General features: G+C 40.7%; 1 protein-coding gene and 1 non-coding gene across 6 annotated transcripts; one reads left to right on the top strand and one right to left on the bottom strand.

Annotated features, from left to right (window-relative positions):
* Positions 1–27574: 27574 nt before the first annotated feature.
* Positions 27575–254516, top strand: BCAT1 (branched chain amino acid transaminase 1). 5 transcript variants are annotated; one of them, XM_089920387.1, is made up of 13 exons: positions 27575–27728; positions 66663–66734; positions 77193–77393; positions 85080–85190; positions 87316–87435; positions 99093–99256; positions 106390–106532; positions 112629–112714; positions 115349–115489; positions 119368–119442; positions 246285–246480; positions 247773–247876; positions 254403–254513. In XM_089920387.1, exons 1-12 carry the CDS (start codon positions 27723–27725, stop codon positions 247850–247852), a joined length of 1395 nt encoding a protein of 464 aa, XP_089776513.1. In that variant the 5' UTR covers positions 27575–27722; the 3' UTR covers positions 247853–247876; positions 254403–254513. The 5 variants fall into 5 exon arrangements, with proteins under 5 accessions (XP_089776513.1, XP_089776512.1, XP_089776511.1 ...); XM_089920385.1 differs by lacking the exon at positions 27575–27728 and adding an exon at positions 64797–65572 and having other exon boundaries at positions 254403–254516; XM_089920388.1 differs by lacking the exon at positions 27575–27728 and adding an exon at positions 66292–66588.
* LOC115802879 (U6 spliceosomal RNA) lies at positions 148720–148827 on the bottom strand. Its single transcript, XR_004023458.1, has one exon. It is a non-coding gene; the product is annotated as a U6 spliceosomal RNA (small nuclear RNA).
* Positions 254517–263092: the final 8576 nt, after the last annotated feature.

The raw sequence follows: 263092 nt of genomic DNA, 5'->3' as shown, positions 1-263092 counted from the left end.
AAAGACTGGCTAAGTATCTGTCAGTGTTCTCAATGTGATGTGACTGTTTTTCCCTTCTAGAGCCAGTGAACTGAGGGACAGGTTGAGCTTGGGGCTAACCAAAGCCCTAGAACTTGAACTTCAGGCTCCTAGATCTGTCTGCCTAAGAACATCTGTGAACCTCCATGTGGGATGCTATTTGAGCCCCATTGAAAAGCCTCCCTCTGTGGGCATTTGTGACTGATCCAGATGAATGTTCCGAGTATATTAGACACTACATTTCTATCTGCTTTTCCGAGGCATTTTTCTCCTCCTACCATCTGTTTTCTAAACGTCCATGACTCACCTAAGTGAGCCCTGCTCCACGGTCTCCTGTCCGTCCTGTCCAAACATTTTTTTTTAATTTTAGATCCTGGTAGAAAAGATTTACTGCAATCTGCCAAAACACTTAAAAATACAAGCCTAACTTGCTTTGTGCAATAACTGTCATTGAAAGAGTACTAACTGAAAATTAAAAACTGAAGGTTAATTGTACTAGTAGAATCGGTTGCTTGGAGTCTCTCTTTTACAAGGAATTTCCTCCTTATTTATCTGTTTTAGGTGATTGAATATTTACTATGTAAAGATGGTACACTTGTAGAAATCCCAATGGCTTCTTTTGTTTTTAAATTCTCTGAACCTCAGTTGTACTCCATACCATTCATTCCTTTAGACATTCAAGCCATATCTATTAAGTACCTAAGATGTGCTAAACCCAGTGCAGATATGGGTGGCACAATGACGAGCAAAACAGAATATCTGCTCTCCTAAAATTTTTGGTCTGTGAGAGCTACAGATAAAAACAAGTAAGATACTGGGCTTCCCTGGTGGCTCAGTGGTTGGGAGTCCGCCTGCCGATGCAGGGGGACGCCGGTTCCTGCCCCGGTCCGGGAGGATCCCACATGCCGCGGAGCGGCTGGGCCCGTGAGCCATGGCCGCTGAGCCTGCGCGTCCGGAGCCTGTGCTCCGCAGCGGGGGAGGCCACGGCAGTGAGAGGCCCCCGTACCGCAAAAAAAAAAAAAAAACAAGTAAGATACTAAAATTGCCAGATTAAATCCAGGATGTTGAATGAAGTTTGAATTTCAGATAAACAATGGCTAATTTTTTTAGTATAAGTATGTCGCAGGCATCAAAAAGTTGCACAGGAAAAATCTATACTGAAAAATTATTTGTTGGTTATCTACAACTCAAATTTCTCTGGGCATCTTGCATTTCTAACTAGCTAAATCTAACAACCCTAAGGCCTAGAGATAATAAATAATTACACACTAGGAAAGAAAAGTGCTAGGGGCTATGAGAGCATATAATAGGGGTTATCCTAGTTTGGGAGTAAGGACAGGGAGAAATTGGGAGCATCTATTATGTGTCATGCACTGTGCATAATGTTATACAGATTGTTTGCTAAATCCAAGGGTATAAACAGAAAATTAAGTGGAATCATAAATCTGCTGTAGGAATGTCTATTTGGATTCACATTAGATAAATGTAATATAAAATAATATTAGAGATTATCCAAACAAGTTATTTCACTAATTTTATTTCTTTATTTCTCCTCTTGTTTTACCTATATCCCATTGTTCTCATTTCTAGAATGAGTCCCGTTATTATTATTGCCTGAATTGCCTTGTTGTATGTAGTAAAGCTCTTGAATCAACACGTTTCAACCATCTCCCTGATCCAGAACTATAAAGCAGTAATTAAAAACCTCTAATGCATGGCAACATCTATAAAACAAATGTGATTTATTTCTTATCTGAAGATTATTTTCGCCAGTAATGTAACTACAGAGTTCAACATTAATCTCTAAGACATTTGCACTCTTTGAGACTTACAGAAAATTTTCTACATTTGTTCTGAGTTCCTAAAGAAGTCTTCAATAGATTAGAATAAATTCACCATGTATGTATAACATAGACACTATCTCATATGCCTTAGGAATTTACAAAAAATATTAGAGCATAATTTGTGTTTTCAATATCCATATTCTTCAGTCACTAAGAAAACAGTTGGATTTCTTTGCAAAGAAAGACAAGATTTACACAGAGATACAAAAATAACGTCCTTGAAGAAGATTTTTAGAAAGATTTCTGAATCAAACTCTGACTCAAAAAAGATGATGTTGACAATGTAATTATCTTTTCTTTAACAACCATTTAAAGTTCTTCTCCCTTTACTAATAGTTATTGCTTGAATGTTGAACTTCCAAACTTAAGATCAAGTAGGCTTATTTTAACAATCACTTGTTAATTAATTATGAAATCCAGGCAAATCTTTCATGACTCACCTAAGTGAATTCCACTTGGTGGTTTAATTAAGGCAAAACCCTTAATTAATGTATGTAAAAAATGTAACTACATATGTTTATGTAGAGAGATAAACAAGGGGTTCCTTTTGCCAAAAGAGTCCTTCACTAACAATTAGATGCCGGTAAACTTTTTTTTTTTTAACATCTTTACTGGAGTATAATTGCTTTACAATGGTGTGTTAGTTTCTGCTTTATAACAAAGTGAATCAGCTATATGTATACACATATCCCCATATCTCCTCCCTCTTGCGTCTTCCTCCCACCCTCCCTATCCCACCCCTGTAGGTGGTCACAAAGCACTGAGCTGATCTCCCTGTGCTGTGTGGCTGCTTCCCACTAGCTATCTATTTTACATTTGGTGGTGTATATATGTCCATGCCACTCTCTCACTTCATCCTGGCTTACCCTTCTCCCTCCCCGTGTCCTCAAGTCCATTCTCTATGTCTGCGTCTTTATTCCTGTCCTGCCCCTAGGTTCTTCATAACCATTATTTTTTTTTTAGATTCCATATATATGTGTTAGCATATGGTATTTGTTTTTCTCTATCTGACTTACTTCACTCTGTATGACAGACTCTAGGTCCATCCACCTCACTACAAATAACTCAATTTTGTTTCTTGTTATGGCTGAGTAATATTCCATTGTGTATATGTGCCATATCTTCTTTATCCATTCATCTGTTGATGGACACTTAGGTTGCTTCCATGTCTTGGCTATTGTAAATAGAGCTGCAATGAACATTGTGGTACATGACTCTTTTTGAATTAGGGTTTTCTCAGGGTATATGCCCAGTAGTGGGATTGCTTGGTCGTATGGTAGTTCTATTTTTAGTTTTTTAAGGAACCTCCATACTGTTCTCCATAGTTAGATGCCAGTAAACTCTTTATTGACACATAAGAAGAAACATCTGTTCACTGAGATGTTCCCAGGAAACTCATCTTTAGGGAGACCAGTGGGAGAGCAGAGCATGGATTTCTACTTAACCAGTAAACTTTATATTTGCCAAATCACACTGTTTTTAGTCTCTTTGTGACTAGTATATAATGTGATAAAATAATAACACTTTTTCCCACCCTCTCTAGATAGATGGTAGCAGCTGTTAATCAAAATGATTTGCAAACCACAAGTCCCAGATTTAGTAAATGCTCAGTGAGTCTGCCATCTACAAACCTTTTTCATTTCTAATAATTGCAAGCTGGTGAGACTGGAAGCATCTCCTCCCACCACTCACTTAACCTTGTTATACTAAGCTCCTTGTCTGGGTCATACCAAGCTTATAAACATCTCATATTGGAACCATTCCTGAAATAGCACAGTCACAGATTATGCTTCTGAAAACTGTGTTCTTCTGTTTCAGTCCTTATTATAAGAAGTCTGGTTTTCTTCTCAGAGACCAGGGAAAAACCTATGATATATCTCTAACTCCAAGAGCTCGGGTGTTCCCACATTCTGACAGTCTACAAAACCACATGACCACTTTCTACTAACACACATTCCAAATGACCAAGGCTAGAGACAACAACTCAGTGCTTTACCCTCTGAAAACAATTCTGGGATTTGTTTCCAAAAAAACGTTTTTGGGGAAGCTAGCTTTATCGCTTTCAGCTACTCATCTTTTCTCCCAATGTTTTCAGTGTTTTGGGTTTTTTTCCTACAGTTGTTTCAAATTTTCAGTGAGCTCTGTTGAACCTCCGTGTATCAAGTTTGGAGGTTTGTCTCATTCACAACAAACATATTGAACTGCAGACAACATAGTAGCTACATCTGGGGTTGCTTTTCCCTGTTTAGGGGAGGATTTTCTTGACTTTTGATGACTAAGAGCCACCATCAGCCAAAGTTTCATTATTTGCTCCGGGAAAACTCACCACCTTATTTTCACTTCCCTTCACCAGCATCCAAGAACCGTCTTCTGAGAAGTGGAAATGGAGAGAGAGGCCCGCGGGATCAGATGATGTGGGTGGAGCTAACGTCTGCCAGGTGGTATGGAGCGAGGTGAGGCACAAAGGCTGGAGAAGAGGGAAGCCGCTCACCAGCTACACCTGTCTCTCGGGTTCGGCGAGGCTCACGGGCGTATGGGCGTGAGGAAAGGCACGGGGAGGCTGGGGACTAACTACAGCTTGCAGAGGATCGGCGCCGTATTGGTGTGCTCGCCACCCCGTAATCACAACGTTATCACAAAATGAAGATCATCTAGAATATACTCTCTAATCAGGATGAAAAGTCTTTTTTTTTTTCGGTACGCGGGCCTCTCACTGCTGTGGCCTCTCCCGTTGCGGAGCACAGGCTCCGGACGCGCAGGCTCAGCGGCCATGGCTCACGGGCCCAGCCGCTCCGTGGCATGTGGGATCCTCCCGGACCGGAGCATGAACCTGCGTCCCCCTGCATCGGCAGGCGGACTCTCAACCACTGCGCCACCAGGGAAGCCCGAAAAGTCACTTTTTAAATTAAATTTCATATGTTTCTATTGGGCCAAATGCCGTATGGTTTCTCAAAGATTAATGCTATTAATCATCGCGTCTTTTATGGGACCCTATCTGGTTTGGAAGACACAGCATATAAATTATGCAAACTGCAGTAAATGAGCAAAGAAGTAGATGAGTGGTACATTAAGCTCCAAGGGACGTCAGGATAGGGTAAGTTCAATGTGGGTTGAGAAGCCATTATAAAGTATTGTAGGTGGGACATAAGCTGGGCTTTAAATAATACATTATTTTGCATAACAGGGGCTTGGACACACCTGTGAGGTGGGGCGAGACTGAGTAAAGCCTAGTGGTGAGATTAAGCTTGTTGTTTTGGCAGCACTGGGTAAACAGCCTGATGGAACCGTGAAATAGGTGGGAGGGGGTGGAATAGTGCAAGAAATGTAAGTTTAAGTAGGGAGGACACAGGCAGATTCAGAAATAAACGAAACCTCATATAACGCCATTTCCCATCCAAGGAAATGATATTCAGCTGTGACAAGCATCTTAAAAACAGAACAAAACAAACTCACCACAAAACAAACAAACAGAAAAGCAAACCAGAATCAGGGTTCCAAATGTACAACCCGAAGCATCATAACTGGAACATTTTGTTCTCAAACTGGTAGGTTTACTTACTACCTGTGGTGCTTCCCCAGCCCGACCTCTGCAGTCCCTAATCACACGCTTCACAGACCTTGGCATCGGTGATTTCCTACTTCTCCCCTCTTTTCTCTCTTCCCCCACTCTGCATAGGCTGCTCTGAAAATCTGTTTTTGGAATATCAAGATTTTTATATATGCTCCTATGCTTGTGGGTCGTCATCATTTCTGTCACCAGGCAAGAGGGAGAGGAAGTGTAGTTCTTAAGAACCGGGGCTCTAGTTTCAAATAACCTGGGCCAAATCCTAGCCCTTCTGCCCACTAGGGAAAACATTGAATACCCAGAGTGGTCTCTGATAGTACATTATAAAGAAAAATTCTATATTTTTTTGAATTTTATTTTATTTATTTTTTATACAGCAGGTTCTTATTAGTTATCTGTTTTACACATATTCATGTATATATGTCAATCCCAATCTCCCAATTCATCCCACCACGCCCCCTCCACTGTCCTCCCTTGGTGTCCATACATTGTGACAAAGTATTGATATTTAATTCTCTGTGCCTCAGTTTCTTCGTCTGCAAAATTGCATCAATATTATGAATGACCTCCTGAGTTTACTGCAAGGATTAAATGAGATAACATATGTATGATACACTTTCTGAAACTCAGTGTATTTATTCGGATATTAAATGTCCTCTTAAAGCACAAGATAGTGCCAGAAATAACTAATTAACCCACTCCTCTCATTAGACTTGCCCTGTTTAATTTCCCATGAAATGAACTCTCTTATAACGTCCACGCTTGTGATCTTCTTATCAATCCACAGATACCAAAACTAGCAACACCCAGAGAGATTTTCCTCCTAGTCATAAAGGAAGCCAGTGGCAGAGCCAGAAATAATATTCAAATTCTGAATCCACTAGACTGTATCACCTGTCTGGCAAACTCTACTCTTTCTTCCTCCTCCAAATGAATGTTTCATACCTGATGTTTCTCAGAGCAGTGAAACGAGTAACCTGAATTTATTCAGGAATAATCTGAATAAATTCCAATGGCTCTGCAATGAACTGAATAAACATGTTATTTCATCACTTATTATTTATCACTTATTTATTTCATCACTTTTTATTGTTTGCCTTGGGCTGATTCTAACAGAATACAGTCGCCTCTGGGTATCCATAGGGGATTGGTTCCAGGACCCGCTTGGATACCCAAATCTGTGGATGCTCAAGTTCCTTATGTAAAGTGACATAGTATTTGCATATAACTAAACAGCTTCTCCAGCCCCGAAAACATGCTTTGTTAACAGGGGAGGGAGTACAAAGGGATAAAATGCAGACTTTACCCCAAAAGAGCCAAGATGGGGCTTTGGCTTTTGGATATACTGCACGTAGGATGGATAACATGTTTCCTTGCCAAGTCATTTCCCTTTAAGGTAGGTTGACCAGACAGGGCCCCTGGTATTGCCAGACCTGAAAACAACTCTCTGTCTTGCTATAATTAGAGAACCTTTAAGAAATGCCATCCCCAACTCTTCAAAATTACATTTCAAGGAAATTAAATCTTGTTGTGTAAATAGGTAAAAAAAAAAAAAACTATTCAAATAACATACATCCCCTTCTCTCTAATGCAGTCTTTTTAAAAATTTAACGAATTTTCTTTTTTTTTTTTGGCGTGCTGCTCAGCACATGGGATCTTAGTTCCCTGACCAAGGATTAAACCCATGCCCCCTGCAGTGAAAGCATGGAGTCTTAACCACTGGACCTCCAGGGAAGTCCCTCTAATGCAATCTTTAGTGTTGTTAGACATTAGCCAGTAGCTGGATCTCTGGAATTAATCTCTGGTTGATCTAAGGGACTCATTTTATCTAACCAAAAGTGGATTGGAGGGGAAGAGAAGCACTATTGGAAGAAGAGAAGGAAGGAAAGAGAATTTCAGGAAAGATTTACGCTCCTGAAATAAAGCAAGACCTACTCGTCCTCATTCAGTTTCCCAGCAGACTGACCTCTATGGACAGCATCAGTCTGGCTCCCCTGCCCTCTGATTTCCTGTTGAACTTGGCCAGGTAGCGGAATCCTCCTTCATGAGAGGCATGGCTAAACATACATACATTTTAATTTTCAAAACCTGTTCTATAGGGCTTCCCTGGTGGTGCAGTGGTTGAGAGTCCGCCTGCCGATGCAGGGGACACGGGTTCGTGCTCCGGTCCGGGAAGATCCCACACGCTGCGGAGCGGCTGGGCCCGTGAGCCATGGCCGCTGAGCCTGCGCGTCCGGAGCCTCTGCTCCGCAACGGGAGAGGCCACGGCAGTGAGAGGCCCGCGTACCGCAAAAAAAAAAAAAAAACCTGCTCTATGTAAAATTCACTATTTCCTTTTTTTCTAATGACTATTTCTTATAGTAGCTCCCTTAGATTCTAGGTATCATTGTCTTTAAACTGCTTTCTGTTAATTAAACCTTAATAAGCAAAGGCAGTGTCTTCAGGTAGCCAATTTTCATCAAGATACTATCCCAGAAAGAAAGGGACTGGGAATTTTAGGGATTTATGGGTTCCATTCCGAAAAGGAGGAGCCCAGAAGAGAACACTTTGGAAGAAACTCGGCAATATCTTTTTGGAGGAGGTTAAAATAGAGTGAGGCCCTGAAGATATTACAAGGTGTGTATTAGCTGAATGACAATCATCTGTTGCCCTCCCAGATTCACGCTCCTGAAATAAAGCAAGACCTACTCGTCCTCATTCAGTTTCCCAGCAGACTGACCTCTATGGACAGCGTCAGTCTGGCTCCCCTGCCCTCTGATTTCCCGTTGAACTTGGCCAGTACAAGGCACCAGCAGAAAATAGATGGGCATGAGCAGAAAGAGCTTGGGACATTTTTCTCCTGGATCCCACCCTGCTAGGTCTGTCTGACAGTGGTCCATGCTTTTCCACAGCTCCTGTCAGGCAGCCCTCTCCTAAAGTGACAGCCCTCACTTGGTTCTGAACATCTTCCCTCCCTTGGCCCTTGCTGGGATGCTGATGGCTCCCTAGAGCCACGACCCAGCACCACGTGGCACTCCCCACTCCTTATTATTTCCCTTAACCTTGCCCACACCATCATGATCAAAATTCTTTTCAGCCTCCCCTTTAAAAAACTGTGCCATCTGTTTCCTAAGAGACCCTGACTGATATACACTCAGAGATTCTTTTTGTTGTCATGTTAATTTCCATAGCCCAATATGGCTGTCATCCACATTACACAAAGGGCGTAATACCTCCCTTAAAATATTTTGTTTTTATTTTTAAACTCTGGTAGCCTTTCCCCCTGGTTAAGTACATGCAGCTAATTCAAAGAAAGAGATTTGACTTAAAAAACAAAACAAAACACTCCACAAACTTTCTTTTGAAAATTTGGATAGCTGTTGCTACACTGGTTTCCATAGCAATTGTATCAGTTTATCACGTCACCAACAATCTGTGAGCCTGTTTGGTTCCCCACACCCTCATCAAAGCAATGTGTTGATCTTTGCCAACCTGATAAGTGAAACATGGCATCTCCTCATTTCAATTTGCATTTCTCTCCTTATGAATATGGTTTCATGTGTTTAAAGCTATTTGTGTTTCCATTTCTAGGTTCTATTTGTTCGTATTCTTTGGTCATTTTTCAATACGGGCTTGATTTTACCAATTTACAAAAGCTCTTTACATATGAAGAAATTTAGTTCTTTGTATTTTATGTGTTAGGAATGCATTTGTACAATTTGTCATTTTTACTTTTATGGTATTTTTGCCACGCATATTTTAAAAAAATAAACTCAGATTTCTATCTTTTCTGTGTGGCTTCTGAGTTTTCTTTTTGTTTTTTTTTTTTTTGCGGTACGCGGGCCTCTCACTGCTGTGGCCTCTCCCGTTGCGGAGCACAGGCTCCGGACGCGCAGGCTCAGCGGCCATGGCTCACGGGCCCAGCCGCTCCACGGCATGCGGGATCCTCCCCGACCGGGGCACGAACCCGTGTTCCCTGCATCGGCAGGCGGACTCCCAACCACTGCGCCACCAGGGAAGCCCCCTTCTGAGTTTTTGTTAGACTTAGAAAGTCCTTCCTGACTCCAAAATCATAAATCATTCTCCCATGTTCTTTTCTAGTACTTTCATGAGTCAATACATTTAGACTTTATCTTGGTATATAGGGAGATAGGACTCCACCTTCATTATTTTTCAGATGACTACCAGGTTTTTCTAGGAGGTTATACTAGAGATATACTTGCACATATTTACAAAGATAAATGTTAAAATGTATTTATTATAGTTTGTTTGAAATGACAACATATTGAAAACAACCTTTGCATCCTTCAATAAGGACTAGTTATATAAATTAGAATTTATTCACACCTTACAATAAAATACAACTGTTTAAAAGAAAGAGGTTCTCTAAGGACTGATATGGAATCCCAAAATTATGTGCTCAAGTTATAAATCAACCCTAATGTGAAGAACAGTGTTTATTCAATTTCTGATTTTAAAATATACATACAGTACAAACCAAAGCAAAACATAGGTACACATAGTTACAGAAAAAACTAGAGAAAAATGATAATCTGGGGGGCTAAGAAACGGGTAGAGAAGAGATTTAATTATTTCTTTATATTTTTTGTACTGTATTCATGTACAAGATCATCAGTTTAAATAAATGAATAAAAAAGAGAAAAAATAATAGATTTTTAAAACTCAAGTCATTCTATTTTGGTGGCTGATTCATTACCATGTTATGTAGATTTGTAAGATAATATCATTTACATCATTGAAACCTGCCCCTTAGTTTAGCACTTTTTAATACATAGGGGTAAAAAATGTGGATCAGCAGTTCCCTCTGCTGGTCATCAGTTGAAATTCAATGACCTAGAAATCAATAAACCTATCTTATGCTTTATTTTGTGATAATTATCATGTACTCAGTATATCATGAGTGATAATACTTTATACCATAATTTTAAAAAAATCACAGTGGGAGTTTCCTAAAGTTAAAAAAAATCACATTTTTGTAGCAGTTCACAATTCTAGAGTTTTAACTGTTGTCTGAGTACAGAACGCTACCTTTGATGATGTGGGAATATTGAGAATAAAATTTTTTTTTTTTTTTTTTTTTTGCGGTACGCGGACCTCTCACTGTTGTGGCGTCTCCCGTTGCGGAGCACAGGCTCCGGACGCGCAGGCTCAGCGGCCATGGCCCACGGGCCCAGCCACTCCACTGCACGTGGGATCCTCCCGGACCGGCACACGAACCCGTGTCCCCTGCATCGGCAGGCGGACTCCCAACCACTGTGCCACCAGGGAAGCCCCCAAATAACTATTTTTTAACAATAGTTATCAACAATTTGTATAAAAGTAAGCAACATTGTGTATGTCTTGTCAGGCTGTATATTTTCATCATGTTCATCACTGTTATGATTCATTCATTCTACAGATATCAAGTACTTGGTATGTGTCAGGCACATCCTAATGCTGGGATACACTGTGAATAGGCAAACTTCCTGCTCTCATAGAGCTTACTTCCTACCAAAGGAGACAAAATTAACATAATTGACGAAAAATACATAGCATGCTAGTCTGATAAATGCTGAAGAAAGACAAATAAATATAATGTGAAGAATGAGTTTGGAGGGAAGGCTGCAATTGTAGATAGGGTAGCCAAAGGAGGGCTTACCTAGGGGTGAATTTGAATAAAGACCTAGAGCAAGTGAAGAGGCTAGCCAGGAGATACCCAAGAAAATGCATCCAGGCAGAAAAGCAAGTGCAAAGGTCCTGAGGTGCAAGTTTGCCCGGCATGTTTGAGAAACAGCAACGAGCCCTGTGTGACTGGAGTGAAAAGGATAGAGGAGAGTAATAGGAAATGAGGTCAGAGCATTAATGGGGAAAACTAATCATGTAAGATCTTTGGGTTATAGAAGAACATTGGCTTTTACTCTAAGCAAGGTAGGAAGCCGTTGAAGGATTTTAAGGAGAGCAGGTATGTGCTCTGAATAAATGAATAAACTGAAAGGAGTCAAGGGTAGAAACAGTGAGATTAGTTAGATGTTTATAACAAGAATCCAGGAGGAGAAATAATGACAAGTAGTCATAGAGAGATGGAGAGATGATGACAATAGACAGATAGATAGATGAATAGATAGACAGATAGAGAGGTAGATAGGTAGATAGATGCTGTTAGATGAGACAGGATATGCTGGCATGAGACTAACAGAAGACTCAAGAATGACTTCAAGATTTTGACCTGAGCAACTGGAGGAATGTAGCTGCGATTAATTGAGACGTCATAGAGGGAGGGATAAGTATCAGGAGCTCAGTTTCAGAAGGTTGAGGCTAAGATCCTATTAAATATTCGGGGCTTCCCTGGTGGCGCAGTGGTTGAGAGTCCGCCTGCCAATTCAGAGGACACGGGTTCGTGCCCCGGTCCGGGAGGATCCCACGTGCCGCGGAGCGGCTGGGCCCGTGAGCCATGACCGCCGCTGAGCCTGCACGTCCGGAGCCTGTGCTCCGCAACGGGAGAGGCCACAACAGTGAGAGGCCCGCGTACCGCAAAAATAAATAAATAAATAAATATTAAATATTCAAGTGGAGGTTGTCAAATAGGCGGTTGAGTACATGGTCTGGATTCAGGGGAGAGGTTTGGGTTGGAGATAGTATAAAACAGGGAGTCCTGGGGCTTCCCTGGTGGTGCAGTGGTTGAGAGTCCGCCTGCTAATGCAGGGGACACGGGTTCGAGCCCTGGTCTGGGAAGATCCCACATGCCGTGGAGCAACTAAGCCCATGCGCCACAACTACTGAGCCTCCGCGTCTGGAGCTTGTGCCCCGCAACAAGAGAGGCCGCGACAGTGAGAGGCCTGAGCACCGCGATGAAGAGTGGCCCCCGCTTGCCGCAATTAGAGAAAAGCTCTCGCACAGAAACGAAGACCCAAGCAGCCAAAAATAAATTAATTAATTAAATTTAAAAAACAAAGCAAAACAGGGAGTCCTCAGCATAAAGGTGGCATATAAGTCTGTGGGACCTATTGAGCTCACCCAGGAAGTGAAGGCAGATGGGAAAGAGAAGTCCAAGGCCTGAGACCTATGACACGTCAACATTGATCAGTATGGGTAATGAGATGAGGAGGAACCAGCAAAAGAGACTGAAAAAGAGCAGCAGAAAGGTAGAAGGGGGACTTCCCTGGTGGTCCAGTGGTTAAGAGTCCGCTTTCCAATGTAGGGGACTCGGGTTCGATCCCTCGTCAGGGGACTAAGATCCCACATACTGTGGGGGAGCTGAGCCCGTGCGCTACAACTACTGAGCCCACATGCTCTAGAGCCCATGCACCACAACTAGAGAGAGGTCCACACACCGCGAGGAGCCCACATGCCGCAACTAAGACCCGATGCAGCCAAATAAATAAATAAACAAATATTTTCTTTAAAAAAAGGAAGGTAGAAGGAGGAAAATCCAGTAAATGTGATGTCCTCAAAGCCAGGTGGGGAAAGTTTCAAGCAAGACAAAGTGATCAACTGCTGATCAGTCAAGTAAAATGAGGACCAGGACATGATTTTGGATTAGCAGTAAAGGAGCAGGTAAGTGGTAATCTTGAAAAGAGCAATTTCATTTTGCAAACAAAAGAATGTTGCTCATCATCTAGTTCTACAAGAATGAAGTCACTAGCCACTGCAGTCACTGACCTTTAACACACCCTGAAAGGAGTTCAGGGCAGAGATCAGGAATGCGGCACTCTGTGCTCTGGGAAAAACTGGCAGAACAGGCCTTCAGATAGTTATTTTCAGGAGAAAATTTTATGAACCCAATGTCTTGCATCTTCTCATACCTAGAAAAGCACTAAAATCGTTAACGGAGACACCTGCTCCTCGTGACTAGCAGCAACCTTCTACCGAGATCTGTGCTTGGTTGCACGTAACCCCTTCACCAAAATCACATACATACTGACCTCCGCCTGCACCCCTTTGGAGCAGTTCCTCAAGCTACCTGAGAGGCTCCCGGGCTATAGTCCTCAGCAAGCCCCAAATAAAACTTAGCAGCTCTCATGTTGTGCTTTTTTTTTTTTTTTTTTTAGTTGACAATTATAATGTGTTTAAAAGTGAACAGGAGGAGAGAAATTAGAGACTGAGTATGGATCCTGCTTCTTAAGAGTTCACTGTAATTGGGGACCTCCCTGGTGCCGCAGGGGTTAAGAATCTGCCTGCCACTGCAAGGGACATGGGTTCGATCCCTGGCTCGGGAAGATCCCACATGCTGTGGAGCAACTAAGCCCCCTGCGCCACAGCTACTGAGCCTGCGCTCTAGAGCACGGGAGCCACAACTACTGAAGCCTGAGCACCTAGGGTCCGTGCTCCGTAACAAGGAAAGCCACCGCAATGAGAAGTCAGCACACCGCAATGGAGAGTAGCCCCCACTCACTGCAACTAGAGAAAGCCAGCGTGCGGCAACGAAGACCCAACGCAGCCATAAATAAATTAATTAATTTTTAAGAAAAAGAGTTCACTGTGATTGCTGTACAATATTGTGCTTTTTTTTTTTTTTTTTTTTTTTTTTGCGGTACGCGGGCCTCTCACTGCCGTGGCCTCTCCCGTTGCGGAGCACAGGCTCCAGACACGCAGGCTCAGCGGCCATGGCTCACGGACCCAGCCGCTCCGCAGCATGTGGGATCTTCCCGGACCGGGGCACGAACCCGTGTCCCCTGCATCGGCAGGTGGACTCTCAACCACTGCGCCACCAGGGAAGCCCCAATATTGTGCTTATAGTTAACAAAATTATACAGTGCACTTAAAAGTTTGTTAAGAGGTAGATCTTGTGTTAAGTATTCTGACCATTAAAAACAAAAGAGCAAAGAGACATAAGGAAACTTTTGGAGGTAATGGATATAATTATTGCCTTGATAATGGTGATGGTGTCACAGGTGTAGGCGTATGTCCAAACTCATCAAACTGTATGCATTAAGTATGGCCTGGGGTTTTGTATGTTAATTCTACCTCAGTGAAGCTGTTTAAAAAGAAAAAGAGTTTGCTATGAAAGGAAGGATAGAAATAGACAATAGCAGAGAAGGAAATGGAGTCAAGGGAGTTTAGTGCTTTGGGTTTCTTTTAGTTGGAAGAAATAAGAGTATGCTTGCATGTTTATGGGAATAATCTGATGCAGAGGGAAAAGTTGAGATTGCAGGAGAGAGAGTTGGGAATGGTGGAAATTGTGGGTGACCATGTATCAGAGGAGGAGGCCTAGTAGCCGGTAAGGGCTAGCCACAGAGACAGCCTATCCCCAGGACTGGGAAGGTACTGAGTTTGGGCCCAGATGCAGGTAGGTGGGTACAGGGGAGGGGTGGTGAATGTTTTCTTCTGATTGTTTCGATTATCTCAGCAAAGGGAAATAGTGTTGGAAGTTTGAGGAGAAAGGGAAACGTATAACAGAACCTAGGAGAAAGCATGAGAGAGGCTGGATTAGGGAAGTACAGTATGATTGCTGGGCAGTATGAGAGTCAGCACGAAGGTTCATTGTCCCAAATCTCACGTGAGACCAGCTAGCACAGTTGCATGACTTTTAGCTGCGTGGGTATAAGCACAGAGTCAATGGAAAATTGGAGTTAACTAGGGTTGTGATTTATCCAAGCAAGTTTGATGTGAGACATGAGGAGTCAGTGGTTCTGAGAGTGTGTGCAAAGCAGTGACTCTGCTGATGGACACGGGATTTAGCCTGGACAGAGAGGAAACAGGACGTCAGTGAGGGGATACAGGACGATGCAACAGTAACAGAATCAGTGGAGGGGAGATCCTGGTGGAGTGAAAGAACGGTGAAGGTGGGGTAGAAGATGGCAGTCAGAGTGGAATCCAGAATTTGGGATTCGACAGGGCTCTGGCTCTTGTAAAAAACAAGGTCTGTGACAATGAGTGGCAATGGTAGTGTGTTCCAATAACTATGTAAACCCAAAGTTTAGGTTCTTTCTCCAAGAGGAGGCTGTGTATGGCTCTAGTAACTGAGCCATTTATATTTTATATACCAGCCTGGGGTATACTTTCAAAAACAAGCCCTCAAGTGGTTCATGTTTCCATATTATATACTAGAACACCAAATAGAACACATACCCATATTTTTAAAATGGAAGAGGAATTTCATTCCTCCCAAATGTGCAATCATAAATACTTGAACCAGAGCTCTGTTCAGTTTGCAAGACAAACATGTTTTTACTTTTCCCGCCTGGCAGGTAAGAATTAGTGTTAGTGTTGTGTTATGTAAATATTACACCCACTTTCTTGTTTTTTATGATATGCAAAATGCAATCACTTATTCACCATGATCCTGCGCATTCTCCACATACCCAAATCAACAGATTCAGCTTTGTTGTGTTATGGGAGAGAGGAAGTTTCTCAGACAAGAACCTCTAGTCCTGAAAATCCGGCAGGCAGGTGTGAAACTGTGACAAGGGTAGAATGATCCTGACTCCTGTGATATAAGTCAGCACCGTGTAGGTCATAAGAGGGAGTCATCAATACTTATACCTTCCTTAAAATTCTTTCCAATAATTTGCTTTGTCTACCATTATCTTGCTGGGACAACTCAACTGGGCTTCATTTCTTGACCCTCAATATAACATTTTTGTCAACAACAACCAAAGTGTGCTGGGGATTTATTTTTTTCGCCAATCACGTGACAGTGCTCATAGCACAGATGCTGGGGATTTCTTGGTGGCCTCTGCATGGACAGGACCGGCGTGAATGAATCTGAGGCTCTGCTGAGACCCCAGAGTGCCTGCTCCCTTCACGCTATTTTAAGTGCCACATATGGTTGCACGGAGGTCACTGTGAAAAGGAAGAGAAAGAAAGCAAAATAGCTTATGACCTCCATTATTTGTAAAAAATCACAATAATATATTTTGTTTCGTCCTGGAGGAAGGCTGCATGGGTCAATCTGTTGATGAGTTTATTTCTTCTGAGTGAGTCATTTGGGATGGGAATGTTAATTTATTTGAGCAAACAGACATTATCACAGGGATAATGTCTGTTTATTTAACATTTATTAAAATAAATGTTAATTTATTTGAGCAAACAGACATTTTCACAGGGATAAAACTGAGCTAGATAACTGAGCTAGATAACGACTCGGTGCTTTTACTGCCAGGGACCTGGTTCCATACCTGGTCAGGGAACTAAAATCCCACAAGCAGCAAGGCGCAGCCGGAAAAAAAAAAAAAAAAGATATTATCACAAAACGGCACTGATGGCCGTAACTACCTTATCTACTACTTAGGCTTTCTGCACCTCTTGAAAAATGCTCCTCTGCCCAAAACAGGCAGATTTCATCCTAGTCTGCTAGTTGCTCTTAGTGGGAGAAAGGGCGGGGGGGGGGGGTGATTTTATTCATGTAGAGCGTGCTTAGTAAAGTCAAAGTTAGCCTTTAGGGAGCCTTTCCAACTTCTTGTTTCTGCTTACGCCTCCTCTGCCCCTGCCTATAATGGCAATGGCCCCTGCCTATTCTGACCAAACTTGCTTCACTCTTCCCACTAGAATTAACCATAAGAGGAGCAGGACAGCAGAGCAGTTAAGAGCATGGACCCAAGATCTAGACTGCCGAGGTTTCCTCTAAACTCTGCCTCTTGGACTTAACCTCTCTGTGGCAGTGTCTTTGTCTGTAAAATGGTGATAATAACAGGATCAAAGTGAGGATTAAATGAACTGCTATATGTAAAGTACACAGAACACTGCCTAGCACAATGCAGGCACTCCAAGTGTTAGCTATATAATTGCCAAAAATATATCGGACACCTCAAGTAGTTTCTTTCAGCTTCTCTAGGTCTTACGCATCTGTCTTTATTAATTATGTATTGCTGGGAAGCAAATCACCCCGAGATTTAGAGGCCCAGATCAATAAACATGTATTACCTCACAGTTTCTGTGGGTGAGGAATCTGGGACTGTGTAGCTTGGTGGTTCTACTTCCAAGATCACTCCTGTGATTACTGGCGGGCCTCCATCCCTCACCACATGGGTCTCTCAGCACGGCTGCCTCACAACTTGGCGGTTGGCTTCCCCCAGGGTGAGCAATCCAAGAGAAAGTGGGAGAGAAAATGAAGAATTTACACAAACACACACACAGACCAAGAATAGCAAAGTCTTTTTAAACCTAATTTTGGAAGTGATATCCCATCATTTCTGCCATATTCTATTCATTATAATCAAGTCAGTAAATCCAGCCCACACTTAGATTCAGGGATAACACAAAGGCAGGGCTCACTGGGGAGAGCCTATCATACCTTTGATTGTGAGTTGAGTTAGAGGGGGTCCCTAAATTATTTTGCCTATACATAGATCGAGAGACAGTATTCTTTTCCCCAGTGAGAACCAGCTTCTAACATCCACACTCTTACTAAACAGACACTAGTTTTGGCAATAAAAACTCATATTTAACATCCAATATACTAAGTTGCCAAGGTTGATGGCGGAGCTCGGATAGCAGAGAGCTGGCTTTTTCTGTGCTGAGCTAGATAACGACCCTGGAACACATGCTGGAGAGCAGGGCAGCTGGTCACCCCTGGAAATGCAGCTTCAACTAATTGGCACATACGTAATATTCTGCCAACTACATTGAAGTTTTTAAAAGTAAATTACACACTTTATAACACCTTCCTCGAAGATATTCTGTATGTCCAACCGAAGTCCTATGTCTATGAATACCTCTTATTTTAGAAAATATGGCTATCAATAAAAGCATAAATAAAGGAAATAAGAACACGAAAATGGTAGAACTTACATATTTTTCTGACGTACATGAGTCTTAAAATGGAAAATCCAGACAAGTGGAATGTCTGTGTTGAATCCCACTGCACAGCAGCTCAAAGCTGAGAAAGTGTTTTGTTGACTTAATAAAGCTCTTTGGCAGCTCAAAAAGCTGTGGTGGCATTTCTGCAACACACAGTTGATCTTCTGTTAACTCTCAAATACAACTAAAAAGGCAGGGGGACACCCAAAGCTGATAAAACAAGAATAGTACAAAAATAATCTTTAAATTTTTAAAGCAAATTATATATACTATGATCTCAAATATGTAAAGAGAAAAGGAAAAAGCCTGAAAAGTAAACCCAAATTATTAACAATGGAAGTTCTGAGTAGTCAAATTTTACTTTTCTTTAACTTCCAATATTTCCAAAACAAAGCCATGTGCTTGTGTGTGTATGTGTGTGCGCACATGCACATACACACACACAGACATGCATGTTTTAAATCGAGCTTTTCCATATTGGACTTGCAATGTCAATGGGCGGGCGAAATCCATTATAGAAAACTAAGAAATTGAAATTCAGCTATCCTTCAATAATCTATTACATCCAAGCCTAGAAACTTCCTTCACAGCATTTTATATGCAGCCTGTTCTCTTCCAGAACAGACACTCTAGCAGTTTAATCTCTCTCAGAATCCATAGTGCTGGGCTTCCCTGGTGGCGCAGTGGTTAAGAGTCCACCGGCCAATGCAGGGGACACGGGTTCGAGCCCTGGTCTGGGAAGATCCCACATGCCGCAGATCAGCCAGGCCCATGCACCACAACTACTGAGCCTGTGCTCTAGAGCCCGCGAGCCACAACTACTGAGCCTGCATGCCACAACTACTAAAGCCCGCGTGCCTAGAGCCTGTTCTCCGCAACAAGAGAAGCCACCACAAAGAGAAGCTGGCGCACTGCAATGGAGAGTAGACCCCGCTTACTGCAACTAGAGAAAGCCCCTGCGCAGTAATGAAGACCCAACGCAGCCAAAAATAAATAAATAAATAAATTTATTTAAAAAAAAAAAAAAAAAAGAATCCACAGTGCAACTGAGATCCCTGAGAATCTATATCTCTTCCAGGTTTGGGAGTGATTTCTAAGTCTCCTGTGGACCCATAATATCTGAAGTGCTGTCTATTTTTAAGAATATTTTCCCAAGTGGTAAAAATTAATTAAATATGACCACAAGTATATCATTCCAGCTTTATATTTCCTAAACTTGAGGAAACTGCTATGGCAAGCCACTTCCAGCTTGAAAGCAGATCCTGCCTGTTATACATTAGCCCACAAAGCTGTGACTATTAAGACACCAACTGACCGATCTACATACCACTCATTATCTGGAACCACACCGGAGGTTTTGGAAAAAATTGAACTCCTATGATTATATATGCTGCCCTTATGTGGTTATTTAAATTGAAATTAATTAAAATAAGACTTTTTAAAATTCCATTCCTCAGTCACATGAGCCACATTTCAAGGGCTCCACAGCCACATGGCTGGTGGCGACTCTACTGAACAGAGCAGAATATAGAACATTTTCGCCATCACAGTAAGCTCCATCTGACAGCGCTACATCTGATTATTGAAAAGTTACCTGTGGATGCACCTAGAGGTGAACATAGTAAGTGAAGTAAGCCAAATAGAGAAAGGCAAATATCATATAACACTTACATGTAGAATCTAAAAAAAAAAAGATACAAATGAATTTATACACAAAACAGAAATAGATCCACAGACATAAGAAATAAACTTACGGTTACCAAAGGAGGGGTGGGGGGAGGGATAAATTGGGAGTTTGGGATTAACATATTCACACTATTATATATCAAATAGGTAACCAAAAAGGACCTGCTGTATAGCACAAGGAATTATACTCAATACTCTGTAATAACCTTTAAGGGAAAAGAAGCTGAAAAAATGGATATATATATATATATATATATATATAACTGAATCACTTTGCTGTACACCTGAAACTAACACAACATTGTAAATCAACTATACTTCAATTTAAAAAAATTAAACAGAAAAAAAAAGACAGAAAATTTGCCTGATATCAGAAAATTCTGGTTACTTACTTTGTGACACAGATGTGTACATAATACAAAATTTTTTCTTATCTCCTGGAACTGAGAGTACAAAAATGAATAGAACTTAAGTAAAATCAAGATATTAGAGAAAAAAATGAACAGAACCTTAGGACTGACTTCCAGGAGATTACCATCTAGACCTGTGATGGTGAATTGCTGTAATCTGTTTCTTTGCTCTTCACTGACTTTCCAAATTTCCCATAAACCCTCTCAGTGGGAGTTGTGACACTAGCGAAAAACACTAATGATATGGGACATCGGATGTTGCAGACATATTCCTGCCATTTTTGAAAAAAAGTATTACTCTCTTACACAGGATTTTGTTCTTACAGAAAGACTTAGTTTAAAGGCCACCTCTTTCATGCAGAGTTCCCTGATTCCACTTCCTTCTGTAACTCCCTTCCTTCCTTGGCAGCAGAGCATGGTGGTTAAAAGTCCTGATTGGAGGAGATTGCCCAGTTTCAAATCCCAGCTATGCTACTTACTAGCTGTGTGACCTCGGGCAAGTTGCTTAACCTCTCTGTGCTTCAGCAGCACCATCAGGAAAACAGCAATGATAATACTACCAATATGAAGAGGTTTTGTAAACATTCCACAACTTCAAACATATAAAGTGCTTAAAGTGGTACCTGCCACAAAGACAATACTCAGTGAATGTCAGCCAGAATTAAGTTATTCAAATATTTTTTCAACAAGTAAAATATTGTCTGTCTACTGTGAACTGTCCTATACTAAAAGAACTACTAGCTCTATTTTCTAACCTTCCAGAACACTTTGTTTCTTTATTAGGCAGGTTATAAAATCTATCATCTATTAGAGAGATCTCTGCAGTACCTGTCTCCACTACCTGATAAACTCTTGGAAGGCAATTAGTCTCTTCCATCCTCGTGGTCCTAGTGCAATACATTCATTAGCCGTTAAATCAAGTGTCACACAATCTCTGTCACACTCCTTCTTGAATAATAACAAGGATCTGCAAAGGCCCCAAGTCAAAATGGTCTTTCTATTTGAGAAATACGTCAATTTAAACTTTCGTTTAAATAATTATGCAAAATAACTTTGCCATCTTGTTTCTGCATTCCCTCTTTCGCTGACTACAAATACTTCTGTCTCTCCTATAATTTCTGGAATCAGCTTTATTCTCATGTTGTCTCCCTCATTAACGAATGAAATAAATTTTTGACACATGTTCATTCTATATTTGTACGGAGTCGTGTTACTAGCTTTTGCAGTTTATTCTTTGGAAGTTTGGGAGGTCTTACTGAGATGTCCAAGTGGACTGATCTGCCAGGATCAATTAACCTGCCTTAGAGATACACCTCATGGGCTGCTTAAGCCCGGTCATGGGTCAATAGAATTTTCCCTCTGCTGACTCTCTCCCTCAGTTTCCTTTTCTTTTAATTCTGTGTATTTGTTTTTATTTCTTTTCTTGGCCAAATCTACTAATCTATCCACATTCTGTTTAACTTGTGATTTGGGCCATTTGTCTTTTCATTACTAGGTCCAGAAACCAGTGGATAAAAAAGAGTGGTATGGGGCTTCCCTGGTGGCACAGTGGCTGAGAGTCCGCCTGCCGATGCAGGGGACACGGGTTCGTGGCCCGGTCCGGGAAGATCCCACATGCCGTGGAGCGGCTGGGCCCTTGAGCCATGGCCGCTGAGCCTGCGCGTCCGGAGCCTGTGCTCCGCAACGGGAGAGGCGGCAGCAGTGAGAGGCCCGCGCACCGCAAAAAAAAAGAGTGGTAAATGTTTAACAACTGGTTCTTTGAAGTGGCACAGGGGCTTATTTTCAGCATCTACTGACTTCTGTGGTATAAATACTTCCAATATAGCCAATGATGAGCTACCAATATGGAGTCCCTGGCTGCAAAGCTAGGAATGGCTCTTGTGAGCCAGTGGAGCTGCCGCAACACACAGCTGGTCCTGGACCACTAGTTGGGTCTTTGTTTTATAATTGAGAGAGCACCCTGTATATTCCTGAGTCCTTAGGAAATAGTGGTTGGACCACATTTTTTCTACAGTATGGTCCAGGAAGTCGTGGGTAATGGACTTTTAGGCGTCACTTCCATGTGACGCACATGGTGGAAATCTCCTCATTGGTGGCAGCAATAATTGGAATAACTGAGGATCTGATTCCAGCATCTGCCCCCTTGGTGATCTCTCTGAGAATGATGAGGATCAGTCTTCCACGGGGTGAAACGTGACAGACAACGAATATGGTCTATTAGTCATTTTTTGTTTCTGTATTTGTCTATTCGTGAGCACAAGTCAATTCAGAAAATATTTTGTGCCCACTGGGAAGGAGAATAGCTCTTTGAGATATGACCAGAGAGTTTTTGTGTTTCTGTATTGACTTTTGACCTGTGACTGAGGACAGAAGGTATAAATTCTCTGAGGCCTGTGTGTCTGTCACTGAGAACAGAAGGTGAAATATTAATAAATTAGATTGTAAATCATTAATACATTAAATTATAATGTCTCTAAAAAGAGTATGGACCAATTCCTTGAAAGATTCAATCTGCCAAAACTCACACTAGAAAAAATAACAATATGAACAGGCCTATATCTATTAAAGAAACAGAATAAATAATAAATAACCTTCCAAAATAGAAAGCAACATGCCCAGATGGATTCCTTGGTTAATTCTACCAAACATTTAAGGAAAAAAATTATTCCAACTCTCTACAAGCTCTTTCAGAGGATACAAACAGAGAGAATACTTCCTAACTCATTCTATGAGGCCAGTATTACCCTAATACCAAAACCAGACAAAGACATTACAAGAAAAGAAAATTTCAGGCCAATATCTCTCATGAAATAGATGCAAAAACCCTCAACAAAATGTTAGCAAATCACATCCAAGAAAGTATAAAAAGAAATGTATACCACAGCCAAGTGGTATTTGTTCCAGATATGCCAGACTGGTGCAACATTTGAAAATCAATTAATGTGATCCATTACATCAACAAACTAAAAAAGAAAAACCGCATGATCATATCAATAGATGCAGAAAACGTATTTGACAAAATTCAATACCCGTTCATGATAAAAACTCTCAGTAAACTAGGAAGAGAGGCGAACTTTCTCAACTTGATAGAGACTATCCACAAAATATCTCAAGATAACATTGTACTCAGTGGTGAGAAACGTGAAGCTGATGAAATAAAATTTGTGTTTTAAGGCAGAACAAGAAAAAAATTAAACATAAAATTCTCTCTCTGTGTTTGTTTGGGCGTCTTCCCTCCCGAATGTGCAGGGTGCAACTGCATTACACATTAACCAGAGCTCCTCAAAGTTGGGAGGGACCGCTCAACCATAAAGATCAATTTTTTTTTTCTTTCTTCTTACCCTAGCTAAGTAACTTCTTAAAAGAATAGTGTTCTTTCCCAGCTCTGTAGGAGGTCATGGTGACTTGTTGCTTGCTTTGTACGTGCTTATCTGGACTATGTATCCTTGGTAAACTACCAGTATGTCATTTTGATGTATGATCCTTTGTCTCAAAAATGTATATGATTAATGCCTTTGACTTCTAACAGGCATAACAGTTCTCAGAGCTTTGAGAATCTGCTTCCCGGGTTATAATCCTCAGTTTGGCTCGAATAAAATTCCCTTTTTTTCTTCTTAACTTGACGGCTAATTTAATTTTCGTTGACAAAGATTTCCCACCAAGATCAGATACAAAGCAAGGATCCCCTCTCACCACTCCTTTTCAACATTTTATTGGAAGCCCTTGATAATGCAATGAGTCAAGAAAAGGAAACAGAAGGCATACAGATAGGGAAGGAAGACATGAAACTGTCTTCATTTGCAGATGACACGATCATCTATGTACAAAATCTGAAAGAATCTACTAAAAAAAAAAAAATTCCTGGAACTAATAAGTCATTCTAGCAAGGTTTCAGGACATAAGGTTAACATAAAAAAGTCAGTTGCGTTCTTATATGCAAACAATAAACTAATGGAATTTGAAATTTAAAATATAATAGTATTTATATTAGCACCCCCCCAAAATGAAGTACTTTGGTATAAATCTAACAAGATATATACAAAATCTATATAAGAAAGACATAAAACTCTGATGCATAAAATCAAACTAAATAAATGGGGAGGACTTCCCTGGTGGTGCAGTGGTTAAGAATTCACCTGCAAATGCAGGGGACACGGGTTCGAGCCCTGGTCCGGGAAGATCCCACATGCCACAGAACAATTAAGCCCATGTGCCACAACTACTGAGCTAGAGCCCGTGAGCCACAACTACTGAGCCCACGTGCCGCAACTACTGAAGCCCGTGTGCTTAGAGCCCGCACTCTGCAACAAGAGAAGCCACCGCAGTGAGAAGCCCGCGCACCGCAACAAAGGGTAGCCCCCGCTCGATGCAACTAGAGAAAGCCCACATGCAGCAATGAAGACCCAACACAGCCAAAATAAATAAATAAATTTAATGAAAAATATAATAATAAAATAAATGGGGAGATATTCTATGTTCGTGGATCAAAAGATTCAACACTGTCAAGATATCAGTACTTCCCAACCTGATCTATAGATTCAATGCAATCCTAATCAAAATTGCAGCAAGTTATTTTACGGGTATTGACAATCTGATTATAAAGATTATATGGAGAGTAAAGCAATTATACCCCAATAAAGACGTTTAAAAAAAAAAAAGTTCAAAGAATCAGAAAAAAAAAAAAAAAAAGATTATATGGAGAGGCAAAAGACCCAGAATAGCCAACTCAATATTGAAGAAGAATAAAGTTGGAGGACTAATACTACCAGGCTTGAAGACTTATTGTAAAGCTACAAGAGTCTAGAGAGTATGATATTGGTAAAAGAATAGACCAGTGGAGCAGAATAGAGAACCCAGAAATAGACCCCCATAAATATAGTCAGCTGATCTTTGATAAAGGAGCAAAGGCAATACAATGGAGCAAAGATAGTCTCTTCAACAAATGATGCTGGAACAACTGGACATACACATGCAAAAAAAAAAAATGAATCTAGACACAGATATTATGCCTCTCACAAAAATTAACTCAAAATGGATCATAGACTTGAATGTAAAACACAAAACTACAAAAGCTCCTAGAAGATAATGTAGGAGAAAACTTAGACGATCGTTTTTTTTGTTGTTGTTGTTCTTTTTTTTCGGTACGCGGGCCTCTCACTGTTGTGGCCTCTCCCGTTGCGGAGCACAGGCTCCGGACGCGCAGGCTCAGCGGCCATGGCTCACGGGCCCAGCCGCTACGCGGCATGTGGGATCTTCCCGGACCGGGGCACGGACCCATGTCCCCTGAATCGGCAGGCGGACCCTCAACCACTGCGCCACCAGGGAAGCCCAGTAACAGACTTTTTAATGACAGTGATGACAAAATGGAGCTGGGCTGTCTGGGGCTTTGAAATCAATCTCAAAGTTAGTGTCTCTGGGAACTGTTAGAAATTCTGTCTCTTCTTCGAGTTCAGAAAAACACACAAACACATACACACAAAACAAACAAAAAGCCCACTGCCCATGGATAAAGATATGGAATACATCAAGTGTGAAGAATGCCACTTCCTTTAATACCTTTTAACTTCGACTTTCCTGAAGTGTAGCGCCACTGACAGCATAACAATCTTGGCTGACGATGACACTCTTCATTTGGGAAACAGCATTTTTGGTGTCCAGGAGGGAAGTTTGTGGAATGTTTGCATATTGCAATGAGGGACCTCTGTGGGACACTCCTCTCAACATCAGAGGGAAATAGGAGAACAGACAGAGCCATAGAGAGATTGTTCTCGTATTCTTCTGTAGATGTTAATTCCCACAATTCCTCTTTCGCTTTACTTCTAGCTTCCCTTCAAGCTCTTTGCCTTTATACCACCTTCTCTCTGCCTTTGTTGCTTACATAGGAAAGTCATTGGATCTAGAAGTCATTGCCAGGCATGGTTCAGAATTTACTCATTAATTCATTTAGGTCTATCACCCCATCAGTCTCTATCCCTTTACCATGGTTTATTTATCCGCATAAAATTTTCTACTTGCCACCTGATTTTTAAAAACGAACACCTTTATTACTGAGATATAATTCACTTCATACAATTGACCTGTTTAAAGAGTATAATTCTATTTTATTGTATTCACAGAGTTATGTGATCATCACCACAATTGCATTTTAGAACATTTTAATCATCCCCCCAAAAAACCCTGTACACATTAGCAGCGACTCTCTACTCCCCCCTCTCCCTAGATTGGCAACAACCATCTATTTTCTGTCCCTATGGATCTTCCTATTCTGGGTATTTCAGATAAATGGAATTACGATTTGTGATCATTTGTGACTGGCTTTGCTCACTTTGTGTAATGTTTGCAAGGTTAATTCATTTTATAGCATATATCAGTAGTTCATTTCTTTTTATTACCAAATAATATTCTTTTGTGTGAATATACCGCATTTTATTTATCCATTCATCAGTTGATGGACATTTTGCTACCTCATTCATGTTCATTTTCTGTTTCCCACTCTAAAATATAAGCTCCATGGGCTTCCCTGGTGGCGCAGTGGTTGAGAGTCTGCCTGCCAATGCAGGGGACACGGGTCCGGGAGGATCCCACATGCCGCGGAGCGGCTGGGCCCGTGAGCCATGGCCACTGAGCCTGCGCGTCCAGAGCCTGTGCTCTGCAACGGGAGAGGCCACAACAGTGAGAGGCCCACGTACCACAAAAAATAAAATATAAGCTCCATGTGTATCACTTTTTTTTTTTTTTTTTTTTTTTTTACCACTCTACCCCTAGAATTTTGCCCAGTACCTGGCACTTTATAAGAGTTCAGGGAATTCCCTGGCGGTTCAGTGGTTAAGGCTCCGCCCTTTCATCACCCAGGGTTCGGGTTCAATCCCTGGTCCGGGAACTAAGATCCCACAAACGCTGCAGAGACACCAAAAAAAAACAACAACAACAAAAAACTCAATAAATTTATCAAATGAAAGACTCTATCATTCATTCACCTAACCAAATTTAGTTAAGCATCCACACACACATTTGTGTTGATGGGGGCATGCAGGAAAGTTACTCTGGGGAGTGGAAAGTGAGGTGGGCAGGCAGCCAGCTAAGGAGGGAATGACAATCATGATCTGTGACCTGTTTTTCTCCTTTTCTTTGACATCCCCACATCGATGATATACGCACGCCCAGGCACTAATTCAGGGGTTACGCGTTTGAAAAGCTGGCATCCTCCACCCCCAGGACTGGGCGCCGGGTCTGAATTTTCGTGCGCAAGAGGCTCTACCCACTGGGGCCCGTCTGGGGGAAACACAGCCTCAAGACTCTTCCTGCTGATGCAATCTGCAGGAGGGCCAGCGATCGCCGCTGCCAGGGCCAGTCTGCGAGGCGCCCGCCACGTGTGCCCGCCGCCACTCCAGCCACTTCCCCAGACTCGCGCTGCCCGGAACGCCTGGGACGCAGCGCCTTTGCCTCCGCTCTCCTCGAGCTGCTCTCACGGCCGACCGAACAATGAAGGTAACTGCTTATGATTCTGACTGTATTTTTACAAAAATGTGTGTGTGGATTGAGCCTGCGATTCCTCAAACGCACAGTTGGCAGAAAGGGGACGGAGGAAGGACCACACGGTTTCTTGCCACGCAAACGTTTGCAATTTTTCCCTTATCAGTCATCGTCGGACAGGACCTTACATTCTTCTCTTCAGACTTCTGCTTAACCCCCGCTCACAGGATGTACCGCCCTCCTCAAGCTCTTTCACAACTGCATTCGTGAACCGAGATAAAAGGCTGCTCGCAGCTCCTTCCCCTGCCTGTTTTGAATCGCGGAAAGGAAGAGGAAGCTCTTCTCAATTTTCTAAGATGCACAGGAGGTGGGGAATTTCGGAGGAGAGGTCTGGGGGATGTCACGGGCTGTAAACGGGGTTTCTGCTCGGTGTTACGTTATAAGAGAGGGAGGTGCAGAACTAGGTAAGGGGGGCTGTCTCACCGCTATTAAAACAGAAGGCTTGTCTTACTTTGTTTCTTGTGAATAGTCAAGCTTCTAAGAGTTACAAATCAAAGAAGCCTAAGGGCATCCTTTTATTCAAGAACACCCTAAGGTCTTTTATTCTTATGCTAATCAAGGATAATTAGCGCAGCTGCCTATTCCTTGGGAAGGTTTATGTGTAGAAATGAACAGATTTAAGGGTTCTGTTTTCCTGGTCCTACACGCTGGAAAACTGCAATGATATGAAAAACTGAAGGGCAGCTTTTTTAAAGGAAAGTGAAGGATGGGCAAGTAGTCCTGCCTTCTAACATCTTGGAAGTAGGAGATTCCTATATGCAGTCTGAACTTTGAGGAGAAAAAAAAGCTGAGTTTCAGAGTTTCCAAGGAGGGAGATAAGTATGGTTTTCAACTGGGCTTATCCACAACCCATTCCAGTCTACAGTTTCAATTACGAGAAATAATATGTCAATGGTGCCTTTTCACCAAACAAAAATTTCCACTATGATTAGGCAGGAAACGAGTGGAAACATAGTTCTGTATTAAGAAGAGATATGTAAATGCGCCGCGGCGAAAAATTCAGCAGCCTTCCTCTTCTAGAGTTAAGACATTCTATTTCTGACTTGCTCATGCCTGTCTACTTTCAGCTGAAAAATACACTTTGATTGAGTATTGAATTAGTGAGTAAAAGGAGAAAATTATGAGAATAAACAGTCTTGCTTTTCCAACTTTCCCCTGTACCATGTGGAACTGTGGTTGATTATCTGTATGTAGTTGATTATCTGTAAGTTCATGGGTGCTTTAACATGAGTCCGAAACCCCCTTCCCTTTTACGAGGTACTTTTTATAACACAGGAACTGAAAATATCTTCAAGTAGTCTCATTTCTGTTTTCTGATATCTTACTAAGATTAAGAAAGAAATGCTTATGTATTTTAGGCATGATCTAAGGAGTATTTAAGGTTCCTTTAAGTGTGTTTTTATTATTTCAAAAAACCTTTCTACTAATCTTTTACCTAAGTATTGCTCATACTTAGGTCATCATTTAAAAAAAAAAAAAAGTTATTTGCACAAGACACCATGATAGGCTGTGTCCTCAGCAAATTTTCCAGACATGGTCTTGCCTGGGAGCTATTATTTTAAGATGGACACATACAGAATGGGCAACCGAGTGAGCAAAATAGCGTATACATTGAATAGGATGTGTATAAAAATGGTAATTACATACTATAACTTACTGAATTAAGGTGGAGATTTACAAGAGACACATATCTGAAAGAACAGAGATAAGAAGTCATTGGCAGGGATGCATGGTTAAATGAAGGGAGAGGGCTGTTTGTGTGTGTGTGTGCGCCTGCAGGGGGCCCAACAGGGCGTGGGGCAGGGAGAGGGGATTCACATTCCAGACACAGGATGTGGCCCCTCAGGCCAGGCTCAGAGATGCATAGCTAGTTAAGCAGGCCTAACAAAAGGGCATTGGTAGAACCTGCAATGGTGAGAAAGAAAAAAAGAAAAAGGGAGAACAAAAAATGAGAGTTTATTTTTGGCCAATATTTCATTTAGTGAGCTTCCATAATAAATAACTTCATTTAATTTTAGAACTACAGAGAAAAAGGAAGATGAGTTAAGAAAATTTTCCATTTGTATGTAAGAATTTCTCTTGCCTGTCAGCTCATTGAACCTGAGAAGGTCTAATCATTTGAAATGGGCTTAAAACCTTGTGAAAGAAAGTTGAGAACAGTCCTCTGATTATTACAGAGGTTTATGCTAAGAATTAAAATCAAGTTATGGTTTCCTTCAGTAGTTGTGTATCTCCCAACTATTTTCATAATTTTAGATGTTATCCCTTACATCAGGTCAGGACTTTTAGTCCTCTAGGGGAGGAAAAATAATTTTCCCTCTACCCTTCTAGATTCTTGACTAAGATATCCCTGTAATAAAACACAGATTAACAGGAAAACAACCCCAGAAGTTTAATAACATGTATACCTCCTGTATACATGAAAGATACCCAGGAAAACTGAGTCACTCCCTGCAATGGCCCAAAAGCTATCGCCTTAAATATCATCTTCAGCTAAAGACCAAAGAAAGATGCTGGAGCAGTGGAGCGAACCAGCTATGGGAGGTTACCAGACAATGCACAGAAAATTACAGATTTAAGTCGGTACCTTCTCGGTACAGAGAGCGAGACACCCTTACAAATGGGGATCTCCCTTGTAAATGCAACTTCTACTCTGTTTTCAAATATTCTTTTGTGTCTGCAGCCTTTCAGAGATAATCAGTTCAAAATAATCCTTCTGCCAAAGAGGCATATTTTAGGGGTGATCCATTCTGCTCCCCTTCAGTTCATTATTTCTAATATTAACAGATAGACCAGGGAAGGGTTGACCTAAAACAAATAGACTGCGGCAAATATTTCTCCAGCAAAGATGGGTTTGTTTGGGATCAGCAGAGAATTGCAATTCGGGGTTCGCGACCAAGGCCAGCCACAAGCAAGTCTCTGCACAGCAAGGAAAGAAGTCTTTATAGAGGGAAGGACATTGGAACGGCTCTAGTAAACAGAGTCCATGGCTCTTCGCTGACCGGGTTGCTGCTGGAGTCTTCCTTCTTCTCGTTGGGCTCTGCTGTCATTGTGGGCCCGGAGAATTCCCTCTTCTGGGCTCCTGACTCTATTAAATTGAAGTTTCCGTAATTTTTTAAAGAAGTGCACAGCTGGATAGTATAACCTGAGAGGTCTAGGCTTATGAGTAAACTTTTTCTGTGCATAAATGAAGAGTTGTTTCTAAACTGTGGGTGCTGTGAGTGTTCGGGTTAGTTATATCTTTGGGGGTTTCAGGTTGTTTGCTTCTCTGAATGGCCTCTCCTCAATGGGTGTAGAAAGATGAAAATGAAGAGTTTTCTCTCTTATTTTAGGCTTGGCAACTGTAATTCCTCTAACTAACAGATGTCACACTACGGAAACCCAGTGGAATGTTCAGCCTTATTATGCCCGAGGGGATTCAGTTACCCCATTAGACTGAGAATCTGGTACCTCTCATGCTAGACATCATTATCCCAGGCAGCCTCCACTTCCTATATGGTACATCATTCTTTCTGAGCACAGGATGATACGGTGGCTGGTCTGCTCACTTTACAGTTGTAAATGTGGGCAGCCTTTGTGTTGTAACTTTATCCCCTTAACAGCTGTCCAAATGCTCTAAACATTTAAAGTGACATATGGTAAACATTCCTACTGATGGGCTTTACCGAGTCTCTGTAGTCCATTTGGTAATACATGTCAGTGGCCATTCAACTAAGGCTACTGAAATTGGAATCCATGTACGTCAAACTTGGGTGCAACTCACATGTTTAAAATGTTTCCAAATGAAGCATTTGGGATGCTCTGATTCCTAAACATAACTTTGTAAATATTTGCACACAATTTTATCAGAAGATCTAGTCTATGATTCGCAATGTCAGTTGTAAATATGAAGCCACCGCAGAATCAGTCTTTTCTATCACACAAGGGTTCATGATGTGCCAGTGCTTCTAATCAGTCTTCTCAAATCTACAAGATGAATAATAGTACCCTAGAAATTGAGTCTTACATCCTTAAAATAACTTAGAAACTGGATCACCTTATTAATACAGTATAGCATATAAATATTTTCCTATTGTCATATAGGCCATGCCCCTTTTGTGGGAAAAGCCATTTTGCAAAATATTTCTCTCATGTTCAGTGATTAATGGGAGAAATAAAATCTTAAAAAAAGAGATAATCATGCTCCAGAAATTTAGGGAAAAGATCAAGAAGAGAAGAAAAAGGAAGACAAGTGAAAAAAAAAAAATAAAGGGAATTACATCACAACAAGCAATAATCAGGAAAAGTCATACTGAAAAACATGTGATTCCTCGTGATTGAAAAATTTGTAAAATTCACCTAGTTCCATTAATAGTCTTATATTTCATCTAAAAAGAACCAATTCATTAGTTTTTTAAAATTTTGATATGTAGATCTGAATATTTGATCAATTGCATGTACAGTCTATCCCCTAGTCTGAGAAATGTTTTTGCTATTTTGACTGGAGATGGTTAAGAATCCTAGGACATAATTAGAGTTCAAATTCTACTTGACTCCTTATAAATCTAGACAGAAGGGGCACCTGTTGGGATGTTCTAAACCAAACAAGCTACAAATGTCTCTTACGTGACCAGCAAAGACCTCAATGGATTTCCAGCCTAAGGCCAAGGGTGGATTTGCACACGATGATCACTCAGCAGTTGTTAACATTCCATCACTATTAAAGGGCAATTTTGCCTAGTACGTTTCATTTCATTTTAGCTGATTCAGATTCAAAGTTATATTGTTTTGATTTTAGTACTAGATATTAGTGCAGGAATCTGAAGTCACAGTAAATGTTTCTTTGAACTTTGAAGATAAAAGGTAGAGTTAAAATGGAGCTGTAAGGTCACTTGAGAAAGCATAATAATGCATTGCTCAGGGATTCCATGGTTTTCAAGGTTAGTGAATGGTTTGTACTTGCAAGGTTAGTGTTGGTGTTCATAGTAGAAACACATCCAGGTTTTGGGAAGGACTTCTTTGCTTAACAAAAGTGAGATGCTTTATATCTTTAAATGCTATATAAGTTATGTAACATTGAATTGTAACCTCAAAACAGTCATATGGGGCTTCCCTGGTGGCGCAGTGGTTGAGAGTCTTGCCTGCCGATGCAGGGGGCGCGGGTTCGTGCCCCGGTCCGGGAGGATCCCACGTGCCGCGGAGCGGCTGGGCCCGTGAGCCATGGCCGCTGAGCCTGCGCGTCCGGAGCCTGTGCTCCGCAGCCGGAGAGGCCACAACAGTGAGAGGCCCGCGTACCGCAAAAAAAACCCCAAAAAACAGTCATATGAGGAAAGCATGGTGACTATTATTAACTCCCATTTTACAGGCAAGGAAAATGAAGATCAGAAAACTCACTTAAATTGTTTAAGATCACAAACTGCCCAACATTACGAGAAACTAGATATATTTGATTCCTAGTCCAGTGTGCTATCTCCCTCACCGGTGGTTCTAGCTCTTTTTGGGTCTGATGTCGCTTTGCAAATCTTAGAAGAATGGATAATCACCTCAGCAAAATGCACAAATACACATAGGCACCAAATTTTATATCTAAATTATTTATTGTTAAAACCAAGGCAATGCAGTCCATACAGCATGAAAGACTAGTGGAAAATACTGAAATGATCTAGTTATTTAGAACAGTGGAGTGCTACTGGCTCTTGCACCTGAAATCAGCTGAGATATGTAAATATATAAGCAAGAGAGCCACACTGCCCTTTGAATATTGAAAATACCTGCCTTTAGTCCAAAAGGCAAGCAATTATTTTCTTTGCCTTTTAGCAACACATGAGTTATCAGTTTCTTCTTTTTATCTCTTAAAGTACATAGTGTAGTGGAGGGAGAAAAAATTTTCCTCTTTCCTTTTAGGTTCATTTCCTGGCATCATGCAAATTAGGCTGACAACAGACAGATTAACAAGAGAAAACCAGAGTTTATTAGCTCTTGCAGCTTGCATACATACAGGAGAAACTCAGTGATGAGTAACTCAAGGGGTGGTTAGAACTTGGGTTTATATAGCATCTTAACAAAGAGAAACAAATTTGTAAAGGCAAACGTTTTAAGTTTCCAAGGGCAGCAAACTGTGGGAAGGTAAGTATATGGGGGATACTAGTGGGGGAATATTTGTGCAGGTCCATCTCAGTACTGACTTTCTGTCTTCTTCATGGCTGTAAAACTTCTTCAGGAGAGGAGATTTTTGGCAGTCCTCTTTTCTCAGAAGTTTCTGCTTTTAGTCAGAGAAGGGAGGTTCCAGGAAGCCTTCCTGTTGCATCTGTTCATCTCATTTTGAAGTGTATGCATGGCTGTTTTTATTAAACAGGGTTAGTACACAATTTCTTAGCAGAGTTTAGTAGTTTGGGGTGCCTACCCTTCCCATTTCATTGGTAACTTCCCTACCCAAATAGGTCTACATGGCTATGTTGCTACCAGATGACCACTGCCTCAGCCACAGCTAATTACAGCAAGGGTGGATATCTGGCCCAAGTCCAGCCATCTTTCACTTCTTTCTTACTCTCTTAACCCCTACATTCAATCAGATACCATATCCTGAGGATTCTGTTTTATCTGTTTCTGTATGTTCTCTCTTTTCCATTGCTGGTGTACTGACTTATGCTCTCATTACTTCTTGCTTGCATTATTTCAAAAGTCTCTCAACTGGTCTCAAGATTATTTTTTCTTAATTTTCCTAAAGCATTATTTTGATTATGTCATTCACCCACTCAAAATACCTCTATGACTTCACCATTGTCTACTGAACTGAACTTAGTGCATGAGGCCTTTTTCTAATCTATCCTCTCTTCTATGTGGATGTGCTCCTCCAGTCATTATGGAGGATTTGCTATTCCTCAAAATGAGCTTTTGCATTTCCATATATTCATTTCTAACTGCTTCTTCCTCATACCTCCTCCCCATTTGTGCCCTCCATCATGCCACTCACCATGTGGCTCAGCCCCCAGGCACTTTTTGAGAAAGTGACTTGTTTTACAGTAGAATGAGTATGGGTGGAAGATGGTAAGGTAAGAGTAGGGTTACCTTTTGAAGTCAGGAAATAAGATATTGATCATATCTTGCAATTTCTGCACTCACATTTCCTCTCTTCCGTGAACCTTGTACCATCATTGGGGCTCTTACAGGTATTGGTTGAGGTAAATCAATGACCACTTTCTAGACTTCCTAGATCCAGATTAATTGATTCTGTTTTATACTTCTTTGTTTTCAAGCAGCAGATACATTTTTTTCCACATCTGGATTTATTTGAAGTCAAAGTTTTAATTGACTCCCAAAAGATAGAGGGTTATAAAACCAGACAACAGTTAGTACTTAACATGTTTTAATGCTTATTGCCAAATTCAATTTATACAGCTAGTTTTTCCTGATTGATTTTTTAGGGGTGGTGAAACTGTACATAGATTGTAAGCATTCATTGCACACATTTCTGGGAAAGTTCATTCAAAAAGATGCTACATAACAATATGAACTGGACCCATGAAAATCATAAGGGTCAAACTCAACAATGCCAGTCCACTAAATCGCTACCGTCTTCAGATTTACGCAGTATGTAAAGAGAAAGCGTCCCTGCCACATCCCAAGGAACTGACTTAGAATATAGAACAAAGTCATGTGTCTAAGAATGTTAACAAATTCCAATACTGTAACATGGGGATTTTGTTGTTGTTTGCAAACAAAGCAGTTTTTAAGCAAACTAATTAATACATACACAGACAAATCCAACAAAAGAGGCACTTAGAAGCAGTGTTCATTGAATATTAGAATTTTGAAAGAAAAAATCTATTAGGTCATTTTAGGCGTTTACTTCTGCTAAAGAAGGATTGTTCTTTTGAGTTTATTTTTCTAGCTTTCAATTCTATTCCACTTAAAAACCTAAAGAACCAAGACTTCTCAAATCCTCTGTGGACAATTTTGCCACTTACTATATTCACTATTTAAAAGTTTCCTGATAATTATTTTCCTTTCCTTTTAGTTCTGTATTCTATTTGCTCTAATTAGTAATGTCAATAGTTCAGTGAATATGTAGATAGAGGATGTCAATAAGTCTTGTGCTCCTTTAATTATTTCATGCATGCCTCTTACATTAACACTGTGTCTGCTGGTCTACCAGCACCTTTCCTCCTCTTGACCAATGTTCTTAGAACATTTATTCACAGTAGTCCATCAGTCTACCATTTGATGTTAAAAGACAACTTTTGTTTTTTTTTTTTTTTGGCTGCGTTGGGTCTTTGTTGCTGTGCGCGGACTTTCTCTAGCTGTGGTGAGGGGGGGCTACTCTTTGTTGCGGTGCGCGGGCTTCTTATTGCGGTGGCTTGTCTTGTTGCGGAGCATGGGCTCCAGGCACATTGGCTTCAGTAGTTGCAGTGCGTGGGCTCAGTAGTTGTGGCTCGAGGGCTCTAGAGTGCAGGCTCAGTAGTTGTGGCCACAGGGTTAGTTGCTCTGCGGCATGTGGGATCTTCCCAGACCAAGGCTTGAGCCCGTGTCCCCTGTATCGGCAGGCGGATTCTTAATCACTGTGCCAGGGAAGCCCGGACCTCATTCTCTTTTACACCTGATGAATATGTGGGTGACTTCCAATCTTTTCTTATTACAAACAATGCTGCAGTCAATACTCTCATTTGTATGTCACTTCACACATGTACACGTAAATACAAGGCACTTTTAATTAAACTAAGTATTAACAATGATGTTGAACTATTAAATCTATCTCAGACTGTGTAGTTAAGATAATGTGGTTGCAAATGACCCCTCATTCCCAGCATCATAATGTTGTCTTTTGGGGCTTTCCTGGTGGCGCAGTGGTTAAGAATCCGCCTGCCAATGTAGGAGACACAGGTTCAAGCCCTGGTCCAGGAAGATCCTACGTGTCACAGAGCAACTAAGCCCGTGCACCACAACTACTGAGCCTGTGCTCTAGAGCCCGTGAGCCATAACTGCTGAGCCCATATGCCGCAACTACTGAAGCCCACGCATGTGGAACCCGTGCTCAGCAACAAGAGAAGCCACCACAATGAGAAGCCCGCGCACTGCAATGAAGACCCAATGCAGTCAAAAAAAAAAAAAGAATGAGGTTAAAAAAAAAAAAACAACTAATGGAGGAAAGAATGAGTGAGCTCTCTATACACAGATTAAAGGAAAATCTCCATGAGCCTTTTCACTGTATACGTTTGTACATTTGCTTTTTGACCATGTGAGTTTATTACATTCAAAATTGAAATTAAAACAAAACAATGGAAATCCCTTGTAGTGGAATTAATTTGACTCTAGAGCCATTATCAAGGAAATCTGAAATTCTGGGTAATTCAGCACAATCAGTTAAGACCAAGGATATATGTCTTGACAAAATCTCCAAACTATTATATTTAATTATAACTAACTAAAAATTATCCTTTGCTGTACACCTGAAACTAACAACATTGTAAATCAACTATACTCCAATGTACAATTAAAAATTTTTTTAAATTATCTGTTAAGAAATCAGGTAAACATAATATGTACAACAAACTTTACAGTAACTATTATATTAAGAAAACACAGAAGAGAAGATGGCCTTCTATGAGCCAGGAAGTGGGCCCTCACCAGACACCAAATCTGCCTTGGTCTTGAACTTCCCAGCCTCCAGGTCTATAAGAAATAAATTTCTGTTGTTTACAAGGCAAAAAAAAAAAAAAAAGTATACAAACTCTTCTTGAAACCTAACATTTATTATAATGACTAGCAAACAATGATTGACTTGAGTTTCATTTAATTAAACATGTAGCTCTTACTAAGACTACCAGGCTTTATACCAGGTAATAGGCGAATGGAAATAATTCAAGCATTATTCATACTCTTGAGAAATTGCTCTATTCAGAAAGAGACATATAAAAAGTAACACAATAAAGTATAATGTGGGTTACAGCAGAAGTTTGCACAAAGTACCATGGTACATGAAAAAGATTAGTCAGAGAAATCAGGGAAGGCTTGAAATCAGTGGAGGTGATGTTTGAGCAGAAGCATGAGAGAAGCTCAGGTGAACAAGGAAGTAAGAGTGTTTTAGGCACATACGTGGCCCACATTCACCCACCCCCAGACTTCTGGACCTAGATTCAATCACTCATTCCTTTACCATAAAAGACCATGAGGAGGGCTTCCCTGGTGGCGCAGCTGTTGAGAGTCCGCCCGCTGATGCAGGGGACACGGGTTCGTGCCCCGGTCCAGGAAGATCCCACATGCCGCGGAGCAGCTGGGCCCGTGAGCCGTGGCCGCTGAGCCTGCGCATCCAGAGCCTGGCTCTGCAACGGGAGAGGCCACGGCAGTGAGAGGCCCGCATACCGCCAAAAAAATAATAATAATTAAAAAAAGACCATGAGGAAAAGCGTGCCTGGCCTCCCTTCCAGACCACTGGTAAATACAGAGGCCTGAGTACCCAACATCCTTGAGGAATGAACTATTAGAACTCACACCACTGGCAACCTTGCAGTCAGTTAAATTCACCAAATCACACTTTGCTCACAAAATGAGCAAATGGGGATCCCTGGTCAGGGAATTAGATTGTGCACGGCATGCGTGCACAATCTAATTCCCTGACCAGGGATCGAACCCGGGCACCCTGCACTGGGAGTGCGGAGTCTTACCCACTGGACCACCAGGGAAGTCTCCAGCTGGCTCCTTATCACCCTGCCAGCCTCAGACTGAATGTCGCTACCTCAGAGATAACCTCACAACCCCCCAGTGATTCCCAGTCCTTTAGAGCACTAATTACAATTTACAGTTATTTACTGGTGTGATTATCTGTACGGTTTTGGGATTGATATCTGACTCTCCCACTAGATCATACATTTCTTGAGGGCAAGGAGCATATCCAGTTTTTTTCCACTGTGTAAATGCATGTAATCCAATACCTGGCTTAGCATAAGTGGTTGGTGAGTGTGGTAAGCTGAGTAATGAACCCCCAGTTATGTCTATGGCTCAATCCTCTGAAGCTTTTATGGTAAAGGAGATTTTGCAGGTATGACTAAGTTATAGCTCTTGAGATGGGGAGATTATCCTTGATTTTCTGGCTGGGGCCAGTGTAATTACAGGGGTCTACAAAAGGAAGGCAGGAGGGTCACAGGAAGAGAAGGAGATGTGACAATGGAAGCAGAGGTTGGGGGGATAGAGAGAGGGAGTAAGATTTGAAGATGCTATGCTGCTTGCTTTGAAGATGGAGAAGGGACCATAAGCCAAGGAACGCAGGTGGCTTCTACAAGCTGGAAAAGGCAAGGAAACAGATTCTCACCCTACAGCCTCCAGAAGGAATGTAGCTCTGTTGACACCTTGGGACTTCTGACCTCCAAAACTGCAAGATAATGCCACAAAATGTATGGTAATTGGTTACAGCAGCCACAGAAAATGAATACAGATTTTGGCACCTAGAAATGGGGTGCTACTGTAACAAATACCTGAAAATGTGGAAGTGGCTTTGAATTGGGCATTGGGCAGAGGATGAAAGAAATTTGAGGAGTACAAAAGGAGAAGCCTACATTGTCTTGAACCGATTGTTAGAACTATGGATGTTAAAAGCACCGCTGATGAGGGCTCTGAAAGTACTAGAGAATATATTTACGGAAACCAGAGGAAAGGGGATCCTTATTATATAGTAGAAGAAAGCTTAGTGGGTTTGTGTATTACAGTTATGTGAAAAGCAGAATTTGTAAGTGACGAACTGAGATATGTAGCTGAGATTTCCAAAGTGTTGAAGTTGCAGCCTGGTTTCTTCTTTCTGATTATAGTAAAATGCAAAAGGAAAGAGATATGTTGAGGGGAGAACTGTTAAGTCCGAAGCAACCAGGTCTTGATGGGTTGGGAAATTCTCAGACTCTTCGAATTATGAAAGACGCTCACGTGAGGAGATTCACCATTAGGAAAGCACGCTCTGGCTGAGGCTGAGTTAGGAGACTGTGGTGACATGCAAAGATGAGGTGATGGTGCTTGGACTAGTGGGGTGGTGGTGGTGTGGGAAAGATAGAGGAATGAGTTGGTTTTATTGGGACTTTGTTTAGGGTCTTTGGGGCCTATAAATGGAAACACATGTTGCACTCTCATAGCGCTCCCTTTCCTGGCCACCTGAGCTCTCTGGCTGTCTAAACCCTCTCTGGAATGTTTTGTCTTAGTGTCCCTTGGGACCAGATCATCTTTTTCTTCAGAAATGCACTCTGGATTTCTCCCTGGACTAAAGGTCCAGTGAGGAGTGGTCTCTAGCTTCCTGCTCTTCCTCCATCACTCCATCAATGAGTCTTCCAGATGCCCTTTAGGCAACTCACTGGATCCACTTGGTCCAAGAGACAATCACCATCACATCCATTTCACCCTGGGCACAGACCAGAGGGCGGGGCCATCTTGTCCTTCAGTCCTTGGGTAGCAGACAAGTTAATACAGTGTTAACAGGATTAGAGAGAAAAGGAGAGATAATAGTAATGTGATGGAGCCACCAAGGGACCCAAAGCCTGTAAGGAAGATAGAAATCTCTTGATTAAGAGATCCAAAAACTAGAAGAACCAGAGCAGCTGGTGCCCAAAGGTAAACAAAACTGAGATGTGGTGATATAACTAATAGCAAAGAAGGAAGAACATCCACCCCCTTCTTCTCATTTCCCTCAAGATGATGACTTCGGATTACTATGATGCACTCATTGAACAAACATTTGAAGAGTACTTACTGTGTAAGCATCCGGCACTGCTCAAGGTCTTGAGGCTATGAGAATGAATACTAGGCAGAGTCAACACTCTCATGGCACTCATAGGGAAAGGCCACGTAACATGATGGTTATGGGCAAAATCTGGGACCAGACTGCTGGTGTGTTTTCTTATCTATAAAATGGTGGTAATAATAGTACCTACCCCACAGGATGCTGTGAGGATTGAATAAAATAACAAATGTAGAGCCCTTCTATCAGTGGTTTGAAATAAGTACTACGTAAATATTAACTAAAGTTATTCTAATTTACTCTCATATGCTAACAAATAAAATATGTCAATTAGTGATGCAGTAGCAAGGAAATAAAATGAAGTGATGTTATAGTGATAGAGCTGAGGGGAAGCCAATACCAATTTATACTGGCTGGTCAGGAAAAGCCTCCCAGAGAAGTTGAATTTTGTGCTAAGACTTGAGTACCATGAAAAACCATGGGGTGATCTGGAGGTAGCATCCCATGCATAGTGAGCAGCAGAGTTAGCTTACTAAACTTCCTGGAGTTTAGTGAGAGAGGAGAAAAGTTTCAAGATAGGGCCACATCATGAATACTCCTTTAAGCCATGGTAAGGAGTGTGGATTTTATTCAAAGTGCAGTGGATCATTTGAGCAACAGATGGAATTACATTTTAAAAAGTCACTAGTGAGTCACTGGTGAGTCAAATAGTATATTATGGTTACATTTTTTTTCTTACACAACCTTTTGTTTTTCCTGTAGTTATTTATTGCATTCTTTTCTTCATTTGCTCACTTTACTACGTACTTATTACAAATTATTCCCAACTCTCAAATAGCCTCTATAATTTTGCATAGATCAAGTGTATCCTTTTATCTGTCAGTCCTTTTTTATTTTTCCTGGACTATTTTTTTTCTGCCACCCTTCTTGTTCTTGTTCCAATCTGTCCTGGTTTCTCTCCAGGACAGCTGCACAGCTGTCTTTCTAAGACTTCTCCTTGGCATCCTGTATCCTCTGTGTTAGGCCCCCAGATTTCTGAATCTCATGGCTTCCTCTTTCTTAGTTTACTTCCTCATTTATGTGGAGCATATCCTTCAGTAGTTTCCAATTAAAGAGTATATAAGAGGTAAATGTTTTGATTCCTTGCATGCCTGAAAATGCTTTTGTTCTATCACACTAGGTTGATATTTGATTATGAACAGCTTTCTGAGTTAGAAATGATTTTGCATCCAAATTTTAAAGGAATTACTATATTATTTTCTAGTTTCCTGTGTCATTAATGAGAAGTCAAAGGGCGCTCTTATTTCAGATCCTTTTTACATGCAACCTATTTTTGTTCTTTCCAGAAGCATTCGGAATCTCTTTTTATTGCTTGTGTTTGGAAACTTTACGATGACATGAGTCCTTTCATCCTAGGAAATTTTCTGGTCATATATCTTTTGATAATTTCTTCCCCTCCTCTTTCTTCTTTTCTTTTTCTTAATCTCCTATTTGTTTATTGTTAGACTGCCTTGACTGATCCTCTAATTAAAAAAATTTCTCCCCGAATGTCCAATTTGGGAAGGGGGGAGATTTCATCAATGTTATCTTCCAACCTTTTCCTTGAATTTAAAAATTTTAGTCTTCATATTTCTAAGACCATTAAAAATTCCCTAATTATTTAAATAATAACATCATGTTCTTGTTTCATGGATGAAATATCTTTTTTATATTTCTGAGGAAATTCATTATAATTAAAACATTTTCTTCCTACTCTCTGTATTGCCCCTCCCCTATACCTCTTATTTGTTTCTGTTTTTTTGGGAGGAGGGGATTACCTTTCACGTAGGAGGCTTTCTTCAAATATCTGGTGACCTGTGCCAACCCATTTATATTTAAGAATGAGGCAGCAAGAAGCCTCTGGGAAGCTCAGTGCACATGCTTGGTGCCTTCTCTGCTCCATTTCACAGTTTTATGACCACGGAGAAGTGACTAGGCCATTTCATTGGAGGATTCCCAACTATCCTTAATGCTAGGTCTTTTCTCAGGGTGTTATATAGTTTTTTCAGGAAGAATCATCCAATCTGCATAGGACTTTCTGCCTATGTTTTGTGGACCACTGTAGGGAACTAGTGGTTTCATCATTTAGCATGTGGCTTTTCATTATTTTCCCTGGAAAGTGTTTAGATTCCCTTAAGCCTGGATCTCTTGTGGCTCATTCCTCCAGCGAATAGATCTCTCATTTCCTGCTGGTATTAGGAAGAAGTAGTTACCTGGCTGGGCTAGGTGGGTGTGGAGCCCCAGAGGTAGGTGTATTTGAACCTTATATGGGTAAGACAGGATGTTAAATGGGACCATGGTCTCCACTGAGGCTCTAGTAGAGTCGACCCTCCATATCCACGACTCTACTACGTGGTTTTATATAAGGGACTTGGGCATCCTCGGATTTTGGTTCCTGGGGGCGTCCTGGAACCAATCCCCAGCAGATACTGTAGGGAACACAGAGAGACAAGTACCTATACATTCCAAGCAGACATTTTTGATGTATCCAAAGAACTTCCTAAAGGACAGCAAAATTAGTTCTATAAACTTTTAACTCATTATTTATCTCCAATTTATATGTAACAGAAGGCTGGAGATTGAGCAGGCAGGGAAGAAAAGCATTATTTGGAAAAAAATTGTTGGCCAAGCAACGTGTGCTTGGCATTTCCTCTCCTTTTCCCTGGAGGAGGGAAGGAGGGATACTCCCATCTCTCCTACAGGATCCTCACCAAAAACTATGTGAGGAGATCAGTGGGCCCTTTGCTGAAAGGGTCTGGAGTGGAGCCTGGAGATTTCTTTTGTTTGTTTGTTTTTTGCGGTACGTAGGCCTCTCACTGTTGTGGCCTCTCCCGTTGCAGAACACAGGCTCTGGACGCGTAGGCTCAGTGGCCATGGCTCATGGGCCCAGCCGCTCCGCGGCATGTGGGATCTTCGCGGACCGGGGCACGAACCCGTGTCCCCTGCATCGGCAGGCGGACTCCCAACCACTGTGCCACCAGGGAAGCCCGAGCCTGGAGATTTCTTGAGCGCACTTTATTTGCGTTCCCTGGCATTTTGGGGTCGGGGTATATACCAGTGTCTGACTCTCCCCTGGGTCAGTCAAGGCTGGCTGGTGCTGCCTGTGATGGAAGAGTCAAGAGAGAGGTCTTCAGAGGATGCAGTTTACAATTCCAGAGTTTTGAGGGGCAAAGATGCCATGAGCTATGAGGACTCTTAGGAAAGGAGCCATATCAGAATCAGCCAGAAAGGATCCTGTCCAAGAAGGATGCTTTCTGGGGCAAGGAGAGGCCAGCTGTCAGAGGCTGCTTAGGGGGAATAATGCCAGCATCAGAGCTGAAGGGGCCCCATCGGAGGTGAGGCAGGGTGTGCACTACTGCAGAGGGGAACTGCAGGGCAGAGGTCTCCTTTGGTGGGGCGGTAAGAGAAGACAGGTGTGTGAAGCATCCATAGATGCCCTATGATGCTATAAAAAGCCAGCATTTGACCATTTGCCATGGGACGGGGTGGGAGGGCAGTGCCAGAATATAATGGTCCTAGACAAGTCAGTTCCCGTTTCCTCTTGTTGCTGGTGCACATAACCCTGGGGGATCCAGAAATTGCAGCTGGGGAGTAGAGAGAAGATGGAACAAGGAGAGTCGTGAAAAAATAGGAGGCCACATTCCATGCTGGGTTTGGGGTGAGGGTTGATCAGGGAGAAACAGCTGTCAATGTGATGTGAAAGTTTCATTTCAGTTCACACTGGGTCTTTTAAATACTTGAAAACGAGATTGGACTCATACTTAAAAGTGACTGGGAACACAACAGGATCAGCCTGGTCGTCTCCACATGGGGAGCTAGTTTTTAAAAAGTGGGGTTGAGGGTGGTGGCGAGAGAAAAATAAAACTCTTACTGATTGTGCTCATCCCAAGTTAATGCCATCAGTAATGGTTGTGCAGGTTTTCATCAGAACTCCCTAATTCAGCTTTAAAACCCCCGGTGCCTCTCTTCTGAGTCTTTCTGAGCTTCTGTGAAGGAAATCAGATTTTCTTCAGTGTCTCCTTTGCAATGTGGTTTCAGTTCCTTGTAGGCTACAGAGTTGGTGATTTCTCACTTTCCGCTTTCTGCCTTCCAGAATGGCTGACGTCACTCGGTATTATTGTCTCCTATTCTCTTTCTCCTATGGATTACACTTTAAAAAATACTGTTGTTTCAGTGAGTTTCTGGAAGGATTGTGGAGAAATGGTCTTGTATTACACCACGTTTAACTGGAATCTCAGACAAATATTTTAAGGATAAATAATAATATTCTCAGTTTTCCCAGTATCGTTACATAGAGCTTGTCTATATAAATGACCTTGAGTTCTCCTTTTTTTCCCCCATAATTGGATTTTTGGTCATTTCATCATCACCAAAGAGCTGAAATTTTTCTTCTCTTTTTCTCTCTTTCTTTTTTTTTTTGGCCGCACCACGCAACTTGTGGGATTTCAGTTCCCCGACCAGGGATTGAACCCGGGCCCTTGGAAGTGAGAGCACAGAGTCCTGACCACTGGACAACCAGGGAATTCGTGAAATTTTTTTCAATTTAATTTTTTATTTTTACACAATCTTTAAAGGTACTTTCCATTTAAAGTTATTACAAAATACTGGTTCTATTCCCCGTGTTGCACAACACATCCTTGAGCCTGTCTTACACCCAATAGTTTGTACCTCCCCCTCTCCACCCCTGTATTGCCCACCCACCCACTGGTAACCATTAGTTTGTTCTCTTATCTGTGAGTCTGCTTTTTTAATTTTATATTCACTAGTTTGTTATATTTTTTAGATTCCACATATAAGCGATATCATATAGTATTTATCTTTCTTGAAGAGATGAAATTTAACTCAAACCAAATAACTATTGTTTTATGCAAAATTTTTAATAAGGGGATGAAGATTGTAACTCAGAGTTGAAGTGGGGTTTAAAGGTTGTATGCGTTTTTTAATTATTCTGTCCCACATTTTACAGACAAGTGAAAAATTTATATATATGTATGAATTTTTATAATTTTTTTTTAGAGGACTTCCAAACCTACTGTATTAGGCAGGGATCTCCAGAGAAATAGAACCAATAGGACATATATGGAGAGAGAGATTTAGGCTAAGGAATTGGCTCATGCGATTGTGGGAGCTTGCAAGTTCAACATCTATAGGGCAAGTTGCAGGTTGGAAATTCTGGTAAGAGTTGATGCTGTAGTCCCAAGTCTAAAATTTGCAGGACAGACCAGGTAGGCTACAAACTCAAGGAGCGTTTCTGTGTTGTAGTCTTGAGGCCAAATTCCTTCTTCTGGAAAACAGTCTTTTTTTTTTTTTTTTTCCTCTTAAGGCCTTCAACTGATTCGTTGTGGCTCACCCACACTACGGAGGGTGATCTGCTTTACTCAAAGTCTGCTGATTTGAATGTTAATCACATCTAAAAACTACCTCCACAGTAACATCTAGACTTATATTGGACCAAACAAATGGGCACCATAGCCTAGCCAAGTTGACACATAAAATTAGCCACCATCACACTTACTGTAGAGATGACAGAATATGCAAAAAACAACCTGTATGTCCTTTATCTAGATTCATCAGTGGGTAAGCTTTTCATTGCTTTATCTTTCTCTCAAGTGATGAATCATATGAAAATAAATTCCAGCTGTGATGATACTTCTCACCCAAAATACTTCATGTCCCAGGAATAGGGACATTCTCCAAATAGCACACTTAAGAAAATTAAAATCACTGCAGTGAGATCATTTCCAGTCCATATGCTGTTTGTTCCAGTTGGCCTCAGAATATTTTTCATAGCTTTGTGCTTATTGGTTTTGTTGTTTACACATTGCATTTGTCTCTTTCAAGCCTAGAACTATCTCTTTTTCGCTGCTGTTCTTTTTCATGACACTGTCTGTTTTGAAGATTTCAGCCAGTTGTCTTGTAGGATGTCCTCACGTTCTGGATTTGTCTAGTTTTTTCTTTTGGGTCCAGGTTAAACCTCTCGGTACGAATACCACTGAGGTGAGATTGTGTCCTCATTGCCTCCCATCAGGAAACACATAATGTTTGCTTGTACCTCCATAAACATGTTAAGTTTGATCACTTGGTGAAGGTGATGGCCAGGACTTCTCTCCTTGTAAAGGGATATTTCCCCCTTTTTATTTTTTAAAATTTTTTAATTTTTAAAACTATTATTATTTTTGGCTGCATCACGTGGCTTGCAGGATCTTAGTTCCCCAAGCAGGGACTGAACTGAGGCCACGGCAGTGGAAGCACCAAGTCCTAACCACTGGACCACCAGGGAATTCCCTCCCCCTTTTTAATTAGTATGTAATCTGTGGCATGATACTTTGAGACTGTGGCTATCTCATTCTCCAACCACCTTTCATCTGATGATTTTAGCATCCCTTGACTGATCTAATTATATTATTCTCAGCATTGGTCCATTGGCATTCTCATGTAAAGAAGAGGTTTCCCTTTCTCTCTCTCCTCTCTCGTAATTTGTTATTTTATTATAAGTTATTAAAAATTATAATATTTTTCAATAAATGCTCAGTCTAGAAAAGGGAGGAAATGAGAGAGTAAGTTACAAACATACCTGACTGAAAACACCTAGTGCTCCAATCATGCCATCATTTAGACCAAAAAGCTACCTGTGCAAAATCAACTTGTATATTTTTGTTCATTTTGTAATAAAATCTAACAGCGAATTAGTAAAAATTAAACAAATTGATCAAGATCCCCAGTAATTGCAGAGATGGGCATAGACTACATAGACTGCTTTCTACTTTCACATCTGTTAAGTGCTCTGTGTGGTCTGAAGACTTGGGTTCTAGCACCAGCACTGCCTCATTTCATTTTATTTTATTATTATTATTTTTTCTTTTGGCCATGCCATGCGGCATGTGGGATCTTTTATTTTATTTTATTTTATTATTTCTTTTTCTTTTGGCCGTGCCACGCGGCATGTGGGATCTTAGTTCCAACCCGTGTCCCCTGCATTGGAAGTGCGGAGTCTTAACCATGGAAGGCCAGCCAAAAAGCTGCCTCTTTTTAGATGTGACTTTGGTCAAGGCAATCTACCTTTCTGATATGCAGTTTGGTTATCTCCAAAGTGAACATGAGAACTTCACTTGGATACTTCATGGCCTTTGCCCTCAATGACAACCTCTCCACAGTTGATCAGGTCTACTCCTGTGCATAAAAGCACTAATGAAGTAGATCTGATTGCTAGTCTTGGAAATGTCTACTGGCAAGGCTGGCCCTTGGTGTCTGGGAACTTGAATTTCCAGAGGGTTCCCACAGTTCCCTGATAAGAGTGGCTTACTGTACCTAAACTATTTGTACAATGTGCTTTCTGCCATACATCTGTTTCCTTCTGGGAGTCTGAAATTTGTTATGTGCTGGTAGAGGGTGCCTACATGGCCAGCCCCCGCTAAAAACCTCGGGCACTGAGTCTCTACTGCGCTTCCCTGGTAGATGACATTTCACACGTGTTGTCGCAACGTGTTGCTGAAGGAATGAAGCACTTCCTGTGTGACTCTGCTGGGAGAGGACCCTTGGAAGCTTGCACCTGGTTTCCTCTGGGCTTTGTCCCATGTGCCTTTTCCCTTTGCTCATCTGCCTTTGGTCCTTTTTCATCCTGTAATAAATCACAGCTGTGAGCACTGAGTCCTGCACATCATCCTAGGAAATCATCACACTTTTTCCAATTTTCTCATCTGCAAAATGGAACTTATAATGATAATAATACCTACCTTAAAGTGTTGTTGTATGAAACGTGTGGGATTAAGGGCATGATATAAATGTGTCTGATGGAGGGTGGTTATTATGATGCAGTATGTTCATTGTTTATATGAGGAACACCTTGTGTTTTGAGTGCATGCTCATGTCTTTTTGTCAAAGTAACACTGACACATCCGCTCACATAAATTAACTATCAAATCTTTGACTCATTTGGTGAGAACAACAGGTTCACACACCAGCTTATAAGGACACCTGCATCTTTCACTAAAATGTGTGTGGGTGTGTATGTATGGGTGTGTGTTTCATCACTTAACAAATATGAAATAACTTGGGAGTTTTTTTATGGTCTGAATGTGTCCCCCCAGCATTCACATGTTGAATCCTAACCCCCAAAGGTGATAATAGTAGTAGGTGGGTCCTTTAGAAGGGGACTAAGCTCTCACGACTGGGATTAGTACTTTATAAAAGAAGCTCAAGAGAGATCCCTTGCCCCTCTACCACCCGGGACATAACAAAAAGTCTGCATCCCCGAAGAAGGCCCTCACCAGTCATGTTGGTACCATGATCCTGGGCTTCCTGCCTCAAGAACTGTGAGAAATAAATGTTTGTTGTTTATTAGCTGCCCACTATTTATGCACCCCTATGTTCACTGCAACACTATTTATAATACCAAGAAATGGAAGCAACCCAAGTGTCCATCAACAGATGAATGGATAAAGAAATTGTAATACACACACACACACACACACACACACACACACACACACACACACACACTGGAATATTATTCAGCCACAAGAAAGAAAGAAATCTTTCCATTTGCAACAACATGGATGGAACTTGAGGGCATTATTCTATCTGAAACTAAGTCAGACAGAGAAAGAAAAATACTGTATAATCTCACTCATATGTGGAATCTAAAAACAAGCAAACAAACAAATAAACAAACAAGCAAAGCCAAGCTCATAGATACAGAAACAGATTGGTGGTTGCCAGAGGTGGGGTTGGGGGCTGGGCAAAATGGGTGAAGGGTACAAAGTTCCAGTTATAAAATAAGCAAGTAAGTCCTGGGGATGTAATGTGCAGCATGATAACTATAGTTAACAATGCTGTATTGCCTATTTGCAAGTTGCTAAGAGAGCAGAACTTAAAAATTCTCATCACAAGAAAAAAAATTTCTGTTAACTATGTATGGTGACAGATGTTAACTAGACTTATTGTGGTGACCATTTCACAATACACACAAATATAGAATTATGTTATACACTTGAAACTAAAATAATGTTATATGTCAACTATACCTCAATTTAAAAAAACATGTAAGTTTTTTTACATGCTCACACTTTTAAAAACATCTTTTTCTATGGCAGAAGGTAGAGTGTATGAGAAATGCAATTCTTTACTGCTGAGCCTAATTTTACACAGTAGATGGCTGCATTATTGTAAAGTCATAATATCTACTTATATTTTGTAAACTAATCATACTCAAATGCACAGAGTAAATTGCTTTTTAAAATCTGTACTCAGGCATAAAAAAGAACAAAACAATGCCATTTGCAGCAACATGGGTGCAACTACAGATTATCATACTAAGTGAAGTAAGTCAGAAAGAGAAAGACAAATATCACATATTATCACTTATATGTGGAATCTAAAATATGGTACAAACGAACCTATCTACAGAAACAGACTCACAGATATAGAGAACAGACTTGTGGTTGACAAGGGGAAGGAGGGAGGGAGAGGGATGGACTGGGAGTTTGGGGTTGGTAGATGCAAACTACTATATTTAGAATGGATAAACTACAAGGTCCTACTGTAGAGCACAGGGAACTATATTCAATATCCTGTGATAAACCATAAAGAATATAAAAAAGAATGTCTATATGTGTATAACTGAGTCACTTTGCTGCACAGCAGTAATTAACACAGCATTGTAAATCAACTCTACTTCAATAAAAAAATTTTTTTAATAAATAAAAGCCATTTGTGGCAAAACTTTTGCATTGTAGAAATCCTATGACAGCGGTCCCCAACCTTTTTGGCACCAGGGACCGGTTTCATGGAAGACAATTTTTCCACGGACCTGGGGTGGGGGGATGGTTTGGGAATGATTCAAGTGCATTACATTTATTGTGCACTTTATTTCTATTATTATTACACTGTAATATATAATGAAGTAATTATACAACTCACCATAATGCAGAATCAGTGGGAGCCCTGAGCTTGCTTTCACTTGCCACTCACTGGTAAGGTTCTGATACAAGTCTGCAAGCAGTTGATTTATTATGGTCTCTGCGCAGGCAAACCTCTCTGCTAAGGGTAACCTGTATTTGCAGCCACTCCCCAGCGCTAGCATCACTGCCTCAGCTCCCCCTCAGATCATCAGGCATTAGATTCTCATAAGGAGCGCGCAACCTAGATCCCTCGCATGTGCAGTTCCCAGTAGGGTTCGCGCTCCTATGAGAATCTAATGCCGGCGCTGATCTGACAGGAGGCGGAGCTCAGGCGGTAATGCGAGCGATGGGGAGCGGCTGTAAATACAGATGAAGCTTTGCTCGCTCCCCCGCCATTCACCTCCTGCTGTGCAGCCCAGTTCCTAACAGGCCATGGACTGGTACCGGTCCGTGGCCTGGGGGTTGGGGTCCCCTGTCCTATGATATATCTGTTTGGTAAATTGAGACTGCCATATATTGGGCTTACTTTAGTGGGGAAAATGTATGCTGTCATCATTAGTGACAAAGAGCTTCCATACCGATTTTTAAAAGCAGAGAAATGAATTAACCAGGCTTTTTGAGGAAGTGAGTTTTAATTCACTTGAGGACTGCACCAAATCCAAACATTGAAGGAACCCTAATGGAAAACTGGTTTTTCTGTATGTTGCTCCAGTAATCTGAGGAAAGGCTAAAAATCCAGTGGACCTCTTAGTACTACAGTAGAAGTGCTAGCCACATGGGAGTGGTCAATTTGCCCGGAGGATTTATGGGTATCTAAGGTCAAACCACCCCTTCTCAGCCAGGTAGCAGGGTTGCAAGGAAGCCATGCCACAAAGTCTGTGTGTAGCAAGGTGAAAGTCCTGTGGATCCTTTCATCTCTATAAAATTAGAAATAATTTCAGTTTCACAGACGCCAGATTTTCTCAACTATTTCTCAGATATGAAGATTCAATATGAATCTTCACTGTAATAATTATAACTAATGGAGTGAGAGCTTACTACGTGCTAGCACAGGCTTTATGTGAATTACCTCATTTAGTCCTCATGAATACTCTATTATTAGCATTTCACAAGTGGAAAAATTGAGACACAGAAAGGTTAAGTAACTAGACCAAGCTTGCGGAGCCACTGAATCCAGCAATGTCACTCCAGAGTCTGTGCACTTTACCGCTGTGTTATAGGGTCTCCCTACAAACTTGATGAACCTGATATTAGAAAAAAGAAACAACTATAACATATTCTGTTCATGTTTGCAAAATGCTCTAACTTACATATTTCCTTTTTACCTCTGTAGGGAATGGAAGATAGCTGAGGTTCAGAAATTAATGTATGGTTCAGAGACACAAGGAGATTTGCCCAAGGTTATAGATCTCCTAGATAACAGAGCTAGAGCTTGAAACAAAATCTTGCAATGAACTCAGAACGCATGACTTAGTGAGAGTCAGAAAAAGTTCCGAGGGGCATTTCTATTCAGAAATGTGTGGAAGTTAGGGGAGGTAGGCAAAACATCTTGTAAATAGGTAAAGGCAGTTTTAGTAAGTAAGGTTCAATATATCTATGACACGGAGCCTGAACAGATGGCCACTTATAAAATCTGTCTTTGATTCTTTTATGCCTAACACAATTGAGTTTACGTAGGTATCTGCTTTCTACTCTTTCTCCTTCTCTCACTATATGTATGTGTGTGTAAGACAAATCAGCTTATCTGTCCATTTTTTTTTTATTGTCACAATAAGTTTAGTTAACATCCATTATATCTTTATCTATTTATTTGCGGTACGCGGGCCTCTCACCGCCGTGGCCTCTCCCGTCGCGGAGCGTAGGCTCAGCGGCCATGGCTCACGGGCCCAGCCGCTCCGCGGCACGCGGGATCCTCCCGGACCGGGGCACGAACCCGTGTCCCCTGCATCGGCAGGCGGACTCTCAACCACTGCGCCACCAGGGAAGCCCCCATTATATCTTTTTTTAATTTAAACAAAAACATGGTGGATTTATACATTCAATCAATTTATTCAGAAAATATTTTTTGAGGTTCACACAGTTGCCTGGCTGTGTACTAAGCACTGGGAATCCAGAAGAGGATGAAGCCACTGCCCGGACAGTTAAAGACCGCGAAGAAGTGTCTTAACTGCTCTAGTAAACGTAAGGTTAAACTAGCATCTCCAACCTGCAGAATTCACACCCCTGGGGATACAGGAAGACTTTCCAAAACAGTACACAGGACAGACAAGTGTTAGGAAGCCAATCATCTCCCAGGTTCTTAACCTTTATTTAACTCTTTCCCAAGCTCTGCCGGGAGGGAAACATCCATGGAGCAAGCAAGCATCTTGCCAGTTCTCTTTTCCCATCTCCCTTTTCTCAACAGCCTTCTCCCACGCTCCAGGAGAAAAGCTTTTCTTTCATTCACTCCAAATTGCCCAGCAAACCACCAGAGCACAAAGAAATGGACAGTTCAGATGATGTGTCAATAAAACCTTTAAAATTAAGTCCTGATAAACCCACTGCTGGGCTCCACTCCTTCGTCTTATTGCTGTTCCTCGTCTGGGGTGGAGAACGGCATTAGAAACAGGAAGTTTTGCTGTGTGTTGTGATAGCCTGAATTTGGACTATGTTTAAGATCGAGGCAGCAGGAGCAACAACTTTTGTTGAAAAGCCTTGCCTCTTCCATCCCCTGACTCTGATGAATCGTCTCGCCTGGTGAGGAACATTGAGGAAGGCGGCCGTTATTCATCCAGGTGACAGACACACGGCACTGTTCCTTCTGTGCCTTATCTTTCCACGTTAAAATGAGAGTATTTGAGGTTTATAGAAAGCATGCTGGAAATGACAGATATACAAGGCGTGCCCTTGGCCTTTTCACCTCGAGAAAGCTTGATGGCCTCTCATCCCGTTTGTTTGCATTTCTCTTGCATATTTGGAATGATCTCAAAGAGCAGGTGGTGATAAGTGTCCTGTTTACCGTTCTGATAGGGAATGGCACATCTTACAGCCAAAGGGACATATCTGAGAGAAGTTAGTTAGTATTTTATATTTTCTTGAACATATATTACACTCACAGGAAAGGCATTTACATTAACTATTTCCAAAAGTTCACTGTATTCCAAAATACCTAACTTTCCTTTGCTGTATATCTTTTGCTCATGTCAATCATCAACCACTCCTCATTTTTCCTACTTATCAAGTACTTATTAAAATTAGTTTATCTTAATGGGAATATGTTGTGGATTCTACTGTAAATAGTATACTTTACAAACATGTATAAAACTTAATACATCTACCTTGATCGTGGCCCAAGGCCTTTTCTTTCTGCTGTTAATTTCCTCAAAGTAGATTAACTAGCACTCTTAAAAGCAGAGCAGCTGCTTTCGGTTGGAAACAAAATGTTCTCTAAAGCAATCCAGGATCTAATACTCTGGATTTAAAAAAACAAGCCTCATTTAGTTAGGATTCATTTCTCCCTCTCAGAAGTTGATATGTGGTTCTATGTCTGTAAAATCCAATATTATAAGCATAATTATTTCCAAACATGAAATGAAATTTCTTATCTTTCTACCTAGATTCTTCAGGTGTCTGTTTCTCTGTCCTTCTGTACTCCTTTTTAGGGTACGTCAAGATGACCCTAGTGTAGAGACTTGCCATGCTAAGGATTTCTTCTGTGTATGAAGGAAAATGAGAAGTGCCAGTGAGGGCGAGAGGGAGGGCAGGAAGGGAGAGAAAGCAAGAACTTCAGAATTTGCAGAATCCACCGAGCTCAGGAGTCTGCACTTTGTCTGCGAGCCCAGTGGTTTCAAGGTGGTTGTGTACCCCCAGGATGTGCAACAGAGACCGCTGGGGTGTCAGAAGCATTGATTATATTTATGTTTTTTCTAACATGTAGGAAAAAATGAAATTGTACGTATATTTAACTCACATGGGTTGACATGGGCACCATCTACTCAGTCCATCGGAGGGTCATAGTCACTGACTTTGAGCACTGAATGTCCCGAGGCAGTGCAGGGGAAGGGTCTCCTGTGCAACCTTGAGCATCCTCTTTCAGCAGAGGGGGTTGTGACTGTGACAGTTTATATGAGCCTGGTTAAGGGGCTTTGTAGATTAAGTCAGCCAGTGTTAATTGATAATCCTTGAAAAAGGGACAACTACCTTTAACAGATTTCTGCAAACAGAATAAAACAAACACAAACAAAATTCAAAGCATATATCATCAGAGTCTACAAATAATAAATTCTGGAGAGAGTGTGGAGAAAAGGGAACCCTCCAACACTATTGGTGGGAATGTAAATTGGTACAGCCACTATGGAGAACAGTATGGAGCTTCCTTAAAAAAATCTGAGAATAGGGGCTTCCCTGGTGGCGCAGTGGTTGAGAGCCCGCCTGCCAATGCAGGGGACACGGGTTCATGCCCTGGTCTGGGAAGATCCCACATGCCACGGAGCAGCTGGGCCTGTGAGCCATGGCTGCTGAGCCTGCGCTCCTCAACGGGAGAGGCCACAACAGTGAGAGGCCCACGTACTGCAAAAGAAAAACAAAAACAAAAAAAAACAAAAAAAAACTGAGGATAGAGTTACCATGTGATCCAGCAATCTCACTCCTGGGCGTATATCCAGAAGAGATGAAAAATCTAATTTGAAAAGATACATGCACCCCAATGTTCATAGCAGCACTATTTACAATAGCTAAGACACAGAAACAACCCAAGTGCCCATCAACAGAAGATGTGGAGATACACACACACACACACACACACACACACACACACAATGGATATTACTCACCCATAAAAAAGAATGAAATATTTCCATTTGCATCAACACGGATGGACCTAGAGATTAGTAACTCAGACAAAGACAAATATTATATGATATCTCTTGTATATGGAATCTAAAAAATAACACAAATCAACTTATTTACAAAACAGAAAAAGACTCACAGACATAGAAATCAAACTTACGGTTACCAAAGGGCAAAAGGGAAGGGGAGGGATAAATTAGGAGTATGGGATTAACAGATACACACCACTACCTATAAAATAGATAAACAATAAGGATTTACTATATAGCACAGGAACTATACTGAATATCTTGTAATAACCTATAATGGAAAAGAATCTGAAGCTGTATACCTGAAACTAAACAATATTTTAAATCAACTATAGTTAAATTAAAAAATATAAAGTATTAGTGATATAAAAATAAGGAAATAACAAAAACAAAACAGCTAATATTTTTCCAATTCTACTTATTTGTTTGTTTGTTTATTTATTTATTTACAGCTGCATTGGGTCTTCATTGCTGCATGCAGGCTTTCTCTAGCTGCTGCGAGTGGGGGCTACTCTTCCTTGTGGTGCGCAGGCTTCTCTTTGTTGCAGAGGATGGGCTCTAGGCTCATGGGCTTCCGTAGTTGTGGCTCGTGGGTGCTAGAGTGCAGGCTCAGTAGTTGTGGCTCATGGGCTCTAGACAGCAGACTCAGTAGTTGCAGCGCATGGGCTTAGTTTCTCCACGGCGTGTGGGATGTTCCCGGACCAGGGCTCGAACCTGTGTCCGCTGCATTGGCAGGCAGATTCTTAACCACTGCACCACCAAAGAAGTCCCTATTTTTCCAATTCTTATTACAGCTTCTCCATTATCCATATCCCGAGATAGAAATACCAATGATTTAATCAGAACTGGCAAGCAGTGGAGCACAAAATTGTGGTATCATCATGAAGACTATTTAAAAGGGAATTCTATCTACTGTCATTAATGATTACTTAGCCCTTCTGTATATTTGGCCTGTAGCCAAAGATGGTAGACGAAAACCACCATAATTAGGAAGATATTTAAAAATGCTAATTATTTCATGTTTATCTCATCTTTTTTATTCCTATTTTTGTGTATGACTTATGTATTAGGTTACTTTCATAAACGACTATATATGTTAGGCTTGCAAGCTGTTTTGGTTAACATTGCTATATAATCAACTAACCCAAAGCTCTGTGGCTTAAAACAATGTTTTACTGTCTCTCATGGTCCACAGATTATCTGGGCTCAGCAGAGTAGGATTTTTCTTTTTTTTAACTTTTTATTTTATATTGGAGTATAGTTGATAAACAATGTTGTGTGGGACCACCCTGGCGGTCCAGTGGTTAAGATTCCATGCTTCCAATGCAGGGGGCATGGGTTAGATCCCTGGTTAGGGAACTAAGATCCCACATTCTGCATGGCGTGGCCAGAAAACAAACAAGAAAACAATGTTGTGATAGTTTCAGGTGTACAGCAAAGTGATTCAGTTATACATATACATGTATCTATTCTTTTTCAAATTCCATTCCCATTTTGGTTGCTACATAATAGTGAGCAGAGTTCCCTGTGCTATACAGTAGGTCCTTGTTGGTTAACCATCTTAAATACGTACATGTCAATCCCAAACTCCCTAACTACCCCTCCCCCCCTTCCCTTCTAGTAACTATAAGTTCATTCTCTTAGTATGTGAGTCTTAGCAGAGTACTTTTAACTTAGGCTGAACGCTCAGCAGGGCTGGATGCTCAAGATGACAACTCACACGGCTGGCAGCTGGTGCTGAATGTTGGCTGGGAGCTCATCTGGGACTGCTGACTAGTGAGCCTGTACATGGCCTCTCCCTCATTTGCACTTCTTACAGCATGGCGGCTGGGTTCCAAGTGAGGGAGTCCCAAGCACCTTCCAAGAGGAAGGATGCAGAAGCTGCCAGGCCATTTAAAGTGTACGCCTAGAATTGGAGCAGCATCGCTTTTACATTTCTGCTCTATGCTATTGGTCAAAACAGTCACAGGGCCCACCCGGATTCAAAAGGGTAGGGGAAAACTCCACTTCATGATGGAGTCGCACAGAAGAGCAGATGCAATGGGAGAAAATGTTGTGGCCAATCTTTGGAAAATACAATCTGCCATGCATGCTATCAGTTTTTAGTGATGGGTTTACAGTTGTAAAATTTGGAGCCACTGAAACAAGTCAGAATTGTAGGTAAGATCACAGTCTTGAGGGCACACTGATTTAACTAACAGCTCTTTGATCTCGGGAAATTTAAGTAATGTCTCTGAGTCTCTGAAAATCAAGGAAGTAGAAGTTATGGTGTGTGTGTTGGGGAGGGGCTCTTTTGAGTATTAGGTGAGAAAATGTGTACCCAAAGTGTTACGGAAGCAAACCTGGGTCCACTGGCCCGTGCGTTGTAAAGCCAATCTACTGACGCCAGGTTGTGGTGAAGGAAAGTGCAGCGTTTATGATAGAGCGCCAAGCAAGGAGTCCAGGGCAGCTACTGCTCAAGATCCCTGAACTCCCCGATGGGCTTTTCAGCAAAGCATTTTTACTTTTTTTTGTTTTGTTTTGTTTGCGGTATGCGGGCCTCTCACTGTTGTGGCCTCTCCCGTTGCGGGCTCAGCGGCCATGGCTCATGGGGCCAGCCGCTCCACGGCATGTGGGATCTTCCTGGACCGGGGCACGAACCCGTGTCCCCTGCATCGGCAGGCAGACTCTCAACCACTGCGCCACCAGGGAAGCCCTCAGCAAAGCATTTTTAAAGGCCACGTGAGGGAGGGGCGTCGCAGGGTGCACAATTCTCTAACTGGTTGATGGTGAGGTAACAGGGCGGTGTCACAGGGGTTCACATTATCAACCCTTAGGCACCAATAGGTCTGGGGGCTTCGTACTCATGATCTTCAAGTAGTTTTCTTCCACCTGGTCGTGGTTTTTAGCATCTGTAAAACAACTCCGGAAATGTGCATCAGATACCGTTATCTACGTACTTCGGATAGGAGCTAAAGCAGAAGATATGGGGGAGGGGTCTGTCCTGGGAAGGCCCCATAGGGTCCTGCTTGGTTACAAAAGTGCCCAGGACATCATAACTGGCTGGACCAGTAGCAGATATCATTATGGTTTTGAACTGGGGAGTGACTAGTTTAGAAAAAGCTTTTCAGAGCAAGCACTCTGAGGACAGCATGGAGGATGTAGGAGGGAGGAGAGGAGATGGGAGATCAAGAATGGAGTGGGTGGAGGGACCACCTGGGGGACTGTGGCCGAAAGAGAGGAGCAGCGATGAAGGAGAGAAGCAGGTGGAGAAGAGAAATGCAGGCAGAGTCTCAGTGTGACTTGGGGACTTACTGAACAGGCCAAGAGAGGGAAGGGAAAAATCTAGAGCCACGCTTTTGTGATTGATCTTTTGTAGACTATAAGTAAATTTTTCTTTTTTTGCCTGCCCCCTGCCCCCGCCCTATAAGTAAATGTTATTAAAGATCTGTTCCCATGAAATCATAAAGTCCTGATGAAAAGTTGTGTGAAAGTCGTATGTTTTTTAAATCAATTTATTTTACTGGTAAAAGTTATTATTCAAAGTGGGAAACAGGACACTAAAGATGGCATGATCATTAAATTTAAAGTGAGTTAACTGTTATGGGTTGAATTGTGTCCCTTCAAAAAGATATATTGAAGTCCTAAAACCCCAGTAACCTGTGGATGTGATCTTACTTGGAAGTAGGGTCTTTGCAGATGTAATCAAGTTTAAATGAGGTCAAATTGAATTAGGCTGGGCCTTTAATTCAATATGACTGGTGTCCTTATGAGAAGAGAAATAGAGACACAGGAAAGGAGACACCTGTGATCTCCCATCAGAGGGTGAAGGCTAGAGCTGCAAGCCAAGGAACAACTAAGGTTACCAGAAGCTGGAAGAGACAAGGAAGGATTCTCCCCTACAGGTACCAAAGGAGGCATGGCCCTGCCCACCCCTCTTAAGACAGTAAGTTTCTGTGGTTTTAAGTCACCCAGTTAATGGTACTTTGTTACAACAGCCTGAGGAAACTGACACAGTAACTACAGTTGACCCTTAACACGGGGGTTAGGGGCAGGGACCTTCCATGCAGTTGAAAATCTGCACATAACTTAGAGTTGGCCCTCTTATCCGAAGATCTCATCCGAGGATTCAACCAACGGGGGATCGGGTAGTACTGTGGTATTTACTATTGAAAAAAATCCAATCTGTGTATGAGTGGACCTGTGCAGCTCAAACCTGTGTTGTTTGAGGGGTTAGTTGTATATACAAAGAACTGCTAATTTTACTTGGGTAAAGGAGGCATGGCATAAAAAAGGCCAACTCAGAATTCTTTTGTCAAGATTTATGGTCATAGAAAAAAATTATTATTGACATGGAAAGGTCAAGTCAACCTTTCCAACGATGGGGTGTTCTCAGGGCAGGAAGGAGCTGTTTCTCATCCATCTGTGTCCTCCCAATGCCAAGCAGAAGGCATGCAAATAATAGGTGTGCAGTTTGCTTTATGAGCCAAACTGAGCCTCTTTTTTTTTTTAACAAACTTTACATTAAAAACAAGAAACACTTGAAGTGCTAGATGTAGATTTTTAAGATTTCTCCTCATATGATATAGTTCTGATTATTAATATACCTAACCTAAGGGCTACACATTAGTGAAAAGCAATCATGGTTTTTCATTTAAAGAAACAGAAAAATAACAGCTGACATTTATTGAGCAATTATGAGATGCTAACTAAGACTGCTGAGTGCCTTATACAGTATCTTCATGTTGAATCTCATCATTGCCTTGTCACTTACTCTAATTTAAAATGTGAGACTCAAAAGAGGTTAGTCATGTGCCAAAGATCATAGAGCTGATAAGTGACAGAGCCAGGACACCAGCTCTCAGCTATGGTGAAACTTATAACAATGCCCCCAAACTGCACTAAGGCCAGAGCCACATATGGCTATTTAAATGAAAATGAATGAAAATTAAGCAAAATTAAAAATTTAGTTCCTTAAGCACACTAACCACATTTCAACCTCTCAATAGCTACTCGGCTTGGTGCAGAGACAGAACATTCTCATCATTGCAGGAAGTTCTGCTGGAAAGCATTGATCGAATCCCTTAACAGTCACAATACGTTGAAAGCCCATATGATGGGTGGTTAAGGGAAGAGGTGGAATAGTAGAAGGATGAGAACAGAGGAAAAGGAAGGAGAAAGATTTAGAGAGAGCAGTTCATGGAGAAAGGAGCCTAGATCTACCGGTAGAGTGGCCCCTGAGGACGTTTTTAGTCTACTATATTTGTAAACTTTGGCAGTTAAAATTCCAAAATATGTTAAATACATACTTTAAAAAAATTAGAGTTGCAATTCAACAGATAGTTAAGTCTCAGTTGTGTGCCTGGCATTGGGTGAGGGGGGATTCCTAGGTGAACAAAATGGACACAATTTCCCATCATCAAAATTAGAGCAAAATTAATCCAATAATTAGAATAAAGTATGACAGTTATTTTGTAGTGGAAAGAATTCTATAGAAATAAATAGCAGAGGGACCCATGTAGCCTAGACAGGGCTTAGAAATGTCTCCCCAAAGAAGTGCTGTCAAATAATCTGAGAAAGGAAGGATGAGAGAGGCAGTGGGCAGTAGCAGGGGGGTGTTGCAGGCAGACAGCCAGCTGTGAGAAGGCCTGATGTCAAAAAGAAGGGCTGAACTAAGTTACACGGGTGGCTGGAGAGAGGAAGAATAGCAAAAGGTGAGCCAGAGAGCCAGGGACAGGTGGGGGAGCTTGCTAAAATATTCTGTCATAAGGATGATGTAAAGCCTGAAGATTTTTCAGCCAACAAGAGATATGTTCAGATTTGCATTTTGAGACAATTTCTCTGATTGACACGCTAAGAATGGCTTAATGGGAAGCAAGCCTGGTTACTTGGAAGCTATTTTGTTCTAGGATGGCGGTAATATGGCTGGAAAAATGGTGATTGTCATGCTATTTGGAGCTAGAATGTAGACGGTGGTGATCACTTGGTTGTGTCTGAAGGATGACACTTATATTTCTGGCTGGGGAGACTTCATAGAGTAGGGGTCAGTAACCTACAAGCCAAATCCACTCTGTACTGTTTTTGTAAATACAGTTTTATGGGAGCACAGACATGCTTGCTCTTTTATGTGTTGTCTATGGCTGCTTCTGTGATACAGTGACAGGTTTTGAGTAGTCGCAGCAGGGACCACATGACCCTTGAAGCCTGGAATATTTACTATCTGGCCCTTTAAGAAAATGTTTGCCAACTGGGATAAATTATCATTACCTACAAGGTATTAAGATTTACTAGGGAAGGCTTTAAATAATTTACATATGTTACATATGTTATGATAATCTATCTCAATCGGCAAACATGAAGTGTTTGCTATTGTCCCATTTTACAGATGAGAAAACCAAGGCAGAGATATGACATTCTCATTCACACCCATAGCTTCAGTGATCACCACCAGTGACTTATCAAATGTTTACTTCTAATCCAGACTTCTCATTTGAGCTTCAGACAGGCTCAATCTCTCTAGCAGCCTTGTATCTCTAACAGCCAGTCTCAGAGGCACCTCAAAACTCAATAGGCCCCAAACCAGATTCCTGCTCACCCTCTCAAACCACATCATCTGGGCTTCCCTGGTGGCGCAGTGGTTAAGAATCGGCCTGCCAATGTAGGAGACATGGGTTCGAGCCCTGGTCCGGGAAGAATCCACATGCCGCGGAGCAACTAAGCCCGTGCACCACAACTACTGAGTCTGCTCTCTAGAGCCCGTGAGCCACAACTACTGAAGCCCGCGCTCTAGAGCCCACGAGCCACAACTACTGAAGCCCATGCGCCTAGAGCCCGTCCTCTGCAACAAAGAGAAGCCACCACAATGAGAAGCCTACGCACCACAACGAAGAGTAGCCCCCGCTCACCACAACCAGAGAAAAGCCCACATGCAGCAACAAAGACCCAACGCAGCCAAAAAAAAAAAAGCAAAACAAAACCACCTCATCTTTCAGTGTTCCATTTTTCTTGGTGAATATCACAACGAGAGAAGCAAGCCAGAATCCAGGGAGCCCTCCTAAGGCCCCTTGCCCTCCCTTGTTTCTTCTCATATCCAATCTATCTAAAGATTGCTGAAATCTGACTGCTTCTCCCCATCGGCATCACCTACCACCTGCCAAGTCCAGCTTTTTAATAGGATCATCTCACATGTGGGCTCTGTTAATAGCTTCCTTATAGCCCACTCCACCCAGGCCCTCCTCTAATCTCCAAGCTGCAGCCAGAGGGCACTTCAAGCCTGTCAACTCCCACCCCCATTCCCTACCAGATCCTAATCTTTTGAACGTTTTTTCTCCTTCTGAGGATTCCTGGGGCCCTTTCATTGTGGTTTTACATTGTTTTGTTGTTTTTTGAGTTATTGTTCAGCTAACTGATAGAAATGCAAAATAATTCTTGTCAGTAGACATGCAAATCAATTCTGAAGGTCAGGGTTCAACTAACATCTCTCCTCCACTTGGAAGAAGCCAGTTTCATGTCCATTAGCAACTTCCTTTAACAATTCACTAACCCAGTAATGTGTCTGTTCTTTGAACCAGTTTTAACCTGTGCCTGGTAACTTCATTAAATGAGTTAGATAAACTCTACAAGTTCATTTTATATCTAAATGACAGTCATACTTTTACCTTTTGGGAAAACGTAACCTTTAACTCTCTCTCTAAGGCACTAGCTGGTTGGCTCTCTGCCTCCCCTCCCAGGCTCACCTTTGATGGAGCCCCCTCCACATGTCTCTCCTCCAGCCCTGGCTCTCTCTCTTTTATAAGTACCACATTCCTTCCCTTCTCAAAGATGTCCTTTCTGCCTGGAACTCACTTTCATCCCAGACATTCTTCATCCTTTCTTCCTATAGTAAATTTGTTTATCCTCCAGATCTTTGCTCAAGGATTTCTTGCTGGAAAGCCTTTCCAGACCTTTCTGAGTCAGTTACATTCCATCATTCCATCATTAGAGGCTCTTAAAGCACAGGCAGCACTGGCTACATTTGCAATTTCACATTTGTGGGATTAGTTAACACTTTTTTAACACGAGTAACATTTTTCTATTTGGCTGGAGGCAATGCATGGTAATAGGTTGGAGGTGTGCTCACATTGCATCTCCAACACTTAGCCCACTGCCTGCACAAATGTTACATACTTATGAATATTTTAGACAGATTTTTGACTGTAAGCACATTACTGCTCAGGGGAGAGGTGGGCTGAAAAAATATGTATTAAGAAGTCATCAGCATCTAGATGCTGCCGTGAAAATGCACATGAAGGAAAACCACTGGGTTGAGCAAAATGAAAGCTACTAGGAACCTTGTGTAGGTGGAATAATTGGACAGAAGTCAAATTATAGTCACTTGAAAGGGAAGGAAATAGAAGCAGTTAATACAGATGGCACTTTCTCAGAGTTTGGCTCTGGAGGGGAGGAAAGGTCAGGGTGGCCCTGTAGTAAATCTTTAATAACACCATTCTTGTATCACACGTGCTTTCTTGGCTGAAAAGGGAGGATTTACAGGTCACATTTAAAGTGGCAAGAACATTGGAGTTGTATAGGATCTACCTTTAAAGCAGCAATAGGCTTTGAATGAACAGTACAGTGTAGACTTTTAAAAAATTATTTATTTATTCAGGGCTGCGTTGGGTCTTCGTTGCTGCGCGCAGGCTTTTCTCTAGTTGTGGCGGCCGGGGGGCTACTCCTCGTTGTGGTGCACGGGCTTCTCACTGCGGTGGCTTCTCTTGCTGCGGAGCACGGGCCCTAGGCACACAGGCTTCAGTAGTTGTGGCTCGCGGGCTCTAGAGCGCAGGCTCAGTAGTTGTGGTGCACGGGCTTAGTTGCTCTGTGGCATGTGGGATCTTCCCGGACCAGGGATGAAACCCATGTCCGATTCTTAACTACTGTACCACCAGGCATGTCCCAGTGTAGACATTTAAACCAACATTTTGAACGCAAATAAGTTGTCTGTAGCTCTTCAACTAAGGGTTTCTTACTTTTAGGCTTGGGGCAGGAGTCAAAAACTGGCAGCCCTAGAGTATACTTAATCTGTATATCTTCTTTACTTGTTCAATTCAATTTTACATTTCTTTAAAAAGGACTCTGTCCAATAAAGGTGTGAAAAATATAAAAATAAAAATAAATAAATAAATAAAAAAGACTGGCTTTTAGTGACATGTGACCTGTCAGGGCTCCACCCCAGCATAAGAGGCTTTTCTATGCCTAGTATTAAGGGGAGAGAGGAAGGGAGAAGTGAATGCAGTTTTCTGAGCAATAAGATTAGAGCTGTATTGTCTTTAGGGCTGTATGAAATCAATTCTAAAAGCAGACTGGATTTAACCACTTTTACCCAAAATAAACTGCTCTCTCCCCTTCCGAAGGTCAAATCAGCACAAGTCACCACTTCCTATTAATTTAAAAGCCCAGAAAGGCTCATAATTTAGGTTGACATTGCTTCAGGAGCACACAGCAGACAACAGCCATTACAGTCTTCCTTTTCCCTCTTTCTAAATGTTGCCATCATAGGCCTACCTCAAAAAATTGTCAAAGCTGCTTGGTTGGGAACGCGTGGTCTACTTTGCCTGAAAGCGATAAATGGGTTGGGTGGGTAGGTGGGACTAAGTGGCATCAAGGTGTTTGGGGAGAAACATCTCTTAGGGGATGTGAACCTAGTAGCCCCGTAACACCCCAAGTTACAAATCCGACTTGGGTAGGTGGCGGAAAGAAATCTAAAACCCGGATTCACGTTCTTCTCCTTCAGTTTGCGCGTGGAGGCTGGTGGCAGACAAGAACCCAGACACCACTGCCAGTCCCGGCTGCAAACTCTCGGGGCAGGAAGGGGGAGGGAAGCAGAAACTGCCTCTTGTGGGCTGGTCGAAGGAAGATCTGCCCTGATGTAAATTAATTTCCCCGAGGTTGCCTTCCCCTGGGCGGAGGGGCGTTTCCAGGCCCACCCAGGCGTTGTTTGGTAAATAAGGATGCTTGCTGAGTGCTTGCTGCCAGAAAGGCGCTCCTGCACTCTCGTGCCCTGGGGGCTGGGACTACGGCTTGGGGTTTCCCGACCGAAGGACCACAGTGACCAGACAGTTGAAGGTTTCTCCCCCAGGGATGCTGGAGGCGCTGCGCTGTTCCCTGCGCCTGGCCCCGGCCTGGGGTTCCGGGTGTTGGCGGCCGGCTCCGCGCGGTCTGTGCGCTGGAGCTTGGCCGCGCCGCCCGCTTTCGCGTCCAGCCGGGCGCTGCGTGCCGCCGCAACTCTCCGCAGCCGCGCGCTCCCGGAGCCGCCCCATGGCCAGCCCTCCCCCCGCCGCCGCAGCCCTCGCCCGCCAGGTACCCCGACCCCGGGCGTTCGCGGGCGTAGGGGTGGGGCGGATTGGACCCCGGGTCCCGGAAGCCCACGGGCCCGGCCGGGCGCGCTGCCGCTGTTTCCCGCACCATCCTGCTTCGCCTTGCACCACCGTGCTGTCTCCATCCGGGAGTCTCCTCTTTCCCCAGCCCTGCCCGAAATCTCGAGTCCCAGCCTGCGAATTCCTCGGAGAAGCCCCCGCCAGACAGGTCTAAAGTCCCGCCGGGGACCCGCTCCGGAGCGCGGCGCGGACAGCCACGGGGAGCGTGAGGGTCGCCATGGAAGCCGCTTTGGTGGAGGAGGGGTTGGTGGGGGGAAGCGGAATTTCTGGGCTGCCAGAACTGACAGCCGCATCCTGCGTGCCTTCGCCACCCCAAAATATTTTGACCGCAGCCTTCTGCCTCCTTGGATTCCCTTTCTTCCTCTTTCCCCTAGTGATGTACCAGATTAGGCTTTTTTTTTTTTTTAAGATCTTCACCGTTTCCAGTTCGACCTGTTTCCATTGTGTCCTTAAGTATGTTTAAAATTTACCCCCTAATTCCATGCGGTTTTGTCTTTCACGTGTGGGGTTTAGTGTCCTTGCGCCTGTATCGGAGGACCCTGCCCGTAGAGAAAATGGTTCACTCTGGTCCCCATCCTTTCTCTAGGCTTGCTATTGTGCGCCCGTGATCGACAAGACCACGAGGCTGAGCGCGCCCAGGAGGTTTTTTCTATAAATGGCTTAAAGCCCTAGTCTAGACTATTTTCTCGGATAAAAGGGGGAGACAATTACCTTCTTGTTCTTTGCTGGTGAACCCTGGCTCTGTAGGGCGAACCTGGAATTTAACCAGTCTGCCCGAAGCCGGCTGTGGAGGACAAAAACAGCCGCGACCTCCGGCAGGGCAGAAAGAGAAGGGCAGCCCTCGCAGGACGCTCTCCTTTGGGGCTCGTGCCTGGGTGTTTGATTCTCCTTTTCCTGTTTGCTTGGGGACCGGACCGGAGCGGAGCAAAGGGTGTGATGGTGAGTGATATTGATTACCCCAGACCCCAGTTACCCACCTAGTTTTACTTAATGGATTTAATTCTTCTTTTAAGGACTGCAATAATGGATGCTCCGCGGAATGTACCGGAGAAGGAGGATCAAAAGAGGTGGTGGAGACTTTTAAGGTAAGTTATTTGCCAGAGGCTAAGAGAAACAGCAATTCAATTGAATACAGCCATTTCTTGTTGAGATTGGGGCAGTTTTCACTGTACGGGTTTATACAGTAATTTAGATAAGCTGCCATGCATTTTAAATTCCACTCTTCCGGGGGAAAAGTGGAGAGCAGTGCAGTACAGATGTGTCTAAAATTACCTGGCAGTTAATTGCTTATTTTATTTCATGAATTATAAAAGTTTTCTTGGAAAGTAACCAGTTCCTGAATTTCACCTAGAGGTTTACATGATTATATAATACTTTTAACCCTTCACCCTATTTGTGGAAAAAGTTAAACTCATGTATTTCGTCTTTAAGCAGCAGCTAACATTTTACAGTAAAAGAGGAAAAATGGCTGTATTTCCTTCTTTTCTCTCTAAATTATGGAATTTATATATTAAATAATCTCATACATCACAGAGGAATAGTGAGGAGCAAAAGAGAACGAATCTTGTAAAGTACTTTAAAAATCATAAAATCATAAATGTAAGGTGGATTATCATTTTCTCTATAATTCATTATCTCCACCTACTCCCAACCCCCCACACCACAGAGACTTTTGCTTTTTTTTTTGTCTCCTTCTGCTCTTCTGCTGCCTGTTTCAGTCACTGTCAATTGTCATCCATAGCACAGAGTGTCCTAATGATCTCACATCCTGGCAGGGTTCAGAGAGGGAGTGAAACTTGACTCATCAATTTCACTCATACCCTGCTCTTACTATGTGCCAGGGACTGTGCTAGGCATTGGAAATCCAAAGATAAATTTAATATAAGGTCTCTGCTCTCAGGACTTTTTAAAAACCAAAATATAATAGGATATAGTAATAAGTTTGTGAATTTGCTCCTTGTCCTTTAATGTCCTCTGTAACCCAACAGTCAATCTACTCTGCTAGCCTATGAAGACTAAGCTCCTAATACATCTGAGGGACTTAGATGTTGAGATGTGGGTCCTTGAAAGAATGAGATAAAGAGGAATTCTACTTCATAATCTCTGAGGGTCATCTTATATAGTAAATTCCTCAAAGGTTATAGATAAATTAAAAATTTCCCCAAAGGCCTTTATACTTTTATACATAGAAGAATTGTTTGCAAAATGAAGAGTTAATTCATCATGTAAGTAATCTTCTCTTTGTTAATTTAGATTTCAGGTAAGGAGGGGTGTATTGATAGTCTATACTCATGTATTTGCATATCAAAACATGAGTGGTAATGGTGGTTGTATTCACTGTGCAAATGTGATGAGGTAAACGAAAAATGAAATTGATAATTTGGGGGAGAAAAATGGTGGCTTTTACAGGATCGTGTTGGCTTTGGACGTATTCTATCTCCCTTTTGATCAACTCCATTTATAACTTTTAAATTGCCTTTTGGGTCTCATGGGTAGTTTTCACATTGCATCTCTTCCCCCATTTTGATAGTCATTTTAACGTGAGGAAACCGTTATCCAAGAGTCCAGTAATGAGATGCCTTATTACTGGGAAATCCTACAGAATCTTTCTGTGGACTCCAGGGTTGTTCCTTGTTTCAAGGTCAACTGTCTGTTTCTTCCCATCCCCCCTGCTTCCACAGAATGTGCCGCTCCAAAAGCCCTAATTTACTCCTATTCGTACCTCCTTATTAGATTTTTAGAAAGTGTCTGTAAATGATAATGAACGTAGCACCCATGGTTTTCCAAATAGAGCAAGACATACGCACTTGTTTTAGAACAAAGTTATGCAACATCTGATAGAGTTGTAATGCAGAGATAGCCTTTGAAAGTTTTAAGTGCCAATTCAGAGAAGTACTGATGCCATGTTGCCTGAATGCCGGCTGATACAGCCCTCGGGTGCTCTCAATCCAGTTGCAATAGCTTGCTGTGTCTTCCCCATCTCAGACCAAATGGTTCCCCAACCACACATTTTGAGTCAAGAAATTGTGGTTTTTAGTATGCCCTGTTTTTGTCAATATTTCTTGCCATTTCACAATCCAGTCTTTGTGGCCTTCCAGATTCTTCCACAAGTATATGGTATCCTGACTTTGAAGTCATCAGAGACCATTGGAGCATCGGAAAGAGCACTAAGTTGAGCATAAAAACATAAAAAAGGCTTTGCCATTAACTAACCTGATCTCAGGGCAAGAGGGTCCTACCCACTATGGGTGGTCTTAGAGGTATTTTAAAGAGAGGATTCAGAAAAATAAAAAATACGTACTAGGCCTTGATCATTCTTCAAGTTGGCTGTCTAAGGGTTTGGAATAACAACAACATCTTTTATGAATTATAGTAGTACGAGTTTTTGTTTTCAGTTTTGTTTTTACACAGTCGGTTATGTTGAGATATCCAAAACCGTGAAGATAAATCCAGGTTTAGTGAAGTTTAGAACAGAATTAATCGGACATGATACTGTGCTAAATGAGAGGCTAAAATGATAAAGAGAAGTGACTCCCATTTCCTAATTGTTCAAGTCAATCTGAAGGATTTTATAGAGGAAACCAAGCATTTTGGAGAGTGGGCTGTCTATCTGGAGGGTTTGCATGAGCAGTAGGTAAGGCAAGTGTTAGGCAGTCGGAAAGCTGAGGATACCCCAGACTGCTGGGCTGGGTGAGGGTACTAGTTTCCACATTTACTGCTGGAGGAAGAAAGGAGGGAGTTTGGATAAACTGGAGGCACCTGATGTTCTGCTTTACAAGTGGAAGAAATAATGGAGAAAAACAGGTGAGGGTGGGAAGACATCTGTAGCCAAGTTTTAGTCCTTCTATCTCTTCCCATGTTAGACAAGAATATATAAGTGTTCAGGCACTAGGCTAATGTGTACCGCAAATACAGCCCCAGACACGTTCCTTGTTAACAGAACTCTGATTTTGTTCACAGTTCTCCAGCCGGCCCTGGATGACAAACCTGCCTTCCCAGCCTCCTTTGCAGCTAGAGAGATCACTATGACAGATTTCTAACCAATAAGGCATAGGGAATTTCTGGGAAATTTTTGCTTTTGCGGTCAAAGGGAACAGATTTGTCTGGTATTGTCCTTTTCCTCCCCTTTCTTTGGACTTTTATTAGATCATTAACACTGAAGCTACAGCTACAGCTGTAGCAGCCTTCTTTTGACCCAGAGGAGACGGCCAAGAAAATCACAGAGCCTTGACATTAACGGGTGCTGGCAGGCCTGGCTCCTCCAGACTTGTTATGAGAAAACCAGCTCCTGTTTGGTTTTTATTTACTTGCAGCTGAACGCATTGATTGGTAAATGATAAAAGGTTTATGCATAACGTTAGTGAGAGGTAGAATTGTAAAAGGAAGTTAGTGCCTTGCTTGGGATCCTTGATTTTGGGGTTAAAATATTTGGACTCGAGTCTGTAGCCATTTAGCTGTTCATGGACTTTTGAAGGTAATGATTAAACATGTGATACTTGAAAGTACAAGTGTCTTAATTCAGTGATCGATATGGGAGGCAGGGTTGGGAGAATGCTGTGAGAATGATAAGCTCAAAAGTAATGAACAGGGCTTCCCTGGTGGCGCAGTGGTTGAGAGTCCGCCTGCCGATGCAGGGGACACGGGTTTGTGCCCCGGTCCAGGAGGATCCCACATGCCGTGGAGCGGCTGGGCCCGTGAGCCATGGCTGCTGAGCCTGCGTGTCCGGAGCCTGTGCTCCGCAACGGGAGAGGCCACAACAGTGAGAGGCCCGTGTACAGCAAAAAAAAAAAAAAAAAAAAAAGTAATGAACATGCAAAGAAAATAGAGGAAAAGTACACAATGAACGTGCTAGCAGAGGTCATCTCTGGGAAGTGGATATGTAGTTGCCAGGTAAAAGATGGAGATTTTTACTTTTCATTTTTCTTCTTTCAGTATAATTTTTTGAATAAATTAAGGATTAAGAAGTCTGGGCTTCCCTGGTGGCGCAGTGGTTGAGAGTCCGCCTGCCGATGCAGGGGACGCGGGTTTGTGCCCCGGTCCGGGAAGATCCCACATGCCGCGGAGCGGCTGGGCCCGTGAGCCGTGGCCGCTGAGCCTGCGCGTCCGGAGCCTGTGCTCCGCAACAGGAGAGGCCACGACAGTGGGCGGCCCGCGTACCGCAAAAAAAAAAAAAAAAAAAAAGTCAAGAAGTAGAAAGTAATATGAATATCAGAGATAGAGACCCTGTTTTGAAGGAAATATTATGTGTTCCATTTTAGACATATTCAGTTTGAGATTACCAAGTTCATATGATTGCAAGAGAGTAAGTGGCTTTTGGTAAGTATTTACAAATCTGTGAGATTTGAATCTCTGTCACTGGTTCTCAGCCTTTCTTGTGCATTGGCATCTCCTGGAGAGCTTGAAACCAAAACTGATGTGGAGCCCCACTCCTGAGTTTCTTTTGCACTGAGCTTAGGTAGGGCATGGGCATTGATATTTTTCTTAAAAAAAAAAATCCTCCCAGGTAAGTCAACTCAGCAGCCAATGCCGGGAACCATTGCTGTTCAAGCTGATGAAATCTTCAGGGGAGATGGTGTGGTGTGGCTCTCAGCACTGACTGCACAGTTGGAATCCACTTGGGTAAACATAAACAAGCACCCCCCTGCTCCATCCTTCTGCGATTCTGGAATGGGGTCCAGTTTAATGTTTTTTAAAAACCTCCATGGTTGAATCCAGTGTTTGGCCAGGGTTGAGAACACAGATGCCAAGAGGGGAAGTGTAGAGGCTCAAGGAAAAGGCTCAACATTACCCACATTCTCTTATTTTTCCACCATTTAAACTCTCCTCCTTCCTCCAACTTTGCTCTTCCATACTTAGTAAAAACAGCAAGAAATTAAAGCATGGTAGCCTGGCTCTAGTATTATCCTTCAAATTACCTGGAATGGAGAGAGAAACTGGGTTTACCTTAACTGCCAGCAGTGTCTATGGTACTGGTTCCTGGGAAAGAAAGAAGATGGCATACAATCTTGGTTACACAGAGCCAGGGCTCAGGGAGAATTGGAATGTCGGTCAGTATACAATGGAGTAACTGGTTCTGTCAGCCCCTCCCTTTCCTGCATCCCCACCATACTGGCTCTCTGCTGTTTCCTGTACATGCCAAGTGTGTTCCCACCTCAGAGCCTTTGCACTTGCTCCCTCTGCCTGAAAGACTTTGCCCCTAGATATCTAAATGACCTACCCTCTTCATTCAAGTTTCTGCTCAAATGTCACCTCATCAGGGAGGCCTTCCCTAACGCTTCTATCTAAAATAATGCTTCTCTTTCCCACTCTGTCCTTTCAAGCTGCTTTCATTTTCTTCTTCATAGCACTAATCACCTCCTGACATCTATTTATCCATTTATTTCTTTATACTGTTTTTCCCTCTCGCTAAGAGGACTCCCCTGAGTTTCTTTGTGCCTATAGCAATACAGGTACATAGTAGCTCAAAAACTGTTAGGTTAATATGTTACTGAATTGATCAACCAGACCTTGCCGGGGTCCTAGCCTGGGCCAAGACCCCAGTTTTTCCCCCAGGGAGGTTCTTTTTCCAGTCAGATTGTGCAGCCAATAACAAAACCAACGCTGAGATTGGAACAGCACAAGCTTCATTCAGTGGTTAAAGAATGGAGAAGTGGGAACCTAGTTCATTAATCAACTTCTCAACCCCAGTTGGGCGGGTCAGGAGGGTCAAGGTAAAAGGAAAGGAATTGCAAAGAGTGGGAGGAATATTCATGAGTTATATGAGAACAGGGGTGTGATTTGAACCCAGAACTGATGCAGCTCTCCTTTTCAGTCCTTGTACGTGCTTTTCATGCTTTTCCGGTTGTTGTCATGGCAATCGTGAACTGTCACGGTGCTGGTGAGGGTGGCATTTAGCTAACTTATTACAATGAGCGTATAATGGGGCCCAGGGTCTAGTGGAAGTCACATCTTCCTCCATCTTGGGCCTACTTGGTTCTAACCAATTCTTGTTTTTTTCTTTCAGCTTCGTCCTGAAACTTAGACTGAGTTTCTATTGGTTTCTATTCAAGGGAGGGGAAGGGATATGATTCTGGGGTGACAACCTTCGTAACAGAATGAATGAATAACACTTGTTCACAGAGGCTACCACCTGTCTTTGGCCGGCAGCAAGTGCGCCTGAGAAGGAAGGCTGAGCCCTTGCATCTTGGTATCTGCTGTGCTTGTTTAGTGCACTACCTGAGCCACTGTGCTGGTGCAGTGTTCACTGAGTGAATAAAAAGGCAAAATACTAAGAATAATAAAGCAGGTGAGGAAGGAAGAAGAGTGAAGGAAGGAAAAAATAAAAAGAATCACCCTACAGTTTGATATGAGGCAAAGCCATAGTCTTGTTTTTGAAATCTTCTATGCAGATTGTTGTTGGAATAAAGTTGTATATATTCCATTGCCTATTGGTTTCATGGCAGGTATGGTTACTGGAAAGCCTAGAAATCCTGAAAGGTAGATGGACCCAGTGTGGTTTGCTTCTTGTTGATTAGCTAATGATAGAATTGTTTGTTTGTTTTTTTCACATCTTTATTGGAGTATAAATACTTTACAATCTTGTGTTAGTTTCTGCTGTACAACAAAGTGAATCAGCTATGTGTATACATATATCCCCATATCCCCTCCCTTTTTCGTCTCCCTTCCACCCTCCCTATCCCACCCCTCTAGGTTGTCACAAAGCATCTAGCTGATCTCCTTGTGCTATGCAGCTGCTTCCCACTAGCCATCCATTTTACGTTTGGTAGTGTATATATGTCAATGCTACTCTTTCACTTCATCCCAGCTTCCCCTTCCCCACCCCCTATGCCCTCAAGCCCGTTCTCTATAACTGCGTCTTTATTCCTGCCCTGCCACTAGGTTCATCAGTACCACTTTTTAAAATTCCATATATGTGCATTAGCATACGGTATTTGTTTTTCTCTTTCTGACTTGCTTCACTCTCTGACAGACTCTAGGTCCATCCACCTCACTACAAATAACTCAGTTTCGTTTCTTTTTATGGCTGAGTAATATTCCATTGTATATATGTGCCACATCTTTATCCATTCATCTGCTGATGGACACTTAGGTTGCTTCCATGTCCTGGCTATTGTAAATAGAGCTGCAATGAACATTTTGGTACATGACTTTTTTTGAATTATGGTTTTCTCAGGGTATGTGCCCAGTAGTGGGATTGCTGGGTCATATGGTAGTTCTATTTTTAGTTTTTTAAGGAACCTCCATACTGTTCTCCATAGTGGCTGTATCAATTTACATTCCCACCTACAGTGCAAGAGGGTTCCCTTTTCTCCACACCCTCTCCAGCATTCATTGTTTCTAGATTTTCTGATGATGGCCATTCTGACTGGTGTGAGGTGATAGATACCTCATTGTAGTTTTGACTTGCATTTTTGTGGTTTTGATTTGCATCATTGTGGCTTTGATTTGCATTTCTCTAATGGTTAGTGATGTTGAGCATCATTTCATGTATTTGTTGGCCATCTGTATGTCTTTGGTAATGATAGAACTGTTTAGCTAATGTTAGAAATAGCAGGTGGAGGAATTCCCTGGTGGTCCAGTGGTTAGGACTCCACACTTTCATTCCCGGGGCCCGGGTTTGAACCCTGGTTGGGGAACCAAGATCCCGCAAGCTGTGGGGTATGGCCAAAAAAAAAAAAAAAAGGAAGAAATAGCAGATGGGAGGTTGAGATTTTTTTTAGTCTTTTTTTTTTTTTTTTTTTTTTTTTTTTGCGGTACGCGGGCCTCTCACTGTTTTGGCCTCTCCTGTTGCAGAGCACAGGCTCCGGACGCGCAGGCCCAGCTTCCGTGGCTCACGCGCCCAGCTGCTCCGCGGCTTGTGGGATCTTCCCGGACCCGGGCACGAACCTGTGTCCCCTGCATCGGCAGGCGGGCTCTCAACCACTGTGCCACCAGGGAAGCCCTATCTTACTTTTTTTTTTTTCCCCCCTCCCCTTCCTCCCTCCCTATCTTACTTTTGAAGAACCATGCAAATTACTGGTTTTGTCACTGGGAAAAAAGAAAAAAAGCTAAGGTCTGTTGCCTTTGCAATGTTTCAGATGTATCCAGAATTCAGGGATAAAAAACTCACCCCTTCTACTCACTTTCTCTGCTACATTTTCACCTACTTTCATCTTTCTGCTTTTGTTTTGTATCTTACGGCTCTCCCGTTATTAAGAAACTTTTATTAATAGTGTTAATAGGTAAATTTTTGCATTAAGTTTGTCTTACTATATTGATATAGTTCTAGATTTTTCTTAGCCCAGGATCCCCCCAGCCACTTTTTCAAAAAAGCTAACTAAAGCAAAAGCACAGGTACTTCCTTGTGGAAGAATACTGTGAAACCATTCATGTAATAAAAAGTTTGTTAGAATTTCACTCACTTTAAATCCCGGCCATCTTCTGTGAATGAGTCTGTCATTCATTACGGAGTGCATCTGAAATCAACCAAAGTTATTTTCAGCATTTAAGAGAACTTTACTGCTGTCTGTGCCGGGCACTGTGCTAGGGCTGAAGATTTAACTGCAAATACTCTAGCCAGAGTTCTTTTTTTTTTTTTTTTTTTTTTTTGCGGTACTCGGGCCTCTCACTGTTGTGGCCTCTCCCATTGCAGAGCACAGGCTCCGGACGCGAAGGCTCAGTGGCCATGGCTCACGGGCCCAGCCGCTCCGCGGCATGTGGGATCTTCCCAGACCGGGGCATGAATCCATGTCCCCTGCATCGGCAGGCAGACTCTCAACCACTGCGCCACCAGGGAAGCCCCAGATTTCTTATCTAAACAGTCAAGAAGGATTGGCAAGCTTTTTGAATGGGCCAGATAATAAATATTTTTGGCTTGAGGGTCATCAGGTTTCTGTCACAGCTGATGGACCATGCCATCAGGTGAAATTTGCCCAACATCCTACCTAGTCTAGAGGATAAGGGGAGAGAAATGGAATTCAAAGATCAAAACAATTTAGCTGGAATAAATTTATTTTCTTGCACTTAGTAAAGGGTTTTAGGTTAACTTACTTACTTGGATTAAGTACTGATAGAAGAAATTTTTTCCCCAAAGTTTTGCATTTTACTGGCATATTCCAAAGTAGCGTTACTAGACTGGCCTGAAAATTACAGTTAATATGTTGTCCTTAATGCCTTATACTTTGTAATGTGAGCTTTCTGGTTGTTTTGAAATAAATAACATTTTTATGTTATTTGGCAGCCTGAATGGGAGGGGAGTTTGGGGGAGAACGGATACATGCATACATATGGCTGAGTCCCTCTGCTGTGCACCTGAAACTATCACAACATTGTTAATCGGCTATACTCCAAGATAAAATAAAAAGTTAAACAAAAAGTAAATAACATTTGTAGCCTAAATGTTTTTCTAAAAATAACTATCATTCATAATATATCAAGTGACTGAAGCAGCTATAAAGCAGTGAATTAATCCGAAGTAATTAGATTATTTGAAAAATAATGATCAGAGCTGGTGATACGAAGTGAAATTCTGTATTTGATTTTGGGGGGAAATGACTACTTTTGTGTATAGAAAGAAGTGGAGTCTGATCTTCCTTAGAACCTATTAACAGCTTGAACTTGTCCTTGGTTAGTTTTGTTTTTAAGTGGTCTAAAAGCTCCTTCCTCTGTGGTTTTTGTCAGTATTCTACCGCTATTGTATAGTTGGTGGTGCTATTGTCTATGATCCGGATGCTTACGTGTTGGCCATTTGTAATAGGCAAGCCGGCTGTGGAGAGCTGGTGAAATGGGGCTGTGTGAAGTTGTTTCCTATTACTCTTATTTATCTTTCTTTGAATAAGGGGTCCTTTGTTCACTGTTTCCTCAATACAGAATAGAGGATTTATATCTTAGTGTTCAATCTCTACTTCTGTTTTCAACGAGGAAAACATTTGCTTCACTCTGCTTGCTGCCTGTCCCCTACGATGCACCCAGAGGGTTTTGGAAGCCTTCTGCCAAGAATTCTTTGGGGGAGCTGGAGTATAACCATCCCAAGAGCTGCAGTTCTTAATGACATTCTTTTTAGTTTAACAAGTCATTGTGAGTGTTGCTGTTTTCATTCTAAGACCCCTCTTTCTTCTTTCTCGAAGGATCCACATGGGTTCTGTGGCGGGAGTGAAGAAGAGATATGTTCTTTTAGCGTCATTTAACTCCATCTACTCTTTTGTCCCTGTTTCTAAATGCCACTGAATTTTGGTTCTGATATTTGTTCGGCAGTATACATTGCAGAGATTTCTTTTTTTTTTTTTTTGCTGTGCCCTGCGGCCTCTGGATCTTAGCTCCCTGACCTAACCACTGGACCGCCAGGGAATTCCCTACATTGAAGGGATTTTAAACAACAGTCCAAATTCTGAATGCAGGCATGATTTGCTTCTCTCACACAGTGTTAAGTTTCTGCGTTAGTTGCCAACATTTAAAAGTCAAATGACGGCCAGTGACTTAAATTGTATCTGTCTTTTTACCCTCTGTCTCATCTAGCCATGGATGTTCAGTTACTTTTCTTTAATGGTGCTGATTTTCTTCCCCAGGCTAAAGATCTAATAATCACACCAGCCACCGTTTTAAAGGAAAAACCAGACCCCAACACTCTGGTTTTTGGAACGGTTTTTACGGATCACATGTTAACAGTGGAGTGGTCCTCGGAGTTTGGATGGGAGAAACCACACATCAAGCCTCTTCAAAACCTGTCATTGCATCCAGGTTCGTCGGCTTTCCACTATGCAGTGGAAGTAAGTACTTGGGAATTAATGACGGCAACATGCTTGGTCTTCACTGGGGTTACTAAGTAGCTCCCCCGCTCAAATAGCTTTAGGGCAGCAGGGCTTTACCATATTAACTAGAGGCAATCATAAATGGCCTGTAAACAGTTGTATTGAGGGTAAGTCTTAAGAACTGAATTTTCAGATAATCTTGAATTTTTTAAAATCTCAATTAAAAAATCATGTAGCTGGTAAGCACGCTGTAGGGTATACAGAAATAAAAATATAATGTGCACATGCACTTGTAACATCGGCTTATAATATCATTTAAAAACTTATTTAGAGCAAATGGGAATGACAGTTGGCAAAAAAATTAGCAACCAAAAAGCCTGTACTGTTAATATTTCACTAAATCACCTCTCTTAGATCCTCTAATGATTGAGGAGAGGTCATTGAGTACAATATTATATTTAATTTTAATGCTAACTGCATGGTTTTATGACAGCAATAACTTGTAGTTAGGCATGTTAAGGGACATGTAATTAAATGTCATCCTTCAGGCACGAGTGGGATAATTATAAGCATAAAATATTAAATAGTTAGAGGGTGCGTCTCTGGTCCTTCTCAGGATACACACTTAGCCAAATACACAATACACTCCCCATTCCCTTGACCCCAGTATATTTTACTCTTTTTTAATGTGTTAAATATCTTTCCTAGAATATTGGGGTATAGAAATGAAGCAATGGCCTACTTACTAGGAGACTAAAAGGTGGTAATAGTAAATAAATATTCAGAATGATAATGATAAAATAACTACATTTGTTTATTGAAATCCTGCAATATGCCCTGTACCTAGGTATCTTATACGGGTCATTTCATTTAATTGTTTTAAGTGAAAAAGCATATGGTTAATTATTCAGGTTCTGGAGTCAAACTTCCTGGGCTGAAAGCCTGTCTGTGGTCATATTATTTTAATCCAAAAGTGAACGTACGAATAATCTCCTTGGATTTCTTTCTCTTCCACTCATCAGCCCTACTGATTTTAGAATCCTTTTGATTTTATTTTTAGAGCTACAATTACATGTGGTTTTGTTGATTTCAAAAGTATTTTTTGATAAATATGTGAAGATTTCGAAAAGTGAAGGAGAGACATGTGAAGTGTGAGTAGGGAACCTGGATGAAAGACAATGCAATTTTATTACAGTTACTTCATTTTTCAGGTTGATATTAATATTTAGTGAGATAAAACGTAATTTGAAAAAATGGACAACATGTACTATTTAATGAATACTTATAAATGAGTGCCCACGTAGCTACCACCCGAGTAAGGAAATAGACCTAGACCCTTTGAGCATCCCAGAAGCCTTCTCGTGTCCCTTCCACATCATAAACCCTGTATCTTCTGGCACTCGTTATTCTTACTTTTGTGGTAACTTTTCTTTTCTTTTCTTTTTGGATTGTATGTATCTCTAACACTACGGTTTTGCTTCTTTCTGAACTTTGCATAAGTGGAATTATAGTGTGCATGCATGTGTGTTTGTGTGTGTGTGTGCGTGTGTGCGTGCGCCCGTGAACCTGTTTGAGCTCAGTGTTATGTGAGCTCTAAGCATCCAGGACCAACCCTAATATCTGTGGGTCCTGGGACAAATGTACAAGCAGAGCCACCCCAAAGTCCACCCTCTATCTCTTTCTGTCCTGGCTCCATCCTGTACCACAGGGGGCCTCGCACACACACGTAGATGCCCACACCACTTGCAAACAGATGACCCTTGGCCATCTTTGGACTTAGATGTGGACATCCTGGTAGTCCTGTCTGTTCTTAAGAGGATGAAACCAAGGATGCCCATTGAGGCCCTGAAAACAGGATCAGGGCCGTTTGGGTAGGGAATTCTGGGGAACTGAGTACTTGGAGTCTGTCTAGAAAAAGGATTCAGCCAACTACTTGCTCCAAGGGGGTCACAGCTGGAGAAAGACAGGGGTGAGAGGCCCTCTAAAGTGTGAGGCTCTGGGCAGAGGCCCAGGTTATCTGGGTCAAAGAGTGGTAGGTACCACATCATATGCTCCTTGAAGCAATAGTATTCCGTTATGTGAATATATTTAGTCTATTGTTGACGTGCGCTTGTGTGGTTTCCTTTTCTGTGAACATTCTTGTACATAGTATGCTGGTGTGCTTGTATACATGTTTCTTTAAATCAGCAGTTCTCAAAGTGTGGTCCACAGACCCCTGGGCTCCCGTTTCAAGAGATCCTGTGTCCCGTGCATCGGCAGGTGGACTCGCAACCACTGCGCCACCAGGGAAGCCCTATGATGACTTTTTGATGTGTTCATTTGCTTATTCTGAACCACAGTCCCCAGAATAACATTTTTCATCTCCTGCTGGGGATGGACTACAAGGACATTCTCGTGTGAGCACTGGAGGACATAGGAAGGTAGTGGCGGTTTTGTTGCGTACACACGCCTTCTTCTAGTTATTCAGTCACACACTAATTTAGGTGCTGTTTGAAGGAATTTTGCAGATGGGGTTAAAGTCCCTAATTAGTTGATTCGAAGTTGATCAAAAGGGAGATTATTCTGGGTGAGCCTGACCTCAGGACTTTCACGCAGCAGCTAGGCCTACACATGCACTCAGTCTCTTCCGCTGCCCCTCCTTCCTGACTCACTTGCAGATGGACTGCAGCCCACACCTCCTGGGTCCAGCCTGCCTGTGATCTTCTCCTTCTCACAGCCTGTCCTACAGATTTTGGACTTTGCTTAGCCAGCCTCCACAGATGCGTTGGGCAGTTTCTTCTAATAAATCTGTAAATGTCATACGTATTTCTTTTCTTTTTTTGCTTTTTAAAATAAATTTATTTATTTTTGGCTGCGTTGGGTCTTCGTTGCTGTGCGTGGGCTTTCTCTAGTTGCGGAGAGCGGGGGCTGCCCTTTGTTGCAGTGCACGGGCTTCTCATTGCGGAGCATGGGCTCTGGGCACGCAGGCTTCAGTAGTTGTGACACACGGGCTCAGTAGTTGTGGCTCGCGGGCTCCAGAGCGCAGGCTCAGTAGTTGTGGTGCACAGGCTTAGTTGCTCCGCAGCACGTGGGATCTTCCCAGACCAGGGATCGAACCCGTGTCCCCTGCGTTGGCAGGCGGATTCTTAACCACTGCGCCACCAGGGAGGTCCCTGTTTTACGTATTTCTACTGGTTCTCTTTCTTCTCAGTTGAACTCTGACTGACGGACCATTGAATTTTAAGGAATTAACAGAGTATGAAAACCTCATTGATGGGGTTTGATTCCACAGTGTAACTAACCTTTAAGGGACTGCCACTTGTCAAGTTTTGGAGGAGTATCAGAGAAGAAGATCCACAATTATCTGAAAAGGTTAACAAAAATACTTCCTTTCTCAACCACACATCTATATGAGACTGGGTTTTCTTTGTGTACTTCAACCGAAACAACATTACAAGAGATTGAATACAAAAGCAGATATGAGAATCCAGTTGTCTTTTGTTAAGCCAAAAATTAAAGATTTGCAATAATTTAAAACAACGCCACACTTAACATTAATTCTCTTGGAAAATATAGATAATTTTAATGAAAATATTTTAACATGTCATAGTTTATTGTTAATAAATAAATTAAAAATATCTCACTGCTGATAATGGTAAATATTGATAGAATTACCTTATAAATAAAAGCTCTTTGGGACCTTTATAATTTTTAAGAGTGTAAAGACATCCTGACACCAAAAAATTTGAGAGATGCTGCTTAAGGGTCTAAGAATATGCTGCTGGTACTGGATATTAACTTCATTTTTACACAAAAAGGGTAACTATTTTCCATAGTGATTTTACCAGTTTTTACACCCACCAGCCATGAATTAGCAACCACATTCAACCATGACTCATCAACCTTGCCGACTCTGAGTATAACCTGATTTTAAATTTTTAGCCAGTTTAATGCAATGGCAGATTACTGTGATGTTTATTTCAATGGATAGCTCTTTATTTGAAGTCCCTGCTTGTTTCCATCTTTTGCTCACTATTGTGTTCCCTTTCTTTTTGATCTGTAGAAGTACTTTATATATTTTAGATATGGGTCCTTTATCAGTTATATGTGTTTTAAGTATCTTTTTAAGACTTTTTATTCTCTCCAGAATTTTTTGATGACAAGAAATACATTTAAATTTTAAAAAGTTGAATTTATCAATCTTTGCTTTATGTTTGGTCCTTTTGTGTCTCGCTTAAAGACTCTTTTTCTATTCCTAGATTATGAAGACATCTTCCTATATTATTGATTTTTGTCCTTCACAGTTAGGGCTTTAATTTCAGAAGTTGATTTTTGTACGAAGTAGGGTCCAATTTTTTTTTTTCCCCTACAGATACCCAATTGTCCCAGCACCATTAAACAGACTGTTCTTTTCCTCCTGATACATTATGTCACATCTTAACATATACGCATGGGTCTGCTTCTCGATCTCCACTTGCATTCCATTGTCTTGTCTATCTGGATCTCTATTCTGTTTCATCATTTTGCTTGTCTATCTGGACAAATGTCGCACTGTCTTTATCTCCAAATCATTATAATGAGTCTGGATGTCTGCTAGGACAAATCCTTCTGTTTCTTCAAGAGTGCCTTGGATATTTCTTGGTCATTTGCTTTTCCATATTACTTTTAGATTCAGTTTATCATGTCAGTCAACTTTTGTCATTCAGTTTGTTACAAGAAAAATAAATGCCCTGACATGATTTTCATTTGGATTGCATTAAATATATAAATCAATTTGGAGAGAGTCTTTATAATATTGAATCTTTCAATCTATGAGTGGTGGATTCCTTTCTACATTTAGTTATGTCTTTAATGACTTGGTAAAATTTTATAGTTTCCTTATGGGTCTTTCACTTACCTTAGATTTTCCCCACTTAAGTATTCCTTTTAATTCTACCGTAAATAGTGTTTGTATTTTCTAACTGCTGCTGTTACATGGGAATATAATCTTGTATCTGGTTACCTTGCCTAAACAGATAATTTCAAAAGATTATATCAGTTTTTGTGTATTTTCTAAGTTTAATCTTATCTGTGTTGCATGATCTATGACAGTTTTATTTTTTTCTTCTCCTAACTTTATGCTGTTTATTTTATTATTATTATATTGGTAGTACAATATTTAATTAAAGTAGTCGCAGCAGGCAGTGTGTGATGTTCTCAATCTGAAAGGAAAGCTTTAAATTTTACCATTTTAATAGATAAACAAGAACGTACTATATAGCACAGGGAACTATATTCAATATCTTGTAATAATCTATAATGGAAAAACATCTGAGAAAGAATATATAATGTGTGTGTGTGTATATATATATATATATATATATATATATATATATATATAACTGAATCACTTTGCTGTACACCTGAAACTAACACAACATTGTACATCAACTATAGTTCAATTAAAAAAAAATTTACCATTTTAAGTATAGCGTTTGCTACAAGTTTATTTCTCACATAAGGAAGATTCCTTTTTTTCTTAGTTATCCAGGAAATTTTTTAAAAAATCATAAACTAATGTTTAGTTTTATCAGATGCATTTATTACAATGAGATGATCATATAGTTTTTTCCCACATAAACTCTTAATATAATGAATCTCATTACTGTATTTTCTTATTTTTTTTGAAGCCAAAAATTTTTTTTAATTCTCTTATTAAAAATTAAAAAAAAACTCTTCAAAGAATGAAGTGTGTGGCAGCCTCCTGAAGAGCTCTGGGTATCTGGACAGCTGAATGGGTCACAGTTTAAATGTTTCCCATTTAAACATCACAGTGTTCAGCTCCCAGAAGTTATAAGGTCTTTCTTTGATTATAGCTCTGGAGGTAACGGGGGAGGGGGTGCAGCTGGATTAAAAAGCCTACGTCTGAACCGGTCACTCGGCAAAATGGTGAATCCTCTGCACAGAATTCATTACTGTATTTTCTAATGTTAAACCCAACTTCTATCACTGGGATAAATCCAGTTTAGTTAGGCTGTGTTATCCTTTGTGTATTTTGCATCTGTATTTTTCAAGTGAGATTATAATACAGTCTTTGCATAAATTTGAACCTATATCAAATGTGTATAATTTTTAAACCAGGAAGTAAATGGAACTCTACGAAGTTACCTTCTTTATCTCCAGTAAAGCTTCTTGCCTGAAAGTCTTTTGTTTTATATTTAGCAATATAGCCTCACCAGCTTCATTTTAAAAAGTATTTGTATGATATACTCTGTGCTTTTTTGGGTTTCAGATGTTATCAGCTGAGTTAATCTGACAACCATATCTTTTAACTAAAGCTTTAGTCCTACTACATTTAAAAAATTACCCATATATTTGCACTTCAACAAAACATCTCATTTTTTGCTTTTTTATTGTGCTCCAGGATTTATATTTCTTTTCTCATGTAAGCTTTAAGGCTGTAAGCATCTAAAGGCCCTCCTTTTCATTCTCATTCAGTTCAACATATTTTCTAATTTCCATCATTTTTCTTCTTTGACTCACACTTAATATTAAGTAATGGGTTTCTTCTTCAAAATGTGGATATCTTGGGGTTATAGTTTTGGTTTTGATACCTAGCTTATCTTAAGGTCAGAAAACATGTGAAAAGAACATGCCTTCTACAGGTGGTGTGCGCAGGGCTCTGTGTGTCCATTAGGTTAGTTTGTTGTTCTTGTTCAAATTGTCCATATCTCTACCATGTTTTAGCCTATTTGTTCTAACAATTACTTAGAGAACCTGTGGTAAAAATTTCCCTTTTTTTTTTTAAATTTTAATTTTATTGCAGTGTAGTTGATTTACAGTGTTATGTTAGTTTCAGATGTACAACAAAGTGATTCACTTACACATATACATACATTCATCCTGTTTTAGATTCTTTTCTTATGTAGGTTATCACAGAAAAAAAATTCCCTTTAAAATGATTGATTTTCCTCTTTTCTCTGTATTTTTTTTTTTAATTTTAATTTTATTGCAGTGTAGTTGATTTACAGTGTTACGTTAGTTTCAGATGTACAACAAAGTGATTCACTTACACATATACATACATTCATCCTGTTTTAGATTCTTTTCTTATGTAGGTTATCACAGAAAAAAAAATTCCCTTTAAAATGATTGATTTTCCTCTTTTCTCTGTATTTGTCAATATGCACTAAATTCAAAGCCTTTTCACGTCCCTGCCCATGTTTGTCTGTGGCAGCTCCCTGAGAAGGTGGCATGGCCCTAACATAGTATAGCCTTGAGCTGCTTGGTTTCTGTGATTTGGGAGACTGAACCAGCTCTGGTCACATCTAGATTACCCACTCTCCAGAGTTCATATGAGCCAGATAAAATGAAAAGATACATGGGTGTTTGGGGGTGGATTGGGGGCCGGGTACTGCGGGGCCTTTGATTCCATTTCTATTTCCTAGGCAGTCAGTCAGTCCATGTTGTGTGGAGATGTTTTCTTCCAGCCTCCACTGATGTGTTAACATCTGGCTCCTGTTAAGCAAAGGATAGCTCTGAATTCCCACCAGATCTTGGTAATAAAGGGACTTCTTATTATCCCAGTGACTGTAACCAGTCTGTCTGGCTTTTCTAGATTTAGGGTCTGTGTCAGTAGCTTTACATGGTAAAGGAGATGAGGGCCCATAGAAAAGTCAGTCTTTTGAACACAGGGATTGTTTTCATTTAGTTACCTTGTAACCTTTATTTCTCTTTTATCTTCAGTTATTTGAAGGATTGAAGGCATTTCGGGGAGTAGATAATAAAATTCGTCTGTTTCGGCCAAGCCTCAACATGGATAGAATGTACCGGTCTGCTATGAGGGCGACTTTGCCGGTATGTATATTTAGGAGTTTCTCTTGTGTTTCTCTTGCTGTAATGGGTCACTGAATTCCACCAAACAAACCATTTCTGAATACTTAGATCAGTATTTGGTATAAACCATATGAGCACTGAATTTCTCTCTCATCTGTTTTTTGTTTTTTTTTTTTTTTTTTGTGTACGCGGGCCTCTCACTGTTGTGGCCTCTCCCGTTGCGGAGCACAGGCTCCGGACGCGCAGGCTCAGCGGCCATGGCTCACGGGCCCAGCCGCTCCGTGGCATGTGGGATCTTCCCAGACCGGGGCACGAACCCGTGTCCCCTGCATCGGCAGGCGGACTCTCAACCACTGCGCCACCAGGGAAGCCCTTCCTTCTTCCTCTTATAACACATGCTTCACCGACCTTCTTTAGAGGCAGAAGGGAAATTCAGGAAATTTCTTTGGACTCCGTCCTAGTTCCACTCTTTACCCATTACAGACAAATCATTGGGAAATCCTTTAAAATGAGGACAGAAGGAAAGGGAAGTAACATTTATTGGACAGCAACTGCCACAAACTGTGTTATGTGGTTTTACATTCCTTACCATTTTAATCATAACAGTAAGCTATTGTCAAGAAGGTATGTATTGTAAATTTTAGCAGCACCTTTGTACAGAGAAGAAAACTCAAGCCCACAGAGGTTCAATGACTTGCCTAAGACGACACAGACTAATGGGACAGGGCAAGAGCTTCACTAGGGATGTAAGTTTTAAAATCCCCAGTGAAGTTCTTTCCACTAAATCTTACATCTAGACAGCAGTATCAGAGACCCCGTGCTTGATACAGGGAGATGGTATGTCCTATATGATTGGCAGTCCCGATTTCTATAACATTACCACACTGTGATTGCTGTTGTAAGTTAGTATTTAAAGAGCCAAATCCTGATGTCATGAGCTCTATTCATGTGTGTTTCTGACTCATTTTCTACCTTGGATAACCCATAGCATCTCTGAAAGTATGTTTCTTTGCCCTGCCAAGTGAATAGAAACTATTTATTTTACAAACTGTCACCCACCCATCTAGTATATAAAACCCTTTTTCACCTTAGAAGTAAACTATTCTTTGCTTTTGCCCATTTTCCTGTTGGATCATCTGTCTCTTTGTTACTGATTTTCAGGTTATCTTAACATTTTCCTGTTACGATCCTTTGTTGGTTATGTTACAAATAACTTCACCCAGTGTGTCACTTATGTCGTTTGAAGAACAGAAGTTCTTAAGTTTTAAATAGTCAAATTTTATCCATTTTTTTCCTTTATGATTTATGCTTTGTGTCTTTTATTTAAGAATTCTACTTTAAGGCGACAGATATTTTGTATGTTTTTTTATAAAAGTCTTAATGTTTTCTCACATTTAAGTGTATAATCCAACTACAGTTGGTTTTTGGGTATGGTAAGAGGTAGGGAACCACTTTTTTATCTTCCTCATGCAGATAATCTCTCATTCCATCACAATTTGGGGGGGAAAAGTCACAGAAAAAAGAATTCTTGTTTGGGTTTATTATTCCTTTAAAATATTTATTTACTTATTATTATTTAATAAATTTATTTATTTTTGATTTTTGGCTGCGTTGGGTCTTCACACGGGCTGCACATGGGCTTTCTCTAGTTGCGGCAAGTGGGGGCTGCTCTTGGTTGCAGTGCGCAGGCTTCTCATCGTGGTGGCTTCTCTTGTTGCGGAGCACGGGCTCTAGGCACGCGGGCTCAGTAGTTGTGGCTTGCGGGCTCTAGAGCACGGGCTCAGTCGTTGTGGCGCATGGGCTTAATTGCTCCGCGGCATGTGGGATCTTCCCGGACCAGGGCTCGAACCCATGTCCCCTGCATTGGCAGGTGGATCCTTAACCATTGCGCCACCAGGGAAGCCCCTTATTATTTTATAATTAAAAAAATTTTTTTCTGCCCGCACTGCACAGCCTTGTGGGCTCTTAGTTCCTCGACCAGCATTGAAAAAGGGCCACTGCACTGAAAACACTGAGTCCTAACCACTGGACCACCAGGGAATTCCCTATTGTTACTTTTTTAATAGTCAAAGCTTTCATGAGGATCATTTCTTACTGCTACAGTGGAAGAACATGGCCTTATTCGTTATGTTTTTCATTCCTTCAGGCATTTGACAAGGAAGAGCTTTTAGAGTGCATGCAGCAGCTTGTGAAATTGGATCAAGAATGGGTCCCCTACTCAACATGTGCAAGCCTGTATATTCGTCCTACATTCATTGGAACTGAGGTGCAGACTGACTTCCTGTTTTGGGGTACTTTGGTGGGGGAGTTATCATTGTTTATGCTTGAAACTTCTAGTATGTAGTTTGAAATAGCCCCCCCAGTAGCATCATTAATGCTCCTTTCCCTTGATTATTAAGACTGTAAACATTTTTTTAAAGGGCCAGATAGTCGGTATTTTAAACTTCGTGAGCCATGTGGTTTCTGTCACTAATCAGCTCTGCCACTGTGGTGCAAACACAGCCACAGACACCAACATACATAAGTAAAGAAGTGAGCGAGGCTGTTTGCCTGCTGCTGATCAAGACTAACCATGATCTCCTCAGCTTAGCGGTGTAATGCCAGGTCAGTGCTCCTCCAAGGGAAGAGTGGTAATGGTTTTGAAATTTGGAGGAGAGAGAGCTGCTACTTTTTTATCTTCATTTTCCTCATGTTTTGGGATTACTTGGTAAGGAGAGGGAGTGGAGGGCCCTCTTCCCCCACAGAAGATGTTGGAAATAAAGTTCACAGTGGATATTAGGGGAGGCACTTGAGAGCTAGGGGAACAGGTTTAAACAACATGGCTGTGAGATCTCCCAGTAGCTCACAGCCTATTGGTTGGTGCCCTTGCAAAGGAAGGACATGCCTGGAGTGGCCAAGGCCATCTGTGCGGGTGAATATGTGATATAAAATATAAAGACCCTGTCCCTATCTCCTTCCTCTACTGGGTAGGGGTGGCCTTATGGAGAATGGGTGATATGAGAGATAATTGATGGGGGGAGTTGAATGTGGATGCGGGGGTGAGGGGGTGTGTGGCATATGGAGATCTTCAAGGATAGGGGCAAGGAGACAGAGCTTTTGCTATAGTCTAACCATTCTGCTCTCTACGAGGTAATTGTATGGTTACCAGATTTTCCACTAGGTCGTATGAATGCAAGCAGTAAGGCCAGAGGATAAGTACCTAAGTGGTCCTTTGGGATCCTTTTTTGATGCCTTTTGAAATACTATTAAGAGCCTACATAATGAATTTTATGAATTGCAGTCTCCCTCACAAGCTTTAAAGAATTGGGACAATTTAAAAAGTCATCTTCTCCTTAAGTTTCTGACATTTTAATATTGCTGAGTTTTAAAATATTATTATTTAACTTCAGACTAAGAAGAAGTAATTTTTTCATTTTGTTGAAACGTTTCTAATCTCAAAGCACTACCTTCTAGGTATCCTGAGGTGCTGAGATCTGATTCTTCTATTCCTAGTTTGTTGAGAGTTTTTATCATGCATGCAGGTTGGATTTTGTTGAATGCTTTTTCTAAATGTCTTGACATGATTATGTGGTTTTGTCCTTTATTATAATGTGTTATATTAACTCATTTTTAGATGTTCAAACAACCTTGTATTCATTGGCTAAATCATGCTTGCTCATGGTGAATAATTCACATTATACCTTGCTGTATTGACTTCGTGCAAATATTTTGCTACGAATTTTTGTGTCAACGCTCATGAAAGGTGTTGGTCTGTAGTTTTCTAACATACCTAGTTCTGTGATTTAGTCAATTCTTTAGAGTCCTGGAGTTCCATAATCTAGAGTTAGACAAGCTTTTAAATCTGATTTTATAGTCTGGCTGGTTGTCCCAATAAGCCTGTCTATTGGTAGCCCTCAAATTTTTGCATATGAATCACCCAGGTGTTGTTTAAAATACACATATTAATCTCAATCCCCAGAAATTCTGGTCGAGTAGGTCTGGATGGTGATTCTGATGCCTGCCCAAATTTAAGAACCTCAGTGATAAAAATCCTGCCAAGCAGTCCTCTCCCACTGCACTCTATCAACTTACATGTTGGATCATGCTTTGGACCTAAGAATCAAGAATTTTTAAAAATCTGCTTTCCAAGAATTGAAAGCAATAACTGATACCATCTGATGAGTCAACATTATTTATATTTGGTTGGTATGTTTATATCAACTAGAATCTTCTAATTCATGGTATAGGTGGAAAAAACAATAACGTGTAATTCAGAAATGAGCATGATACAAATAGCATTCAGTGAAGTATATGGATTTAAACATTTGTGCAACACATGAATGTTTATACAGTCCAGACTGGTAATTATCACTTGTTGCCTTTTCATGGTGGCTACATTTGATATGTGAGCTACTGGCTGGAGGATTGGAGCCAGTGGGTTCTAGGTCACTAGGATTCTTTCATCAGGGGTGACTAACTTTTGCTTGCCTTTTTATGTTACTCGGTTTTCTGATGGCTCTGTCATGTCTCTGCCTTCATAGAAGAATTGCAGGCTCACCTCTGTATCAGTTATCTGATGCTTTGGTCTTGTGTGCTGCTAGCTAACATCCACTTTTTTAAAAAATTAATTAATTTATTTTGGGCTGTGTTGGGTCTTCGTTGCTGCGCACAGGCCTTTTCTAGTTCAGGCGAGCGGGGGCTACTCTTCGTTGCAGTGTGCGCCTTCTCATTGCGGTGGCTTCTCTTGTTGCGGAACATGGGCTCTAGGCGCACAGGCTTTAGTAGTTGTGGTGCGCGGGCTCAGTAGTTGTGGCTCACGGTCTCTAGAGCACAGACTCAGTAGTTGTGGCGCACAGGCTTAGTTGCTCTGCGGCATGTGAGATCTTCCCAGACCAGGGCTCGAACCTGTGTCCCCTGAATTGGCAGGCGGATTCTTAACCACTGCGCCACCGGGGAAGTCCAACATCCACGTTTTTCTTTCATGGTATTTTCATGGTTATTTTAACTGATTAAGTGGGTCTTTTATCCAAGAGGTATTTTGATTTCTTTGAATGAACAAATATATGTTGGGGAAATTTTTTAAGTGATGTAACCACCTACTTGCTCACGTGTGCCCGGTCTCTAGTCCCTGGTATGGCACTCACTTGTGTATAGAGAATATTCAGTATTCTTCAATAGACATATTTGTACTGGGCTCCAGCTTCGTCCCAAATAATCTAAATCCATGGAGCCAGTATCAGACACTGTAAACTACTTACAAGAGAATCACCATCCCAAGTCTTGTGAAAGAATTAATATGTCTAGCAGTCTTTAATGCTTTATTTACTCCAGGGATTGCAAACTTGCACCGAGGTGGAAATATTTTTATCTTTGAGAGCTGCACTTCATCCTATGGGCAGGGTGTTGTTTTCATTTTCATGAGCTGTGATGTGACAGTCTGATGTTAATTACTGCTCCTCACACTCAGTTAGATTTTGTAGCTGCCATATAATTTGAGAGTAGCTCTGACACCAACTTACGAATTACATTTGCAAAGGTGCTCTGCCTCTCTACATGTTTTATAATCAATGGATTCTTCATTATTTTTATTATTTTACATAGGTAATACCTATGTACCAATGTTTTTGTGCAGTTCTTCATGTCTTCCAGCCTTCTCTGATAATAATTGGATCCATTACTAAAATCCTTTCAGATTTAGGATTGTAATAAACAGAAGAGTATTTATTGGAACATGTATTACTAGCTAATTAAATAGCCAGTGAATAGAGATTGCCAATAAAAAGATACCAGGTAGAAATTTGAAAAAATAAAAAATTTCTATAAAGTTTACATTATTAAGCAAAATACTAAACAGGATTACATAAACCTCTTATAAAACATTTAAGTTAGAGGATAAAATCATTCGTGATCCCAAACAATTTCTCATATTAAAAAAGAATTTCAGGGCTTCCCTGGTGGCGCAGTGGTTGAGAGTCCGCCTGCCGATGCAGGGGACCACGGGTTCGTGCCCCGGTCTGGGAAGATCCCACATGCCGCAGAGCCTGCGCATCCGGAGCCTGTGCTCCACAACGGGAGAGGCCACAACAGTGAGAGGCCCGCGTACCGCAACAAAAAAAAAAAAACAAAAAAAAGAATTTCAGCATCATTTAAATCAATATGTTCTGAAATATTTATTTACAGGTAGTTAAAAACTTAAAGAGGAACTAAAAGCTGTAGTGTTTCAAACTGCTGCTGATTGTTAATTGTTAATTAGATAAAATCAAATCATAATGTTTAAATAAAAAACATTTACATAAACAGTTTCTAAATTTTCACTTTACCAGCTAAGAAGCTAAACTTATATGATTATCAGGTTCAGTACTGAATACCTGAGAAAGCTCCCTCTAAAGAAGCTGGCTTGTGCTGGTTTTAACATCTGTTTTATCCAACTCTGCCCTGTTTGGTAACTCTGAGAAGGTATAGCTACACATGCGTAGATGGGCTTTTATTTCCTCAGCAATCCCGATAAGTGTACACAGGTAGTTTGACCATGGTCCATAGCAAAATATGCACAACCACAAACTGAGATTCCCTCTGATCGTTGCTCCAAGCCTCCCACTTTTCCAGTTTATCTCAGCATCACCTCACCTACTCTCTCCACTGGGGAGGTGGTGCTAAATAATATCAGGGCTGAGAATAAGTGTCGTAAGGAGGGTCGAGTCTGATGGTAGAGACAACCCTCTGGGCTGCAGTGGTCAGCCTGCCCAGCCCCTCTGACCAGGTCCCAGGCTGTCTACCACACACACATCTGCAAGCTACCAGCAGATTTGACTTTTTCAGCTGCACTCCAAGACAAGACTGACCTTGAATCTAACACATCCTTCTACTTTGGAGCACCCCAAATATATTTCTGGAGTTGAGCTCAACTAGAGAAGCTGTCTGCTTCAGGTTAATACCACCTCCAGTGCACAGAATACAATTTGGACAATGCAGAACAACATTTAAAATCATTTCACATAAAGTTTCCCCATCCACAACTTCATTGTAAAACTTTCAGTATGATGTTTTCATGAGAACTCGAATTTCAAAATCCTGCTGCCAAATGATCCACTCTGATTTTTGGCTCACTCCACAGGGAGCTTAAGGACATGTAAGTATCATAGACATGTCTTTCTTTTCCTTTTATCAGCTTGTAAAATCTTTCTATTACATATATAATTTTACCTATAATCATAACAATTTCCATGAAAAGAATTCTCTACTCACAGCCTTTGTTTATTTATGCTTATACACCTTTTCATCTTTTCCCTTTATGATTAGGCTCTATAAATGAAAGAATCTGAACAGATTTGAAAACTAGTTATGACAGCAGCAATTTGTAACCGTTAAGTTGGGTTTTGTCCACACTTGTATTCTTTTGCAGTCCTATTTGAGAGTTTATATGTATCTCATTACACTATTTATAAACAGTTAAAAATCATACTTGCATAACTATTAACATGTTTTATATTAACAGCCCCCTTTTTAGTATCTTCAAAGCTCAATTATCTGTTTTTAGAGATACAGCTTGTCTCTATTGATTTTAGCCTTTGATGATCAGCTTGCTATTATCAGGCCACTCTTAACAATGGACATCCTCTTGAGGCTGTTCTTGCCCATTTCAACATTATTACAGGGGAAAATTGTTTTTATTCTCTTTGTTTTTACTTTTTTGGAGTGTTGGTGCACATGGTTAATAATGATACCACTCAGTTCATGGCACTTACCATCGCCGGGCAGAAGGGGGGCCCTCTCTTTGTTTTTTAATTCCCTTTTATCTTCCCTACTCTCATCTCCTCTTCCACCATTGGAAATCATTCTTATGTATTGAATGAATATTCTTTTGGTTTAAATGGGTTTTAAGTATCTCTTATTACCTTGGATGCCTGTAATTTTAATTTATATAAATGATTTTGTCTTACACATCTCATTGTGTCTCTTAACGTTTTCCCTCTGTGCTGTGTTTCTCATTTCTATCCAGGTTACTATGTGTAGATCCAGTCCATCACTTCTAACTGCTGCAGAGTTCCCCACGCTGGGCACTAACCACACTTTGTCCAAGTTCCTTTACTGGGATTCCATTTCCCTGTTTCCTTATATGCAATGAGCAGTTTGAAAATATGCAACCTAGGGAATTGCTGAAAGAGTTACTGTTTCCCTGAAAGATGCCGTAGGCCAATCCCAAGAAAGTCCTGCTGCCTTTCAGGGAGGTCCTGGTTCTCTTTGATGAAACACAGTGGTCCAGTCTGTCGTCACCCCCATCACCTGGCATTGTGAAGTTCTCCTAAGTGCCAGGCGCTATGCTTGGTGCTATCCCTGCACTGACTGACAGCAGCCCTGTGAGTAGGTGCCACTGGCATCACTTTAGAGATGAGGAGACTGAGGCCCACAGAGGTGAAACCAGAACCCCTGTGTTCTTGCCTCTGTGCTGTAGCATCTTTTATGCACTGGTTACTGTGCTGTTCTAGGGATGCTACCTCCCTGCCTTCATGGAACTCAGTGTCTCATGGAGCTTGTGGGAGTGTCAGACCCATGGAATGAATGTGTTGATAGATGTAGGTCAGTGTGGTGAAGAAATGGGGCCTGGTCGAATAAGACTGCTTGCTGTGGTAACTCGGATGGGAGCTAATAAGTGCTTTCCCGTCTTGTTTCTGTTTTTGTTTTTTATGGTAATTTAGTTTGACAAGGATGTCAATATAATTCATTGGGGGAAAGTATAATCTTTTTTTTTTTTAATTTTTATTGGCGTATAGTTGATTTACAATGTGGTGTTAGTTTCTGCTGTGCAGTAAAGTGGATCAGTTATATCGATATATATACATATATACCCACTCTTTTTAGATTCTGTTCCCATATAGGTCATTACAGAATATTGAGTAGAGTTCCCAGTGCTGTACAGTAGGTTCTTATTAGTTATCTATTTTATATCTAGTAGTGTGTGTATGTCAATCCCAATCTCCCATCTCGTTTTAATGTAAATCTGCCTTCATGTCCATTTCCTTTCCTCCTCTGAGCTACCAGCTTTCCTGCTCTCAATTATAGTTGACATAATCATTCCAGATTTTATATATTGTATTATATATTTTACAATATGTTATATGTATTCTATAACACACATGTATAGTCACACTAAGTCTAAAGTTCATTCACAATGCTTCTGAGTTTAGGAATATCAGTTTTCACATGAAACCTGCCAGTATATTTCTGGGATTTTAAAGGAGGGATTTGGGGGAGGGAAAAATTTGATTAAAAAATTCAGATAGTACCAAAAGTATACAATGGAAAGGAAGTTTCCTTCCTACTCTTATTCTGATCCAGAGTCCACAGTTCACCTCCTTCTGAGCAATTCCTGTTGCCAGTTTTTCTTATATCTGTCTAGAGATATATATAGATAAATATACACACCTCTTACCTGCTTACATGTGTTTGTACGTTAAGTATTATCCTTCTTTTTAAAAAAATGGCAGTAACTCTTTGCCCAGTTTTTGCCAATACTCAAGACTGTTTTGAAATGATTTTTCTTATTGGCTGTGTTGGTTCTTCATTGCTGCACGTGGGCTTTCTCTAGTTGCGGCAAGCAGGGGCTACTCTTCATTGCGGTGCGCGGGCTTCTCACTGCGGTGCCTTCTCTTGTTTCAGAGCACAGGCTCTAGGCATGTAGGCTTCCGTAGTTGTGGCGCATGGGCTCAGTAGTTGTGGTGCGCGGACTGTAGAGCACAGACTCAGTATTTGTGGCACACAGACTTAGTTGCGCCACGGCATGTGGCATCTTCCTGGACCAGGGCTGGAACCCGTGTCCCCTGCATTGGCAGGCGGATTCTTAACCACTGCGCCACCAGGGAAGTCCAGAGAAGGGATGTCTTAGTCAGCTTGGGCTGCCATGACAGAATACAAAGATTAGGTGTCTTAAACACCAGAATTAATTTCCTCACAGTTCTGGAGGCTGGAAGTCCAATATCAAAGTGCCAACAGGGTGGGTTTCTGGTGAAGCCTCGCTTAGTGGCTTGTATATGTCCACTTTGTCACTGTGCCCCTCAGGGCGTTTCCTCTGTTTTGGGGGAGGAAGGGGGGTGCGGGAGGGAGCAGGGTGCACTTGCTCTGGTGTCTCCAGGCTGACAGGATTAGGGCCCCATCCTTTTGACCTCATTTAACCTCAGTTACCTCCTTAAAAGCCTTATCTCCAAATGCATTCACATTGCGGGGTCAGGGCTTCAATGTATACTTTTTAATAGAAAATTGAGGAGGAATCTGAAGGGTTCTGTATGGTTTGAACATGGGTTGCCTAGAGTATGAGAGCTGTGGTGAAGGCTGAGGGTAGAAGGAAGATCTGGTTTGAACTCTCTTCACATTAGGAAATCCTGGGAATTTCACTTTTTTTTTTTTTTTTTTATCAAACTCATATCGAAAAAGAGCTCTGGACTAAGAGTAGAAGATGTAGAGCTTAATAACTGAAACTTTGGGTGAATCATTTGAGCCTCAGTTTCTTCAGCTTAAAAATAGGAATTATAACCCTTAACTTCCTGGATTGTTGGATTTTCTGAGATAATGGCTACGGAATGTCTTGGAAACTGAAAAGTGCTGTGTAATTACTGAGGATGCTGTACGTGGGCCTCTCACTGTTGTGGCCTCTCCCGTTGAGGAGCACAGGCTCCGGACGCACAGGCTCAGCGGCCATGGCTCACGGGCCCAGCCGCTCTGCGGGCATGTGGGATCTTCCTGGACCGGGGCACGAACCTGTGTCCCCTGCATCGGCAGGCAGATTCTCAACCACTGCGCCACCAGGGAAGTCCCTTTTGATTAATATTATACTATCATAAACTACTCTTAATTGTAGGAGTAGTGCAGAATTTAAATTGCTTTCCATGAAAGAAGGGAGAATTAAGAAAAAGGAACAAATAATGGTTCCTTGAGGGTAGAAACAGACCTAATCACCAAGTTCCCTTCCTGATAAAGGAAGGGAACTTGGTGATTAGGTCTGTTTCTACCTTAAAGTTACATTCCATAAAGTTTCCCTGTTTCCCTTCCATAAAGTTACATTTTACTTATTCTCACTCATGAAGCAGTGTGACCATTTTCAGTAAAGTCACAGTTCTTTTCATGAAAAGACATTTGACATAAATAATCATTTAAGGATGAAGGTGACTGAGCTATGATCAACACCAGTACTTGAAGTGCTTGTAAAGCATGAGTTGACCTTGCTTAAATTTAAAATAAAATGTTAGTACACATAAACACATTTTTTTCTCAGCATTGAAAAACTCTAGTCTATTATTTACCTGCTTGCTAAGAGTAAAAGTATTGCTTAGAGGTTTATCAAGATACTCTTTTCTAGAAATAGATTTAATGCGTGTTATTCTGTTTTCCATCTGTGCTCTCTCTACTACCACCTAGTGGAATAAATGCAAGTTTACCTGTCAATTAAATCAGGGGAAGGAAATGAATAAGATGAAATTTATCTCTGAAAAATATTTCCATGATCATGAGTTATTGTTACTTTTTAAAAAATATTTACTTATTTATTTGGCTGTTCTGGGTCTTAGTTGTGGTGTGTGGGATCTTTGTTGCGGCATGCGGGATCTTTTAGTTGAGGTACGCGGGCTCTTAGTTGAGGCATGTGGGATCTAGTTCCCTGACCAGGGATCGAACCCGGGCCCCCTGCATTGGGAGCGTGAGTCTTAACCACTGGACCACCAGGGAAGTCCCTGTTACTTTTTTTAATAGTGTGTAGGTTGCAAAAAATACGTGAGTGAGAAAAGTCCAGGCATTCATGTGGTATCTAATAAAATGCTTGTCAGCTTGTCCATAAATAAGCTATTTTATTTAGAACATTAGAAGCTAGGTAAGTTACTGAGATGTGTCCTGCATATTGTATTTCTAAATTATGTTGAGAAGCTTAATTCCTCATTATAATGGTCAATAAAAAAATTTTTTTAAATATTAAGCTTCAAAGCATCCCTGATATGAAGTGTACTTACTTAACTGATAGGTAAACAAAACTGCAGAGATAAGATAGTCAGTTTTTATCAAAGTTGGGAAGAAAGGCACGTGTGTGTGTTATTCTGAGGATTTCTTTTCCAAATAACGAAACCAAAGAAAGCAAATGGAGTTTAAGTCTCCTCATTTTTCCCTCGTAGGGGTGTCCTCTTTAGCCCCCATTAAAGAACAGACACAAATGAGCAAAAAAGCCAAAACCTGTGGTCGCTTGCTGACTCATATCTTTTTTTTTTTTTTTTTTTGCGGTACGCGGGCCTCTCACTGTTGTGGTCTCTCCCGTGGCTCCGGACGCAGGCTTAGTGGCCATGGCTCACAGGCCCAGCCGCTCCGCAGCGTGTGGGATCTTCCCGGGGTACGAACCCGTGTCCCCTGCATCAGCAGGTGGACTCTTAACCACTGCGCCACCAGGGAAGCCCTGACTCATTTCTTTAACTCAGTTATCCGTCACTTATAATCCGTTTTTTGTGGGGCCAGCCAAGCCCCGCGTGGTCCTCACATTCACATGGAGTGTAAATGGACTCAGCTTCCCATTTCCTACGCCTTTCCGATGGCATCAGTGTGCACATATGCAATCACATTTTATTCTGCTCACGGATATTTTCCCTACCTGATTCTTGATGATCTGGGCACAAGTAGTGGGTGAGGGGCCTTGAGCTAATAGGTAGTGGGGGAGGAGATTTAATTGAAATTCAGAAAAAAATATATCCCTAGGTCCACTTTCAGTCAGTTTCATGGAATATTACAACAGCCACAAAATCAGGGGAACGGAGTCTCCTCTCATTATTTCCACGCCAGACTACTACCCCGTCCAGGCAGACCAGGTTCCTTTTGAAGACTGGACACAAGTATCTTATATCCCAATACTTAATGTAAGAGTCCTGACTTGTTTTCTTACTCGTGTGGTCTTGAATTGCACAGGATAGCCCAGTGGCCTTTTTTGCCTTTATACTACGTAGCCCTCAAAACTTTTCAGTCTCTCAGTTTTCCTCAAAAGACAACTGGCAGTAATTACTTAGAACCACTTCTGTGCTGGAGGAATTTGTATGATTTCGCATCGTTGGCTTGTGATTTTCCAGTATTGGTGGGAAAGGCCATTTTCTATCTTTGTCATTCCTGACACAAATTCCTGAGTCCTTCATCCTCTTGTCTTTTTTTTGGGGGGGGGGGTTATCTTGTCTGGTGTCTTTGCTTCTAGTGCAGCTGTGCTCCTGCTGTCTGCTGTCTCTCACAGTCAGGTGTGCTGATGGCACAACCCCCGAGCCCACTGCCTGCGGGAGGCACTGGTATGTCCAGAAGCAGAAGAGTAAGTTAGAGAAGCAGCTATTAGGCTTCACCCCCAAAGACTGAGATCATGTCTAGGTTCTTCCCTTTTTCAGTTCCCAGTCAGTGCAACACTGAAAGGTGTTATATGGCTAGTTGTTAAAAATATACTCCTCTGAAAAAGCCTACTATTAAAAAAGTTGACAAATTTGCTTTTCCTTTAAAATCTTAACTCAGAAAGCAAAGTAAAATGGAACCAAAGTACCCCATTCTCGGTGTTTTCTTCTTGAAAGAGAAGACCATCAGGCTTGTGTAACTCAGCTTAAGAAGTAGCAGCTGTCCAGGGCTTCCCTGGTGGCGCAGTGGTTGAGAGTCCGCCTGCCGATGCGGGGGACGCGGGTTCGTGCCCCGGTCCGGGAAGATCCCACATGCTGCGGAGCGGCTGGGCCCGTGAGCCATGGCCGCTGAGCCTGCGCGTCTGGAGCCTGTGCTCCGCAACGGGAGAGGCCACAGCAGTGAGAGGCCCGCGTACCGCAAAAAAAAAAAAAGTGCACTTAGAAGTAACAGCTGTCCGTAGTCCCTTCTGGGAGATGGTTACAGGTCTCTTCTAGACTTTGAGACTGGTGTCTGCATTTTAAATTAACAGTTGTGTGTACTTTTGCTTTATTACAGCCTTCTCTGGGAGTCAAGAAGCCTACTAAAGCCCTGCTCTTTGTAATCTTGAGCCCAGTGGGACCTTATTTTTCAAGTGGGAGCTTTAATCCAGTGTCCCTGTGGGCCAATCCGAAGTATGTAAGAGCCTGGAAAGGTGGGACCGGGGACTGCAAGATGGGAGGGTAAGTCAGTCTGTGTTTCTGTCTAAAGGAAAGAGTCCCTCGTGACCATTTAGTTATTGCCATTTCACTTCAATACAAGTACATACATTAGTTTTTACATTGTAATGCTCATTTTTATTCTGTGTTTAGTTTTCAGTGTTTTGAATGTGCTAGTTGTTTAAAGGGTAACCTGTGTGGCCCCCTCGTAAGGGAGAAACATTGACTGTTATACATAGGCAAGAGCTAAAGTAACTAAACCAGGAGTAAAAGCAGTGCTTTGAATGAACTACCCCTGGATGCTGGGCCCTGGCCGCAGGCTGAAAGTTGGCATTCAAGAGCATCTGGTACTGGGGCCCAAGCTCCCAGTTGGCTCCAAGTAGTCCTGTCTGGGGAAGATGCCTGCTTCATTGAAGTGCTGTCCTCATTGCCACAGATTGTAGACATACCTGCTGCCAACTGGCTGAGGGATAGCCGTGCTTTGGCTTGGTCAGGCCAGTCGCATAGGCCATATGTAGCTGGCTGGAAATAAAAGAGCATTTGCAAGTGTTAGACAATTTCAGGGGTGGACTTGGCCGTGAATCGGGAATGCCCTGATGGGTGAACAAGAATTGCTGGATTAACCAGCATGGCTCTTCCTTTGTGTGTATCACACACCCAGGGCAGCAGCAGGCCCGCAAGGTGACTCAGTGACTGTCTTCTGGGCCCTGTTACAAAATGTAGATTCATGGAGCCCTGGCAGAATTGAAGGATGTGCTGCTGGGATGCCAGAGAGACATTGACAGCTGGCTTTGACCCCTCCATAGACTTTATTTCCTTCTTTTCTACCAAGAAAATAGCATGTTGACAAAATTCTATGTCCTGTCATCCCTGTTGGTATTCCCTCATAACTGCATTCCCTCAAGGGGTTAGAGAAACCCTGTTGGAGTCCATTAAACTAAAGAAGTCACTTTTTTTCCTTCTGCACTAGAGCACTCCTTCCTGACTATGTCCTAGGCTAGCCAGGTCCAAAACTACTGTTGTTTGCTCTCTTGATGTCTTTTTTACTTGTTCAGACTTCTTCACAGACCGTATGCATATGCACCACTGCATACCGCCTGTATTACTCTATTAAAACTTCCCTTAGAGTGCAGTAAAGCAACGATCTCGATGAAGAGATAATAACGTAAACGTTTTTCTTCTTTAAACCTTGCTCTCTAGCTCCCCCTACCTGCTTAGGGAAAAGTTAACATGGGAACACTGAGAAATTGGAGGGAAATCTTTAGTTTGGTGTCTAGGCAGATTGTTATTTGTTATAAAGAAGATATAATGCAGTCTTACAGAATATATGATCACTATAGGGCAATTAAAAATTAATACTTTCTGGGACTTCCCTGGCAGTCCAGTGGTTGAGACTCCACGCTTCCAGTGCTGGGGGCGCGGGTTCGATCCTTGGTCGGGGAACTGGGATCCCACATAACACGAAGCTCGGCCAAAAAAACAAATAAACAAACAGACTTTCTGTACAACACAAGGAGTGAGCCCCAGTGTTACTATGTACACCTAGTGTATCAGTATTGGCGGGGAAACTAAAGTTGGGGAGTAAGGGTATATAGGAGCTCTATTTTTTGCTCTGTTTTTCTGTAAACCTGAAACTGCTCTAAAAAATAAAGTCAGTTATAAAATAAATTAATAGTTAAGCTCAGTTGGACCAGGATCAGTGGAAGTTGACTTGAAATCTCTTAGAGGAGAGAGTACTAGATCTCATAAGTAAAAGGAAAAATGGCGAGAGGGCAGGTGGGAACCAAAGAATGGGCTTGTCCCACACACGCCTGTTGTTTCCAAGAAGTTCCAAAGCTCTCTACTCCTGTCCTTCCCACCTGGAGGAGTCCAAGGGAAACAAAGGATTTTGCATTTACCATCATCCAGTTTAGTTGACAAAGACTTTTGTCAGGAACCTTAGACTTGTGTATTATTGCTCTTTTCTAAACATAATTAATTTATTAGTTACCTTCTAAGCTTTTTTTGAAAAATCAATTAGTATTTATTTATTTATTTTGTGATACACGGGCCTCTCCCTGTTGTGGCCTCTCCCATTGCGGAGCACAGGCTCCGGACGCGCAGGCTCAGCAGCCATGGCTCACGGGCGCAGCCGCTCCGCGGCATGTGGGATCTTCCCATACCGGGGCACGAACCCGTGTCCCCTTCATCGGCAGGCGGACTCTCAACCACTGCGCCACCAGGGAAGCCCCCAATTAGTATTTATTAAATAACTATTGATTTTCATAAGCTCAAGAACTTTCTGCTTTCTATCTCAGTGAATCGGAGGAAGGGAGAGGAGAATATATATATATATATATATATATATATATATATAAAATTCTAAGATTATTTCACTGTTTTGAAGCCATCAGAGATAATATTATCCTTTTATTTCTAAGTGTACTTTAGTGAGAAAAGTAACAGTGGCACACGGTTGAAGGAGAGTTCTAGCACAGTGGTTCTCACCTGTGGGTGCAAATTGAAATCACCTGGAGGAGCTTTGCCACTGAGTGATGTCTGGGTCCCCCTGTTAGAGATTCTGGTTTAGTTGGTCTGGCAGATAGCCTGAGCATCAGGATTATTTTTATTGTGCAGCTAATCTTGAGAAGCACTGAGCTAGAAGTCAGTCTTTCATCAGAGGAACATCTTGATTCCCAGGCAATTTCTTAGTTAATTTGCACTGATTCAGGCCTCTCCCTCTCTCCATCTTAATTTTCCTCCTTTTTCCCTTATATTCTCATTCTGCATTTGAGTGCAAGCTTTGAAGTCAGAAGGACCTGGCTCAAAAACCTAACTCCTTTGGCATGTTACTTGTTTAAGCCTCAGTTTCCTCATTTATAAAGTCAGGGTAATAATGCCTACTTTACCTGTGAGGATGAAGCGAGATAATATAAAGTGCATAGGACCCTGGCTGGCATATAGGGAGCTCTCAGCAAGTGTGGTGTTAGAACCAAGCAGTTACCAGAGTGGACTTGGGAATCAGATATCTGAGAGTCATACACATACATAGTCATACACGTCACACATCTGCGTAATCTTGTACAATTAAGTCCTCTCTTCCTTCAGGTCCTCAAAAGTATAATAAAGTCTAGGGTTGTGTTGAGACAATTTATTGAAATAATGGGGTTAAGCACTTAGTACCCTGCCTGGTAGGTGGTACCCTCTCAACAGACAATAGTTTCTATTGTAAGGCTCTCTTTCTTGTTTCATCTCCAGGACTCTCTTTATCTTAAGAGCAATCAGTTGGATTTCACACAATAGAATTTACTCTTTGGGAAGGATGTATTTAATATTTCCATCTCCCAGATTCTATTTAAAATTATATTAAAATTTTTTCCACGTAGACAGTTTTCCCACTTTTTCATTTTTCTCTTTCCTCCAAGAACATGTGTTTCTCTTCTGAATATTGGCAGCACATGGGAGGAAACCCAAATATATTACCAAGGTATCAATTACCCTGTGGCCATTAATAATACAGTTTACACCTGAGAGAATTTTTTTTGGTTGCGTGGGTCTTCATTGCTGCGCGCGGGCTTTCTCTAGTTGCGGCGAGCGGGGGCTACTCCTCACTGCGGTGCGGTGGCTTCTCTTATTGCAGAGCACGGGCTCTAGGTGCACGGGCTTCAGTAGTTGCAGCAGGCGGGCCCAGTAGTTGCAGCACGCAGGCCCCAGAGCACGTGGGCTTCAGTAGTTGAGGCTCAGGCTCAGTAGTTGTGGTGCACGGGCTTAGTTGCCCCATAGCATGTGGGATCGTCCCAGACCAGGGATCAAATCCGTGTCCCCTGCATTGGCAGATGGATTCTTAACCACTGCGCCACCAGCGAAGTACTGAGAGGGAATTTTGATACACACTTGTGTTTGGGGAAAAACACCACCTATAAATAAATACTCCGTTTCCTTTCAATGCACTGAAGCAGTCGGGGTCTTTAATTCTTTTTCCTGCCCAAGTAGCTTTATGATGCTGGGGAGCCATGGTTTTGATTCAGCCATGCTCTCAAAAGTGTATGTTTGTTTTTAGAAGTTTCTTTGAAAGGCTAGATATTCACACTGAAAATTCTCTATGTGCCTTTTTTTTTTTTTTTTTTTGCGGTACGCGGGCCCCTCACTGCTGTGGCCTCTCCCGTTGCGGAGCACAGGCTCCAGACGCGCAGGCTCAGCGGCCGTGGCTCACGGGCCCAGCCGCTCCGCAGCATGTGGGATCTTCCCGGACCGGGGCACGAACCCGTGTCCCCTGCATCGGCAGGCGGACTCTCAACCACTGCGCCACCAGGGAAGCCCTCTATGTGCTTTTGAACAGACCAAAGGGCATTATACTTAGGAGAGGAATTGTTTCTTTGTCTTCAGATGTTTGTCTCAACAAGTTTATCTTATGAACTAGAGAAAAGTCAATTAAAATAGTCATTAAAAAACAACCTTAATTTCATTAGGATATAACAGGCTTATATAGCCTGTTTCTTAACTTTTATTATTTTATTTTTGCCAAACAATCTATGCAGTATATCAAGCGAGTATTTTTACTTGCCAAATGAATCAGTGATGTAAAATAGGAACCGACTTGCTTTAGTTCATTTATAACCCAATAGTAGAAGCAAAAGAGCTGCATCTGGGCCTGCTGGCTCCAAACCCACGCTCTTTCTACTAGACTCCCCCTGCAGCCTGGTTTAGACTCATTCAAAAGTACTCATGATTGAACTCAGTTATTGCCTATTTGCCATTAAAAACAAAAGCCTCCTGCATATCAGAATTGTGTCATCTCCAGATTGACCGATAATTTACATTTTATTACCTGTGTTTTGAAGTATACATATTGAGGGTCTTTTAAAGGAATCTTAACACCTTGGATTGAGTAAACCCCTTCATGCCCCAGATTGCAATAGCCCTATAGCATGATGCCTGTTTCCCATAGCTTTCTAGAATAGTTTAGTTATTAGTCAGTAGCCTTTGAGTTACAAGTCAGAAAACCAGCTCACACCATCTTAAGCAGAGAAGGGATTGATTGGCTCATGTAAGTGGGATGGTGGCTGTGTTCTAATAGGAGCTCAAATCATTGTTGCCAGGTTTCTTCTGCCCTTGCCTGTGTCCTGCCCATGCTGCTTCCTCCCCAATCCCTCTTCCCTCCCTTTCCCTCTGCTTCCGTCCTACCTCCATCTCTTGTCATAGCTTCTGGCTATGTGTTAACTTAGGGCTGTCCTACTTCAGATGCCTTCTCCTTTGAAGGCTGGTGATTATGGACACAGTAGACCCAGGCTTACGTCATAGCACACAAGCTGCCACTCCTCTCAAAGGGAGAAAATACATCTTTCAGGTTTCATACATTAAAATGAATGAGTGAATGAACTCAAAGAAGAACTTATGAGCAGCTTAGTTACTTGCCCACCCTTTTTTTTGTTCAGTTGTGGCAGGACAAGATGCTATGATTGTCAACCCAAGCAGAATGACTTGGCTCCGTGGGAAGAGCCGAAGAGAATATAGTGGGAAGAGTATGTGTGCAGATGAGAATGGCACGTAGCCACTATGATATATGGCTTTTGTGCTTACCTTACACTTTGACTTAGACGATACTATAGTTTTTAATCTTGCCCAGGTGTAAAAGAGATCATTAAAAGGCCTAGGTGGGTTTTTTGTAGAAGGTAACATTAATGCTTTGTAGCAGTTATTGTTATATGTTTGATTATTTCTGTGTACTTCTGGGGGTTCATAGTCCGAGGTGGGCCTAGGATTTATTTCCTATGCCTAACTGTCATGGCAGTTCTTCTCAAACTTGTTTGCTACTATCCTGAAAGCCAAGGAAAGTGAATTATATAACCAGGGGCATAGAAAGGCAAGCGAGCATCACACTTATTTGAGGACTCTCATGTTTTATCTAAAACATTGATTCATATTTTGTATTATACTCCATAATTTTCCCATTTAAGTTTAATAAAAGATAAATTTAAAATATTACTTCCTTTTCTCCTAAAGCAACAGAAAATTGGAGAACTCATTAATGCGGACAGTGAGAGCCAGGCATCGTTATGAATGAATCTACCCATGCCAAATGAAATTTTTTTTTAAACATCTTTATTGGAGTATAATTGCTTTCCAATGGTGGGTTAGTTTCTGCTTTATAACAAAGTGAATCAGTTATACGTATACATATGTTCCCATATCTCTTCCCTCTTGCATCTCCCTCCTTCCCACCCTCCAAATGAAATTTTAAGGTATAAGGAACATTAATATTTCTGTTTAGTTTAGAATTCAGTTCTCCTTCCAAATGACAGACCATTTGTGGAAATATATCTTCTTAAAAAAAGTCAATTCCAAGATATTTCAGTTTCTTATCTCTGTAGTTTGAGTTTATTCTCCACGGGCCGTGTGTGTGTGTGTGTGTGTGTGTGTGTGTGTGTGTGTGTGTGAAATGTCAATTGTATCTTACACTCTGATTCACAGAGGAAAGTGTTCCCCTAACAAGTTTACTTAAGCTTCTCCTAGGAGTCAGGTAACGAATGAATAAACTACTAAACTCCATTGTCATTCCAGGAAGATATGCCATGTTCCTTTGATTTTGAGTAATCCAAGGTGAATAGTGCTGGTTGAGAAAAACAGGCTTTTGGAATACTTTTTGGTTAAAATCAGGATTTTTAACATCTTGCCTCACCTTTTAGGGAATTTAGACCTTGGACATTAGGCGTTTCTTGGTTATACTGAAAGGTCTCAGAGCGCAGGGTTGGTGCTCTGCTAATTAATAGCTGTAACTTCATAGTAGTTACTTCTCTAAGCCTCAGTTTCTCATCTGAACCATGGAAATAATGATCGTGGCTAACTCACAGTGTTGGTGTGGGGTTTAAATGAAATGTAAAATTGATTGGTATGTGAAAAAAATAATAAGTTTTTAAGTGTTGCTAACTTGTCTATTTACCTGTGTTTAACCTTTCAAGTTAGAATTCCATGATTTTTCTTTGCTCTCTCTTTCTCAAATGAGTGCAATTAGACCATTTAGGTTCTCTAATGGGTTTCCTTTAATATTATGCAGTTAACTAGAGAGTATATATTATTAAAAACAGTACATTGACTACATCCACACATGAATTAAAGACTTACTGGGAGGTAGGAGCTGAAGTATAGTCATAATCAGTATGTTTCCTCTTTCTTAAAAGGAATTACGGCTCATCTCTCTTTGCCCAATGTGAAGCAATGGATAACGCGTGTCAGCAGGTTCTGTGGCTCTATGGAGAGGATAATCAGATAACTGAAGTTGGAACAATGAATCTTTTTCTTTACTGGATAAATGAAGATGGAGGTAATCCACTCAGATTTCAGATCTTGGCTCTTTTTGAGTCATTTTCAGTGGGACTGGAAAGAAAAGAACTAGAACCTTAGAACAAGAGAATAAGTAACACGCTTGCAAAATCTAAGAAATTCTGTGCTTTTGCTGTCCAAGTAAACATGAGTTTAAGTTTACAGCATTTATAAAGATTTTGAGTTTTATTTTTGTTTTTTGGCTTTAGATGTACTTACTACTGAGATGTCAACTGAAGGAATTTATTTATTTATTTATTTTTGGCTGTGTTGGGTCTTCGTTGCTGCGTGTGGGCTTTCTGTAGTTGTGGTGAGCGGGGGCTACTCTTCGTTGCGGTGCACGGGCCTCTCGTTGCGGTGGCTTCTCCTGCTGCAGAGCACAGGCTCTAGGCACGCGGGCCTCAGCAGTTGTGGCATGTGGGCTCAGTAGCTGTGGCTCGCAGGCTCAGTAGTTGTGGCACACGGGCTTAGTTGCTCCGTGGCATGTGGGATCTTCCTGGACCAGGGCTCGAACCTGTGTCGCCTGCATTGGCAGGCAGATTCTTAACCACTGTGCCACCAGGGAAGTCCCAACTGAAGGAATTTAAATCTCCACAATTTGAAGATATGCAGCCTTATCCCCTTTACCATCTTATCATTTTTCCTATCTGAAATCCCTTGCATTTGGAGATGGGTCTCGGATCAATTCAGTGGTTATTTACCATATACTATGTATAAAATGCTGTAGTAATAAACACAGTCTACTGTTTCTACTGATACGAAATTGAGTGTACTCTCTTGTTGTAATTCATTTAACAATCATTGCCCTTTCTGCTTTTTTTTTTTTGTGTGGTACGCGGGCCTCTCACTGTTGTGGCCTCTGCTGTTGCAGAGCACAGGCTCAGCGGCCATGGCTCACGGGCCCAGCCGCTCCGCGGCTTGTGAGATCTTCCCGGACCGGGGCACGAACCTGTGCCCTTTCTGCATATTTTGACAATACATTAGAAGCCTTCCAGATTTACTCTGGAGCTCAATTTGAATGAAGAACACTATTTTTAAGGACAGATCGATCTATTTGGGTATTGTTTTTAGATTCTGGTTCATTTGAGACTATTAATATATGTTACTATAAAAATCAGTACTTCTTTGTTACCTTTAATATCCTGAATGCTCACTTTATCCCTCTTTGCGATTAGTTTTTTTAATTAGTTGGCAGAGACCACAGCAGTTCAGTGATGTTTTGGCAAAGTCTATGGTATTAGATTAAATGGTATTTTTCCCAATAATGGAGGGAAAAATACATATATATCCATTTATTTTCATTAGAATTTTAATAGTCAAAAAATTTAAAAACATTTTTAGGCCTGCTTACATTCTTTAGGCTGTTCATTTCACAGTACCGAGACAAGAAGTGTAAAATGATAAGTTTCTAAATACTTGTGAAGTCTCGGGATTGGTTTTAATTAAAATTGTACATGAAATTTTAATTTTAAAGCAGCTATAGTAGCCTCTATTGCTCTTTTGTTATTTGGCTACAAATAGAGGAAAATGGTGATTCAAATGTGACTGACTTCAGAGCTGACTTGAGCATTACTGGCAGAGTTATAAGATGAGCCTTGTATTTCAGTCAGAGTTAGAATAAACAGAAGGTGTAGTGAGCACGCTGTGTCCTGGGGTTGACCACTGGTAATCCTTAGCATACGAAAAGCCAGGTATAGATCATGCTCATCCTTCCATACCTGCTGTTTGTACTTGACACTCTTGAAAAACAAAATTTGTACTGGAATATTTGTGATTTCTAAATTTGAGTTATTTCATATGACCTGTATCAAAAGCCGTGCTTGGGGGCTTGCCTGGTGGCGCAGTGGTTGAGAGTCTGCCTGCCGATGCAGGGGACACGGGTTCGTGCCCCGGTCTGGGAGGATCCCACATGCTGCAGAGCGGCTGGGCCCATGAGCCATGGCTGCTGAGCCTGAGCGTCCAGAGCCTGTGCTCCGCAACGGGAGAGGCCACAAAAGTGAGAGGACTGCATACCGCAAAAAAAAAAAAAAAAAAAAAAAAAAAGGCGTGCTTGAAAGTTGACAGCCAGTGTTGGACAGGCAGTATTACTTAGGAGATAATAAATTGATTCAGCTCATTCTTTCCACTTGCCCACTGCCATCCGCACCCCCCAGAAAACCCACACAACCCCAAACAAAACCAGTTACATCATACAGAAGTGGCACCATCCTTATTTATGGATGGGAGATGTCAGGATTTAAGCACAGTCTGAATCAGAGCTGCATGATTTAACCAGAAACACCAGAAACTGTCCTGATGAAAAATGACCCCTTATGCAAACAGTAATCATGAACCACTTGCACCATGGCTTTTAAAAGTCAGAAGAGAAATGAATGAATTTCTGTCTGGCTCTTATAAAATATACAAGACCTTAAGAGTTATTCTTCAGGTTATGGTTGCGTGAGATAACTTTAGTTTTAATGTGAAGATCCTCCGTCAATTTGAGGCTGTTCACCTGCCAGATCAGATAAAATTTGAAGGAAGGAGAAAGGAAATGGAATAAATGTTTGAACAGTACTCTGAGAGAAGTGAGTAGAATGTCAGGAATAACCTTTGGGCTTAAAAAAAAAAAAAAGACATTGAAGCAACTCCCGTAACTTTGATTTATACCATGTGGCTTTAGGAAAATACAAAGAATAATGTGTTGAAAATCAGAAAGATATTGATTTTCCTCCCCCACTCCCCAACTTTACCAAAAGCAGAGTTCTTCCCATGAGCACCCACTCTCACTGCTCCTTTGGGACAAGGTGGCTGCCACAGGGCTGTGCACTATTTTGTGGCACTTGGCCTGAAACTCATGTGTTTTTTTGTTTTGTTTGTCTTTGTTTTTGTTTTTGGAGCAGAGAAAGGTTTATTGCAAGGCCGTGCAAGGAGGTGAGGTGGCTCATGCCCTGAAAAGCCTCGAGCTCTTACTTTTGTTTTTAAATTGAAGTATAGCTGATTTACAATGTTGTGTTAGTTTCAGGTGTACAACAAAGTGATTCAGTTATATATACATATATGTGTGTGTGTGTGTATATATATACTTTTTCAGATTCTTTCCCCTTATAGGTTATTACAGAATACCGAGTATAGTTCCTTGTGCTATATAGTAGTAGGTCCTTGTTGTTTATCTATTCATGTGGGTTTTGATTCCAGTAACAGCAGCCGTGGTTGTAAGATCTCATGGCCCCGTATTCTCCTTTTTTATTCCGTTGATGAGTAATTTAACACACACACTTGCTATTCACTGTTGAGAAAACAGTTTTATCTTGTACCAGACACTGGAGCTACCTTGAGAGTAAGAGTCAGTTGTGGCTGAGTTCACAGTTGGTTTCGGGAGGCATTTACAGCGCCTCTGCTTGGAGTACTCTTCCTGCATGGCTGCTAGCCCCCCTCCTTCAAGTCTTTGCCACATACCCCATTCTCAGTAAGGCTTTCCCTGGATTCCTTAATACCACTCTTAAACTCTCTCCCCCAGCACTCCCCATCGCCTCCCCCCTTTTTTGCCTCCATCATCTGACATACAATTTAATATAATTGTTTGCCTCTGCTTGTTAGAAAGTGAGCAAGGAGTTACATCGGTTTGGTTCACTGCTGTACCCAAAGTGCTTAGAACAGCCAACGGCACTGATACTGATAGACACTCAGTGTATATTGTTGAACGAATGAAGAATTGTACTGATGGTGTTTGGAGTATTCCTGGTTTCCATTAGTGCTTGAATTTGGGAAGTCACAGATGAATCCAGCTGTTATTGCTTCTAAATCCTTCATCTCCCCAAAATGATTTCTCTGTCAAGAACAAGCTTCATTCGTAGGCTCTCTTTTCCTCCTGTTGAGCAATCTGGAGCCCGTTTTGGCTCTTGTAATCATGTTTGTGGTTGCAGAGGAAAATGAATATTTCTCACCCAAATGTTGTCATGTCATCATCTCTGTCTGGCAACCAGAGAAGCAGATGTTCTGTTCCTTGACCTCAAGCTAGTGGTTATAGTTTTGGATGTTAAATATATTTCACAAAACTGCATTTGCACATGAGGGGCCGCTGTTTTCATTTAACTTTATGCCGTCTTAGAGCTCAGCAAGTATTAGGAATGGTCCCGTTTGGGAACACTAGAAGTGTTTGTCTATATGTGTGCAGTGTGTATGCATACGTGTACACACATATAGATCTATACATTTATATAGCCAGCTAGCTTGCTATTGCAAAACACATGTTTATTTTGAGACAAACACTTCTAAACAAGACAAAAAGTAGCCCTAAGAACATTGCCAAGAACAAATTTTCTTCTTTTGAGAAGTGATTTTCAGCAGATAATTTTTAGAAATAAAATTCAAAGAAATCATACTGCTGTATCCTAGCAAAAAGGATTATTCATTTATTTCCTTATTCAAAAACATTTATTACATACCACTTAGGGCCAGGCACATTGCTGAGGGGACACAGGAATGAACATAACAGTTCCAGTCTTCCAGAGAGCTGGGTTGTCGAGGATGTCTGATGTGGCCACAGTGGAGTGGGTGAGCCCAGACCACAGTTTACGAAAGAAAGGGCGGTGGCCACAGTGTTGGGAGACTTAGGCTCTGGTCCCGACTGGTCCCCAGTGTCACCAACCTTGGCAAGTCACTTATGTTTTTAGGGCCTCAGTTTATCCTTCTATAAAATAAGGATTGCACTAGGTGATTTCTAAAGTCTTTTTTGCCTGCATCAAATGGCTTTGGAGCTCAAAGACTGATTTCTACACTGCTTTAGCTACCCAGTGATCCTTTCCAGCATCCTTGTGAATTCCTCTGCAGACACATGATGGGCAACCCATCATCTGTTATAAGGCTCAACGTGTATATAAAGTGATGGTTGAAGGTTTGAATTTCTCACTAGATTCAGCTTCCTGGGTGCCAGAGGTGAGGAGGAGGGCGGATGTTGAGTACCAGAGGCATCCTTCTGTAAGGAGGCTTTGTGGCTGGCGGACCACACTGACTCCTGCAGACAGGTCATAATGCCAGCCCTCACCATGGTTGGGAGTGTCTGCGGTCATTCTCAGAGTAGACCCGTGTCTGGGCCTTGGGTCTGTGAGTCACCCGTGGAGTGTTATTTTGGTTCTTTTTGGATTTCTTTTTTTCCTTCTTTTTTTTTTTTGAATTTATTTATTTAGTTTTGGCTGCATTGGGTCTTCGTTGCTGTGTGCAGGCTTTCTCTAGTTGTGGCGAGCGGGGGCTACTCTTTGTTGCGGTGTGCAGGTTTCTCACTGCCGTGGCTTCTCTTGTTGCGGAGCACGGGCTCTAGGCTTGCGGGCTCAGTAGTTGTGATTTGCAGGCTCTAGAGCGCAGGCTCAGCAGTTGTGGCTCACAGGCTTAGTTGCTCTGCGGCATGTGAGATCTTCCCGGACCAGGGCTCGAACCCGTGTCCCCTACATTGGCAGGCAGATTCTTAACCACTGTACCACCAGGGAAGCCCCTTCTCTCTTTATTATTTCTTTGTTAGCCATATACATGCCTGAGCCCACTCTGAGCCCATTACATCTGAATCTCAGAGGGTGAAGTCAACATCTCCATATTTGATGTGGATACTTCACCAGGCTTGAAAATCACTCTGGATAGACTTGTCAAAGGCCAGTGTGGGAGCAGTGATGGCCTGAGTGGGCACGGACACCTCTTAGGGCTGGGTTTCTCCACAGTATTCATAGAAGGTTTGGTAATGCCCAGTGTTTCTGAGTAAGGGTCTATCTACATTATCCTAATTACTAACCAGCTTTAATCCACTGAGGTAAATTTTGACTTTGGAATGTTCCTCTTAAGAGTATTTTATAACTCTTACTGTTTGTTAGTGGGAAGCCATCTCATTTTTCACAGGTTAAGGATAAATTGAAGGTGGTAGGATGACTGATCTCCTTGTTCCTTTTTTTTTTTTTTTAAAACATAAGGATCTGCCTGAAGTATGAGTTGACTTGGAAAGTTTGACAATGCAGAACAGTGACCTCCTTTTCATGTTTACTACCAGCAAAATTGCAAGAAACTTTTTAGCGGCTGTTGATAAAAGGCATGGCTAATAAAGTTTGAAACTATTCCAATTTCTAATTGACAGAGGAAGAACTGGCAACTCCTCCGCTAGATGGCATCATTCTTCCAGGAGTGACAAGGCAGAGCATCCTGGACCTGGCACACAAGTGGGTGGGTGCCTTTGACATGAACCACTTTTATAAGCATGGAACAAAAAGTAATCAAAAAAAGTCCAGCGTAGTATTGAAATAATATCCTGTAGTTCCAACCAATGCTGTCTAATCTTTAAATCTTAACTTGAGTGAAAAGAACTCTTCTAGAAGGACTGTCTTGGTGAGACTATCAAGTAAGTATTGTCTGTAGGGAGGGCAGGCAGAAACCAGTTCAGCAGGTCGTCCTAGTGAAGAAGTATTCTAGTACTAGTCTCAAGCTTTATACCAGGTGTCTCCTACCGACTCACCTGGTTTATCCTCCGAGGGCTTCCTTTTCACCGGCCTTTAACTTTTCAAGTCTGAGTGTGTTGTTTCCAAATGGCAGTGGTACGTAGTCCTTCCCTTTCTCTGTTTATTCCAGTGTAACCGTGCTAGAAGTTAAAGAATTTTACTGACATATAAATGCTTACTAACATGACAGTATTAGTTTCACGGCCTTCTTTCTCCCTCCTTCTTGCCCCCTGTCCTCCCAAATTCACATACATGCTTATTTTAACATCTAACCATTCAAGCAAATGTAAAGTTGTTTTCAGTAGCCTTTCTGATTCAAGTGACACAGGCACGTGTGTTAAACCATTCGGTATTGGAAGTGACTTAGCATATTCAAATGAATATTGAATGAGTTGATTAATCTGGCAAAGGTTCCTGGATGGGACTTTTGACCCATGTATTGAAATGGTCTCCAGGGGACAAGAAAAGGCTTTGAGCAGACTGTGGTGAAACAGTGCTAATAGGACAAATGTTTAGAAACACACACGTCTACGAGAGCACAGTTTCTCTGGAAAAGGCTTTGGAAATAGAGAAAACGTGCTATAAATAATTCTCAAAACCCTGAAGTAGACAAGACCCAACTGCCGCATGCTGGCTGGCGCATTGGGCATGACATTTACAAACTGTTGGTATAATTTCAAACAGCTTGCCCTGTCCTAATTGTGTTTTCAATTGGAAAGATGTATTTTCCAAGCTCAGTGATTTTTGTTTTATTAAAGAAAAAAATCAACCAAGTACAGAAGGTTTGATGAGAAGTTCCAAGTGGAAATTCCCCCATGCTAATGATTTGCTAGCATGAAAAATAGGTTATTATAGAGGAAGTTTCTTCCTGACTCCTTAGCTATAATTTATTTTTAAAACTGTGAGACACAAATGCCAAGAGGCACGCGGGGGGTTACCACTGTTTGCCAGGTAGGGGAAATTGTCCAAAAATAAGTGAGGGTGAGCAGAGTAAAAAGAATTCTGTTTATGTACAAGAGATTTTTTTTTCTTTTCTTTTCTTTTCCACAACGCAGAACTCAGCTTGTTCTCACTTGGCTGATTTGCTGGCATTTATTTATTTATTTATTTGCCTTTGTACAACTTAATTGCAATCGCAGACTGAGATAGGTTGAAACTTATAAAAAGCCATATTTCTGTTGCAGGCATATTTCCCTACCCTTCCAAATATACTTACACCATGATGCATGCTTCTTCTAATGTTTTGAATCTTTCCAAGGGCTGTGATTTCCATTTTTATCTATTGTGGATTTGTAGATTTTAAAAAATACTCTCATCTTATTTTTTAAAAATGTATTCATTCTTTGTTGCCCTTAATTCAAATAGCCTCCTGACTAGCTTTGAACTTTAACCACTAACATAGGAGAATGAGAGTTAAACAGATTAAAGAATGAGTATTAAACAGATAGTTTAAACATAGCTTAAAAGCATCAGATTTTTTTTTCCACTTCCTATCCTTGAGCAAATAAATAGTTCAGCTGAAGTCGATGAGCAGGTATACCAGTAATTCTATGATTAAACTCAACCTAATACAGCACCAGAGAGAAGGAAGACGATTGCTGCTGTGAAGTCGACTGAATCAGTGAATTTAGGAAGAAAAAATATACAATGTAATTTCTCAAATAAAGTCCAAATACACTGTGTTTTAAAGTAATGAAATGTTTCAGATATTTAAATTCAGTCTCTGTTTCTACTCCATAAAGAAACAGTAGAAAGAGGACCAAATTTGGAGCCAGTCATTATCAGACCTGAGTTCAAATCCAGTTTCTGCCATTTACTAGCTGTGTGGCCTTCAGGGTGTCACTCAACCTCCTTGAACTTTAATTTCCTCATCTGTAAAATGGGGATGATATTACCCACCTTAAAAATTAGAGAACGTGGCATGTGGTGGATGCTCGATAAATGGTGGCTATAATTATTAATATTAGATAACAATATATTTTCTCTTATGATAAATAGAGTTTAGAATACACATTAAGTAGCACTTGGGGTGCATCAACTTGTGAGACTTTGGCCATGATAACAAATAAAAGGCAGAAAAGCAGGCATGTATTAAAACATACCATGTACTCTGTCATGCTGATCTTATATTTTCTATTCTCATCATCTCATTTAAAGATGCTGTGACCTTGGAGTAGGTTGCTCAGCATCTCAGTGTGTTTCTCAATAAGATGGTGTCAATCTCTCCAGCTTTCCCTCTAAGGACAATTATGACATTATCTGAGTTCAGTCAGAATGTAAAGTAGAATGGTCCATACCACCGGGCATTTTTTGTATGCCTTTTCCTTAAAAATGTATTTATTTTTATTTCTATTCCAAACAGGGAGAATTTAAGGTGTCAGAGAGGTACCTCACCATGGACGACCTGAACACAGCCGTGGAGGAGAACCGCGTGAGGGAGATGTTTGGTTCTGGTACCGCCTGTGTTGTTTGCCCAGTTTCGAATATACTGTACAAGGGTGAGGTAAGACACTGTTTCTTCACTTCCTATCATTTTCAAACATTTGCGTGTAATTTAATTCTTTAAATATGTGGACAAAGTGCTAGTTGGACCCAGGATGCGAAGGATTTTTTAAATAACTTAGCGTTCTGTTAACTGTGGCAGTTTGTCCCGATGAACTTGTTAGCAAATGACTTACTCATCTTTCCAGTGGTTTCCTGTAAACTCCAACAGTTTTGTCCTTCGTTATCATACCTGCCTTACATCAGTTTAGGGATTGGAGATGTACCAATAGACTTACACTCATTTCTTTCTATCATCTCACTAAGGAAGGTTTTACAACTAAGTGAAATTTCAGTCTCTGGTTTCCAAAAGTACTTCTGAACTACTGGAGTAGGAATAGCAAATTATTAAAGAAAACTCATTTGAATGATCAACTCCTACATTTTTCATCTTCATCATCGTCATCATCATTAATTAGACCACTTCATAAAAAATTTTCATTTGGCAAACCTCATGGCATTTACTAAAATCTTTCAGAAGGAATTCAAGCATTTAGTTAGAAGAAATTTCCTCCTAGTAAATTAATCTTGTTTATATGTGATGTACATCCATTTTCTTGTTAGTTTTTTTACTTTCCTCTTTACAACACAGCTCCAATACTTAGGATTAACATCGTCATCTAACTTCATAATTCAGAGGCATGTGGGCATTATTTTTATAATGTGAATTGGCTTAAATTACTCATAATAAATACAAATGCTTATTGGTTTTGGAGGGTTTTGTTTGTTTTGTTTTGTTTTTATTTTTGGCTGCATTGGGTCTTCGTTGCTGCGCGTGTGCTTTCTCTTGTTGCGGTGAGCGGGCTCTCATTGCAGTGGATTCCCTTGTTGCAGAGCTCGGGCTCTAGGCCCGTGGGCTTCAGTAGATGTGGCACATGGGCTCAGTAGCTGTGGCTCACAGGCTCTAGAGCACAGGCTCAGTAGTGGTGGTGCACGGGCTTAGCTGCTCCGTGGCATGGGATCTTCCCAGACCAGGGCTCGAACCTGTGTCCCCTGCATTGGCAAGCAGATTCTTAACCAGTGCACCACCAGGGAAGTCCCTTCTATTGGTCTTTTTTTTTTTTTTTTTTGACATTTTTATTGGAGTATAATTGCTTTACAATGGTGTGTTAGTTTCTGCTTTATAACAAAGTGAATCAATTATACATATACATATATCCCCATATCTCTTCCCTCTTGCATCTCCCTCCCTCCCACCCTCCCCATCCCACCGTCCTAGCTGGTCACAAAGCACGGAGCTGATCTCCCTGTACTATGCGACGGCTTCCCACTAGCTATCTATTTTACATGCCACTCTCTCACTTCGCCCCAGCTTACCCTTCCCCCTCCCCGTGTCTTCAAGTCCATTCTCTAGTAGGTCTGTGTCTTTATTCCTGTCTTGCCCCTAGATTCTTCATGACCTTTTTTTTTTTTTTAAGATTCCATATATATGTGTTAGCATATGGTATTTGTTTTTCTCTTTCTGACTTACTTCACTCTGTAGGACAGACTCTAGGTCCATCCACCTAACTACAAATAACTCAATTTCGTTTCTTTTTATGGCTGAGTAATGTTCCATTGTATATATGTGCCACATCTTCTTTATCCATTCATCTGTCAATGGACACCTAGGTTGCACCCATGTCCTGGCTATTGTAAATAGTGTCTCAGTGAATATTGGGGTGCATGTGTCTTTTTGAATTATGGTTTTCTCTGGGTATATGCCCAGTAGTGGGATGGCTGTATCATAACGTAGCTTTGTTCTTAGTTTTTTAAGGAACCTCCATACTGTTCTCCATAGTGGCGGTATCAATTTACATTCCCATAAACAGTGCAAGAGGGTTCCCTTTTCTCCACACCCTCTCCAGCATTTATTGTTTGTAGATTTTTTGATGATGGCCATTCTGACTGGTGTGAGGTGATACCTCATTGTAGTTTTGATTTGCATTTCTCTAGTGATTAGTGATGTTGAGCATCCTTTCATGCATTTGTTGGCAATCTGTATATCTTCTTTGGAGAAATGTCTGTTTAGGTCTTCTGCCCATTTTTGGATTGGGTTCTTTGTCTTTTTGATGTTGAGCTGCATGAGCTGCTTGTATATTTTGGAGATTAATCCTTTGTCAATTGCTTCGTTTGCAAATATTTCCTCCCGTTCTGAGGGTTGTCTTTTCATCTTGTTTATGGTTTCCTTTGCTGTGCAAAAGCTTTTAAGTTTCATTAGGTCCCATTTGTTTATTTTTGTTTTTATTTCCATTTCTCTAGGAGCTGGGTCAAAAAGGATCTTGCTGTGATTTGTGTCATAGAGTGTTCTGCCTATGTTTTCCTCTAAGAGTTTTATAGTGTCTGGCCTTACACTTAGGCCTTTAATCCATTTTGAGATTATTTTTGTGTATGGTGTTAGGGAGTGTTCTAATTTCATTCCTGTACATGTAGCTGTCCAATTTTCCCAGCACCACTTATTAAAGAGGCTGTCTTTTCTCCATTGTATATTCTTGCCTCCTTTATCAAAGATAAGGTGACCATATGTGCATGGGTTTATCTCTATTCTACTGGTTTTTTTTTTTTTTTTGCGGTACACGGGCCTCTCACTGTTGTGGCCTCTCCCGTTGCGGAGCACAGGCTCTGGACGCACAGGCTCAGCGGCCATGGCTCACGGGCCCAGCCGCTCTGCGGCATGTGGGATCTTCCCAGACCGGGGAACAAACCCGTGTCCCCTGCACTGGCAGGCGGACTCTCAACCACTGTGCCACCAGGGAAGCCCCTATTCTATTGGCTTTTAAATTCAACATTATAATTATTTTTTCCTCAGCTGGGTGGATTGATTTTTTATTTTCTGCTAATTTTAATGGTGGTTGCTTCATTGCTTGAGAGTTTCAAACTTGGCTCCTGACATAATTCCATCTACAGATTGATTTTTCAAGGGAGATGAATTATTCTATTATATATGAATGCTTACACTGATTATAAAGCTACTGTTTCACATTTTACTATGGTAGTATCTAGGTAATATATTATCAGTCCACTTTTTAAATGAACTAAAGTTGTCATTAGGTCAGATTTTTAAAGTCCAGTTATTACTTCTCCTCTAGAAGTAAGTTAATAAAGTTTAACACATTTTTATGGTTTTGTTTTAGGGAGCCATTCAGAGCCAAAAGGTCCATTGAATTATCCTATTATCCTAAAGGGCATAATAAGAAAAGTAAGAGTACGGACTCTCTACTACAATCAAACTATGAAAAGCCTGCAAGCCAGCGAGGCATGAATGGGCATGACTCAAAGTATAAATTAGGGCACATAAAATCTCTGTGCCCTGAATTTAACCATGCTGTCCAACTTCGTGGAATTTGTGGCCCCTGGAAGTTTGGCTTAGAACAGACAGATTTGGCAGCCCCTTTTGTGAAGATATGGACTTGCTTCAATTTATGTCCCTGAAATGACTTGCTTTAATTTGCGGCACACTGTCTTTTGAGGTCTCATTCCCTGCCAAGAGCGTTAGATGTGGAGGCTAATCATTCATCCTCATAGATTCTCAGGATGCTGGAAGAGGTAGGGTTCTTTAAGTTTAGCCCCTATTCTAGGTACCCCTGCTTCTCATTGGTTCCTCAAATCAGCCTGAAGACTGGCATATAAAACCAGTTATGCCCTGAAATCAGTTGGTAGGAAACGAACAACCTATCACTGGCTAGTTCATTTTTATTCAAATAAAGAATAGAAAAGAATCTTTGGCATAAGGAGCTAGCATCCATAATGAGGTTACCATAGTGCCATTCCTTATTTCAGTAAAATTGCTGAGTTTCTTACTTGTTGTTACTGTGTACGTGAATATCCTCAAATGATTTCGTGTCTGGTTTTCTTTCATAGACTATACACATCCCAACTATGGAGAATGGGCCTAAGCTTGCAAGCCGCATCTTGGACAAATTGACTGATATTCAGGTAAGGGCTTCTATTTTTAAAATGCTGTCTTTTTTTCATTCAAAGCCTAGAACCAAATCATACTTCTCTCAGTGGAGAGAAGAGAGTAAGTGCTACCATCTGAGGTCAACAAATTAAATTTAAGGAAGATGTTCCCAATAGTATGTGTGGGCATGAGCAAAGCAGAAATGAGTAAAAAGATACACAGTTTAAAAAAAAAAAAAAAGGAAGGAAAGAAGGGGGAAAAAAAAAATATATATATATATATATATATAGTCAGGGACTCAATTACTTAACATTTTTAAAAAGTATATAAATTTTGATAACACTTAAAAATCTCATGAAAAGTATAACAGACTTATAAAAGAAAAGACTTTAAAGTAGAAGAAAGCACAGAAAAAAACTAATATTACCTGTGATTACATCACAGATAAAATCACTTAACTTTTGATATCTCAACTTTCAGTATTTTGTAAGCACTCAATGTATTTTTAGATAGATATTTTTCTGACAGTGGGATCGTACGTAATTTTGTTAACCTGCTTTTTTTCAATTAATAAATCATTTGCTTTTTCGTATCAATAAATTTTAAAATTCTACATATAAAGTTTAATTAAATTCCACTATGTTGTATACCATAATTTTTAAAGAAATCTTATTGAACATTTAAGTTGTTGGAAATTCTTTCACTATTATAAACAGTGCATCCTTGATTTTTTTCCTTAGGATAAATTCCTGGGATTGTAATTATCAGGTCAAAGAGTGTGCACACCTATTTTTTAATACTGCTAACTTTGTTTTGCCTATTTTTTCTGAGCAACAGTCTACAGTAATGTCATCAGGCAGTTAAGCGTCTTTCTAGGTAGACATATCGTATACCAGGTAAACCTGGGTCACCTGTAAAAGATATTGTTCTAAAGTTTGCTGAGCCCGGATGCCATCGTTGCCAGTCAGTGAAAATACCCGAGGGAGCTGAGATTCATATTGAAATGTGAAATAAAGTTTGATAGATTGGGTGACATCAAATGGCGTGGGGTCTTAAAAAGTAAGCAAAAATGTAAAGTTGGTTGGGAAAGCAGCAGGTCCCTACAGAGAAGTTTGGATGAAAATGCTATTTTTTGGAGACTTAGCAACTTTTATGCAAAATTTATAGCATTAAAAGAAAAGAATTATTGTGCTTTTAGAACCAATGAGTTGTCTTACACTCTTCAATAGGTGTTCTATAGGAATTTTCTGTAAGCTAAATAAAGGAATATCTTAACATTGAAGACTTAAAATTTATTCAGAGTTGGTTTCTACATAGAACCGATCCAAAGTAATTCGAAGAAATTTAATAAAAATTTCTGCATGGATGGTTCATGTATTTTTATTTTTAGAGTTGTCTGGGTAAGACTACAGAAGCCAGGAATGTAGCTGAGGGAAGTGAATGCTTTTGATTCATTCATTCAACAGATACATAGTATTGAGCACAAACTGTGTGCCAGAGGCAGTTCCAGGTGCTGGTGATAGAGTAGTGGAAAAAGTGACCGAAAAACTGGAGAGGTCAAAGCACACTGATATAGACGAAAGACAAATTTATTCAATTTAAATGTGAGACCATATCAAAAGGTTTAAAAATAAAAGTTATATATGAAGCAGAAAATGAGAAGAAATAGACCATTTTCCTCTTACCTGTGTATATGCTCTATATAACTTGGTGCTTGTGGCCAAGAAGTTAATACTCTAGGTAGTAAAGTATAAATGGTAGTAACACTAAAAACTAATGATACGTTCAGAGCTTCACACTGAACAAGGAAACAAGGGGATACATGAGATAATACAAGGATTCTGAATTAAACCACAAACCAGAAGCACCAAATCTGCTCCAAATTGTTAAGTAACAAAGGACCATCCATTTGGAATCTAAGACCACCACTTTCTTCTTCAATTATTTTGTGCCTGTGGGCATGGAACCTACAGTTTCGAAATCACTCTCTTACAAGCTGGCAAATTGGTGCTGTCAGCCAAGCTACTAAATTGTCTGTTTCTCTCCAAGAAAAATAATTGAAGTATAATTATTGAGGAAAAAGCATAGAATTGCATCATGTTTTACATTTGATCTCTTTGACATTGCATGGAAACGTGATGTTTCCTCCAAAGTGCTCTGGTGAATTGAAGAAGAGAGCAACAATAACCAAGAAACCTCAAGGTTCCTACAGTGTGACCTAGAGGGAAGATACCTTCTTAACCACAGATCTGATTTTTATTTGACTTGTGTACTTCTGTATACAAGTAAGAATCTCTGAGGTTGAGTGTTCATCCCATTTGGCTAATTATCCACATAGTTCCCTGGATCTTAGATTGCCCTACAAATACCTCTTAGGAGGGGGACACTTCAGATGACAGAATTCTTCTGTTTTTGTTTTAAATAAGTTTGTTTGTTTATTTTTGGTTGTTTTGGGTCTTCATTGCTGCGCGTGGGCTTTCCCTAGTTGCGGCGAGCGGGGGGCTACTCTTCGTTGTGGTGCACAGGCTTCTCATTGCGGTGACTTCTCTTCTTGTGGAGCACAGGCTCTAGGCCCCGGGGGTTTCAGTAGTTGTGGCATGCGGGCTCTAGAGCGCAGGCTCAGTAGTTGTGGTGGACGGGCTTTAGTTGCTCCATGGCATGTGGGATCTTCCCGGGCCAGGGCTCGAACCTGTGTCCCCTGCACTGACAGACAGATTCTTAACCACCAGGGAAGTCTTGTTTTTCTTTTTATTTCTTCTTTTTTTTTTTTAATGCAACAAAGAAAAACACTTCTGTGTTCATACTTAACCAAACTTGAACCCGGAGAACATCGCCACATTGCCCATGTTTCCCCTCTCTCCCATTGCTCTTTGCCATTCCAGTTCCCATCATCTTCACCTTTGCTGCTGCCATTTGGGGTCTTCTCTGTCATCCAATATGCTCTGCTCTCTGCTGCTTCCTTTCTGCCTTTCTGTATCTTCTACAGTTTTCCCACTTGATAAGGTGTTGGTTATCCTTCGAGACACATCTCCTTTAGGAATCTTTTCAGTCTCTTGAACAGCGTCCCTTTCCCCAAGTACAAACACATATTCACCCACTTAAGTGCTGCTTCATCCTCCAGCTTCCATGGCCCCTGGGATGATCACATATGACCTTTTTTTTTTGATGGGATGACATTTATTCCTTTTCCAAATGTTACAGTAAAACCAGGTGGAAGAGAATGGTTTTAGCAGTTAGGGAAAAAAAAAAAGTACAAATCTGGGGTTTGGCCATTAAGTTATTTACAACAATGGGAGGGGGGAAAAAAGACAAGAAGTTGTTTCACATCACGTACCTCCCCTCGGCCCCAAAGCTTAATACTTGCTTACCAAGTCAAAAAAGAGACACAGTTGATTCACAAGCTGGAGGTTTGAACTTGAGTAAGACATTTATAAAAACCTAGACAGGGGCAGTGTCCTCCCCAGCCCAGGGGCCGCTAGGCACAACACGAGAGTAAAAACTCAACAGGGGAAGGCTGGCCACTCAGGGTTTGGGAGTACAGCCACCCCTACATGGGGCTCAGGGATTTGGGGAATAAACAACACCTACTTGGAAAAGAATTGGGGAAGAAAACTAGCAACTGCCTTCTGCACGGGTGGGGACAGGGAAGGAGGCAGGGACAGGGGCAGGAGCATTTCACATCACTAACCCAACTTGGGAAACTGCAAGGGACCATCTTCAACTGGCCTTAAGGGGAAGACCAGGTGGATGATGGGAGAATCCACAGGAAGGAGAAGAGAGGGAACGTGGCGAGGGGGCAACAGCCCCTTCCTTTCTGGGCACAGAAAGATAGCCAGGGCACCAGGTCCAGGCAGTGACCACAAGGACAGTGCAGTTTTCTGCAGCTTAGAGACCACCCACCTGCCCCCGCCCAGCTACTCATTCTGCCCGCCCGCTGGTGTAGGGCCTCCAGCGGTGGATGGCTGTGCGCCCCGGCCCTGCACCAGCCTCTCCCCTGTGGCCTGGGGCTCCTGGCTCTCGGGTGGCGGCAGCCTTCCCTCCCTGGGCGGTGCCTCCCTCGCCGCAGGCACCGACCCCCCTGCTCCTGCCCTTCCTCTGTGGGTGACGAGGCAGAAGGATGCCCCCTGCCCCCTCCCTCCGATTTCTCTTGAAGGCCAGGCCGCTCAGTTTGAAAGGTTTCTTGAAAGAGAATTTCTTCTTCTTGGGGGTCTCCTTGGGCGGGACCTCCCCCTTGGCCTCAGCGCCTTGGCTAGGGGGTGCCGGCTCGATGGCATCACCAGTGGCCCCGGCTCCCTCCTCTGTTCCGTTCACGGGGGGCGACTCCCTTCACCTTTGGGGGATGAGTCTGCATGGCTTTTCGCGTGGCCGTCCTCCGGTCCACTGACCTGAGCGGGGGAAGCGCCGGCTGCCTCCTCTCAGTTCACGTCGCCGCGGGGAGCCTTGGAGCTCTGGTTGCCCGTGAGCTGCCCGGGGCTCGAGCCGCAGTGGATCTTATCTATCGGTCCGGGTGGGCCTGGCCGGCAGGAGGGATGGCGCCTGAGGGGGGAGGGTTGGCGGAGGAGACCGAGCTGCAGCTCCGCTCCGCGTGGGATGCCCCACATATGACCTTTATATTATGTTCTAATTAGTCACACACTTACCTTTGTTCTGTGGTTGTCTGAGGGTGGGCATTGTTTTATTCTCTTTTGGTAAACCTAGTATTAGGTACAGGGCCTGGGCCATAGTACACACTCAGTAATGTTTCTTAAATAAAGGAATGAATGAATGGGTGATTGACACACCAAGCAAGTACTGAAGAGTAAAAATGTGTTGCCTTTTGCATATTAACACATTCTGAGAAGAGACGGGAGGAAGGTCTTGAATAACGTCAAATTATTTTTCAAAAAAACCTTCAGAGAATCTGATTTAGGTCTTTTCAAAGTGAGATACACATCAACTGCTGTCAAGATCAGATAAAAGCTGGCACCCGGGTCTTCAGGGTAGCATGTTTGACTAACTAGCAGTGCTGCTATTACCATTCCAGAAAGTGGGAGGAGTGATTGCCAAGACCCGGAGGTGGACATCGTCAACAGTTTAAAATAAGGGAAGCTGAATGGGATAGAAGCAGGATCTGTGTTGATTGCATGTCACCAGATAGAATTTCAAAAATCTGTTTTCCCACCAGTGGCTACAACTTTGTAAGAATAAATGACCATTAGTTGTTACTGTATTTTTCTTGTTTTCAGTGGAACAGCTTGATGACTTTAGTTCTGGAAGTTAAGAGTCCCACCCCTTTCGTGTGCAGACTTGGTAAACATTCCAGATTGCCTTGGTGGCTCAGTCCCTTGACCAGCTTCCCAGCCCCCCCTTGCTCCCTAATCCACACTTCTCCCCTTGTTACGGGATCACAGAACTTTGCATGGCCATCGAATGCGATTTAGAACCAGGGTGGCAAAGTGCTACCTGGTGAGCAGTGCTGGTTATATTTTTTTTGGCCTTGTGGAGAGTAAGTACCTGATGTGAAGATTCACCTTTTATGTTGCTAAGAATTTTCTGCTGAACGTAGAAACTATTTTAGCGAAGGCCTTGTAAAATTTGCCATACATGCATTGAATGCAAATAATAAGCTTGTCGTTAGTCATGTTTTAGTTCAGTGTTCTAATTGGAATTGATGAAAAGATAAAAATTCTGCGCATCACACTGAGCCTTCCAGGTGGACTCAAAGTACCATCCTACAGGCTCGATTTGATTTGCTGCGTTGCAAACATTAAAGGTGTGGGACTGCCACTATGGTTGTGTTAGCGACACTGCCAGTGGGATAAGGACAGCCTGGCTCAGGCAGATGAGGGTTTTCTTGCCCCTGCTTCTCTGGACACCTCTTGAGGAAGAATTTCTATCCCTGCTAAAATCTGTCACTTCTACTCTGAATTATTTTGCCTTGGAAAATTAAATGACATTATCCATCATTGAAATGAAAGGTGATTGTTAACCGCCTAGGTCTAGATATTATGAATTACCTGTATTATCACATCTCTTGGATACATCTCGGAATGCTATGATTTTACATAAAAGCATAAATTATAGGATGAGAGAGAGAAACCTTAACACATATTCTGCAGGTTCATAGAATTACACAGCCTATGACTGTCATTGTATTGAAAATTGATCTTGACTGTTTTTAAAACTAAAACAACTAATTGAAAGCAAATTCACTTTAACTGGTGAGATGCAAGATGAAATTATAGTGGTCATGAATCAAGTTTTGTAACAAGATCTGCTAAAATGTCAATATGCTGATGCCCAATTATTATTAATGACTAAAGTGTCTGATGTATTAATGGGAATCCACATAAGAAAAATAAAACATATATTTTGCTCTTACCCCTAAGTTGTGTCGCCACCATCTATAAATCAGGCAGAATTCGGGAATGTTTTATCCAGCGTTCATCATTAATCAACAGAGTCAACAGTGGGGGGCCACCGTCTTTAGGCAACCCTTTCTGATGTGGATATTAAGCAAGTCACTTGTAGTCATTGGGCTTCCTTCATTCTCCTTTTCATGTAAACCAGAAGGTTGTAGGTGGCCCCATTCCTGGCTTCCAGTTTTTTTTTTACCAATTTGATAGATTCTGTTCTCCGAGGTCTTTTTTTATTATTTTTTAAAATTAATTAATTAATTTGGTTGTGCCGGATCTTTAGTTGCGGCAGGCAGGCTCCTCAGTTGCAGCTCTTGGGCTCCTTAGCTGTGGCATACGTAATGTTAGTCGTGGCATGCATGTGGGATCTAGTTCCCTGACCAGGGATCGAACCCAGGCCCCCTGCATTGGGTGCACGGAGTCTTAACCACTGCACCACCAGGGAAGTCCCCTCTGAGGTCTTCAAAGTTCTTTAAGAGGCACCCAGCACATGGACATTGTGATGTAGGAGGAATAGCATTGCATAGAGGCAGAACTGGGCTGTAATTAAGAGCTTCCTAGAAGAGAACAGACTTGTGGTTGCCAAGGGGGGCAGTGGGGTGGGGGAGGGATGGATTGAGAGTTTGGGGTTAGCAAATGCAAACTGGATAAACAACAAGGTCCTACTGTAGAGCACAGGGAACTATATTCAATATCCTGTGATGTACTGCTATATTTATTTATTTATTTATTTTTGGCTGTGTTGGGTCTTCATTGCTGTGGCGAGCAGGGGCTACTCTTTGTTGCAGTGTGCAGGCTGCTCATTGCAGTGGCTTCTCTTGTTGTGGAGCATGGGCTCTAGGCACGCGGGCTTCAGTAGTTGTGGCATGTGGGCTCAGTAGTTGTGGCATGCAGGCTCTAGAGCGCACGCTCAGTAGCTGTGGCGCACAGGCTTAGTTGCTCCGCAGCATGTGGGATCTTCCCGGACCCGGGCTCGAACCTGTGTCCCCTGCATTGGTGGGCAGATTCTTAACCACTGTGCCACCAGGGAAGCCACTGTACTGCTATATTTAAAATGGGTAATCAACAAAGACCTACTGTATAGTACAGGGAACTCTGCTCAATGTTATGGGGCAGCCTGGATGGGAGGAGAGTTTGGGGGAGAATGGATACATGTATATGTGGCCGAGTCCCTTTGCTGTGCACCTGAAATTATCAAAACATTGTTAATCGGCTATACTCCAAGATAAAATAAAAAGTTAAAAAAAATCCTGTGATAAACCATAATGGAAAAGAATATGAAAAAGAATATATATATGTATAATTGAATCATTATGCTGTACCACAGAAATTAACACAATATTGCAAATCAACTTTACTTCAATACAATTTTTTTTTTTTTTTAAAGAGTTTCCTTGAGCCTCCGTGTCCTTAAATGAGAAGCTGGGCTTAAAAGTTCATTGCTCTTCACACTTGATTTTTAAGCCATAGAAATTTTCTACAAATGAAACCTTTCCTGGAATCCCACTGTATAAAACCAGTAGAAGTGGAATTGCTCTGAAGTGAAATCCAGAACCCCACTTATGTGGCTCATCCCCTGCATGCTAGATGGTCATTAATGTTCTTTCCAGTTCAGGAATTCTGTTGTTTGTGTTCATTTCAACTCAAGTTATATTAGTACTAAAGAGGCAATTCATGTGGAAAGGGGACATGATCTGAGACGCTAAATACAGAATGGCAATGAAAAGGCATATGTAAGGGACCTATACCAGCTATAAATCTGAGCTCCACAGTAATTATAAAATTTGTGATTCTTTCCAGGTATTTGTTTACACACAGTCTTACTTTCAATGTGAATATGCTTTTAATGTTCAAAACAGAAGTGAACCTTTTGTACAACGTTGGTTATATCATTAAGTTTATTTATAAGCTGTTCCTGCGCTGTGAGCTTTTACACTGAAACATGTTTTCTTGCTTTTGTAGTACGGAAGAGAAGAGAGTGATTGGACAATCACAGTATCCTGAATGGAAAAGAACAGGCTATCATTTGTGTGTTCTTGGGACAGACTGTTGCGTTTGAATTATGAGAAATTTCTTTGGCTACCTGTTTTCAGTTGTGCATAATGTAGTTTGTATTATCAGTGTTACCAGGGCGATTGTTTCCTCGTGCCAGAGAAGATGAATTGCAGTCATCCAGTGGTAGTTCATAAACTTGCTCCTAGAAGCTTACCTTACCTTCTCTAGAAAGATGAGAATGGAAGCCATCTAAGCGTAGAATTTTCCTCCATAACCTGAGTGCTTCCCTTGGTCCTTCAATCAGATAAAAAAGTGTTTATTCTTTAGCATAAGTTACGTTCTGCTCCTCAACCAAGTGAGTGTTTTTGTGTTTGAAAGCTGATCTGAGTAAATTTCATAGGTACCATTTCCTGCGACACATCTTCATCCTCAGAAAGTGTTTGTTGTTTTTTGTTTTTAAATCAAGACTTTGAGAAACTGGGTTTCCTCCCCTCATATTTCTTTCCAGGTCCCCTAAGTCCGTCTTAGGGAAAATCTCCCCCTCCTTCCTGGTGTCCCGGTCTGCGCCAGGCTCTCCTGGTGCATCAGCAAGGCCCACCCCTGCCCTTTCCACGTTGTGTTGTGATCAGCAGTCAGGCTTCACTACAAGACTGAGGGTCTTGTGCCTTATAGATCTTTGTATTCCCCTGCCTGTCACATAACAAGGAATGAATGAACATGTACCTTCTATAGAAGTGTACCTTCTTTGTTTCTATATTGTGAAACCTCTTTTATTAGAATTTGTGATCGATTCTGACTTTGTCTGTATTTACCTCATTCAGCAGTTCACATGTGCATGAATATAAACAGAACTGGTGGCACTTAAAATGATTAACTTATTTTTAATTAACAGTTTTCATCTTGTCTTTATTTGAAGACTGTCTTGGAATTAAAGTAATAGCCCTGGAGAGATCGTGATACCATACCAACCAAATGGAAATGATATGTGTTTCGTGTTAAACACATAAGTGCTGTGTTAAGTACAAAATAAATCATATTTAGTTTTTTGATAGAAAGCAAAGAGGTATATACTCTGGATTTTATACTCTGGTTTTATAGGTGCTCATTTCTGTTGAATGGGGATTGGATAAGCACATGGTTAGGGTACAGGGAGAGTGATTATAGATGATATTTTCCTTGTTTAGGAGCCATGAGTTAAAATTGTGTCCTGGTTTATCTAGGGGAAAGTCAAATCTTGATAGAAAACATTTACCCTTGGAAGGTCAACTCTCAGACATTATATTTTGGTTTCCTTTAGTCCAAATAGCTTTCATCTTGCTGATCATATTTCATCCTCTTTTCAGAGCAAGGAAAAAAATCCTAAAAGTTTTGCCGTGCTGGAAAATTTTCCTTAAGGCATTTAGCAGCACATAGCAAATGGGGCTTTGATTCTTTTCCAAGACTTTTGGCCATAGAGTCTTTTTAGATAGGAACGGTAAAATGAAAATGAGGGAAGTATAAGATGAAAAGGAATGGTAAAAATGTCTTTTAGGGGGCTTTTAATTGGCGATCTGAAGTCTTGGGAGAGTCTGTTCTTTTTAGGTAGGGCTGAAGTGCTTTAACTACCCCCTGCACAAATGTGTTCACCAAGCAGCATTCTGAGAGCAGACATTTGCCTTGGCTAAATCCTGGGACCTCGTTTTCAATATTGTAGGCTAGAAATGACTTGAGGTAATCCTAACCTGTCAAGTAGCCCATAATAACCAGACTCAACATTCCTATGAGAAACGGAAGTCATCTATTTGCCACAAATACATTTTATACTTTGCATCTCTGAATTTAGTATGGCAAGACGTGTTCGTTGTAAGAGTTCGAGAACAATATGTCCTGACATTATGTCTGTGTGATTTCTTTCATCAGACCTTAAGAGCATTTTAAGCCCTTTCTACCAGACTCTGAAGATGAAGGATATACATTTAAAGAAACAAGGTCTCCTAAAACAAGAGGACACAATCTGCCATTCTCGTTTAAGTAATAAGACAGGAAATTGACCTTGACACTAACTTGTTAAATAGATTTAAAGGGAACATCTGCACATCTCTTTTCCTTGTGCACTGTTTGTTTAATTGCAGTGGATTAATACAGCAAGAGTGGCACATTATAACTAGGCAATTATCCATTCTTCAAGACTTAGTTATCGCAACACTAATTGATCGTTTAAGGCGTAAGATAGGCTAGCATTAGGAACATGTGAGGCTAATCTGCTCAAAAAGATCAACAAATTAATATTGTTGCTGATATTTGCATAATTGGCTGCAATTAGTTAATGTTTAATTGGGTTGATCAAATGGGATTCAGCAGTTCACATGTGCATGAATATAAACAGAACTGGTGGCACTTAAAATGATAATGATTAACTTATTTTGCGTGTTCTCTTCCTTCCACTTTGTTTTCAGTTTTTACACTTCAGACCAAGTTCATCAGCCTTTTTCAAAACACATCAGTAGAAACCAAGATTTTAAAACGAAGCTTTCAGGCATTAGACAAAACCTGAGCATTTCCTAAAGCTATTCGCTATTAGGAATTTTCTTTGTTACAGTCATTTATCAAGGCTTCAACTCATGATACACCAAAAGAAGAGTCCATTTCAGGGATGTGTATCGTGCTCCCCAGAACCTGCAGGACTGAATAAACTAGTAATACCTAATAAAACCTTTACTTTCAAAAGTACAGAGGAAAAGTGAAAGGGAAAGAGGAATAAATGACTGAGAAAACTTGTTAGGGAATCACTTTTTTTTCTACCTGGTAAACACCGTTATTCTGTTCTCAAAAGATTGTCACGAGAAAAAAAAAAAGATCAGAGGTAGCAAGAAAGCGCAATGTCACACCGATTCTATAGCTTGGCAATGTCAGCCCTCCTGAAGATCTGGGAAGCCTACATTATACACCCTGGGTGAAAACTCTTCATCATATCTAGCTTTCCTGAAATCAGAGTACTCTGGGGCACTTAAAGGCAATTAATGAGTATATCTTGGTCAAAAGAATTGTAAGAACTTTATTAAAGCTTCGGTTTCAGCTCTGCTTTAGGGAGTTTGTGCTATAAAATTAGCTGCCAACATAAGCTTATTTATTTTCCCCATTCCCACTTAGTGCTCAATCACTGTATTCTTTTTCCTTTAAAAGTTCCTTTTTCAAATTATATGTTCACTTTACCCTTATGATTGGGAAAAATCTATTTTAAGCAGGAAACGACAACATTCACTGTCAATGAGTGATATTTTCTAAAATATTTAGAGCAATAAACATTCATGAGAGGCACTAAAGCTTAGACAGGGGTTAGAGAAACATTGTAAGAGGGCTCTTTGATTTCATGTCCTGATTCTAAATAGGATCAAAGAATTATTCCTTCAATGTGGATTAATGATATGCAAAAACGTAAGTTATAAATAGTAATCCTGGCACATAATTTTAGTAGATGTTTATAACACCTATCACTTTGTTTTGCCACAAGTAGAATTTGTTCAGCTGTCTGTTTTCCAGATATCTCCTCAACAAGAGGAGGCAGAGTACCACTCTCTGAATAAGCATTACTTATTAATTGACAAAGATCACAGAGATTATAATTAATTGGATCAGTTAACTTGAGAAATGTTGATTGAGTACCCACAAATATGTGTCTAACACAACTCACAGTAGGGATTAGAAAGTTAGTTTTAGAAAGTAAGTAGTATAAAGACATTACCCTCGTGGAGTTTATACTCTCCTACTTGAAGTTTTAGGTATAAAAGTAATATTTAATACAGTTAGATGATAAGGAGACAAAGGCCAGAGCACACCTCTGTTATTGGTGTGCTATCAAGAAATCACAATAAACATTTTCATCTCATTTTTAAAAGAAATAATGTCCTTTTTTTCCATTCCTTTCTTTCCTCTCACTCAGTAGATTAGTATTTAGGGGTTCTTGGTGTGAATTACCTCCCGGTTTACTGTTTACTGCTAACCTGATACATTTGTTAACTGCATTCCTTTGGAGCGATGTTAAGTTGTCATGGTTCATCTAACAAAAGAACACCTCAGATTACAGCATCCTTGCTGATCTTAAAGTCAGGTATTATTGAAATACACAAAATGTTCCTAGAGTGACTTTTTCTGGAAAATGTCAATTATGAATCAAACTGTTGAGACTGTTGGCTTGAAAATGATGGATTACAGCTACTCAGAAAATAGCAGGTGGAAGACTTAACTTTAATACAACAGTTTTTCACAGTTTGAGGTTTTAAAAGAAAGGCCATTTAAAGTATTGCAAAGAGATTCTTTTTTATCATTGTGAGAAAGTTCTTTTAAAAATACAAAGGTAGAAGAATGATTTATTTTCCATCTTCAGTATACATACCATAGTAAAAAACTCCTCAGATATTAATTTGAGGAAGTGATAAAGAAACATATCAATAGAATAGAAACATATCAAGTTTTTGGAGGTAAATAATTCCCTGGGATGAGATATATGTAAACATATTTGCTTTAGTGAATGATAAAGGCATGAAATTCAGTCTTAGCAAATGAGGTGGTCTTTAAAATCTGCTGGATACAAGTATTGAAGTTTTAAGTAATCTTTGTATACTTTCTGTCTGAAAGTTTGTTTTGCATACCACATACCGATTAATAAGGTCTAAAACATGAGTTACATAATGTTCTACCTATGGAACCCACTGTTGGGATGGTAAATATTGTGAGCTGTGATCCGGGAATGAATTAAAATGTATTATCATTGACATGTATTTTCTCTACATGTCCACTGTCACAATGGCTAGGTTCCTTGTTACCCACCATTGAATGGAGACAATTTTAACTACAGAAGATGTCAGAGGAAGAACAAATGGTAGTAGAGAAAGTAAGGCAAAAAGTCGAACTTGCTTCTGTGCTGTCCAAGAGAGCTCTTTTTCCTCATCCTGCCAGCCGTCGGGATCTTTCAACATAGGTGCCAAGTACAAATAGTGCCAATTAGAAAGTGACTAAATATAGTGGTCAGCTTATCAGATAATCTTGAGATAATGATCTAACGGTCATGTTACATGGGAACTACTTTAGATTACTACCAATATGGTTAAGGCTTTATAATTGCATAGTCTATAAGACCTATTTTGTCATTTCTTCAACCATTTTATTTTAAGATCTGTGAAGCTTCTTGAGACTGAATAAAAGAATAAGTGGCAAGGAGTAGATGGTGACTTCTTTTTCCCCTTGGGAATACTATTTGCCACCATCCCCCTTTCCTTGGTGAAGGTTAACTGATTTGGAAATTAGTTGAATATTATCATTTTATTTTTAACTAAAATGTACAACACGCTGCGATTTCCTCAAGCTAATTTCACAGTGGTCATTACAGTCATTCTCAGGGTCAAGACAGGAATACAAATAACCTGCCTCAATTTCTACTTCATTGATAAGTGTTTGAAGAGTGTTGGTATTCAAGAATATGGCAGTAAGTAGATTCTGAATGAAATTTTAAGGATAAGCTGGCTAATCTGTATGCACCTATAAATTCTGCAGATGGTCCCCTGTTGACGTAAAAGAATGCATGATCCCATAGTTAGCCAATAAATGGAGCCTAACCCCCTAGGCTGAAGAATCTGTGCTTACTTGATACGGTGGCTGAGAGAAAAGTAGTGTGAGGAAGTAGTTTTTAAATCAGTTTATAGTTAGAAATGGGAGAATACCAGCTTAACAATGGAATTTTTAGAATGTGTTCTCTTGCATCTAAGTCTGATTGTAATGAAAAAGCCCCAGGCATTGCTTGTCTCAAATTTCTCTGGTTGTGTAGTGATTCTTGAGATTATCTTTAAGGATAATCAAGTAGAAAGAAATGAACATTTTATAAATAAGCCTTGGCTCTCATGAGCAATTGTTTAAAGATTATGTTGAAAGGATTTAAGCTCACTGAAAGCGTAATAATGGAAATGTGGAAAATATGGTGGGTAAAGGAAACTACCTCATTCTTTGAAGGTTTTGTAGAAGCACAATTAAGCATTCTTAAATGGCTTTGTTACGTATGAACCATCTGGTGTGAAAGAACTGTATTTGTAACGTCTAAAGGACCTGGAATAATTGTATTTTGCTGGCAATAGACATATTCTTTATTGTTCGCAGGTTCCTCATCAAATCCTCATCAAATTATACACTGATTCTGTCATCAATAAAACAATTTCAAGGATTCCTGTTTGTGTAGTCTCTTGAAATCAGCATTGTTGAATGCATAAAATAATAATGCTCAGTTACCGTTTTTTTGATGTTCCAAGGTTTTTGGTCATGGGATGTAAATGTGGTGTGGTGTTTTTAAACCAAAATGACTTTGAGAGAGAGAAGGAATTAAGCACACCAGAAAGACCTGAAACCATACCCCTGGCTAGAGTCTAAATATGTCTCATATTTTCAAACATGTGGATAAGAAATTCAATGGGCATTTAAGAGTTGTCCTTTCCTCTGGTATGGATCCGTCTTTAGCAAAATTTAGCTTTGTCTCTTGCATTTTGAGCAGAATAAGGGGAATGGATTACTTCTTCCCATTCACTGTCATGAATCTCACTGATGAAACAACACACACACATATGTGGCTTTAGAATAAAACACAGTATAAAGTGAAAGGCATTCGATTTAAACTTAGAGAACATCAATGATGTGTCCTTTTCGTCAAACAGTGATGTGTATAAATTACTCTCATGAGCACATATCTTTGAGAGAATAAAGCCAGATGCAGTATCTCTGAGGGTCACATATTTCATTCATTTTCTTGTGATTTGTCCCAACAATTGCAAGTGCAGCAAAACCTAAGGCTTCTCGAGGAGTTACTGTAAACTGAACTTAAAAGTGTCAAAGTGCTCAGTGACCCTCTTCTCCCGACCCTGTCAACCTGTGAAAATATTGGCCTTTATCAAGATTTTTATCAAGAAGTTACGTGCAGAGTTTGGAAGGTCCAGGTGAAGGTTATTAGTCAAGTTCTCTGACAGTGTCAATGCTCAAATCCCACAAGAGCGACAAAGATAGACCTGTCATTCCTGCGGGTGATGACATACATTCACTGGAGCTTATATGATTTATCAGATGAGACAGCAGTCTCCTTCAGCGTAGAAAGTGTCTCTTCTACATGGGTTTACTAACAGAAGCCAAAAAAAAAGCGGGGAGGGGGGCAGTTTTCAGCCTTTGTAATTATTTTTCTGTTACATTGATTCGATTTGATCTTAAGCATATTTTTTGAATCAAGAATTGATTCCACATACATGGCCTTTCATAGGTGCTTGACACCATCATATCTTTAGATGAAATGTTCTATGGTAGCCTGACACTATTTAAAATTGTGACGACTTGTAGAGTCACACTCCTGTAACCAACAAACCCACAGCCAACACGTAGACTCTTCTGTGTGTGTAGAATCATCACTGGGCTTGTTCTCTAGCTATGTCTTTAGGCAGCAAGGATAGTTTTGATGGAAACCCATGGTTCCTTCTCTCCAAAGGTCGTCATCAGGAAGTCAATAGGATTTGTGAAAAATTACAACCCTAAAGAGGTGGGTAGAGTGCAACACAAGAGCTTCACTTATGAAAACATTTTAGAGTTGCAAGATTCAGGCTGATTGTATCCTAAATGCAATATACCTATTTTTAAACTGAACTGATTGAATTAAGAGATTAAATTGCATTGTTTTCAAGATAGCTACGATAATCTAGTAAGCATTTCTCATCGATATCCATGATAATGATACGCAGAGGTAGTGCATGCTTTTCTCCGGCATCCTCCAAGCCACAGCTGGATGTAACGAAACCTCTTGCTGTGCAGGTTGCCTAACAAGTAATGGTTAAGAGCCACCAACTGATCCTTTGACCTTCAACTAGCTACTTAAATTGGTGAAAAAATGGAGATCCTTGTAGTACCAACCTCATGCATTACAAAGATTAATGAGTTAACATTGTAAGGTGCTTACAACAAGTTCATGTGTAAAGCTGATGAGATTTGATTAAAAATAAGAGAGTGAACACAAAGACAGAGGGGCTAATAGATACTTCACCATATACTGGTGAAGAAGCTGGGATCAGCCCCTCCCTCTAGGCCTGATGGGGGTGGTGAAACGTCCCAGATCCAGGGTGCAAATACTTGCCACAGGACAAGTGGCATCATCTAGCTCCCCTTACTGCATAAGGTGAGTTTAGAAACGTGTAATCTGCTCAAGCCTGGAGATAAAAGCCATTGAGCAGTGGTTGGTAAAATTATTGAGAAGTAATCAGGTGTTTTCAGTTTTTAGAAATACAAATTGTTTCATGTTCCGCATGAATATAACCATGATGGTTAATTTCATGTGCCCATTTGACTAGGCAACGGTATCCAGTTGTTTGGTGAAACACTAGCCTAGATGTTGCTGTGCAAACGGTATTTTTTTAATGCGATTAACATTTTTTTTTTTTTTGGCTGTGTCATGTGGCATGTAGGATCTTAGTTCCCCGACCAGGGATTGAACCCACACGCCCTGCACTGGAAGTGCCGAATCTTAACCACTGGACCGCCAGGGAAGTCCGTGATTAACGTTTAAATCAGTAGAATTTGAGTAAAACATTATTCTCCCTAATGTGGGTGGGCCACATCCAATCATTTGAAGGCCTTAAGTCATGTTATATATTATACATAAATATTATATAGGTTCTATATACATTGGTTCTGTTTCTCTATAGAACCCTGACTAGTACAACAATGAACAACATTCTTAACACTCTTATTTATGGTTCCCTCTTCTAAGGAAGGAAATCATGTGCTATATTATCTCCTTTTGACTCTGGTGTCTTACCTAAGGCATGCCTAGCTTTCAGAAAATTGTTCATTGCATAAGGCACCGGTGATAGTTTGTTCAGAATTCCAGGACTAGCTACGTTATACAACCCAAACTGACTAAATGAAGGCAGACCTCACCAGTGAAATTTCAGGCATCAGTGAGGAAAATAGTTTTTAGTGTTGGGTCATGAAATACCCCATGAAATACTGTTAGCTTAGTGTTTCTTGCCTGAATCAATGTCCTTAGAATGCAATGCGGCCGAAAGTAGATGGTAAGAACTCCCTTTTTGGTATAATTAAGGGATGGGGTTATTTTGTCAGGTGAGCAGTCATCTTGGTGGCAGAAATCAGTTTCACAGACCCACTAGGCTACAAGGGTCATCATGGAGTCGTCTGGACCGTGCTGACCTCACACAGCACGGCCACCAGGTCCAACCCCATACTTACCAATGCTCTCGCTACCACTCTCAATTTAGGAATCATCTTTGTAGTTGTCTGGACTTTTATTTACCTACCTTCCCCATATATTAAAGTTATATTTTGCAAGACAGTCTTTGTAAACTCCTGAGTAAAGAGAACCAATCGGTCTGCTTCTCCAGTGATATTTGACAAGGCAATTTAAAGGCAATAAGAAGCCAAATGAGGTTAAGTGATGGGGACAGAGAACATCCAAAATACTTCCTCATCAGTTTGGTTTTTGTCACATGAGAAGGTGATTTCATATTTCCTATGAGAAGAAATGGTATATTTCTTGGGCTGCCTTTTGCCATAAGCACGAGGTTAATGTTTGCATTTTCTGCAAGAGTAGTCCTCCGCCCCAGTTTAATGCAATCTCTCTCTCTCTCTCTCTCACTCTTTTTTTTTTTTTGGCTGTGCTGAGCAGCATGCAGGATCTTAGTTCCCCAACCAGTGATTGAACCCGTGCTTCCAGTGGTGGAAGCTTGGAGTCTTAACCACTGGACTTCCAGGGAAGTCCCTGCAAACTCTCTTTAATGTCAATAATTCCAACACACTTCAACAGTTATGCTCATGACTATTCACTGACTTGAATGGCTAGTATTCAGCTGAGCATATGAAGGCCACAGATGGTTCTACTCTCATCCTTCCGCTCTCATCTAGGTGACCATGAGAACTTATAATTTTTTATGTCAATGGTTGCCTCTACCACTTGACCGATAACTCTTCAAAGGATTACATCTTCCTCATTCTCTTATCTTCTCAGAGCAAAATTCTTTAATCCTATTATATAATCAATCCTATTATATAATTGTAAACAGTGGCAAATAACAATGACAATCATATAAGCAGAAACAAAACCTCACATGAAAAAGAAAACTTGGCACCAAAACTCAAGATGTAAAATAAGACAAGAAAAAGAAACTCCCATCAACATACTCACGTGTGGTGCTAGAAAATGTGCAACGGTGCACAGCAGCTGACATGTGTTATCTTACAGATGCAGCCTACCCTGACAAGTATGTATTAAATATGATTATGTGGTATGTATTAAACACCCTGTGTAGTGCTCAGCATCTAGGAGGTACACAATATTTGTCAGCTCCACACTTTTTCTTGAAGCACCACTTAGCTCCAAGTATTGAAGACATTTCATCTGCAGACTTAGTCTCACCTCATTCATGAGTTAATTGGAAACAGGTCTGATAGTACATTAACAGCAGAAATTCAGAAGCATGAAATTAGCTTTGCTGTCCTAATCCCAGCATCTGGTGTCTCTTGGATGAGCCCCTGGATCCCACTGCACTTTCTCCCTAACCCTCAACCTGCTTGTCCATCCATCCTGATTGACTGGATTTCTGCACTGATACAGTTCTTTGTAAGAATCACCCTGCTCACAGCCTCAGCCCATCTGACCGGGGCCCAGCCACTGCCTCAAGCTTGGACATCATCTCTTCCTACCTAGACATAGACTAATCCAGTTTCCATCCAGATTGACTCCTTTGGAACAAAATCACTGCCTATTGTTCGATGATGATGATTGCTGGACCCCATCAACCAGACTGTAACCATTCATTATTGAAAATGACCTTGATTAGACCTGAGTTTGCCAAAACCCATGGACAAGGTAATTCAGGCTGAGCCCTATCTCCCCCATCAGGTGGCATCTTGCCTGGCACTGTTTTTGTCTGCCAGCTTGCTCTTGATCTCAACTCGCAAGAGCTCCTTCTTGGCCCAAAGAGACATAGCATTTAGCTTTGAAAATCATCTTAGCTTCCTGTTGCTTGGGATTAATTTAATTTATTGTTTTTAGAGAGTGACTTTTAAAATCTAAAACAACTACTGGATGAGTTTCGAAGTTATCTAAAACCTCACTACCCAAAGCATCGTTACTAGACGAACAACATGGGCCTCTCCTAGGCACTTGTTAGAAGTGCAGAATCTCAGGCCCATCCCCAGATCTACTGAATCGGAATCTGCATTTTAACAAGGTAATTCATTTGCACATTCACATTTGAAAACGCTGATCTAAATACTTCTCAGCAAACATCAAATGGAGGTACTCCTGAGAAACTATTGCGAGGTTAGAAGAAGATTTGTTTATTTTTTAAAATATTTTCTGTTGGTTTTGTATAGATATTCTTTATTTTGTTTAGGTTATATCTCTTTCTTCCCTCTATTATTATTATTATTGTTATATTTTTTGGCCGTACCTCGAGGCTTGTGGTATCTTAGTTCTCCGACCAGGGATTGAACCCGGATCTTCAGCAGTAAAAGCGCAGAGTCCTAACCACTGGACCACCAGGGAGTTCCCAGAAAAACATTCATCTGAAAGATAGAATCAATTTTATCAACAAAGGCATTTGTTCTGAAGTCGAAGTGATTTTACGTCACTGTACTCAAGGTAGTCAAGTTTGCTCAAAACCCAACATGTGCAGGTTTGATTATGAAATGCACTTCCTGAATTGCTAATTATTTCTGAGTTTTCTCCTGGCACTTCCTTTCTGTCTCAGCCTCATGTGAGTAAATTATCATAGTGGTCTCCGTGAAAATTACCACACAGGAAACAACAGGAGACTCTTAATTACTGAATTCCCACACAGCATTTATTCTTTATATTAGAGCCATTGGAGAGCCTCTGGACATATATACACAATTAAAAAGATAAACAAGATTCCCAGCCAAGTTGCAGCTGTTCTTAACTTTCTTGGAACACTAACCTGGATAACTGCTTCCTTTTATATCAGAGTAAATTCCCTGCCAGTGACAGTTCATTGTCTAATAACCTGAGGGACTGGAATGTGCTTGTGAGGCAGTGCAGCTGCAGTGCTGGGCCCAAGGGATCCCAGTGGCTTTTCCTTCCCCAGCTCTGAGTGTAGTAGATTTCTTAGAACCTGAAATTAGGGTGCTGAGAGGCAAGTCAGTTAGGTTTAGCTCCTACCAGAAGAATGTTTCTTGCTCTACTGTGGACCAGAAGTGACTCTTACATTGGCTGCACTACACCTAAACCAGCACAGACAGAAGAAACAGCTGGCCCTTTTAGAAGATCATTCGTATGTTTAACGTGTTAGGAATTTTTTTTCTCTAAAGTCTAAAATCCTTTTTGCTGCCAAATGAAGACATTTTCCTACATATTCTATCTACAGACAGACATCTACACACTGGAGAAGATGATAGAATATTAGTGTTCAGTGTTCAATAATTCTCTAGGTGAAACTCCAATTCTCCTCTTTGTGCCTCATTTTTTCTCTTTAACTTTTGTGTCTTTTTAAAAACCCTCTCAAAGCTCTCTTCTTCTCTCAACCTTCAGACTCTGCACCCGGACAGTGAGCTTTAGTAACTTTCTGGGCAATGGAGAGGACACAGTCCTTACAGGCAGCATTCCTTTTATACTTCCTGATATGATGCTCTTTTTCCTACATTGCTTTACTCCCCCCTGGTGAATCAACTGTAGTTATTTCTTCAGTGGCTTTTTCTGTTCAGCCATTGTGGTTGTCCCTTTTACCCCTCTTCATCCTCGTTTAAGATACTTTCTCCAGTTTGCCGGTAAGTAACAGGTCTACTTCTAACTTCCAGATAGTCCTTGTGTTGCTAAAATGAAATTTGGTGTCACCAGTGATTAAACCAAGAGGAAACTCCAAGCAGTTGTAGTGTGATGCTGAGCAACAGACTGAAGTCTGGAGTTCTGGACGTGAGGCTCTGACCCCCTATCTCCTCCACCAGCTCCGCCAGCTGGCCCCGTGACCTTGAACAGATTTACTGCTCTAAAAAGAAGGACCTCCATTGGTTGACTCCTTAAGTCTCTTCTTGCTCTAAGCTTCCTCCAGTCTGAGAAATCTGTCATTAGTGGACTCGGTCTTTTTCATGATCCTTTCCATCTCTCCACTCTCCTTTAATTTTTCTATTTTTAAGAGCTCATTTGCTTGAAAATTACTCTTAGGAGAGAATCTGAAGGTAATCATCTACTTTTAATAAAGGAGGTATTAAGGAATATATACAAAAATCCAAAACATTATAAAGATTAATACTTTTATCATTATGCACCCACCTCACAACTTTAATAAATAAAATATCACCATTAAAGTTTAATCCACTCAATTTTTTTTTTTTTTTTTTTTGCGGTACGCGGGCCTTTCACTGTTGTGGCCTCTCCCGTTGCGGAGCACAGGCTCTGGACGCGCAGGCTCAGCGGCCATGGCTCACGGGCCCAGCCGCTCCGCGGCATGTGGGATCTTCCCGGACCAGGACACGAACCCGTGTCCCCTGCATCGGCAGGCGGACTCTCAACCACTGCGCCACCAGGGAAGCCCCACTCAATATTTTAATTTAATCCTCTCATCTATTGCCATTCCTTCTCTATACCTAGGAGGTAACCTCTCTCCAAGATAGTCTTTTAGCCTTTAATGTAAATTCAAGTCATAGTGTTACCTCTGCGAGGGCTATTGTATTTTAGCCTAAGCTCTAATGATAAATAAGTTATAAATACATTTATCAGAATTTTTGGCAGATGGAAAAGACGCGAGGAGCAGAGTGTCCATCCCAGTGGAAAGAGCTGACGCTGAGAATCATAATATACCTATATTTTGTCCTACGTGTGTCAACGAGTGGACTTTTCCTGTTGCCGGTGTTTTATTTACATATGGAGGGCTCTTGCAACAGTACTAATTCTAACTTTTCTTTCACATTTTTTAATTGCTTAACGTCCTTGTTCATTAGCTTTCTCTTTGGAAACTGAATATGGAGGAATATGGGAACAGTAGTGGTATCTACAGGAGAGAGACAAAGAACGACTACTTTACGATTTATTAGTTCAACAACAAACTTGTTTAATTTAGAACACATATCAGTAATTATGTCAGTCCTAGCTGACAATCACCTATAGCAACACTTGGAGTTACTAGGCTTTTGCTCTGCCCACAATGTTGCCAACATCATCTTTGCTTTTTCCTTACCAACCATCTTCCAGCCATACTGACCACCTTCCGGGTTCTCAAAAATATGCAGATCCATCTCTCTCCCAGGCCTTTCACACATGCTCTTCTTCTGCTCTTCACAGTGTTAGTTATTTCTCCTCCTCCATCTCCTCAGATGGCCACCTTGTCTACAGTGGATCCGCACTCCCCTTATCTCATCTCAGCCCTCTCTTAGTTTTCCTCTAAGCATGTATCACAATTGCAATTTTACTGTCTCCTCCTTTAAAACATAAGCACTGTGTGGGCAGACACCTTTCTGTCTTCCTTACCAATTGCTTACCATAGTCTTTAGCAATAGGAGGGATTTAATTGTATCTTTTAAAAGAAAAAAAGTAAGAGAGGGAAAGAAAGAAAGAAAGAAAGAGAGAGAGAGAGAGAGAAAGAAAGAAAGAAAGAAAGAAAGAAAAAGAAAGAAAGAAAGAAAGAAAAAGAAAAAGATGAGAGGGAAGGAAGGAGGGAAGGAAGAAGGAAGGAAAAGAAAGAGACAAAGTGAGTACTCACTTTCTGTATAAATCTTGTGTCTTTTTTTTTATTAGTAATTCATGGAAATATCCCTTGACTGTGGTTCAAGTCTTTGCCACAATGAATCTTATTGTATGGTAAATTGGGCATTTCTTCATTAAATTATTGGTTTGAAAGAGAATCTTGACATTTTCAAGTCCTTTAAATAGACTTAAAGCACCAGCACTAGCAGTCAACCATCTTTGGGAGGCTATTGTAGATTTTTTTAAAAAACTTTTAACTTTGAGATAATTACAGATTCACACGCAGTTGTAAGAAATAATTCACAGGAACCCTGTGAATCCTTCACTCAGTTGCCCCCAGTGGTAACATCTTGCATTACTATAGTACAGCATCACAACCAGGAAAATGGTTGTTTTTAACAAAGTGACAGGTTTGTTTTGTTTTTTTTCAATTCCAATTCTTTATTCATTCTTCATCTCTTTCTCAAAAGAGCTTGAGGTGGTATATAAAAAGGATAAATATAATACCATTGTTTTACAATTAATTACAAAGGAGAAAAACAAGGTTAAAAGCAGCTAAGAAAATAAGGTTAACTCTTGGGGATAATTCAAAGTTTATAACCTAGTTCTCTGCAGGGTCAACAGATTCGAATTAATTCCCAACTGGAAACATGCCAACTCTTCCATGGAAGACAAAGCCTTTCTTAGTTCCTAAAACAATAAAAAGTTCTCATAACGGACAACTAAGTATGCTTATAAGAGACACCGTTTCTAATCACTTTCCTTGAATTACAGTGAATGTGACAAGTGGGGAACCACAGAGCTGACTCTTTAGCTAAATACCTGCCTCCTGCAAGACAATAGATCTTATCATAGACCTTCAGGGTCACTCACGCAGCATCAAAACACTAGATGCTAAATTATCAAACTGCACAGTATTATTAAGCTCCTATGAGTCAGTCGCAGGGAACAGGCAGATCTACTCAAAAATATTCTGGTTTTCCTCCTTCTGGGTCTCTGTGAAGATTGCAATTTCCAGCCCCCTTGAAGTTAGGCTTAGCCAGTGACTTGCTTCAGCCAATGAAATATGAGTGGAATTGACATGTGTCACTTCCAAGTGGAAGCATTTAATGGGTGGTGTCAACCGCACACCTCTTTTCCCTACTTCATGGGCTCATGAGTTAGCAAGAAGCCTCCATTATCCTGGGCCCCAAGAGACTAAATGAAGCAGAGACCTCTCTGCTGATCCATGTTGGACTCATGGCATGAATGAGAAATAAACCTGAATGGAGGTTGAGATTTGATAGTTGTTCATTATCATAGGTTAACTTGATAGCCCATCTTGGTTGTTATAGGAAAAAAAAATCCCTTAAAATATAGTTAATTGATTATTCTATCTAGTCAGGTTCCTTTTCTCGAGGCTATCTATGCCCATTTCCTCCCATTGATGAGCGTGGAAAAGACTGGTTGCAGTATTAAGTGGATCTTGCCGCCAATTTAGCTGTAAGTATGATTTGGTCCTCGTTTGCTCTGAAAATAATCTGTCCATGACACTCTACGTGAGGATGACTCTAGCAACATACTGAAACTTTGGGAACATCTCACGACTAGTCCCATAAGAACTAGTTGACTCGTTAAAGGAGAATAGCTCATCATTAAAACCCAAACCTCGGGGGTCAAGTGACAAAGTGAAATGGGAGGAAGTTGGCTGTTTGCTTTTGATACATCTGACATCTCCCATTGCCGTGACTGCTTCCTGCACTTCATCCTTACAGGCACTGCTCACTCTTTGGTGATAAAAGGAAAGGGGAAAAGGTACTCACACAAAGCATTTTTAATTATCTGTTAATTGGATGAGATGGCAGTTAAAGTGCCTAAGGGCTATATGCATATTCACAGATCGTCTTCAAAGGGTACAATTACCAAAGCCAATGAAAAAGATTATGAGTTCATATTGGATTGTGATTTGGGGTGGAGGAGTGTGAGGTCTGTTCAGATATCTTCCTCCAAATAGCTCTTAAGATTAATTTGTCTCTCTGGTTTTATATGATAATGTGTAGAGGTACAGGTTGCCTGGGAGCATAGCATGTTTGTCAAAGGAACAATTTCCACAGTGGGTAGTCATTGGCCACTTTCCTGATTGCTCTAGGTGTACAATACTCAAGAGGTACAGGATGGATTTCTTACTCAATATAAAAGTTTAGATAATATTTTCCATGATTTCCATGTCTAATATTATTTCCATCAGAAATAAGTATTTCTGCTTGTGGTAAAGATTAAATATAATATTCCCTTTGTGAATTTCCATGGGAACATAAAAACAGTATTTTTGAGAGTGGTAGCAACATTTTCTTTCAGAGCTGCTGAAAAGAGTATGGAAAAGACATTTTGGGATACCATGCTGAACTCCTCTCTCTGCCTTGAAGAATATTTTGACAGTTAAGATTTAATGTCCGAGTGACAACGCAGTAAACATAAGTTCAAATTCCACAGGCCCAGGAATGGATGGGAATTACAGGCACTTTACTCTGTCTGCCCGCGTTCTGCTCAGCTTCTGAGATCCGTGCAGGGGAAGATGTGGAAGGGGAAAAAAGCCATACACATCCCCAGGGCACCCTCTAAGTGCCTGAGTTTTTGTCACTATATTCCTGCCACTTCAGATAATGTAAGGCAGCTGGCGAAATATAAATGCTCAGTGACCACAGTTTGGAGATTTCCAAAGATAAAAGTTTTTTCAGTTACTTTGTGGTCAGGTCCATCTGAAAGAACCATTGACTTTTTAAAAAATATTTTTTAAATTAATAGATTATTATTTTTAAAATGTTAATTGAAATATAGTTGATTTACAATGTTGTGTTAATTTCAGGTGTACTGAAAGGTGATTCAGTTTGTGTGTGTGTGTGTGTGTATGTATATACATATATACACACATATATATATATGTTTTTTAGATTCTTTTCCATCATAGCTTATTACAAGATATTGAGTATAGCTCCCTGTGCTATACAGTAGGTCTTTGTTGGATATCTATTTTATGTATAGGAGTCTGTATATTTTAATCCCAAACTCCTAATTTATCCCCCCCTTCCTTTCCCCTGTGGTAACCATAAGTTTTTTTTCTATGTCTGTGGGTCTATTTCTGTTTTGTAAATTAATAGATTATTTTTTAGAGCTAGTTTAGGTTTACAGAAAAATTGAGCACAGGTACAGAGTTCCCATTCTCTTCCTTCCCCCATTCCCTTATTATTAACGTATTGCAATAGTGTGGTACATTTGTTACAATTGATGAACCAATATTGATACGTTATTATTTTTTTTAATTTATTTAATTTATATTTATTTTTGGCAGTGTTGGGTCTTCGCTGCTGCGCGTGGGCTTCTCATCGTAGTGTCTTCTTTTGCTGTGGAGCATGGGCTCTAGACACATGGGTTTCAGTAGATGTGGCACGTGGGCTCAGTAGTTGTGGCTTGTGGGCTCTAGAGTGCAGGCTCAGTAGTTGTGGCGCACGGGCTTAGTTGCTCCGCGGCATGTGGGATTGTCCTGGACCAGAGCTTAGAACCCATGTTCCCTGTATTGGTAGGAAGGTTCTTAACCACTGCACCACCAGGGAAGCCTCAATACGTTATTATTTATTAAAACCCATCCTTCACTTTGGATTCACTTTTGTGTTATACAGTTTTATGGGTTTTGACAAATGCGTAATGTCTTTTTTTTTAATATTTGAAATTGAATAACTATAATTTTTTTTAAAACCCCACATTTGTTTATTTATTTTTTTATTTTTGACTGTGTTGGGTCTTCGTTTCTGTGCGAGGGCTTTCTCTAGTCGTGGCAAGCAAGGGTCACTCTTCATCGCAGTGCGCGGGCCTCTCACTATCGCGGCCTCTCTTGTTGCGGAGCACAGGCTCCAGATGCGCAGGCTCAGTAGTTGTGGCTCATGGGCCTAGTTGCTCCACAGCATGTGGGATCTTCCCAGACCAGGTCTCGAACCCGTGTCCCCTGCATTAGCAGGCAGATTCTCAACCACTGCGCCACCAGGGGAGCCTGCGTAATGTCTTATATCTACCATTATAGTATCAGATAGAATAATTTCACCTAAAAATCCCCTGTAAGAGACATTGACTTTTATAGCTACTTAAGAAGTGTGTTCCCAGCCTCCTGGCCCTCTGGACACAGTCTAGCTCCACAGGGCTGAATTCTGTAACCAAGAGGTGCTCTGTAGTAATGAGAGATGTGTGGCCTGGTGGTAAAGTGAATTGGCCCTGCTCTGCCACTGCCACATCATTTAGCCTCTCTCATCTGTAAAATGGAGCTAAGTATACAGTACTTGGTACATGAGTATTAGATGAGATTATACATGTAAAGAACTTAGAACAGTGCCAGGTAGATAGCAGGTACTCCATACATTTTAGCTGAAATGATTATTCAAAAATGAACGTAGGTGTAGAACTAAACACATACACACATATACACACACATGAGTACAAGTTAAATTAGGAAAACCCAAATAAGTTCAGTGGGTTGTATCAATGTCAACATCCTAGTTGGGATAGAATCCTACAGTATTGTAAAATATTACTTATCACTGGGGAGATTGGGCAAAGTGCAGCTCTATTATTTCTTACATGTAGCATGTGAATCTACAATGGTCTCAATAACAATTTCAATTTAAAGTAATTCAGGCAGCGGGGGCGGGGGCGGGCAGTGCTTTAGGGGTTACCAGTTAGAGATGGAGAAATGGCAACGGGGAATCATTGATCACACCCCACCTGGGAACTAAAATCAGCCATCAGGGCCTTTGGGAAAAGTTGGGGAAATTTGGATACAGAATGAGAATTGTGCTCTTATTTTTGTTAGAATGACCTGGGTATTGTGGTTATAGAAGGAAAAAAAGATGAATTTAGTGCCTCAACTCTTCATGGCCTGAACCTGCAAGGCTGTGACAAGCTGATTATTAGAAAGCCTCCCTACATAACTCTTTTTTAAAAAATATATATATTTATTTATTTATTTGGCTGCACTGGGTCTTAGTTGCAGCACAGAGGATCTTCAGTTGCAGCATGTGGGATCTAGATCCCTCACCAGGAATTGAACCTGGTCTCCCTGTATTGGGAATGCAGAGTCTTAGCCACTGGATCCACCAGGGAAGTGCCCCAACATAACTCTTTACTTTAGAGTTATAATCACCACCACGCTCTCAATGTCGGCTCAAAATTTCTAGAAGAGAAACTCAAAAAGCCACAGCAGGCCATTATTTTGCCCAAGACGTAAGCCTTTAGATACTGCAAACAAAAAGTCTTTCTATAAGAGGGTCACCAGCTCTACGGGACATATTCTCAATAAGGAACTATTAATCATACATTATGTGCAAGCTTCCTCCCAAAATGAACTACCCAGATATAAAACGGAACAACAGGCTCTACTGAGGATTCAGCCTCCTTGAATTTGAATGCCACAGATGTATTCCCAGCAAGACAAATGAATGAGTAATTATGACTCAGCACGGTGATAGACTGTATGGTTTAGACAGTGTCATTTCGACTTTAGCCAAGGCGTTTAATGTCCCTGTTTGTAAAACACTTTGTTCCCATAAACAGCTAGATCTTGGGAATTTCCTTATTATCTAACTTTCAGGTTCTTGCAACCGAGGAGTGCATTTCCAGGCATGAAAGTTTAAGGAATGCCTTTTCACCTACTGAAGATATTCACATTGCGTAGAAGTTTTAGATAAAGAACTGCTCTATCTCACCTTCAAAGAATTGTAATAACATATGTATTTTTTTCCTCTCTAAAGATCTTTTGTCGACCAGGCTCCTCTCTTTCTGATCTTTTCTGATAGAAAGTTACCAGCATGAACATGCTTGTGGTATTCCTGGAACTGTTATGTTAAACTAAATTTTTAAAGGTATTTTGAATTCAAATATGAAAATAAGCTCCCGTGGGTTATTCTTCCTGAGTGTAGATATATATATTTCTTTTTTTTTTAACATCTTCATTGGAGTATAATTGCTTTACAATGTTGTGTTAGTTTCTGCTGTATAACAAAGTGAATCAGCTGTATGTATACATGTATCCCCATATCCCCCTCCCTCTTGCGTCTCCTGCCCACCCTCCCTATCCCACCCCTCTAGGGGGACACAAAGCACCGGGCTGATCTCCCTGTGCTATGCGGCTGCTTCCCACTAGCTATCTATTTTATATTTGGTAGTGTATATATGTCCATGTCACTCTCTCAAAAAATATGGAACGCTTCACGAATTTGCGTGTTATCCTTGCACAGGGGGCCATGCTAATCTTCTTTGTATCGTTCCAATTTTAGTAAATGTGCTGCCGAAGCGAGCACTAAATATATATTTCCATTCCTATATTTTAATTATAAAAATGTGGGGTTTTAAAAATATTTATTTATTTATTTGGCTGGTCGGGTCTTAGTTGCAGTACGTGGGATCTTTGTTGCGGCGTGCAGGAGATTTTCGTTGCTACATGTGGGATCTAGTTCTCTGACCAGCGGTCGAACCCGGGTCCTCTGCATTGGGAGTGCAGAGTCTTAGCCACTGGACCACCAAGGAAGTCCCTATAAAATGTGTTTTTAAATGTATGCTTCACGGATCAGATATTTAGGACAGGTACCATCCACACTCCACCCACAGTAGTAGCTCGTCAACACTCAGGGAGTTATATTTTATAGATTAAATAGAAGAGTTAAATCACATACGAGTAACCTGGGCTACCAAATTTAGTTTCTCTCTTGGTTAGTATTGTTTCTTTCAGCAGCTTTACCCATATATTACAGGTTACTTCTCATTTGTTTGCAATGAAAATATTGTCTCATGTGTTAAAGTTTTTTGCTTTTTTGGTTTTTTTAAATTCAGAAAATGGAGAAGTGTTTGTTCAGATGATGGTTTAGGCATCAATCACAATTTCCCCTTTTGCAAAAAAAGGGGGTGATGGGAGTTGTTAACAATTAACAAGTAATCTCTAGTTCCCTTTCAGATTCCATATCCTTTGAGTCAACCCATTAGGAGCTCAGAAGAATACCCAGAAAGCTATGGCACCTAATATCTGTTTTAAAAAGATAATTTTCTATCTTCCCAACTACTCTTCTCAACTTGAAATGTCCCAGTTGGTTTAGCTTTCCCCAGATTTAAATTTTTCCTGGCACAAAGTTAAAGCTATTTTGGTAAATTTTAGCTTACTTTGCCTTGAAACCCATTGAAGTTTAAGTGATAAATAAAATTATCATTTTTCCTCTGAGCCAACAAACATGAGACATTATTCTGAGAGATGGAAAGGGGAAGTTTACAACCATACTAAGTCAAAGTTTTTGATAAACTAACGGTGGTACCAGCGTTAGGTATCCAAAGAACAATATGGCTCTTTAAGGTAAATCTAACTTTGGAATAAGTAGAATAAAAGTAGTTTTCTCTGAGATCCTCTCATTTAAGGCATTAATTTGAGTGCCTTACACACACACACACACACACACACACACACACAACCCTGCTGTACTTAGAAACTAAGTACCTGGATTAAATTGTATCTCTAGATAGATATTGACAGATAGGAAGATAGATATAACATAGCCGAATGTCAGTTATAGTTTAAAAATATAGACCATGCTAACTATACCTTTATATAAATAAATAAATGGACCAGTTTGTCTCTCTAAAGCCTTTTATGGCTTTAATTGGACTGCTTGTTTCCTTTAGCCTTTCGTTGTTATAGCTATATGGCAGTTAGCCGTACTTGAGTACATATTATAGGTAGGTGTTTTTTTCCCATTAAGTGTCATTTTTACTAGATTCATTTATTTATGTATTTATTTATTTTTGGCTGCATTGAGTCTTCGTTGCAGTGCGTGGGCTTCTCATTGCCGTGGCTTCTCTTGCTGCCGAGCACGGGCTCTAGGTGTGCGGGCATCAGTACTTGTGGCGCAGGGGCTTAGCTGCTCCGCAGCATGTGGGATCTTCCCGGACCAGGGCTTGAACCTGTGTCCTCTGCGTTGGCAGGCAGATACTAGATTCATTTAGTTTCGTTTTGAAGGTAAGCTCCTAAAAGCTTGCACTTGAAGCAGCGTACTAAGCCATGCTTAGTACAACTGGAATTGTATCACAGCTCAATATTTTGGGCTCTTTAAAGGTAAAGGAGTAATATTGTTCTCTTCAAAGAGCAAAATCTGTCCTCATACAAAACCTGTCCTTTGGTAGAGAAAGATCCATTCTTTAACGTGGGGAAGATGAATACTTTTATGGAGTACAGTTTCCATATCTTCCTCTGTAAGAGTTTAAACTAGTGTTTTATCCTGCAGCCTTTCCAGGCAACCCCTGTTCTTTTCACTTTTATCTTGTCCTTATTTTGGCTTTCCTAAAATAATCTCATTTTCATGGCTTGCATAACTTGAGCATACATTTCCTGATAAAACGCACTTTCCAACCCTTACTCCTTTCACTTAACACTTAAAACGTGTCCTGTCTCCAGTGATTGGAGGTCCTCATTGATTTCAGCTACCAGGATCACCCCCAGATTATTCTTCATATCAGACTTTGCATAGGCTTGGTTTTGTTGACGTGGACACAATTACTTTTTTATTTTCCAAAAGACATGCAGACCTCTTCTTCCTGTCTTAAATTAGCTTTGAGATCTGATTTGTTTCTACCCAACACAAAGGAATATTGCTCATGCTGGATATCTTCACACCTCCCAATCAGTGACTTTCCTGAAAGTTCTTTTTCTTTTTAATAATAATTTTATTTTAATGACTTTATTTTTTTTGTTTTTTTTTGTTTTTTTTTTTTGCGATACGCGGGCCTCTCACTGTTGAGGCCTCTCCCGTTGCGGAGCACAGGCTCCGGATGCGCAGGCTCAGCGGCCATGGCTCACGGGCCCATCCACTCCGCGGCATGTGGGATCTTCCCGGACGGGGGCATGAACCCGTGTCCCCTGCATCGGCAGGCAGACTCTCAACCACTGCGCCACCAGGGAAGCCCCTAATGACTTCATTTTAATAGTGATTTGTGGTTGTGAGGATTCTATGAGTTCATTTATGTAAAGCATTTACTCAATAACTGTTAGTTGTTCTGGATATTCCTACTGGGTTGTTACTACTGGACATTGGTCTTTCTTCCAGGACTGCGTTTTGGATACTGATTGCTCTCTACTTTGGCAGATGTCCATTGTTAGCTCTCTCTTGTTGGTTGATATTGTGGGTTCTCTGCCCTCTTCTGCCTCCACAAGGAACTTTGCACTGTAGTTTCTTTTTATTTATTTATTTCTTTAGGCTGCACCAGGTCTTAGTTGCAGCATGAGGGATCTTAGTTACGGCATGTGGACTTCTTGGTTACGGCATGCCTGCAGGATCTAGTTCCCCTGCCAGGAATCGAACCCAGGCCCACTGCATTGGGAGTGTGGAGTCTTAGCCACTGGACCACCAGGGAAGTCTCTGAAAGTTCTTTTTCTGTCTTTAAAGTCTAGTCCTTGACTGCAAATCCCTCAGAATTCTTACAGTCTATTCATAGAAAATGATGTCCTTTCCTCAAGAAATTTATGACTTAATATGGGGAAGCTGGAAGAGGGGATCAAATATTACATTAGCTTGTTAGGAATGGGTAGAATTAATTTGGAAATGCTTTTTAGATTATGTAGATTTACAGCTGTAGTCTAGTAGTATATAGCTGGATGGATAACTTCCCTGAGACTTCTGACTTCCTCAGAATATTGGAACACTTGTTGAGCTTCTTTCTTTTTTTTTGGCTGCGCTGGGTCTTCGTTGTGGCACGCGGGTTCTTCTTCGTTGCAGCACTCGGACTTCTCTAGTTGTGGCACGTGGGCTTCAGAGCATGTGAGCTCCTGAGCACAAGGGCTCAGTAGTTGCAACGTGCAGGCTTAGTTGACCCGCGGCATGTGGGATCTTAGTTCCCTAACCAGGGATTGAACCCACGTCCCCTGCATTGGAAGGTGGGTTCTTAACCACTGGACCACCAGGAAAGTCCCCGAGCTTATTTCTTATGTTTATCAATATTGACCTGGCAACCTTAATATGTCATGGGAGATAACTGATATGATTATAGTTAGTGGATTGGATATGGGGACCTTCTAATTTAAGGTATATGCATATTTTGTCCTCCTTAAAGAAATGCAGAGAAGTTCAGAAGATCTGATTTTCTCAATGTGATTTTGTAATTTCATGTTAGTTGAAGTGAATTCCCTTGATTCCAAGGTTTAAATGAGACGTGATTAAGACAGAAAGAAACTGGACATCTGAGCAACAGGTGTTTCACGTGAAATTCTCAGCAGTAAACCAGGGAACACAGGAAGGTGTCATATGCAACACACATAGATGGTGTGAAAGAACAAGAGGATGCCAGATTGGGCAGAGGAGAAATGAAACAAGAGAAGGAGGAGGTAGGGCCAAGCGTGTGAAAAGAATGTTTCAAAAAGGTGGTTGATGGATTTCGAAGAGAGGTACTTTTATTTTTCCTTAGTTTAGGCTATGTTTAGGTGCTCACCTAATTACTCTTTACTTCCATGCAAAATGAGAGAGTGAGTTCTCATACAGAATGCTTGGCTAATGCCCATAAATCACAAGTTTTGTTGATAAATACTTCAAAACAGAAGTATTATTTCTAATGGGTTTTCACTAAGAGAGTGTTTGAGATATATAGGGGTCTACTTATGGAAATTAAGAATATTCTCTCCTTAGTGTTTTTCTCTCCCTGCATCTTCCCTGCCCATACTATTTACTCCACTTGCTTTTTTGACTCGAATATCAGGTGTTGAACAAGCCCAAAGATTATAAATTTATAATCTCTGTCATCAAATGACCTTAATTTTGCCTTTATTTTTTAATGAGTAATTGGATCATGAGTGAGTTTTAGAAATATTCAACTAAAAACCAGGAACATTGATTAATTTCTGGAGGCCGATAAATAGGACCCATTTGATTATTTTTATTAAGAAAATATTAGAGATTCCTCTTTGGTTACGAAGAAGTATAAATTTTGTTCACTGCTATGGAATAGCCATTGCCCCAGTTGATGGAGAGATAAATGGGAATTCATTCAAAATTGAAATACCGTATTATAGAAATGATTTTAATTACAAGATTCAATATTTGATTATTTTTTAACTAAATTTTGATGACATTACATATACAAAATTGCATAAGCTTACTATGCTTGTAAAAAAATAAGGAAAAAAAGCAAATTCGAAAAGAATATAATTATACCTCTAAAGTGATCTGATAATGCTTAACCTTTGGGATGGAAACAAGGACAACTTGACCGAAGAAAATGTCATTACCAATCTCCTTGAAGCAAGCAGTGATTAAATGCAAAGGAGCAGTATTTCTTTTCTTTTTTATTTATTTAATTTATTTATTTTTGGCTGCATTGGGTCTTTGTTGCTGCACGTGGGCTTTCTCTAGTTGCGGCGAGAAGGGGCTACTCTTCATTGTGGTGCGCAGGCTTCTCAATACGGTGGCTTCTCTTGTTTCGGAGCACGGGCTCTAGCTGTGCGGGCTTCAGTAGTTGTGGCTCACGGGCTCTAGAGGGCAGGCTCAGTAGTTGTGGCGCACGGGCTTAGTTGCTCCATGGCATTGGCAGGCGGATTCTTAACTACTGAGCCACCATGGAAGCCCAAGGAGCAGTATTTCTTTCTTTTTTTTTCCTAAGATGAAATTTTTTATTTCAGATATGGTAGCATTAAGACCATGGAAAGGTATCAAAATAAGCAGTGCTACACGTTTGGAAGGCATTAAAACAAATGTATTAATAATGAAGAAATAAATATTGTATTTCATATTTTAAAATATGTTTACATAGAAATATGGTAGAACATTTTACAATTACTGAATTTTTATGCTTTTCTGCTGCTTAAGAAATTTTCCATAATCCAAAGAATTAATTATGTTCACTTTGTAACTGTAGTTTAAATTATTGGAGGGAATTTAATAAATTAAATTATAGTCAATACTTAGGAAGCATTTGCTTACCAAATCATATTTATTTCATGAATATATATGTGTGTATATATATAATATATATATATATATAACAAAGCACAAAGCGTTATAAATATTCTTCTCCACGCTCAAAAGACCTTCAGATAGTGAAGAATCATATTAACACAACCAATTTATTTATTGCATTGTCCTTAATGGTTATTAAAAGATGTTAGAAAAAGAGAATGCTCAGATATAGATGCACTTTATTTTAAGAAAATCTTAAGTATCCAAACCGTGGATTCTTAATCCACATAAATAAATGACTGTTCTTTTCATAAAACATAACCATAGTTTTCTCCAAAAGAGCTAGTTTTCCCCCTTATTCATTTAAAGCAGTATTTGTTTCATAAAAATTAAACTCAGAGCTTTTAAGAACTCTTCTATTTATATATGTATGACACACCCATTACTGTATTATACTAGATTACTTCTCATTTTCCTTACATTTTTATTTTTAAATTTTATTTATTTTTTAATTTGGTTGCGCCGGGTCTTAGCTGCGGCAGGCGCTCTCCTTAGTTGCAGCTCATGGGCTCCCTAATTGCAGCAGGTGAGCTCCTCAGCTGCAGCTCATGGGCTCCTTAGTTGTGACATGCAAACTCTTAGTTGAAGCATGCATGTGGGATCTAGTTCACTGACCAAGGATCGAACTCAGGCCGCCCACATTGGGAGTGCAGAGTCCCATCCACTGCGCCACCAGGGAAGTCCCCCCTTACATTTTTAAATTTCAGAAAGTAGAATTTACAAAAGATAATTTTTTTTTTAGAAACTTCATGTAATGTCTGAAACATTTATATTAACATATTTCCATACAAAAGTATGTCTTGAGTTGATTGAAGAGTGCTGTAATTTTCCTTGTTCTAAGAAGTTAAACATTTAAAAATTAACATATACTCTCTGTTGCTCACAAGTAAGAATTTTACCTTCTGAATCCTCCTCTCACTAGCTGATTTTTTGATAGGTGTGTTCTCTTTTATTGTTTCATTATGCAGCCTTTGAGTCATTTTAAAGTTATTAAATATTTTAAATTAGATGCAGCAATTTGAAACATCTCATATGACATTATAATTTTTTTGAGCAGCATTTGTGTCTAAGCTCCATGTGCACATGTCTCTGGAAGTGCCTTCTATTTTTCAAATATTTAGCGGAAAAGTTTAGAAATAAACATATCTTGGAAGTTTTTCACATGGGCGCTGTGTACATTCAGGGTCATAAGTACAGTGGGCCCTCCGTATCCACAGGTTCTGCATCACCTCAAATGGAAGATCGACTACTAGCCATTTTATACAGGGGACTTGAGTATCCGCGGATTCTGGTATCCAGGGAGGTTCTGGAACAAATCCCCCATGGATACTGCAGGATGAATGTGTATTTGAAGCTATTTTTTAATACTGCAATGTTTTGTTTTATCTATTTGTTGTGTCTATACCCTAAAATATCTATAGGGAATTTATTTCTCACGAGGATTTAATTGCCAACTTACTACCTATGTAGAAATTTAACATGGCTTTGTGAGTTCCTGGATGTATTTCTAAAGTGTACATAGTACTATGTATCAGCAAGCACAGTGATCCGCTTCCAAAAGGAATGGGATGTCAGTGTGATTACGCTGGTATCCACTGCTTTTCAAAAGTTTGCTTTAAGCCATGCTGCTTTTAAGGAAGACCCTCATTAGTCCCTGTTTTTGCTAATGGACAGAAATCCAAACAGATTTCCACCTTCAGAGAAAAAGTGAAAATAGCAATCAGCATTTGTTTTGCAGGGAGTTGTTATAGAGGCATCACAGGTCTAGTAGCTTGAGTGGCCCCGTCAAGCTCCTTCCCAGGGAAATACATGCAACATCTCAGGATCAAGCCACCATAGCTTTGAACTGTGTCTGTGAGCATCTGTGCTTTATCTCAATATATTTTGTTCATCCATTAGCAAGATGTGTTCTACAGTAATTGCTTCTTCACTTTACACCATTTCAACTTAGGAAAGTTTTCATAGGAAGGATCTACTTTCGGGTAAACCTATATCTCCATTTTATTTTAGGATATGGATAACGCTACACACACACACACACACACATGCACACACATAAACACACAAATCAGGATCTGGACTTTAATAAACCTTATAGAATAATAATGTCTGTTTCATTGCCAAACATGACTGCTTTGGTGTGTATTTGTGTAATGATGGGGCGGGATGGGTAGGGCGTACAGGAGTGAGTTAAGTTAGTACCAATTATACATGGTCAAGGAACCATGGACTCACATATTTCAAGTGACCCAAGACACTGTTGCTATAACATTTTCTCAAAATGGGCTTCCCTTTGCCTGAGAAGAGTAAAATAATATAGTGTAACTTAGCTGAGGAAATTACCATGTGCCCACGAGCCTTGAGAGAAATCAGGTCATCTTCATAGAAATCAGGTAGTAAGCCCTTGCAAAACTTAATATGTATGGTATTTCTTGCTTCCCGTTGTATTCTTGCCAGAATTTTGTGACATTCATATTTATGGTAGGCAATGTGCAAACATTTGGCTGTGGCAAATTCTGGACTCTTAATAGGCTGGGGAGAACCAGCAGGAAGGAACAGGGAGGGTGAGTGAGCAGAGTCAGAAGACATTGAAACATGGGGAACAGGTATGGGTACACTGGATTGTCTGTCAGCAACTCAGCTTCACTCATGTCCCCTTAAGCATTTTCCTCCTGCAGGGACGAACTCCAGAAATACTGTTCTCAGAATCCCTCTCCAATATGTTTCTGGATTAGATTCTGCTAAATGGTAGACCTTCCCCTGAGGTTTGGAGGGTGCACAAAGGGAGAGCCGTTATTCTCCAGTGGCAGCTGGGATCATCCATGGTGGCTTCCTCTGTCTTCTGGGGTCCTGCTGGAAGTTACCCACTGCGGTGCCACAGGTGGCTGAAGATCTCCAGTGGAAGTTTTCCTGTGATCCCTGTACTTCCTGATTAAATAACTTGGCCAAGGTCAAACAGCTAAGCAAAAAAAGCATGAATTCAAGCTCAAGAACTGAACTCCAGAGCCTATGCTTTTAGCCACTCTCTGTAGTGACTGCTACAGAGTGGAGATGGGATGCTATTCTGCTGTCTTCAAGTGCTCTTGTATTTTCTTTTCATCTTTGACAAGTCGTCAGGCCAACCTTTGACCATCCCTTAACTGTATAACTTTAACCTTTTCCATTGCTTCCATTATTCTGTTAAGGCAAAATAGAGCAACAGTCTGTCCTTTCTGCCAGCCGCGACAACCTAAAAGCAAGGCTTTATTTTGTTGAAAGCCTGGAGAGGTACCTTATTTGTAGAATTTATTTAACAACCTTAGCTTAGAGAGACTGTACTGGGGTAGCTTTATTAGCACTTCCCAGACCTCACTGTACACTCCAGTCTCTAGGAGGACATTTCAGTAATAAGCATCCCCACGTCCCACATCAGACCTACTGAATCAGAATCTGAGGATGGGACCCAGACACCTGCATCTTTAACAAGAATCCCCAGGTGATTATCATGCATTCCGATAGATACTGATCCCCATCCTGTGGTCTGAAGATACTACCATTTCAACAGAGGAGAGGGTTATTGGAGGAAGTTCTACATACCCTGCTTCAAACAAAGCAATTCCATTTTTAGCTTGTTTATACATTGGAGTGCCACTGGATTTTATTTGCTAAAAGAGTTCCACTACTTTATTTTTAAACCACTACCATTCTCTCAGTTGAATAGCTCTCCTCAACTCTACATATTTTCCTGTTTAATTCCTCAGTAGCAGCACAAAGTTCCAAATGCCTTTCTTTCCCAGCTCACCAGGACACTTCTTTCCGTTTTGCATTCCATCTCTTCCTGATTCTCATAGGTAACTGGAATTGAGCTGAAAATATTCCCAATTAGAAACACAGTCCTTTACTTTTCTCTCAGCAATGAAATCATTGCATGCATATAATTACACAATGGAAACACTGAAGAAAGCTCCTTGGTTTTTCTTTGAACAGATTTCCATATATCTATGTGACCTTGTTTATGTTTGTCATTTATACTAATATGTTCTGAAAGCAAAAGGAGTATTTAATTTGCTTGACATAATATTCAAAATCTGAGTCAGGTGTACTTTTTTAAAAAAGTTAATTAATCAATTTTTGGCTGCATTGGGCCTTCGTTACTGCACACAGGCTTTCTCTAGCTGTGATGAGCAGGGGCAGCGAGCAAGGGCTACTCTTTGTTGCTGTGCATGGGCCTCTCATTCTGGTGGCTTCTCTTGTTGCAGAGCACGGGCTCTAGGCGCACAGGCTTCGGTAGTTGTGACACGCTGGCTCAGTAGTTGTGACTTGCAGGCTCTAGAGCGCAGGCTCAGTAGTTGTGGCGTATGGGCTTAGTTGCTTCAAGGCATGTGGGATCTTCCCAGACCGGGGCTTGAACCTGTGTCCCCTGCATTGGCAGGCGGATTCTTAACCACTGCACCACCAGGGAAGTCGTGAGTCAAGTGTACTTACAAGCTAAGATCACTATGCTAAAGTAATGGTTTCCGTCATTTAATGAAACTATTAGGTTTTTCCCCTGTGTTTAATGACTAGAGACCGTAGATTCTATGTTGTGAGTCGAAGGAATTAGGGAAGGAGAGTGAACAGTACCAAGTAAAATTCCTGATGATGGCTAGAGATGGATTTCAAAGCACACACCAATCACATCACACTCACATACAAAGCCCAGAATATTTCAGAATTTTTGCCTGATAAGAATTATATGAACTTAAAAAATATATGTACTATTTTAAAACTTTAATATGTATTTACATCACTTTCATATATAGTTATGAAATATGTCTCTGAGAAAACTGCAGACGCCCTGAAGTGTTTTAATTTCTCAACTGATGCAACTATTGCCACCCCTCCCTTGTCTGAGCACCAAACCCTGTACCTTTTACCCATTATCTGTGAAACATCATGCAAAGCACTTTATGTGCATCATCTCAAACCATCCTCAGTATAATGACAGGATGTAGCTATCATATATTATTCCATTGTACAGATAGGAAAGCTAAGGCCTAGAGATGTTAGGAAACTTTCCCAAGGCGATACTGCTAGGGAACAGAGGAAGCTGGATACACATCCTAGGGTTTTAATTCATCAATTTTTTTTTTTTTTTTTTTTGCGGTACGCGGGCCTCTCACTGTTGTGGCCTCTCCCGTTGCGGAGCACAGGCTCCGGACGCGCAGGCTCAGCGGCCATGGCTCACGGGCCCAGCCGCTCCGCGGCATGTGGGATCTTCCCGGACCGGGGCACGAACCCGCGTCCCCTGCATCGGCAGGTGGACTCTCAACCACTGCGCCACCAGGGAAGGCCCTAGGGTTTGAATTCTAGCAACCAAGTGCCTACCATGATGCTATTTTGCCCAGTTCTCCAGTGAAACAAATGTTAAATGTCAGCTGGCCAATCACTAGCCAAATCTCTTTTCTCCTCTGCCTTTTACTACTTCCTCCTTTTAAGGTTCAGGAGGTAGCATGCTCTGGTGGGATAAGCCCTGTCTCTGTCGCTTTGGCAGATACATGAACTTGGCAGATGTATCAATTATTTCAACACTATGAGCTTCAATTCCTCTGAAAAATGGGCACATCGACCCTACAGGGTTGCTGTGAAGATGAAACAAAATAATATGTATGGATGTGCTCTACCCAGGGCCCAGTCAATGGGCGTTCAATAAATGCGAGCTTTTCTTCTTGCCTACTTTTCTCTTTTTTTTCTTTGTTATTAGCTCCACAAAAACAAACAAATGGACACAAAAACCCTAAGCTGCTTTTTATTCTATGTTCTTTGTGTCCCCATAATTGGAGGTGTTCAAAGAAAAAAGTGAATGGCTCCTTGATGGAATGTTGTGGCTGGGATTGAGGCCATCTGGGTTACTGGCTTCACCAACACTTAATTCACCTTAACTCTCCACTTCTATGATTCCATGACAAATTACTGATCAGAATGTGTCATTTTATTTTTAAGGGATTTAGTTACGGGTAACTTTACCCTCTTCACCTCTTTTTTTGGTTACCTCTTATTGTGTCAAAAACAGATGTGAAGCAGAATGACCTCAAAGGGTGCAGTCAAGTGAATGGTAGTGCATTCATTTAATAGCCTGGTATACAAATTGATGATAATAAAGTAGAACAGAAATACATGCTTTTATATCTATTCCGGTTTAGCGACTGCCCAGATTGTGATCGATAAGTCATTCAAAGGAAGTCTATGTTGCCAGAAAGTCACTTCAGATTCTTTAACAAATTTCTCTACTATTGGGCACCTAAATTTTGTATTAGGGTCAACTCTGGCTTCTGGATCCTAAAATTTTGGTAAAAGTTAATTCTTGCTCACATGAAGCACAATGTTCCTAGTCAGGATGGTCTTCCACATGGTTGTTCCAGGGAAGGACCCAGGCTTCTTCCTCTAGTAGCTTTATCATCATCTAGGGCTTTGGGTTTCTTCACTGGGTTCTTTGTATCTCACCAACATCAGGACAAGAGAGCATGAAGGATCGCTCAGGAGGTAGTTAGGGACAAGAACTTGAGGCTGTTTGTATCACTTCTTTTTTTTTTAATTTAATTTTTATTTTATATTGGAGTATAGTTGATGTACAATGTTGTGTTCGTTTCAGGTGTGCAGCAAAGTGATTCAGTTATGGATATACATGTATCCATCCCTTTTCAGAGTCCTTCCCCATATAGGTCATTACAGAGTATTGTGTGGTATCGCTTGTGCTCACATTCCATCACCCAGAAACGCGGTCCTATAATCACCTGTAGCAGCAGAAGAGGCTGGGAAATGTAGTCCAGCTGTGTGTCCAGGAAACAGATTTTGCTGACGATCCCGCAGCTTCTGCCATAGGTTATTTCCAATGTATGGCTAGCATAAACAACTCTGAGATGAACACCACTTTATTTCAATCTTTGGTCACATTCTTAAACTTTTCCTTAGGATGCATTAGGTACAGTGGAAATGTAGCCAAAGACTAACTTTAAAACACATTTTCGCATTTTGATACAGTCAACTGGCCTTCTGGAAAGTTGGATTAGTTTGCTACACATTCGGATTACCCAGGGAGCTTTTAAAAAATCATAACGCGCAGGTTACACTGTGGACCAGTCAAATCAGAATGTCTGGGGGTGAAACCAGACATCAGTGTTTTAAAAAGTCTCCAAGTGACCCAATGTGACAGAATTTGGGAACTACTGCCTTAGGGATTCCAGACCAGAACATTGAAGGACAATGTTTGTGTCTGTTAGTGACAGCACAGTGGTCCAGAACTACCTATAACAGGACTAGCACATGTCAGAGAAATAGACTTCTAGCCTGTGTAAGTCTGTTATTTGCAATCTCAGTTACAGCCACTGAACCTATATACTAATAAAGGTGGGTTACTGTCGTTAAAACTGACTGACTTTATTTCACAGGGAAAAAATGTCTTCTCCACCAGCATTATATAATGGTAATCATTTTTCCATATATATTTTTTTTGCGGTACACCCATCTCTCACTGCTGCAGCCTCTCCCGTTGCGGAGCGCAGGCTCCGGACGCGCAGGCTCAGCGACCATGGCTCACGGGCCCAGCCGCTCTGCAGCATGTGGGATCTTCCCGGACCGGGGCACGAACCCGTGTCCCCTAAATCGGCAGGTGGACTCTAAACCACTGCGCCACCAGGGAAGCCCAAGAAGTATGCTGTTTCAGAATCCTAGTCAATTAGAAATGAGCATTAGTTTCTTCAGCTGTAGAAAGATATCTATCCCTTAGGGTTGGTGTCATTATCCAGTTAGACGGTTGGGAACGTGATTGATAAATTTTAATCTCTGTATACATTCTAGTTATTTTGAGAATGATGTTCCGGTAGACCTTGAATGGCTACCCTCATTTTCAAGTCCTTTCAAAAATTCAGTGCCTTTCTTTTATTACCAAATTTGAGAAATTAAAAGACTGCTATTTTCCAAAATGTCCGTTCTCCCCATCCTGAAGTGAGAAACATCAGACACATCCTGGAGTGAGTGAGGCCAGAGTAAACTATTTTCTAGATATTTCCTCTCCCCCAGAGATCTTAAAGTGGTGGGCACAGGTTATAAGTCAACAAGAACTTAAACAAAGTTGTCAGCCAAAAGATGCCTTCTTGGGACTTCCATGGCAGTCCAGTGGTTAAGACTTCGCCTTCCAGTGCAGGGGGTGCGGGTTTGATCCCTGGTCAGGGAGCTAAGATCCCACATGCCTTGCAGCCAAAAAACCAAAACAAAACAAAAGCCATATTGTGACAAATTCAATGAAGACTTTAAAAATGGTCCGCATAGGGGTTTCCCTGGTGGCGCAGTGGTTGAGAGTCCGCCTGCCGATACAGGGGACACGGGTTTGTGCCCCGGTCCGGGAAGATCCCACATGCCTCGGAGCGGCTGGGCGCATGAGCCGTGACCGCTGAGTCTTTGCGTCCGGAGCCTGTGCTCTGCAACGGGAGAGGCCACAACAGTGAGAGGCCCGCGTACCGCAAAAAAAAAAAAAAAATGGTCCACATCAAAAAAAAAAAAAAAAACCTTAAAAAAATGGGAATAAAAAAAAAGATGCCTTCTTTTTTCAACTGCCACCCGTGTCTCTGGTCACATAGGGAATGGGTATGGATGGAGCGAGTCTGTGGAATATTACTCTAGCTCCCACCCTTTGCCTCCTCTTCTAGATTAGTCGTGAAATGCCAGCAGCATGCTGAACCTCCGGCAGCTCGTGATCTGTATTGCTGTTATAAATACAGTAAAACTGGGTGTTGAGCACTGTCGAAGGTGTCCATCACTAGCCTATCAATGGCATTACTATAGAAAAGAACGTAACTCATCATAAATGGCATTTCGGTGTTGTAAGGTTGGTGGGAAAGTTATCTGTATGTTCTAAAAGAGGCGTTCAAAGCAGAGTCTCTCCACAGAACAGAAACTAACATTAGAAAATAACGACATTTATTGAATGTGTCAGTAACTGTAGATGTTTGTACGCCTCTGTGTGCACACACATGCGTTGGTGACGAGGCTGAACGGTAGGATGAGGTGAGGGACAAAGGTTGGGTGTTGGAAGATAAGAAGAAATAAGGACTGACCCTTCCCACAAGGAATTCTAAACTTAGTTGGACGTTTTCTTAAGAGATGGCCATGCTAAGAATACTTTGCCTAGTATGCATTAGTGAGAGAAAATTAACCAGCTGTACCCTGAGTCCACAAGAACTAAAATGATAAAAATAAAAAATGTTGCAAACACTAGAATGCAGCTTTCCTCTACTCTGTCTCCAATATAAATGGTAATAAACCACTGCCAACATGCTGATGCCACCAGAAGTCAAGGACTTGAATTTTGGATATTTGCTCAAGGTTTTTAATTAACACTCTAACTCACAGACCCTGCACAGTAATGGCTGCCCAAGGATGTCTAGGTCTTAATCCGTGGAATCTGTGAATATGTTACTTTGCATGGAAAAAGAGAATTTGCAGATCTCATTAATGAACTTGAGATGGGGAGACTATTCTGGATAGATTGGGGGTTTGGGGAGGAGAACCCAACCTAACCACATGAGTCCTTAAAAGCAAAGAAAATTTCCCAGCTGAGGTCAGAATCAAAGGGAGATGTGACCATGTAAGATTAGTTGGAAGGATGCAGTATGGCTGGTTTTGAAGATGAAGCAAGGGAACCATGAGTGAATGTGAGTAGCTGCTAAAAGCTGTGTGCACTACAAGCTAGAAGATGCAAGGATTCTCCCCTAGGAAGGAACGCTGTCCTGCTGACACCTTGATTTTAGCCCCATGAGACCTGTTGCCGCCTTCTAACCTCTAGAACTCAAAGATAATAAATTTGGGTTGTTTTGAGTCAGTGAGTTTGTGATAATTTGTTACAGCAGTAATAGAAAAAAAAAATCCTGTCTTTAAAAGTCCCCTCCGTAGGAAAGTGGCGGGGGGTGGTGGTGGGATGAACTGGGAGATCGGGATTGACATATATACACTAATACGTGTAAAATAGATAACTAATAAGAACCTGCTGTATAAAAAATTTTAAAAAAAAGTCCTCCCCCTAGAACAATTTCCCCCTTTATTTATCCTACAGTCGTTTTGTTCTTGAACAATAGATGGTGCTAAGCATCCATGTTTCTAGTGTCGTCAACCAGATCCTCCAGTTTGAAATAATTAGGACCATATGACAACAGTTGAAACAGTTACTCATGAAAATCTACAAATCACATAGTTGGGGATTCAGAAAACCTTCCTCAGAGTAGTGATGAACGCCAGGATGTTGGAGATAGGGTTGCTATAATTCAAAAGTAACTACTTATTAAAAACTCAAAGAACAATAAAACATATTTTCTGTTTGCTATATCGAATTGCTTACATCCCTTAAAAATATTAAAACTTGAACTTCAATCCTCCTTCAAAAACACTGAACACCCTGAGGCCACACAGTATATGAAAGTGAATTGGAGATGAGAAGCTACAGGGAAAAGATGCTGCCAAAGGAGTTATGCTGCTGTTGCTGGCTTTTTTACATGTGGTGTGATACAACACTTAAGAAAAGCAGTGGAAGATAGCATTCATGTTTTTCTTGCAAACTATTCACTGTATGTTTTCTTATTAGTGCTGACTTTGAACAAATGCAACGTTATTTATATTTAGTCCCTAATGGGCAAGATTATATCAGTTTGACTAATTTTTAGTAGTCTAAAGTATCTGTATATGTAGATTTTTGATATTATTACAATTTGTAAAAGCATGATCTGTGCTATGATAATATTTTCGACCACAGCTCTATATTCAATTCTCTTCAGTCTAATATAATAAGACGGGTGGTTGGCATCTTGGATTTGATGACTAGCGTTGTATAATGTATCATTTCGGGACTCAAGTAAACCCTCTTATAAGAAGAGGGAAAGAGGGTGCATTCTGAGGTCTTTGGGGAGCCAGTGAATGGAAAGATTTAGGAGCACTCAATGATCTCAGTATCAGTACGATCACTGCTTCCATCCTTTTCCTTTTCTAAACGATAAATTAAAGATACTCATTTTCTGAATAAAAGCAAACACAACACCTGAAGGATGAATATTTTTCAACTGAGAGTGCAGGCAGGCAATACATATCCACTTAGAAAAACCACAAACTCTTGGGAACTGAACGATGAATCCTTTGAAATTCTGAGACCATCGACTAGAAACATAGATAATGACAGAAATGTCAAGGGGACAGCATATAATGTCAAGGAGACATCTCATTTCTCTTTAGGTAAATAACTTCTTAATCTCCTCTAAGCACAATTCAAGATTTTATCTATTTGAAAGCCTCCTCCATCACTCAAGGGCCAATCCCTGGAAGACTCTGCTCCTACATAGGTAAGAATCAGGCCAAGAGACAGTACTTATGCACACTGACTACCCCATACCACGGTGTATTCTGAGTACAATTATATTCAGCTTGCACTCTTGAATTAGTGAAATTAAAGAAGTGTTTAAAGGGACTGAATCAGGAGAAATACAAGTCATCAAGGGCCACACAAATGAAGAAAGATATTCTTTAAAAATTAAAATCAGGACTTCCCTGGTGGCGCAGTGGTTAAGAATCCGCCTGCCAATGCAGGGGACATGGGTTCAATCCCTGGTCTGGGAAGATCCCACATGCTGCGGAGCAACTAAGCCCGTGTGCCACAACTACTGAGCCCATGCACCGCAACTACTGAAGCCCATGCACCTAGAGCCTGTGCTCTGCAACAAGAGAAGCCACCGCAATGAGAAGCCCGTGCACCGCAACCGAGAGTAGCCACCGCTCGCCGCAACTAGAGAAAGCCCACGCGCAGCAATGAAGACCCAACACAGCCAAAAAAAAAATTAAAATCAATTTCTAAAATCTGTTCAAGTAAGGAAGAAGCCAGAGCCATGATTTTCAATTGAGGAACCAGGGAATTGTCAAAAGTTTTAACTTTTAGCAGTGTCACAAAACGTGAGAGCATTTTCTTTCTTTTTTTTTTTAATCATATGGTTTTTATTCTTCGATTTGTTAATATGGTATATCACATTGATTTGCGTATATTGAAGAATCCTTGCATCCCTGGATTAAATCCCACTTGATCATGGTGTATGATCCTTTTAATGTGTTGGATTCTGTTTGCTAGTATTTTGTTGAGGATTTTTCCATCTATATTCATCAGTTATATTGGTCCCTAGTTTTCTTTTTTTGGAGTATCTTTGTCTGGTTTGGGTATCAGGGTGATGGTGGCCTCACAGAATGAGTTTGGGAGTTTTCCTTCTTCTGCAATTTTTTGGAAGAGTTTGAGAAGGATGGGTGTTAGCTCTTCTCTAAATGTTTGATAGAATTCACCTGTGAAGCCATCTGGTCCTGGACTTTTGTCTGTTGGAAGATTTTTAATCACAGTTTCAATTTCATTACTTGTAATTGGTCTGTTCATATTTTCTATTTCTTCCTGGTTCAGTCTTGGAAGGTTATACCTTTCTAAGAATTTGTCTATTTCTTCCAGGGTGTCCATTTTATGGGCACAGAGTTGCTTGTAGTAGTCTCTTAGGATGCTTTGTATTTCTGTGGTGTCTGTTGTAACTTGTCATTTTTCATTTCTAATTTTATTGATTTGAGTCCTGAGAGCATTTTCTTATAAATCTAATGTCATGGTCAAAATGCTCTCACAACCTAATTGTTAGGAATTTATAAAATTATTTGCAGTGTATTTATATACTTTATAGGAACGGGTGAGAAATTGTGTATGGCAAGGGGGAGGGGTGGCGGACGGTGGAAGTAGAGGCAACAGAGGGCTGGTGGCAGAGAGAGGTGACAAAAAAATCAGTCTTATTTAAAACTGACTTAAATGACCACCAGAGGGACTCCAAAGTTCACTCATTGATATTGTACTCCAAGCAAGAAACGTTTTTGAAGATTTAGATTTAGGAATACGCTAAATAGTTAAAATATGGATAAAATACAGCAATAGGTGTTAGCCATTAATTCAGAGGAAGAAACTCAGATGCTTAAAATTGAGAGCTTTCAAAGACCACCAGTGGGGATAGAAAAGACTGTAATAATTGATATGAGAGATTTCTTAAATAGTTAAATTTGGTCTGGATTTAAAATGCTGTTTTATTTCCCCAAATTTCCAGTCTCTGTTCTGCCAGAAGGTGTTGCTGTAATATAGCTGGGCTTGGAGGACAAAGTAATGTGGGATGAAATGTGGTCAGACTGAATAAAAATGTAAACCATATAAGTATATAGAATTCAGGCACAAAGCTATCCATTATATGGGGAAAAGAGGGCTTTACTGTAGTATTTGTCCTGCTATAAATAGTTCAGCAAAATGTAAACATGAAATATTTCCCCAGTGATATTTGCAGCCATATAAACAGTAACCCTACTTTTCTTTTCATTAACTCTCATTTCTTAATAAAGGGACTTCTGTAGGGTGAAATTTGGGAAAAAATAGAAATGATCTGTAACTTTTTTTATAACAGGCTATAGCATACATGGAATAAAAACTGGAATTTAAAACCAGCAGATTTTTTTTTTTGTTTTTTACAAACCAAAGCTTTGCTTTAATGTATGAAGTCCCATATGTTATAGAAACAAGCACAGTGGTGCACAAAGGAAGAAAAACTAACAAAGGACTGAATAAACTGGAATACAATCTTCTTTTTTTTTTTTAAGTTAGGATTTCTTCCAATATTGGTAAACAAAACTCAAACTGAATACTTCTTTTAAAAATCTCACACAGTCAAAATTTTAAAACTGATTGTTAAAATGAATGTCTTTTTAACTGAGTTAAAATGTATTTTCACTCAGACTTAATCCAGAATATATTAATTTTACTCTCAAAATTCAGACCAAGGCAACTCATTTTTTTTTTTTTTTTTTCGTGGTACGCGGGCCTCTCACTGTTGTGGCCTCTCCCGTTGCGGAGCACAGGCTCCAGACGCACAGGCTCAGCGGCCATGGCTCACGGGCCCAGCCACTCCGCGGCATGTGGGATTCTCCCGGACCGGGGCACGAACCCGCGTCCCCTGCATCGGCAGGCAGACTCCCAACCACTGCGCCACCAGGGAAGCCCGGCAACTCATTTGTTTTATGAAGAAGTCCATACCATGCAAGGCAAAATAGATCAAACATTTAAAATATGGGACTACAGCTTACCCCAAGTTAGCTCAGCACAGGTAAACAAACCAAAAATAAACTAAGGGACATAGATAATCCAGCCTCCTTTAAAATACTAGGTCTCAACCTTCCTATTTTCCAGTTTTATTTTTAAACCAAATTGGTAAAAACGGATCATTGGAGTTTGGAAATGCCCTTTCCACCCTGTTTTGCCCAGCTTACACTTCACTCATATTGAAAATTTGGCCCAGGTGTGATTTTTGTGCAGAAAGTTTTCTCTGAACCGAGGACTAGGCAAGCACCCCTCGTTGGTGTTACAGAGCACCCTGTACTGATTTCCACCATTACACATACTGTGTTAAAAGCAGGGCCAACCCTTACTTGTCTAATGCTTAGCACCTTATCCGCAAGTTGGATAAATATCTGTAGGACTGAACTGAACTGAAACTAATTAAGACTAGATAATCCAAAAATAGCTCTTTGGCAATCAGTTGTGTGTTGCCTTCAATCCTCAGTTGTAATTACCTCTGTAGAGCTTTGTGGAAAATTGAGAATCCTGCTTCTTTTTTTTAAAAAAAAGCAAGACAAACCCTGCAAGGATAGGCCTGATTTAGGAGGTCTGCACCCAGATGTGTTTGAATGTTGTGCTGTGAACCACATGGCTGCAGAAGAGGGCAGCAGGGTTGTGTCTAGTGTTTAGGATCTCCTTACTGATTTCTTCTTTAAGGGAGAATAAAAAGGGGAAAAGTATCAGGACTAATAACCAGATTTCAAAGTTCTGAGAGTTCCACAGAAGAAGAACTTTGGAAGATTGTAAGATACATTCTGAGAAATTTTTCTTTTTTTATCTTAGATATGTGAATGACAGGAGATCCAGGGAAGTACTCATATTGTGAACTCATTAAGAATGTTGAGGGCTTCCCTGGTGGCACAGTGGTTGGGAGTCCGCCTGCCGATGCAGGGGACGTGGGTTCGTGCCCCGTCCGGGAAGATCCCACATGCCGCGGAGCGGCTGGGCCCGTGAGCCATGGCCGCTGAGCCTGCGCGTCCGGAGCCTGTGCTCCGCAGCGGGAGGGGCCACAACAGTGAGAGGCCCGCGTATCGCAAAAATAAAATAAAATAAAATAAAAAATATCTATTGAATGCTTACTATATGCCAGGCACTGTTCCAGGCTCTCGGGATTCATGAGTAAACCAAACAGACAAAGATCCCTGCTTCTGTGGGGCTCACATTCTAGCAGTGGAGTCAGGGGATAGAAGCCATGTGGCAAGAGCTGGAGAGCAGGAGGGAGGGAAGGAGGAAATAAGGTCAAAGGGGCTTGGTGGGAGCAGATCATGTGGACCCCACAGGCCATCGTGAGCACTTTGATTTAACTCTGAGCAAGATGAGAGCCCCTGGAGGGCTTTGAGCAGAGGAGTGATACAATCTGGGTTACTTTTGAAAATGATCCTTCTGGCTGCTGCCCTGGGCATAGCCTGTAGCAGCAGGCAGGGCTGTTAAGATGCTATTAGTAATCCAGGTAAGAGAGGATGATGGCTTGGACCAGGGCGGTAGTTGTGGAGACAGTAAGAAGGGTTTGGAATCTGGATATATGTTGAAGGTAGAGCTAATAGGATTTCCTGCTAAATTAGATAAGGGGTGTGTGTGTGTGTGTGTGTGTGAGAGAGAGAGAGAGAGAGAGGGAGAGGGAGAGGGAGAGGGAGAGAGAGAGCGGGGGTGGGAGGGAGGGAGAGAAGAATAATGATAAGGTTTTCATCCTGATCATCTGGAATATGGGGAATATGGAAAATAGGAAGGAAAAAGTTGGCAACAAGTATAAACAACTCTCTCAAGCAGTATTCATAAAGAGAGAAGCAAAGAGATGGCACACCAATCACAGGAGACATGGAGTCAGGAGAACAGCATTTTAGGTGGGAGAAATAGCATGTTAATAGGCTGACGGGGATGATGCACTAGAGATGGAAAATTTAATGATGCAGGAGGGAGGGGCAGATTTCTGCAGTGATGTCTTTAGTAGGTTAGAGGGACTGGGATCCAGGGTCTGAGTGGAAGGTCAGGCTTGAACAGGAGAGCAGACAATTCACCTATGGTAACCAGCAGGAAGGTAGCATATGTAACTGAGGCAGGACCGGAACTCAAATGAAGGTCTGTTGGACTCAGAGTTCAAGCTCTGTCCACTATGCTACACGAAGGGAAGAAAAAATGAAGCTAATCATGGCATTAAACCACCCACTCAGATGATCTATGTACCCGTCGTAATCAGGGAAACCCAGAGATGCGTCATGATGTGACGGAAAGCATGGGCATTTTAAGGCCTCATTTGATCCTCCACTGGGTGTGTGACCCATCATCTGTTAGGTGAGAATAACATTACCTGCAGTGCCCTTTTTCCAGGGTTGTTGTGAAGATCAAATGGAGCCATATATATGGAAGTGCTCCAAGCTATAAAGAACTATACAGAACACGGTGTAATAATCAAGAGTATTAACCACCTCAGGTCCTTTGTACTTCTTGTTCCCTCTGCCTGGAATAATTTTACACTTGTTCTTTGCACATCTCTCTTGATTTTAGCATTCTTCTCTCAGCTCAGAGAGGTCCTCTTTGACCACACAAAAGTGGCCCCCATGCCCCATACTGACTCGGTCATTCTCTATCCCCTTGCTATATTTTAATACCTTCTTAGCACTTATACATATTTGAAATCATCTTACATAATTATTTGTTAGTTTACACATTGATTGTCTTCCGTACTGAAATAGACTCCATAAGAAGGGCAATCTTTTTCACTAGTTTTCCCCAGAACCTAGAACAGTGCCTCGCACATAGTGGGTCCTCAATAAATATCTATTGAATATTATTATTATCTTAATTGTCCTAGAGATAATTTGCCAAAATAAAATACCAATTTAAAGGAAATACTGAAAAGCTGTTACCTTTTTAAGTTTCATTATTTAACGGCACAGCAACAATAAACGACTCCGATTTAGTGGAAACTTCCAAAATAGTTTCCTAACAATTCTCCTCTTCTGTGATTTCCCTCCAGGAGGAAAATCTTATTTGATGTGCTTAACAACTGTATTAATTCATCACCGTGACAAACATCAGAGAATTGTAACAAATTGCAGGTCTTAGGAAACATTCAATGGGTATTAAGCCAAGAAAGGAGACCTGTCTCTAGTTTTAATGGAGTTAGAATCTCCCTTCTTAGAGCACGTTAATGCCCTTTTATTGTTTTGCTTGACTATAGTAAAGAAAATTTATGGTGCAAAAGAATGTCTATGAAGGGAGGTGTACTCAGGGTCTGGGCCCAAGACACAGTGGACTGTTCTCCCCTTCCGAAAGGGCTTGCAGAGATAGCCTTTGGACCTCCTTGATACTTAGCAGGAGTTCCTGTGATTGTGCATGACCTCCACCATTCCTGTGAACTGTGCTCTCCAGAATGGGAGAATTATATGCTGTGGTCATTTGGCTTTTGCTTCCAAAGACTTGGTTATTTTTCAGTTGGGTTAGCATGCTCCACACACCAGAATTGGTCACAGAAAAATTAACAGGCGACATTTGCTAACAGGATAGACAAGTGTGAACTGACCCAGTATATTGAATAATAGATGACTGTCCAGTGATAAAGTCAATTTACAGAAGGACTGTGGGCTAGATTTTATTCCCCAGTATTTCTTTACTTCCTGTGTTAATTGATGTTGTGTGACTTGTGTTATTTTTTGTAGCAGAAAAAAAATCTCTTACTCCAAATACTATCGCTATCTTGCATGCCTTTATTTCTTCTTCTCTCCTTCCTGCCATCCCTCCCTCCCTCTCTCTTTCTCTCCCTTTTTTCCTTCCTTTTTCCCTACTTCCCCCCACCTTCTAGTCTTTTTCAAATGCTCTCTGTAGAATGAGGGTCTTTCAAGGAGCCTATAATCCATCCTTCTTAGAATTTGCCTCCAAAAAGGAGAATAAATCTAAAGTAACAGAAAGTTCATCTAGCCTACATTTCTGTTAGAAAGAGATTTCCATCATCGGTTTGCTTCCCTGTGTGAACATTCAGAGCCCTGTGTGCAGCTGCAGAGATAAGAACCGTGAGTTATGCTGCAGAGTTGACTCTGACCAAGATGATGGCCCATCAAGCAGCCATGTGAGCAAAAATAGATCATTTTCTTTTTCTTCCCTGCACTGGAGCATCAGAGTCTAAAAAGGTAGAACTTTTTATTGAATTCTCTTAATTTACCAAGAAGATATTTCCAAGGAAGGCCACGTGGATTTGAAGCAATGAAAATCAGGTTCATTTTCTCCTGGAACTATAAAATACAACTGCCTCATCATCCATCATCCATATTTCTAGCCCTTTGTGCATCTTATATGAGCCTTATCTCTCTGATTGTGACTGTTGACCTTCCCTCCTCACTGGACCATGAGTTCTTAAAGAGTAATGTGTCTTGGTTACTTTGAAACTCCCCAGGCATACATAGTTGGATCACACAATAGGTGGTAAGTGTTTGAGCAATGAATGAATCAATGAATGAGTTACATTAGAATATACTTCTTTTTTTTTTTTTTGCCGTACGCCGGCCTCTCACTGTTGTGGCCTCTCCCGTTGCGGAGCACAGGCTCCGGACGCGCAGGCTCAGCGGCCATGGCTCACGGGCCCAGCTGCTCCGCGGCATGTGGGATCTTCCCGGACCGGGGCACGAACCCGTGTCCCCTGTACCGGCAGGCGGGCTCTCAACCACTGAGCCACCAGGGAAGCCCAGAATATACTTCTTACTGAAGTCTGTGTCAAATCCTATACTCTTTTAATTAATTAATTAATTAATTAATTAATTAATTAACTTTGGCCATGTTGGGTCTTCGTTGCTGCACGCGGGCTTTCTCTAGTTGCGGCGAGTGGGGGCTACTCTTCATTGCAGTGCACAGGCTTCTCATTGCAGCGGCTTCTCTTGTTGCAAAGCACGGGCTCTAGGCGTGTGGGCTTCAGTAGTGGTGGCTTGTGAGCTCTAGAGGGCAGGCTCAGTAGTTGTGGCGCACGGGCTTAGTTGCTCCGTGGCATGTGGGATTTTCCTGGACCAGGGCTCGAACCCATGTCTCTTGCATTGTCAGGCTGATTCTTAACCATTGCACCACCAGTGAAGTCCCCTATATTTTTTAAAAGATCACATAATCTGTCACTACACCCCAGAACTATGTACCCTTACTGTTCCCTCAGTGGCTTGAGCTGGAAAACTCTGTACTGCCTTTTAGCAGAGGGTGGTACGTGAACTGTACAAACTATAGATCAATTCACATCAAGTAGGCTTGCAAGAAATGTTAACACATAACTACCAACAAGGCAGTGAAACATCCCAGAAACAAAATTATAAGTACATTTACGTGGAACATTACCATTTTCAAACTGCTCTCAGTGAAAAAAAAAGTGTTTATGTTCAGGTGTATGTCAATATGAATGACATATTCTTGTATAAACACCAAGATTCTAATGAATTCTCCTTCATTTCAAAGAGGGAAAAATAAAGTCAGAGTAATTTGTATGATTCTTCCTGAACCAGTTGATGCCAAGGACACATGGTTTCTGGCGACGGAGTCAAACTACTAGAACACAGGAGAGGTGTGATTCAGTAGAGTTTATCATGTCACCAGTTTTATTCCATCCCCCAGGTTTGAGTAGGGTCATTATTTGGACACTGCATGAAATCAGCACATGCTGGAAGCAACTGCTGGATGAATGACAGTAGTGTGGCTGTGCTTTTTTTTTTTTTTTGGTCATCAAATAGCAGCGTTTGGGTCCAGTCTCTGTATTTTATAGAGGATAAGACAAAAGCAATCTATCCCTAATTTACAAGTTCACAGAACACACACAGTATGTCCATAACCAGACCATTAATTTGTTGCCTGATCTCGACAACAGGGCCTCAATTTGATTTCACCACTAAGTCTTCCACATTCAGAGGATGCAGGGGTGCACGCATCACTGACCATAAAAGGAATTAAAGTAACAATGTTAAATTTTTAAAAGAGGAGCTATTGTAAACTGTGACTTCCTCATTGCTTTTGATAGAGGGTTTTGTTGGTCACTTCTCTCCAAACAAAACAAAATACAAGCCAGTGAGGATGAGGATGGAAGTCTTGTACAAACAGTACCGTTTTTCTTGAACTTCAGTAGAGCAAAAGCAACCTACATGCCTTGCCAAAGTCAGTACTTAAATCTCTCTCATAAAACTTAAAGAAGACCCTAATTTATACAATGCAGATTACAAGATTAAGTGAAGGATGATGTATCAGATAATCTGGCACAGGGCATCCTGAGGAATAGTTTAATGGATATAAATTGAAATTCTATCACACAACGAAGAGTTAAAAACCAGCCACTAATTTCCTTTCATTCACCTCCTTTCTTCAGTTTCACCTTGAAATAGCGTCAACAATGTTTTACCCATCTTTCCCCAAGACAAATGATCAATAAGGGACAGGGTGTCCAAATACATATATATGTAATTGGGATGCAATGAGTATTTTTTATGTTTAGGAAGAGCCTTAATTGTGATGGTAGTTTTTAAATTAAGTGATGGTTCCTGAAATCCTCTAGGGACGAGCAGCAATATGCCCTGTGTATATAGCTTTTTGGTCAGATTTTCAGGGAAGTTAATTTTATGATAATGTGGCTCATATAGCCACGGTTGCCCACGTTACTGAATCAGCCTTGCATTTTCTTTTGCCTGAGAAATAGGGCAGAGTCTCCTTGTAACATGGTCCTCCTTCAGCCTCATAGCGAGTAAAGTAACGAAGTGAACCAAATACTTAAACATCCCTAAGCCCCACCTGCTGAAATGCAGTTTGGTAGACTTGGCAATGACAATTCAGTTATGATTAACTCCTGATAGGTCATATGAGTGGTGAATATTAATAATTAAGATTAGAATTATTCTATTTTTTCCACCCTAGATCCTTAATCAGAGAGAAGAACAGATTGCAGTTTAGAGCATGGTCCAAAGTAGCTACCGTAAGAGAGAAACTTTTTGACATCTTTTAAAATTTAGTAGATGAGAATGCTGCTTTCCAGTCTATCATATATCTGTTGGCAGTTCAATGTCCTTAAGCATACAATTGCATCTCTTTAGTTTATTGTAAAGTGCTGGGCAAGTGTAGCTCAAGTCCATTCTTCCAACCAGCTGGCAGCCCTTAAGCCCAGAAGCAGAGCCTGAGACAAGGACTTGGGTACAGGTAGTTTATTTGGAAGGTGAGAGAGGTGGGAGAGTGAGCAAGGAAGGAAGAGAGGCAGTAAAGGATGCATCACTGACCTTCTTCCTTTTGCAGGCACTGGGGCTCAACCCTCTGCAGAACCATGTATATTGTGCCTTAGGACTGTTCCTCTGAAGGACAGGGGCTGGGGTACTTACCCCTCATTAGCTGTGGATTCTGCCCAAGGACATTAGCTCTCCTGCACTTCTGGGTCTGCCCTTCTGGCAGCTTGATAAAGCACTGGTGGTTTGGGGAAAGGGCTTGAGACAGAAAAATTAAAGATGGGGTGGGCACTCAGGCTGGGATGTTGTGAACTTGCATGAGAGCTGTCCTTCACTAGAGCAGATGTAATCGGAGGTGATTGAAAGGATACAGTGTGGAATGCCAGAAGCATGTACTTCATTCTCAAATGTAGCACTTTTGAGCTCACTTTATTTTACAAATTTTTCTCAATGTATATTCTGGTAAAATTGATGCTCCAGAGAGCATGTTCATCCTGTGGTGTTGAGTGGTCCTGGTATACCCATCTAGAAGCCCAGAAATAAATGCTAATTTGGAAATCATAGTGGAAGATACACTAATAGCCGAAGAGTTGTCTAGCGTGGTGGGGACGGGTAGCACTCGATGGTCAAGAGAAGAGAAGGTAGCTTCAAACTTGTTTTTCATCTGTTCCCTTAGCTTCTCTGGATTATATTAATTTCTCTGTTTCAGCTCCTACTGTAGAACGGAGTCTTAGATTCTCTCTATGTAGTTACCACTGAGAACTGCTGGGTGCATGAGACATGACTGTGGATCACTCAGCTCATAGTAGAGCAGAAATTTGGCCTAGGTTCTCTAATTCCAAGCCCAATGCATTTTCTGTTAACCATGGCAACCCCAGAGAAACAAATATTGGCTGAAATTTGGAAACAATATGTCCAGACGATGGTCTATTTGATCAAATAGTGTGTTATACACATTACAATCCACTCACATTCTGGGGAGCTATGTCAAGAATAAAGAACCCAGGAAATGAGTCTGAAGAAGAAAGTTTGGGTCTGATTTCTATCACTTAAGGGCAGAGGAAAAGCATTTTTGAGTACTTGCTTTAAGGAAGGCATGAGCATATTTATTGCAAATCAAGGAGAAAGATTTGAGGTTGGTACAGGCTGGAAGTTGCTTGTCCAGAAGGAATACTTGTCCTCAGTATTTTTCTCTTAGCCACATTCCCAGGTTTTCATCTGTTCTCCACTAAAACCCTTAGGAAAAACAAAACTACTGGATTTGCCAGGAGTTTTAGTGGAGAAAGTTCTCTGGAAAGTTAGCTATGAGGGAGAAAGAAAAGCAGTACTGGGCAGAGGGAGAGACAAGTCAGATGCAGTGGCAACAGAACCTCATCTGATCCAGTGGGAGCTCTGGAGCTAGAATGACACATCAAAGTTGGGCCCAAGAGAGCAAGAGGCAGAGCCTTTACACCCTCACAGAGATGAGTCCTTGCATGAGGATAACTTTGAGGAGGTGGTTCGTTTTCACCAAGGGCGATTCCTGGAGAGGGACCCAATTACCAGTCACCAGAAAACAACACTCCCGGAGTGGGGATGAGAACCTCAGTCTGACGGGGGTGTTGAGCAGTGAGCCCTGGTATCCACAACACAAAGTGACAAAAATAACTCAATTTCTAGAGCTATCTTAAATACATTTTGTTTTTAAAGTATGCTTTCTTCTCCGTGAAGCCCAGATGTATGGCTGTTCTTGGATCCCCCCCAAGATACAGTTTTTGTGTGTATATATACTTAATACATTATATGTACATATAATATGTTTTGTGTGTATAATTATATATATATATCGTATTTTATTTATCTCACCATATAATAACCTCTCCTCCCATTTCTTGAGCTAGCCTGAATCTCTTACCAAACAAAAAGGGAGAATCCATTCCATTGATCACTAAGGAGAAGAGAACAAACCTCAAAGGGCTATGCCAGAAGATGCCAGAAGAACACCGTTAAACAAATTTAATATTAATAGACCCACTAATGTTAAATCAATATCGAACCTTCCCATTTATGAATGAATTCACTGAAGTCTTTCAATCCTGTACCTAATGGATATTGATTCTTTCTTTATGAGAATTTGAGTGGAATATCCATGAGGGCAAGGTTTGGATTAATTTCTATGAGAAAATTCTAAGAAAGTTACCTAGTCCCTGAAGATACACAGACTGAAGTGACAAAATAATTTTAGGAGACATCTGTCTGCATGGCCTGGTGACATAAGGATGGACTTCGAATCGAAGAAGGCCCAGATGTGACTAATGGCTCTGCCACTGTGTTACCTTGGGCAAGTCCCTCAACCCCTCTGAATATCCATTCTTTGTTTCTAAAATCGAGACTGCAACACATTAGTTAAAGAGTTGTTGTGAGAACTAGTGAAATCATACACACACAGACGCACGTCACCAGTGGTAGTGCTTGCCACGTAGTAGCAAGTACATACTATCCATCCTTTTATGTTTATTATAGCCAGTCCTTACTGACTGAGTAGTCTTGTTAGCAGTTGAATGTAATTAATACCCATGGAGTCGATTCTCCCTTATTCTGCAACCAGATTCCAGGAGCCCTTGATCTGCTTTGGGAATATATATTTAGGACTGGGCTAGACTCCTTCCTTTAACCATAGCCTTCCTGTAAAGCACACCTGGTCCAGGAATTTCCTTGCTTGGAGCATCTCTTCCAAGTGGATCAGACTGAGGGCCTCTGCCAATGTTGAGCTCTAGAAGGATGTGGTTAGATTAGCATCACTTCTGGCTTTTTTTTTTTTTTTCTTGGCTGCGTTGGGTCTTCGTTGCTGTACGTGGGCTTTTTCTCTGGTTGTGGCTAGCGGGGGCCACTCCTCTTTGCGGTGCTCAGGCTTCTCACTGTGGTGGCTTCTCCTGTTGGGAGCACAGGCTCTAGACGTGCAGGCTTCAGTAGTTGTGGCACACGGGCTCAGTAGTTGTGGCTTGCAGGCTCAGTAGTTGTGGCACACGGGCTTAGTTGCTCCACAGCATGTGGGATTCTCCCGGGCCAGGGCTCGAACCCATGTCTCCTGCATGGGCAGGCGGATTCTTACCACTGTGCCACCCGGGAAGTCCCCACTTCTGGCTTATTGCAGGTATTCAACACGTATTGGGTTTCCTTTCCCACCTTTGGTCCAGGTACATCTCTTGAACTCTTCAGAATCCCAGGAAGATTCCCTGAGATTTTACTGAACTCACAGGAAATTCCTCAAAGCAGTATACCAATGACTAATGGAACACATGGTCAGCTTCTAGTTTCCCTGTTGGGCCCTTCAGGTGCTAAATTATTACAGTCCCATCGTCAGAGTTGGATCCCAAGGACTGGGAACTTCTGTCACAGGTTCAGCTCCAGGGAATAATATTTCTGGTTTTAGGTCAGCCCTGTAACAAAAACTGTAAAACCGCCCCCGTAGAATGTGGTGGTAAATGCCGGCACCCTGGGGGGCCATGCCTACTGCCTGCATTCAATTCTGTAGTCTCCAAGCACAAAAAAATAATCCTGAATTCGATGTGTTCTTATAATCTAGGGAAGGCCTTTACAAAATGTTGGAACAAATAGTGTCCCAAATTGGTTCCGTAATTAAGGTATGCAGAGCTCGGCTTCAAAGATCCCTGACGTCTGTTTTAAGGGATGCTGTTAGCCAGCAGATAATTGTACATAGTAGCTATAGAGCCATTAGAGGAGCTTAATCTATACAGAAAGCTTTGGATATTAGGAGCTTCTGGGACATCGCTTCTACAGTAATGCCTCATCTGCAGATATTACCCCAAATGTGCACTTTTCTCCATTATATTTTATTTTTTAAAGCCAGAGACTTTGCATTTGGGTACAGTTTTGTAACAGGATGAATAGGTACCCCAAAGATACTTTGATTGCTATGAAAGGTAAAAACATAATGAGAAAACTAAGAAAGATTTCAAGGATACAGTTCTTATGACCTGTTAGACATGTGTGGGGTGGAGAAGCAGCCCCAGGATGGCCCCAGAGAGGAAACCTATTTGCGTTAGAGTCAGCCGTGCGCCAGGCACCGTTTAAGGCACTCTATCTTATCCTTAAGAAGTCAGGCGAGTAGGAGATGTGAAATTCAAAATGGATCCAGGAGTTTTTTGTTTCGTTTTGTTTTGTTTTACTAAAAACCTCTGAATTGTACATTTTATTTACCTATTTTCTTTTTTATCATTTTTATTGGAGTATAGTTGACTTGCAATGTTGTGTTAGTTTCTGCTGTACAGCAAAGTGACTCAGTTATACATATACATATGTCCACTCTTTTTTAGATTCTTTTCCCATATAGGCCATTACAGAGTTTTGAGTAGAGTTCCCTGTGCTCTACAGTAGGTCTTTATTAGTTATCTGTTTTATATAGAGTGGTGTGTATATGTCAATCCCAATCTCTCAATTTATCCCTCCCCCTCTTACCCCCTGGTAAATCCAGGAGTTTTGTTTTTCCTAAGGGTTTTAGTGGAGAACAGATGAAAACCTGGGAATGTGGCTAAGAGAAAAATACTGAGGACAAGGATACCTTCTGGACAGGCAACTTCCAGCCTGTACCAACCCCAAATCTTTCTCCTTGATTTGCAATAAATATGCTTTTATAAGTAATAATTATTGAACAGCTGAAGGGTGAAACCAAATCATCTCAAACAGTGACAGAGTTAATGAGAAGAAGAATCCAACATCCTTGCTCAGTCACTTTAAATAGTATAGGGATTATTATTGTTATTATTATTAGTGTCTACTCATGTTCAATTCATCCCACCTACCTCCACCACACACATACACTTTTAACTTTTATAGTGAATCTCTTGCATAACAGGCCACATACAAAGGCTTGGTTAAAAAACCTCCTCCCAGCCTGTTGCAATATTTATAAAGCCCTGGCTTTTAACACACTGCAAGAAGGGCTTAGTAAAACAAAGGGCATCATAATTTATTGTTTTAAGATTATTGATTCAATAAATTAACAATAATTTCCATGAAGGGTAGGAAACCTGGTGCCATAAAAGTTTATTTATTCCTACTTTAACTAGCATTGATTAGAGTATTCAAATTGTCCCAGTGCTCTATAATCACTCTTTATAGGTGAAATGCCCTCCGCTGTGCAGGAGACAGTAAAATAAACATTCTACCAGAAGCGACAATGGCTCCTTTAAAAACCAGAAACCCTAGATTTTTTTTTCCAGAGGGAAGAAATAGTTCAGATAGAGCTTTTAATACATGCTGTGTGCGTGTCGGGCTCTGCTCCCTGATATATTGCAAGGACATAGTTTTAGGAGGCTATTGCCATGGTTAGCAAACAGGTAGGATCTAAATGGTGATATTTATATCCCATCCCTCAAACAAAGAGATCTTTTTGTTGTTGTTGCTTGGGTTTAAACTACCATTGTATGTGGCCTTTAAGAACAAGGTGGATTTTTTTTTTCATGCACCTATTGTTTCAGTGCTTTTGTTCCTCAAGTGGTGACTAAACCTTCAAGGTGACTTTGTGAGGGCATTGTAAAATTGTAAATAACTTGAACAAACAGGTACTGCTTTTTCTTTTGTAACCACAGGGCAGATTAGTTTGAAGTAAGTATCTGAAAAGACAGAACAATGGGCCAGCTAGCTCATTAGGCATCCCAGACCTGCACTTGGGTTTCTCCTGTCCTCAGGATCACTTCTCCTTTCTAGAGCACCAATATGGTAGCGTCACGCTTCCCTTTTATATCTTCACCCGTCCCATTTCCCTCCTCTCTAGACATCCGGATAACGGATTGTATTTGTCGGCTTTCGTGCTGTATTTTCCAATGTGATTTCTTATCTTTTCCACCAGCAAGGAATCTCCAAGCTGAAATATGATTTAGAAACAGGCGTTTGCAGTAATTAATAAAATGAAATGAAATAAAATACAATAAACCTCTTAGTCACCAAAAGGCTTATGATTTACATAGGCTTTAAATGATCGTTGGTGTTAGATTGTTTCTCAGAATGCAGCTCAGGAATTTTAAGTTGTCAGATTAACTGCTGCATTTACTGGTCTGTTTGATTAGGTGAGCATAGTTTATATTCCCTCTTGGAGACCTAAATAGCAACCATTTCCTACCAAAACAGCACTGAGAACAAAGGCCTCATTCAGAGTGCAGTGGGCATTGCTCTATAGGCCTTTGTATGTGAAACAACATGGTTTCTAAGCACCTCGAAAGGAAAAGGTGCAACTAATTTTTTCAATATACACGTAATAGGCAGAAAAAGAATCACGTTGCATACCAAAGAATATATTCTATCAGAAGTGCACGGAGTGTTTGTTTGTACTGCTGGGCTCTCCAAGGCTGGAAGAAAAAATTACTGTGGTCATTTCTGAAGGACAGCAGACAACAGAAAACACTGTTGGGAGGGATGATCTGGTCTCATCGTTTCAACTACTCACAAACGCTCTAGAGATTGATGAAGATTCTTTTAGTCCAGAGCCGTCTTTTTAAGAACCTTCCATGGGCTAGGCTCTGTACTGGGCATTGTGGGCATAAAAGCCCATCGGGGGGCTTCCCTGGTGGCGCAGTGGTTGAGAGTCCGCCTGCCGATTCAGGGGAAACGGGTTCGTGCCCCGGTCCGGGAAGATCCCACATGCCGCGGAGCGGCTGGGCCCGTGAGCCATGGCCGCTGAGCCTGTGCGTCCGGAGCCTGTGCTCCGCAACGCGAGAGGCCACAACAGTGAGAGACCCGCGTACCGCAAAAAAAAAAAAAAAGCCAATCAGCTTCGTGACACCAATTATTTCAATGACAAAGACGGAGTACAGAGGAGGGATGTCTTCTTCAAGAAGATGACCCCTAAGCTAGATCCTAAAGACAGGAGCTAAGGCAGCAACTCCAGATAGAGGTGATGCACCAGCAAGGCGTGGGAAATATCCATACAGGAATCTACAAGGGCTTACTGATGCTGAATCATAAGTGGAGTTTAGGACTGAAAGAAGATGAAGAGAAAGGAGAAAGCGGGATCCACAGAGCACTTCCTGTGCCAGGCTAAGTAGTTTGAACTTGATCCTGTAGGAGCCTCTGCGCCTCTGAAGGGTTTTGAAGGGCAAGGAGGCAGATAAAGCTGGCCAGTCTGCACGATTCCAGCTCCAAAGTGATTAATTGGTTAGTTGTTCATTTGGGGTCCCAAAGTGAATCTCGTTACACTGGTAATATACGTTTTCCTTTTTTTTTTTTTGCGGTATGCGGGCCTCTCACTGTCGTGGCTTCTCCCCTTGCGGAGCACAGGCTCTGGACGTGCAGGCTCAGCAGCCATGGCTCACAGGCCCAGCCGCTTCGCGGCATGTGGGATCCTCGCGGACCGGGGCACGAACCCGTGTCCCCTGCATCGGCAGGCGGACTCTCAACCACTGCGCCACCAGGGAAGCCCAATATACATTTTCTCGACCTGCCTTTCCTCGCTTCACTGTCTACACTGTTTGAATTCACAGATAGCCACTCAACATTTCCCTTTTCTTGCAAAGTTAATGTATCATTCGTTGAGGGACGTTATTTGTCACCCATGAAGACACACACCAATCATTTTATGAAGGACTTTCAAAAGGATAAACATGCGATACCACCAGTTCCTTAGTGTCTGAGGAATGGTATTCTTGAGGAGTTTAAAGGAAACTCAGAAGCGTCCCCCAGGGCTGTGGGGGTAATGCAAAATTGCACAATAAAAGTTTTCAAAAACAAGATAAACACAATCTGGCTTTCCGCATCTCTGCTGCCATATTCTGGTAGTTATTTTCTCTTTCCAATGCATTAAGATGAAGGGGCTATTTGGGTGAAGCAAATGCTCTTACAGTTACATACACTGGAAAGACACATGTTCTGTACATATCTGTTATGTCATTCAGATGTAAAGTATTTAACTTTTGATCCCAAACTGATCACTTCAGCTAGTCTAGTGTCTTGGCAAGACAGCTGTGTGCACTTGCCAAGACAGCCAGGTTTTAACCTCTCGATTGAATGACCACTCTGCAATGGGAGAGCTACACTCAGGGTGAAATGGGCAATCACCCATTTTAATTGAGGCTGGACTTGATTTACTTCTACCCGTAGTTCTCGCCACTTCTGTGAGGATAAGAATCATCCTGGGTGCCTGTTAGGTGTGCCGCTTACTAGACATGCCCTCTGTGAACTTTGCTTCAGTAGGTCTGGTTTGGGGTCCAAGGATCTGTTTTTGTCAAGCTCAGCAGCTGTTCCTGCACTTCAGGGAACTTTGGGAAACATTGCACAAATGATCAAGTACATTGAGTAAGACAGCATTCTTCAACTCACCATATATGTAGCATTAAGCTTTAAGAGACGCTATAAGGTAGCATCAAAATAATGAGGAAAGCGTTGGGGTTACACATTCTATAATTTTGTTGGTTATTTTAGTAGAAGGAATGAAAGCAATATAAAAAGCCACTGTGCCAACTTGTTTATTGGGTCTCCAGATTACTAAAGCACTGCCAATTAGTTTGCATTAAAAAAAATTGTGGGTCAGGCGATATTTTCTTTTCATTACTAAGTGAAATAAATTTGTTATTGGTGCTTCAGTTAAGAAAAATAAATCATTTGTTTCTTCCAAATACAATGTATTACATGCTTATGTGACAATGAAGGTGATCTTTTGGGTCTGTGGTACCTGCTCTCTCATCCTCATCTATGCCATCCCTCCATAGAAACCATTACAAATAAAACTTACCTAAGGCAAAAACCTGCTTGCCAGCAATGGTTTTTTTCAAACTAGTTTTAAAGCAGCTGGATACTTTTTCCAAAACCTCAGTATATAGACAAGTAGGAACAGCTATATTTTCATCGGGGGCTAGAGGAGTGGGGTAGGGGAGCATGTCTGCAGGGTTTCCCAGCTCTAAATCAGCACCTTCCTAATTCACCAGCCTCCCTGTGGTTGGAGAGGAGAGTTCAAGTCATAAGGATAACAAAGAGTTGATGTTAAATGGAAAATGGTGTTTTGGTAACTCCTGAAACACCTCCACAGACAGGACAGAGCAGAGTTTGAAAATCTCTGCTAGAGTTTTCCCTCAAGGGTGATAGCCCTGTTCACTCAATCCAAACAGCACCTACCACATGCCAGAGACTAACGAAAGGTTTATCGTAGGGCATTTTCGTCGCATGCTATCAGAGAAATTTTCAGAGTTTACATCCTTTCACAAGGAACAATTACAATTTTAATAAAGCACATAGGATCTCCAGCAGCAAAGAGAAGAGAGAGTGTTTCTACTTCATTGATAAAGCATGCATGCACTTTTAGAGTAAGGTCCCACCGGTAACGGTGATATCCTAACTTTGTGTGTGGGAAGCCTCTGGGGTGCAGGGAGATGGGCTGGAATTAGAAGGCATGGCTGTTTCTGTTTAACTTGCTTTGCACAGAGCTGTCTGCAGGTGGACACTCAACAAAAGCTGCCCGTCTTAGCATCCAGAGATACGGTTGTGATCAGTCATATTATTAAATTATTCCTCTCATATTAAGTAACCACAATTTCAACACAGGCTTCTCTTGATAGATGTACAATTCCTATAGCCTATTGGAACTATATTTGGGGTGCGCTGTGATTTCATTTGCTGTGCCACTCATAGTGGAAAAAATATGCCACACTTTTTTAAGCAAACAGGCTTCTTTTCACAGTGGACAGAGAATACTGTTAAACAGAGGAAACACAGTATCCCTTTTCATAGCAAGAGATCAAATGTCTGCAGAAGAGTTTAATTTATACTTCGCCATGTGCCAGAAGCCCAGTCTGAGACATAGCAAGACTTCAGTACTTTCAATCAGGTCATAGTTTCCACCCTGGATGACATCATCCCTTTTAAAATAGAATAAATGGAATTCCACATTATACTATGGGTAGGGATTATAGGAAATTAAAAGACGTATAGTGCTCAGCGCACTAAGTAATTGTGACGTTGAGCTGGGAAAATAACACTTAGGCAGCAAGTTCTTCTTGGGTGTTATTTGTGAAAGAGGTTTTGCTCAGCTTTCCAGGAGAGTGGAAGAGAAGTGTTGCCGTGTAGCCCAGAAAGTAAAAATCTATGCCGTGCTTGCTTGAAGTTTGCCCTTTTCAAAATATATGTAAGCATTAAGTTAGATCAGAGGTGTATCTTGATTTCATTGTCCACCGGCCCCGCTGTCTGACGCTTTCTGGATTTAGTTCTCTGGTTTTCGTGTGTTGGCGATGAGGATTTTACAGAATGAAGTTCAGCCGCCTGCAGCTTGGGGTGGATGCAGTTAGAGAGATGGGGAGAAATCCTGTTCAGCCAAAAGAAGTTCTGAAGTTAAAATATGATAGCATACTCTGTGAATGCCCTCAAACGCAATTATCCCACATGAGCTGAAGTGTTATAAAAACCAGAGGTTTTTGGTTGGTCTGTAGAGAAATTGCCTGGGAGAGAAAGCTGTAACGGTCACAAGTTAGAGGGAGGTCGATTCTTCTTTGGAGGACCTTTTCTTCACAATGTACTTTTGGGCTGACTTTTGACCTTATTTTGTACAGTTTTGTAAGTGAAGGAATTTGCTATGTTTCCTGAACAAATGAATATACACGCTAGACCCGCCTGCAACGGGTGTATTACACATAAGCCTTCTTTCTGTTGATGGGTAATGAAAAGACAGTATTTTCATTCTGTTGCGCTCTCTTTACAATCACGTTTGTGGCATTAAATGGTTGCGGTGTTGAGATTTGCACACCTTTTAAAAAGAGCCCAGTGAGCAAGGCCTTCCCTTTGGGAAGATTATGGCTGGAAAAATGGGGGTTCCGAGAGAGTGAGTACAAATCCACTGCAGGTGAGCCAGCACACTTTAATCACATAATATATTTATAATACATCCCTAGGAATTCATGTTTGCTTTGAATCTACCTACCCGATAGGCCACGAGGAGATAGAAATGACTTACCGTGGTCTCTAGTGCCCAGCGCTGAGTATATGCTCTGCTTCTGTTCACACATTATCAGCAAGCAAAGGAGGAAGTGGCAGCTGCTCAAAAGAGCTCTTGGGAGGGAGATGTACAGGTGGGAGTTTTTACATCTTGACACACTGATAAGATTTCAGCATGGCTTCAAAGCTTATTCCAATAAATGACCCACGCCAGTATTTCTTTGAAAATTCTAATCTGTTGCTAAAACAGAGCAAACCAAGTTCTCCTTTGTGAACTTGAGTAAACACATTCCTCACCACCATCAAAGACTGTGGCAAGAAGAGGGAAGGACCTGCCTTTGTGATTCAAGAGTCCTCCACGAGTATTCTATGCATATTTGTGGGAACAGTCATATCTTTCAAAGAACAACCCAAACCAAATACTTCTGGTAATCTCCAGGCTTTTAATGTGTAACAAAGAAGGGTAATGGGTTCAGGTGTGTTATTTGGAGCCTTTCTGTGACTGCAGGACCAGATCAATAGCCACACTTGCTCCTCTGGGGCACCTGCTTATGGAAGGAGCTCAGAATATTGGAGAAAGAAGCGTTATACAAGGAGATGGGGAAACTGAAGCAATGAAAAGTTCTTGACCTGGTCAAAGTCAATATGACTGGTCAATAGAGGAGCAGAAAGCAGAGAACTTGCATTGTCCAGCTCTAGCTCTCTGCTATGACATCATGTACAGAATACGACGCCTTCGAGTTGGTAGAAAGGGTGATCAGGGTGGGTCTTGAGGCCACAGAGTCTAATGTGTTCCACAGTAGAGAACACTCTGTCCATTTACCCAGATTACAGTAAGTCTTACTCTTTGTGAAAGTTTAAAAGAGGAAAAATGAGCCCTAGTCTGGGCTCTATGTTAGCAGCTTCTACGGTACTCTTAAAAATGGGTAGCAAATTGAAAACGGCTTGGTGATGGAAACAGTGTTAGGGTTCCCCAGAGAAACAGAAGCAATAGAAGTGTGTGTGCGTGTGCATGTGCGCATGTGTGTGTGTGTGTAGATAGATAGAGAGAGAGATTTATTTTAAGAAACTGGTTCATGTGATTGTGAAGGCTGGCAAGTCCAAAATCTCCAGTGTGGGCCAGCTTATTGGAGACCCAGGGAAGAGGTGATGCTGTAGGATGGGTCCAGCAGCAGTCTGCTGTCGGAATTCCCCCTTCTTTGGGGGAGGTTGGTCTTTTTCTTTTAAGGCCTTTAACTTATTGGATGAGGCCATCCCCAATATGGAGGGGAATCTGCTTTACTCAAAATCTATGGATTTAAATGTTACTCTCATCTTAAAAAAAACCTTCATAGAAACATCCAGACTAATGTTTGATCACATATATGGGTACCATGGCCCAGCCAAGCTGACACATAAAATTAACCGTTACAGACACAAGGCAGGGTAATTATTGAGATGGGAGACTCCCCAGGAGTCCGCAGGAATACTAGACGCTAGAGACCAGGCAGCAGCTACAGCCCCCTACCTGATCACACAAGACATGGGAAACATATTCTCTGATGGAAACAGGTACTTTTCCTTTTTATTGATTATGGTGGGACATTTTCTGAAAGTCATTTAGAGTAAATTTCATACCCAGAGAAAGTACTATATGGGAAGAAGGGATGTTGGAAAGTTATCAGCCAAGAACGATTACACACTCTCATGCGCAAACGCGTGTATAAAGCGTTGGACCAGATTGGAAGTAGGTAAGCCATACCCAAATGGAAGTAGGGAAGTGAGAGAATGAAATTCCAGTAAGTATTCAAACATATAAACATCCATTAACAAATATATAATTGAGCTCCTACTGTAATGTGACACATTATCAAGTCCTGGTTAATCGCCCCTTTTGATAAGATTGATAAAGTTTTAAACACTTTAATAATGGTATAGGTAGAAAGATGAACTTTGGAGATCATTATTTCAACAAACCCCACAAGTAGATAAGTGATAGTATTACTGAATATATGTTATCTCTATATCACATTTAAATCAAACGGTGCATATGCCACAGCTACTGTCTTTTTGGGTGTGGGTATGTATGCTTACACAGATATGTACTTTTCTCTTTCTCTCTTACATGTGCACATCTATGTATGTATGTATGTATGCATCTATCTATCTATCTACCTACCTACCTACCTATCTACCTCTCTATCTATCTACAAATGCATGAGGATATGAACTCGGTTTCTATTGTGATAATACTAATCAATGTTTTTTGAGTACCTACTATGTGCCAGGCAGTGTGCTAATCTCTAGGAATATAATAAGGAACATAATGATCATGGTTTACCTTTTGTACATATTGGAGCTTATATTTTGGTGAAGAAGAAAATACAAAAAATAGACAAGAATAAGTACAATAGTTACAATTAGCATTTAAGTGTTATGAAATTAAGGGAAAGGGGCTTAAGATAGAAAATTAGGAGACCCACTTTGTTTTTTAATTAATTAATTAATTTTTAAAATTGAAGTATAGTTGATTTACAATGTTTCAGGTGTACGGCAAAGTGATTCAGTTATACATACATATATATTCTTTTTCAGATTATTTTCCATTATAGGTTATTACAAGATATTGAATATAGTTCCCTGTGCTATACAACAGGACCTCATTTATCTATTGCATATATAGTAGCATATATCTGTTAATCCCAAATTCCCAATTTATCCCTCCCCACCCCACCTTTCCCCTTTGGTAACCGTAAGTTTGTTTTCTATGTCTGTGAGTCTATTTCTGTTTTGTAAATAAGTTCATCTGTATCATTTTCTATGTTTCCACATAAAGAAGATGTGCAAACGTAAAATAGATAGCTAGTGGGAAGCAGCTGCATAGCACAGGGAGATCAGCTCGGTACTTTGCGACCACCTAGAGGAGTGGGATAGGGAGGGTGGAAGGGAGGGAGATGCAAGAGGGAAGAGGTATGGGGACATATGTATATGTATAACTGGTTCACTTTGTTATAAAGCAGAAGCTAACACCACTCTAAAGCAATTATACTCCAATAAAGATGTTAAAAAAAAAGAAGTGGTATATATATGTGTACACACACACACACACACACACACACACACACACACACACTGGAATACTACTTGGCCATAAAAAAGAACGGAATAATGTCATTTGCAGCAACATGGATAGACCTAGAGATTATCATACTAAGTGAAGTAAGTCAGACAGAGATATGCCTACTTTAAATAGCAAGTCAAGGGGAATTCCCTGGCGGTCCAGTGGTTAGGACACCAAGCTTCCACTGCGGGGGCATAGGTTCGATCCCTGGTTGGGGAACTAAGATCCTGCATGCCACTGGGCATGGCCAAAAAAAAATTTTTTTTTTGAAAAAAGAATTCTCAGACATTAAAAAAAAATAACAGATCATGAAGGAAATCTCTGAGAAGTTGATATTTAGCTTGAAGCCTGGAGGATGAGAGCATTCCAGGCAGAGAAAACAGTAATTTGAAGCATTTTCAGAAAGGAGGACTTGAGACATTAAAAAAAAAAAAACCCAGAGATACTAGAGTGGTGGGCACATACTCAGGAAGAGCAGGGGCAGTGTGAGTTGAGACTGGGGAGGTGAACAGGACCTCACAGGCCATGATAAGGGCTTTGGACTCCATTCTAAGAGCTATGGGAAGACACCAAAGCAGTGGAGTGACATCAGACAAAATTTATATTTTAATAAGCTGATTATTGCTGCTGTATTGAGCATGGCAGGATGAAGGGTAAGAATGGAAGAGATGAGATCAATCAAGCCTAAAATAGCCCATGCAGTGAGATGACAGTGAACTAGTCTGTGGTGGGGGCAGAAGAGATGTAGAAAAACAAACTGATTAAGATGTACTTTGGAGATAGATTTGGCAAGACTTACTGTTGTATGGACGTGGGGCGTGAGGAAAAGGAAAAATCAAGGATGACACCTGTACTTCTCACTTGAGAAACTGAGTGGATGGTGGTGACATTTACTGAGAAGGGGAAGACTGGATCTTCTGATGGGGAAACAGTTTTGAGGAGGAAATCAGGAATTTCATTTTGGATATGCTGAGTTTGAAATGTTTGTAAGGTATCCTATTTAAATAAGCGATGTGGTGCGTGAGTATGCAGCTCAGAAGTGAGGTAAGTTCTGGAGTCATCAAAATTAAGATGGTATTTAAGCCCATGGGAATGATGAGATTTCCAAGTGGATTATTTAAAGAAGTTAAGAGGCTTCCTATTTGAGCCTTGAATTCTATTTAGAGATTAGTTATAGGAGAAGGATCCAGCAAAAGAGAATGCCAGAAAAGTAAAAGGAAAATCAAAACAGTGTGTTTTTTCAAAAGCCAAGAAAAGACATAATTTCAAGACAGAAGCAGTATTTACCTGTAACAAACACTGCTGCAAAACGGCATGCATTGTGAATAGGAAAGAGTCCACTGAATTGGGAATCATGGAGTTCACTGGTGATGTTGACAAGTGATTATGCCCTCCCTTTGAAAGTGCTTGGAGTTGGGAATTCCCTAACGGTCCAGTGGTTAGGACTCTGCTCTTCCACTGCAGGGGGCACAGGTTTGATCCCTGGTAGGAGAACTAAGATCTCACAAGCCGCACGGTGCAGCCCCCCAAGAAAGTGCTTGGAGTAGAAACTGGATTGTAGGGACTTCCCTGGTGGCGCAGTGGTTAAGAATCCGCCTGCCCAATGCAGGGGACACAGGTTCAAGCCCTGGTCCAGGAAGATCCCACATGCCGAGGAGCAACTAAGCCCGTGTGCCACAACTACTGAGCCTGCGTTCTAGAGTCCACAAGCCACAACTACTGAGCCCGCGTGCTGCAACTACTGAAGCCCGCTCACCTAGAGCCCATGCTCCGTGACAAGAGAAGCCACCATAATGAGAAGCCCGTGCACTGCAACAAAGAGTACGCCCGCTCGCTGCAACTAGAGAAAGCCCCGCGCAGCAACGAAGACCCAATGCAGCCAAAAATAAATAAATAATTTTTTTAAAAAAGAAATTAGAGGGCTTCCCTGGTGGCGCAGTGATTGAGAGTCCGCCTGCCGATGGAGGGGACATGAGTTCGTGCCCCGGTCCGGGAAGATCCCACATGCCGCGGAGCGGCTGGGCCCGTGAGCCATGGCCGCTGAGCCTGCGCGTCCGGAGCCTGTGCTCTGCAACGGGAGGGGCCACAACAGTGAGAGTCCCGCGTACCGCAAAAAAAAAAAAAAAGAAAAGAAATTAGATTGTAGATAATTGAAATATAAATGGGAGATGAGGAATTTATGTACATAGATCTTTCTTTTGAGAGATTCATATTCAGATATGCAGGAGAACAGAAAAATGGGGTAATTGCAGGAGAAAGATGTGATTTTATTAATGGTAGATACCAAACATGTACATTTTCTGAGAGCACTGACTTCTGATTTGCAAGAAAGTACAACTGAAGGAACCAAGAAGTAACACTTGAGATGGAAGAAGAGAAAGAATCAAGAGCACACATGGATAAATCGAATGGCAGTTTGTAATATGACTCACATGGAAAAACCCTGTAATAAACATTCTAATATACTTTTTCCTTTCTAACTCAAAGCCATTCTAAACAGATTGTTCAAGGTTTAATAGAATAACTCAACCCATGAAATGACTTGATGTCATTGTAGTGTAACCTTTCAGGGAAAGAGACCTTTATTGAGAAAGTAATTCAACTATAGCATTTCTTAAAAAGAAAATGTAAATGTATCTTTAATTTCCTGATTCTTCCCTTCTGAGTCTGGAATGCCCAGTTGATCTACCTCAAGAGGCAGAGATGGCAGAGAAATCTCTCCCCACCCTCTGTAAAAACCAGCCCACTAGAGCTTGTAGCACTCAGGACCACAGGCTCTCATGATTTCATATGCTGATTTTAAAATAACCCTATATTAGCCAAAATTTTCATCTCCAAACTCAGTGCTCAATCAACGGGACTTTCTTCATTTGTTTAAAACTGAAGGCAAAAGACTTACTCTCAGTCAATTCAGGGCTTCCTCCATTTGCCTTAGGGTTGTTTTTTGGTTTTGTTTTGTTTTAAATTTTTTTGTTGAAGTATAGTTGATTTACAATATTGTGTTAGTTTCTGGTGTACAGCAAAGTGATTCAGTTTTATATATATATTCTTTTTCAGATTCTTTTCAATTATAGATTATTACAAGTATTGAATATAGTTCCCTGTGCTAAGAGTAGAACCTAGTTGTTTATTTCATATGTAGTAGTGTATACCTGTTAACCCTAAACTCCTAATTCATCCCTCCCCCCTCTTTTCCTCTTTGGTAACCATAGGTTTGTTTTCTATGTCTATGAGTCTGTTTCTGTTTTGTAAATAAGTTCATTTGTATCATTTTCTTAGATTCCACATATAAGTGATGTCATATGATATTTGTCTTTGTCTGACTTACTTCACTTAGCATGATAATCTCTAGGTCCATCCATGTTTCTACAAGTGGCATTATGTCATTCTTTCTATGGCTGAGTAATATTCCGCTGGGTATATATGTACCACATCTTTATCCATTCATCTGTCAATGGACATTTAGGTTGCTTCCATGTCTTGACCATTGTAAGTAGTGCTGCTATGAACATTGGGGTGCACGTATCTTTTCGAATTTAAGTTTTCTCCAGATATATGCCCAGGGGTAGGATTGCTGGATCATATGGTAGCTTTATTTTTAGTTTTTTAAGGAACTTCCATACTGTTTTCCATAGTGGCTGCACCAATTTACATTCCCACCAACAGTGTAAGAGCATTCCCTTTTCTCCACACCCTGTCCTGCATTTATTATTTTTCTCTTTTTATTTTTAAGATTTGGAGGGATTATGCGGTGCCAGGATGTGGGTTTGGAAGTGGACCTGTGCCCCTCTCCTTTGCAATGTACCCATGTTGTCGCCTGCTGGGATGCCCTCACTGTTATCTGGTCTTTGGTCATTAGTCCACACAGATTATTGCTATAAACTCCTTGTCCCTTCAAACCCTGGGCTTTTTGTGCAATGTCTGAGTTCTTTTGGATATCGGGAAACATTCCTCTGGTATCACACAACTGTGGGTTGCAGCAAACTCCGTGAGGCTGTCTCACTGCCAAGTGCCTGAACACCTCTATAGGCCTTTCTGCTCTGGAGTTTTGGACTACAAGAAAAGAAAGCAGATTTCTCCCTGTTCTCACATTCCTCAAAACTATCTGGAAATTTCTACCCACTTCCTAAGAGTTGGCGTGTGGTTGGGGAAGTGGAGACCCCAGGAGGCCTGTTTCTCTAGCACGCTACATCATAAACCCTGTACTTTAAACTGCTCTCCTTCCTGAGTCAAAAAAAATATTTATTTAGTTTGAATCCAGGGTAGCTTGATTCTTTCTCTTCTTGCAAATCTGTGGTTTATGGCCTGATCTAAACTTGTACATTTTTTAAAAACAAATTTATTGAGATATAACTCTGAGACCATGCAACTCATCCATTTTCAGTGTACAATTCAATATCTTTTAGTGTATTTGTAGAGTTATACAACCACCAGCACAATTTCTAACCTAAACTTTTGAAACTTTCCACAGCCAACGGTTTGATTCTTTTTTTTTACTTTTCTTGAGGCATTGGAAAGTTTCCTGAATGAAGAAAATAAGCAGGAAAAGAAAATGCACATGGGGAAACCTTGATTAATATATGAAAATATTAATCTGCCACAATGTGTGGGTCTCTGTGGTCTATAGCCGGCCCTTCGATACAATGAACTTCCTGTGTAACATGGATGTAGAAAGCTGTATAAAGCACGGTTTGGCTTGTTTGCAAAAGATCTCCATCTAAAAAAAAAAAAAAAAAAAAAAGATCTCCATCTTTCTCTCCTTTTGCTCATCCCATCTTTAAGTTTACAGATGTTTCTTTTACATGAGTCATCAAAATTTGGAGAATGAAGCTGCACAGTGAATATACCATTAGGTAACTTATTCCATCTCCTATTTCTATAACGTTAGCCCCATTTTCATCTCATATGGAATTTGCTCTGAATTCAGATTTTTAACTACATTTTCTTGTCCATCCAGATGTTGCCACGATATTATAAGAGCAGTTGGGCCTGGGGCAAGTTTCACCTCTGTGATAAGGATTTGTGTGGGTACCTCTGGTTCAAAGCATGGTAAGATTTCAGGAGTCCACTAGCCATGAACGCACCACACGTGTTGAAAGATATGCCTGAAAATGCAACGTACTGTTTTCAGCTAAGCAATCTCATGCTATGGCTCAATCATGCAAAGCCATAGCAGGAGATCATGACCCTACCTGTACAATTTGTTAAATTCGTAGATACAGGCAAATCTGACTATGGATCTAAATTACCTAGATTTCTCGATGATATAAAACTGAAGAACCACAATTTTGTCACAAAATCTTGCTTACCTGCTCTCGCATCAATATGTGGCTAAAAAAAGGAAAGGAAAAAACCTTCTTTTTATGGAACTCTGGCATTTATATTTCTTATTTTCCTTGAGAAAGGGAAATGGAGAAAGAAGTGAAAAGAAATATTGGAAAACCTGCCAGACTAGCGATTAGCTTTTTTTTGGATCCTAAGGAAACTGTCAGTTTTTTGTTTCTGTTTGCTTTTGTTTTTGTTTTGCTTTGGTCAAATATGAAGGCCAGCACGGCAGGTAAAATATTTTACTCTTTGTTTCGCCAGTATTTAGTCCTTACGGCTGTCGTGCCTCTGTCATATCTCAGGATAGAAATTTCCTTATGGGCAACATGATTAGAAATGCAATGAGGTGATGGACTGACTTACACATATTGTGAAATGATTACCACAATAGGTTTATTTAGCATCCATCATTTCATACGGATACAATAAAAAGGAAAGAAGAAAAAAAATAGATATGCAATGAGGGCTATTAAATATATTTGAGTACAGGCAGCAAAATTGCCGTGCGATGCATCTCAAGAGACAGTCCAAAAGTATTATGTGTGCACACAAATGAATCCTGCCCACACACAGTCCCTTCCTCTGGTCTCATTTTGTCCTTCCTTTCATGACTAATTCCTTCAGTGTCAGTTTAGCCTCCTGATGTTGGCATATATTTGACTCCTAAACGTCCACCAACATCAGGAAGCAAGCCCGGATGGGAAAGGTGAAGGGGTGAGAGCAGAGAATAGACAAGACCAAAAGGAACGAAATGAGAAACAAAGCTGAGGTTTGAAAAACTTCTTTTCTGTGGTCATTTTGGAAACTGGCCTCCGACACACGTCATGACTCTTTCACAGTGGCTCTGAAACTGAGGGTTCAGCTTTCACCCATGAAGAGAATTGCCAGTGTACCTGTGGTTATTTGAAGATTATACATGATATTTGGCGACCTTCTAATATGGACAGCCACGATTCCATTTTTTTTAATAAGCCCCATGCAGTGGAAAAAATCCAGATTTTAAGTTGAAAAGTTCTCAAGGGCAATAATCTAATAGTAACAATAGCTAACAACTACTGAGTGTTCACTGTGCTTTGTGCCAGAACGTCAGGACCTCCTGACTCTACTATGATCTCATTTAACCCTTACAGTGAACATTGGAGGAATGCTCTGTCATCCTCCCCCATCTCACAGCTAAGACACTAAGGCTCAGAGTCCAGAGTGCTAACCATTACATGAGAATAGATACATGTATATCTATTGTATATGTATGTATAACTGAATCACTTTGCTGTACACCTGAAACTAACACAACATTGTAAATCAACTATAGTCCAATATAAAATAAAAACTTTTTTTTTTTTTTTTTTTGCGGTACGTGGGCCTCTTACTGTTGTGGCCTCTCCCGTTGCGGAGCACAGGCTCCGGACGCGCAGGCTCAGCGGCCATGGCTCACGGGCCCAGCCGCTCCACGGCATGTGGGATCTTCCCGGACCGGGTCACGAACCCGTGTCCCCTGCACCAGCAGGCGGACTCTCAACCACTGCACCAGCAGGGAAGCCCTAAAATAAAAACTTTTTTAAAAAGGGAATTCCCTGGCAGTCCGGTGGTTAGGACTCCGTGCTCTCACTGCCAAGGGCCTGGGTTCAGTCCCTGGTGGGGGAACTAAGATCCCACAGAGCAGAGCAGCCAAAAAAAAAGCATACAAAGTATACATAAGTATATATGCTGTATCCGAGAAGATAGTTTAATATCTTTACATTTTCCAACTAACTACATACACTAGATATAATGGACATTTTTGATGCTAGTTAACATCAAAAGTAAAAAAATCAATCATCTAATTAATAAGAAGATTTTTAAAAAATTAAAACAAACAGAAAGAAACTAAGGCTCCCAGAGGCAAAGTACTTTGCCTGAGGACACACAGTCACTTAGAGGCTCTAGTGCCTATACTCCTTAGCACTGCACCCTCACTACTCCCTCTTCATAGCCCGCTGCTTCTGATTCTGAAGAATTTTTTTTTTTTTTTAAAGAGTATTTGTCTCAGTTAAAAGCTTTGCAGAACAAGCAGTATAAAACCCTGGAATAAGATGTTTTTTAAAGTTCCCAATTAATTTTCCATTTATCAGACCCTTGAGTACCACATGGAAACCCAAGAAAACGACCAACTCGAGTCCTCTAAGGAAGAGCCAATGGAGACATTGTCTCACCTCCACCCGCCAACCCCTCTGAGCACAGCATGCTCCCAACAGAGCCTGTGGGCAGCCCCGGACAACGTCTTTGAAAAGGAAGCTCTTTTCCCGCCCTATACTTAACATTCCTGTGACCTTCTGTGTGTACTGCAACATAGATTCATTCTTTATTTTAAAATTTCTCTTTCTTTCCCCCCCAAAAAGTCCCAGACTTTGGTGGCTTTTGCATAGCTGAACAACTGAATATGTGTCTCCAAAGATAACGTTAAGAGGTGGGGAACTGGGGTTGGAGTAGGCACACACACACACGCATCCTTGGCCTTATGAAAGTAATTTCTTATGAGTGTCAAATGGTTAAATGGTTGCTGGCCGAGAGAAACAGAAATGAGGAAATATCCAGGACAGATAAAACTGAGCTGGTTACAATGGAAGCACACACACACACACACACACACACACACACACACACACACACATTCATTTATTGAAAAATGTTCAGGCCACCTCCATGCTGTATTTTTTCCTTTTTATTAAAGTATGATATACATGCAAAAAAGTGCATAAGGTTTGAATGTAGAGCTTGACAAATTTTCACAAAGTGAACACAACAATATAACCAGTACCGAGTTTAAGAAAGAAAACACTATCAGGGCCCCAGAAACCTCCATTTTCCCCTCCCAGTCACTGCCTACCCTAAAGGTAATCACTCTCTTGACTTCTAACCCATAGGTTAGCTCGGTCCATTTCTTAACTCTACATTAATGGGATCATACCATATGTACTTTTTGTGTGCCTGTCTTCTTTGTATGTAGCAATAGTTTATTCATTCTCATTTTATGTTATTTTATTCTGTAAACACACCTCAACTTATCTCAATTCTATTGTTGGTAGAGCCTTGGATAGTTTCCAGTTTGAGGCTATTATGAATAGGGCTGCTATGAATGTTCTTGTACATGTCTCTTGGTAAACATATGTTTCTACTTCTGCTGAGATAACCATAAATGTTAAAAACAGGTTCCTTACCTGTTTTATACTCTTCTGAGTGATATTTATCCCATGCATTTCTGACTCTATTATTAAAGCAATTCAGTTGTCTTTTCTTTTTAATCTGCCTCCTTCTTTGCTTTCCCTCTTCCTGAACTTCCTTTCTTCCTAAAACAAAACTGACCTCAGACGCTGGGAAAATCAAAAATACATAGCTCCAAGCTCATCATCTGAGGATGTAATAATGAGTGTGTTGTTTTAAATTACTTTCCATCATGGTCCATGCTGTCTTCAAAGGTCAAGCCTTCATCCTTTGTGTGTTCCGTGGGAGTACATGGCACATGTGACCAAAAGTAGAGGAGTTTCCAACAAAATTCAAAAAAACTTCTGGTCTTCTCACAGAAGTCTTTTTTTTTTTTTAAGGTAAAAGAATCTACATTTGATTCTCTGAATCTAGCTCATTTTAATATGAGCCATTTCTGTATGCAAAGGACTGCTGACACCAGCAAGTTTTATAGTACTGATTACTATGGAAACATTTATCTATAAATATAAAATCCTTTAAAGCTTAGCCTTTTATCTTTATAGAAAAAGGCCTGTTTATGTCATTTCTAAGATTCCAGCTTTAATGTAGACATGAGCTATTCTAATGCCAAACAAGATAACCTCAGTGTTGGAGCCATGCACGCTTTGAAAATTGGAATTTGTGCTAAAACTATCATTTTTTGATAAAATATTAATAATGAAATAAAAATATTTAAAGAAGCTCACTTAAGCCTATAGCCCTGGTCTGTTGGATTCTTTTTGTTGAATTTAATATTGTGAATATGTCTCACTTTTTTTTCTCTTCTAATTCATGTTCTCTTCCATTCTTTGTGCAAGTGTATGTGTGTGTGTGTGTGTTAGTTGCAATGACTGCCAAAGTGGAAGTAATTCATTCATTAACCTTTTCCTTTGGCATATTTATGGATTTTTCTCTTTCAAAGTTCCTGTAAAACCAGATATGATGATGCAATGTCTTTGTATTATTATCACTTCCTTTCTTGTTTCTCTTTTACTAAAACATATCACTTTAAATAACTAGAGGTTTACAAGAGGAAATTATTGCAAAATGAGAGGGGAGAGGTTGCCATGTGGCCCAAGGGAGAGCACTTTATAATTTCCTGCTTCCTCATGGGATAGGTAAGTGAATTGAGATGGAAGTGGGAAAACTTGGGGCAGTAGGAAAGCACCTGAACAAGATAATTATTGTCCCCGCTTTTTTTATATAAATTGGAAAATCCAGGAGTTAAGGGTCTAGCCCTAAACGAGCAGCTCTCTCTACTTCAGCACAACCATCTAAATTTAACATAATTATTTCTCAAATGTATTCATGCCTCAAATCTGTCTCTAGTCCAGCAATTTTGAGTTATGCCCAAATAATTACAGTCTGAGTAGTTAAAACCCTCTGAGACACTTCTACATTTCCGTTCACTAGCAGAAACCCCCCCATGCTTAAAAAGTTATAATACAAAAATATATGTCAGTACAATTGTCAAGCTTTCAACCAGTGTTTTATCAGTGCAGTTTTACAGAACCCTAGAAGTAAAGAGAAGAGGAGAGAGTTGCCGAGGTGCAGGAGAAAGGCACGCTCTGCAATTTCGTGGGTCTACCAGATGTCACTGAAGAGTTAAAGTGTTAAACGATGAAATCCAGAGGAGCTGCTTCTCATCATGGCTGTGAGGATGGGAATGAGATGCCAAAAAAGTGTGGCTGTCACAACTGACCCAATTAACTTTTTAATTGCCAAATTCCTACTTATTTATCTTGGTGGTACATAAATAGAGGTTCAAAAAATATCTTTGAGACACCATCCATTTTAGATGACGTTTTAGATGTTGTGAGGACCGACTTCGGTTGCTAGATAAATCTTCAGTCTGAGGGAAGTAAGAGTCCATTGACAGGATATATGGGAATTATTATGGTAACATAGAATTGTAAAATCACAGGGTTGGAAGAGGGCCAGAGACTTATCTATTCTGACCACCCAGGTCTTAGCCATAATTTTTTAGAAGCAGAGAGAAAGAACATATTTCATAGATATTAAACAATAAGGGTCACAGAGTCAAATCTCTTTTCAGTATTCTCCTTTGATCTGCTATTTTCTCGTTCCTTTGAGCACCAGGAAAAAGGATTCAACTATGGAATATTTGTCCAGCGCTGCAGATAGCAGCCACACTTATGGGCTATGCGTTGTTATTAAGTGGCATAGACAGGGCTGACTCTGAGAAGATTGTGATATAAGGAACGATCGCTGGCACATTCCTACCTTCACTATATCTCTCTGTCCTTTCTCTCCGCACATCTCACCAACCCCCTTTTCCCTACTCCACACCAAGATGTGTCTTGCTCCCCGGCTTAATCCGGGCTTGAATTCTTCACTTATAGTAACAGAAATAATAATTTTATACACTTCACAGTGTTGAAATTACAAGATTAAATAATGTCTTTAGTTCCATATCCAGCACATATTAAGGCCTCGGTAAGCAATGGCTTTTATTATTTCTGCCAACTGCTGAAGATGTAACCCATCCAAGGGTATTGAGAATGTAAGGTAGTACTTGAAGATGGGAAAAGCAATTAATGGATGGGATTGACATTTGCAAGCAGAGTGTTACCTGTTCAACACCTATTTATTGGGCATCCACTATGTATCAAGCCCTCTGCTTCAGGGCTGGGAATAGAAGATTTAAAAACACTCGTTGTTCTTAACTTGATGGAGCAAATGGTCTAACGAAGGAAACCAAAACCAACTATGAGCGTTAGCCACACCAGTATTTGTATAACACCAGTTGTAATTAGAGCAATGAAGGAAAAATAAAGGGAGATATGAGCATGTATAGCATGGGGATCAAATTTCAGAAGTGTATCGGGAAAACTTGTCTGAAAAGTGCCACTTGATTTGAGTTAGGCAAGGAAGAGTGGTGGGGTGGGAGATGACTCTTCCTGGCAGCAGAAGTGGGTGTGCCTCCTGGGACTGGCCTTGGGTAATGCGGAAGGAATTGTAAAGAGAAGAAATTGGCCTGTGACCATCTTCCTTCCTCCTCTACCCAGCCCCCAACCTCTCTTGGTTCAAATGCCACCATCTCAAGTTTCACAGTCCAGCTACTTCTCAGGTTGAATTGCAGAAGACTGGGGCCCCTCTTTTCCTCCTCACAAAGTAGACCACTGCTCCCCTTTTCTTCCCTTGCTTAAGAGGCACTGAATAAAATTCAGCTTGCTGTCTCTTCGTATGTGCCACCCCGGTGCATCGACTGGGCCTCCGAGGCCCAGATTTGACCTGAACACACCTTTCAATCCCAAACCATATGAAACTGCAAGGTTTGCTAAACCTGATATGAACCTGATCTTATTGTTATTTTTTTTAACTGAACTGTCAACTGAATTTAAACCATTTCAAAGTAAGCCTAAAGAACTTGTTTGAGCCAGACCTAAGCTCACATGTTTTTTAAAAAACTAATAAACCAGAACTAAATCAGAATATTGAACCTAAACAATCATTTCATTTAGTTTGAGCACCCATCCTGAAGAAAGAATATTTATTATGGGGCAATTGAAAGATGTTTAGGTTAGTTGCAATCAGAATCATGCTTCGAGATGTTTGGGAAATTTCAGAATTAGTTTTCATTTTTCTGAAGAAACTTTTGACGAGAAGTGTGTATTTTTTGTTGTCAATCTGGGAATTCTACATTTCCCCCTGCAATTTTCAAGGAACTCTCATCACTATAGGAACCCCCAAATCGAGATTTATGGGAAAGTTAAATAAAATTAAAGGTTTGATTCCTTCTTGGTGCTCCTTCTGGCTTTCCATAATAACTGTGTTTTGTTTTAGAGCTGGTAAAGGAAAAAGGGATTTGGGAATGTTTTATTTCTAGTCAAAAGATTCTTTTATGTGAGGAGACATGGGAAAACCAGATGAGATATGACAGTGTAGTGATACGCAAAAAATTTTGACCGAAAATGTAAAGTCCATTTGAAAAAGCAGTGACTGACCTTGACAGCCCTTCTAGGTCTAGATACTACAGTGAGTAGAATCTTCTCCCTTTGGTGCCAATAAGAGCTAGTTCTATGGGGTCAGCCTTAAGCAGTTTCCACTTAATGCTTCATCGCTTTGTGAGGCGTTTCATAACTTGACTTTGGGTTTTAGACACTGAGCCCTGGGTAAAAGCACACAATTTCCCCTTCATTTAAGCTCCAGTTGAACTGAACCACTGGCTTAATGATAACCTCTCCATTAGTATTGCTAACAAAGAAAATTTCAAGTTGATTTACTTTGCATTTCTAATGATCTGAACTAGTTTTTGACTTTTGAACTAAGTGGAGTTCTGTGTAGGATCTTGCACAGATCAAAATGGATTCAATTACAAGCAAAAAAGCCAGTTAGCAAACACAGCCCTTCCAACCACTCCCCCGCCCCACCCTGCCTCCCTGCCCCCGGAACGTCTCTTATTTTGGAAGGAAAAATAACATTTCTTAGTCCGTTAAGTTCCAAAATTTTTAAATATTTTACCATTATCAATGGTATCATAATAATGCTGGGACATGAGTTTTTAGTGTGCCAGTTTTTCAGATCAGGAAACTGAATTTTCTTTGGGTGCAGTAACTCCATTTCACGTGGCCAGTAGGGGGCAGAGCCAGGATTTGGCTTGTTTTTCTGATTCTGCAGTTTACTTTTCATGGTGCCATGTGCACCAACAACACTAGGACAAAACAAATAGCACAGAAAGCCTTTTATCAAAAGCTTAACGCCCTCCCAGTTGGGTCCTCCATCTGTAGAATGGGGTGTCCCCACAGCACGTTGTGTTGAGTTAGTTGTGAGTGCGTGTAAGACGAGGCTTAGATTTCCTCTGTCATTATCTTCTGGGAGAGAAAGAACTACACTGGAAAGGACTTGTTCTGAAAAAGTGTCCTTCTTATACTCCTCACTCCAGTTTGAACTCTTGAACCTGCGGCAATGACACGAGAGCCAGATACTCAGACGGGAAAGTCAGTGTCCTGGCGTAGGAAGCTCTGAGCCTTCTCTCCCTTTATTCCCAAGCATCTCTGAAATATGCCATCTGCTTATTGTCAGACCTGATGAATCATCATGTTCTGGTTCTCTTTGTCTTCATCTCTTAAATGAGGGCCATACTTCCTAGGTCTTCTTGTACCTAAGTGTGGTGGTAAGATTTAATTAGCCAATATCTATGAAGTCTTTGAACATCTTAGGGGTAACAAAGTGCTAAATGAATCTAACATTTTATTAAAAAGTAGTATTTCTCGGGCTTCCCTGGTGGCTAGGTGGTTGAGAGCCCGCCTGCCGATGCAGGCGACACGGGTTCGTGCCCCGGTCCGGGAAGATCCCACATGCCGCGGAGCGGCTGGGCCCGTGAGCCATGGCCGCTGGGACTGCGCGTCCGGAGCCTGTGCTCCGCAACGGGAGAGGCCACAGCAGTGAGAGGGCCGCGTGCCGCAAAAAAAAAAAAAAAAAAAAAAAGTATTATTTCTCTAGGGAGTAATTAAATGAAAAACTTTAATACAATAATCTCATGGCAATCTTTGCTCACCTACATTAATTAATCAAACTTTTGTATAGATGATTAATATCAACTTTGAAAACACAGAACTAAAAGAAATTTAATATTTGCATTTCTGCTTTTGTTGTTTATGTTTGTAAACCCACAGTTATAGTGATGGAAATGTAAAGTTCCCAACCTTAGTAATGTTTGGGTTAAATCTTTCTTCAGAGACTGTAAAGTTACCACCTATTTGAGATCAGTAAATTGGGAAGACAGCTTGTGCTTCTGCTGGTTTACAAGTGGAGACATTGACATTAGACCATCTAGAAGGATTGTTCTGCCTACATTAATATGAAGTGATGATCATTTCTCTAAGTAATTTAGATGTAGCTCTTGAACAATAGTTCCGAGGCAACCAAGAGAAAGGGGCCACCCCACCACCACTCACACATACACACATACACAGTAATTCAACTGGAATACTAAGGAGGCACGGGTTCGTTAACTCAGTAAAAGGTAAGTAATGTAATATAAGTAATAGCATTGCCTTTCATTTGGGGTTGCCAAATACTTTTCCAATATCACATCCCCACTAGGAACTAGTCAGTCAAGAAAGTACAAAGAATTTAGTTTTTAAGGGCCAAATATAATCCTGAATTCTAATTTACACACCCTGTCACCTCCCATTCAACTCATTTCTAAAGTTCAGAGATACAAGGTAATGAGATAGGAAAATTAAAAAGATAGTGCCTTACGCATATCACATATTCAATAAAAGTTTGTTGAGTTAAATTAAGTTGAATTAAACAATGACCTAACTAATCCAGATTAAGACATTCCATCCCTTAGCAGTTTCGTTTTTGTTGTTGTTGATTTTGGACTCACTTCAGAGAAAAAGAACAAAGTATTCTTTTGGGAACTTATTTTTTTAAGTCCATTTTGGTTTATTTTAAATCAAATGTGAAGCCTTAGAAGAGTTTGAAATTATGCTTCTATTGCCTTCAGCTCAACAAATGACAAATCACCTGATGAGAAATTTATCTAAACCACCAAAAAAATCCCCTGTCTTTATCATACTTCCTCTTACCACATCTTTCCCCTTCACTGCAACATGTCATTTCTAGTCTTTATGGAAAAGACTTCTTTCTTTTGAAATAGGTTTAGTAGTTTGGGCTCTTCTCTTCAGTAGGAGAAACATAAAGAATTGCATCATGTCTAAGGCAATTATCTTAAAGAGGTGAAAATGTAGTGGCCGACATCACCGAAATCGGCAGCGGTGTAGAGTAAGAAATGAAGACTTGGACCTCAGTTTCCTGATCTGCAAAATGAAGGAGTGAGAATAAAATCTGTTCAAGCCTTAGCATTCAATGCGGTTAACTCAAGATTGTGAAACCCAAAAGGCTGAAGTTCAAAGGCCTCCCTGGGGAAAATTTTCCAGAGGAAATGCCACTTGGTATCCATGGCCACAACACTTCTAGGAGGGAATTTGTTGGGGATATTGTTTCTCATTGGAAAGAAGGCTGTGGGACTTGAGAAATTTCAAAGAGATCTTTGGTCCTATCTGCACCCATAGTTTTTTTTTTTGTTTTTGTTTTTTCTGTTTTGTTTTGTTTTAAGTGCAGAGTGGGGTTTTTTGTTAGTATGGTTTTTTGGTAGTGCCGTCGGTCCACTATGTAGTAGCTAATCTACGGTTTGGCTGAAATGTTCACTTTTCAACTGATTAGATGACATCTTGTGGACATAACCTTAGATCTGACTAATTAAGATCTGTTTTATACAAACAACTGAACTTTTTAGTTTATCCTTCTCACTTTATTATGTAAGAATCTTAGACTGTAGGAGTTGGTGTATACCTTAGAGATTTTTTCTGCTCCCATCATTTTCTAATTGAGGAAACTGTCAGGAAGGAGAAATAGACGTTAGATTTTCTTTCATCCAGTTTTATATTGATTTTGTAGGTGACTCTGGCAACATGTCTTAGGCTTATGTGACTATAATAAGGAATTCTTTTATATCCACAAGGCTGTCAGATTTTTTTTAAAAGCCCATACTTTAGAAAAATTAAATTCTTCATAGTGGGGTGTTTTAGTTGAAACCTCCTAATATTTAATTTTGATAATTAACTCTGTCTATCTATCTATCTGTAGCACTTTGAAGATGAAATGGGATCACATTTTTAAGATGTCTACTAGTAGGCACAAACACGTAAATTCCCTCTTTCCTGCAGCCCACCCGTGCCCTACCATGTGCAAATGAGTGTTCCTTCCCTACCTTCAGTTGAAACCACAAAAGAGATCTAGTTCTTAGCATCATCATAAAGACAGCAGCAAATGTTTAGAAAAATGCTTCAATGATAACAGGCAGAAAAATGCATTTGTGAATTGATCACATTTCTCAGATATCTTGGGGCTTCATTTTGCCCTTTTCTGTATGTGCAGTGATTGTGAATTGCACAACACTTAGCATATGTTTTTTGATTCATTCAAAGTGTGAAATGATTAATTGAGGAATCTCATATTGTTGGGGATAGACGTGTAATACAATTTTATTTTGCCAAACCCTGCCTTTCACTGTACTATAGCAATTCCCCTTTTCTCATCCCTAATAGCATCTTGGGCATATGTATGATTTACCAATCGGTTACAGTTGTTAAAAATTTGTCCAGGCCTATTTAAAATTTCAATCTCATATTCAATTCAGAGCTCTTGCTCTCTTCATTGCAGCCTAGATTTCTGTAGTAAGGAGTTTGGAGTAGAGAGGAAGGCATGGCGTGGCATGGGATAGCCTCTCCTTCTTCAAAGTTTAATTCCGTTGATTTGTCTACAGTAAAAAGGAAAACAGAAGTAACTTCAGCACAATGCTCTCTCCATGAGGTTGACTGTCCATACCCTCCTTTCATCTTCAGTCATTTTTTTATATCGACTGTGGGAGAAGAAGTTGTAGTGGTGATTGTCTGTAAGAGGGCCAGTTCTGTGCCTCCTAATACACCTGACCCCAATTGTCAGAACTTAATAGCATCTATCTATGGGCTGAAGTGTAATTTTACAGTCTGAGTTTTGAACCTTAACTGCAGTTGTGGATAACAAAAAAGTCCTTCCCACACAACATCCTATTAGAGCAGCAAAGTAATTCTTGAGACAAATTTGTATTTCTGTATGCACCCTGTGTGTGTCTATGTGTGTTTGCAGTGGATTATCTGTAGGGAAAAGGATATAACTGAAAATTCTTGATGAGACTTTGTCATATTGCATAAGAAGGGAAGTATAAGAGCTAGACATTCATTAGGTTTCTTGAGCAGAGTATTTCCTATAGTTCTTAACCTTTGATGTTCAATCTCTCTGTCTCTGTCTGTCTGTCTGTTGTTTGTCTGTCTCTCTCTCTCTCACTTACACACCCCCAAAATTGTTCCTTCCCTAGTTTTTCCCTTCTCAGAAAATAATGCTACTATGCATTGTGAATGACCACAGCCACTGGTTTTCAAAGATGCAGCAGTAACATCAAGTTCATTGAACTTAAATAGAATTCTGGGACCGTATTTGATAACTGTCCATCTTCTCCCAATTTTGGCTACTTAAACTAGGTTGTTTTACCATAATGGATAAGAGAGGCCTAATATACAGTAATATCTTCACCTCTTATCTTTGAATAGATATTCACATTTTATATTTTAAAAATAGGGTGGACAGATTCTGAAAATCAGAAGAGCCACTTTTAGTCACTGATGTGACAGGCATCAAACCCACAGCAATACTAAAGAATCTTGGGCAACGAAGTATTACAGGTAGGCCCAAGGAAAACATTGATTTAAGAAAATTTATACTGTTTTATTTTGGTAGAGCAAAACATTCAGAGAGAGCTGTGTTTAAGAGATCATTTGAACCTAGAACTCAAACTAATGTATCCTCCTCTCTACCATACTGAATTCAATTCAAATCAGCAAATATTTACTAAAGTTCACTATGTGCAGAGCTCTATTATTTTAATCTCTGGGGAAAAAAGTTACTAAGTTTAAAAGGTAAGTTTACAAACTTGTTGTTTTTTGATTATCTGAAAGAAATATATTTTTGTTACCACTCAGCTACAGAAAAATGATGATTTGAATGACAAATCTGTAAACTTATTTCTCCTGGCAATATTTTTCAAAGTCTCTAAGCAATACTGTATTTTATTTCTACCCAGCTGAGAAAAAGTTTAGTGACTCAATTAGCAACTGTACTAACAGACCTCATTTCATGAAGTTTCAGCTATCTTAACCTCGTCAGTGTGGCTTCTTAAGATTGGTCTTTTGAGTGAAAGCAACAAATGTTTATTGAAACTTCTTAAAATTGGACTCCTAGGTTATGTCAATACTTCAAAAGTAAAGTTGAAGGTGATAAAAAATGTTTGGACTGTCCAAATTTACAAATAACTCATCTCCAAAACCTGGTCAAGAGTCTCTCTTAGGGACACAGAGGAAAATGCAGTGGACCAGGCTCACTGAATCTTCCAGTCACTTTATATCTCTGATCTCTGCATAATCTCTAGGGATGTGGAAGCAATTTGTCTTTAGTGTCTATCAAGTATCATTTTTGTCATGTTGTTTCCGGGCATTTTCCTTTAAGTGTGTCTTACAATTGTGCTCCATTCTGGCTGCCAAAAGCAGGTGGGACAGTGCAGGCTCAATATTTAGTCCAGTGTTGACTTTCTTTTCCTTTTGTTCTGCCTCCCTTCCCATACCGCTCTATAAACACATCAAATTACCATTATTTCTGGGTGATGAGTCTAATTAGTTGAAGAGAGGGAATTGTTTTGATTACCCTGAAGTGTGAATGACCCACTAGTTGGCCTAGTGTCTTGCACTCCCAGGAGCACTTATGTTTACAAGTCAAATTTTTAAACCCAAAATAGGGAGGCTCCATGGTGGGTTCTCGGGCAGTAGAACAAGAAAAGCTTTAAATCAAACTCCAACAGAAGAGCTGTATTTCATTGTCGTTTTCCCCCTTGCCATTTTTACCTTCATGAAATGTTTCTCCCCATCTTAAATGTTTTCCTAGACAACAGAAAACACACACATAAAGCATGCATCTATTCAAATTCTTAAATCTTTACAAAAGGTCATAAATTTGTCTGGTGTCAAGAACTGTGAAGAATCTGCAAGTTTACTTTATTTGCACGCTAACAAATTGGCTTGTCATAGTTCCATGGATGCTGGTAGAAGACACAAGACTCTTGGGTCAGAGACAAAAGACAGTTTAATACTCACGGCAACAAAAGAAGCCCAGATCATCAGCATTTTTGCATCAGTTCCCTGAGCCCCAATTCTCACAAACTGATGCAAAGAGGGCCAGGTCACACCTTCAGGTCAGTGGGTTGTGTTACAGGAGAGGAGACTGATGTACATAGGGAACTTGGATCTTTCACAATGGGCAGTAAATATTTACGCTCTTTGTTCTGGAGGGAGACTTTATCTTTATTATATTGAACTCGTGGCTCCACCAAACAAATTTCTCATGATATTGCTATACCAAAAGCCCTATGTCAAGTGCCAAGTCCATCATTCCTGGTACCTTCTATTTAAACTTTGAGGACCCCTTGATTCTACAGCCAAAGACATGTTGCTTTCTAGCTGCGGCTGCAAGATTTGCTATCGCTGGGTGATTCAGGCTTGACTGAATCCATTTCCTTGAAGATCCATCTTACTCTGGGGAAACTGCCGGCTGTTACCAAGAAAGCATGTTATATTCTTGCCTAGGTTCATCCTAAGGGCTAGGGAAGGTTTCCAGGACAACAACACTGACCACAAGAAGTTATGTACATTTCTTTGGGTCCGTTTATCACTCTTTAGTGGGTCATCTTCAACAATTGTAAAGCCAATCAGGACAAAAAGAACCCAATTCTCCTGGGAGTCTTTTTTTGGGGAAATCTCCCTTCAAAAGGCCAAAGGTCACTTTTATCAACAAGGACTGATCACAAAAAAACTTTGAGACATTTACTGTAGATTGTAAAGTAGATTGAAGTAGATTGAAGTAGATTGAATCTTGGTAGATTGAATCTACCAAGTAGATTGAAGGTTGGCGTGATGACAGAGTGTGAGCCATTTGATGGGCCAACTGTCGCCAGTCTTCCTTGATAAGTATTACGCACCCTTCCTCCTTCTATCCTGAGCATACTAGGCCAAGTTCTACCTGTATGGTCAAAACTTTCTCTCCTTTAATGTGCAGTGTAGGTGTTACGTCTCTGCAACTCTTGTCTGAAAGGGGGCATACCAGGATGAATCTTGTTATTTGTTACAATGTGGGTGACCTGAGGCTGCCCACCAGATGGGAAAGGAAGTCCTTCCCCCACTCCACCACTGCCATCCCCACCCCTGACCTGGAGGAGAGTTAGCAAAAACCAGAGCAGTGTTTGGGCAGCTGTCTTTTTTTTTTTTTTTTTTTTGCAGTACGCGGGCCTCTCACTGTTGTGGCCTCTCCCGTTCAGAGCACAGGCTCCGGACGCGCAGGCTCAGCGGCCATGGCTCACGGGCCCAGCCGCTCCGCGGCATGTGGGATCTTCCCGGACCGGGGCACGAACCCGTGTCCCCTGCATCAGCAGGCGGACTCTCAACCACTGCGCCACCAGGGGAGCCCCTGGGCAGCTGTCTTTGAACTTTTTCCTGTGTTCAGTCTTCAACCACTTTCCAAATACCTCCTCCTTAACAGAGAGAAGGAATACTTACTGCCCAATACACCATACAATTTGGCCAGCATATTCACTACTGATTGTATGGGCTCCATCAAGTCCCTTTAATTGGCCTATGAGACCACCACCCTTCCTTCTTCATGTTGCCATGACCAGTCGGCTTCCCATCCTCATCTCTAAAACTGCCAAGCGTCTGGGATTTCCTTCCACTTGCAAGCAAAAATGTTAACCTGCCACAGTATCATAGATGCAGGTAGAAGACACAAGACTCCTAGATCAGAGACTAAGAACAATTTGTTACTCACAGCAATAGAAGCAGTCAGAGTATCAGCATTTTTGTGCCAGTTCCTCTAGCGTCAGTCTGCCCAGATTGATGTAAAGAGGACTGGATGACACCTGCACACACAGTGGGTTATGTTACAGGAGAGGAATTCTGAGCTTAGGGAACCAAACTCTTTTATAATAGTCAGTAAGTGTACCTGCCCTTTGTTCCGGAGGGAGACACTATTTCCATCTTCTTTTTTTTTTTTTTTTTAAATAGATTTATTTATTTTTGGCTGCGTTGGGTCTTCACTGTTGCCCGCGGGCTTTCTCTAGTTGCAGCGAGCGGGGGCTGCTCTTCGTTGCGATGCACGGGCTTCTCATGAGGTGGCCTCTCTTGTTGCAGAGCACGGGCTTCAATAGTTGTGGCGCATGGGCTCTAGAGCTCAGGCTCAGTAGTTGTGGCACACAGGCTTAGTTGCTCTGCAGCATGTGGGATCTTCCCGGACCAGGGCTCGAACCTGTGTCCCCTGCATTGGCAGGCGGATTCTTAACCACTGCGCCACCAGGGAAGCCCTATTTCCATCTTCTAAAGCTGTTAAGCAAATCTAATCTTTGCTCCGAAGTGAGAAACTGTCTCTATATTCAAAGCCTGTCTGTGATACAAGCTTCCTTGAAAAGATAGTCTGGAACAAAGGTCAGTCAGTGCTTCTCTTTCAAGATGTGCAGAAATACAATAGACCCATAGAGAATAGAGAATTGTTTCCCCACACTTGGAAGGAAGGGGAAATAGTGCAGCTACAAGTAGCCTTTGTTTTATGATTATAAGGACCCAATTGAAAACAATAGCACAGGAAAACAAGTTTGGGAATATGAACAATTGAGTTTTTGTTTCTTTTTTGATAGTTGGAAAGTATATTTCAGTGAACAATATATTTAGCAGTTTATCAAATGTTATATTAAGCTTACAGGTTTATAAAAGATATGCACTGAGGTTTCTTCTGAAAGTTTTCACATGACATATTGTCATGAACTGTTACTCTCCTAATAGGAGAGACAAGATCTTTTAGTGAATGGGCCTAGACTCATCCCATTCCGTGTATTCCTTAGGTTGCAAAGAGCCATGGAACTTCACAACGAAAGTGAAATTGGTAGATGTTTGGCATTGGAAGGATTGAATTGGGTCTGTAGGGCAGTGGTGGCAATCTGGCTGCTTTATTTTCCTCTTAGGAAACATGATAGGTTACAATTTTGTCAATTATACCTTAATAAAGCTGAAAAAGGTAAAAAAGAAAGAAACATGATGGGATTTTGACTTACTAATAAAACAGAAAACATCTTTTTCTCACTCTGAGAACTCAAACATATACATGCTTCCATTCAGAAGGGTCTTCCCAATAGCTGGAACAGTTGAACAAGATTTGGGTAACGACTAAGTGTGGAGCAGTTGTTTGTTTGCTGTGTAGGTAGATTTTGTGTCTACTCTAGTTACATAGATTATAAGGAATTTTCCATCGCTGGCGCATATTGAGTTAGTCTTACAGTTCTAACTGGCTCCGGGGTCTTTCAAATTCTGACACTCCTAGTTACTGTGTAGACTTGGGCAAGTTATGCAAGCCCCGGGCCCTCTTCTTTTTTTCTCTGTTAAAAAAGCAAAGAACAAAAAAACTATAGATAACTCACTTATGAGGTTTCCTGGCATGAAATTAAATACCTTAAAAAAAACCTTGTACACTGCATAGTACATAATAAGTTCTCAATAAAAGCCTGTTCCCACCTTTCCCATGTGGTTTGACTCCATATGGAGAGAAGGTCATCATTCTTCATTTCCATGCTACTCATTGCTTCGTAGATTCCTCATTGATCCAGGAACAGAAATTTAGCCTCCGTGAAGGACCTTGCCTCCTTCTACCAGAGAACAAACTTCTCTGCTCACTGACTTCATATTCTGTTGTTTGTCACGGTCCCCAGATCACATCCATGTGGAATAATAAGGCTCACTCCGCAGACAGCAGACAAGTCCTGGGATTGATTCCATGTGAGAGCTCATAACAGAGGGGAGTGTGTTAAAAAGCTAAAGAACAGATTTAAAAAAGCCTAAAATCCTTAGAGTCTCAGCTTCAGATCCTGGCAGGATTGAATTAGCTTTTTTTCCTCTGGAGTAGTTAAACTTAGTTTCATGTGTTTTGTCTGAGTACTGCGTGTGGGAGTGGGAATCTATATCATTCAGATGGAAGCTTTCATCTGTTTCAAGCCTGTATGTATATTAAAACAGCCATGAAATTTTATATGTGCTCAAAGCCTAAAAATATCAGTACAGACCTTAAGAGAATCAGACAGAGGGCTGGAGAAAGATTTAATATTCAGTACTTCTCCTTTCTACTTCTTTTTGCATCATTTTAATAAAAAGGTGGGTTGACAGGAGCTCTAAAAATGTACTTTGAAAACTGAGCAATTGTCCACTTTAATGCATATTTTAAGATTACAATTACAAACACATTAAAATAAAAAAAACCACAAACTTCTCCTCAATAGCAGGGAATGAAGACCCAATTTGTCCAAATGAGAGCCTTCAATCTCCTTTTAATTTATTTTCTTTTTTAACTGCTCCAGTCATGCTGTCAACATAATCTTGAGTTCCTTTAAAAACCTTCAGGGAACAAGGGGAGGAAGTAAAGATGCCTCAGAGGGATAAATGGCATCTGTGGATGGGAGCCTACCCTGAAAATAGGTGTTTTGGAGTCTTACATTGAGGTCACATTCCTGCTTTCCAGAGTTCCGTATCATTGGTACTTTAAGTGATTTATCAAATTCAAGGTGCCCTTTTTTTTTTTTTTTTTTTTTTGCTTAAAAGCAATGTAAGTGTCTGTCAATCTTCTAAAGCAATAAATATTGCTTTATTAAATAGAGCTGGGGCTTCCCTGGTGGCGCAGTAGTTGAGAGTCCACCTGCTGATGCAGGGGACACGGGTTCGTGCCCTGGTCCAGGAAGATCCCACGTGTCGTGGAGCGGCTGGGCCCGTGAGCCATGGCCACCGAGCCTAGGTGTCCGGAGCCTGTGCTCCGCAATGGGAGAGGTCACAACAGTGAGAGGCCCGCGTACCCAAAAAAAAAAAAAAAAAAAAAAAATAGAGCTGAATTAATGATTTCACCAGAACAGGATTCCATTACACTGGAGAGCCACTTTTTTTTTTCCCATCCAAGACATCCTGAAGCCGTCTGTAGATGAGTCTTCAGCTCCCAGGACAATGCCTCAATCACCAAGGACCTGTAGATATGTCATTGAATTCATCCATCCCTTTGCTCCGTGATCTTGAGAAAAACTTGCCTTTGCTGCACTCAGCACCATGACCTCCGCATCTTCCCCTTCTATCCACTTCTCCACATGAAAGTAAGAGCTAAAGCATATGAAGACCTATTTTTGGTAAATGTCATGGTTTTTCACATCACTGAGTAAGCATGAAAATTTCTCTCTAAATATTTGAATCATTTCATTTATAGTCAAGGACACTTTCTCAAAATGAACATTTTAAAGCCAACCAATTTGACTATACATCTGGGTTTGAACCCAAGAAAGGCAGAAGCACTATAGTTGATCAATTTGTATTACTATTCTTATCTGGTGGTCCCACTTTGAGGAAACCACAAAGATGTAATTTTGGGAAGTCACAGCTTTAGGGCTGGGGCTGAGTTAGAGGTGTTGGATTTTCTGGTGGTCAGTGATTGTATAACTCACAGCATAAAATTGTGAAAAAAGATTTTTAGTGAATTTTTCTTCTTAACACATTGGCTTTTTTCAGAGCAGTAATTTTGAATTATGACAATTTGGAAAGAATGAATGCAGTGTGACATCCAGCAAAGAACAAACTACTAAATTTAGGGATTAGAATAAACTCAGACCTAGGTCCATCTATGCCATTTTTTAGTTTTGTTGTGTTGGGCAAGTTGCATACCAATATGGTGTCAATTCCTTCTCCATCAAATAAAGAATTGGCTTAGATCAGAGCTCTCAAAATTTGTGCTTTAGACTTGTGAAATTGTCTGCAGAAGTAAAATTATAAAATAAATTAAAATAAATTGGGAAATGCTGCATACTATACTCTCCAAATTTACATTAGCATGGTAAAGGCTGTGGAAGGTTCTGCAGTTAAAGACCCCAGCTGTACTTTAGTACAGTATTTTCAAAAATTTTTTTTCTAGTGACACATCTTAATGTCTTTTGGGGGTAGAGTATAACAAATATCTTTAAGAAACTCTAGATTCAGTGATCTCTGACACCCTTTCCAGCTAGCACTCAATTATACCAGTTATTCTGCTTTTGTTATTTTTTTTAAACATCTTTATTGGAGTATAATTGCTTTACAATGTTGTGTTAGTTTCTGCTGTATAACAAAGTAAATCAGCTATATGTATACATATATCCCCATATCTCCTCCCTCTTGCATCTCCCTCTCTCCCTCCCTATCACACCCCTCTAGGTGGTCACAACTTCTTTTGTTATTTATATTTTGACAATAGGAGAGGGTTTTTTTGTTCATTTTTGGTAATTTCTCAGATAAAGAATAACAGGAGATGAAATCATTTAGTTGCCTAAGGATTCATTAGAATGAGTCCCTCTGTCCCATTTAAGGTACATTCCAGTATTAAAGTTTATGATTCTAAGATTCTAATTTGAGACCAGGGACAATTCTTCCTATAAGAAAAATTAATTGTAGTTTTTACCTTCTAGAAAGCCTTTTGTTACTTCATGCACCTATTAACGTACACAAATGTTTATTTTTCCCCCCAAATTATCATCTCAGCATAAGAATAGATTTACCTACAAGCGACAGAGACATTTGGTAGCCTCGTGGCTACTACTTTTAATGCTTCTGAAAAAACATATTTTTCATTACATAGTATTTTTAATCTAATTAAATTTTAAGCTATATGTTGGTACGAATTTACACAGGCAATAAAATCTCTGGTTACTCTTCAAGACATTATATCAAAGTGTATGTGTTGTTGATTTTACTCATTTGAATACTTTTTTGTCTAAAAAGTCTACATCTTTTGTTCAGAGAAAAGAGCAGGAAAGAGTGCATGCCTGAATCTTTAAATAGATGTTCAAGTTCATTTATAAAGAAGATAATCTTTGTTTTGAAAGATTGCATCCTCATCGCCTCCAGTTTATCTCTTTCATCAAAGTGGTTCAAGATGTATTGATATTTTGGTAAAAAAACAAAACAAAACACTTCCAACAGTTCCAGAATCTAAAAATAAGTACCATGTGTTTTATTTACCATAAAAAAATTGCTGAAATATTTTCTAATTACTCCCTCTCTCTAATTGGTCACCCTTCCTCTAGTTCTAAGTGGAGGATGGTAAAATACTCCCAGTGCCCACAAGGTGGCATGGCCTTCTTGTGTAATTCAGTTTCATTTGGTTTATTTCTACTTTAGCGGCTCTCTATTGTAGATTCTATTCTTTTATTAATGTTTTGAATTCCACTTTATGGTTTTATTTTTCCTCAATTGCAGCCTATGTACAGGGCTTGAATTTCTAGACTGAGACATATTTTTCACAAACAGAGGCATTCAAGCAAAACTCTTCAGTCTTTTCTAATTGTTTCAGACCACTTTGGAGCCGAATTTAAATTCTTTGACTTTGTATAATGCTTAATGCCTATCATAATGCTTAATAAATACTAGGTACTGAGTAAATATTTGCTGTGGAATTTCATGACTTGCCTTATGGGAAAAAGTATTCAAATACCCAATATCGTCAGAATAATTTCTGGATACTTTTAAATATGTTTACTTGCTGGTGAAAAAGATCTGCCTCCATTGCCCAGGAAGTACTGTTATTTTATGATATTACAAAAATATGTTATGGATTAGGGTGAAATTTCCATCCTATCTCAATTGTAAACAAGGCATGGTTAATTCAGATTATCCATGTACTTTTTTCCTCGATAAACATTTGTGGATGCTCTGTCTATACCCAGCACTGTGCTAACTGCTAAAGAACATGCAAGAATGGGTAAGAAATAGATAAGTGGGTAGATATGTAATCGCAATATTATAACAGTCATACAGTCATTCATTTATTCATTCAACAAATATTTATTGAGCTTTTACTGGGTGCCAGGTGTTGTGGATGGTGAATAGTGAATAAAATAGAAATTTTACATGAGAGTGAGGAAGACAAACAATGAACTAAATAAATAAGATGAGTGAAATACATAGTACAGTTGAAAATAATAGGTGCTAAAGAGAAAAAATAAATCAGAGAAAGGGCCAGGATTGGGAGGAATGAGAGTAGTTAGGCTTTTAATTTGAGTAGTCGGAGGAAGCCTCTCTAAGAAGGCAGACTTTGCAAAAGAGTTAAAGAAGGTACAGAAGTGAGCTGTGTATTTATCTCGGGGAAGAACATCTTGGCAGCAGGGACAGGAAGTACAAAGGCTCCAACTTGGGAGTGGGTCACTGCTGGAAGGTGTGCAACCTCAGAGTCTTGTGTGAAATGAGATGGGAGCAAAGGGGAGAGAGGGGCCCCTCCAGGGAAGCTAACGAGGACTTTGCAGAAGAAGGGAAATTTCCCCAGGACCAAAGGAAGAGAACAGCACTCCTGGTAGAAAGAACAGCAGGAGCAAAGCCATAGAGGCATAAAAACTAATGATGTGTTTGCCTGGGAAGCAAAAAAATGAGACAGTAAATGGGACAAACATGCAATAATAGTCTTGTATGCACAACTCCATGTTATATCCACTTGGGAGAAAAAAACGATGATTTTACCAGACTCATTTTGAGAAAAAGAATAGCTCAGAATTTTAATTGAGGCAAAACATGAAAAAGGAATTAACCGACAGTATATGTGCAGGGTCATCTTAACCGATAATTTGTATCTGTTTTCCATTACAGAGAAATCTATGTTCCTTGTCATTGGGATTAGGAAACTTTGAGTTCAAAATGCCTAAGAGGATAGACAAGAAAACTGAGTACCTATATTTTCTAGATGCCAGTTCTGCTTTTGAGATAAGGCACCCAGTATGCAGTGTCTGCCTTGGAATGAACTAAATTTTAGATATCGGAGATCTGGACAGTGGATAGGGTAAGCCTCTTTTATGAGAGGTTTCACCAGAGGGAGAGCTCACTGGATTCTATCTGATGGCTTTTTCTAGGTTTTGAACCTTTAGTAGGGCTCAGATAAGGGGATGGAAAACTATCCCTTGATTGTTTTGGAGAAACAGAATCTGATACGTTCAACTATAACAACTGCACTTCTAAATGAATGTATACTTCTGCCACTGCCGTATGTTTTCTTTGCTTTTCTTCTTTTTTTTTTAAGACAATGTGGTGGGTTTAAATCTCAGTCTACAACTTCAGGTGTGCAAGCTACCATTTATTTTCCTAAAATTCAACTTAATTTCTCCTTTCAGACATCACTCCACTAGCATGGCAGAAAACTTAACTTCGGTACTTAAAAAAAGAATTTTTAGCAAAGTTTAGTTGATTTACCATGTTGCGTTCATTTCTGCTGTACAGCAAAGTGACTCAGTTATACATACATATTCTTTTTCAGATTCTCTTCCATTAGGGTTTATCACAGGCTATTGAATAGAGTTCCCTGTGCTCTACAGTAGGACCTTGTTGTTAATCCAACTTTGGGACTTTGAGGGGCCCCTTCCCTCCTGAAGTTCTGGCAAGTGTTTGTGAAGGTCGTGAGGAAGTCTAAGGCCCTACGTGGGGTGGAATCCGCTCCACACACACAGCTACGGGGAAACTGTCAACCATCTGTCCCTGTGGCACCTTCAGGCCTGTGGCTCCCCCGCTGATTCCATGACACCATTGGGGGCAGGAATTTGCTGCTGCTTTCTTGGCACGCTAGGGCCATGAGAATCCTTGCCGGGCCACCCTTTGTCCCATATGCCTGAATGTTAATTCCCTGCCCAGGTTCATGTTATCTCTCCCTGGCTCTGCCCTACACATTCTCAGCCTCTATCCCCTCAGGGCTAACTTGTCCCTTCTGTCTCTCCTCCCCATAATCCCAAAGAAACTGTTTCGAAGTCTAGAAAGGAAATCTTTCTGCCCCTGTGCTTTCTTCACTAGGTGGCCTAATATCCTGAATCATCCACATTCTCCCAAGAGTTGGGCTCTTGGAAACAAAGTATAGGAAGACCAGAGGATGTTTTCTGCCCCCTCCTGTAACCCTTCTAAGCCAGGGCCCTGAGACTGATTCTCTGCTCTAACCACTGGAGGGAAAGAGAGAAATACCAGAGGAGGAAAAAAGTTGCTATTTCACAAATATTCACATGAGTTCATACACCTAAAGGCTGTGTTCAGACTCAAAGTATTTATTCATATGTGTCTGTGCTCTTTATGGGAAGACAAGGTTACAGATCTCCATCAGGCAATCTTAGGCAACGCCTTTAACCTTATAGCACTAGTTTCCTTACATGTAAACAGTGGACACTAAGCCTGCAATTCCTGACTGGAAGACGGTTGTGAGGCTTAAATGAGGCAATTGTATGAATGTGGTTAATCATTATGCAGGTATATATACATACATAAAGTACCAATAGCACTCTTCTGTTTTTAGTTCAAAATTCTGTTTTGAATTTCAAGAGACGTACGTTTTCAAGAGTAGTAAAACTAGGGATGAAACAGAATTATTAGACTTACAAGATAAAGTGTCAGTTTGTATTCTCTTTCCTAGGAAGGGTAGAAAATCTCATGATTGTTATAGATCCTCCTCTTTGCCCAGACCTTTGCACAAATCTCTTCCGTTCCGCCCATTTCCTTCTTAACACCAGTGGCAGTGTCATGAGGGCATTATTTTGTCCACATCTCTGAGAATGTTGTAGCATCCTCAGGGCTGAAGGATGGGATGGCGTGTGGAGGTTTCTGAGCCAACTTTGGTTGAGTAGAGGATTAGGAGCCAGGGGCTTGCACCTGCCTTGGAACTCAGCACAGCACTGAGTACAAACCAGCTTCCACGTTACTGTTCCTCACATGATAGGACCCTGGAAAGTGGGGTCCAGGATGTCTGAACAGATGTCCACACAGAGAGCCAGCAGGAGTCAGGCGACAGTAGTGGGCCTGGATTCCCCGGCAGGCCAGCTGTTGCTCTCCTTACTGGCCCTTCCCTGTCTATGCTTCATTTGCCTCTCAACAGATACACACACACACACACGTGCAGACCGAGTCCTGTGACCTGCAACAACAGGGGAACATTTTCACAGACTATTAACCCCCATGTGTATGAAATTATAGCATTTATGGTACATTTCAATCCTAGTCTTATTTCTTTTTCTTCTGATGCTACTTAATTCTTTCTCCCTTCTATCATTTCTCTAAGCAAGATATTCAGATATAGTTGTGGGGTTTTTTACATAGAAAGATAATAACCCTCATTTATTGATTGAGTACTTACTGTTTGCCCAGCCTTGTGCCGAGCTCTTTAGAGTCATTATGTCATTTGATCCTTACAAAAGCCTCTGAGGTAAGAATTATTATTTCCTTATTTTGCTTATGGATGAGGAAGCCAGAGCTTAGCACAATGTGTCTTTCTCTGAGGTCACGCAGTCAGTGGCAAAATGACCACTCTGACCCCAAGTGCTCTGACTCTGGAGCTTATGCTCTTAAACACCACAGTATATGGATAAGGAAACTGAGGCACAGAGAGATTCTGGGAACTCATTCACAGTTCTCAAATGAAGATCTGATCACACAAAGTAATTTCTCCTGACCTTCAATCCAGGACCCCACCCCACTGTCTTTGGTCAAGTCTAAACGCACACTGAACAGGGAAGAACCAGCTCCACTCGGGAACACACTTTGTACAATCTCACTCCAGCAGATCACACAGCCCTGCTTTCTCCGTGATGAATGACGATGCGCTGCAAGCTTCCCCTGATCGAGTAAGTGCCGCTACACCTTTTCTGCTTACTTTCCTGCGGGGTGTCTCCATGGAACCTAAAACTCAAACATTTTGGAGGGACCCCTTTTAAAAATACACAATTAGGGATTCAACATCAGAAATATTTATTTATTCCAAATGGGAAATGAAATCAAATCAAATAATAAGTGTCAGGAAACTAAGTACCACAGATATCCTAAAATTCATAGAAATCATATATTTGTCTCAGTGAACTGCCTGATAATCTCCACAATACTTTGTTTCCCTCTACTTTTCCCTACGTAATTCAGACTGCCTTTTCCTGTAACAACCAATAAACGAGTCAGTCATTTCTTTAGGATGGTTGACTGATTTTTTAAATTAAGTGTTGAGATGAGCAAAACGTCAGTGACTTGACAAACAGACATCCTCGCTTTGGGTGGTGGCACTACAGGTTTGGGCTGTACAAACACAGGAATTCTGACAAATTCTATTTCATGAAATTCGTATCAAAAAAGACAAATTGTGCATTGCATTTGTAGTTGTATACACACCATTATCAAGTACAGTCTTGACTGGAGAGAACTTCTATTATGACTAAGCAAAAAGGAGAACTCAATTTCCTACTTACAAATTTACATGTTATAGAATTACTCACTTCAGATACCATACATTTCACTTCAGATACCATACATTTCGGATACCATACATTTCAAACCTTGGCTGTTCTTTCCTTTCCACATACAGCTGGTGCTGAGTGCTGTGGGACACTTTCATACCAGATAGAACCTCTGACCCTGTATCTTTATGGCACGACACCAGGAGAGTCAGCACAGTGGGAGAGAGGAAGCCTGGAACCCAACACTACACTGGGATGAATGGCAGGAACCCAGCTACACACGAATGTGCCTGCGAACCACATAGATACATCCCACTGAACCAAAAAACGTGCATCCTCAGACTCACCTGAGCTAGATCCAGGAAATACCCATGACCACATCAACACCATCTGAATGGAGGAAAGTAGGACCAAAAATTGGAGTGAAAGAGCTACCTTTACCAAAATGTCTTTGGCTAATATCTTACTTTTTCAAACCTTGCAAAGACTTGTGGCCTTGGGAACACATTTCTAGAGCCTCTCCCAGAGCCTTGGATGTACACTGTATAAATGAAGGGTCCTGAAACTTAGCAATTTATGAACATGTTGGATAAAGGAATGCTTTCCGTCCATTGTAATGATTGTCAATGTCTCAAACTCCTTTGTCAGTAAGGCTTTGACAGCTCAAGATGTGTTTGCACTTAGTCAACTATTAGCTAAGGTATGTGTTGCATGCCTTGAGGTTATGAACATAGATTGCTTCATGAGAATTAAAGAATCACAAGGCCTTTAAGGGTCTTAATTTATTTCTCTGACCCTAGGGTTTAAAGAAAGCAGAGGGTGAGTTAGAACCTGGCAAGCAGACAACCACAGTTACAATTATAATGCAATTTAATTATGACATAAAAATGCAATGAGTCACAGTGGGACACCAACCTAACTTATTAAAAAGTGGAAAAATTGTTAACCAGTTGTTTTGTTTTCCCACACAAACAACTGGTTTAATGTTCACATTGGATAAATCTGTAAGTTTTCACATCTGTAAATGAACACAGTCCTACCCCCTACTAGACTGTAAGATTAATGGAACAGAAATCATGTCTATTTAGCTTACTCTTATACCCTCAGTTCCCAGAGTATTAGCAAACATGTGGTAGCTAGCATAGAAATATCTGGCAAATGAATGAAGTGAAAGGATGTCAATTATTCAGCTTCCGCTATGGCACATCCTAATACAAATTTCCTGTTACGGTTGTAATCAATTACCACAAACTCAGTGGCTTAAAACAACACAAATTTATTATCTCACAAATCTGGAGGTCAGGTTTGAAAAGAGTCCTATGGGGGCAAAATCAAGGTGGCAGCAGGGCTGCATTCCTTCTGGAGACGCGAGGGGAGAGTTCATCGCCTTTTCCACCTTCTCAGGGCCTCTTGCTTTCCTTGACTCACGGCCCCTTCCTCCACCTTCAAAGCACATCACTCCAAAGTCTCCTTTTTCTGACTCTGATTCTATTGTCTCCCTCTCATCAGCATCCTTGAGATTTCATTAGGCCCGGATAATCCAGGACAATCTCCCCATCTAAAGATCACCAACTTAATCCCATCTACAAATTTCCTTCTGCCATGTAAGTTAAAACGTTCACAGGTTTGGGGGCTTAGGATGTAAATATCTCTGGGGGCCATTATTCTGTCTACCACATCAGGAAGAAAATCACTCCCACAAGATTTGTTTTTAGGAACAGTTATTGGAACCAACAGAGCTTAGACCCTCTGACTTCTGAGCTAGTGTTTCTTCATTGAAACACTTCTTTTACTAAAGTAGACATTTTTTTTTAAAGTATTCTAGTGTCTAGAAAGATTTGCTGGACACAAGGACCACAAAAAGGTATATATTCATACCAAGAAGAAGTAGTACAGATGTTGGGAAAATTGGCTCTGTGGGTAGGCTCTCTTTATTTTAGCAATTTATAATCCAGATGAGTGGATCCAGATAGGTATGATTCTCGCCACCACTACCCTATCATTTCTTTCATTATTGCTTATTCAATTCTGGGAGACGCTCAAAAGGCTCTGTTAGTAAGGACTTATTTCCTTTTCTCCATTGCCTCTCCTATTCTCTATATGAGTTACACAGAAACTAACTTCGCTCAAGTGTCAAGATCAAGATATTTCTTTAATCATGCTTCTCAGAGAGCCGATAATTTAATAGGGTATATGATAATCACTGAAAACATTTTCAGAAGAATATGGGTTGCAGACTGCCTCAATGTGAACTAATAAGCGGTAGAACTCCTGACACTTTCTAGGTGCTCAATAAATCTTTTTAAACTAATTACACATTTATAGTTAATGAGGGTAGAATGAGAATCATTTCAGTTTCCTAGAGCAGATAATTTCTTATAGATTCCCTGGCTGGGATGTAACAGTGCGTCTGAAGGCACCAATTCCACACTTAAATGATGAAAAGATAGAAACGAGAAGGGAGTGGTCCCAGGATCTTGTGACAATATATTGTGGATAACAGGCATTAAAAAAAAACTCTTTTGAAACTTGGTGTCTTCCATTGCACATTAAAACATCACAGTATTATTTCTCTGGTCTGACTCAACAAAGTGCCCCCACTGAGTCATCTGGCCACTTCCTGGGTGTTCCCCCTCGAAGCCTTCACACCCAGGGTCTGCCTGTACTCCACCCTGCTGGGCAATGATCTCAACAGGGTTCATTAACTACAGTCTTGATAGACCCTACTTATGTCATGGTCCCTGTGGAGACCAGGATCCCATCCCTGGAGACTGACACAGAGGAGGGTTTAAACGACAGCAATTAGTCGGGAATTGTCTCCTACGTGTCATCTGTGAGAACCATCTGACCTCACAAGCCAGACTCTCTGTGGTGGAAAGGGTGGTATGTGCCTTACAGGAAATGCAAAAATGACTTCAGGGCATTACATACATGATTAGCCAGAGGGTGAAGTGTAGCACTGAAATCTTGCTTCAGATTTTTAGTGTAGAAAGACAATTAGGGGAAGGGAGAGAACAAAGGTCACCTGATGAAGGGTGGGACCGATGATACGGTCTAAGGCGAAAGAGCTCCTGTGGCTTCACTCACTCACTTACTCACTCACTCAGCAGGTATTCATGAAACCCTTATTATGGGGCAAAGCCACCGATCTGGACCTTTCTCCTCCTTACCTCTATTTTCTCCTGCTGCCAGCTCTTTTTTTTGTTGTCCCCAATTTGAATGTTTTTCATACTTGGAGCTGTATAAACTTCTCTTCATCACCAGATTCTTTGATCTAGGAAAAATAGCAGCCCTTTGAATAGCAGAATAGGAATCTTTGTTCCATAATTTTCCTTTTTTCTAGAGAACTTTGAACAGAACCATGTCAGGAACATTTGAAGTTAAAGGGTTCCCATGGTTTGACCACACCCCGACCTCTTTGGGATCCTCTTAGCTCCTTTTCACAGGGTTTTTATTTTTTACACAATTTGGTCACACTCTTTTGAGGCTAATTATATACTGGCCTTGCAATCTTCACAAGATTTGCACATGACAAGCTCTGATTTGCTTGTTAGTCAGTGAAGGCAATCTTCAAAATGAAGCTTCATAAATAACCAAAAGGGAGATTTTATACTCAACAGTAAAGCTAATTTATACTTACAAGGATTTTTCCATGATGCATTATACAGTGTTAGGCATAATATTTTAATCTCCTACACTTTAACACACATTTCAGCCAACCTGACTTTGATTGACCTATGACATCTGGGTGCTCCATAACGTTTTGTGAGACATACTGCACGACATCATATTATGGGCTGTAATGTATTATAATGCAGTCTCTTAAGACTCTCCCTCTCTGTCTTCCACACACTTGCACACACACACACACGTGCACAAACTTAGATGCTCATGTTCAATGGTCCCCAAACTTAAGCGATATTTCTCCCTCTTCTGTTATCCATTAATTATTCTGGTAGTGGAACAAAAGCAGCTCTGTTTATTTCTGAGAAACTCTAAAGGTGTGTGTATAGATAGCAACACACGCCAACAACCTAAATATAGACGAATCTTCCCAGGGTTCTCTCAGCATAAAATACCATGAATGACCTGACCGATAAATAACGTATCAGGAGAAAACGCGTTGTGATAAACAAGGTGCATACAGATCTAGGTTCTAGAAATAGTTTAACTACTAATTAGTACTGTGACCTTCTGGAGATCATGTAACCCTTCTGAACCTCTTAAACAGACTATTACCTACCCTACCCACTTCCTGGGTTATGAGGACAAAATAGAGTAATGCACAGGAAAGCAGCTTGAACAACTTAATCCTCTACACAGATGACATTTAAAGTCCATTTTATCTAAGTTTGTAGAGTTGCTTTAGAATGAAAACTGTTTCTTCTGTGCTTAAGTTTATCAGCTGGGAAACCATTTTAAAAATGGGAATTGATTAACTTTTAAGACAATCAATCGCACTTCTTAAAAGAAGCTGTATGAGCCACTATAAAATCCTTCTGTTTACGTTCCAAGATTCAGATTGAGGCCCCTTGTGTGACACTCAAAACTCTTCCCCTCTACACCTAATCAGACTTGGACATTTTACAAAATACTGACAACTTGCCATGGCTGTAAGTATACCTATACTTCAAAAATTCAGGTGGACAGAGACTTTGCTTTTAATCTGATTTCCTACTCACACAGCCAATTAAGAGGTTAAAAGGACAGGCCCGTTTTAAAATTTGTTATTTCCAGACCCTGGTGATGTGTTGGCACTGTGTTTTGACTGCGCTGACAGGAGTATATTTATAGGGAAGAATTCTACCTCAATTCTTTTGTTCAGCTCGTTACAATTGATTTGTTACTGGTATAAACTCGGTATTATTACAATAATTAACACAGACGTTAATGTAACAAAATAGTGTTTTCCAGCTAAAGTAATATCCAAATGCGAGCCTGGTTTTCCTGCACTGGTAAGTGAAGTCCTTTCAATATCTTGATACCGAGAAGGTTCTTAGTGCTCCATCTTCGGCTGAAGTTCCTTTACTTTTATTCTTTTTTTGGGTTCCTGATGGAATCTTTCCAGGTCACAGTGATGCCTAGTTTGTATCATTCAATGCCAATGAGGTGACAAACACTCCCGCAGAAGTCAAATGCAGGACTTGAAGAGTGCAGGTGTTCGGAAGCTTGTACACCATGCAGTGTTTGACTGTGGGATTCATTACGGCTTATGGGACAATAGCAGTGCCCGAAGGGCTCTGATGACAGGAACACATTTGCAGCTTTTGCTGCCGAGCCATACAGATGCGGAAGGGATGTTTACATTCATCTGAAAGAGACATGTTCAACACCACCTGAGCCACCTCTGTGGCTCCTGTCCCCAGTTTGTTAGAGCCACAGGCTTACACACCTGCCAAGAAGTGTGAGCACACCTTAGGTCTTTATAAAACGCATCTGTGTGCAACTTTTGATAGCTTTTACAAAACACGCAATTACGGCTCTGAGTAAGTTCCCTTCAGCTACTTTCTAGCCAAGGGAAGTAGGTGTAAAAAGTTCTCAGTGGACTGGAATTCCCAATGCCACTTGGATTCTGGGCTTCGGGTCTCTTTCTGTCATCTGTGCATGTATTCTGAGAAGGTTCGGGTTCAAAGGACACGTGGTCTAGAAAAATCACAGGTTCATGTTAAAAGTTCACCTTAGTAATAATTTGGGGAGTGGTGATTTGAAGTAAGCAATGATAAATCGTTCAGTTGTGGTGAGCAAAATGTGGCAATATGCTTTGCTATCCCTACTTAGCAATATCTATTGCCTTTTTATGTATAAAATTCATGAATAAGGAGATTTTCTTTTTTGGCAATTCGAATGCCATGTTAAATTGCAAATTCATTAACGCTGGGCTTTTGAATTGGAAGAAAATTGTGCTGAAGTAGTTGCGACAGTCTTTAGGGTGAAGAGAAGGGCAAGGCTTAAGCCAAGCTCTTTCTCCCCTTCCCTGAGGCCTAAGACCCTGTAACACCAGCATCATTGTCCTGGCAGTCTCCTGCCAGGCTGCCCACCTGAGCTGGGGGCCATTAAGGGCTTCATAGCTCAGAAGCTTTGAAGCTGTAAGTCAAATTCTTCACACGCAGCCATGTCAGAAACATTCATCATCTTGAGAAAAGTTGAGCAAGAATGATAGTGACTATTTTTTAATAACTTATTTTGGTCTGTGGTTAATTAATTCTCTACCAGCTTCAGTTAGCAGTGGAGTCTTCTGGAATCCTTCCTTCTGTTGCATGAGCCCTCTTTTCTCCTTCACCCTCCAGGTCTGACTCTGCCTTTTCTCAGAAGTTCTCTTGTAGGTCCTCCCTGCTCCATGGTGGCACCAGAGATATTTGCACTCAGGCTGGAGGGTGTGAAGTTCTTTCTGAAGGTTATGACCTTCCCTTTTCTCCTCTTCTCCTCCTTCTAGGAAGTCAGAGCTTGCAGCATATTCTCAGGGCAGTTTTCACAAATCACACTACTAAAAAAGAATAGTGATAAAGAATAATGAAGAGATGATAAAGAATAGTGAAAGTACCAACTAGACATAGTAAATGATCACAAATATAAAAAGTGCATAGGGAGTCCAGCTCAGGAAATACCTCCCTTAGAGATGCTATTCTTTTCTCTTTCTCTTTCTTCTTCCTTCCCTCCTACATTCCCTCCTTTCTTCCTTCTTTCTTTTCTTCCTTCTAAAAGGTCTATTAAGTTACTTCTATGTGCTGGTGGGTCAACACACAGTGCATTTAAATGAGGTGGTTCGCATAGAGTTTAATAAAAAGGACATAAACAAAGGTGTGGGCTGGGATAAGGACACTAACAAGATGTAGTGTAAAATTCTGGGTCTTAGTCACAAGGGGGAGCCATCACTACCCCTAGGCCTGAAGGGGCGACGGTCAGAAAAGATTACTAGAACCCAGGAGGGAGAACTGAATGGAGAAGGCCTCCTGAGATGCACCTTGGCCTTTAAGAGAGGGACACAGACAGTTCACAGCAGCCTGACTCATTTTTAGACCTTATTCTCTTCTTGTCTTCCAGTCTCCAGCAGGGACCTCCCATAGGCCCACACAGCTGGCAGCCGATACAAGTCCGGCTCCCAAGGCACAAAGCCGGGAGGGGGTGAAGAGTGGCATGGGGGGGGACAAACAAAGGACACACAGCCCAGCTGGAAGTGGAGTACACCTGGAGATACGAACGGGACAAAGGGGAAGCCCTGCTACTCAGTAAACCTGCATCCCTGGTGGGGGTGATAGAAAACATGAGAGAGGATCACAGTGTGGGCACAGAGGAGAGGGGGAGATTTAAACCAGATTGAGAACTGCAGTGACAGGGGAAGCGGGGGCAAGGTTGGGGAGCACGGACCTCAAAGGCTTCTGGGAGGAAGCGCGGCCTCAGCTGAGTCTTTAACAGGCTGTAGGTAGAGATGGGCGAGGGAGTGTTAGGGCAGACGGAGCAGCGCGTATGAGGCCAAGAAGTGAGAGAATGATTATATGAAGCAAACACTGGACCATATAATGGAAAGGACAGGTGGCTGGAGATGAAGATGGAAAAGAGGACCAGGGCCATGCTCTGGACAGATATGCATGGAGCTTGAGTTTTATTTGAGACACAATAGATACCCACTGTGATACCTTCAGGAGGCAAGAGACACAGCCGAAGGTCACTTAGTAATTGCACTGTGGACAGTGAGGCAGTATATGTGCTGTTCGAAGCGAGGTTAAGATTAGGACCTGGAGATGACTTGGGCTTCTAACGGTAAAACAGGGCAATGGATGCAAAAAGGGGGACATACAGGACGCTTCTGTCTGAAGGCCTAAGTCTAGCTCCGCCCATTTTGGCTTCTTTCTGAGTCCACAAAATGTACATATATTCCCTCCCCAGTCTGAGCAGCTCTTCTTCCAGATTTTTTTTTTTTTTGCAGTACGCGGGCCTCTCACTGTCGTGGCCTCTCCCGTTGCGGAGCACAGGCTCCGGACGCTTAGGCTCAGCGGCCATGGCTCACGGGCGCAGCCGCTCCGTGGCATGTGGGATCCTCCCGGACCGGGGCATGAACCCGTGTCCCCTGCATCGGCAGGCGGACTCTCAACCACTGCGCCACCAGGGAAGCCCCTCTTCCTGACTTTTGCCAAGCAGGAGTGCGCCTTCCCATCAGAAGCAGAATCTTCTGAACTATTTTCCTTCCTTCCATCGCGCCTCTTTCTCTGTGAAGAGGTCTAATGCCCTCCTCTTGCCTCCCAAAGACTCAGTCAACCCCTATCAGTTAACATGCATTTTATTACAGTGAAATGACCCTTTGATGGCTCTATTTCCCCCACGGAAAAGTGAGGCTCTTGGAGACTGGGACCTCACCCTCCCCACTTTGGTATCTGCAGTCCCTGGCTCACAGTAGGTTTGAGTGTGTATTTACCAGATTAAGTTGAACTGAACTTCTGACCTACCTTCCTCTTGTCTAAGTGCCCAGTGTTCACAAGAATGGGGCCAGGAGAGAGAAGGTGCAGCCTCTTGACTGACCAGATTCACTGAATCTACACTGAGGCTCAAAAGGGTGACAGATGGTATAACCAGATCACCATCACATCTGAATTTCCACCCAGCTATCTGGATTCTCTAAAATTCCCTTTCCTCCAGAATTCTTTGTGGTCCTTATAAAGACCCAAGAGCAGCATCAAGAGAAATGGTATTTTGGAGAAATTTGTAAATTATGAGGAGACATATAGCGATAATTTCCTGTATTTCTAGCTATCTGTAATTAATAGTTAATTTCTTACATCCTTAGCTATAGTTAGTTTACATATGGAAACAGGAAACACTTAAAAAATATACCTATGAGGTCAGGCAAAGTCTCCAGTAAAGCCTGAAGTGTAGGGATACAAATCTGTCATATAAGCTCTTCTCTTCTATCCTACGAAATCCTTCAGAAGAGACAAAAGAACCCAAATAGAAGGGCCTGCCAATCCTAAGTGACAAAGTAGTAGGATATATCACCAGGAGACAATTGCCAGGAGGGTAAAGGAAAATTATAACAGTTACAATGTACTGAGTATGTATTTTGGGAGCTGGACAGCTTATCCACACTACCTTTAATGTTCAGGAAAATCCTGTAGGGTAGATTTTTTTATCCGCATTTTATAGATAGGTTCACTGAAGTTCAAAGCAGTTCTTTCAATCAGCAGACATTTACAGCATCCCTACTAGGTACCAGGCACTGTGCTAATTCAGCACCTTTTCCAAAGCCACTCAGCAGAGCGGGATTCTGAACTCTCATATGTCTTGAGTCAAAAGATTAATCTTTTCTCTACACTGTTTTCCTTTTCCAACCCACTTGGTTTAGCTTTGTAGCAACATTTCCTTGAATTTATAGTATTAGCATAAGGTAACTTTTTTGAACATTGTGTTGCTGCGATATTTTCAGACTTATAAGGTTCAGATAGCATCTCACTTGAACCTCCCAGCATTTTAACATAAAGCCAGCTGAAACTGCACACAATCGAATCCAGTCTTGAGTGCAGTTCTCTATGTGGGCAGAATGCATATGTGACAGATTTCAGTGGGAGAGATCTAATTCTCAACAGTTTTAGTTATATTGTTACTGGGACTTTAATACGTCTTGAGTTTTCATAGATTGATTGCAAAATGCATGTTAATTATTTCTGTGTCAAATATAGGCACAATGGATGCCTGCATAAACTTTGTTTTCCTTCATACGGTACTAACCCCAGCTCTCCCATTCATGACTCCCGGTGGCCTGATTCATGGCAATTAATAAGAAAAACATATCCCCTTCTCACACCTCCCACATGTTTCTGCTTGAATGGGACTCCCATGAGTGGTGGCCACCAGCTTGGACACTGCTCCATGCTATTTTCAAATATGGTCAGGAAAGTGTAGGGGAAGGTCACAGTGTCCACCACTGTATGCTTAGTCGCATATGTGGCCAGGACAGATGCAAGCCACACTAGAAAAAACATTTTAATTTTTTTTATTGTTTTACTGAAGGAGAGTTGATTTACAATGTTGTGTTAATTTCTGCTGTACAGTAAAGTGATTCAGTTATACATATATAGCTACCTCCTTTTTTCATATTCTTTTCCATTATGGTTTATCATAGGATATTGAATATAGATCCCTGTGCTATACAGTAGGACCTTGTTGTTTATCCATTCTGTATACAATAGCTTACATCTGCTAACCCCGAACTCCCACTCCTTCCCTCCCCCAACCCCCTCCCCCTTGGCAACCACAAGTCTGTAGAAAGAACATTTTAAAGCACACTCCCAGAGAGTGAAACATTGGGTTTGATGGCATCAAAGATAGATGTTCTCCTTTCTGTGGGTCTCCATCCTCCCCCATCCCTTTCTCTCCACCAAAGAGAGCTCTCTGTGAGCTAAGCAATGTCTTTTCTGAAGCCATAGTTGGAGAGCTGGATTATAATTATTTTGCGTTTGTTTAAAAAGTGATGGGAAATGAAGAACTGATTATTAGGAAAATTTAAAAGTTGGCAGATTTGTCTTCAGTAACTCAGCTCCCTTAAGAGGTCCCTGTGTACCTGCTTCCAATGTCTTTTTAACCCTAGAATTAATCTCCTGGACCCGTGCCTTGGGAACTCCCTATCTTGTCTCACTGTTTTTCTTCTTTTTCCATCCCTTTCCAACATGGTCTTTTACCTTACTCCAAAAGTTACTTATTTTCAAACTTATACCTTTAGGTTTCTACATTCTCCCCCACCCCACAGAAAAATCTAGTTATAAAAATAAAACTTAAAAAAATAAAAGCTAACTTTTTTGATTTGTTATTGAGTATTTTTGAGTGCTTACAATGTGGTAGACAGCCTGCTAAGCAATTTACATGTACCATCTCAGTCAGTCCTCATAACAACTCCTACACTGTAACAAAATTCAGCCATTCATTCATTCAATCAATTAGTTATTCAAACAATATGCCCTGAGTTGAGTGTCTACTATATGTGAGGTAGTGTTCTAGTGTTTAACAAGACATGGGTCTGATTGAGATTAAAGTCTAGACGAGGACACAGATAACAAACAAGGAGACAAATAAGATCATTTCAGATAGTAATAAGTGGCATAAGGGAAATAAAATAGGATTGTGCAATAAAGATGGACATTAAATAGAGTGGTGAGAGAAGACTTCTTTGAGGTAATGATTTTTAAGTTCAGACTTAAATGATAGAAGAGTTAGACATATAAATATCTGGGAGAAGAACATTCTACAAAAAGGAAATTTTTCTAGACTGATTTACGTCTAGAAAAAATCAGACTGATTTTACGTCTGATTTACGATTTTAAAAGATCACCATAGAGAATGGATCGCAGGGGTCCAAGATTGTAAATAGACATGTTGAATAGTCCCGAAGAAAGATGGTAAGTGGCTCAGATGCTAGTGGTATAAGTGAAAGTGATTCAGTCTTCAGGACAGATAAAAGAGAAGTTTTGAGAGTAGAACTATTAGGTAGTAGGATGAATGTGGGTCGGGGTGATGGGAAGAGAAGTGAAAGATGATTCATAGTTTTTAGCTTAGCAGTTAGGTTGTGTCATGATTGAGATGAGGATGAGTAGGGGGAAGAGTGGGGTTTTTTAGTGTGTGTTTCTTTCTTAATTAGGATTGAGTTGAGGGAAATCCAGAGTTTTTCTTGGCATGCCTTTTAGACATCCAATAAAGATGCCAAGTTGGCTACGAGTCTAACACTCAGGAGAGTAGTCAGGGTTGGACATATAAACTTGGGAGTTATTAGCATTTTAATTTACAGGTGGTATTTAAAGTCTTGGGACTGAATGAGATATTCTTAGACACAGAAAAAGAAGAAAAGAGAATTCAGGCCTGAGTTGTGAGTCACTCTAAGATTTAAAGGTTAGGTAGGGAGAAAAGATCCAGCAGAGGAAATTAAAAGGGAATGGCCAGGAAGGCAGGTAGGGGATTAGGAGGGGGAGTGGAGTCACAGGAAGCCAAGAGGAGAAACTGTTTCAAGGAGGAAAACGTGATTTCTTGTGTCCGTTGATGCTGAAATGTTGAATAAGGTAATAGCAGAGAATGACCACGGAACGACGTGGAGGCCGAAGAGACTAAAGTTTGATTAGAGAGAAATAGGAGGTGAAGAAGTGGAAATAGTCAGAAAATCAAGGCTTAAAGGATGGAGTAATTGTTCAGAGTTTGAACTTAATTCAACTTTAGAACCCAAGGGGCCTGACTTCAAGGCTAGACTCGGAACTCACCTCTGTGTCAGGGAAAAGGATAAAAGTGATACCTAGTCACCCCCATCCATTATTTTCTGAGTAACCAATGCTCAGTGACCTCAGGAAGCCAGTGATGTGTGGATGTTTACTGATCCAGAGAAGGGCTGTGACACTCTGACCAGATGGGCAGTGTTGGGGGAAAGACAGTGCCAGGAAAGGTAGTGGGAGGGGAAATACTTTGAGAGAACATATTAAATTCACAGTTTAATTATTTACATATGCATAGTTACATTTCATAACGCATTATATCATTGGATTTCTACAGAAACCCAGTAAGTTAGAAATTGTTCTGAAGTGTCAAGAAGACATCTGCATGGCAATTCCTAAGGAAGGAAGGGCAAGGATTACAGTTACAAGCAAATCACTGGAGAGATTAAATCATTTTTTTTGTTTTCCGTTAGCATAGCTATTCGACTTCTGTCTTCATACGAATACTTGAAAATCCTGGATTACATCTATACCATGCATTCATCTATTCATCCATCCATCCATTTATTCATCAGAAGTACACCTGGCTTTAGGCTTATCCCATGGGCTTCATTATCAAATCATGGGACTTATCCTTAAGAAACTTACGTTTGTTGGGATGAAAAAGTCACAAAAGGACATAAGGGCAACACTTGCTATGATATACACACACATGTGTATTATGCCTAACAGTGCCAGAGTCAATACATATTGGAATTTGGTGGCTGGAAGAAGTGTTATAGGGCTAAAAGTAGGAATTGGTGAATCTGCTCTGGATGAGATAAAATGGCTTTTTTTGGTATTGCCAGCAGTATTGCCATGCTGGCTTGGTGGAGTCTGAAGGAGAAAAGTAGAAAAAAAGAATGGGGAGGGCTGCAAGATATTTAGGACAGATTCTTCAGGCAGAAGAAGTGCTCTGAGTAAGGGCACACAGGGGTGAAACAATACTGATATTCTTGTGAAATGGCAATTAGCTTAGCATGTCTGAGCACAGTTTGGAGACAGAGGGTAAGTAAAGTAAGAAATGAAATTAGCTAGGTATTAGTAATAAATAATTATTATATACAAGAATGATTTCTTTGAAGTTCCAGACAATGCTCTATATACTATTATTACCCATTTTGCAGATGTGGAAATTGAAGCACTGAGATTTTAAGTCATTTGCCCTAGATCACAACGCTGGTAAGTGGCCGAGTAGAGAGTTGAATCCAGGCAAATTGGCTCTGGGTCCTATCCCTCCAATGCCACGCTGAAGGCTTTTTATGCAATTCTAAAAAGTTTGGGCTTTAATCTCTAGGAAACAGAGATCTGGTGAAATTTTATATGCCATCACTTCCATAGGATCTCATGTTCCTTAGATAGGATTCAGCCATTCCCTGAATAGAATTCAAGGGATGTATGAATTTGGATGGGAAAAAAATTACATCTTTATTTACACAAATGTCTAACTGTACTGTAGCATTTCCTTAAATTATGAATTTAGGTAACAAACCTCAATAGTACCTGTGGCTGGTATATTTTCACATGACACATCAAATTTGTTGCAGGTATCTTGAAATATCATTTACACTCACGGCTGTTCAAAATTACAATAGTCATTAGACCTGCTGCTAGATCTTATTATTTAATGCATTAAGGAAGACACACATTTATTAATTTATTATATCACAAATTTGCTTTTTAAATGTTGATAACTGTCTCTCAATATCATTGGTTTCTTTTGCAGTCCTCTGCATTTAAAATCACTATTAGGAGAACGGATCCATTGGCTTCTCCAAACTGCCAAAGAAATCAAGGTACCCATAAAAAAAAAAAGTTTAAAGAACCCCGATCTAGTCCAGATTCGTATGTAATATAGTAATCCCCTTGGTTCCATTATTCAGAGGCATTTGGGTAGAATTTGTTTACCATTTCCAGTGATTGGGGAGTTCGCTATCCAACAAATGAATACTTTTTATTTCTTTAAAGCCCAATAGTTTTTGAAAACTCTTTTATATATTGGAAGTAATAACTGGATAGTTAAACTTTCTCCCCCACCCCCCAACCCCTTTTTAGAACTGCCCTTCCCTCTTGAGCTACGTTCCTTTTAAAAAATGTTAACTATTTCTATCTGGTTTCTTTGAGAGCTATTTTCCTGAAGGCCAGGGTGTGTTTCTGACTCTTTCCAAAATTCCCACCCCTCACTCTTACAAATCTGCAAGTTATCAGGGTGATGGTTTCACAAGTTTCCTGGCACTGACACATCACCATCTAGTCCTTCCCTGAAATTCATAATGAGATTGAGTTATAGGTCTCCTTATTGCTTCCTCAACCATCTGAGGCATGTAACTACTAGGAAAGCAAGGCAATAATTGATCCGATACATGTTTTTAGCAGAATAAAACTTTCATGGCTGTCTAGATAAAGCCCCAGCCCTTTCCCCATCGCTTTTGGATTCTGTTGCTTTGTCAGTGGTATTGGCTGCCTTCAGAAAACACCATGCATCTCCAGTCTCGGGCCATTTAGTGTGAAGTTTACTTCCACGACGATATCAGTTCTGTTTCTCTCTCCTTTATCACCAATGGCCAAATGATCTCCACCATATTTCTACACCTTGCTTCATGAATTTTCATACAGATGCATGCCTTCCTGACAAGTTAGATCTATTTCTTTTGAAACAGTATGTCTTTCCACTGCCATCTTACAGTTGGCAATTGTCTCCTTCCCAGCAAGTCACAGTGATTTCTGTTTTCCTTGGCTGCCACTGTAAATTTGCAGAAAGGAAAGAATTTGCAGTTTCTGGGGACTATCTATGCTGCGTTGGGTGTAACCACAGAGTTAGAAAGGACTGCTACAGGCACCACTCAGGAAACTTGGCAACAGAAATCCACTTCCCATCCCCTTACCACAGCTGTGAATGCCATTGTCAAGCAATTTATAGTGAACTTTAAAAAAGTGTTTAAAGACAGAAAACTGTAGTGGGAGTTGGTAAAGTCAGTGCTTCTTTTTTTACACTTCTCATTTGTTCTTTGGTGTTTGAGATACAAGTTCACTCAAAAAAAAAAATGTTAGGAGACTTTCCTGGTGGCGCAGTGGTTAAGAATCTGCCTGGCAATGCAAGGGACACGGGTTTGAGCCCTGGTCTGGGAAGATCCCACATGCCGCGGAGCGACTAAGCCCGTGCACCGCAACTACTGAGCCTGTACCCTAGAGCCTGCAAACCGCAACTATTGAGCCCAAGCCACAACTACTGAAGCCTGTGCACCTAGCTCCCCTGCTCCACAACAAGAGAAGCCACCGCAATGAGAAGCATGTGCACCGCAATGAAGAGTAGCCCAGAATATTACATAACAGAAACTCAACAATACTACTTCTTTCTCTCCCCTAAATGTTTTGTTTCCATTTTCAAGTCTGGGATCAAATCTCTTAGGAAAAATAATAAGATAAATAAAGGGCGAAAATGCAAAATACCCAATTCTGGAGTCCCTGACCCTAAGTATATATACATTTTTCATAGTATTAATAATATTTCATAGTATTTTTGAAGTTATATTTCCACAGAACAAATCAATTCATAACATAATACATTTTCTTTTTGTAGAGACTGGGATAAAACAGTATAATTTTTAGAAGTTAGGAGCCCAAAGTAGTAACAGATCCTAAGGCTGAGAATGCCTACATGGCTGGGTTGTTTGAGCATGGAAGGTAAGTAAAGATGCTGCAACTGTAACTACTAGATACAATTTTGTGATCACCTATTTGAAAGCCAGTAGAAAGTAGAAGCCCAGAGACATAACTTTAAATGATTATCACATATCCAAGGAATAAAGACACTGGAACACTTAAAAAGCGTTTACATTCTTTTTTTTTTTAACATCTTTATTGGAGTCCAATTGCTTTACAATGTTGTGTTAGTTTCTGCTATATAACAAAGTGAATCAGCTATACATATACATACATCCCCATATCTCCTCCCTCTTGCGTCTCCCTCACACCCTCCCTATCCCACCCCTCTAGGTGGTCACAAAGCACGAAGCTGATGAGTTTTACCAAACTTTTACTTTCATGTAACCTTCACCACAACCAAGGTATAGAACAATATCAGGTCAGGTATTTTTTTTTTACTTTTACCCACAGATTTATTACTTACAGCACTCTTCATTCCTTGTGTAAATAAGTTTCCATGTGGTGTTATTTTCCTTCCACTTAAAGAACTACCTTAAAACATTTATTGTAAATCCCTGCCCTGATATTCTCATGAGGAAGACAGACAATAAATAAAATATACAGGATGTTGGACGGAAAAAAACATTTCTGGTAGTGCAAATCTATTAGTGACAGATCCTTTCAGGTCTTGCTTTTTAAAAAACATTTTTATTTTGCCTTCATTTTCTTAAGGAATATTTTCACTGGATGTAGAATGCTAGGAGGGAAGACTTCTGGTTGCTGTTTCCTTTTAAACACTTTAAAGATGTTGTTTCATTGTTTTCTGGCTTACAAAGTTCTGCCAAGAAATCCATGGTCAATCTTATCTTTACTCCTTTATTCAGACCCCTTTTATGTTAGAGGACAGAAATAGTGTGTCTTTTTAGCTGCATTGAAATTTTTCTCTTTATTCCTGGATTTCAGCTATTTGATTATGATGTGCCTTGGTGAGATTTCTTGTGCATTTATAACGTCTGGGACTCTTTATAATTCCCAAATATATGAGTTTATAGTTTTCACTGAACTTGACAAAATTTTGGCCATTATTTATCCACATATTTTTCTGCTCCTTCCTCAACACACACACTTCTCCTGAAATTCCATTGCACATGTATTGGGCCACTTGCTATCATCCTATAGGTCACAGAGGCTCTGTTCATTTTTTTGTTCAGCCTTTTTTCTTTTCATGTTTCATTTTGAAATGTTTCTGTTGGTATGTCTTCTGGATCACGCACTTCTTATTCTGTTGTAACTAATTTGCTGTTAAATTTTTGCTGGCAACCTTTTCATGTCAGATACCGTATTTTTCACCTCTGGATGTATTATTTCATTCTTTTGATATCATCCATTCCTATGTTTCTTTTAAATTCTTTAACATATTTATAATAGGTTTTTAAACCTCTTTATTAATTTCATCATGTTGGCCAGTTCTAGGAATGTTTTTATTGACTAATTTTTCTTCTGGTTATGGGTCACATTTTCCTGTTTCTTCATATAGCTAAAATTTTGGTGGGGGGGGTACTAGATATTTTGAATTTTACATTGTTGAGCTTCTAGATTTTGTTTCTTCCTTAAAAGGGTGTTGGACTTTATTCTATCAAGCAGTTAACGTTTCTTGCTCAGGATTTAATCTTTCTCTGATTTTAGAGTTGCCTATTCTCTAGAGCTAGAATATTCTTACTACTAAGGCAAGAGCTTTCTGAGATTTCCAAAAGTCCCAGACTTCAACCCTCTTTGAGCTCTGAGAATTGTTTAGTTTGTTGTTTTTTTTTTTAAACATCTTTATTGGGGTATAATTGCTTTACAATGGTGTGTTAGTTTCTGCTTTATAACAAAGTGAATCAGTTATACAAATACATATGTTCCCATATCTCTTCCCTCTTGCGTCTCCCTCCCTCCCACCCTCCCTATCCCACCCCTCTAGGTGGACACAAAGCACCGAGCTGATCTCCCTGTGCTATGCGGCAGCTTCCCACTAGCTATCTACCTTACGTTTGGTAGTGTATATATGTCCATGCCTCTCTCTCGCTTTGTCACAGCTTACCCTTCCCCCTCCCATATCCTCAAGTCCATTCTCTAGTAGGTCTGTCTTTATTCCTGTCTTATCCCTAGGTTCTTCATGACATTTTTTTCCCTTAAATTCCATATATATGTGTTAGCATACGGTATTTGTCTTTCTCTTTCTGACTTACTTCACTCTATATGACAGACTCTAGGTCTATCCACCTCATTACAAATAGCTCAATTTCGTTTCTTTTTATGACTGAGTAATATTCCATTGTATATATGTGCCACATCTTCTTTATCCATTCATCCAATGATGGGCACTTAGGTTGTTTCCATCTCCGGGCTACCGTAAATAGAGCTGCAATGAACATTTTGGTACATGACTATTTTTGAATTATGGTTTTCTCAGGGCATATGCCCAGTAGTGGGATTGCTGGGTCACATGGTAGTTCTATTTGTAGTTTTTTAAGGAACCTCCATACTGTTCTCCATAGTAGCTGTACCAATTCACATTCCCACCAGCAGTGCAAGAGGGTTCCCTTTTCTCCACACCCTCTCCAGCATTTATTGTTTCTAGATTTTTTGATGATGGCCATTCTGACTGGTGTGAGATGATAACTCATTGTACTTTTGATTTGCATTTCTCTAATGATTAATGATGTTGAGCATTCTTTCATGTGTTTGTTGGCAGTCTGTATATCTTCTTTGGAGAAATGTCTATTTAGGTCTTCTGCCCATTTTTGGATTGGGTTGTTTGTTTTTTTTTTATTGCGCTGCATGAGCTGCTTATAAATTTTGGAGATTAATCCTTTGTCAGTTGCTTCATTTGCAAATATTTTCTCCCATTCTGAGGGTTGTCTTTTGGTCTTGTTTATGGTTTCCTTTGCTGTGCAAAAGCTTTGAAGTTTCATTAGGTCCCATTTGTTTATTTTTGTTTTTATTTCCATTTCTCTAGGAAGTGGGTCAAAAAGGATCTTGCTGTGATTTATGTCATAGAGTGTTCTGCCTATGTTTTCCTCTAAAAGTTTGATAATTTCTGGCCTTACATTTAAGTCTTTAATCCATTTTGAGCTTATTTTTGTGTATGGTGTTAGGGAGTGATCTAATCTCATACTTTTACATGTAGCTGTCCAGTTTTCCCAGCACCACTTATTGAAGAGGCTGTCCTTTCTCCACTGTACATTCCTGCCTCCTTTATCAAAGATAAGCTGACCATATGTGCGTGGGTTTATCTCTGGGCTTTCTATCCTGTTCCATTGATCTATCTTTCTGTTTTTGTGCCAGTACCATACTGTCTTGATTACTGTAGCTTTGTAGTATAGTCTGAAGTCAGGCAACCTGATTCCTCCAGCTCCGTTTTTCGTTCTCAAGATTACTTTGGCTATTCGGGGTCTTTTGTGTTTCCATACAAATTGTGAAATTTTTTGTTCTAGTTCTGTGAAAAATGCCATTGGTAGTTTGATCGTGATTGCATTGAATCTGTAGATTTCTTTGGGTAGTAGAGTTATTTTCACAATGTTGATTCTTCCAATCCAAGAACATGGTATATCTCTCCATCAATTTGTATCATCTTTAATTTCTTTCATCAGTGTCTTATAACTTTCTGCATACAGGTCTTTTGTCTCCTTAGGTAGGTTTATTCCTAGATATTTTATTCTTTTTGTTGCAATGGTAAATGGGAGTGTTTTCTTGATTTCACTTTCAGATTTTTCATCATTAGTGTATAGGAATGCCAGAGATTTCTGTGCATTAATTTTGTATCCTGCTACTTTACCAAATTCATTGATTAGCTCTAGTAGTTTTCTGGTAGCATCTTTAGGGTTCTCTATGTATAGTATCATGTCATCTGCAAACAGTGACAGCTTTACTTCTTTTCCGATTTGGATTCCTTTTATTTCCTTTTCTTCTCTGATTGCTGTGGCTAAAACTTCCAAAACTATGTTGAATAAGAGTGGTGAGAGTGGACAACCTTGTCTTGTTCCTGATCTTAGTGGAAATGCTTTCAGTTTTTCATCATTGTGGACGATGTTGGCTGTGGGTTTGTCATATATGGCCTTTATTATGTTGAGGAAAGTTCCCTCTATGCCTACTTTCTGCAAGGTTTTTATCATAAATCGGTGTTGAATTTTGTCAAAAGCTTTCTCTGCATCTATTGAGATGATCATATGGTTTTTCTCCTTCAATTTGTTAATGTGGTGTATCACGTTGATTGATTTGCGTATATTGAAGAATCCTTGCATTCCTGGAATAAACCCCACTTGATCATGGTGCATGATCCGTTTAATGTGCTGTTGGATTCTGTTTGCTCGTATTTTGTTGAGGATTTTTGCATCTATGTTTATCAGTGATATTGGCCTGTAGTTTTCTTTCTTTGTGACATCTTTGGTTTTGGTATCAAGGTGATGGTGGCCTCATAGAATGACTTTGGGAGTGTTCTTCCCTCTGCTATATTTTGGAAGAGTTTGAGAAAGATAGGTGTTAGCTCTTCTCTAAATGTTTCATAGAATTCGCCTGTGAAGCCATCTGGTCCTGGGCTTTTGTTTGTTGGAAGATTTTTCATCACAGTTTCAATTTCAGTGCTTGTGATTGGTCTGTTCATATTTCCTATTTCTTCCTGATTCAGTCTTGGCACGTTGTGCATTTCTAAGAATTTGTCCATTTATTCCAGGTTGTCCATTTTATTGGCATAGAGTTGCTTGTAGTAATCTCTCATGACCTTTTGTATTTCTCCAGTGTCAGTTTTTACTTCTCCTTTTTCATTTCTAATTCTATTGATTTAAGTCTTCTCCCTTTTTTTCTTGATGACTCTGGCTAATGGTTTATCAATTTTGTTTATCTTCTCAAAGAACTAGCTTTTAATTTTATTGATCTTTGCTATCGTTTCCTTCATTTCTTTTTCATTTATTTCTGATCTGATTTTTATGATTTCTTTCCTTCTGCTAACTTTGGGGTTTTTTTGTTCTTCTTTCTCTAATTGCTTGAGGTGCAAGGTTAGGTTGTTTATTCGAGATGTTTCCTGTTTCTTAAGGTAGGATTTTATTGCTATAAACTTCCCTCTTAGAACTGCTTTTGCTGTATCCCATAGGTTTTGGGTCATCGTGTCTCCATTGTCATTTGTTTCTAGGTACTTTTTTATTTCCTCTTTGATTTCTTCAGTGATCACTTCGTTATTAAGTAGTGTATTGTTTAGCCTCCATGTGTTTGTGTTCTTTACAGACCTTTTCCTGTAATTGATATCTAGTCTCATAGCGTTGTGGTCAGAAAAGATACTTGATACAATTTCAATTTTCTTAAATTTACCAAGACTTGATTTGTGACCCAAGATATGATCTATCCTGGAGAATGTTCCATGAGCACTTGAGAAAATTGTGTGTTCTGTTGTTTTTGGATGGAATGTCCTATAAATATCAGTTAAGTCCATCTTGTTTAATGTATCATTTAAAGCTTGTGTTTCCTTATTTATTTTCATTTTGGATGATCTGTCCATTGGTGAAAGTGGGGTGTTAAAGTCCCCTACTATGAATGTGTTACTGTCAATTTCCCCTTTTATGGCTGTTAGTATTTGCCTTATGTATTGAGGTGCTCCTATGTTGGGTGCATAAATATTTACAATTATTATATCTTCTTCTTGGAGGGATCCCTTGATCATTATGTGGTGTCCTTCTTTGTCTATTCTAATAGTCTTTATTTTAAAGTCTATTTTGTCTGATATGAGAATTGCTACTCCAGCTTTCTGTTGATTTCCATTTGCATGGAATATCTTTTTCCATCCCCTCACTTTCAGTCTGTATGTGTCTCTAGATCTGAAGTGGGTCTCTTGTAGACAGCATCTATATGGGTATTGTTTTTGTATCCATTCAGCCAATCTGTGTCTTTTGGTGGGAGTATTTAGTCCATTTACATTTAAGGTAATTATCGATATGTATGTTCCTATTCCCATTTTCTTAATTGTTTTGGGTTCGTTATTGTAGGTCTTTTCCTTCTCTTGTGTTTCTTGCCTAGAGAAGTTCCTTTAGCATTTGTTGTAAGGCTGGTTTGGTGGTGCTGAACTCTCTCAGCTTTTGCTTGTCTGTAAAAGTTTTAATTTCTCCATCAAATCTGAATGAGATCCTTGCTGGGTAGAGTAATCTTGGTTGCAGGTTTTTCTCCTTCATCACTTTAAATATGTCCTGCCAGTCCCTTCTGGCTTGCAGAGTTTCTACTGAAAGATCAGCTGTTAACCTTATGGGGATTCCCTTGTGTGTTATTTGTTGTTTTTCCCTTGCTGCTTTTAATATGTTTTCTTTGTATTTAATTTTTGACAGTTTGATTAATATGTGTCTTGGCGTATTTCTCCTTGGATTTATCCTGTATGGGACTATCTGTGCTTCCTGGACTTGATTAACTATTTCCTTTCCCATATTAGGGAAGTTTTCAACTATAATCTCTTCAAATATTTTCTCAGTCTCTTTCTTTTTCTCTTCTTCTTCTGGAACCCCTATAATTCGAATGTTGGTGCGTTTAATGTTGTCCCAGAAGTCTCTGAGACTGTCCTCAGTTCTTTTCATTCTTTTTTTCTTTATTCTGCTCCTCAGTAGTTATTTCCACGATTTTATGTTCCAGGTCACTTATCCGTTCTTCTGCGTCAGTTATTCTGCTATTGATCCCATCTAGAGTATTTTTAATTTCATTTATTGTGTTGTGCATCGTTGCTTGTTTCATCTTTAGTTCTTCTAGGTCCTTGTTAAATGTTTCTTGTATTTTGTCTATTCTATTTCCAAGATTTTGGATCATCTTTACTATCATTATTCTGAATTCTTTGTCAGGTAGACTGCCTATTTCCTCTTCATTTTTTAGGTCTGGTGGGTTTTTATCTTGCTCCTTCAACTGCTGTGTGTTTTTCTGTCTTCTCATTTTGCTTATCTTACTGTGTTTGAGGTCTCCTTTTTGCAGGCTGCAGGTCCGTAGTTCCCTTTTTGCAGGCTGCAGGTCCGTAGTTCCCATTGTTTTTGGTGTCTGTCCCCAGTTGCTAAGGTTGGTTCAGTGGGTTGTGTAGGCTTCCTGGTGGAGGGGACTAGTGCCTGTGTTCTGGTGGATGAGGCTGGATCTTGTCTTTCTGGTGGGCAGGTCCACATCTGGTGGTGTGTTTTGGGGTGTCTTTGGACTTATTATGATTTTAGGCGCCTCTCTGCTAATGGGTGGGGTTGTGTTCCTGTCTTGCTAGTTGTTTGGCATAGAGTGTCCAGCACTGTAGCTTGCTGGTCGTTGAGTGAAGCTGGGTGCTGGTGTTGAGATGGAGATCTCTGGGAGATTTTCACCATTTGATATTATGTGGAGCTGGGAGGTCTCTTGTGGACCAGTGTCCTGAAGTTGGCTCTCCCACCTCAGAGGCACAGCACTGACTCCTTGCTGGAGCACCAAGAGCCTTTCATCCACACGGCTCAGAATAAAAGGGAGAAAAAGTAGAAAGAGAATTAGTAGAAGTAGAAAGAAAGAAAGAAAGAAAGAAAGAAAGAAAGAAAGAAAGATAGAAAGAAGGAAGGAAGGAAGGAAGGAAGGAAGGAAAGAAAGAAAGAAAGAAAGAGAGGGAGGGAGGCAGGGAGGAAGGAGGGAAGGAAGGAAGGAAAAAAGAAAGAAGATAAAGTAAGATTAAAAAAATAAAGTTATTAAAATAAAAAATAATTTTTAAGAAAATAAATTTAAAAAAAAACAAAAAAACGGACGGATAGAACCCTAGGACAAATGGTGGAAGCAAAGCTATACAGACAAAATCTCACACAGAAGCATACACATACACACTCACAAAAAAAGGAAAAGGGGAAAAAATCATAAATATTGCTCTCAAGGTCCACCTCCTCAATTAGGGATGATTCATTGTCTATTCATGTATTCCACAGACACAGGGTACATCAAGTTGATTGTGGAGCTTTAATCCGCTGCTCCTGAGGCTGCTGGGAGAGATTTCCCTTTCTCTTCTTTGTTCTCACAGCTCCCGGGGCTCAGCTTTGGATTTGGCCCTACTTCTGCGTGTAGGTCGCCTGAGGGCGTCTGTTCTTCACTCAGACAGGACGGGGTTAAAGGAGCAGCTGCTTCGGGGGCTCCGGCTCACTCAGGCGGGGGGGGGGGGGGGGGAGGGAGGGGCACGGAGTGCGGGGCGGGCCTGCGGCGGCAGAGGCCAACGTGACGCACCAGCGTGAGGCGCGCCGTGCGTTCTCCCGGGGAAGTTGTCCCTGGATCCCGGGACCCTGGCAGTGGCGGCCTGCACAGGCTCCCCAGAAGTGGGGTGTGGATAGCGACCTGTGCTCGCACACAGGCTTCTTGGTGGTGGCAGCAACAGCCTTAGCGTCTCATGCCCGTGTCTGGGGTCCGCGCTTTTAGCCGCGGCTCGCGCCCGTCTCTGGAGCTCCTTTAAGCAGCGCTCTTAATCCTCTCTCCTCGCGCACCAGGAAACAAAGAGGGAAGAAAAAGTCTCCTGCCTCTTCGGCAGGTCCAGAGTTTTCCCCGGGCTCCCTCCCGGCTAGCCGTGGTGCACTAACCCCTGCAGGCTGTGTTCACGCCGTCAACCCCAGTCCTCTTCCTGAGCTCCGACCGAAGCCCAAGCCTCAGCTCCCAGCCCCGCCCGCCCCGGCCGGTGAGCAGACAAGCCTCTCGGGCTGGTGAGTGCCGGTCGGCACCGATCCTCTGTGCGGGAATCTCTCCGCTTTGCCCTCCGCACCCCTGTTGCTGTGCTCTCCTCCGCGGCCCTGAAGCTCCCCGCCTCTGCCACCCGCAGTCTCCGCCCGCAAAGGGGCTTCTAGTGTGTGGAAATCTTTCCTCCTTCACGGCTCCCTCCCACTGGTGCAGGTCCCGTCCCTATTCTTTTGTCTCTGTTTATTCTTTTTTCTTTTGCCCTACCCAGGTACATGGGGAGTTTCTTGCCTTTCGGGAGGTCTGAGGTCTTCTGCCAGCATTCAGTAGGTGTTCTGTAGGAGCTGTTCCACGTGTAGATGTATTTCTGGTGTATCTGTGGGGAGGAAGGTGATCTCCGCGTCTTACTCTTCCGCCGTCTTCCCCTAGTCCTCTCCGAATCAGGAACACTGGGGCTGGAACCCAGTCATCTGTGTTTTCACAGGTCCTCCTGGGGATTCTGATGCACGCTAGACAAAGTTTGAGAACCAGTGATCTGCTAGTGTTGGAGGGCCTCCTGAAGAGGTGGGGGTGGCTGTGGCTCACCGTGAGGACAAGGACACTGGTAGCAGAAGTTCTGGGAAGTACTTCTTGGCGTGAGCCCTCTCGGAGTCCACCATTAGCCGCACCAAGGAGCCTCGGTAATAAAGATTTATGTCTATGTTTTCTTCTAAGAATTTTATACTTTTAGCTGTCACATTTTGGTCTTTGATTCATTTTGAGTTACTTTTTTATATGGTGTGAAGTATTCTCAAGCATTTTAAATGTTCTTCTACATTGTTATAAGTATTTTGAATGGTCCACATCTTAAATACTCTGATTTATCTCATAAAGTTATGAAGATTATATCACTCTGCTTTCAGTTAATACATAGATCTGTGTAATAATCACTTTTATTCTCCTCTTTCTTTAAAAACTATAGAGAACAGACAACTCTGTATTTAAAAAAAATTTTTTTTTGTGGTACGCGGCCTCTCACTGTTGTGGCCTCTCCCGTTGCGGAGCACAGGCTCCGGACGAGCAGGCTGAGCGGCCATGGCTCACGGGCCCAGCCGCTCTGCGGCATGTGGGATCTTCCCGGACCGGGGCACGAACCCGTGTCCCCTGCATCGGCAGGCGGACTCTCAACCACTGCGCCACCAGGGAAGCCCTACACGTATTTTTTTTCTGGATATAAATATTATTTATATACCTGTAAGAGTCAAATAATTGAAGTGGAAACCCCAAACCTCTTTTAATCAGGTTAAGGATAAACAGGGTCATTAGTATCAGCTTTAAACATAACTTGGAGGTTTTTAAAAATGAATTATTTGAAATTTGTTTTACCATAGCTACAGCAAAATGGCTTTGTGGAAATATCCTTTATTTCTCCAAATGCTTTTTATGAAGCACATTTTAAATGACTTCAGTATATTCCATCAAGTGGACATAGCATCCTATACTTATTTTCTTTTTGTTTTGAAATTTTATGCTTTAAATGGATTCTAACTTGATTTATCTTATCCCAATGAGTACACCTAATATTTGGGTTAGCTCTAGCCCAGTTTATTGGCTAGAGCTGTAATAATGTATTTTCTCTCTCTCTGGTGGACAATTGTAATGCTCTTTGTAATAAGTAACTATTATATACCCAAAGGATAGTTGGTTGTATTAAAAGAACCATTTATAAAAGTTGTTATTTCTGTAAATGTGAGTTTCTGTATGGTTTCATTTAATCATTTGTATTTTTACTTTCCAAAATAAGTGAGCAAAATGGAAAAAGCCTATAAAAGTGGGCCTTTTAGCCTAAAAGAACAAAAATTATGTGTGTACTTGGCAAAGGGACATAGAGATATTGTTATGTGGATGAGGCAGTGACTAGTGCATGTAAAATAGTGATTTTTAAAATATTTCACTAACATGCCATTCATTGTTCTCCCATACTTTCTGGCAGGTTCTCCTGTGACTTTGACCTTCACGCTGGTCTTCGGTCCACAATGCAAGTCACAGGTGCCGGGACGGATTGCCCTGTGAAACTTCTAGTAGAAGGAAAGCAATGTAAGTGTCTAATACATGGAAAGCAAAGAGTAAAGAAGTACTTAAGCCCTCAACTTAAAATGTGCAGGACATTTGCTTATTTGCTTTGTCAATATTAGAGAATTTCATATTACAGGATATTAGCTGAGGTTGAGAGGCCCAAGTAAGATATTAAAATCAGTTAACATTTAAGAATCATTAAGAGTCTTTTTCCTTATTTTTCAAGGCATATGCTAATCATCAGTTGGAATCAAGTGTTTCCTCTCATGGAGTACTGTTCCATAGTTAAGGAAAAGATAGGATTTCTTTTGAAGTATATGATCACTGCTTATTATAGGGGAACAGACAAGGAAGCATATTCATTATTTTTTTTACTGTATAGAAACTTGATTTAAGGGTTCATAAGGATAACATTTATTTTAAGCTATTGTATTGAACATAATATTTCCCTAGGACTATTTTCATTTACTCTTGGCATAGTATCATTTATTTTATTTAATCATTCAACTCTTTTATTTAACTGAAATTCTCTCATTCACTCAGTAAATTTTCTCAGAGAGCATTAATTGAGCAGTAACCAGCACCAGGCACTGAGGTCCATGTTACTGTCTGAGAGACCCTTGGGTTGTTTTGGGGCTTAAATTATTCGATAGGCATATAATCAGCTACTGTGTTCAAACCATAGAATTGTGTGGAGCTTCTAAGGCAGGAGCTATACTGCATTTATCTTTGTATCTCCAGTTATACTGTAGACACTCAGTTACATATTTGTCAAATTAAATTGAGTAGCATCCTTGAGCGTTAGACTTGGAGATGTAGTGTCTAAGAGGCTCATAGAGGTGCCCCAGAGATGGCCAAAATGTAGCGTGACAAGGCAGATTTCTGGGAGTTCCCTACTTATATGTCAGCTAGAGTAGACTCCCTTTTATCTATTGGGTTTCTGTATAAGGTTTCATTTTTTTAAAATGTATCTACTGCTAAAAAATATTAGAGTCATTGATAATTCAATTGCCTCAATTACAAATGAGGTAAATCTAGTTTTCAGGAATCTATATCGGTTATAAGTTACGTAAATCTTTCTAAACAGATGTAGTTCACATCATGTCCCCTGCTTGCCCTTTTTTTCTTCCTTTCTTTCTTTTCTCTCTCTCTCTCTTTTTTTTTTTTTTTGGTTGTTGTTTAAAAAAGAAGGGGGGGGCCAACAGCCTAAAAATAATTTTCTTAAGAAACGATGAAGCAATAAAGTACAGAAGCCTTTGAAGACTGCTAGCAAGTTATGTCAGTGTTTGTAATGTGAAACTGCTTGAGGTCTCTTCAATGCTGTGTGCCCTCACACTGTTCATGAATTCATTAAAACAATGCAGAATTCTTCTGGGGCAGGAAAATAAGGAAACTAATTTTTAAATGACTAAGGACTGAGGGTAAGCTTCTCTGTTAATTTCCCTGGCCTAATGGAGAACACATACATATGCTATCAGCTCATCTCTATCATTAAAAATAAGTTAGAACCGAAAACATGTACAATCACATCAAGGCTTGTCAATTAAAAGTCAACCCAGGAAAAATGTTTTGGAGATTACTGAGCCTGTCAGCTTCCACTGAAAGTGAGACGAGGTCTAGAGAGCAAGGCCTTGGTTAATGTTGAGATCTTTGTTATAAAGCAAAGAAAAACTGCTTCCTCCAGGTAACTTGGTATTGATGTCATTTGCCTTAAGAGAAAATTTCCAGATTATTAAACTGATTATTCGTCATACACTTTAACTTGTGAACTCTAGGAATAAGTCAACAAGACTGATTCAGAAATACAAGGGCTAGGACACTTGTGGGGACTTTCCTGGCTGTCCAGTGGTTAAGAATCCGCCTTCCAATGCAGGGGACATGGGTTCGATCCCTGGTCGGGAAACTAAGATCCCACATGGCACAGGGCAACTAAGCCTGCACACTGTAACTACTGAGCCTGTGAGCCACAACTAGAGAGAAGCCCGTACACAACAACGATAGATCCTGCGTGCTGCAACGAAGATCCAGTGTGCTGCAACTAAGGCCCAACACAGCGAAATAAATATTAAAATAATAGTAATAATAAACTCAGCCTCAAAATTTTTTTTTTTAAAAACGAAATACAAGGGCTAAATGTCATGAGAGGTGTATCTCTCCCTTTTGCAGCAGAAAATTACAGAAAACTCTCGAATAAGCATTTTTCTTACCACTGAGATTGTGAAATTTTTTTTAACTTCAGAGAATGGAATGCAACTCTCTGATGGACTTTTGTCTTCAATTTTCAAAACTGTTTCATGAGCTGAAAATTTCAAAGGAGTGGTTGGGAATAAATGTTATTTACAAATTCCAGAAGCCCATAAACTTCCTTTTCTTTACAAAATGGCCAACTGAATGTTTTGAACTCATGTGTCTATCAAAAATGTAGATGCGGGCTTCCCTGGTGGCGTAGTGGTTGAGAGTCCGCCTGCCGATGCAGGGGATGTGGGTTCGTGCCCCAGTCTGGGAAGATCCCACATGCTGCGGAGCGGCTGGGCCCGTGAGCCATGGGCGCTGAGCCTGCGCGTCCGGAGCCTGTGCTCCGCAACGGGAGAGGCCACAATAGTGAGAGGCCCGCGTACCGCAAAAACAAAAACAAAAACAAAACAAACAAATAAAAAAACACAATACAAAAGGTACAAAATGAAGGCAGTCTTCATGATACAATTTGAAATGACAGGCCAACCATGCCATTTTAGTATTAAAAAGTCAGGATGATGAAGGAAAAATGTTGGGTAGCCTACCAAAACAGAGGAGGTAGCAGTCAAAAGCAGGTATTGTTCTTCTTCCATCGACTCAGAGAGAATGGTTGCACTAAGGAAAAAACAGGCAGTGAGGGAAAGAACAGCATGTTGCAGAAGCAGAATGAGAGTATAGCTGAGGAGGGATGGGGAGAGATGGGGGGGTGAAGAATGACTGCACGGCCAGGGACAGAGAAGTTGAATTGTGAATTAAAGAAGCAGAATATATGACACAGACCTAGACATCGTCATACTAAGTGAAGTAAGTCAGAAAGAGAAAGATAAATACCATATCAAATCACTTATACATGGAATCTAAAATACGACACAAATGAACATATCTATGAAACAGGAACAGACTCACAGACATAGAGAACAGACTTGTGGTTGCCAAGGCGGGGGTGGAGGAGGGATGGACTGGGAGTTTGGGATTAGCAGATGCAAACTGTTATATATAGAATGGATAAACAATAAGGTGCTACTGTATAACACAGGGAACTACATTCAATATCCTGTGATAAAATATACTGGAAAAGAATATGAAAAAGAATATACACATATGTATAACTGAGTCACTTTGCTGTACAGCAGAAACTAACAGAACATTGTAAATCAAACAGACTTCAATAAAATTAATTTAAAAAGAATATATGACACAAAGCATTTATCCAGATGGAATTAAGTAACATTTATAATAGGTAACATGGGAAGGAGATGAGGGGATGTAGACTCTCTCTCTTTATTGTGTTCTATCACAGTAGAGGGTAAAATAATATGAATGAAAATTTTTTTACGATGAAAAAGAAATGACTACCTATGCAAGGTATTTGTTCTTTGTGAGTGTCTAAAATGTATGCCCTATGTGTCTTGGTGAGAAAGAATATCTTGTCTCTTAAATACATTTTAATTCTAATTGCATTTATTGCATAACTATTCCCTAAAGGACAACGCACCTTTGGTTGCAGAGCCATAATCTTTGAATTCTTGTTAAGATGTGTCTGAGTTTTGTTTCGTATCCACCTCTATGGTGATCATTTTGTAAAAATAAACATTTATACTTTAAAAAGTTGTATAGGCTTATAACAAAGCTTAAAACAAAACAAAGCAAGACAACATCTGCTCTACGAATGCAAACTCTGCTTTCTACAGAGGCAACCACTTTCAACAGAGGGTTTACCTCTCTGTTTCCACAAATGCTTTTGCACGTCTGTTGATTGCGCACGTGTGCGCGCAGTCTCACACACACACACACGTACACATTTGCCTGGCATGGGAATAGGCAGGTTTTCCCAGATGAACTATAGATTCGCCCTTAGAACTCTCTCAAGGTGCTGTTCCACCGAACAACTTGGGGGAGCACTTTCCTCATTTCTCCAAGAGGTCTCATGAGATGTGGCATGGGCCCAAACAGATCCCCAAATCAGTTTGAGCAGGCTATAATGCTCATAAACTTGGACCCTAGACACAGGCTCCAGCTTTTCTGGGAGAAATTTTAGATACTACTTGCTAATTTGGATGGTGTTATTCAGAGTTCATCCTTCTAATTTGAGTCACATCTGTGACTGCTTAGCTGAACTGGGAGCCTCAGCATTGAGCTCTATCTTCATTTGCTCAAGGGACACATGGTGTGGTAGGAGCCATCATGCTTTGTTTTTACAAATCAAACTCTTAATTAATTACTGAACATACTGCAATCCACTAATCAAGCTGTATTTTTTGAGACATTTCTGACTGATAAATATCTAGTCATCTGGCTTTGCAATATATCCTCTTGTCCTTGCTTTAGACAAAAATGGTAGGAGTCATCGGAAATGTTTCTTTTTATGTGTGATTTGTTCATTATCATGCACGAGCTTGGAAGAAAATAATTTCCCATAGAATTATATCCATATTCTTCTGGCCCACACTGAGAGGTAGTGTTTTCGAGTCAGAGCGGGCACTGAATGCAAAATCATAAAAGACTTGTGTTCAAATTCTGGCTTGGCTATTTCCAACTGATGGAACTTTAAATCTCAGTTTCTTATTTGTAGATTTGTTTTGAAAATTAAATGAGAAAAACCACATAAAACACCTAGTTCTGTGCTGGGCATCTAGCTAGCAGTGAAGTTTCCGATCATCCATTCATTCCCTCATTCCCACAAATATTTATGGAGGATTACCTGCAATTTCCTAGGCTTTTAGGCATGGAGAAAATGATTGTAGGCAAGATAGATAGAAAAAGTGGCTCTTTACATGAAGCTTATACTCTGGGGGAGGGGGATTCATAATAAATCAGAAATAAACAAATAAGTGAAGTAATTATTTTGTTTTTTAGATAATTGTGTATATATCTCACTTTCCATGCGATGAAAAGTTTTGTGAGAACAGTGTCTTACCGTTTTCTTTATCAAGATCACTATTGCACAAATTAGGAGACATCTGTTGAGTAAATAAATGAACAAATGTAAGAAAGCCTCTAATCTATCTATATATTTGGAATGGCTTATGGTTTTACAGGAATGTTTTAGTAAGCACATCTATTACAAAATTCAAAAAGCATTCCTGAGATTCTTAAAGAGGCAGTATGGGGCAAAGGGTAAGAACAACGAATGCCCTGCACCCAGATTTCCTGGGTTTGAACCACAGTATGTAGCTATGTGACTTAAACACTCTGTGCCTCAGTTCACCCACAAGGAAAATTTGAGTAACAAATACCTCTAGAATATAGCTGTCATGCAGATTTAAAGAACTATTGCATGCGGAACATTTAAGCACCATGGCACATAGCAAGCATTCAATAAATGTCAGACTTTTTCTTTAACTAGAGAGCTATTTCCCAAACCAGACTGTCTCAACAAATGGGAGTTCTTGGGAATTTACTCAAAAGTCTTCTCATTTGTATAAGAATTTTACATTTTGAGTTTTCATTTTGATGAAAAATTTCAAAAATATTAAAGTTTGTTTATTTTGGAAACCTACCAAGCCATTTCAGTGCCCGTATTTGCACTTACACTTAAAGTTGCTTTGAGTGAGCACCCAACATGACAGTGTTTAGTTTTTAGTTTCTCAGACTGGGCCTACATATATTCTTGAGAGTTTAAAATTTCTCGAGATTGAAAAAATACTGTTTTGGAGCCTCGAGCGTATATGTGCCGTAAGCCGTAATACACATGTTCACAGTGCAAAACGCATCTGTCATTCAACACATGTTTATCATGGCCCTCATTCATGCCGTCTCCCAGTTCTTTTGGATGCTCTGTCTTCAGGCCACATAGTAGGATTTCACTTCTTTTTGTTTGTTTGTTTTTGTTTTTTAACATCTTTATTGGAATATAATTGATTTACAATGGTGTATTAGTTTCTGCTTTATAACAAAGCTATACATATACATATATCCCCATACCTCCTCCCTCTTGCGTCTCCCTCCCACCCTCCCTATCCCACCCCTCTAGGTTGTCAATAAGCACGGAGCTGATCTCCCTGTTCTATGCGGCTGCTTCCCACTAGCTATCTATTTTACATTTGGTAGTATATATAAGTCCATGCCACCTCTCACCTCGTCCCATCCTACCCTTGCCCCTCCCTGTGTCCTCAAGTCCATTCTCTACATCTGTGTCTTTATTCCTGTCCTGCCCCTAGGTTCTTCTTAACCATTTTTTTTTTTTTAGATTCCATATATATGTGTTAGCATACAGTATTTGTTTTTCTCTTTCTGACTTACTTCAGTCTGTATGACAGTCACTAGGTCCATCCACCTCACTACAAGTAACTCAATTTTGTTTCTTTTTAAGGCCGAGTAATACTCCATTGTATATATGTGCCACATCGTCTTTATCCATTCATCTGTCGATGGACACCTAGGTTGCTTCCATGTCCTGGCTATTGTAAGTAGAGCTGCAATGAACATTGTGGTACATGACTCTTTTTGAATTATGTTTTTCTCAGGGTATATGCCCAGTAGTGGGATTGCTGGGTCATATGGTAATTCTATTTTCAGTATTTTAAGAACCTCCATACTGTTCTGCATAGTGGCTGTATCAATTTATATTCCCACCAACAGTGCAAGAGGGTTCCCTTTTCTCCACAAAATCTACAGACAGTAAAGTCTGGAGAGAGGATTTCACTTCTTGGTCTTGTTTCTGTTTGGATGGTGAGGGGACCTGTGGCTACTTCTGGCCAATAAGTGGTGAGCAGAATCAACATGTGTTACTTCTGTACCAGTGTGTTTAATTGTTGGTGTAAGACCTTCCAGAACCCACTTTTCAAGTTTTAGCTGTTCATTGTCTGCAACCCTGAGCATCCCTGCCAACTTATGTTGGACATGTAGCATACATGAGAAATAACTTATTTGTTGATTTAAGCTACTGAGATTTGTATGTTGTTTTCCATAACTGCAACCCAATTAGTATGTAATTTCATTGCACCTATTGTGTCTAAGCCATGATGAAGCTGCTGTATAAATCAAAAGTAAGTCAGTTTCCCAGTGCAGACTTTTCTTCTCAGTTTACACCCTGCCAAATTATATTCTGAGAGCTGAGTTAATGTAAGCCTTTTATTATCTTAAACTTTCACTCAACTTGAAACTCCTCAGGTTCATGTTATTCTCGCTCGTCAATGAGGATGATAATAAAGCACATACAGTGTCTACGCTTCTCACCAGATGCTACGTAAACAGTAAAGATTTATTCTCCCAAGAGAAATGGAGAGCTGCCACAGGGAAAAAAAGAATATTGCTTGGCAAGATGGTCTCTCTCAGCCTGATGTGCCACTCCCAGGCTGGATCTCTGGAGTTGCCTAGTGGTGGTTCCTAGTGGCAGCTTGAGACAGATCCTTCAGAAGTCATATTTGCCCGCTACTCTCAGTCAGTCACAAGGCCCAAATGAGTCCACTAGAGCCAATTTGAAGTTCTTCAAAAGAACAGGTCTTTCTCAAAACAAATACTGTGTGCTAACACATATATATGGAATCTAAAAAAAAAAAAAAAAAAAAACCAGTTCTGAAGAACTTAGGGGCAGGACAGGAAAAAAGACGCAGACATAGAGAATGGACTTGAGGACACAGGGAGGGGGAAAGGTAGGCTGGGACGAGGTGAGAGAGTGGCATGAACATGTGTACACTGCCAAGTGTGAAGTGGATAGCTAGTAGGAAGCAGCTGCATGGCACAGGGAGATTGGCTCAGTGCTTTGTGACCACCTAGAGGGGTGGGATGGAGAGGGTGGGGGGGAGACACATGAGGGAGGGGATTTGGGGACATATGTACAAGTATGGCTGATTCACTTTGTTGTACGGCAGAAGCTGGTACAACATTGTAGAGCAATTATATGCCAATAAAGATGTTAAAATAAATAAATAAAATAAAAAAGAACAGGTCTTTTAAAGATTTGTCTATAGCATTGCTCTGGCATCAGGCGTAGGTCCAGTGAGCAAGTGGGAAAAGCAAAAGATCTTGCTTTTATCACCATGTCATCTAATAATATCTCTACTCTGCTCTAAAATGAATCATGGGCCCCGTGCCCTATAGGCTCTTCCTTGTCTCCAAGCTCATTGTCCATCTCCCTCAGAGATGTTCTTCCAAGGGGTTGGAGTTTATATCCCAATATTTTCTTGTGTCAGGACCTGAACTCAAAGAAAGAGACCAGAAAGTCTACTTCAAATAACAACCAGAAAGTCTACTTCAAAAACCACCCCCTCCCATATGTTCAGTCCAGATTAGGTACTTTTAAATTTTTTTCTTGAAACATAAAAAAGTCCTAGCTCATATTTAAAACACTAAAGCATGAGTTTTGAAGTGAGATACTTTCTCTTTAAGCAACATTTTTACTTTATACAACATCGATTAATGCATTCGAGAAATTTTTTCTGGAGCATGTACATGCAAGTAAGCCACCATATTGAACAAAAGGGGGAAAGTGGAAAGAAATAAGGCTGAAACATTTTATAGGAACATGATCATGAAGGATTTGTAAGACACGTCAAAATGTTTGAATTTATCCTAAGGACAATGGAAAGCCATTGAAAGACTCGGTGGGTAACAAGATAAGATTTGCATTTTAAAATAACCACTCTGGCTACAGCAAGGTGGTGGGGTCAAGACTGGGAGTTAAGGTAAAAGTAAGGAAGTTGTTTTAGACATTCAGATGAGAGAGGGTGGTGGCTTTGACTTGAAGATCAAGAACGAGATTTAATATGGAGGTACTAATTTGGGAGTCAGCATAGACATGAGCACTGAAGCTCTATGAGTGGTTGATAATACAGGGATTGTATGGGAAGAACATGATCAAGGACGGAACCAAGACAAACATCAATCCTTAAGGGTCTGGCAGGAAAAAGAACTGTGAAAGAAACTAAGAAGTATTAGAGGACAGATATACCAGGGGAGTGTGGTATCACGGAGCATAGGAAAGAGATTGTTTGAAAAACTAGTGTTAAAAGATTACATAGGTTAGGGACCAAAATATTTCTGTTAGATTTCATAACTTAGGAGATTTCTGTTGGAGCAAGCAGTGTCAACGACCATGGTAGGAAAAAGCAGATTGTGGTAGGTTGATGAGTAAAAGAAAAAAGTGAAGAGAATAAATACAGATAGTTCTTTCAGGAAAATTATCTTTGAAAGAAAAAAGAGGAGAATAGCTGGAAGGAGATACAGACTCAAGGAAATTTTCTTCTGTTTTACTGCTAATTTTAAGGAGAGTATAGAAAGAGAGAGGTAGAAGGTCTAGAGAAAGCAGATGGAAGGATTTTCTTAAAGGGACAAGAGGGAATGGGTGGAGGGATTAACATTAGACATTAGGAACATCTCTTCCCTTGTAACTGGAGGGAAACAGAAAGGATGGCTGTGGAAATGGCTAAATTTCTAGGTTTGGTAACATACAGTTAAGGGATTTACCTTTTGGCTATTTTCCTTTTGAAGTTGGAGGTGAGGTCATCGGTTGAGATTCAGTGGTGAGGTTGATGTTGGAAGTTTGGGGAGAGAGAGTGAAGATTCTTTGAAATAACTTCTGTAAAAAACTGAAGAGAGCTGATGATGGATGAGTACATCTTGCTCACAATTGGGGGGAGGCCGTTAAATGAGATGATGTATGGAAAGGTGTATGTGGTCGGTACAAAATAACTCAATAAATAGTAGCTATTATTATTATTAATATGATTGTTTTCCTTCTCCTTTTTATGCCACAATACCAATTCTAGCTTTTATTTACAGCTCCACTTCTTCTTTGAAATTTGATCTCTTTGGTTTCTCTTAAGTTTCTTCCTTCACTCCACCTCGAGGCTCTTGCTTTCAGCTCATCACTTTCATCTCTTTCAACTCTTTCCGCTTGGTTGTTTTACATAATGCCTTATTGATACTGTCCCTTCCAAGTTGGCCTGGTCCCCAGCATATCTTCTTCTGATTATTTCCCTGTAGGACAGTTCGTCACCTCTCTCTTGAGCTCATCATCAGAACTCAAACAATACCGAGGCCAGGGAAATCATGAGCATTCTGTGGTTTACCAAAACTTATTGGCAAGAGAAATCCGAATCATAGCCCTGAGTTCCAATAGTATGATTCCATGAAAATAATCAAATAGATTAGAGGATCAAATTTAATCAATTATAAGACTATGAAGCTGAAAGTTTTAGAGATGTTTATGGCTCTAGCAGGCAAAACGAGGTATTTTGTCTTTATGTATTTGCAATTGCCAATCCATCTCTTAGGTAAATCTGTATTTTTTTAAATTATAGTTGAAATCTGTCTTTAAAAACCCTTTTTGTAACAAAACAAAGCTGATCTCCCCGACAACTCTGCCTCTTCTACTGTTTGAGCTGCTGTCAGAGAAACTTCCTTCCATTCATCTAGTGCCTTTCTCCCTAAACTTGAGCTTTATCTCATGACCTCTCCAAGCTCCATGACTGGAACCCTGGGGTCTTGGCTCTGACTAGCTATAGTTTATAGTCTGAGAAGGTGGGGCATCCACCCTGCCTTTCTCAACTCCTTTCCTTATTTATTATCCTGTCTAAGCATTTTCCCTCACCTCTCACCACTTTCAAGTGAATAATATGAAACTGAACATTTTATTAGTAAAATGACCACAGTAGATGATTACTGAGTGGAGAAACGAATCTCCCTCCTGAAAAAATGATAAGCCATTTTCATTGACTGGTGATCCCACAGCTATATTTCATGAGGTTGACTGTGCATAGATCAAACTTTAAACCTCTTACAACTCATACCTTGGCTGCATTTTTAGGGGTACCTAGTATATACTTCATTTTGATTATTAAAGCAGTGCAGCTTCATCACTGCTCACTGTGTAAGAAATCATATGAAAGCCTGCTATCAATTTAAAAGTATGCAAGGAGTGTGTTTTTGAAACCTGGCAGAGGGCACATGTAGACACACCAGAAACAGCCTCAGCCTCTCAATCCCAGTGAACTTTGTTGGAAAGAAACTGAGGATGCAGGTACAAAATGGTTGAGTGATTTTTTTTTTTTTTTTCCTGACCAACAGAGCTGCTTGTTAGCAACTTGAAAGGACGCCTAGATCCAAAATAGTATTAACCAAGTGTTTCTTCAATATGAGATCATTATGTTTCTCTTCTAAATCCAAATACTAATTGCAACCTTGCTGTGAGCATACAGTATTAGGGCCATCATAGCCATGGCAACAGAATGCAACATAAAGTGGGATCCTGTCATTGGCACAGAACTGCTAGTGGTTTGGGTGGCGAATGAGCACTTTCTTACAGCATCTCCAATATCCAACTCCAAAGAGGGGATCCTACCGCATACCTTTAGGCAACTTTGCCATACAGGTTCTGTGACCTTTGAATGTTTTGTATATTTCTGTAATTAATTTCAGTACAAGATAGCTTGTTAATCCATGGACAAAAATACAAGCACAAATGAAAATTTCAACAGGCACTTTATAATGGCCATTTACATTTCAGAATTAAACCCGTAATAAAAACTTTTGTGTACTTATAATTGGACTGATTTTTAACAGCCAGTGATAAACATCTATGTAAGTAGCCTCCCAAAGATTTTACACTTAAGGAAAAAAAGCCCTTTAAATGAGCTTCTTAAAGTCACCTTCTCTGCTTTGCATGATAATTGTAATGCAAAATAATAAACAGCACAGGGCAGGAGTACAACACTACCAGGATGGTAGGGTGCCATTTATACGAAGATAATTAGGCATTTAAAACCTACCAATACCAATTTTAAAACCTACCAATTAAAAAAAACAACAACAGTGTGCTTACAGTAAACTCATTGAAATAAATTTACATTCGCCTTTGCCATGCTTTCATTGCAAAGGTGTCCACAGCTTGTGCTGCCCCAAGGATTCTGTTTTTGTGTGTAGGAAGTGAGGTACAGATTAAGAGTTCATAACCCAGCCTATCTTTCTATAAAAACAAAAAGTATTTTGTAGAGATTTGCTGTAAACATATGAACCATATGCCATTGTTAAAAAGAAAGGAAACAGTTGTGTTGGCGGAAAGACTTGTTACTATTAGGAAGATTGAAGCGTGAACAGAACTCCATACTCATTTGCTCCTAGAGTACGCAGGAAAGAGCAAAGGAGACAATGGGATCTGCCATCCACATTCAGAAGCAAATGCATCGGGCTTTGCTTTCATATTCGCCTCCTCAAGAATTTACCTGAAAATGGGCCACGGAATTCATGTGAAATCAGTCAAAAGATCATGTCGCTTTCCCAGATGTACAAAACATGACATGTCATTTTGACCACAAAAAAATTCGAACACTTGAGCAATAAAGAAGTCCTAGCAGATAGATCAGTAGATATATATATATTATTATTGTTAGTGCTTCATTGATTCATCCATTCATTCATTCACTCCTTCATTTTTCAAACATGTATTAGTCACCTGCTTTGTGTCAGGCATTATACTAGATGCTGGCAATTCAAATACAAATTCAACACTCAGAGATGAAACATGTTAACAAGTAATTTCGGTAAAAACAGGGAAAATTATGAGTGAGTTTTACACAAAGCGCGATGGAAGCAGAAAGGAGAAAATGACTTAATCTGCTGCTGTAAAGGAAGAGTTCATAATAATAGGCAACATTTGAACTAAGTGTTGAAGGATAAACAGGTGTTTGCTGAAGGATGAAGAGGGGGAAAAAATAGGTAGAGAAATCTGTGGGGGGATCTTTAGAAGCTGGAGGCACCTAAGCATTAGATTTTAGTACAGCAAGTAGTGCCTAGAACATAGGGTGTTCATTTGAAAGACATTCGCTGTTTCCCTATTTACCTTTCCATTAAATCTTATTTCTTCATCCTGGTCTGCAAAGCCTTTCATAATTGTGTGTGTGGCAGGGGAAGTGGGGACGGAATTGTTGACTTAAATAATTGTGAAACCCAGGAGAATCATTTTGGGCATAGCTGAATTTAAGTGCTCAGAAGAATCTCTCAGTTTTACTTTCCTCAGTTTTGGGTCCATTCTCAAGGTTGTACTTACTCCATGTATGACCCTAGAAACCCAGAAGACATTTGGATTTGTTTAAGGGATGATTCTTCCAAAGAAAAAACTGGGATATTGTCCCCAAATTGTTAACCATTTTCTAAGAACCATTTATTGAATAGTCAAATTTGTTTTATATATACCAAAAAATTGGAACAGCCAGTGCTCTTGACTATATATTTGGTTGAATTCATGAATTAAGTCAATAAATATCTATTGGATGCTTCCTATATGCCAGGCACTGTTCCAGTGATTTGTGTATATATCTTTGACACACTTTTATTTTTTAAAATCTTTGTGATTTGTTTTATTGTGAGTCAATGTTTCCCAAAATGTAAAACACATACTTGTGAGGATACTTGAGGTTATTTTACACTCAGAAGTAAAAGATGTTGAATCAACCAGTACAAATGACTTTTCCCTTTCAGTTCTCCTTTAATCCTTCTAATTATGTCAGCAAAAAGTCTGTCTAGTACCTGGGTGTCTATAACATCCTTTTCAACAAAGAGAGCTTCTGGTAAGCTCAATAGCTAGCCAAAATTTAGTGACAGTGTTTTATTTATTTTACAAAACTTTTGACTAAACAACTTTTATGCAATTTTAATATAATTAGTTTACAAAAGTTTTTATATAAAATAATTTTATTTATACAATTTCATTCTATTAAAGGCAAAAAAATTATAACTTACCAGTTGCAGTATTGATATGAAGTTTCTTCTTAAGTGATTTAAGTAATACATGCATATTGTTTAATTGAAAGATTTGAAATAATTTTGTCAGTGATGCGTGATTAAGGTAAAATTTGTGACGGCTATAAGTAAACAACTGAAATTTGGAGTATTCCATATTAGGGCAGGATCCCCCCGCCATTCTAAAATTTCTCATGTATTTGTATGTGTTTATTGGTTCACATGATCTTCATAATAACTTTGTAAATTTCTACGAAAACTCATTGGATTTTATTATAATCTAATTATATCTATAAATTCATATTTAAATGAAAAGTTCATTTGTTATAGGCAGTCTTCTTTTCCAGGAACATGGCACAGTTCTTCATTAATCAATTCCTATGTACCTTATTAGGAGTCCATCATTTTCTTCATTAAATCCCATATATTTCCTTTTAAACATATATTTAGATATTTTATGATTCTGTTGCTATTGTTAAAGGGACTTTAAAAAAATGTGTTTTCTACCTGATTATCTCTTATATATGATACAGCTATTGCTTTTGCATACATTTGTATCCAACCATTCTTCGAAATTATTTTGTTACTTGGGATAGTGCAGTGTTTCATTCTCGCTTTTTTTTTCTAGGCAGACAGTCATAATTTGCAAATAATGATTGGTTAATCCTTTTCTTTCCAATGGTTACTACCTTTATTTCTGTTTCGTGTCATACTATCCAGGACTTTGAAAATAAGTTTATTTGACAGTGTTGATAGCAAGTATACTTTTTATCTGCTCTTAATTTTTTTTTTTTTTTTTTTTTTGCGGTACGCGGGCCTCTCACTGTTGTGGCCTCTCCCGTTGCGGAGCACAGGCTCCGGACGTGCAGGCTCAGCGGCCATGGCCCACGGGCCCAGCCGCTCCGCGGCATGTGGGATCTTCCCGGACCGGGGCACGAACCCGTGTCCCCTGCATCGGTAGGAGGACTCTCAACCACTGCACCACCAGGGAAGCCCTATCTGCTCTTAATTTTAATGGGAATGTATCTTCTTTTGTACCACTAAGTTCCGTGTTAGATATTGATTTAAGAGGTTTTGTGGGTTTGGGTTTTTTGGTTTTTTTTTCATTTAGGGAAATATCCTTCATTTCTAGTTACCTAAGAGTTATAGAAGTACAATTTTCTATGTTTATAAGACAACAATAATTTTAGTCTTTAATATGTAAAGTGTTGTGTTTGCACATAATGCTGGACAGAGCCATGACTCTCATTGAATTTAAATTGGTGGCAGGAACTTTGTTTTCATAATAGGCAGTTTGATTACATTCATCGGTCTCCTTCTTGA

Source organism: Delphinapterus leucas, chromosome 11, assembly GCF_059928025.1.
Source record: "Delphinapterus leucas isolate spDelLeu-1000000601 "Yukka" chromosome 11, BTC_Dleu_Yukka2, whole genome shotgun sequence".
NCBI classification, from domain to species: Eukaryota; Metazoa; Chordata; class Mammalia; order Artiodactyla; family Monodontidae; genus Delphinapterus; species Delphinapterus leucas.
This window is presented reverse-complemented; position numbering and strand designations above follow the sequence as displayed.

Excerpts from the sequence above, each read along its gene's own strand:
- BCAT1 (XM_089920385.1), top strand. The coding sequence starts at position 65,354 with ATGCTGGAGGCGCTGCGCTGTTCCCTGCGCCTGGCCCCGGCCTGGGGT. Across the intron at positions 66,735-77,192 it reads AGGTGGTGGAGACTTTTAAG|GCTAAAGATCTAATAATCAC; the intron begins GTAAGTTATTTG and ends TTTCTTCCCCAG. Across the intron at positions 85,191-87,315 it reads CTATGAGGGCGACTTTGCCG|GCATTTGACAAGGAAGAGCT; the intron begins GTATGTATATTT and ends TCATTCCTTCAG.